This window comes from Phialemonium atrogriseum (genome assembly GCF_030411735.1).
Source record: "Phialemonium atrogriseum strain 8032-3 unplaced genomic scaffold QBC33scaffold_22, whole genome shotgun sequence".
Classification (NCBI taxonomy): domain Eukaryota; kingdom Fungi; phylum Ascomycota; class Sordariomycetes; order Cephalothecales; family Cephalothecaceae; genus Phialemonium; species Phialemonium atrogriseum.
The window spans coordinates 1-248,886 of record NW_026848159.1 but is presented as its reverse complement, the minus strand read 5'-3'; the positions used below and the strand labels follow the sequence as shown (position 1 = coordinate 248,886).

At 56.5% G+C, this 248,886-nt stretch overlaps 87 protein-coding genes and 1 non-coding gene across 88 annotated transcripts in view; 44 read left to right on the top strand and 44 right to left on the bottom strand.

The window, feature by feature from the left end:
• Positions 1 to 1,346, bottom strand: part of QBC33DRAFT_546051 (uncharacterized protein) — a 3,431-nt gene extending 2,085 nt beyond the window's left edge. The window contains exons 1-2 of the mRNA XM_060428620.1: positions 890 to 1,346; positions 1 to 828 (exon numbers count right to left, since the gene is read on the bottom strand). The exon at positions 1 to 828 is cut by the window's left edge and continues 2,085 nt beyond it. Of these exons, the coding sequence (XP_060281013.1) occupies positions 1 to 828; positions 890 to 1,083 (1,022 nt within the window). The 5' untranslated portion in view covers positions 1,084 to 1,346. The remainder of the gene's footprint in view (positions 829 to 889) is intronic.
• A 324-nt stretch (positions 1,347 to 1,670) lies between these two features.
• On the top strand, positions 1,671 to 3,109 carry QBC33DRAFT_561477 (CTLH/CRA C-terminal to lish motif domain-containing protein; the record flags this gene model as incomplete). Its single annotated transcript, XM_060430137.1, has 3 exons — positions 1,671 to 1,791; positions 1,862 to 1,995; positions 2,057 to 3,109. The coding sequence occupies 3 exons, from the start codon at positions 1,671 to 1,673 to the stop codon at positions 3,107 to 3,109; spliced, it is 1,308 nt and encodes a 435-aa protein (XP_060281012.1).
• Positions 3,110 to 4,121: 1,012 nt separating this feature from the next.
• Positions 4,122 to 5,552, bottom strand: QBC33DRAFT_184172 (uncharacterized protein). The gene is made up of 3 exons (XM_060422472.1): positions 5,331 to 5,552; positions 4,792 to 5,266; positions 4,122 to 4,722 (listed from the first exon to the last, which is right to left on the bottom strand). Exons 1-3 carry the CDS (start codon positions 5,450 to 5,452, stop codon positions 4,234 to 4,236), a joined length of 1,086 nt encoding a protein of 361 aa, XP_060281011.1. The 5' UTR covers positions 5,453 to 5,552; the 3' UTR covers positions 4,122 to 4,233.
• A 1,977-nt stretch (positions 5,553 to 7,529) lies between these two features.
• Positions 7,530 to 10,135, top strand: QBC33DRAFT_496709 (uncharacterized protein). The gene is made up of 3 exons (XM_060425577.1): positions 7,530 to 7,875; positions 7,939 to 7,987; positions 8,045 to 10,135. The coding sequence occupies exons 1-3, from the start codon at positions 7,814 to 7,816 to the stop codon at positions 9,740 to 9,742; spliced, it is 1,809 nt and encodes a 602-aa protein (XP_060281010.1). The 5' UTR covers positions 7,530 to 7,813; the 3' UTR covers positions 9,743 to 10,135.
• A 26-nt stretch (positions 10,136 to 10,161) lies between these two features.
• On the bottom strand, positions 10,162 to 14,460 carry QBC33DRAFT_184050 (AAA domain-containing protein). Its single transcript, XM_060422470.1, has 3 exons — positions 14,220 to 14,460; positions 14,079 to 14,162; positions 10,162 to 14,027 (listed from the first exon to the last, which is right to left on the bottom strand). The coding sequence occupies exons 1-3, from the start codon at positions 14,340 to 14,342 to the stop codon at positions 10,308 to 10,310; spliced, it is 3,927 nt and encodes a 1,308-aa protein (XP_060281009.1). The 5' UTR covers positions 14,343 to 14,460; the 3' UTR covers positions 10,162 to 10,307.
• Positions 14,461 to 15,067: 607 nt separating this feature from the next.
• On the top strand, positions 15,068 to 16,949 carry QBC33DRAFT_184108 (cutinase gene palindrome-binding protein). Its single transcript, XM_060422471.1, has 3 exons — positions 15,068 to 15,322; positions 15,381 to 16,617; positions 16,688 to 16,949. Exons 1-3 carry the CDS (start codon positions 15,215 to 15,217, stop codon positions 16,813 to 16,815), a joined length of 1,473 nt encoding a protein of 490 aa, XP_060281008.1. The 5' UTR covers positions 15,068 to 15,214; the 3' UTR covers positions 16,816 to 16,949.
• Positions 16,950 to 17,490: 541 nt separating this feature from the next.
• Positions 17,491 to 20,040, top strand: QBC33DRAFT_594362 (ClpP/crotonase-like domain-containing protein; the record flags this gene model as incomplete). Its single annotated transcript, XM_060431782.1, has 5 exons — positions 17,491 to 17,536; positions 17,850 to 18,014; positions 18,127 to 18,462; positions 18,629 to 18,675; positions 18,998 to 20,040. 5 exons carry the CDS (start codon positions 17,491 to 17,493, stop codon positions 19,946 to 19,948), a joined length of 1,545 nt encoding a protein of 514 aa, XP_060281007.1. The 3' UTR covers positions 19,949 to 20,040.
• Positions 20,041 to 22,239, bottom strand: QBC33DRAFT_183903 (Pescadillo N-terminus-domain-containing protein). Its single transcript, XM_060422468.1, has one exon. It carries the CDS (start codon positions 22,173 to 22,175, stop codon positions 20,133 to 20,135), a length of 2,043 nt encoding a protein of 680 aa, XP_060281006.1. The 5' UTR covers positions 22,176 to 22,239; the 3' UTR covers positions 20,041 to 20,132.
• A 131-nt stretch (positions 22,240 to 22,370) lies between these two features.
• Positions 22,371 to 24,311, top strand: QBC33DRAFT_546027 (phosphatidylinositol glycan anchor biosynthesis class U protein). The gene is made up of 3 exons (XM_060428618.1): positions 22,371 to 22,626; positions 22,687 to 22,954; positions 23,021 to 24,311. The coding sequence occupies exons 1-3, from the start codon at positions 22,473 to 22,475 to the stop codon at positions 23,874 to 23,876; spliced, it is 1,278 nt and encodes a 425-aa protein (XP_060281005.1). The 5' UTR covers positions 22,371 to 22,472; the 3' UTR covers positions 23,877 to 24,311.
• On the bottom strand, positions 24,138 to 26,067 carry QBC33DRAFT_496686 (putative mitochondrial import receptor subunit protein). Its single transcript, XM_060425576.1, has 2 exons — positions 25,638 to 26,067; positions 24,138 to 25,546 (listed from the first exon to the last, which is right to left on the bottom strand). The coding sequence occupies exons 1-2, from the start codon at positions 25,783 to 25,785 to the stop codon at positions 24,285 to 24,287; spliced, it is 1,410 nt and encodes a 469-aa protein (XP_060281004.1). The 5' UTR covers positions 25,786 to 26,067; the 3' UTR covers positions 24,138 to 24,284.
• Positions 26,068 to 29,757: 3,690 nt separating this feature from the next.
• QBC33DRAFT_546017 (uncharacterized protein) lies at positions 29,758 to 30,639 on the top strand. Its single transcript, XM_060428617.1, has one exon. It carries the CDS (start codon positions 29,856 to 29,858, stop codon positions 30,156 to 30,158), a length of 303 nt encoding a protein of 100 aa, XP_060281003.1. The 5' UTR covers positions 29,758 to 29,855; the 3' UTR covers positions 30,159 to 30,639.
• A 1,710-nt stretch (positions 30,640 to 32,349) lies between these two features.
• QBC33DRAFT_183599 (uncharacterized protein) lies at positions 32,350 to 33,964 on the bottom strand. The gene is made up of 2 exons (XM_060422466.1): positions 33,518 to 33,964; positions 32,350 to 33,379 (listed from the first exon to the last, which is right to left on the bottom strand). The coding sequence occupies exons 1-2, from the start codon at positions 33,756 to 33,758 to the stop codon at positions 32,577 to 32,579; spliced, it is 1,044 nt and encodes a 347-aa protein (XP_060281002.1). The 5' UTR covers positions 33,759 to 33,964; the 3' UTR covers positions 32,350 to 32,576.
• On the top strand, positions 33,672 to 37,237 carry QBC33DRAFT_546006 (tRNA synthetases class I-domain-containing protein). The gene is made up of 4 exons (XM_060428616.1): positions 33,672 to 34,094; positions 34,177 to 34,379; positions 34,442 to 36,593; positions 36,660 to 37,237. The coding sequence occupies exons 1-4, from the start codon at positions 34,045 to 34,047 to the stop codon at positions 37,129 to 37,131; spliced, it is 2,877 nt and encodes a 958-aa protein (XP_060281001.1). The 5' UTR covers positions 33,672 to 34,044; the 3' UTR covers positions 37,132 to 37,237.
• Positions 37,238 to 37,241: 4 nt separating this feature from the next.
• Positions 37,242 to 39,806, bottom strand: QBC33DRAFT_183703 (D-lactate ferricytochrome c oxidoreductase). Its single transcript, XM_060422467.1, has 5 exons — positions 39,320 to 39,806; positions 37,950 to 39,233; positions 37,772 to 37,866; positions 37,610 to 37,690; positions 37,242 to 37,541 (listed from the first exon to the last, which is right to left on the bottom strand). Exons 1-5 carry the CDS (start codon positions 39,585 to 39,587, stop codon positions 37,449 to 37,451), a joined length of 1,821 nt encoding a protein of 606 aa, XP_060281000.1. The 5' UTR covers positions 39,588 to 39,806; the 3' UTR covers positions 37,242 to 37,448.
• A 220-nt stretch (positions 39,807 to 40,026) lies between these two features.
• QBC33DRAFT_580059 (glutamyl-tRNA amidotransferase subunit A) lies at positions 40,027 to 44,394 on the bottom strand (the record flags this gene model as incomplete). Its single annotated transcript, XM_060431180.1, has 8 exons — positions 40,027 to 40,508; positions 40,557 to 41,749; positions 41,912 to 42,000; positions 42,272 to 43,206; positions 43,271 to 43,391; positions 43,543 to 44,034; positions 44,093 to 44,195; positions 44,264 to 44,394. The coding sequence occupies 8 exons, from the start codon at positions 44,392 to 44,394 to the stop codon at positions 40,027 to 40,029; spliced, it is 3,546 nt and encodes a 1,181-aa protein (XP_060280999.1).
• Positions 44,395 to 45,773: 1,379 nt separating this feature from the next.
• On the bottom strand, positions 45,774 to 47,459 carry QBC33DRAFT_476972 (uncharacterized protein; the record flags this gene model as incomplete). Its single annotated transcript, XM_060425267.1, has 2 exons — positions 46,271 to 47,459; positions 45,774 to 46,069 (listed from the first exon to the last, which is right to left on the bottom strand). Coding segments are annotated over exons 1-2 (1,470 nt in total), but the record flags the coding sequence as incomplete, so codon positions are not given.
• Positions 47,460 to 56,122: 8,663 nt separating this feature from the next.
• On the top strand, positions 56,123 to 58,393 carry QBC33DRAFT_594334 (nucleotide-diphospho-sugar transferase; the record flags this gene model as incomplete). The annotated part of the gene is made up of 4 exons (XM_060431781.1): positions 56,123 to 56,208; positions 56,313 to 57,188; positions 57,339 to 57,633; positions 57,698 to 58,393. The coding sequence occupies 4 exons, from the start codon at positions 56,123 to 56,125 to the stop codon at positions 57,908 to 57,910; spliced, it is 1,470 nt and encodes a 489-aa protein (XP_060280997.1). The 3' UTR covers positions 57,911 to 58,393.
• Positions 58,394 to 60,766: 2,373 nt separating this feature from the next.
• On the top strand, positions 60,767 to 62,163 carry QBC33DRAFT_545968 (uncharacterized protein). Its single transcript, XM_060428615.1, has one exon. It carries the CDS (start codon positions 61,078 to 61,080, stop codon positions 61,795 to 61,797), a length of 720 nt encoding a protein of 239 aa, XP_060280996.1. The 5' UTR covers positions 60,767 to 61,077; the 3' UTR covers positions 61,798 to 62,163.
• Positions 62,164 to 65,416: 3,253 nt separating this feature from the next.
• On the bottom strand, positions 65,417 to 66,675 carry QBC33DRAFT_580056 (uncharacterized protein; the record flags this gene model as incomplete). Its single annotated transcript, XM_060431179.1, has 3 exons — positions 65,417 to 65,616; positions 65,697 to 66,346; positions 66,380 to 66,675. The coding sequence occupies 3 exons, from the start codon at positions 66,673 to 66,675 to the stop codon at positions 65,417 to 65,419; spliced, it is 1,146 nt and encodes a 381-aa protein (XP_060280995.1).
• A 597-nt stretch (positions 66,676 to 67,272) lies between these two features.
• On the top strand, positions 67,273 to 69,034 carry QBC33DRAFT_183200 (GPI-anchored wall transfer protein 1). Its single transcript, XM_060422465.1, has 2 exons — positions 67,273 to 67,485; positions 67,548 to 69,034. The coding sequence occupies exons 1-2, from the start codon at positions 67,381 to 67,383 to the stop codon at positions 68,916 to 68,918; spliced, it is 1,476 nt and encodes a 491-aa protein (XP_060280994.1). The 5' UTR covers positions 67,273 to 67,380; the 3' UTR covers positions 68,919 to 69,034.
• A 3,260-nt stretch (positions 69,035 to 72,294) lies between these two features.
• On the top strand, positions 72,295 to 76,022 carry QBC33DRAFT_561459 (uncharacterized protein; the record flags this gene model as incomplete). The annotated part of the gene is made up of 3 exons (XM_060430136.1): positions 72,295 to 73,263; positions 73,348 to 73,941; positions 74,034 to 76,022. 3 exons carry the CDS (start codon positions 72,295 to 72,297, stop codon positions 76,020 to 76,022), a joined length of 3,552 nt encoding a protein of 1,183 aa, XP_060280993.1.
• Positions 76,023 to 78,064: 2,042 nt separating this feature from the next.
• On the top strand, positions 78,065 to 81,537 carry QBC33DRAFT_545951 (putative ca2+ h+-exchanging protein). Its single transcript, XM_060428614.1, has 6 exons — positions 78,065 to 78,820; positions 79,144 to 79,159; positions 79,211 to 79,318; positions 79,376 to 79,447; positions 79,506 to 79,583; positions 79,642 to 81,537. Exons 1-6 carry the CDS (start codon positions 78,222 to 78,224, stop codon positions 81,058 to 81,060), a joined length of 2,292 nt encoding a protein of 763 aa, XP_060280992.1. The 5' UTR covers positions 78,065 to 78,221; the 3' UTR covers positions 81,061 to 81,537.
• A 148-nt stretch (positions 81,538 to 81,685) lies between these two features.
• Positions 81,686 to 83,825, top strand: QBC33DRAFT_545947 (uncharacterized protein). The gene has a single exon (XM_060428613.1). The coding sequence runs from the start codon at positions 82,036 to 82,038 to the stop codon at positions 83,530 to 83,532; it is 1,497 nt and encodes a 498-aa protein (XP_060280991.1). The 5' UTR covers positions 81,686 to 82,035; the 3' UTR covers positions 83,533 to 83,825.
• Positions 83,826 to 83,903: 78 nt separating this feature from the next.
• QBC33DRAFT_456611 (RNA polymerase I-specific transcription initiation factor-domain-containing protein) lies at positions 83,904 to 85,994 on the top strand (the record flags this gene model as incomplete). Its single annotated transcript, XM_060424818.1, has 2 exons — positions 83,904 to 84,173; positions 84,279 to 85,994. 2 exons carry the CDS (start codon positions 83,904 to 83,906, stop codon positions 85,992 to 85,994), a joined length of 1,986 nt encoding a protein of 661 aa, XP_060280990.1.
• Positions 85,995 to 86,176: 182 nt separating this feature from the next.
• QBC33DRAFT_594303 (P-loop containing nucleoside triphosphate hydrolase protein) lies at positions 86,177 to 88,909 on the bottom strand. Its single transcript, XM_060431780.1, has one exon. The coding sequence runs from the start codon at positions 88,625 to 88,627 to the stop codon at positions 86,438 to 86,440; it is 2,190 nt and encodes a 729-aa protein (XP_060280989.1). The 5' UTR covers positions 88,628 to 88,909; the 3' UTR covers positions 86,177 to 86,437.
• A 20-nt stretch (positions 88,910 to 88,929) lies between these two features.
• QBC33DRAFT_545938 (kinesin motor domain-containing protein) lies at positions 88,930 to 93,147 on the bottom strand. Its single transcript, XM_060428612.1, has 4 exons — positions 92,417 to 93,147; positions 90,653 to 92,356; positions 90,143 to 90,595; positions 88,930 to 90,088 (listed from the first exon to the last, which is right to left on the bottom strand). Exons 1-4 carry the CDS (start codon positions 92,879 to 92,881, stop codon positions 89,192 to 89,194), a joined length of 3,519 nt encoding a protein of 1,172 aa, XP_060280988.1. The 5' UTR covers positions 92,882 to 93,147; the 3' UTR covers positions 88,930 to 89,191.
• Positions 93,148 to 93,477: 330 nt separating this feature from the next.
• QBC33DRAFT_517367 (uncharacterized protein) lies at positions 93,478 to 95,149 on the top strand (the record flags this gene model as incomplete). Its single annotated transcript, XM_060426184.1, has 2 exons — positions 93,478 to 93,529; positions 93,615 to 95,149. The coding sequence occupies 2 exons, from the start codon at positions 93,478 to 93,480 to the stop codon at positions 95,147 to 95,149; spliced, it is 1,587 nt and encodes a 528-aa protein (XP_060280987.1).
• Positions 95,150 to 95,877: 728 nt separating this feature from the next.
• On the top strand, positions 95,878 to 100,184 carry QBC33DRAFT_496636 (uncharacterized protein). The gene has a single exon (XM_060425575.1). It carries the CDS (start codon positions 96,131 to 96,133, stop codon positions 99,827 to 99,829), a length of 3,699 nt encoding a protein of 1,232 aa, XP_060280986.1. The 5' UTR covers positions 95,878 to 96,130; the 3' UTR covers positions 99,830 to 100,184.
• QBC33DRAFT_545927 (phosphoinositide phosphatase SAC1) lies at positions 100,143 to 102,994 on the bottom strand. Its single transcript, XM_060428611.1, has 3 exons — positions 102,589 to 102,994; positions 100,795 to 102,527; positions 100,143 to 100,722 (listed from the first exon to the last, which is right to left on the bottom strand). The coding sequence occupies exons 1-3, from the start codon at positions 102,794 to 102,796 to the stop codon at positions 100,552 to 100,554; spliced, it is 2,112 nt and encodes a 703-aa protein (XP_060280985.1). The 5' UTR covers positions 102,797 to 102,994; the 3' UTR covers positions 100,143 to 100,551.
• Positions 102,995 to 103,517: 523 nt separating this feature from the next.
• Positions 103,518 to 104,357, top strand: QBC33DRAFT_456532 (putative rab5-like protein ypt5 protein; the record flags this gene model as incomplete). The annotated part of the gene is made up of 4 exons (XM_060424813.1): positions 103,518 to 103,590; positions 103,658 to 103,704; positions 103,757 to 103,948; positions 104,010 to 104,357. 4 exons carry the CDS (start codon positions 103,518 to 103,520, stop codon positions 104,355 to 104,357), a joined length of 660 nt encoding a protein of 219 aa, XP_060280984.1.
• Positions 104,358 to 105,140: 783 nt separating this feature from the next.
• QBC33DRAFT_476931 (formation of crista junctions protein 1) lies at positions 105,141 to 107,644 on the top strand. Its single transcript, XM_060425266.1, has 3 exons — positions 105,141 to 105,313; positions 105,414 to 107,300; positions 107,362 to 107,644. Exons 1-3 carry the CDS (start codon positions 105,200 to 105,202, stop codon positions 107,404 to 107,406), a joined length of 2,046 nt encoding a protein of 681 aa, XP_060280983.1. The 5' UTR covers positions 105,141 to 105,199; the 3' UTR covers positions 107,407 to 107,644.
• A 284-nt stretch (positions 107,645 to 107,928) lies between these two features.
• QBC33DRAFT_561448 (FolC bifunctional protein) lies at positions 107,929 to 109,491 on the top strand (the record flags this gene model as incomplete). The annotated part of the gene is made up of 1 exon (XM_060430135.1): positions 107,929 to 109,491. One exon carries the CDS (start codon positions 107,929 to 107,931, stop codon positions 109,489 to 109,491), a length of 1,563 nt encoding a protein of 520 aa, XP_060280982.1.
• Positions 109,404 to 111,510, bottom strand: QBC33DRAFT_545915 (Mur ligase). Its single transcript, XM_060428610.1, has 5 exons — positions 111,298 to 111,510; positions 111,103 to 111,234; positions 110,109 to 111,019; positions 109,897 to 110,057; positions 109,404 to 109,836 (listed from the first exon to the last, which is right to left on the bottom strand). The coding sequence occupies exons 1-5, from the start codon at positions 111,397 to 111,399 to the stop codon at positions 109,580 to 109,582; spliced, it is 1,563 nt and encodes a 520-aa protein (XP_060280981.1). The 5' UTR covers positions 111,400 to 111,510; the 3' UTR covers positions 109,404 to 109,579.
• Positions 111,511 to 111,654: 144 nt separating this feature from the next.
• Positions 111,655 to 111,770, top strand: QBC33DRAFT_t59. The gene has a single exon. It is a non-coding gene; the product is annotated as a tRNA-Leu (tRNA).
• A 1,011-nt stretch (positions 111,771 to 112,781) lies between these two features.
• On the top strand, positions 112,782 to 114,315 carry QBC33DRAFT_561446 (chaperonin 10-like protein; the record flags this gene model as incomplete). The annotated part of the gene is made up of 2 exons (XM_060430134.1): positions 112,782 to 112,796; positions 112,867 to 114,315. The coding sequence occupies 2 exons, from the start codon at positions 112,782 to 112,784 to the stop codon at positions 114,313 to 114,315; spliced, it is 1,464 nt and encodes a 487-aa protein (XP_060280980.1).
• Positions 114,316 to 114,692: 377 nt separating this feature from the next.
• QBC33DRAFT_580039 (glycoside hydrolase superfamily) lies at positions 114,693 to 120,276 on the bottom strand (the record flags this gene model as incomplete). The annotated part of the gene is made up of 6 exons (XM_060431178.1): positions 114,693 to 116,777; positions 116,858 to 117,328; positions 119,018 to 119,770; positions 119,837 to 119,966; positions 120,069 to 120,133; positions 120,214 to 120,276. The coding sequence occupies 6 exons, from the start codon at positions 120,274 to 120,276 to the stop codon at positions 114,693 to 114,695; spliced, it is 3,567 nt and encodes a 1,188-aa protein (XP_060280979.1).
• Positions 120,277 to 120,604: 328 nt separating this feature from the next.
• On the top strand, positions 120,605 to 121,972 carry QBC33DRAFT_545896 (3-hydroxyacyl-CoA dehydrogenase). Its single transcript, XM_060428609.1, has 3 exons — positions 120,605 to 120,784; positions 120,849 to 121,104; positions 121,188 to 121,972. Exons 1-3 carry the CDS (start codon positions 120,747 to 120,749, stop codon positions 121,680 to 121,682), a joined length of 789 nt encoding a protein of 262 aa, XP_060280978.1. The 5' UTR covers positions 120,605 to 120,746; the 3' UTR covers positions 121,683 to 121,972.
• Positions 121,973 to 121,994: 22 nt separating this feature from the next.
• QBC33DRAFT_594261 (uncharacterized protein) lies at positions 121,995 to 123,149 on the bottom strand (the record flags this gene model as incomplete). Its single annotated transcript, XM_060431779.1, has 1 exon — positions 121,995 to 123,149. One exon carries the CDS (start codon positions 123,147 to 123,149, stop codon positions 121,995 to 121,997), a length of 1,155 nt encoding a protein of 384 aa, XP_060280977.1.
• A 1,783-nt stretch (positions 123,150 to 124,932) lies between these two features.
• On the bottom strand, positions 124,933 to 126,732 carry QBC33DRAFT_545895 (D-isomer specific 2-hydroxyacid dehydrogenase). Its single transcript, XM_060428608.1, has 2 exons — positions 126,078 to 126,732; positions 124,933 to 126,010 (listed from the first exon to the last, which is right to left on the bottom strand). Exons 1-2 carry the CDS (start codon positions 126,268 to 126,270, stop codon positions 125,127 to 125,129), a joined length of 1,077 nt encoding a protein of 358 aa, XP_060280976.1. The 5' UTR covers positions 126,271 to 126,732; the 3' UTR covers positions 124,933 to 125,126.
• Positions 126,733 to 127,089: 357 nt separating this feature from the next.
• Positions 127,090 to 128,788, top strand: QBC33DRAFT_456320 (myosin-cross-reactive antigen family protein; the record flags this gene model as incomplete). The annotated part of the gene is made up of 2 exons (XM_060424805.1): positions 127,090 to 127,813; positions 127,869 to 128,788. The coding sequence occupies 2 exons, from the start codon at positions 127,090 to 127,092 to the stop codon at positions 128,786 to 128,788; spliced, it is 1,644 nt and encodes a 547-aa protein (XP_060280975.1).
• A 1,217-nt stretch (positions 128,789 to 130,005) lies between these two features.
• On the top strand, positions 130,006 to 132,429 carry QBC33DRAFT_545888 (uncharacterized protein). Its single transcript, XM_060428607.1, has 4 exons — positions 130,006 to 130,230; positions 130,326 to 130,630; positions 130,694 to 131,949; positions 132,016 to 132,429. The coding sequence occupies exons 1-4, from the start codon at positions 130,160 to 130,162 to the stop codon at positions 132,166 to 132,168; spliced, it is 1,785 nt and encodes a 594-aa protein (XP_060280974.1). The 5' UTR covers positions 130,006 to 130,159; the 3' UTR covers positions 132,169 to 132,429.
• A 520-nt stretch (positions 132,430 to 132,949) lies between these two features.
• On the top strand, positions 132,950 to 134,110 carry QBC33DRAFT_182694 (NAD(+) salvage pathway protein). Its single transcript, XM_060422462.1, has 2 exons — positions 132,950 to 133,197; positions 133,300 to 134,110. The coding sequence occupies exons 1-2, from the start codon at positions 133,132 to 133,134 to the stop codon at positions 133,918 to 133,920; spliced, it is 687 nt and encodes a 228-aa protein (XP_060280973.1). The 5' UTR covers positions 132,950 to 133,131; the 3' UTR covers positions 133,921 to 134,110.
• A 32-nt stretch (positions 134,111 to 134,142) lies between these two features.
• QBC33DRAFT_182760 (acyl-CoA N-acyltransferase) lies at positions 134,143 to 135,135 on the top strand. The gene has a single exon (XM_060422463.1). It carries the CDS (start codon positions 134,553 to 134,555, stop codon positions 135,117 to 135,119), a length of 567 nt encoding a protein of 188 aa, XP_060280972.1. The 5' UTR covers positions 134,143 to 134,552; the 3' UTR covers positions 135,120 to 135,135.
• A 1,444-nt stretch (positions 135,136 to 136,579) lies between these two features.
• Positions 136,580 to 137,455, bottom strand: QBC33DRAFT_182561 (uncharacterized protein). Its single transcript, XM_060422461.1, has one exon. It carries the CDS (start codon positions 137,331 to 137,333, stop codon positions 136,716 to 136,718), a length of 618 nt encoding a protein of 205 aa, XP_060280971.1. The 5' UTR covers positions 137,334 to 137,455; the 3' UTR covers positions 136,580 to 136,715.
• Positions 137,456 to 138,086: 631 nt separating this feature from the next.
• QBC33DRAFT_456441 (3-hydroxy-3-methylglutaryl-coenzyme A reductase) lies at positions 138,087 to 141,694 on the top strand (the record flags this gene model as incomplete). Its single annotated transcript, XM_060424808.1, has 2 exons — positions 138,087 to 141,244; positions 141,304 to 141,694. The coding sequence occupies 2 exons, from the start codon at positions 138,087 to 138,089 to the stop codon at positions 141,692 to 141,694; spliced, it is 3,549 nt and encodes a 1,182-aa protein (XP_060280970.1).
• A 476-nt stretch (positions 141,695 to 142,170) lies between these two features.
• On the bottom strand, positions 142,171 to 145,404 carry QBC33DRAFT_545877 (uncharacterized protein). Its single transcript, XM_060428606.1, has 5 exons — positions 145,056 to 145,404; positions 143,945 to 144,998; positions 143,205 to 143,892; positions 142,654 to 143,139; positions 142,171 to 142,595 (listed from the first exon to the last, which is right to left on the bottom strand). Exons 1-5 carry the CDS (start codon positions 145,271 to 145,273, stop codon positions 142,420 to 142,422), a joined length of 2,622 nt encoding a protein of 873 aa, XP_060280969.1. The 5' UTR covers positions 145,274 to 145,404; the 3' UTR covers positions 142,171 to 142,419.
• A 634-nt stretch (positions 145,405 to 146,038) lies between these two features.
• On the top strand, positions 146,039 to 148,604 carry QBC33DRAFT_572123 (major facilitator superfamily domain-containing protein). Its single transcript, XM_060430648.1, has 2 exons — positions 146,039 to 147,054; positions 147,116 to 148,604. Exons 1-2 carry the CDS (start codon positions 146,262 to 146,264, stop codon positions 148,396 to 148,398), a joined length of 2,076 nt encoding a protein of 691 aa, XP_060280968.1. The 5' UTR covers positions 146,039 to 146,261; the 3' UTR covers positions 148,399 to 148,604.
• Positions 148,605 to 149,098: 494 nt separating this feature from the next.
• QBC33DRAFT_572122 (uncharacterized protein) lies at positions 149,099 to 149,887 on the top strand (the record flags this gene model as incomplete). The annotated part of the gene is made up of 1 exon (XM_060430647.1): positions 149,099 to 149,887. One exon carries the CDS (start codon positions 149,099 to 149,101, stop codon positions 149,885 to 149,887), a length of 789 nt encoding a protein of 262 aa, XP_060280967.1.
• A 1,065-nt stretch (positions 149,888 to 150,952) lies between these two features.
• On the top strand, positions 150,953 to 153,522 carry QBC33DRAFT_572121 (glycoside hydrolase superfamily; the record flags this gene model as incomplete). The annotated part of the gene is made up of 4 exons (XM_060430646.1): positions 150,953 to 151,149; positions 151,212 to 151,515; positions 151,596 to 151,970; positions 152,032 to 153,522. The coding sequence occupies 4 exons, from the start codon at positions 150,953 to 150,955 to the stop codon at positions 153,520 to 153,522; spliced, it is 2,367 nt and encodes a 788-aa protein (XP_060280966.1).
• Positions 153,523 to 154,303: 781 nt separating this feature from the next.
• Positions 154,304 to 156,717, top strand: QBC33DRAFT_580030 (fungal-specific transcription factor domain-containing protein; the record flags this gene model as incomplete). Its single annotated transcript, XM_060431177.1, has 2 exons — positions 154,304 to 154,324; positions 154,828 to 156,717. The coding sequence occupies 2 exons, from the start codon at positions 154,304 to 154,306 to the stop codon at positions 156,715 to 156,717; spliced, it is 1,911 nt and encodes a 636-aa protein (XP_060280965.1).
• A 136-nt stretch (positions 156,718 to 156,853) lies between these two features.
• On the bottom strand, positions 156,854 to 157,633 carry QBC33DRAFT_182447 (uncharacterized protein). The gene has a single exon (XM_060422458.1). It carries the CDS (start codon positions 157,519 to 157,521, stop codon positions 156,991 to 156,993), a length of 531 nt encoding a protein of 176 aa, XP_060280964.1. The 5' UTR covers positions 157,522 to 157,633; the 3' UTR covers positions 156,854 to 156,990.
• On the bottom strand, positions 157,634 to 158,969 carry QBC33DRAFT_182491 (uncharacterized protein). Its single transcript, XM_060422459.1, has 2 exons — positions 158,489 to 158,969; positions 157,634 to 158,424 (listed from the first exon to the last, which is right to left on the bottom strand). Exons 1-2 carry the CDS (start codon positions 158,651 to 158,653, stop codon positions 157,747 to 157,749), a joined length of 843 nt encoding a protein of 280 aa, XP_060280963.1. The 5' UTR covers positions 158,654 to 158,969; the 3' UTR covers positions 157,634 to 157,746.
• A 1,739-nt stretch (positions 158,970 to 160,708) lies between these two features.
• QBC33DRAFT_182442 (putative golgi to endosome transport protein) lies at positions 160,709 to 162,650 on the bottom strand. The gene is made up of 4 exons (XM_060422457.1): positions 162,417 to 162,650; positions 162,327 to 162,358; positions 162,183 to 162,262; positions 160,709 to 162,119 (listed from the first exon to the last, which is right to left on the bottom strand). Exons 1-4 carry the CDS (start codon positions 162,496 to 162,498, stop codon positions 160,733 to 160,735), a joined length of 1,581 nt encoding a protein of 526 aa, XP_060280962.1. The 5' UTR covers positions 162,499 to 162,650; the 3' UTR covers positions 160,709 to 160,732.
• Positions 162,651 to 163,054: 404 nt separating this feature from the next.
• Positions 163,055 to 163,653, bottom strand: QBC33DRAFT_545865 (uncharacterized protein). The gene has a single exon (XM_060428605.1). The coding sequence runs from the start codon at positions 163,315 to 163,317 to the stop codon at positions 163,063 to 163,065; it is 255 nt and encodes an 84-aa protein (XP_060280961.1). The 5' UTR covers positions 163,318 to 163,653; the 3' UTR covers positions 163,055 to 163,062.
• Positions 163,654 to 163,884: 231 nt separating this feature from the next.
• QBC33DRAFT_580027 (cyclophilin-like domain-containing protein) lies at positions 163,885 to 165,116 on the top strand (the record flags this gene model as incomplete). The annotated part of the gene is made up of 5 exons (XM_060431176.1): positions 163,885 to 164,078; positions 164,146 to 164,213; positions 164,470 to 164,639; positions 164,727 to 164,833; positions 164,930 to 165,116. The coding sequence occupies 5 exons, from the start codon at positions 163,885 to 163,887 to the stop codon at positions 165,114 to 165,116; spliced, it is 726 nt and encodes a 241-aa protein (XP_060280960.1).
• Positions 165,117 to 165,278: 162 nt separating this feature from the next.
• On the bottom strand, positions 165,279 to 167,318 carry QBC33DRAFT_572115 (DNA-directed RNA polymerase III-like protein). Its single transcript, XM_060430645.1, has 2 exons — positions 166,810 to 167,318; positions 165,279 to 166,703 (listed from the first exon to the last, which is right to left on the bottom strand). The coding sequence occupies exons 1-2, from the start codon at positions 167,082 to 167,084 to the stop codon at positions 165,713 to 165,715; spliced, it is 1,266 nt and encodes a 421-aa protein (XP_060280959.1). The 5' UTR covers positions 167,085 to 167,318; the 3' UTR covers positions 165,279 to 165,712.
• Positions 167,319 to 168,425: 1,107 nt separating this feature from the next.
• On the bottom strand, positions 168,426 to 170,336 carry QBC33DRAFT_545850 (S-adenosyl-L-methionine-dependent methyltransferase). The gene is made up of 10 exons (XM_060428604.1): positions 170,253 to 170,336; positions 170,102 to 170,146; positions 169,939 to 170,032; positions 169,834 to 169,856; positions 169,748 to 169,766; positions 169,557 to 169,679; positions 169,443 to 169,503; positions 169,252 to 169,389; positions 168,748 to 169,167; positions 168,426 to 168,681 (listed from the first exon to the last, which is right to left on the bottom strand). The coding sequence occupies exons 1-10, from the start codon at positions 170,280 to 170,282 to the stop codon at positions 168,624 to 168,626; spliced, it is 1,011 nt and encodes a 336-aa protein (XP_060280958.1). The 5' UTR covers positions 170,283 to 170,336; the 3' UTR covers positions 168,426 to 168,623.
• Positions 170,337 to 171,660: 1,324 nt separating this feature from the next.
• QBC33DRAFT_580023 (uncharacterized protein) lies at positions 171,661 to 172,654 on the bottom strand (the record flags this gene model as incomplete). The annotated part of the gene is made up of 5 exons (XM_060431175.1): positions 171,661 to 171,801; positions 171,867 to 171,891; positions 171,925 to 172,007; positions 172,056 to 172,473; positions 172,617 to 172,654. The coding sequence occupies 5 exons, from the start codon at positions 172,652 to 172,654 to the stop codon at positions 171,661 to 171,663; spliced, it is 705 nt and encodes a 234-aa protein (XP_060280957.1).
• Positions 172,655 to 172,876: 222 nt separating this feature from the next.
• QBC33DRAFT_612799 (SET domain-containing protein) lies at positions 172,877 to 175,900 on the top strand. Its single transcript, XM_060432511.1, has 3 exons — positions 172,877 to 173,529; positions 173,583 to 173,989; positions 174,060 to 175,900. The coding sequence occupies exons 1-3, from the start codon at positions 173,344 to 173,346 to the stop codon at positions 175,573 to 175,575; spliced, it is 2,109 nt and encodes a 702-aa protein (XP_060280956.1). The 5' UTR covers positions 172,877 to 173,343; the 3' UTR covers positions 175,576 to 175,900.
• Positions 175,901 to 177,319: 1,419 nt separating this feature from the next.
• QBC33DRAFT_561423 (uncharacterized protein) lies at positions 177,320 to 177,771 on the top strand (the record flags this gene model as incomplete). Its single annotated transcript, XM_060430133.1, has 2 exons — positions 177,320 to 177,582; positions 177,645 to 177,771. The coding sequence occupies 2 exons, from the start codon at positions 177,320 to 177,322 to the stop codon at positions 177,769 to 177,771; spliced, it is 390 nt and encodes a 129-aa protein (XP_060280955.1).
• A 413-nt stretch (positions 177,772 to 178,184) lies between these two features.
• QBC33DRAFT_594208 (uncharacterized protein) lies at positions 178,185 to 187,874 on the bottom strand (the record flags this gene model as incomplete). The annotated part of the gene is made up of 12 exons (XM_060431778.1): positions 178,185 to 178,763; positions 178,796 to 179,472; positions 179,523 to 180,465; positions 180,543 to 181,175; positions 181,220 to 184,245; positions 184,276 to 184,469; positions 184,518 to 185,368; positions 185,399 to 186,877; positions 186,926 to 187,102; positions 187,149 to 187,204; positions 187,260 to 187,546; positions 187,711 to 187,874. The coding sequence occupies 12 exons, from the start codon at positions 187,872 to 187,874 to the stop codon at positions 178,185 to 178,187; spliced, it is 9,066 nt and encodes a 3,021-aa protein (XP_060280954.1).
• An 870-nt stretch (positions 187,875 to 188,744) lies between these two features.
• On the bottom strand, positions 188,745 to 189,399 carry QBC33DRAFT_561421 (uncharacterized protein; the record flags this gene model as incomplete). Its single annotated transcript, XM_060430132.1, has 4 exons — positions 188,745 to 188,886; positions 188,953 to 189,031; positions 189,088 to 189,266; positions 189,347 to 189,399. 4 exons carry the CDS (start codon positions 189,397 to 189,399, stop codon positions 188,745 to 188,747), a joined length of 453 nt encoding a protein of 150 aa, XP_060280953.1.
• A 581-nt stretch (positions 189,400 to 189,980) lies between these two features.
• QBC33DRAFT_594199 (Zinc/iron permease) lies at positions 189,981 to 192,046 on the bottom strand. The gene is made up of 3 exons (XM_060431777.1): positions 191,913 to 192,046; positions 191,660 to 191,821; positions 189,981 to 191,580 (listed from the first exon to the last, which is right to left on the bottom strand). Exons 1-3 carry the CDS (start codon positions 191,941 to 191,943, stop codon positions 190,412 to 190,414), a joined length of 1,362 nt encoding a protein of 453 aa, XP_060280952.1. The 5' UTR covers positions 191,944 to 192,046; the 3' UTR covers positions 189,981 to 190,411.
• Positions 192,047 to 192,248: 202 nt separating this feature from the next.
• On the bottom strand, positions 192,249 to 194,048 carry QBC33DRAFT_476865 (uncharacterized protein; the record flags this gene model as incomplete). The annotated part of the gene is made up of 3 exons (XM_060425265.1): positions 193,081 to 194,048; positions 192,466 to 192,979; positions 192,249 to 192,375 (listed from the first exon to the last, which is right to left on the bottom strand). Coding segments are annotated over exons 1-3 (1,257 nt in total), but the record flags the coding sequence as incomplete, so codon positions are not given.
• Positions 194,049 to 194,348: 300 nt separating this feature from the next.
• QBC33DRAFT_594187 (uncharacterized protein) lies at positions 194,349 to 195,305 on the bottom strand (the record flags this gene model as incomplete). The annotated part of the gene is made up of 3 exons (XM_060431776.1): positions 194,349 to 194,708; positions 194,780 to 194,821; positions 194,886 to 195,305. Coding segments are annotated over 3 exons (822 nt in total), but the record flags the coding sequence as incomplete, so codon positions are not given.
• A 2,682-nt stretch (positions 195,306 to 197,987) lies between these two features.
• QBC33DRAFT_426844 (uncharacterized protein) lies at positions 197,988 to 198,356 on the bottom strand (the record flags this gene model as incomplete). Its single annotated transcript, XM_060424147.1, has 1 exon — positions 197,988 to 198,356. A coding segment is annotated over one exon (369 nt), but the record flags the coding sequence as incomplete, so codon positions are not given.
• Positions 198,357 to 198,965: 609 nt separating this feature from the next.
• On the bottom strand, positions 198,966 to 202,740 carry QBC33DRAFT_182066 (putative glycoside hydrolase). The gene is made up of 4 exons (XM_060422455.1): positions 202,083 to 202,740; positions 201,415 to 202,027; positions 201,190 to 201,313; positions 198,966 to 200,905 (listed from the first exon to the last, which is right to left on the bottom strand). Exons 1-4 carry the CDS (start codon positions 202,324 to 202,326, stop codon positions 199,058 to 199,060), a joined length of 2,829 nt encoding a protein of 942 aa, XP_060280948.1. The 5' UTR covers positions 202,327 to 202,740; the 3' UTR covers positions 198,966 to 199,057.
• Positions 202,741 to 203,504: 764 nt separating this feature from the next.
• Positions 203,505 to 203,950, top strand: QBC33DRAFT_456720 (uncharacterized protein; the record flags this gene model as incomplete). Its single annotated transcript, XM_060424821.1, has 2 exons — positions 203,505 to 203,610; positions 203,667 to 203,950. Coding segments are annotated over 2 exons (390 nt in total), but the record flags the coding sequence as incomplete, so codon positions are not given.
• A 436-nt stretch (positions 203,951 to 204,386) lies between these two features.
• Positions 204,387 to 204,919, top strand: QBC33DRAFT_580017 (Rhodanese-like domain-containing protein; the record flags this gene model as incomplete). The annotated part of the gene is made up of 3 exons (XM_060431174.1): positions 204,387 to 204,409; positions 204,474 to 204,691; positions 204,747 to 204,919. The coding sequence occupies 3 exons, from the start codon at positions 204,387 to 204,389 to the stop codon at positions 204,917 to 204,919; spliced, it is 414 nt and encodes a 137-aa protein (XP_060280946.1).
• Positions 204,920 to 205,096: 177 nt separating this feature from the next.
• QBC33DRAFT_456505 (uncharacterized protein) lies at positions 205,097 to 205,555 on the bottom strand (the record flags this gene model as incomplete). The annotated part of the gene is made up of 3 exons (XM_060424812.1): positions 205,097 to 205,171; positions 205,226 to 205,300; positions 205,352 to 205,555. The coding sequence occupies 3 exons, from the start codon at positions 205,553 to 205,555 to the stop codon at positions 205,097 to 205,099; spliced, it is 354 nt and encodes a 117-aa protein (XP_060280945.1).
• A 180-nt stretch (positions 205,556 to 205,735) lies between these two features.
• Positions 205,736 to 207,550, top strand: QBC33DRAFT_545811 (nineteen complex-related protein 2-domain-containing protein). Its single transcript, XM_060428603.1, has 2 exons — positions 205,736 to 205,873; positions 205,946 to 207,550. Exons 1-2 carry the CDS (start codon positions 205,765 to 205,767, stop codon positions 207,346 to 207,348), a joined length of 1,512 nt encoding a protein of 503 aa, XP_060280944.1. The 5' UTR covers positions 205,736 to 205,764; the 3' UTR covers positions 207,349 to 207,550.
• On the bottom strand, positions 207,431 to 209,047 carry QBC33DRAFT_545807 (uncharacterized protein). Its single transcript, XM_060428602.1, has 3 exons — positions 208,803 to 209,047; positions 208,342 to 208,740; positions 207,431 to 208,270 (listed from the first exon to the last, which is right to left on the bottom strand). Exons 1-3 carry the CDS (start codon positions 208,965 to 208,967, stop codon positions 207,632 to 207,634), a joined length of 1,203 nt encoding a protein of 400 aa, XP_060280943.1. The 5' UTR covers positions 208,968 to 209,047; the 3' UTR covers positions 207,431 to 207,631.
• A 343-nt stretch (positions 209,048 to 209,390) lies between these two features.
• QBC33DRAFT_181995 (uncharacterized protein) lies at positions 209,391 to 211,524 on the top strand. Its single transcript, XM_060422454.1, has 4 exons — positions 209,391 to 209,718; positions 209,789 to 210,057; positions 210,112 to 210,253; positions 210,315 to 211,524. Exons 1-4 carry the CDS (start codon positions 209,594 to 209,596, stop codon positions 211,051 to 211,053), a joined length of 1,275 nt encoding a protein of 424 aa, XP_060280942.1. The 5' UTR covers positions 209,391 to 209,593; the 3' UTR covers positions 211,054 to 211,524.
• A 216-nt stretch (positions 211,525 to 211,740) lies between these two features.
• Positions 211,741 to 213,775, bottom strand: QBC33DRAFT_612790 (PTR2-domain-containing protein; the record flags this gene model as incomplete). The annotated part of the gene is made up of 4 exons (XM_060432510.1): positions 211,741 to 211,898; positions 211,990 to 213,256; positions 213,326 to 213,587; positions 213,742 to 213,775. 4 exons carry the CDS (start codon positions 213,773 to 213,775, stop codon positions 211,746 to 211,748), a joined length of 1,716 nt encoding a protein of 571 aa, XP_060280941.1. The 3' UTR covers positions 211,741 to 211,745.
• A 2,064-nt stretch (positions 213,776 to 215,839) lies between these two features.
• QBC33DRAFT_594161 (kinase-like domain-containing protein) lies at positions 215,840 to 217,169 on the top strand (the record flags this gene model as incomplete). The annotated part of the gene is made up of 3 exons (XM_060431775.1): positions 215,840 to 216,050; positions 216,123 to 216,816; positions 216,892 to 217,169. The coding sequence occupies 3 exons, from the start codon at positions 215,840 to 215,842 to the stop codon at positions 217,160 to 217,162; spliced, it is 1,176 nt and encodes a 391-aa protein (XP_060280940.1). The 3' UTR covers positions 217,163 to 217,169.
• A 1,712-nt stretch (positions 217,170 to 218,881) lies between these two features.
• On the top strand, positions 218,882 to 219,678 carry QBC33DRAFT_517326 (uncharacterized protein; the record flags this gene model as incomplete). Its single annotated transcript, XM_060426183.1, has 3 exons — positions 218,882 to 219,262; positions 219,481 to 219,498; positions 219,601 to 219,678. 3 exons carry the CDS (start codon positions 218,882 to 218,884, stop codon positions 219,676 to 219,678), a joined length of 477 nt encoding a protein of 158 aa, XP_060280939.1.
• Positions 219,679 to 222,763: 3,085 nt separating this feature from the next.
• Positions 222,764 to 224,947, bottom strand: QBC33DRAFT_476839 (glycoside hydrolase). The gene is made up of 2 exons (XM_060425264.1): positions 223,302 to 224,947; positions 222,764 to 223,224 (listed from the first exon to the last, which is right to left on the bottom strand). The coding sequence occupies exons 1-2, from the start codon at positions 224,892 to 224,894 to the stop codon at positions 223,105 to 223,107; spliced, it is 1,713 nt and encodes a 570-aa protein (XP_060280938.1). The 5' UTR covers positions 224,895 to 224,947; the 3' UTR covers positions 222,764 to 223,104.
• Positions 224,948 to 225,747: 800 nt separating this feature from the next.
• Positions 225,748 to 227,184, bottom strand: QBC33DRAFT_594154 (uncharacterized protein; the record flags this gene model as incomplete). The annotated part of the gene is made up of 1 exon (XM_060431774.1): positions 225,748 to 227,184. The coding sequence occupies one exon, from the start codon at positions 227,182 to 227,184 to the stop codon at positions 225,748 to 225,750; it is 1,437 nt and encodes a 478-aa protein (XP_060280937.1).
• Positions 227,185 to 228,110: 926 nt separating this feature from the next.
• QBC33DRAFT_545801 (uncharacterized protein) lies at positions 228,111 to 229,185 on the bottom strand. Its single transcript, XM_060428601.1, has one exon. The coding sequence runs from the start codon at positions 228,928 to 228,930 to the stop codon at positions 228,391 to 228,393; it is 540 nt and encodes a 179-aa protein (XP_060280936.1). The 5' UTR covers positions 228,931 to 229,185; the 3' UTR covers positions 228,111 to 228,390.
• Positions 229,186 to 229,320: 135 nt separating this feature from the next.
• On the top strand, positions 229,321 to 230,433 carry QBC33DRAFT_181894 (kinase-like domain-containing protein). Its single transcript, XM_060422452.1, has one exon. The coding sequence runs from the start codon at positions 229,411 to 229,413 to the stop codon at positions 230,326 to 230,328; it is 918 nt and encodes a 305-aa protein (XP_060280935.1). The 5' UTR covers positions 229,321 to 229,410; the 3' UTR covers positions 230,329 to 230,433.
• A 696-nt stretch (positions 230,434 to 231,129) lies between these two features.
• QBC33DRAFT_181955 (glycosyl hydrolase family 61-domain-containing protein) lies at positions 231,130 to 232,947 on the top strand. Its single transcript, XM_060422453.1, has 7 exons — positions 231,130 to 231,663; positions 231,724 to 231,856; positions 231,928 to 232,001; positions 232,088 to 232,129; positions 232,187 to 232,290; positions 232,371 to 232,484; positions 232,565 to 232,947. The coding sequence occupies exons 1-7, from the start codon at positions 231,510 to 231,512 to the stop codon at positions 232,622 to 232,624; spliced, it is 681 nt and encodes a 226-aa protein (XP_060280934.1). The 5' UTR covers positions 231,130 to 231,509; the 3' UTR covers positions 232,625 to 232,947.
• On the bottom strand, positions 232,936 to 235,830 carry QBC33DRAFT_545796 (glutamine-dependent NAD(+) synthetase). The gene is made up of 7 exons (XM_060428600.1): positions 235,469 to 235,830; positions 235,102 to 235,415; positions 233,991 to 234,998; positions 233,894 to 233,920; positions 233,573 to 233,785; positions 233,037 to 233,515; positions 232,936 to 232,988 (listed from the first exon to the last, which is right to left on the bottom strand). Exons 1-6 carry the CDS (start codon positions 235,725 to 235,727, stop codon positions 233,210 to 233,212), a joined length of 2,127 nt encoding a protein of 708 aa, XP_060280933.1. The 5' UTR covers positions 235,728 to 235,830; the 3' UTR covers positions 232,936 to 232,988; positions 233,037 to 233,209.
• A 284-nt stretch (positions 235,831 to 236,114) lies between these two features.
• QBC33DRAFT_456591 (uncharacterized protein) lies at positions 236,115 to 237,351 on the top strand (the record flags this gene model as incomplete). The annotated part of the gene is made up of 4 exons (XM_060424816.1): positions 236,115 to 236,181; positions 236,240 to 236,338; positions 236,415 to 236,812; positions 236,857 to 237,351. 4 exons carry the CDS (start codon positions 236,115 to 236,117, stop codon positions 237,349 to 237,351), a joined length of 1,059 nt encoding a protein of 352 aa, XP_060280932.1.
• Positions 237,352 to 237,898: 547 nt separating this feature from the next.
• Positions 237,899 to 238,910, top strand: QBC33DRAFT_621716 (uncharacterized protein; the record flags this gene model as incomplete). The annotated part of the gene is made up of 2 exons (XM_060432819.1): positions 237,899 to 237,935; positions 238,162 to 238,910. The coding sequence occupies 2 exons, from the start codon at positions 237,899 to 237,901 to the stop codon at positions 238,908 to 238,910; spliced, it is 786 nt and encodes a 261-aa protein (XP_060280931.1).
• Positions 238,911 to 239,200: 290 nt separating this feature from the next.
• Positions 239,201 to 241,089, bottom strand: QBC33DRAFT_517316 (UV radiation resistance protein and autophagy-related subunit 14-domain-containing protein; the record flags this gene model as incomplete). Its single annotated transcript, XM_060426182.1, has 2 exons — positions 239,201 to 240,628; positions 240,712 to 241,089. The coding sequence occupies 2 exons, from the start codon at positions 241,087 to 241,089 to the stop codon at positions 239,201 to 239,203; spliced, it is 1,806 nt and encodes a 601-aa protein (XP_060280930.1).
• A 275-nt stretch (positions 241,090 to 241,364) lies between these two features.
• QBC33DRAFT_476818 (uncharacterized protein) lies at positions 241,365 to 243,258 on the bottom strand. The gene is made up of 2 exons (XM_060425263.1): positions 242,431 to 243,258; positions 241,365 to 242,357 (listed from the first exon to the last, which is right to left on the bottom strand). Exons 1-2 carry the CDS (start codon positions 242,826 to 242,828, stop codon positions 241,616 to 241,618), a joined length of 1,140 nt encoding a protein of 379 aa, XP_060280929.1. The 5' UTR covers positions 242,829 to 243,258; the 3' UTR covers positions 241,365 to 241,615.
• Positions 243,259 to 244,417: 1,159 nt separating this feature from the next.
• On the bottom strand, positions 244,418 to 245,591 carry QBC33DRAFT_181798 (uncharacterized protein). Its single transcript, XM_060422451.1, has one exon. The coding sequence runs from the start codon at positions 245,466 to 245,468 to the stop codon at positions 244,770 to 244,772; it is 699 nt and encodes a 232-aa protein (XP_060280928.1). The 5' UTR covers positions 245,469 to 245,591; the 3' UTR covers positions 244,418 to 244,769.
• A 2,717-nt stretch (positions 245,592 to 248,308) lies between these two features.
• Positions 248,309 to 248,710, bottom strand: QBC33DRAFT_456699 (uncharacterized protein; the record flags this gene model as incomplete). Its single annotated transcript, XM_060424819.1, has 1 exon — positions 248,309 to 248,710. The coding sequence occupies one exon, from the start codon at positions 248,708 to 248,710 to the stop codon at positions 248,309 to 248,311; it is 402 nt and encodes a 133-aa protein (XP_060280927.1).
• Positions 248,711 to 248,886: the final 176 nt, after the last annotated feature.

Genomic DNA, 248,886 nt, shown 5'->3' with positions numbered 1-248,886 from the left:
TCGAGCCGTCTTGTCTTCTCGAGTTTGTAGGATTTCTGAAATGTTCCTATGCCCCTTTTCATGCAGTCCAGGTCGAAAGGGTCTTTCGAAACAGCGGCTCCGTAGTAGCTGAGACGGTTCCTCGCCCCCATCAGTGTCCCCAAGAGGGCAGCCACGGTTGTAGGACCTAATATGCCATCTGTGGGTTCGATGTTGTAATACTCGGAGCCAATTTCAGTCCACCAGTCGTTAATCGCGGTCTCGGTGAGATCACAAAGCAGTCCATCAATGTATTCTTGTTCAAACTTTCCAAAGATGAAGAGAGCAGCTTGGCAGAGCTTGATGAGCTCCAAGACGGATTGGAGGATGGGAATGCGATCACAGGTCTTGTAAAGTTGGAGGAACTTGGCTTGTGTTGCTGGAGTCGGGTCAGATAGCGTCATTCCTGAGCGGCCGGAGCACCCTAGCCGCTTCAGGTTTTCGTTGACGATGAACATTTGGCGATGTTTCCGTATGTCCCCATCGGGAACTGGTATCACTGTTAGGGCCGAAGGGAAGCTGCTCAGGTTGGTCACCATGAGCTCTCCAGCTTCCGTCTCTTTGGGTCGGGCATGGTACTGCTCAATGGCCTTGAAGTACACCCGCAGGCGTGGCGACCAGTCTTTCTCGTTCGGAGGGACGCCCAGGACGCCGACGACGACAGAGTGCTTGGGATCCCCCGTATATGTAACGATGACTAACGTCGGAGACTGGCGGGAGCACGCCCACTGCTCAACCAAGTACAGTTCGTAGCCTTGTAGGACTCGCCTTCGCTCGACGATAGTTACTAAGGGATCTTCTTCTAGGAATCTGCAACATGAGGCGTCGTTAGCTATTAACAGGTCGGGATCTTGGCCACTCGGAGACATGCCTGAAGGCTACAGGATCCGGTAGCACTATACGCCTTTGTTGCAAGGTACGAGAACTCGTAGGGAAACCTTCAGCCTGGCCGGCGGGCGAGGTATGCAGAGCTGAGGGGGAACTGCGGTGAGGTACAAGCCTCAGGTCTTCTTGTCGATATAGCCTCACATCCGTGGATGGCACGGGAAACGGAAGCCGAGACATTGTGATCGATCTCCCAGAGCTATAAGAAGCGTTTATTCATGGCCCGGATTGCGGGGAACAGAGGCAGGAGAGACCAGAGCCAGAGGGGCATCTTAGCAAATAACAGCGTCTCGTTGGGTTCCGGAGATTAGATAAAATTCATGATTCAGTGGCATAGAGTCTAATCACCTTGGTCGAAGTGATGCATGCGTGTTGGTGTGTGTTGGTGACAGCTGGCTGGGAGAGTGAAACTGCACCTCAATTTCGTAGTTGCTCCAGCTTGGCATGTGATGCCATCATCTGGGAAAGCACTATGTGACACCCATGACCGACTAGGGGTGGGCGGGGCCATTAGCGCCATTCAGCGCCCAACTAGTTATTCCGTTATTCCCCTCACCCCAAGTCTTTCTTAACTTGGCTGGGAGCTAAATGCAAGCATCATAGCACCATATAACAAGACCTCTCTCTCTCGACGAAATAGGCTGCGAACCGTGAAGCGAACGGTGCGAGTCACAGACAATGCGACTCCGCCCACGGCTGCAACTAGACCGATCGACAAACCCACCGAGCGAGTCTCTATCGGGATCTGGGAACACAAGACTGCGTGGATGGATGCACTTCAGAAGGAGCTGAGCAACCTGAACAAGGTGGCTCGGCTCTCGTCCGCCGTGGAAGATGTCGACAACATCATCGGGCTGCTCAGCACCGCGCGAGATCAAGTTGCTAGGGGTGAGTCTTCGGGTTTCCCTGCCTTCCCCCCTTCCACCGTCGTTCCTGCGCTCACAGAGTGGCACCGCAGCATTGGATCCCCACACAGCGAGCTTGACGATGGCGAAGCTTCAGAATCCGATCAAGGAGGGCTTCGAAGCGGTGAACCAGGACCTAAGGGACGTGTCCAAGTCACACAGAAACTTGGGGAAAGCTTTAGACAAGGTAACAACCCGATGTGTGTCTCCTGACCGCCATCCAACAAAAGCTGACCCTTACTCGCCAGTCGTTACCTCTTAAACCGATTCCAACCAGTCCATTCAGTAGCGATGCCATGGCCGGACATCAAGCCCTCATCAACCGCGCGATCGCCATGCACCTCCTCCGCGAGGGCCAGTTTTCCGTCGCCTCGACTTTCATCTCCGAGGCCCAAGACAACCCGGCTGGCCAAACATCTACTACCCCGACCTCGTCGTTACACCCCACGGATACTACTCACTTTGTGGACGTGGACGAACATATGGGCGATCTGGACGAGGTGACGCCGCAGCCCCCCCAAGGCCTCTCCTCCCTCCAGTCCCAAGAATTACAGACCAAGTTTTCCGAGATGTATCGGATATTGCAGGATCTCAAGACGAGGAATCTTGTGCCCGCAATCGGCTGGGCTCGGTCCAACAGTGTTGAGCTAGAAGACCGGGGGAGCAATCTGGAGTTCGAGCTGAGCAAGCTACAGTACATTTGGCTATTCAAAGGACCTGCCGTAAACAGCCTGCCCGACGACGAGTGGAATGGGCGGTCGGGCGCCCTGCGTTATGCACGGGAGCACTTTGGGCGGTTTCAAGACCGGCACCTCAAGGAGATCCAGAAGCTAGTCAACGCCATGGTCTTCGCCCCGAATCTCGGCGGTTCGCCGTATAACAACATCTTCGCGACGGACTCTGCCTTCACCGACGTTGCCTGCTCCTTCACCCGCGAGTTCTGCAGCCTCCTGGGCCTCTCAGCCGAGTCGCCATTGTATATCGCCGCCACGGCCGGCGCGCTGGCCCTGCCTCAGCTGATGAAGTACACCTCTGCGGCCCGCGCTAAGGGCACCGAGTGGACGACGGCCAACGAGCTGGCCTTCGAGACGCCGCTGCCCAGGCGCATGCTCTACCATAGCATCTTCGTGTGCCCCGTGTCCAAAGAGCAAACCACCGAGGATAACCCGCCCATGATGATACCGTGCGGCCACGTCCTCGCCCGGGACACGCTGGAGAAGCTCTGCAAGGGCAGCCGCTTCAAGTGCCCATACTGCCCCAACGAGGGCCACCTCAAGGACGCCCAGCAGATCATCTTGTAGGGCACCAGATGGCCGTGGCGAACCCACCCACCCCTGCCCCTTCAGATTCCCAAGGGGATGCACCTATACGGAACTATACCGTGGCCGGGCAAGTTCTTGGGGGGGAAGGGATGAGGGGGCATCAGGGTATTGCCGACGTCGGCAGCGCGAGACCCTGGGGAGGGCGAAGGGGGTGACGGCATGTGGGATTTTTACATACAAAGCCCGTTGTCCATTGTAGATACGTTTTCAAAACCTCGGCCTCTTCAGGCGCCACCCCCACGACTTTCGCTTTCCCTTTTCACCAGGTTTTGGGCTTGGCGGCGTACGAGGGATGTTCAAGGGGTTCGGAGTCAGTTAGGCTTGCATCCTCTCTTGTTATTTTATTTAAACTGGGAATTGGGAACATAGGATAGGGTAGGGTCCAGGGATAACGGCGCGTCTGTTCATACAAACCTTGCTAGGTTAGACAAGGGGTCGACGTGAAGCGCCATGCATTTTTCTGGTATTCTAGCGGTAGCACCGGTAGCGACAACAATAGAGCGCCGTGCATTGTGCCTCATGGTACCTCAGTTCCTGGGTATCACTTCTCAATTCTCTATATGATATCAATGACCCATCATGGCTCGGAGCTGCTAGGTGATATCTATGGAAAAAAAAAGTCCCCACCCCAGATTCTGGCAGACGCGGTTCATGGGCGAAGCCGCTCCGCAGATGTCCTCCCCAGATCGATCGCTTCGACCTGTCGAGGATCTCGTCCTCTCTGTTCCTTCCAAACTTCGATGACTCGGGTTTTGATAGCAGTCGAAAAGCCAAAGACCCAAACACCACCCCTATACGCCAGTTGAGACGAAAAGTTCTCGAGAAAAGGGGGGAAAACGCCCCAAGGCAGTGAAGCACGGACAAAACAAGGAAAAGCATGCGGGCCACGGCCCTTGGGGAATCTTTCGCCTAAAACTGTTTCGTTCCTTGCACACTCGCCGGTGTGCATGCAAGTTGGTCTCACACTTTTTTTAAAAAAGGAGAGTTACCAGGGGGAGATGGTTCGTCACGTTCGTCATATCTTTGTACAGTTATTTTCCATCCCGGAACGGATAAATTGGGTGGTTTGCTCGGCTATCCCTCGGACTTGTCGTTGCAGAGCCCTAGTCGATTGTCATTCTGCTCGGCAGCTGGGGCTTCTGGTCCTGCAGCTGATATGCGTTGGTGGCCTCCTTCTCCTCCTCGGCCTTCGCGTTGACGAGGTGGGTCCTGAGGCCGGCGCCGAAGTTGTGCATGCAGATGAAGGCGTTGCCAATGGTGAGGATGATGAGGACGATGGTCAAGACGGCAAATGCCGTCAAACTTCGCTTCACCGCCTGGTAGTGTGCGGCGTGGGAAGGCTGGTAGATACGGACGAGCTTGAAGAAGAAGTAGGCGAGCGCGCAGAAGTAGAGCAGGATGACGCCTGCCATGCCGAACTTGATCTCTCGTCGAACGAAGAGGGCGGCCAACAGGAGGATCACGATCGTGACGGGGATCGCGACGATGGTCAGGGCGAATTCGCTGTCGGTCTGCCCGGTGACAATGACAAGGAACTGCACGGTAAAGCCCAGAAAGAAGAAGAAATCGAACTTCAGAAGGGCAATGTAGATCTAGAGCCGGGTTAGCCACTGCCTGCGAGCCAGCGGACACCGGAAACGGTGGTTTGATCCTAGGCCTACCTGATAGTGAAGGAAGCGCTTCTTCATGCGATAGTCGGCGCCAATCTGCTTCAGGATATCCCAAGCGAACTCCTTGTACAGTTTCCATGCCAGGAAGCCCATGGCGACGGTGGCGACGGCAAGGACACCAGGAATGGCAAGGAGGAAAGGTCGGCATTGTTCCCAGACCCCAGCCTCGGTGGCAGGCATAGGCTTGATGGCACCTTTGGCGGCTAAGAACTCAATGGCCGATCCGATCTGATCGATCTGAAGTGACGTGTACACCAGAAACGCCAGGTTGGAGAGGCAAATTCCTATGACCTGGATAGTATTCTTCATACGTAAGGCATCCCACACCAGGATCAGCTGGTAGATGAAGCCGAATATGAATAGGGTCAGGAAGGTAGGAATGGTCTTGTATTGCGAGTTCAGCTGATCGTCATTTTTGAAATTGAATTCTCCGCGGACGTTGGTCTGGAACTTGGCGAAGACGTATCTAGCGAGTTGACAGTCAGTACGGTGGACAGCATTGCCAGGTGATGCCCTGTTTGGCGACTTACGACTCAAATGTCAAGCAGATGACGGCCTGTATGAAAGCGGTGATGAAGAAGAGCCGAGGCCATCTGGAGGAGAGGAACTCCAACTTGCTCCGGCGGGAGGCGGGTACGTTCGACGGAGCCATGCCTTCTCGATAGTGGTATCCCCCGTTGAGCTCGCTCGCGTGGTCGTACGTCTGCTGGTAAGGTGCGCGAGCAATTGCAGGGTCTGTCGCCAATAGCGACCCGCGTGAGTCCTGTCGAAAAGCCAGGTCGGGCGGTGTTGTCGACTCCGTGCAGGAGCCGTGATCAGATTCCAATCACAGGCGGGATGTGGTCAATTCGTGATGGTTGTTTGCCAGTACGTTGGTTGGTTGGGACGGAGTTATAGATGTTGGGATAAATATCTACGGCCAGCGGAGCACGGTCGTCTCCTCCAGCATAGAAACTTTTGCAGAACGTGTGCCGGGGTGGTTAATATGATGTGCTGGAATCTCAAACGGTCTCCCTTGCTGTCAAGAGGGGAATCAGGAGGTGTTGAGGATTGCGAGGCGACTCGTTGGCTGCAAGGGGTGATCTTTTTGCTTGGGGTTGCTGGAGCAGTGGGTTGGACTGAAACGAGCGGAGGGGCTGAGATGTTCGAGGGCAACCACGGAACGTCAGGTGGAAGATGGCTTTCACGGTTGATAAGGGTGTTGCGCCAAGGAAACCGATGCCCGGATTGTGGAAACGGAATTGAATTAAAAAGGCAAAGAGGGCTCCCACCAGAGTATACTCCCCGAAAGTGCAGTGTTGCTGCCCCCTGTCCCTACGGGGTGACACAACACAGCCCTCCCCTCTTGCTAGTGACAGCCAAGGCTGACAGCCTAGAGCCTAGCGGGTTCGTTAGTGTGGGACCGGGGACCACCTGTACCTTACTATACCTCCCCAGCTGATTCTGTCTTGACCTCGATTTTGTGCTGACCACCTGAATATACCTGCTTTTGCTTGCCCACACAATGAATGGCGTCGAAGGTGTTTCTCGAGGACCTAGTTTAGATATGGAACAGAAGCTTTCTGGCAAGTTCTTTGGTAAAGGAATGCGGCACAATGTCTTATTGTGAAGGGTGCGATCCCTGTGTTCGCACCACTGCTAGGGCCGGATTCTACCAGTAGCGTACCTACCACCCCTGTTGATCGGGCTCTGTATTTAAACTACGCCCCGAGGTGGTTCAAGGAACCTATGCATAAGCTTGAGATCCAGCAACCCGGAATTCTCTCTGCACAACTCACAAGATGAAGCTTCTGTAGGATCGGACTGGGAAGTGCTCAATGAAGTCCTTCTTTTCATACCCAAGATTCAGACCCTTTCAGCATAATCGACCAGGTAGGTTAGGTTAGGTAGGTAAGTAGGTACCGTAGATACCTAGCCAGTGTTGATTTTCTAGGTTGGTTGCCCAAGCAATAGCTCTACTCTAGTCTCCAGATAGTGCGTCCAGTCCAACATAACCCTGATAGCTACGAGAATATTGAACATTACAAAATAAAGTAGTAATATCTACCATGTCTTGCGGCTTCTAGTTGCTTAAACGGCGGCGGGTTCTGGAACAGGCCGCCTGTATCAAAGCCCTGGCCAAAAGGCGGAGTACCCAGGGACTAGGTTTGGCATGCTGGCAATTGGAGTGCCAGGGAGTCACTTAACTAGTGTAATCGCCCCCAATGCAAGTGACTTGCTTTCTTCAGAAGCAAGGCCAAGTGTTCGTGACACTCAAGCAAGGCAGAACAGCCTTCACCCTTAACACGCAGACTCCGATATTCTCGGGAGCTCGAGGGCCCAGGGACCTCACTCATCCCGGCCTAAACATCCGGAAATACTGTCCGGCGGGCCGGCCTTGAATACCTCGATGATTACCCTGTCTTGAGATGGCGGTTCCAAACTTGTCACCCGACTCTGAAAATTCATATGGAATCAGAAGGCGTGAATACCAAATGTAGGTAGTCGTTGAGGTTCCTATACATCCGTACCATGGACACTTATCACAAGGAAGTCTGCACGATCCTAGACCAGTCACCTCATCGTGCATGGCTGCGCCTCCCAGTGCGGAATACTACCACTCCACATGAGGCTGAGCGGCTCTACCGTGCCAGGTCTGCAAGTCTGCCCTACGAGCAGGGGTACGGATACATTAAGTCATTAGGTATAACACACGCTCCAAACCCAAAATACCTAGTCATTCCTGGAATGGCAAGCCTAGCCACGGGGAACGATGGTTTGCAACTCAAATCAATCTTGGCTTCACCATGGCCAGGAATTTATTCGTAGCTTCTAACGGTGAGGGGCACTGAAACATGAAAGCGGGAGCTCCTTGGTGATTGGCCAGTAAAAGCGAGTACCTGCCTAAGGTATTGCACACAGTGGGGAAGTCTCCGTGTTTAGTCCGAAGTCACTGTTTTCACCTCAACTTTGAGCGATCGCGTCAAGCTCAAGAGCAGTCCTCGCTACTGCAACACCGCATCCAACCTCCACCATGGATATTGACACCGATGACGATATTCTGGGGAAGGTCGCCAAAGATGGCACCATAGACTAGTATGCCAACAAACCCAATTTTGCCTTCCACTGGTCTGCGACCGTGGCTAATCTTATTTACAGCTCGGGCTGGCCGACCCTCTTGCCAGACCTTGTGTCGCGCATCGAGAAGGTTGCTTACCCCGGCACCATGAAACAGTTGCCTTACTGACGTCGCCCGGCTGTACAGATTGCACATAATGAATTCCCAATTCCCCGCATTCCTCCTCCGAAGCCACCGGCCCGCGCCCCTTCGCCACGATTCCTTGCCCCGCTACCCTCCTCCGACCCGATCGAGCCTCCACATTCGCCAGACTCAGCGTCATCGTCGCAGGAGACGAACAAGGAGAATGCAAACCCATCCGCCGCAACGGTGCCGGCAACGGCAAACCCGGCCGGTCGATCTATTTCCATGTCCGCCCCGATGCTACCACCTCTCCAACCGCCCATCGAACCCGGGACTCTCCCTCCGCCCATCAATGCCCTGCTGGACAACATCACCTCTATCCTAACCGTCAACTTCCCCCAATACCCACCCCACACGGTCCAGCGCCTCTCCGAGATAGTCTTGCACCCTAAGCAGCACTACCGCAGCCTCACCGCCTATCTGCATGCGCTCGACCGCCTAGTCCATGTCACGAGCGGCGCCAACACCTACCCGTTGCCGCCAGCCATCCCAGACATAAGCGACATGACGCGGCTTGCAAACGGGGCCGGCGCGAGCGGCCAGGCCGGCCTGATGACCACGTCCGCGGCCAATAATGTCGGCAGCGACGAAGCACTAGGCGGCGCGCTCCTGACGCCGATCCCGTGGCTGACCAGACGGGCAAACGGGGACGAAGACGGCACGGGGAGCGAGTCCGGGGGTAGCAGCTCTCCGCTGTCCGCGCAGGGCCATGGCCAGGGACAGGACCAGGGACAGTCGCCGCAACACCGTTCCAGCCACAGCCAACAGTCCGGCCCTGGCGGGCGGCCACTGGAGGGGCAGGTCCGCACCGAGCACACCGAGACCATCGACGGGCCCAACGGCGTCGGCAGCATCGAGACAGTCTCCGTCTCAGTCAACGGCATCCCGTCCACCGGCGCCGGCGGCGGGGGCGCCGTCCTCGTGTCGCGCGGCGTCACGCAGGGCGAGCTGCTGCGCCAGGAGCAGCGCGCGGGCGTTGTTCCCGTCAGCCAGCTCTCGCGGCACGGCCACGGCGCCGGACCACCCCACGCGGGAGGCGGCGGCGGCGGCGGCGGCGGCGGCATGGGGGCATCCGATGCGCCCGGCAGCACCCCCACGGCGGCGGCGGCGGCGGCGGCGGACGAGGACGCGGCCATGCCCGACGAGCACGAGATGATACCGCACGCGCGGGGCCCCGAGGAGATCGGCGCGGCGGACACGGGCCCGCAGCAGGAGACGACCAGCAGCTACGTGACGGGCGGGGCCGGCGGCGTCGGCGGCGTCGATATGCACGGCATCGACGTCGAGCGCGCCGTCGGGCGGCGCTCAGACCACCCTACGGCGAGTGGGGGCGGCGAGCAACAGCAGCAGCAGCAGCGAGGTGGTGGCAGCACCAGCAGCGGCGGCAGCAGCCCAGAAGGAGAGGCCGTGGTGCCGCGGTCGCCGAAGCGCGAGGCCGAGGAGGATATCGAGGGCGGTGCGAGCAAGAGGATCCGCGAGGACGACGATGGGGCCGCCGCCGCCACCGTGGTAGCTGGTGATGGGAATGGCGACGTCGCGCCGCCGAAGAGGGATGCTGAAGGGGACGTTGTCATCGCCGATAGTGCCGAGGCCGCACCTGAGGCCGAGGCTGCTGGAGGTGGTGGGGAGGAGCCCGGGAGCGAGGCCGAGACGGCTGCTGCTGCTGATGATGATGGTGCGAAGGATGGAGTTACGGGGTGAAAAGAAGAAGAAAAGAAAAGAAAACGTGGAGGCGTCTGACTCGAGGCGTATACTCCTTTCGATACAGGGGGGAATGGTTGGGCCCCTCGCCCGACTCCAAGCAGAGGCCGGGGCGGGAATGATACGATACCATTTGCGAAACGACTGTGTACGATTCAAATCCATAGGCGTTGGGCGGTGATGGACCACCACTACTACATTGTTTAGTTGATCAATTACGATGCCGACGAGGTGCTGTAAAATGCCCCTTTTCGCAAGAGACCTACTACACATTTGCTCCTCCTGCCGGCCTAGCTAAAAACCAGGCGCGTTCATACTTTTGATATGGTACTGTACCAACCAAGAGGAGATGTGTGCACCGTCCTCAGTCAAAGCCCGTCAAAAATATCAAGCAAAAGCGCCATGCTATTTTTTACCTTGGGTAGGTACCACAAGCAAATGCCAGCTGATCATGTCCATATTGTACAGATAAAAACAGACTTCTCTAGTCGCTCCCCCAAAACGCCACGCCATGGGATAATAGTGAACAACTTACACGCCCCCTTTCCCTTCCCCCCCGCGGGACCTACTCCATGACCTTTGTGATGCTCTCCCTCACGATGACGCTGTTCTGCTTCTCGTCCCTCTTGACGCGGTAGAAGGTGTCGCAGAACTCGGAGCACTGCATGTGCTTGAGGAACTCCTCGTCGTGGGTGATGACGATGAGCTGGAAGTTGCTCTGGGCCTGGCGCTGCTTGATGATGGCGTGCAGGCTCTCGGCCAGGGAGCGGATGTTGTCGCTGTCGAGGTTGGTCGTCGGCTCGTCGAGCGCGATGAGCCCGCAGTTGATGCCGAACGACTCGGCCAGCGCGAGCCGGATGATGATGGACGCGAGCACCTTCTGCCCCGCGCTGCACCGCCCGCGCATGTCCATCTCCGTGTCCTGCTTGACCATGCACACGCGGTAGTTGTAGTTGCGCTTGCCCGTCGCCGTCTCCGCGTCCGACCGGATCAGGATCGTGTCGATGTCCGTCCCTTGGTACGTGCTCTGCCACAGCTCGCCGGCGATGCGGTTGACCTCCTCCATCTTGAGCGAGTGGTACTGCATGATGGCCTTGTCGAGTGCGCTCCCGTAGCGCCCGAGATCTTCGATGGCCGCCTTGGTGGTCTCCACCTTGATGTGCATCTCGCGGTACTTGCGCGCCGCGTCCTTGTAGTCCAGCTCCCACTCCTCAAGCAGCCGCGTCAGCTCCTCGTCCTTGGTCTTCATGGAACCCATCAGCGAGCCGCGCTCCGCCAGCAGCTTGTTGTGCTGGGACTCGAGAGAGCGAGCCTCGCGCGCCAGGCGGTCGTAGTCATCCTCGGCGTTGCGTGATTTCAGGGCCGCGATGTCGCCTTCTAGATCCCTGAGGAGGCGCAGGTTCTTGCGGTAGTTGATGTTGTCAGCGATGTTTCGCTTCTTCTGGTCGCTGCTGTCAATCTCCTTGCCCAACTTGTTGATCTGCACCGTCAGATCCCGCATGTCCTTCTCCAGGTTCGCCACCGTTTGCTCGAGATTGGCAATGGCGCGCTGGTTTGAAGCAAGATTGGCCGGACCACCGCTGTCAATGTAGTCTTGGATGTCGCCCTCGATCATCTTCAGCTCGCTGACTGTGCTTGCCACGCCGTCACGCTCCTCGGCAACCTTCTGCTCCTTCGCCCGCCCTCGGAGGAGAGTGTCCTCGCGGATAGATCTCGCCTTGGCTATCTCCGGCTCGAGTGCCTCCAGATCCGCGTCGGCCTGCTGGATGATGTCCCGCTGCTGGCCGTGGTCATCCTTGAGGTTCTGAATCTGGTCCTGGAGGCCCCTCTTCCTGCTCAGTTGGTTCACGACCTGGTTGATTTTATTATTCAGCTCGCTCTTCTCCAGCTCCAGAGAGTTCATGACGTCTCTCATCCGCTGCCTATCTGCACTGAGCTTCGTGATCTTGGCTTTCACGGTCCTGGTCTGCTCGGCACACGTTGCTTGGAGCTCGTTGATTTCCTCGGCGCTTCGCATGTCGACGCTTGACGATTGCTGGGACGCAAGACGTTCAATTTGCTTCTCCGAGTCCCCAATATCCTTGAAGGCTTGGGAGATGTTCGCGACGGTCCTGTTCATCGACTCGATATCTTGTCGCTTCTCATCTGCCTCCTTGTAGATTGCGTCCTGGTCCTCTAGCCGCCGAATGACGACATCCCTCTGAGACTCTAGGCCCTTGATCTCCTCCTGGAGTGGTGGCAACTCAACCTCGAGTCTCTGGTACGTATCGTATTTGGGGCGAACAGCCCGGAGGGTGGCCAGACACTTGTCATAGTCGGCCTTTTCTTCCAGCAACTTCTTCTTCTCGCTGTCATCAAGGTGGCTGGCAATCTTCTCCAGGAGCTTCGATTTGGCTGCCGGCTGATCCTTGAAATCTCGATCGCAAAGCCGACACTTGTTAAACCGTGTGGCCGTCTTCTCCGCACTGGAATAGTACTTCTTCAGCTCGTCGTACAGGTTGATGTCCCTTTCGCAAGTTTGCACATCGGTCTCGAGGGACTCTAGTTCCTCCAGATATTCCTCTACCGATGCGGTGTCATTCTTCACCTCGCTTAAGGCTGTGGCAACAGCCTTCTGGCTCCGGTCACTCTCGGCCGACACTTTCTTCAGCCTGTCGCGCGCAGTGGAAAGCTTGAACTCCAGCTGCTTGAGCTCCTGCTGTGTGGCATCCTTCTGTTTCCGGGTGTCGGAGACGACATCGACCTGCCGCTTAAGAACGGCCTGGAAATCAGAGTCAATGGTTTCCGGTTGCCAAGGACCACCGATGATGCCGGACAGTTTGTCATTCCAGGTGTTGGCGAGGGTGTCTAGCTTGCGCTTCTTCTCGGTATGTTCCTTCTTTCGAAGGTCCAGCTGCGCACGTTCCGAGGCGAGCCTCGTACACTCGACCAGCTCTCGATTCAACTTCTCGCCTTCGGCCTCGAGCTGCCAGAGACGGTCGTTCTCTTGCTGTATCTCCCTGTCGAACCCGATAGCTTGTTCGTCATTGCGAGTCTTCTCCAGTCGCCCTTCAAGGTCCTTCATGTTCGATTGGAGGAGAGCCTCGGAACCCTCATCGATATCTAGCGAGGTGATTTCGCCGTTGAGGATAGCCGTCCGCTTATCGATTGCACCCATGCGCTGCTTGGCAAATACACGGTCTTGCACCCTAGATGCCTTCTTGCTCTCCAGACCTGTGATTACGGAGGTGGTCTTGTCAACTTCTTGAGCATTCTGGCGCTGCAGACGCTCAAGCTCCCGCTTCTTGTCGTTCAAGATCTTCTGGATACGGTCACTGAAAGCATTGACCTGGCGGTCATCGAGATCGCCATCGTAGCCCCGGATCTCGTGCCGTTCGGCGGCTTCCTGGATCATCTTCACGCGATTTACCACCTGCCGTTCGTACTTCTCCTTGTCCGACTGGTGCTTGCCCAGTTCCGCTACCTTCTTGGTGTGGTCACCTCGAGCGAGCTTGAGCTCGGATTGAAGATCCTGGTATTGGTCTGCCTTTTGGTCTCGCTCCTCCTCTATCCGTGAGATTCGTTCCTGGTACTGCGACAGAGCCTCGGCAAGCTGTTGATCAGACTCTTGCAGCTCTTCTATGCTCCCCCGCAGCTCCTCAACGGTATCCTGTCGGTACTGGTATTGCTCGGTCTTGTTCCGGAGTTCGTTGACAATGCCAAGGAAACTGGTGGCCTGCTCATGCTTTTCTTTGATCCTTTCCTGGGTCTTACCCATTTCGGCGGTGATGCCATCGCACTTGACACGCATGTCCTCGATCTCAGTCTGCAGGTTGATGGACCGCTTCTCGGCCCTGTCGCCCTTCTCCTTGTCGATCCTATGCTGCTCCTCGAAGATCTTCAGCTTGGCCAGCTCTTCCCCCTGTTTCTTGCGCAAGACCTTGAGGTTCTCGATAGCTTTGGTATACCTCATTGCCTCGAAGATCTCGTCGAATCGCTTCTTCAGTGCAGAAGGCTCACTCATAGGCCACAGTGACTCGTCCTGGTGACAGAAGATGACGGCATCTAAGATGGCGGGGGAGACGCCAAGTTTCTCGGGGACGATGGTGTCAAGGTCGTACACCTTGGAGGACGTGACATTCCGCTCCCCGTTACTCCGACAGAGCAGGGATCCTTCAAGGGTCTTCTGGGACCGTGTCGTTTTCTTCACGGTAAGCTGGATATTGCGGGTTACGACATATGATTCGCCAACCGTCGATCGGAACGAGAGTTTGACCTGGGCGAGGACTTCCTTCTCCCCGCAAAGCTTGCAGGGAATTAGCACAGCATTTTAGACGGCGCAGATAGCTAAGCATACTTTGGGGTCGTGGATGAAGGCGCCGCCCTTGCTGTTGGGAGGGAGCTCGCCGGTGGTCGCATATTTGAGACATTCGATGATAGTCTGGAAATATTACAAGTCAGCGGGGGAAGGTATGAGAAGTGGAATTTCTCCCCATACCGTCTTTCCTGAACCATTGTATCCGACGATGAGGGTGAGCGGCGTGTTGAATCCTATAGCCTCCCGGTTGACGGGCCCGAAGGAGCGGACGCCCAGGATGGACAGCTTCTCGATCTTAGACATGTTTGGCTGCAGCACTACCAGTTCGACGCCCTCGTCGAGAGCTTCACCGTCCAAATCTTCCCCTGGAGGTGGCAGACCCTACAGATGGCTGATGATGGAGTTAAAAGACGATTCGCGCTATCATGAGCTCGACGCGACTTGGGTTGGTTAGGTAATTGGTAGATCTGTACGGTGGGTCATAGGGTGCTTTACCGCAGTAATTAGCTGTTGCCTGCCTGCCTCAACCAGGTATGTACACCAGGTCCCGGTCGTTAGCGGTTAAGGTTCCCTGTGCTATAGCTACAGTAGGTACCTAGTATGTAGGTACTGCCATGGATTTCGCGGAAGACCCAATGCCTAAAGCGCATACGATATGTACAGTACAGTACCTAACCTCTCGGCATCCGGCAACCTTCTGATAGTTGCCTTCCAACTGCCCAGTTTCTTGTTTCTTGTCTTGCGAGCTCCTTGAAGATCCATAACATGCAAGGCAGTGTGGCCAAGCTTCATAGAGCCTAAGCCAACCAAGTTTTAGCTTCGAAAAGACTGCCCGTTCTTCCCCAGCAAATCCCATGCCCGACTTTTTGATAATTCCCATCTTATCCAGAGATCGACAGCGCTGCCCACTGCATGCCAGCAGGCCACGCCATCCCCCTCCATCTTCCGTTTCTTGAATCTTCCTGGCCTACCCTCCTCTCATCGCCAACCGCGGAACGCCCGCCTTGTCTTTTTTCTATTTTGACTTTTTTTTGCTCGTTTGTAATGTGTACCCGCGGTTCAAGAGCAGCCGCGCTTATAAGACCCCCACCTTGTCTATCGCCCATGCGTCGCCAGCGTCGTGGCGAGATAGCTTGCCCCCGCGCCGCGGTTATCTGAAACGCCAGAAACTCATCATGTCCCATAGGGCACCTCCACCGCCCCCAGGGAACATCTTCGGCTTTGGGACTGTGGGGCCGGCAGCGGGCAGCTTCAATGTCGGGACAGATCTCGCCACCTCTCAGGTCCGATGCGCGCGCGAACTCTCGCTGCTAATTCCCTGTCGCTGACCCAATCGTACAGCTCGGCGCAGATGCCAATGATATGCTATCTCTGCTCGACAACTCCGCCTACAGTGGCTTTGATGGCACGGCTATGAACCTCGACAACGTTGGTGACCCCCAAATGTCACAACGTTTCTCGACTGTTACTGCGGCCCAAGACCGTCCGTCGGCTTCGGGACCGGCTGGGAAACAAGGATCCAACATGGAGGACAGACCAAGCAATGCGCCCGGTGCCGATGCGGGCCCGCTGCCTGCCAAGAACCTCAGTGCACAGCCGTCGAGTGTCTCTGGAGGCGGCCGCACCTTGACCGAGTTCATGAAGAGGAGGAACTGGGCCGCGAAGGTCGTCGAGGAGTTGAAAGACATCCTACAAATAGTGGACGCGAATGGCAGGATAAAATATGTCTCCCCGAGCATCCGCGCTCTGGCCGGCTACGCACCCGAGGACGTGCTCGACTGTTTTCTTCAGGACTTCATCCACCCAGACGACATCGGCGTCGTTATGGCCGAGCTGCACGAGTCCATGGCCACGGGGAATCAACTCCGGCTTTTCTACAGGCTGAAGAAAAAGGATGGGAACTGGGCAATTTTCGAGGCTCTCGGCCATGCCCACGTTGCTGCCGCCAAATTCGCGCCGAACCCCAGTAATCAGTCGCCCTTCTGCCAGGCCATCTTCATGGTGGCGCGCCCATACCCAACGAAGAACGCCGGCCTTCTCGACTCGTTTCTTGAACACAAGATCGAGAATGAGCGGCTGAAGCGGAGGATCGCGGAGCTCCGCGAAGAAGAGGCAGAGGACGCTGAAGAGTCGCAAAGGACATGGCGACAGAGCAGAGATGGTGTTTCCGACACGACAGCGTCTCAGAGTACGGTGCATGCGAATCAAGGGTCGGCTCTTCTTCGCGCCACGGCCACCACCACCGCAGACAGTTCCATGCCACCGCCGGACAAGCCGTCCTCACTGAATCCCGCCCTAACGAAGGAAAACCTCGAAGGCGTTGCTGGCAGCCGGTCAAATTCAATAAGGGAGAAGATGGCACGATATGAAGCAGCAACACATGCCGATACTATCGAGATGCTCACCGGTCTGAGGTACAGCGAGGGCGAGAGAAGCCGTGGTATCACCACCGGAAACACGAGCCCGGCGTTGATCAAGGGAGACGTGGGCATTGCCATCCCCGTTGATAGGGATCCGCGAACAGGGGAGAAGAAGAAGAAGCTCAAGGTTGCCGAGGAATACGTCTGCACGGACTGCGGTAAGCACAAGACTGGGAACCCCAGGCCCCGAGCCCTAGCCCCTGGGCACGAATCACTGATAGTCGGCAGGAACTCTCGATTCGCCAGAATGGCGAAAGGGCCCCAGCGGCCCGAAGACTCTATGCAATGCGTGTGGCCTTCGCTGGGCAAAAAAAGAGAAGAAGAGGAACAGCAGCAATACCGACCATCCGAGCTGATATTTGCCTGGGCATTGAGACAGATGATTCTCGATTCTCATAGGCTTTGCTGAGCCGCACGGTGTTATCCAAGGAGCTTAACATGGGATGCCAGGTTGTCATTTCGGCAGCCCGGGGACATGCTAGGAAAAGGGGCAGGAGCCGAGAAACATGCGAGTTATTCGGATTGTCTCGCGGAAGATACCTTTTGTCTAGGGAATCATAGGGTTTCGGCCACCATAGAGATGCGACTGATCTATGGAATGGATTCGATTCAAGATTACATGGCTAGCTGGCCATATCTGGCCATTTGGAGGTATCACTGGTCCTCAGCCTTCTGAAGAGCAAGCAACGGGATTCCCCGCCAGTCCAGCCCAGCTTGTCGCTTTGCACTTCGCAGCAACATGGCCCACTTCTTAGCCTCTTGCGCTGCAGATTCAACTGGTGTCCAGGAGGTGGGCCCCAGAGCTCCAATTGGTCGCTCATTCACGGCATCTGGATCGCACATGTCGGTTTCAGCTGCCCCGCACCTCCCCCATCTCCTTAGTGAGGGCGTTTAAAGCTTGACTTACACGCAACCTTGCAATTCGACGGCAGCATATCCTTCTACCTCCTAGACATCTTGCCATTGTGAAAGAAACTTCTGCACGTGGCGCTTCGATACTCGAGGAAAGAAACCTTTCGAGACTCAACACCATGTTCAGCAGAGACGATAACCGTGATGACGGGCGGGAGCAGCGTGGTACGTCATCTCAACTCGCAGTTTTGCCTGCCCCACGTTCCTTTGCGGGTTGCATGCTTCGTGGGCTGACTGGAAGACCTGCTCTCCAATAGGTGATGGTAGTATGGGAAACCAAGAACGCACTCGCCAGTCTGGGTAGATGGCTAATCCGACTCCAACTGAGCAGGCGGTCGATTCAATCTTGGTGGGAACGGTATGTCCTACACTTCTCGCATGTCCAACCTCCAACCCCCCATCTTGGGCACCAATCCGACGACCCAAAGCTGACTTGCATGGCTCGACTACACAGTAACCCACGGCGGTGGCTACCCAGCGGGCGCTGGTGTGCCGCATGACGACGATGATGACTTCCGAGGGGCTGCCGATATTGCCTCCAACCATGCCGGGGATTCTGGCGAGAGCAGCTTCTTCTCCAGCATCTTGCAGTCGCTGGCTCAAAACAAGCAGCAGGTGGTTGAGGGAGATATTGATGAGGACGGTAAGTTGTCTACTTAACCTCGGGAGGAGAGAGGGCGGGCCCTCCTTTTCGCCCTGGGGGATATCTTAAGACAAGCAGAGCAGTCCCAGCTGATGACCACCTTCCCCCAAAGATGCCGTTCGTAGCCACAACAAGTTATTCGGCGACGATGATGACCAGGGGGAGACGAACAGCAGGTCCATGGGGAGCGCGGCAGCCATGCAGGCCCTGAAGATGTTCAGTAGCGGCCAGACCGGGGGCTCCCACAGTCAGAGCCAGTTCATCGGCGTGGCCATGGCAGAGGCGAGCAAGCTCTTCGACAAGCAGGCGTCGCAGGGCAAGGTGTCCAACGACTCGAGCAAGGAGTCGGCCATCGCGCAGGCCGGAGAAATGGCGCTGAAGATGTACTTCAAGAGCCAGGCCGGCGGTGGTGGGAGCAGTGCCTCTGGCGGCGCGAGCGGGTTGCTGGGTCTGGCGAGCAAGTTCATGTGAAACCTGGACGACGTTTGCATCTGACTGGGCTGACAAGGCTACCTTGATCCACTCCTCACTTAAGGACTGGCTGTTTTGTGTGGGTTTAGCACGCTTCAGAAATTCAGATTCATGCCGGATATGTTGTTCCCCCCACATCAAAGGGAAACACAGAAGTTCTTCCTTCCCAGACCAAATACTTACCTCAACAGTCACTAGCAAACAGCTTCGCGGTTGCATACATCTGACTAGAAAACACCTCTTCCGACAATCTGACCGACTTTGTTTATCTATTGGCCTTGAAGAGGATTCGAGCTTCACCCGTAGTTGACCTCGGTAAGCGTCCCAAGACCGAGACTAGCGCAACTCGCCCCTCATCCCATGTAAGTCAAATGGTATAAGTCAGATGAAGAGAACAGCCTCCAGCGGCCTACCTTCTCGTATAATTGTAATAAAACAGGCATCGCAGCTGCATTCAGTCACTTGGTCCTATCCCGACCCATCGAAACAGTCAACCAGGGAAACAAGCCAAGATGCCGTCCCTACCCGAGAGCTACAACACCTTCTCCCTCCCAGACATAAAGTTCTCCCACCACCCAGCCTCCTCGCCAACCGTAACCCCCGTCATCCTCGTCATCCTCAACCGGCCCGAAGCCAAAAATGCCTTCACAAGCGCCATGGAGGACTCCCTCGTCACAGCCTTCACCCTCCTCTCGGCCGACCCGCGCGTCCGCGCCGTCGTCCTGACCGGCTCCGACCCCCTCAACAAGACCTTCTGCGTGGGCATGGACCTCACCGCCTCCACCTCCACCTCCACGCCGTCCGCGGACGCCCTCCCCGACCTCCCCGGCACGGCGGGCGACACGCGCGACTCGTACCGCGACGGCGGCGGGCGCGTCTCGCTCGCCGTGTTCAGCTGCGCCAAGCCGGTGGTGGCGGCGCTCAACGGCAGCGCCGTCGGCGTCGGCGTCACCATGACGCTGGCGGCGGACGTGCGCGTCGCCAGCGCGCGGTCGCGCGTGGGCTTCGTGTTCGCCCGCAGGGGCATCGCCGCCGAGGCCTGCAGCAGCTTCTTCCTGCCGCGCCTGGTCGGGGGGTCGAGGGCCATGCGCCTGCTGGCCACGGGGGACGTGGTGCCCGTCGGCCACGAGGCGGTCCGGGGCTTGTTCGCCGAGGTGGTCGAGCCCGGGGAGGTGGTGGGTGTGGCGGTGGGGATTGCGGAGGGGATGGCGAGGGAGTGTAGTGCCGTGAGCGTGCGGGTTATGCGGGACATGGTGTTTCGCGGGCCCGGGTCGCCGGAGGGGGCGCATGCGCTGGAGAGTAAGGTGCTGTATGACATGTTCCGCGGGAGGGACTTTGCCGAGGGGGTGAGGAGTTTCAGGGAGAAGAGGGCGCCGAGGTTCGAGGGGACCGTCGAGGACGATGCGCCGAGTGTGTGGCCGTGGTACGGCTGGAGGGAGATCAAGGAGAGGTCCAAGATCTAGAAGGGGAGGTTGCAGGGCGGGACATTTGGGGAGGAGACATAGATCATCACGGGACATCAAAAGACAATTTATGACTTGAGGAACCTCTTTTTTGAAAACCAGCTTGATTTGGTATCGCACTCCGTCACCTCTGTTGAAAAAAAGAAAGAAAAACAAGAACAAAAACAAACCTGCCCGCGTTGATCTACTGTGTCTTGCCCTTTGCCAACTCCTTTTCTATCTTCCTCCGTTTCTCGCGAAGTTTCAGGTCCTCGGCACTCTTCTTGCTGTTGCTGTAGATCATCTGCTCGAAGAGCTTCCTCTTCTTCTTGCTCAGCATGCCCTTGGCCCGGTCCAGCTCCTCGGCCTCGTCCTTGGCCTTCTTCTGCAGAGCCTTCCGGGCCTCCGCCTTCGCCTTCGTCTTGGCGTCCTCCTGCTTGGACTTGACCGTGTTCCCCGTCAGCTCCGCCTCTAGCTCCAGCTGCCGTTGCAGAGCCGCCGAGACCTCTTCCTCTTCGTCCTCCTCCACTTCCTCCCCTTCGGAGAAGCCGTCGAACGAACCGTTGTCGTCTTCCCCTTCGCTCTCGTCCTCCTCGGAACCGGCGATATCCATTCCTTCGGCAGCAGCCTTGACGGCGAGGCTGTCGTCGCCATCCTCGAGCTCCTCGTCTTCTTCGGCATCGGACACGTCGGCTTCGAGAGCCTCCGCCTCCGTTTGCTGCTCTTCAAGGGGCACTGTCGGGTCGTACTGTCCTCGGAGGTTCTGAACAAACGGACTGAGATGGGGAGGGAGCTGGGCTCCGGGCGCATATTGGTCGGGCCGCTTCAGCTCCTCATCGTTGACGCTGTCCCAAACCCACTGGGGTTGGACGTATATCCTCCCAGGGACTCGTTGATTCGGTCCAAGCTTCTGCGAAGTCTGGTTATCCTCGCCATCGCCACCTTCGCCCATGGCAGCTTGCACCACTGGTCGGTCCACGATCTGATGAGTGATGGTAGGGTCGAGCTCGTTATTGGTAAAGGCACCCTCGCCCAGAACAGCATCCCAGCCTATCCTCTTGCAGCCAAACGCTCTCAGTATGAACTCGACGGGTTGGCGCGGGGTCTCCCGGGAAAGGAAGAAGGTGCACTTCGAGAAGAGAGACCCGGGGTCATTGCTGCTGTACGATGGCTGAGGGAGCACGTCGCCGCCGGGAGCAGCAGGCTCAAACTTGTCGAGAGCATCGGTTGTCTTCTCTTCGTCCTCAGCTCCGTCTTCCGCTGCTCCGTCGTTGGCGACGACATCCACTTCACCATTCGACTCGCCATCCTTTAACTGCCGAACGAGCTTGTCGACTTCTGCTTGCACCTTGGGATCGGGCCCATGCTCCGCAGTGCCGTTTGTCAAGAGCTTCGTCTGGTCCTCTTCTGAAACCAGGTTTACCCCTTCCAAGGTGAAGGCTCCGAGTTCACCGGCTTGTTCATCCTTGGTCTGGTCAAACTTAGGGGGGTACTTCAAGCCGATCGAGGTGTATAATCTGAAGTTGATAAACCCGAGCAGCGTCATGTAGAACTCGATAAACGTGCCCATGATCCGGAAGTCGATATCCCCCAGAACGCGTTGGTTGAACCTGTAGGGCACGACCCACAGGATGTCCTCTCCCTGAATGTTGGCTTGGTAGTAGATGCCCTTGATCGACAAGAACGACTTCTGCAGACTGTGGGACACGATGAGATAGTGCTGGAACTCGAGGCACAGCCGCTCGCACCGGGCAATCATCTTGGCTGGGACGGTTGAGGTGGATGGGAGGTTGGCGAAGAGGAAGAGCATGGACAAGCAGTCGTCCAGGTCTCTCAGGGCGTCAATGAAAGTGGGATACCGCTCTCTGATGACGTGGTCGAGGGTATATCTAGGCTTGCCCGTCTTCTCGGGCCGCACAGCATTGCGCTCGAACCGCTTGGCATCCGAGATATCGCCTCGTCCCAGCGCCTTTGAGATCTTCTTCTCGAGAACCTTCTGCTCGCGGAACTTCTGCAAGAGCGGCTCATGCAGCAGAAATTGTATGTCCTTGGTGTAGTAGAAGGTTGTTGAAGCGTTGGCAGCCTTGATGATCTTCCGCTTGTCCTTCGGTTCTCTTGGGTAGATGCCCTTCCAGATGCAGAGCTTCCGGAAGTCGGGAAGGCTGATCTGAAGCTTCCTGACCGCCTGAGTCCGTGTGATGAAGTTCTTGGCCTGGCCGGCCTGGCCTTTCTTCTTGATTTGCGGCATCTTGGTCAATTGGTCTTGTGGTAGCTGCAAGACCGATCCAGGATGTTTCTGTAGGTAAACTGCCAGGTGGGGTCGTTATCAAGAACTTTTTTTTTCTCTTCTCACCTTTCAAATTTATTGCCATTCTCCACCGCTCTTTCCAGCGATAAGATTGAGCTTAGTGCCATCTGCACGACTTGTCCAGCCTGGCCTCTGGTTGGATACCAGCCGATTTGAACCGTGACCTGGACGCCCGGATTTCTGACCACGGACTTGTTCTCACGTCTTGGCTTCCTTCTTGAACATGGCAATTGAGCGATGAATGGCGGAAAGTTAACAGTGGGGGGGACGGCGGGCCTCTACATCGGCGCTGCCGTCTTGCGCCTTGCTCTCTTCACCCTATTTCCCGGCCTGCCGGACCTTCTTACTGGACGCGTCGAGATCTCTACTCCTGTGACAAGCTTCAAGAGATGTAAGCCTCCCCCCCGAACCCCTCCTGATGAAGACGCCCCCGCTGACTTTGGCGCTGCAGTACAAGAGGGCCTGTTCCTATATAACCATAATGTCTCTCCTTACGACGGCGGGGTCTACCATCAGTCGCCGCTCTTTCTCCCGCTATTCTCGCTCCTGCCGAGCTCTTTAACCTTGCCGATATTCACGTACCTTCTCTATGTCGGCGTCGACCTGTTGAGCGCTCATGCGCTCATGCAGATTGCCGATTCTGGCGAAGCTGGGTCCTCTGCCCTCTTCAAGTCTCCAAGACGGGAGAAGCGGTGGAGCGGCCTTGTCGTTGCCGCAGTGTAAGCTTCTGATCTTAAACCTCCGTCTGGGCGCTGGTGGAGCCGCAGATGTGCTGACGATGCTAGATATCTTTTCAATCCTTTCACCATCGCAACCTGCATCGGGAGGTCTACAAGCGTATTTACGACCTGCGCAATCCTACACGCCATCGCCAAGGCCGTCTCGGGCGCCCCATTCAGTTCCATGGTCGCATTGTCCTTCGCCGCCTATCTGTCGATGTACCCGCTCCTCCTGTTGCCGCCGTTGATCCTCCTCTGCTACGACAGGCAATTGCCTGGGGCAGCTATAAAGTCTGCCGTGCAGTTCGCCTGGAAGAATGTCCTCGTCGTAACCGGGGTTCTGTTCGCATTGTTCCAGATGTCCTACCTCGTCACCGGTTCCTGGGAGTTCGTCCCGTCGACATACGGCGTCCAGCTGACCCTATCAGACCTGACGCCGAATGTTGGGCTGTGGTGGTATTTTTTTATCGAGATGTTCGACTCGTTTCGATCCTTCTTCCTTGCCGTGTTCTGGCTGCACCTGTCGTCCTACGTCGGAGGCCTCTGTGTTCGGATTCGGACGCAGCCCCTCGTTGTCCTCACTCTCCTCCTCGGCATCTTCGCCATATTCAAGCCGTATCCCAGCATCAGCGACACATCACTCTTCCTGGCTCTGGTGCCGCTGTACCGCCATGTGTTTCCGCTCATGCGCTACACCTTTGTCGTTGCGGCCGTGGTCATCTATGCGACCTTCCTCGGGCCGGCATTCTACTATCTCTGGATCTACGCCGGCAGCGGAAATGCCAACTTCTTTTACGCCATCACCTTGGTGTGGGGCTTGGGACAGAGCTTGTTGGTCTGCGACCTGACCTTCGCTGTCCTGAGAGACGAATGGGAAGTCGAGAGGCCGGAGATGGTGGGCAAGGACATACGACAGATATAGGAGGCTGGGAAGCTGCTCGCCCAGCACAGCGTGCGGCGGAGTTTTAAGCAAGGGAAGCATAGATAACGGAAGTGGGACAAACATCTCCTGGAGCTAGGCGGCGATCGGATCGGGATTATATCCAACGGTGCCACCATGAACCGTGGCTTCTCTAGAACTGGAGGCTGAGAAGATAGCATACGGAATAGCCGGAATAACACCTGTAGGTGGCACGGCAGAGGCAGCTATTAAATAAAAGCTGTTAAGGAAGGCAAGCTGTCTTTAGAGTATCGTTCAATCTATTAAGATGGAGTCTGTTCCCGGGGATTCTAAGTGTGTATTAATGGAATCCGTGAATCTGTCCGGGTATTCCTTTTCCCAAGCCTTTGTCCTAACACCGAGGTTGTTATTACAGGATCGTCTCCGATGCTAATCTCCACCGCCGGTGCTTACACCAACGTCGACTTCAATTTCTCCGGGCAAGGCCCTTCCTTCCGCCCCCGGTGGCCCAGCGGGAAAGCTTCCACCGGAGGCGACCTCGAGACCGTCACCGCCAAAGCCGCCAACCGGGCCCTGGCCGTCGACAACGCCGCCATCCGACATGAATCCAAACATGGCGCCCGCAGCTCCGAAGCCCCGCAGCCCGGCTTGCGGGCGCTCCCACCTTTGGATTGGCGAGCCGAGGGCCGGGATATCCTTCCGGAAGATGAAGCCCGCGGCGAGGGCCGCAGCCGCCAGCACCCCTCCCGCAGCGACGAACAGGTCGGCGGCACTGCCCTCCCCCATATTCTGCCCGCGCCCATCCCACCACCGCTGCCACTCCTCGCCGACGACGGGAATACCCTGTACCGCGCCGCGGGCAAAGCGCAGCCCGACGTTGACGACCGAGTCGTGCGCCGGGGCCTGGGACCAGGGCAAGGCCGCCACTGCTGTTGCCGCCGGCCCGAAGCACGTGGACCGCACATCCTCGACAAACGAGCACAGGGGTCCATACCGCCGCCTCATCGTGTCTCTCAGCCACGGTCGCGGGAGGTCCGGTACGAGCATCAGGGCAAGATACCCAAAGGCCAAGCAATCCAGCGACGTCGGGCCCGAGTCCTCAGTGAGGAGCCACCGCTTGCCCGCCCTCAACCCCTCCAGCACATCCAACACCTCCGCCGCCACCCCCTCCAGCCGACTCTCACCCCCACCCGCCTTCCCACCACCCACCCCTTCCTTCCCCGCCCCCGTCGTCCTCGGCACCCTAACCCACCCAGCCCTCTCCCTAGCCCCCTCCTCCTCCCTCTCCCTCGCCTCCCGCTCCTCCCTCTCCCTCTCCGAATCCAGCCCCGCCACCCCGGCCCGCTCCGCGGCGGCGACCCACGCGGCGCGCACCCGCCCGGCCTCGGTCCACGACAGCGGGAAGGGCAGGGCGGCGGCGAGGGCGGGCCGCGCGCCCGCGGCCCAGTTGGGCGGCGAGACGTACAGCGACAGCGCGAGAAGCGGGGCCGCGTGGAGGCGGAGGTGGGCCGCGTGCGCGGCCGAGTCGGCGCGGGCGAGGCGCGGGAGCGGGTTGGGCCGGGCGGCGTCGTCGTCTGGGTCGTGGAAAGTGGGGGGTGGTGTGGTGGTGCGGAGGTGGGTCGTGATGGCTGTGAAGCCGGCGGTCCAGGTTGGGGGGTTGGTGGTTGGGTTGTGGAGGGATGGGAGGGTGTCTGGGGGGCGGGGCGGAAAGGTTAGCTGTTGGGGAAGGGTTGGGAGGTAGGTAGGTAGGTAGGTTGGGGGAGCTCAAGGGAGGGAACCTACGGGTCGGTACTGCCGAGAGACTGCTCTGTACGAGCCTCCACTCGGATTTACCGAGTGACTGCGTGAAGTATGCAATTGTGGCAAGGCATTCAGGGTCAAGAGATGCCAGCCCGAAGGCCGGACCCCAGACGTGAAGCTCCAGCACCATCGGTGCGGCGCGGCGCTGTCAAGGCCGGAACACCTTGAACAGACCCAGGGGGCGGCAGGCAAGGAATTAATCGAACCGCTGGTTCCCCCAATACATAAAGGGGTTGAGGGTATCTTCTCCGAGTTCAGATTCTCTAACCTTGCATCAACTAGTTGGCAATTCTGTCAAACCACGCCACAAGAATGAAGTAGTTGCGATCATATCTGGTGCTGATGCTTACGTAAGACATAGAGGGTTCTCAGAGCTTGGCTATGTACTGTACAAGTACATATCTCACGTGCTGATAAGCGGGAATCGTTTTCCTTGGCAGGGCGATGATACGTAGTACATCTCAACAAGACATGATCAGCCTCTCAAGTGACTACCCTGGAAACGAACCTCCAACGATGCCACTAGCTGGGCTTGTGCCTCGGAATGTGGATCACTGGATTCAGATATGGACTACCTTGGGTCAAAGCAACTTTCTGGCTGCCCATTCAGCATGGCCCTTGGTCGGAGAATAATGGGATCGACGCAGAACAGGCAATTTACCCCTGGCTTGGTTTGGGGAAGGAGAGAAACTCGATGGGGCGATCCCTCACTGAAACTTCGACAAATGCCCGACTAGCTATTGCGTGAGTATCGGTTCGGATTCGGACGATCGGCTGGAGATAACCCCCACGAGATGCCACACACATGGACTCTAGACACAAAGGCATATTGCGAGGTGTTGCAGTATGAGTCTGATATCACATTATGATTGACCGACTATCTGTCTCAATAAAGGAGGTGATTTGTAGAGAGGTAGCTGTGAGCTACTATCTTCTTCTCGTCCCTGCCGACTGCTCAACCCCCCACCTAAATTCAAAACAAAGTAGCCCCAAAATCATGATCCTGCTTCCATATGGGTATCAGAGAGGGTGATAGCCCATGTCTGTGACGGCGCCGTCCCCGTGATGTTCTAGTTGTCGACTGAAAAAAAAAACCCCCCGTTAAACCCGCAAATATCCCGTTGAAATGCTCGTAACCATTCGCGTCTCTTGTATCATCGCTCAAAAAGCAGGTAAATGTCCGTCGATTAAAATGCTCGTATGTTGGAGGGGGTGGTAGTACAGGTCGAAGGCGGTCCAGATGCGCCGTGTTGATCGAATTGAAGATGTAGTAGGCAAGAAAAAGGGGGGGCGTTCCTTCAGAGGCAGTTTCCGCTCCGACGGACCGAAGGCGCAGGCGTAGATAGGAACAGAACGCGGGCAATCAACTGGCGGAGCTCTGCAAAAGTCGCCTTGGGTCGTACTGGAGGGCTGTCGTGGAACTGGGTGGGAGTGACTATCGAACCCTGAGCCAACCAGCTACGAAAGGCGGTGATCAGGATACGAGGGGTCGATAGGTCGCTTCTCGATGCGGCGAGGATTGCATGGTCGAAGTGCTTGCGATTGCGCGCACATGCGCCTGGGTGCGACTCAGACTGGCGACAAACACACTGGTACGACCGCGAACTAGCCGGAGTTCGCGGTGTCGGGGCGCACGAGTGGATGTGGGCAGGCATGCTTATGCCGCCGTCTGCCGTGCAGTGGCAGTAAGTCCGGAGACGTATCTGGAAACCAAGGACGGGGCGGTAGGTGGACGAGTGGTCAAGGTGTGTTTTCACTCCTCAAACTCCGTCTAGCCTCGACTAGGCAGAGGAGGAAGTGGCCGACTTGGTGGAGGTCCGGGGCAGGGAGGGAGCTGTGAAGGTCGTTGAGAAGGCATTGTGTGTAGATATGCAAATCGACAGTTGTCGGGGTTGTTGGATAGTTATGAGAGGGTCGAGGCGCTCTGATGGGTCTGAAGTGTGCAGGCTTGTGCGAGAGTAGACAGACACAGGCTGGAGGAAAGATAGGGATATATGTAGGCGATATATATGGGCGGTACTTGTGCTTGTTTGTTTGGTGGCCTGATGGGATTTCTTTTGGTCCAGATATGGTTCGAGGTGTGAAGCGAGGAGACGGGGGGGAGGGAAGGGAGACGGCAGCCTTATATGTAGGAAGCCGGCACTGAAGGTATTTACGAGGCGCCAACGGGAGAGTCACTTACAGGGGCTGCAACCGGTTTTGCTGTGAAGTCTTGATACAATTCCTCGGCACGTCTGGTTTGTACCTCAAATAAGTGGGCATGTACCCTTGCAAGGCAATGCCAGCGAGGCAGTTACTAAAATAAAGGAAACCCCGTGAAGAGAAGCGGTGACGCACTCTTGGCCTGGGCGGTAAATTGAAACAAGCATAAGTGCGATAAACCCTGTCATAACTAACCGGAAGTAGAACTCGCTCCCCCTGTCCGCCAATTTGACAAACAAGCTGAATTCCGAAGTCGTTTGCAACGTGGTCGGCTACTCGGAAAAGAATGTGCTTTGGGAGAGCGATCGCCGGTTCTCAGCTCACCCCAGCAGCAGCAGGTTGCTCGCTGCTCGAAACAGCAGTCTGCCCAGCCGTTTTGTGTGAAGGAGGCTCTGGGCGACTTCTCTTACACGGCGATTCGCCCTCCTGTCTTGCCGCCGGGGTGACCCCAGACTCAGGGTGCAGTGTAATGTGTGATTGTGGATTAGCTGTGTCGGCAACCTGCATAGAAGCCTCGTGGAAGTTGAAAGCTTCCATGGTGCTCCACAGCAAATCTCCAGTAAAAATTCTCACATTTTAGGGGCTTCTAATTTGCCCATTCAACAAATCAAGGCGCCAACAAAAATTCGAGTTGAGTCAGAAAAGAGATTCCGAGAATGGAGACCTGATTCTTCGGCAAGGAAGCCTTCCTGGAGCGCCTCTGGAGATGGTGCTTCTTCGTCCGGTCACTCCGCACAATAGGTACCCACCTTACCGAGAGTAGGCCATTGTTCCCGCGAGGTTTGGTCAGCTGCCCTCCCCCACTGTAACCCTTCGCCAGACACGTGTTGCTGAGCATCACGAATCTAGATTGGTACATATAAATATTACCCCTAGCTCCCAGGTATACAACGTAAGCAGGCATTATTAGGAGCACATATGTTGTATCCTTGCAATGACTGTACTGCGTAGTGTACCTCCGTACATGTGTGCGTATGACAGTATGGTCTCTAAACACATACACTCCGCACTTGGGATGATTTGTTTTTTGATCCTCGGTCTCCACGATCTCCTTTGTCGCCCGGGCTGAGTGAGAAGACAGGGGCTAGGTAGGTACATACAGGCACTGCCTATTTTGTGATCGGTGTAATCTCATCTCAGCTGGGCCAGCCTCGGCCGGGAAAAATCTCCCCAACACTTGTTCAGAAAAAAAGAAACGAAAAAAATACTGCCCAGGGGCTTGGCACACTTGGCAGATTGCATTAGGAACTCATGATCACAATGATTTCTGGGGAATTACGGTGAAGCCTGTGTCGATCCACCAGGAATTTGATGTACAAGTTTAATGAGCCAATGACTCATCCTCAGGCTGCTCGATGAGTTGGCATTCGTTGTGCTACCTTGGCCAACACTAGTCGCCTGAGGCTGAAGGAGGGAGCGAAGTGGTGAGCCTGCGCCGTAATGATGATGCATATCAGCCTCGGTGACAAGGTCAGCTATCAAAGTATCACAATACCTTTGATTGTCAAGGAGAGAAATATCCATGTACACATTTGCCGAGCTCAAGTCACTGCTGTTGCTGGCGCCTTACTGCAGTGTATTTCTGTCTGTGCTAAGGCTCCTGCAATATCACCCCTGACATAATGACGGAGCCCTCCCAAAAAGGAGCCAAAAAGAGCACTCTTATAGCAGGCGTCGGCGGCTATCAAATCTGTTTTTGGCATTTTTTGTATTTTCCCAAGCCGGCGACGCAGAGTCTCTTTGAGAGCGCACATTCACAGCGCTTACTTCGAAGGAAGGGCTGCGCAAGCCGTGGGTTTCAAGGTCGGTGTAATCACGTTCGTACCTTTGACTTTCATCACGTCCGGTATTTGGCCGTTTGCTTTCACCTTTTCGGCTCTCCTGCCGCTGACCCGGCCAGCGACCGCCCAGGCCCCCAGCTTAGATTGCACCATCCGTTAAAATGTCAACACACCTGAAACGGAAACATTCGTTATCTGCAGGGGTTCAACACAAAGTATGCATACCTCGCTTTTCTCTTTATCCCACGCGCGTATTACTCTTTGTATATTCTTCTGTTTTTGTATCTTCACCTTGGCTTGCACCTCACTTGCTCATCTCCGAGGTCCCAGTTGCAAGCAAGTGGCAGCTCAAAGAGCATCCTTGCGTGCCGATCGGGCCGGGAATCAATCCACTAACTCCAATCTGCTCGGTCATCTGATCTCTAAACTTGGGGGGCAGCATCCTAGCCCCCGAATATCCAACGCCCGATACCTCTCCCCGCAGAGGCATACGTGTCTCGCGTGTAATGCGCACGAGTAGTTGCTTGGCCTGCCATCCACGTGGAGATAGGGAGTTAAGAGGATGACTTATAGCCTACATTTGACCCCTCCCCCGGACAAGAATCGCCGATGACCGTATCACCTGCTGATGGGTTTCGACTATCTGTGCGGTGGATTTTCCCGGAGCACGCCATCATACTTGCCTTTGATAACGTCGGGTTCCATGGTATTGATTGACATACCTGCAGTCTGCAGCCTGCACCACATCATGCAAGCTTCACAGTCTTAAGGATCTGTCGGGACAATCAGTCCGTCCCTCTCAGCCAATCCGCGAACCATCGCTGCCGCAAGAGTTATTTAGAGGCATTCGCTAAGAGCATGCCGCAACCCATGCATGTCAGGACCGGCAGGGCAGGATCCAAGTGCGACGGATGTATTGCGACAAGAGGTTAGGACTTAAGCAAACCGAAAAAAAATCTTCTCAAGATAGCCGGATTGACTTGTCAAAGAAATGAACACCCACCCCCTTTCCAACTCTGCTCACCGCCAATTCCCAGTTCGGGAAATCCGGGCAGGTGGAAGGTTTTAGCCACTCCCGTCGCATCCCATCTGAATTATCGGGTCTTGGCCAATAAGCGGACCCGATTTTGCACAGACCAATAGGTCGGCTGATGCAGCCTTACGCCGTAGCGATCCACAGACCCCCCCTTGTTTCCACGTGGCCATCGAGTGGCTGGCACCAGCCCCCCTGAACACACGGACCTCCGCCCGTACCGGCAGTGGCGGGGCGCGGGCAAATGGTTTTAGATCAAACGTGACAGAGTTCGCCTCCGCCTCGGCATCAAGCATGTTTTACATTCTTTGGAAACGAGCTACTGCAGGGACAAAAAGGAGGTGGCGAAAGATCAAAAAGCTTCGGTCTTCGAAGTTATGTGAACGCCGCGTTCCCGAGTCAGCTAGACGGCAGCAACTAAGAACTAATATTACAGGTGGAAACCCACATGAACCGGGCCTATTTTCGAACGCCCTTGCGCCCTGATGGCCCGCAGCGGTCGCATACCGCGTTGGCGTCCCTCTATAATCCGAAGGTCAAAATAAATCGCAAAGCGCGGCAGATCCTCGTTTAATTTCGCCATTGCTTGCTTCTTTTTGTGTGCGTGTGTGTAAGTCTCGGATTATTAATCCACCATTCAGCCAAGCGGAGCGCAAGGGAGCTAACAACCCAGTCCTGCTGAATCCCAAGCCACTAACAGGGGAAACGGTGGGACAAAAAAAGAGGAACTCTACCCACCGTAGCATTGGGTGGCATGGGTGGGTGTCGAGGGTGTGTGGGGGAAGACATTTGGTTTCCAACACCGGAGATGGTGGTGGGCGATTAGTGTGTTGATCCGTCGCACGTACGAAGATCTATTATTGTGATGGGCCGGATTTGAGATGGTGTTTGTTTTGTTCTCATCGCGATCCTTGTGCTGTATTACCCGCTGCAAGAGGGGAGTCCAACATATCGGACATCTGCTGGCCTGATCGCCGCAGGTCATCGCAAGTGGACGCCCCCCCACGCTGAGTCTGCGGGGTGAATTGATTGCCAATACGGATGGAGCGGCTGTCAAAGTCTCAATGTCTCGGTACAATATGTGGGGAGCCAAGTTCTATCTTGGTCAAGCAAGAACACCAACGGCCGTCTCGGGCTCGGCACTGGGTGCTATCATGCACCCACCACCTCGAGACGACTTGTGTGCACTCGTCATTATGATGCCATAGTCTCTGCGATATACGATATTTCAAGAGCGATTGGCTAGGCGCCTGTCGCACCTCTCGGCGATTTACAGGGCGGTGGACGGTTCCAGGGTGTGATCACTGTTGGCCTGATGTAAGTTGGAATTGTTGGAATGAGGGCCCGGACGATCGGATTCCCGCACTGCAGGTAGAGCCTGGCTGCGATCAACTGATCGGCGACGCACACACCGCGACACTGACGAGGGTGGCTGCGACTATCAGGCACCATGTTTCACTTGACGGTGGGCACACAGACCTCCAGGACATTGGCAAAAGTGATTCGGTTAACAGTGCTTGTTTGGTTTCAAGATCGGCGGTGGTGATATCCACCATTTCTCAAGCCCCTCGAGTCCTCGACTCACTCTCTCACTAGCCCGCGGCTTGCTCGGGAACGGGAGCAACCCGGGAGCTCAATAATTAGTTCGGGGGATATGTATGTCCCAACGTTTCATTGCGCGGCCCGCTTAACGTTGCCTCATCTCGTGACGCGTGAGCCCGTATCAAACCAGTCACGCATGGCGTGTTGAAGCAGCCTCAGCCTCATATGCTCGTACTTCGTAGTGCCGCACGAAGGGAGGTTCACTGGTCGCTCTCAGCTCAGGGCCACCGCTCGTATTGCGTTGGTCGTACGATGATGGCTTGCAAATATCCACTATTCCGAGAAGCACGGATACCTCGTTAGCTAACCGCGGCTTTTGGCACTCAGACCGCCAATATCACGCCTCTCTAGTTCGTCGCCCTCGGCGGCAGTAGGCATCTGCGTCGACGTGATCCAATTCTCCATCATGGCCTGACCGGCTGGCGGGCCTGTCTGGGATTTATTGGCCAGGGACGAAACAGACGTCCCGCCCCTGCCTCCGCTGCCACTACCGCCGCCGCCAGTACCCCGGCGCTTCACCACCAGACACAGCACGCGGCCGTAGATGGCAAACCCCTCGTATGAGATATCCATGGCTAGTTTCTTCTTATCGTCGCGCGCCGCACTGTCGCGACCAACCTCGCCCTCTTTGCGCCGCTTTGATGGCGGCTGGTCGTCCGTCCAGGACTCGCTGTCACTGCCAGCACTGCCCGCGCCATCGTCGTCTGACCCATCTGCCGATAGGTCAGATTCGATTACTTCGAGACCACCATTGTCTGAACCTTCACCGCCCCCGTCGTCCGCTGGCTGCCCTCGCCGCCGTCTTTTTGATGGCCGATTGGCGCTGCCTAGGTCTGTTTCTATTTCCGGTTCGCTTATCGCAGGGATGTCGTCCAGGATGATGGCATCGTTGTCATCGCTCTCCTCGCGGCGCAGCGCCGGCGTCTCGTCGCTGGCTACTGGGAAACCGCCGTCGACATCGATTGGCGCCTCGCTGGATGCGCCGGTAAGCTTGGTCGAGTTGGAAGTCAGTTTTGTCTGTGTCTTGTCCCTGAAATGCTTGTGCTTATACAGCAACGAGTGTCGGGTATTCGTCTCTGTCAGGAATATGGACACCTCGAAGTCATCTGGTATTTATCCCTCAAATCAGTTCGGCCCAGCAAGAGACTGCGACATTCGAACAGGCATTCGTAGGGCGACATAGAGTAGCCATTCGTAAGACCTGGCCGTAGAAAGCTAGCCCGGCGTGGAGAGAGATTACGCACCCGCCGTGACCACGTCTTTGATGTTTCTCTTTTTGGCCCCCTTCTTCCTGCTACGTTCGCGCTCCTTCTCCTCCCGTAGCTTTGGCAGGACGAGCGGGCGGACTGTGTCGATGACCCTGGGCAGCACAGGATCCCTTGGGTTCAGAAGCCAAGACTGCGCCAGCGCCGGGTTGTCGAGGTAGATGCGGCACTCGAGAACCGAGTACTTGGTTATCCTCAGGTAGCGGCGGATTGGCGCCATGGCAATGCGGCAACCGGAAGGTCAAATACGGAGCATAACAGAGAGTTCACTATTGCATACCAAAGATTCAGTACTTTGGAATGTCGAATGGTTAAACCTTGAACAGATCCAGGAGGTTAGAAAAGGTCGATGACAGCTCCGTCACAACTGCAGGGATGTGGGGTCGTCGACTGTCAGCCTTGCAGAAGCGGCTTTCAGCCTGGCGACGATCCATTTTTATCCCGTCACATAAACCAGGCGAAGTCCAACATCCAAGCTCCCAGTCCACTATGCTGCGTTGGAGATCATGTCGAAAAGTTGGGCATCGACATTGAGATTGCCCAAATCTACACTCCCGTAAGCTAAATGCCTTTGCCCACGCCGTATATACTGCCAATTAGGCCGGCGACAACAGGGCGCTAATGGTTGGGTGATCCAGGCCGCGACCACTTCCTCAACAGCGGGAGCAGCACATTCGAAGATGCTCTGACGACTTCTACAAGTGGCAGGCCGAGAATAGGCCTGCCGTCAGCTCGTTCACACTCCACGATGGACCTCCATACGCGAACGGGACGCTGCATACCGGGCATGCGCTGAACAAGATCCTCAAGGACATTATCCTCAGGGTGAAGGTCCAGCAAGGTGGGCAAACATGACCATGGGCATTCGGGGCACAATGCTGAGTTTCAATCTTCAAAATCTAGGTCGGCGAGTAACATACATTCCGGGATGGGACTGTCATGGCCTCCCAATCGAGCTCAAAGCTCTGGGAGCTTCCGGGGGCAAGCACCTGACCCCCGTGCAAATCCGGGAGACTGCTCGCGCGCTTGCGTCCAAGACGGTGCTGGAGCAGATGAAGGACTTCCGGTCATACGGCGTCATGGGCGAATGGGACCGCAGGTGGACCACCATGGACATGTCCTACGAGATCAAGCAGCTCCAGCTGTTCCAGCAGATGGTGCGTCGAGGCCTGGTCTACCGGAGATATAAGCCGGTCTACTGGTCCCCCTCCTCGGGGACCGCCCTGGCGGAGGCAGAACTCGAGTACAACGAGAACCACATCTCCACGAGTGCGTACATCAGGTTTCGCATCACGGGAGACTGGCGTAGTGACCTAGCACTGGGGGACTTCGCTGGCAACTTGTACGCCGTCATCTGGACAACAACTCCATGGACGCTTCCCGCAAACAGGGCTATTGCGGTCCACGACGAGCTTGACTATTCCATTGTGCGTGTCGGAAAGGAAGCCATGATCATCGCGAACACCTGCCTCGAGTCCGTCCGTCAGGCCTGCTTTGACGCGAGGGACTGGGATATCCTCCGTGTCGTCAAAGGCGACCAGATCAGATCACTTCGGTATATCAACCCCCTCCAAGGCAAGGAGGCCTCGCCACAGCCGATTCTTCACGGGTCTTTCGTCTCGGCAGAGTCGGGTAGTGGCCTCGTCCACTGCGCGCCAGGGCACGGGTTCGATGATTACGAACTCTGTACGCCTCTAGGGATCCCCGTTTCTGCGCCCGTAGACAGTGATGGCTTGTTTACAGAGGAGGCCTATCCCGATGATCCCGAGCGCCTGAAGGGCGCTTCCGTCTTGAAAGGCGGTAGCAATGCCGTCTTGGGTCTGCTGGGTGATGACGTCCTCGCGGTGAATAAGTACAAACACAAGTATCCGTACGACTGGAGGACAAAGCAGCCTATAATCATGAGGGCAACGGCGCAGTGGTTTGCTGATGTGGCTACGATCAAGGATTCCGCTCTCAAAGCGCTTGGCGATGTGCGTTTCGTCCCCGAAAGCGGGAGGAAGAGGCTGGAGGCATTCATCAAGGGCCGGAGTGAATGGTGCATCTCGAGGCAGCGGGCCTGGGGAGTGCCCATACCGGCGCTCTATGACGCAAACGGGGACGCAGTGATGAACGACGAGACCATTGGGCACATCATTTCTGTTATCCAAGCGAGGGGGACAGACGCGTGGTGGTCTGATGATGCAGCCGACCCGGCTTGGATACCCCCGTCTCTTGGCAAAGAAGGGGGCTATACGCGAGGCACGGATACCATGGACGTCTGGTTCGACAGTGGCAGCAGCTGGACCCAGACTGGGAGTCAGGCTGACCTTTACCTCGAAGGGTCAGATCAGCATCGAGGCTGGTTTCAGTCTAGTCTCCTGACGAGGGTTGCGGTATTGGCTGCTGGCAATCCTCGCCCAAATGCAACTCAAGTCGGTCTTGCTCCGTTCAGAACGCTCATCACCCACGGCTTCACCCTGGACCAACACGGCAAGAAGATGTCAAAGTCCCTCGGCAATATCATCTCCGGGGATCAAGTCATGGATGGATCCTTACTGGCCCCCCTGAAAATGAAAAAGAAGGGCGGGAACACTCCTCCTCTCGTCAGAGATGCCCTCGGTCCAGACGCCCTGCGGCTCTGGGCGGCCAGCAGCGACTATGCGGGCGACGTAATTATTGGTGAATCTGTGCTGAAAGCGACTCACCAGTCTCTCCTCAAGTATCGGACCATCATCAAGATGTTGCTCGGATCGATGCACCATTCAGCACGAACTGCTCCCCTGACTGCACTCGACCACATTGCCATCATCCAGCTGAGGGACGTGATGGAGGAAGTGGGTAGGCTGTACGAGAACTTTGAGTTCCACAAGGCATTCAGCGCGCTGAACCGCTGGGTCACGAATGACCTATCGGCTTTCTACCTGGAGGCGCTGAAGGACCGCCTATACTGTGCCGACGGCGGGGGAGTGCTAGAGCCCATCTTCTTTGGTTTCTTGAGGATGCTGGGCCCGATCACTCCGCTCCTGGTTGAGGAGGCGTGGGACCATGCGCCATCGTGGTTGAAGGACGACCCGTAAGTTGATCAGGCTCCTCACCCACCCCCTCCATTCAAGATTAGGGACTAACCATGTGTGAACAGATCCATCTCCCACCCACTCCAGCAGCTCTACTCCTCCCCCACCATCGACAGCACCCGCCTGACGCAGCACAGCGAGTCCCAGCTCCGCGAAGCCGTGCCCGTGCTCATGTCCGCGCACGCCGCCATCAAGGCGGCGTCGGAGCGCGCCCGCGCGGAGAAGGTCCTCGGCTCGTCGCTGCAGTGCTCCGTCATCCTCGAGGTCCCAGACGGCAGCGCCGCCCTCTTCAGCCTCGCGGCGCTGGCCGACGAGCTGGAGGCCATGTTCGTGGTCTCGTCCGTGGAGCTGAACGGCGCCGTGCCCGAGAGCGACTGGGGGTTTTCCGAGGCGTTCGAGGCCCGCGGGTCGCAGTGTCTGGCGTGGGTGCTGCCTCCTAGGCACGCAAAGTGTCCCCGGTGTTGGCGCTATGTTGCGCCGAAGGAGGATGAACTCTGCGGGAGGTGTGAAGAGGTTGTTGCAACACCAGCGGTGTGAAGACGGTGTTGCCAAACTGTAGGATTTGGATAGAAGGGCTGCAATGTAACAATGCAACCTGTTGTAGAAATAGTAGATAGAGCCTAGAGTACGAATAGATGCCCCCTTTTCCCTTCATATACCTCCAGCCGCCCTAGTTCTTAAGTGTTACAATTCTCTCCACCTCCCGGCAGTGACGCCGCGCATCCCATCCCACGGCAAGCTAGCCCAATTGGCAAAGACAAGACGGGCCGGTAGTTGCACTCCGTGTGCAGCGAGCGGACTCGGGGGTATCAAAACAAGGGCCAAGGCTCCCCAGCCAGACGCTACGGCTACCGCTACCACTCGGCCACCTCTCCAGCCTTGGGCTTCTGTACCCGGACGACCTTGTCGCAGTTCAGCAGACACAGAGGATCGAAGGCCTGCTTGAGCTGTCCCCGGAACAACGTTAGCAAGGAGAACAGGGAAGGGGAACGAAGAAACTGCGCATCGCGCTCACCTTTCTCATAGCATCTACCGTGCTTTCCCCGAGCTCGTGCGGCAGGTAGTCCCTCTTGACGAGGCCGACGCCGTGCTCGCCCTAGTTTGGGAAGGATCAGTATTTAACTCGCCGGACGCCTAAAAACGAAAGGGGTTCTAGGGGGGATGGAAGCCCGCTTACCGTGACTGTGCCCTCCAGCTCGATCGCCCGCTTTACCATCCGGTGGACGCACTCCTCGGCCAGCTTCCTCTCCGCGTTGTTGTAGAGGAGTATTACTAAGGCTCTTGTCAGTTCCAAAAACATTTCACGTGGACAAACCGCTTTGCAAGCTACGGAAACCGGGGGGGGATGCCCTCACTATGGAAATTCCCGTCACCCACATGCCCGACGATCGAGTTCGCGAGCCCCGACCTCCCAAGGTCAAGCTTAGTCTCCTCAATGATATCAGGCAGCCTCGAAATAGGCACGGCGACATCCCCGGTCCAGACGCGGTCCCCGGGCCGGCCGGCGGCCATGGTGCTCCAGAGGGCCTCCTTTCGGGCGCTCCAGAGCTCGTCCTGCTCCTCGGTGCCCTTTGCGAACTCGAACCCGCCGCCGCCGGCCGCGCGCGCCAGCCTCTCCACGTCGGCGACCTGCTCGCGGACGCCGCGCTCAGTGCCGCTGAACTTGAAGAACAGCGTGGGAGCCTCGCGCCACGCGCGGGCCGTGGCGCCCGCGGCGTTGATGAAGCTCATCTGGTCGGCGTCGAGGATCTCGACGGCCGCGACGGGGACCCCGGACGCGACGACGCGGGCCACGCAGTCGGCGGCACCGCGGATGGTCGGGAAGGCGCAGACGGCGACCGAGGTGGCGCGGGGGCGCACGGCGACCTTGAGGGTCGCCTCGGTGACGAGGCCGAGGGTGCCCTCGCTGCCGACGAAGAGGCGCGTCAGGTCGTATCCTGCGGAGCTCTTGCGCGGGCGCTGCCGCGTCTTGATGACGGTGCCGTCGGCCAGGACGACCGTCAGGCTGAGCACCCAGTCGCGCATGGTGCCGTAGCGGTACGCGTTGGTGCCGCTGCAGCCCGTGCCGATCATGCCGCCGATCATGGCGCCCGGGCCCGGGTCCGGCGGGAAGAAGAGGTTGTCGCGGGCCAGGTGGTCGTTGAGCGCCTCCCACCCGACGGCGGGCTGGACCACGACGTCGAGGTCCTCGGCGTGCAGCGTCAGGATCTTGTTCATGCGCCCAAAGTCGACGCAGATGCCGCCCCGCGTCGGCGCGAAGTGGCCCTCGAGGCTCGTGCCGCCGCTGAAGCCCACCACGGGGATGCGCCGCGTGTGGCACACCTTCATGATGGCCGACACCTCCTCCGTCGAGGCCGGGTAGACGATGCAGAACGGCCGGGCCGCCGGGTCCGAGGGGTCGGCCGCCTGGTGCGACGACCACGTCGACGTCGAGTGGTGGTCGAGGTCCGTGTCCTTGGTGCTGACGTTGTCCTGGCCCACAATCTCCACAAAATCGGCCCACGCGGCCTCGAGCTCCGCCTTGCCCGTCTTGTGCTTCGGCGGCCGCGTCGCGTTGAGTGGGAGAGTCGAGGCCGGGTCCGGGTCTCGGGGATACTTCATGCCCATGTACCAGCAGCTAGCGGCGGTGAAGATCAGCACTGGAGGAAGCGGGGAAAAGAGTCAGCAACGGAGATATATGCAGGGGGTAGGGGGGGCAAGGGTCAGGAGAGGAGATCTTCCGTACTGAACGTGAAGGCAAAGTTCCTCGACGAGGCTGATTCGGCCCTTTCTAGGGCGGACTTCTCGCGCTCGGCCTTCTCCCGGTCCATGCGGGCGGTGATGCTCTCCATCATCTGGCCCTTGAAACTCGGCCCGCTCCTCTTATCCGTCGACAGGTGCCTGGCAGCTCTGCCCGCAGCGAAGACGCATCTCGCCTGGTGCGCAGCCGCGGGAGCTGGTGCCCGCAAGCTGCGGAGCAGGTGTCTCGAGGTCCTATTTGTGAGCGTCGACATCTTGCATTGGGTATGTGTGAGGGGGCCAATTGAACAGGACCAAGATGATTGATGGCAGAAAGCGAGGTTATGACATCCTGCGCAGCCGTGTCTGCTAGATGCGAAGTGCTGCTGCTTGAACGGAGCTTATTGCGTGATGCGTGCAGGTTGGGGTCCAAGAATTTTTGACTGGGATGAGTTGCTGAGTGTGTCCCCGCATTGGCCATCGGCCGTCGGGAGCTCCGTCATAACTCCCGTCTCGGAACGTATCCCGAAGATCTCTAAAATGAAAGGCATGGAGGCCATCCACGATGAAATTGGCAGGTGAACTTGATGGCATTAGTTTCTACAAATGCTGTTCTAGCCACAACGTGGATATGACTATTACGTGGTATTATGACTGCAGACCACGCACGAATTGCGAGCAGCAATGCACTGAATAAGACACCAGGGGAAGCCCCTAGCTAGTATTCCACCCGCGCACAAGGTGCACGCTGAAGGACGGCGCACCCCCCTGCATGCTCTGCACGTGGTCGAGGTAGGCCTCCAGCTCGGCGTCCCCCCGGATCTGCAGCGGCACCTCGCCGCCCTTGCCGTCCTTGACCAGGCCCTCCACCGCGAGGCACACCGCCCCGGGAAACTTGGCCACCGCCGCGCTCCGCAGCTCCTCGACCGACCGGGACCCCAACATCGATATCCACATCGGCGGCACCGCCACGACAGTCGACGTCGGGTGCAGCCGGAAGTAGATGGCGAACCTGGTGGTGGGCCCCGTCGGCGGCCCGGCCGGGTGGTACACCTGCGACGCCTGCGCTGGCGGGTACTGCGGCACGAACTGCTGGCCTACGGCATAGCCCGCCTGTCCATCCGGGGCCATGAGCATTGACGATCCCAGGTTGGGATCGATGGAGGACAGATCCGGTTGGCCGGGCATGACTCCCGCTGGGAGGAGGCGAGCTTGGCTGTGCGAAGAAACTTCCTGGACTCGACCCCTCCTGCGGGCGCCGGGGCTCTGGTCGCTCGACGGGGTGCCCACCGACTGCCCAGTCCCCGTGTCCGTCGCCGGTGGTAGCTTCTTCTCCCTGCCCTTGGTTATGTCATCCTTGTACCTTTTCCTGACGTCGCGCGCAAGCATGTCGATAGCCCTAGTTCTGTCCGCGCGGCTCGGCTCCTCATCCTGGGACGCGAGGATCCTCTGGAGCAGCGCCGACTCGTCGAGCCACTTCTGCTTCAGCTCGTTCCAGCGCTCCTCGCCCGACTCCAGCTTGCCGGCGAACTTGTCGGCGGCCAGGATCCGGTAGAAGGCGAACCGCGTCTCCCGCGCCTCCTCGGGGTTCATGCCGAGCATGTTCTTGGCCGCCGCGAGCGTCATCTGCTTCCCGGCCGTGCGCATCCGCTTCGTCACGTCGCAGCAGATGACGTCTATCGCGAGCCGCTTGGACTCCAGGCCCTCCTTGTCCCACAGCAGCGACCGCAGGTGCGCCATCTCCCGCACCAGCTGCTCCTTGGCTGCCTCCCACTTCTCGGGTCCCGCAAGCGTCTTCTTGATCACCCCGGCGTCCTCGCATATCTTTTGGAACCTCTCCCGGAAGTACCTGTAGCGCTCGGCGTCGAGTTCCAAGATGGCCTTGCTCTCCTCGAGCGTCGTTTCCGACGGGAAGCGCGGCGGGCCCGGCGGATCGGCAGGCAGTCCGGCCCAGTCGCGGGTCCTCCGCCGCCTCTTCTTGGCCGCCCACTTCTCCGCCGACTCGATCGCCAGTTCCCGTCTCCGCTGCTCCCTCCTCTCCAGCTGGACCGGGTCGAGCTCGTCCTCCGCGGCCCCGACGATGCCCGCGCCAGCCCCGTCGCCCGCGCCATCATCTTCGTCGGAGGCGTCGGAGTCGGCATCCTCTTCGTCGGATTCGGTCCGGTCGACAGTCGATTGCCTGCGGCCCGGCATGATCTTCCTCTTGCGCGCCTCGGTAGGCTCGCGCAGGAGCCAGCGGTTCTTTGTGCGGACGCGCGACAGCTCGCGCATGGAGACCTCGAAGCCCTCATCCTGGAGCATGCGCAGCATCTCCTTCTGCACCACGTTCTGCTCCCATAGCTCCCGGATCCGGTCCACCAGCGCCGCGTTCTTGTACGCCGGGTTCTGCTTGGAGGGGAACTCCCATTTTCGGAAGTGGCTCAGCAGGGCGCGTTTGCTGGTGTGGGGAGTGCCATGTCAGCTCTCGAGGTTGTCAAAAGGAGACGGGGAATCGTCAGGAGGAAGAGGGCTCAATGGTCGGCCGGAGTCGAAAAGTGGTATCCATTGTTACGGCTGATCGGAGACGGAGTGGTGAACCGACCACAGCACGCGAACTCACCTGGGCGTGAAGTTGTGATGCAACCTCAAATACTCGGCGATTTCATCCAGCGACTTCTTCTCTTCAACGTACAGGCGGTGGCAAATTTGCTCATGCCCACTCCAATCGTAGCCCATTGTTCAGTTGAGGGCGCCGCGAAGAACGCTGAAGTTAAAAGTTGCGTAGATGGTCAGATCCGCCAACTGCAACCTAGCGAATGTAATGGCACTATGCGTACAGTGCCAATTACTCAAATGTACAAAACACACTGTACCCCGGATACGCAAATACTAGAACAGAACTACCTTTTCGTATCGTAACAGTACAATTACATAGCAATATCTCGCCCTGCTTTCAGTCCCCAGCCGCGGCTCCCTGCACCTTCTCCTTAGCGAGCCCGACGACGTCGGCCCACTCGGCCGGCCGCAGCCTGCCGCCGGGGTAGGCCTGGCCCAGGTACGCCTCCGCCTCCCGCGCAAAGCCCAGCAGCTGCTCCTCGGCGCCCCACTCGCCGACGGCCATGATGCCGACGGGCAGGCTCCCCTCGCCCTGGGCGGCGGCGACGTAGCCGGCCGGGCACGTCACGGCGGGGAGGCCCGTGGTGTTGGCGAACCAGCAGTACGTCATGTTGAGCACCGACGTGTTGCCGTCGCTGACGCCGTACGCCTGGTCGCCCGGGTGGACGGGCCAGCCGGCCAGCGGCGCCGTCGGCGTCACCATCATGAGGCCCGGGTGCCGCTCGAAGAGGGCCGCCATGTGCCGCATCACCACCTGCCGCAGCTGCGCGTACTTGAGGTAGTCGGTCGCGTGGCTGTGCGACCCGATCGCCAGCACCATCCGGTTGGGCGAGTTGAGAAGCGACATGCCGTTCTTCGTCGAAGACGCCCCGCCCGTGGACCACGTCTTGGCGTCGTCGGCGCCCTCGGTCAGGCACGTCGCCACGTGGGCGAGCTGCCCCTCTTCTAGGTAAGGGAGCTGGATGTCGACCGTTTCGTAGCCGCGCTGTGAGCAGAGGTAGTCGATGGCTTTCTGGACCGTCTCGAGCACGTCGGGGCTCGATCGGTTGAGCCATTCCCTGTGGACTCCTATGTACTTCTTTGCCGATGGGTCGGGCAACAAGGATGGCGCGAAAAGCGACTGGACGGGGTCTTCTGGGTTTGGTTGGGCCATGAGCCTGTATGCGACGGTAAGGTCGTCCACCGTCGCCGACATGGGCCCGACGACACACATGGTAGAATTTCTCGTGCCCGTCCTGTTAAACGTGACTTTGAGTCCGTAGACGCCGTTGAACGATGTTGGGATACGGATGCTGCCACCTATTCAAGAATCAGTCAGCCTCTCCGGCTTAGGCTCTTTGGGGGTTTCTCTTCTGGAGCGTACCAGCGTCTGTGCCGATGGCAAGAGGAACTATGCCACCCCCGAGAGCCGATCCCGCTCCAGAGGATGATCCACCGGGATAATATGATTTGTTGTACCAGTTTGTCGCCGTCCCAGTCGATGGCTGCACACATCTGTCAGCTCATATCATATCATGGCGGGGAGGATGGCAAGCCAGCTCACGTTACAGCCAGTGGTATCTTATGGCAAGGTCAGCGCGAGAATATCCAAAGGAATCATGACCGGGAGCAAGTCATCTTCTTACCCATTCCAACCTCATGCATGTTCATCTTGCCCATCATGATGGCCCCCGCTTCCTCAAGCTTCTGGACGGGCCATTCCGTCCGATCTGCAGGGCTGTTGAAAACGGGGTGAGACTTATCTACTTTCCTGCCCGCCGTGGTGACGAAGCCCTTGACGTCAATGTCGTCCTTGACGCCAAAGGGAACACCGTCCAGCAGCCCCAGCGGCTTCCCGGTCGCCCATCGTGCCGTGGAGGCTCTAGCCGCGCTCAAGACCTCGTCCACGTTGGTCTGCAGCCAGGCATTCGCGTACTTGGACGGGGTTTCCAGATCCCGTCGAATCAGGGGCAGCAGAGCCTCGGCCACCTGGAGGGGAGTGAGCTCGCCCGCCTTGTACAGCGCATGGTAGTCCGCAGCGGAGTAGAAGCGGCCAGCTACATCTTCGGGCTGCCTCTGGAATAGTTCTGGCGAAACCTCAAGCTCAGATGATTGTGACGTCCCATCTGCAAGTGGTATCACGGCCGGCTGGGCAAATGTCAGTCCAAGAAATAGGGGACATACGCCGGCACTCGATTGCGCTCACATCAAACCTTCGGAGTTCCTTGTCCAGCCCGGGAATTGCCTTCGGCTTGCCAAATCCCGCGTTCTCCCACAGAAGCTTCTGGAGGTAGGTTGACTTGCAGACCCTGGGAACGGGGTAGCCAGGTGCCTTCTGTCAGTAAACGAGTGGCCATATTGTCCTGAGTTTACATACAGCGCAGATACGATGACGAGCGGCCAACCCCTAAGGACAGGGTTCTGGCCATCGTCGGGCTTGTAAACGAAGGTTTCGGTCGGTGCCTCCTTGGGCCCGGGATAATTCGCAAACCGGCGAGGAGGGGCCATTACGGGCCGATTGTGTGGATGGCCTTGACTCAAGATTGGGTCTACGGATAAGTTTGGGGTTTTTTACGTGTCTAGAATGGAGCCGTTGGGCGTGCGAGCTTTGGGATCTGTACTTATATCTCAAAGTAATGCAAATGAATGGGTTAGATAGGCCCTTTAGCGATAGATTATTCTTAAATGAGAGATGTGCTTTACGTTGGCGCAAATTCCGAAGCTTCCGTCATGAAATGAGAGGTAATCCGTACTCATATGCAGAAAGGGATGAGAGCAATTGTGAGTTGCCTGGGAGATTGCCGATGGTGGCCGTGCCATGTGGCGTTCAGTGGCACAGCCTGTAACCACGGAGACTGCAATCTAGATGCCAACCCTTGCCCAACCGATGGAGGGCAGGAATTGTCTTTCCTCGATCGTTTTAATTCACTCTGAGAAATATTCCAGCTAAACCCACTTGCTTGACAGATAGCTAAAGGACACCATGGCAGGGGAGTACGCAACCTACATTTTCATAAACATCAGGATGAATCTCCAATCCCTCATTCAAAGGGGGGGAAGTCACAAATAAAGTCATTGGCTTCATTGAATTTGCATTTGCACTTCCCCTGTAGCTGAATAGCATCTCCCCTGTCCTGTCCTGCCCTTTCCAGGGGACGACTGACCAGGAACACCCCTGTCCCTGTTGAAAGCAGACCCTCGCAAACCAGAGACTCCAGATCTGTCCAGATCTTGGATATGCCCACTGATGAAGTGGGGAAAAGGAAAGGAAAGAAAAAGAAAAAAGAAAAATCCATTTCTCCATGGTTGCCCTCCCAGTGAGTGGCCCTTGTTACCTAGCTGTCCCTGTACCCTTCCAAAGTCAAAGGAAAGAGAAGCTGGAAAATGAGGAAAAGGAAAAGAAAAAGGAAAGGCATGGAAGCCAAGAATGCTCATGCCCAGAAAAAACACTCGCAGTAGTCATGATAGTGCCCTGAACCACAAGCCGTAAGAACGCCTTGTAAAGCCAACCAACCCCTGGCCCAATCCAGGGGCTTTGTGGCCTGCTGCCGTATCATTCCGTCGTGAAGGGGTGTGTCGTGTCGTATCGTATCGTGTATCGTGTATCTTGTATCTTGTATGGTGTCGGGTGTCTTGTGTGTCTATGCAGCTTGTGGGTCCCAGGCCTTGCAAAGACCACTGGATGGGTATGTTTCTTGTGCGAGAGGAAGATGGCGGTAAGAGGATGAGATGCACTGTCCCAAATATAGGGGTGTGAAAGGGGGCTCTTGGTGCGCATGCTTGCGCCTGTAAAGCAACGTCGAAAGGTGATATGTTCCCTCGATGCTGTTCCCCCCACTGGCCCTCCTCTCTCCTCCATCCTCCAGTATCGCTCCTCATCTCCCGCCCATCCGGAGCAGCTTCGTTCGCAGCCAGAAAATGAAGCCGTGCCAATAGCCCTGGGTCTTCCTCTTCGCCGTGCGCACCCTCCTAGGCTGCGCCTGGTTGAATTGGACATCCTCAACGCCCGGCCCGAACTCGGGGGGATTCTGAACGTGCACACTGTCATAGTTGCAGCTCATAAACCCTAACTGTTTCTCCGGATCCGCATCATTAGCATAATTCTGCAGCCCAACCCCACAACCGCTATTCTTCCTGCTTGCTTTGCCGCCGCCTCCACCAGCAGAGCCGGCAGTGGTGGTGCCTGCATGGCCTAGGCCAAACCCAGTGACAGACGAGAGGTCGTGCCTTGACAATCCCGCTGCACTGAGGGTACCACCAGCACCGGCAGAGCCACCACCACCACCACCAGTAGGTTCTAAGACTGAGTGCAGGCTGGCAGCCAAGCTCTTGCCTGTGCTCTTGCGCGAGGCCGGGGGGCGAGGCATGTCCATCTCGCCATCACTACCCCCAACACCAACTCTACCAGCACCAGCACCAGCAGTGCCGGCCTGGCCACCCACTCCACTTACCCCGCCAATCCTCTTCAGCTGCAGGGCAGCCTCTCGCTCAATCCGACTGGCCTCCTTGGCATCCCGTCGCTCACGCTTCCTGACCTGCTCACGGTCGTACTTCTCCTCTTTGGAACGCTCTCGCTCCTCGAATTTTCGCCGCGCCTCCCGGATGTGCTCGGCCCGGCTGACTGTGTCAACCTCAGACCGGCTGCGTAGGCGTGGGAAGCCAGCAGCCTCGAGGGAGCTTCGTAGAGGTGACATCGGCGTGATTGATGAAGATGAAGTTGGAGATGCGATTTGCGAAGCCGAGGTGGTGGTGGAGATAGTGATATCGTTATTGTTGCTCTTGGTATTGTTTCCGGTTGCCGCTCCGCTCAGGCTGCTGGTGGGGGAATCAAGTCTGCTCAGGGTGTGGTTGAGGTGCAGGTCGGAGTAGCTTGAGGTAGCAAGGCTCCCATGTGCGAGACGAGATGTGCCCGTGGTCGATCTGCTGGTATTCACTCGAAGCTGAGCTGTGGCCGAGGTGATGTCGGTCAGAGAAGAGGTGCGCTGGCTCGCAAGAGAGGGGCGCCTCAGACTCGACTGAGAGAAGTGGTTGTGGTGGTGAAGGTGATGGGAGACTGAAGGCCCGGTGAGAGGGGAGAAGGAAACCGAATCAGGCCCGTCGTCGTCCTCCGTAATGGTCGGCGAGTAATCGCGCGGGATATCAAACGAGGCTAGGGAATTGGCATACGACATAGACAGCGGCGGAGTCGAGGTTCGAGGAGTCTGTTGGAAAGGGTGAATGAAAGATCCGCCTCTCGGGCCACTGCCGGTGGTTGCCACCGAGATGTGAGATGTTCCGCTGGCAGAGCGCACATGCTGGAGTTTTCGAACACCACCGCTGCTTCCCCCATCCCCTCCGGCGCCAAACGTAACACTGACTTCCCTAGCAGAGCGGCCAGCGCTAGCAACCTCCCAGATATCGGGCCATGCGTGAGTCTGTTGGTCCTCCCACCCGCGGTCCAGGTCTAGAGAGTTCTTCTCCGAGTGCGAAAGCTTCTTGAGGATAGGCTTTACCATTTTACTCCTCGCCTTCGTGAGCTTATTGGGAGCTCCCCCCGACGAATTATGAACCGACGCCATGTCTGCCAATCGAGCCCCCCCAAGCGACAAAAACGGTGGTCGTCGTCGCTGTCGTCGTCGCCGTCGCCGTCGTCGTCGCCCTCGTCTTCGTCTTCGTCGGGACGAGCGGGAGCGGGGGGAGGGGCAGCAGCGGCGCTATCGCCGTTTCACAGGCGGTGAGTGGGCAGCTCGCGCCAGCATCAAGTCATCTGGAGTCGAATCACTTGCGGAAACGATGAGGATTCTGGACGAGGCCCCTTATACGGAATTCCTGGGCCGTTTAGGAATGGATGGAAGTCAGGCTGGCCCAGCAACGAAGTCGTGGAATGCTGTACGGATAAGCCGCGGGGGCGGAGATGGCGGCGGCGGTGGTGAGACCGGGTGTTTTCGTTGGCCCCCCCTGTTCGCCAAGCAAAATAGCACATACAACTCAGAGATTCAGCCTCATTCCTGCCGGCGAGTGTATAGGATGCAACTTGGACGGCAAGCTGGAACACAGCAAAGAAGACAAAATGGCAACAAAATGGCAATCCTCACTGGTCCTCTGCTAGCAATTGGGACGATGGAAGCTTGAGTTGTACAGGATGTCGTTCCAATTTCCATCCCCATCGACGGGATCGACGGGCAAACATGGGTCCTGGGTCAGGCGGGGCAACAGCATCCCCACATTGATTGAGGGGAAATCCTCTCAATCATCAGTCCACCATGATCGCCAGTTTCCAATGCCATGGTTGCATAGATTGCGGGCGAGCTAGGTAAATGGCCCATGATCGCGACCATCATCAATCCAACACGAAGACACGAAGCATTTGCTCATTGGGCCCTGAGGCCATCGATTGCAAACATCAACAAGTATTCCTTTTCCGTGCTTCCCGTTTATCTTTGCTTGTCATTATCATGATCTTATTTTTGGACCCCAACTTTGTCGCCAGCCCCCTAGCTTGGCACGTCTTATGCATGGTGGGGGAGGTTGGTGATGCAGTGATGCAGCACAGATCTGATCGCGGATCCCTTCAAGGTCACGCCTTGTGTTCCAGGTTGCTTGTTGAAGGCGCCGAGAGGGCTGCATCTCCAAGCCGCTGCATCTCTGCACCCAACACAGTCTTGCAGAATGGAATCCGGAAGGTGAGACAAGGTGATAGCTAGGCATTCGGAGCCGAAAGCCCAGACAACAATCCAACAATTTGCAACAACAGTCCAACAACACCGGTCCACTCTTCGGCAAATTAATTCGACACCTAGGCGATTGTTCAGTTGTTTATTTGTGTCTCAGGTTTGTTGATGGCCGTTTAACGGGCCAGCGCTGGCTATCGTGCCTGTGTACCTTCGGATGTTGCCGTCGCTATCCCAAACCCCCAATCTTGCGCTGAGGCAGCCGGGGGATCGAGAAGTGCCATCCTGCTAATTGCGCATGCTTTTTTTCATTACTTTGCGTACCTGGGCGCTATCGGTTATTAACTTGTGCCCGATATTGTGGCTTCGCTTCTTTGCCTCGTGTGTTCTAGCCCGGTTCTTCCGGATATTTACGCAAGATGAGACATTGCGGTGTCCGGGGTCGATGAACCCCCCACAAGACCGCAACCGAAACTCTCAAGCTTCCCCCCCAACGGAAAGAGGACGGTAATAATACATAGTAACTCGGAAAGCCGGTTTGAAACTGCTCGGCCGGGAATCATTTAATCATGCTGTTGATCTACCTACCTATTTCAGCTGTTTCCTCACAAGCATACCAAGCATCGACTACTGTTCATCAAGGGACGAAGCACGCACGGAACCTGTTCGGAAGCTAGACCCGATATTGATTCCACTGATATCGGCCCAGATTATATGGTGTTCGAGATATCTGGTAGGGCAAGGCCGGGGGATTGCCTGCCGCGGGTTTCTCATTCTTCATTTCCAAATTGGGAGCGAAGGCTAAAAGATACTGTCGACTATCCAAGTCCATAGTTGGACATTAGCGAAAAGACTTTTATTATCTGCTCTTTCGACAGTTCGAAACGGTCGAAATCTCGCGCGGGGTTCAGGCACATTTATTATCACAACTTCCACAGCACGTGGGGACAAGAAATGTGAAGATGAAGGACGCAGGTTTGCAAATACTGCGCCCCAACCCTTCAGTGCCCTGTAGCAAACCGCTAGCAGCGTCTACTTGAATTAGGGGTGGGCTGGAAGCACGAGACGGTGTCAAGTCGCCGGAGAGGAAGAATGGCTGTCATCACCTAGATTCTTCGCCCACTTTCCAGTTGGCGCTCGCAGAAGACGGCTATTTCTCCAAGGATATCCACGAGGATCGTTGCGCTTCGGACCGCTCCTCGGACCCGGCGAATCACACACACCCAACACTGTTTTGCCACTAGGGAACTTCCTCCGCCGTAGCCAACCAAGAGATGTTTTCATGGTATCGACGTGCCAGGGCGGTTCTTAGTCAAATCCAGGCCTCGTATTCACCAGGTACAGGCTTTGTATCAAGGACCTCCAACCCGAGACGGTTTCCCAAGGGTCCAGGCCACGGTTAGAGGCACGCCGAGCCTCTCAACATCTTCTATCCCCGGGTCTAGAACTTCTGGTGGAAAAGCGGCAGCTCTTGTCCGAGACGCGGCGAGGGGAGTCCCGCTGGTGGAACGCCGAAGTGGAGGTGGCGAGAGTTTCGCAGGTTACAATTTGTTCGAAGATGAAGTAGAGGAGGCAAGCGAGGAGTATCCAGGTGATCATAAAAGACGAGGCCAGCTTCGGAAGGATGCATGGGGGAACCTCGGGCCTCATGAAAGTGACAAGAGAGAGAACATCATCGAACCATCACACTGTGATTTGCCAGGCCAACCAACCACCGAGGCTCGACGTTGCCCAGTCCTTTTGCAGCTGAGGGAACTCTCCACATTCGGGGTTGGTCACAAGATCGCCCAACTCAACTTGACGAGGAGGCGGCGGCTGCCATTCGCTCCTCATCTGCGTTCTCCGCAAAGCCAAGGAAGTGATGGGCATCTTTGGGGTGCACCAACGAGACGGAACCGCCCTGGGGAGTGCCGATGTTGGCTCGTCAACACTTGCCACCGCTGTAAGCTCACACCCCCCCGAGCCGGGATCTGCTGTCGAGAGTGGCCTACTAACACCTCTTTGGCGTTGTAGCAATGTAGGCTAGGCCGTCAATTGCTTGGGTCCCGAGTGCCGTTCGGCCTCCCAGTCCGGCGTCTCGTTTCCGGCGAAGACAAATCATCTTGCATGGAAGATCGCGGGCGTGCCAGGTCGGCTTCGGCGTTGATTCGTTGAAAGCCGGCTTGCATTAGGGAATAGTCCTGGAGTTAGCACTATGACGGCTACATCTGGTTGGATCGCCAGCCTCCTGACAGATGCGCGCCGTCTCTCCTGGAAAAGAAATGTGACAAGGAAAGAAGAAGATTGCAAAGACACACAGGCCGCTTCGAAAGGGACTCTGTTTCCGTGTCCACGGGTACCGTCGAGTTTGCGGAGGGGGGACACCACCAAACCCTGTAACCTGCGACAGCCTCCATTGAAGGCAAGAAGGCCGAGGCGACGGAGAGTAGAGGAGCACGAGAGAGGGCATATTTTTCGAATGCAGGGAAGATGAGTCAAGCTGCAGACGCGTCATAAAATTTTCTGTGCCTGCCGTGACCTTGTGGCCGCCGCCATGGCCTGTTACGACGGGCAAGCAGCAGGTACTGGACGTGGGTGGACGTCTGTGGACGCATGTGGATGTACGTGGGCGTACGTGGTCGGGCCTGGGGCGCATTTTATCCAGAAATGCAGCAATCTAATCTCCCCCAAGGACGGAAAAATTGGCTCTGGATGCACATCACTGAGATCCTCTGCTGCCGGAAGCACCTTCCTGCTTCCCCGGGGCATGCCTTCCCGCTCCAGCCGCTTTCCATTGTTGGACAATGTTTTCTGGGCCCGTGGTAGGGTTCCATTACAGCAAGCAGTTGCCTCATCCCCCCATCTTCGTCGACCCGCACCTGCCTTTCTTATTCGCGAAGTCCTATACAGTACAGCCCACCCGCCCGCGTCCGCCCACGCCCACGCCCGCCCACAGACCTTCTTGAAAGCTCGGGCCATGGGGCTCTACAAATACATTTGGTTATGACGGTATTGACATTGGACATCCATGGATATGGACCTTACCTACCTAATCTACCCGTACCTACTGACGTGCCCGGCCATGTCGGGTGGCCAAACGCATGCAAGACAAGTGATGCCACTCCTCGCACCACGAACGACCCGCGGCCGGCTTGCTGCTGCACAGACTCCAGGCGCGGCATAGCCTGCAGAACCATATGCGATGCTATGTTAGAGGAATAAATAGTACGGAACCCCGTTTCGAGATTTGACGGCATAGCCTGAGCAGGGAGCAGGTAGGTACTTGTTTGATACTTCCCGACCATGCCATGGCCACCTTCCGGCTTTGATGCCTAGAACGACGTCCGGTGTGGAGTAGACGTAAAGAATAATTCCGGTAGAATTGACATGACCGTTTGCTCGAGGTTACAGTTTCCCAAAGTCCTTCTTCACCTGGCCCACGGAGCATCCTGATTTTCGAGCAACCAGGATGGGACTAGGTAGGTACCAATCACTTATCTGTGGCCTGAATAGGTACCTACCTAATATTCCGAAGGTAGCATGGGCACGTCTCGGCAACCTCCATATATCTGACCGAGAACCTACACTACAAGGACGCAGTGCTACGAGAACTACCTACTAGGTATGTACAGTACATTCATACCTCTGGTACGGTCGGAACTACGGATCTCAGGGTTCTATTATACCTATCTATTTTCTATACGTTGTCGGCCGTGTTTGCGGCTCTGGGCTCTGGCACTCACTCTCGTTTCAGCTTCAGACTGGGTGTTGAAGGCGGGGTGAATGGGGGCAAAATAGGTACCTCCGCAAGGAAGGCAGAGTCTCGACTCTCGGCCTTGTTCGTCCAATAACAGCAGCGACTCTATCGGCGGCTTCTCCCGGCCGCGAGTGGAGTCAACCATCGAAAGATAGTTGCAGATCTTCAGCCGCCGCCGTCTCTGAGTGTCAAAGAACGACGCCATTGCTCTCTGGTTCATTGATCAAAGTGCAATACTGCAGGAATATCTGTTCGAAGTCGCGGAACAATTCCTAATATCCGTATACCTCCGTACTATGCGTAGGTATCAGTGAAAGAGAGCCCATCGGTTAAGGCGACAGGGATCTTCTTTGCAGGCGCATTGGACCCTTGCTGCGCCTCGAACGGGCAGTTTTTTCTCTTTTTTTTTCCCTCCCCCGTTTTCTGCCGCAAGATGGAGAATTCGAAGGAGTGTGAGGCTCGATATTTTAAACCTTGGGACCGGTTGGAAATCGCTTGGTTGCAAGGATATTCGCCTATCCTCTCTCTCCAACCGGCCAACCGGCTGGCTGAAGATAGTGGAAATTCGTACCTCGGGAGCCGGGTTGTAACCTCAACCACTCCACCCTACTCCATATCTCACCATCAAGAAGATAGAGTTGTGTATTCCGAGACGACTGGTTTTTGTTTGCTAATTTCCGCCCCTCGCTGCTTGTGTGTGGATGCGTCCCCAAGTTGAACCCCTCAAGCTTAGACGCCCTGGGAGAGCCTCCCCCACAGTGACCATGGAGACAGGTACACTCACTCCTTCAGTCGATTGGCGTCTGCAAGACATAGGTCATCGTTACAGGTGCTCAAAATTTGCTTGATGCAAGCTGCAACGAAGCAGGTTTCCGTGCGCCACGACATCGAGCAGACGTCAATTGAAGGGCCAATGCCGCTCTTACCTGCTACGTATGGGCATCTGCTTTGAGAGGGAGAGAGAGGCAAGAAAAAGCTGTCACTTATCAACAATGCTGATGCAGCTGTTGCGGAGTAGAGATACTAACACACCCCCACCACCTACCACCTCATAGCTACATACATGCGTACATGGGCTAGGTAGGAATTTTCGTGCATCTGTGGGCAGATAGCTACACACCACTGTAACACGCCGGCGTGTGGCCGTTATCGAGCAAGGATCTCATCATCTCCACAAGGGTGATTGATGGCAAGCATGGTATGGACTCGATGGGAATATGGACCTTGTCGGCGGCTTGGTCGAAATGCGGCAGGTCCCTCACGCCATTTCTTGTTGTAGGCCTCTGGGTCAACGTATTTTTACAGAGCACAATCCTCCCTGACCCTGGTTGACCGAGTGCGCTTTGGGAAGCGTACCTGCATGATGATCAAGATGGCCAACAACGCCGTCGCGAGTTGCGCCATTTCACCCTCGTTTTGCCTCCAATCACACCCCCAGTTTGTCCCGGTCTGCGAAGAAAGGAAAGGGCGAAAAAAGGGTTCGACACTTGGACATTCCTACTCTGTCTGAACGTCGCATATCCTTCTCCAACAGCTTATCGCAGACGGATCGACCAACAAACACGGGAGGTGGAACCCCAACAAACAAAACACCTCACTCTCGGATTTGGAGACCAATTAGCACGACGAGCCGACGAACTGCGGGGGCGATTCGGCTCTTCAGTCCGCGCCGATAGAGATGCTTGGTCCAGTGCAACTCATCTGCGCTTCAGTTAATTGGTGGCTGAGATCTTCAGCGGCAAAGCTGCAAGACCCATCAGAGCCAGACTGGCCCCCATGTCTTGAATCTGTCCCGGCCCGTGGCCAATCGCTAGCGACGAACTGTTTGTTGAGTGTCGACCAGCAAGCTTCGCGGCTCGGATGGCTTTTATTCAGCCCGTTCCACCACCAGCTACCAAAGGCCTAGCAATCCATGGGGCTTTGACCATGGTTCGAACTCTGTTATTTCTGTCATTTCTCCTGTAAGCTGGCGGGGAACTTGCTGCTTTCCTTCCCGCAGCCGCCGACATGAGCCGGTTGCTGAGGTCGCTTACCTTGTTTAAATGCTACCTCTGGTGGGGAGTTGTCCCGTGCTCTGCTTGCCTAGACCTTGGATACATCGGCCATCGATTGTAAGTAGGTAGTAGGTAGGTATGTATTGCACAGGGTATTAGGAGGTAATCTGTACGAGCATGTTAGACCTGCATCTCTCATCTATGTACGTGTCGTGGCTAATGATGGCCCACACGAGAGATCCCACCCGGCGACCTTCCAGGAAATGGACTCAAGTACCGCCCCAGTTGTATCGTCAATGGACAGAGGTAAGGGGAGCTGCCTCCGCATCTGGACACTAGTTTCTGGGTGCCCCCTCCCGTAGTTTGCCGGGCTTCGGCCGGTGTGGAGCACAGAGCTTGGACCCGGCTGCTCCAAGCCTCGTTCTCCGAAACGGATTGGATAACAGAATGTACGGGTATTTGAAGGAACAAGATAGATACATAACTACCCGGCGACTTTGCTTGACAAGACAGGGTTCAGAATATTGACAGTTACAGTATCCCCCATGACTCGCCCTCGGCGGGCCTTGGAGCAGCGTTTCAGGTATTCCATCAGCAAAAGGTGGCTGCTAAAGGATGGCCCGAACTTCCAGGCTTGGGTTAAGTGGATCGAAGTGTACGGAGGTACCTACCTAAACATGTATGTACTTCGGACATGGGTATACCTTCAATGTTCTTGGCGGAAAATCCCCCCATGCGACATTGTCTAATCCCACCCCACTACCTCTCCATGTCTTCTTCCCTGCATTCTGCATTGCGTTTACGCAGGACATCCAGTCACAACCCTTTTCCCTCACGCCCTCTCTCACTTTCTCACCCTCCTCTCGCGCCAATAGCTCTCGTTTATCACACGACGCAGAAGGCAGGCTGGGCTTGTCTAGCCGCCCCCCGTCCCTTCGTGCATTACTTCATTAGTCCATTACTCCATACATGCCTATTTGTACATGTTCTGCAGCCAACGACTTCTCAGACACCTTCCCAATACCTATCTATCCGTACCTACCTCTCCTGGCTCGCCTTGCTAACCGCAAGCGTCTCAATGCATTGCCCATCTAACATGTATCTCTCGTCGTAGTCCTCTGGGCAGTGGAGTGGGGACATGTGCCTCGATGGAGTCCATGCCGCCATGGATGCTACCATCCATCCACTCCATGTGCTTATTATATATCCTTGTGGCCTCGTCCCCAGTCCTCACCCCATCCCAAATATCGTCACAACCCTTTTCTCTTTTTGTCATTGCTGCTCCCCTCAAGACCAATTGGTCTTGACCATGCCTTTCTTTTCTTGATCCGACTCCATCTCGTCTGTATATTACGTCTCGGGGTCCCCGTCAGCCCTCGTTCCCTCTCCCCCCATCGCTCACCACGCTTCCAACCCTCCAACACCCCCACCCCTCTCCCCGGGTCTGCATTTCTGGCTGTCGTGCTCCTCAGGCTCTCCTTGTTGCTTTAGAGTTGGGGTCCTTTTTGTTTGGTTTTGTCGACTGAAGGGTTGGCTCAGAGTTGGCTACTTCAATACACAAAGACTTGCATAGGCTTCCGAGTTCTTGAGCGACTTCACCGAGAGACTTCGAGGTTCTTGGTCCCACTCGAGGCTTGACCTCACACGCTGAAAGAAAACCCTTTGGCCCGCCTGCCGTTACTTGGAGGTCCGAAATCTCGCCGGCCCACGGTCCCCATCACGCGTGGCCTCTCCTGTCAAGCCTGAGTCTGGTCATCACCACAGTCCGTGGCGCTTTCCCGACGATTGCAAGCCCATTGAGCAGCCATATTGGAATATCTTCGGCCCCATCCCACTGCTCATCTCACTCACCCACTATGGCCGACCTGCTTGGGTTTCCATTCCCTAAAATAGGTTTCTATCTGTCCACCACATTCTGGGCATATCTGTTCTCCATACTATGGTATGTGTCTCCGTGCCCGTGTCCGTGTCCGTGACCGTGTCCCCGGACCCTTCACTACTTCGTCTTCTCGTCTTCGCCCAACCAAAAGCTGATGGTAAACACAGGCTTCATAGATACATCCGTCTAATAGTCCACTGCATCAGCCACTGGATATACAAGTCAAAGCCTATCCCTGAGAAGCCGACGTATACTTCGGCCGACGTCACGGTCATAATCCCAACCATCCATAATCAGTTCCAAGAACTGCGTCCCTCCTTGCAGAGCATTCTAGCTTGCAGACCCGCCAAACTGATCCTCGTCACCACCTGGAACAAGTTCGAGGCTCTCAAACTGCTTGCTGACAGTCTGCGATCTCATGACAGTCAGCACCCAGAAATCGAGGTTCTTCACGTGGACAAGGCAAACAAGCGGCTTCAAGTCTGCGAGGCCCTTAAAGGGGACCATGTCAAGACTCCGATTATCGTCATGGCCGACGATGATGTCGAATGGCCGTCCACCTTGATGCCCTGGCTCCTCGCCCCTCTAGAGGATCCGGAAGTGGGCGGTGTGGGCACATGCCAGAGTGTGAAACGGGTCTGGGATGCGGACCTGTCAACTCGTATCTACAACTGGCTTGGAGCAGCATACATCCAGCGCCGGAATTTTGAGATCACGGCCACGCATAACATGGATGGCGGCACCTCGTGCATGTCTGGCCGCACCGGGGCCTACAGAGCAGGGATCTTGAAGAGCCACGACTTCTTGGAAGCCTTCCAGACGGAGCGTTGGGGCAAATATAACCTGAATGCCGACGACGACAACTTCGTGACTCGCTGGTTGGTCAGCCATCAATGGAAGACGTGGATCCAGTACGAACGCGAGTGCGAGATTGAGACGACACTGGAGAACAGCAGCAAATTCCTTTATCAGTGTTCGCGATGGGCTCGGAGCAACTGGAGAAGCAACTGGACGAGTCTCGTTCACGAGGGACACGTGTGGACGTGAGTTTTGTCTTTCCTGCCCCCCTCCATCAGACACCCGGTGACACCCCAACTTGCCCCTCACCCGTAAATATTCTCCCAATCCCTGGCCTCGTGACTCAGCACCCTTGTGGCCACACCAAAAATGCTAACGGATTTGGGAAATATAAGTCAACAGCCCTGGTGTTTATACGCGTTACATTTCGCCACCTTCACGTCCTTGGCATTTGTCGTGGACCCGCTCCTCTTGGTCTCGCTCTGGAAGGCAACCTCGGACTGGGATCCGAAATCCCGAAGCAATGCCTTCTGGGCGCAGGTCATCTTCATGTTTGCCTTCACCAAGGTGGTGAAGCTTGTGGGACTCTTCAAGCGGAATCCCAGCGACATCATGTTCCTGCCCGTTTCCATCGTATTCGGCTATCTCCACGGCTTCATCAAGCTGTATGCGCTCTTCACGCTCAAGATGGTACGCTTGTTGTTCTGTCCGGATTAGGGAGCGATGAGATAAGTGCTAACTAGCTTTCCCGCAGACCTCTTGGGGTAGCCGAGCCGATGGTGACGAGCATAACCACTTCCGTCTCCAGGAACGGCCGAAGCGAAGTCAGAGCATGACAACGCCCCCGGGACCGCGTCTTGACCTTGTACTGGGTGCTACGCATCGGAGAATGACCCTGCCGTCGCAACCAGCAAGCGAGATCCGGCCAGGAGGGATTGCGGTGTCTGAAAAGGCAGCATCCGCGTAAACCGCTTGGGTTTGGGGGGCAAAGCAAGAGGTCGTGTGGGTTACGCAAGTTCGACCGCCCCGAAACGTGTTGGGCGTGCAGCATCGCAACTGAGTAAAACGAAGATTACGAAGACTTACGACAGGACAGGATGGTTTTCATGAGTTCACTGGGGCTGATGCGCTTGGCACTGGGTCTGAGGTAAAACAGTACTCACCCATGTGGCCTTGGCTAATTCAATGTCTCCCAAGAGTCCGTGTCTTCCGTTGGAAGGCCGGCTCATCTGCTTTGTGGCCAAAATGGGGTGGCGTTGGGGGAAACCAAAAGTTAGGGATTTCACCGGCCGGCGGCCTCTCGCTGGTTTGGATCATCGGCATTGCTTGGGATGAACTGGAAAATGCCTAATGTGGAGTGTGATTCTAGGGAGCGGAGCAGGCACGCGGAAGCAGCGCCTTGCATGAACCCCTATCTTTATGTTGGAAGTGTAATGGGACAAGTCACCTCGATCTGATGCGGATGGAAACCAAAATTGGCGAGCAACGGAAAAAGTCATAGATTGGACTCGGATTTTTAGAGGGATAGACTCGTGGGTTCAGTCAACAATGGGAAGGTATTTTCATCATAAATTAGTAATGTCCACTTGCAACCCCAGCGCCACAGCCGTTTTCCTTGGTTCGGGGCCGGTATCAGCGTCACACGACAGGCGGATGCAAGCCAGCAATCTATTCGGCGACTTGATGAGAGGCACACCCCGATGCCCCCTTTTCCGTCCTAAGAATGCCGGTAGGAGAGGCCGGAGGTTCCCGTATGCTGTTGGGCGCCACAAAATGCCACCTCAAGGTTGTCAATGACACCTTGACCTAGGCAATGCAGCATCTACAACAGGAGCTAGTATGGAGCATTATGAATAATGGAGCAGAGCATTATGAATAAATCAGGTCCCCTCGAGGTTTGTTGCTGTGCGGGCAACCTGTATATATTACAAGCCTCGACAAGACAGTAAAGAATGAGCGAGGTTCGTGTCAAGAAGACAATATCAGCGGAAAGTTGGAATGGCATCCACTCTCCACCTAAGACTTGCAGGAGGACGGGGTGGTGTTCGCCTGGAATACGGCGACCGAGGAGTGCCAGCTCGCAGCTCGCTAATCTCTAACCGGTAGCAGTCCCGTTGGACAAGAAGAAGGGGAATGGGCCGGGGAGGGTGGAAGAGGATCGCCTGCAGACGCAATCGAAAATATAGGGCCGCCAAGCCCTTTCAGGCCTGCCGACGTGGTTGGCCTCAATTTAGGAGCCACCACACCCCCGGGATGAGTAGATAGATGACTTGCATGTGCGAGGGAGGTTATATCGTAGGGCGGATAATGATGGGGGGAAGGGGGGAAGGGGGGGGGACCTTCCACTAGCCGGATTCACCCCAACGCACATGCGGGGGCCTAGGCTCGCATGCTGCGGTGTCTTGGAAACAGGATTTGTTTACTTGCTTCCTCTGTCATCCCTTGTTCTCGTGTTCAACACGGCGTCTGTCTTGTAAGTACATACTCTATGGAGGCAGCTATGGGAGTGGCAATTCCTGCTCACACTCTGTATCCTGCTTCCTAAGCTAATGCAGTCAGTGATGGGACGAGTAGGGCAGGATGGAGCACAGTAAGCCTCCTTCTGACTGATTACCTTGATTGTGGTGGTCGTGACCAAGAAACAGACGTCGTATCGATCACTTACCATCACGTAAACACCAAGTGACCAACGAAGAAGCTTGGTATGGGAGGGGAAAGGATAAGACCGGCCTTGGACCAGGTCACAAGATTCGTCTAACACGCCCTTGCCCTTGCCTCCACCAAACCTCCTCTTAGATCAGCGACCAATTAAGCGGGAATAAATACGATCAGATGGAGCCCGGTGCTGTCTCGGTGGGAAACAGAGATATGATGTGTCTTGAATGCAACTGAGAACGGTTTTATTAAAACTCGGTGCTAGATCTCCTACCCCATGGCGGTTTCCAACTACATAATCCTTGACGACATCCAAGAGGGGTTGAGTTGGGTGTGCCATGCTTCAACTTGTGCCAGATCTCCACCAATGGCATGGGTATCTCAAGCAATCTTGGTTCACACGCTTACATAGTCCAGACATGCAGGAGGAGACGTACACAGGAGAGAGAGAGTGGGTGTCTACTAATTACCTACCGCTGGTATCCACCATCCCATTGGCATTCGCTTCCAATTACTCTGGTAACTACGGATAGGTTGTCGTCTGCCACCGGAATAATTGCTGAGAGGGGAGGTGGGAGATGTAAAGGTTGTCGTTAGACGCGATGGATCCAGCAAATGGTAACCTCCGATCTGAGATTCTTGGTTTCGCCCTAGCTAAATTAGTCCGCGTGCAGGGGCCACGCTATCCAATGGCGAGAATTCGTCAACAGCATTTAGGATACAATGTTCTTTGGATGCTCCATCCTAATTGTCCAAGGCGGAAGGTAAGCTAGGTAAACAATTTCCTCCTAATTCCCGTCGCCGGAAGTTCGGTTGACGGACCATCAAATGGACCTCGGAAATTGGCCTTATGGTGAGGACTACACGTGTCCGGAAGCCCGGCGTTCATGTACGGATACTACTAATACTATCGCCAGGTCGTATCCACCCAGAAAGTGACTTGACGCTACTCTGCAACTAAAGCATGTCGGCGCTAGTATCGCGATCAAGACCAGGGCTAGCGACTCCTGGTCCCGTGTCTCCGTCCACCCCCCGGCTTGCGCGTACGAATAGAAAGATTAGTGCTGGTCAGCTATTCGTTTAGGCTCATTCAAAATTCAAGAAAAGGCATGCAAACCCACCCTCTTTCGCCGAGCCCCACCCAGTAGTTCAAGACACTACGAGACGCCTTGCATGCCTTGGGACGCAGGTCCGAGAGGAAGTGGTTAAGCGCCTTGAATGGGCCCATAACTAACTGCTTACTACCTTATGTCGAGGGGGGCGCCGTGATCCATTCATGCTCTGCCAAACCGCAACAACTCGCCACGATCGAATCAATCCACGTTGGTGTGCTCCTGCTGAGGGATTTCCCATTTATGCACTCCACGGTGGTGGCTAAGCTTTAGGTCCAGGCAAGGTGTTGGCATACATAGTAACTGCAAATGCGTGCCGACGAACGGAGGAGGTTGGTTGTTCAAAACTCAGCAGGTTCGTCGGGCAATGTTGGTGACGTCTACCCGGCGCCCCCCGGCGCCCCCCGGTAACCCATGTCCACCAAGCCGAGGCTGCTGCTGCTGCTGCGTGGTTTTCATCTCGCCTCGGGGGCCCGATGTCACAAGGAGGGGCTGGCTGGTTTGCCCTACCTACTACCCACCTATTGATGGAAATGCTTCGGGTAGCCACATGAGCTCGAGGTCAGCAGTCTCGCGCCATCGGCCAGTAAGCGTTCCGGGTTTCGCGTTGATGAGCTTGATGATGAGGGGCTGCGGCCGCTGGGGAGATCGTTCCCCTCAGTGGTGGGTAAGGCAAGGTGGACTACTATACATAGGTCAGCTAGACGGAGTGGGAGATAAACCGAGGCGGGGTAAGGAGGGGTGGTGTGTCTCCAGCACGGGAGCCTGGATCACCTTCAACGACACTCCCCTACGTAGTGTATACAATGTACTCCGTACCTTGAGCGTTGCTTGGGTAGCATGTACAGTACAATACAGAATAATATCAGTCGATCGTAATGTAGCAACTTGCAACCTTCACCCGATCTGGATCTCCCCGCAGCCGAAGCTACCAGGGGAGAGACAAGGGAGCTTGACCCCACCCCAAGACCGTTGGCGATGCGGCCCCTCGGCAATAGTGTCGTTTTTTAGCAACGGAAATCGATACATTGCCAGCACGCCAGCTTTCTCGCAGCAGTCACTCCACGGGAGTTGGGGGTTTTCATGACACAAGAGAATAGCCAACGACCATCGACTGGCTTTAGGCTACGACCCTGCCGGGTTGCCAGACGCAGACGAGAGACGAGTTGAGAATGGTGACATGAAGATATGCAGGGACAGTGGGGAGGAGATGAACGTGCGAGGAAAAAGCAAAGAAAAAGAGACGAAACGGAAATAAGAAAAGAAAACATGCAGGGTGTTGACGTGATGCATGACATAGAGAGAGAAACATTAGCAATCTAGCTGCAGCATAAGTGGCTAGTCTGCTGATGATGGCTTAATTGGACAGACGCGAACCTGGAAGGCTCGTCGAGACGGCCTGGCTGCGTCGACGGCAGAAGATCCGCTCCTCATAGTAGACGACGAACAGATTCCCAGATGCCGTCATGCCCGATTACACCCATTGACAATCTGCAACCCGGCGCCCCCAATTTAATCTTTGAGGGTTCGTAATCATGCACCCGGCCGCAACGGGCTCTCACAGTAATCAAGGTAAAGCTTATCGCGCCAGCGGCCTCTTGACTGCGTCACCACCATCACCAGCTCGCGCGAGAGCCTTCTCCTTGCGCTCCCGCTTTGTCCCTCTGTCTTTCCGTCTGCGTTGTACCGAGCTCACGCACACGCCCCCACCGGGCGGCACACAAACTGGTGCATCTATTCCATCTTCCATATATTCGGCAAGCAGGAACGTCGCCGACGTGGATATCAGAACGGGGATCAAATGTGGATGTTTGCACAATCTCGATCCCCACCATCCCTAATCAGCTTATCTACGCATAGGCACCTTCCCGAACCCACTTGATATGAACCTCCTGCGAGTCCTGCCTACCCCTCCCACCGGGGGCCGAAAGGGTACAAGCCAACGCACTCCGACCGCACCCCCCCTCCCCCTCCCCCACTCTCCCGGGGGCAGGCAGGCGCGAGAGCGCCGGTGTCGGCAAAGCCAATAGTTGGCATCCCCAACTCCCCCCCGAATCGGTGCTCCGCGACAGTGCGCAGAGATGCCGCATTCTCGCTTGGGTGGGGAGAAGTGGTCCGGCGTCCGCGCCGAGGTCCCCGGTCTCGGGACTAGGTGGGGGGTCGGGTCGGACTAAAAGAGAAAAAAGAAAAAAGAACCTGGGTGTCAACCTAGTCATGGATTCCTTACGTGCGTGCTGTACGTGCTGTAGCTGTACTGCCATAGTAGGGTAATCGTGTATTTTAGTCTGCGTAGGTTAGGCACGCTGTCCTGGCGTCTGGGCGTACATTATGCAGAATTGCTTGCAGCTTGGACCCCTACCTAGTGTGGTTGGTGGTAGGGCGCCACTGGTTCTCGCCATTGGTCCTGGATCGCAATGCGTCTTCCTCCCCTCTGTGTGTGCGCGAGTGTGCTGTGTGTTCTGCTTGGGGTGGGGAGTCGATCGTGGTGGGTTGGGGTTGGTGAGACATACATTATGCAGCGATATTGCCCCAAACCAAACATGAGAGATGGGATTGGCGCTATCACCGCTGTGCTGAAGGGCGGGGAAAGGAGCCCGCTACGTGAGTGACAAAGCTGTGGGAAGAGCAGGTACCTTGGAGATACCTCTAGGTGTCTCACGCTGTTGAGTTGACAGATCGGAAACGACATATGATGAAATAGGAGACCGACGCTGTATGTCGCTGCTTCAACATACAATATACGTAACAACGTCACGCTCACCCGCCGCCTCGACAGTATTCAACAAACACAAACAGGCCCATGCACAAGATCGGCTCGTCCACTGCCCCCACAGGGCCAAGTCAGATCAGTCTTGGCCCAAACCTACGTAGTTCGGACGATACCTGACCAGATAAGTTGGACAAACGTATGAGCAAAGCGCTGCTTCGAAGGTGGGGATGACGTCCATCCATCCGTCATATCTCATTTCCACCCTGCCATCCTCCTCTCCCCGAACACGGAAGTTGGTCTTCCTCGCAGCGAAACCACCCCCCCCCCACGCGCTCGTTTGGACCGCTGCAGGGTCTAGGTCATGCAGCACACACATTCTCATCACGTTCATCTCTCCCGAGTGCGCGCCCTTGCCGCGAGACGCTGCGGCACGACCTGACGCTCCACCGCCTGAGCCGCGCATTCCTATTTGGGGGAGAAAAAAAAATCGCGGTATGTTCGGCTTGGGGCGTCTGGGACGTGATAGGTAAAGACGGGCCGAGGAAAGAAGAACCCTCCCCCCCGCCGCCTCCCGCCCCCAAGGAAAGGCGGCCGAAGCCATCTCCCTCTCCCATTGCAGATTGGGGAAACACGGGGCGGCGAGCGTCTTGGCGATCTACGCTGCACGAAAGGGGGAGGGGAGGGATGCGCCTGCGCGGGAGCATCAAGGGCGGTCGTATCCGTCCCGTTTGCAAACCCCCCTTCCGCCCCCCCCCTCTCTTCACCCCCAACGCCGCGCTGAACTCAATGACCGAGCGTGACGTCGCTGTCTCTTCCCTTTCCTCCTTTCTTGACTACCTACCTAATCCTTCCCGCCTGGGCAGCAGCACCCCCGATCCTCAACCCACTCCCCCTTCGGCCCCCTAGGACAACGGCCCGCTCTCCATCACGGCCGTATTGGGCCGGCTGCTTGACATACGCGCCGTCCATTTTTCGTCACGAGGCTGTTCCCCCGGCCCGCTGCCTAAGAACACGCCCTACCTACCTCGCTGGTCTCCGGGTCCGGGTCCACGAGACACGCCATCCCGATACCCGCCTCCGGCCCTAACCCGGACAGGACACAACCCGCGAAAGCTACCGGCCGCTGGCCACCTGCAGGCTGGGCGGAGGCGGCCCGGTAGGTCATGGCCTGTGGAGCCGGCCTCGGGGGAGGGAGGGGCGTATGGGCACCCAGTTTCGCATTCATTTCCCCTTTTTGTGTCGGAAATGTTGGTTAGGGAGATAGGGTCACTCATGGCTTTTTATTTATTTTAGACTACCGTTGAAGCCGGCTATGGAAAGTCAGGAGCTGGGCTAGGCTAGGCCACTGCCGAGGAGGGGGGAAGAGGGGGGACCGCATCCGGCGGCTTCTATCTCTTGGGGGACGAAGGAGTAGCCCTTCTGTATGTGTCGGATGTGGAATACGATGTATCGGATGTATTGTACACTGGCTCAGGAAAAAGGGGAGGGCGGAGGGCGCGGATCACCTTCTGAAAGGGGACTGTGTCTTTCTCTGTCTGGTAAAGAGGTAGGTAAGACCCGTATCCGCTGCCCTCTTTGTCTATAGGGCCGAAGGAAGGCTGGCCTTGTGTGAGTCATGTTTCTTCAATGGCGATGGCGATACCTGATGCTTGGTAGACCAAGTGTAAGCGAGCGCGAGGTTTGGTGACGTGGTTAGATTCAGGTGGAAGTGTAGAGAAGAATGAGGACGGACTACGGACATCTTAACAAAGGGTGGAGATGAAGGACGGGGTCTTGGTATGCCGTCCCCTTTCTAGTAGGTGGTCTGGTGACTGAGCTCGTAGACAGGCAGGGCAAGCACGAAATGCGGGATTCCAAAATCACAAAGGATGGTACATGTTGAAGAGACTACAAAAATAAATACAAATAATATCAATGAATGATGCCATTTCCCCAAGTCCTTTATCTGAATGTAACCTCGCCACCTAAGGCCATGGGGCGGGCTCGTCACAACAAATCAGACTTTGCCTGCCAGGTACAGAATATTCCGTTTGATGGCCTCAGTTAGCTCACCCAGGCCGGTGTAGAAGTAGGCGATAGTCTGGGGCCAAGCCTCCGGGTGAGGCATGGGAAGGTCGATGATATCTCCCTCCCGAACATGACCAGATAGCATCAAAGCAGCCAGAACCGGAACATGGACGCGCGCGTATTGGAGATCTGTACGAGTTGTTAGCCCCAACAAAGATGCTTCCTCGGGATATATTTCGGTGGACAGCCGCGGGTTTGGGGACACTCACGAATCGGAAGGGCCTTTGCGTCAAGAACGAGGCTCTTATTGGCCTCTGGGACGACCAGGGATCCCGCGCCGCTGCTCGCGACACCACCACTCGACCGGCGCCGTCCGGGATGGGCCTGAGCAAACGGTGACAGATCAGCCGACGGCCGACGGCTGGTCGCCGACGACGTGGGCGACGGCTCCGGTATCGTGGCTCGGAGCTCGTCGAGGTCAAAGGTGCGCTGGAGGATAAATGGTTTCCGTTCGGGTGCCCGCGGTCGAATCCGCGCCCGGATGGTACGGCGGCTGGACTTGGTCGCGGCGGAGTCTTTCTCTTGTTTGATCTCCTCGTCCCCGGAGGAGGCCTCGCTTGGCCGTCGCAAGGCGACCGCCGCGACGAAACAATCGGCCGAGGTTGCGTTGGAAACGTAGATGTGACCCCAGGCCTGCAGATGCTCTCGCATCAGATGGCTGTTGCGCCGTCTGTTGCATGTCGGGGTTGTGGGGAGAGACCTTCTCCGGTCGACAGGTGTGCTGACACCTCGAACGTGCAACGGTGGAACCCTGGAGAGAAGACGGGATCTGGTCTCGTCCGCGATGGTCTGTCTTCTCGGCACCTGAAACAGGCCGTGAGGAGAGTGGGGAGTCGCCGGAGAGGGCGGATGCGTCGCACTGATCACCGACACAGTGGGCGGTCCAGGTGACCAAGCCTGTTCGGCGATGGGCGGGAGGCACCGAGGTAGACCGTCTGGAAGACCAAGAGTCTGCCGAGCCCTCTGATCAAAGCTCTCCACCATCGTCCTCTCATGTCTTCTGATAGTTGGGTCATAGCCAGAGTTCGAGGGATAGACCGGGCTGGGTAGAGTCCGGGGGGATCTTCGCGAGGCCGAAAAAAGCGGACTATGGGCAACCCGGAAGGCAGATTTTGGGTGGCCTTTGAGGTTGTAGTAGTCGGTCCATATCGGTTGTAAGTTTGGACGCTCGCGACGTTGGGCTTCCATTGCGCAGACTTGCGCAGTTGCGTCTTCCAGTTGATGCGAGGAAGGGCCAGCTTGGCCAAACTCTGTGAAGGAAAACCGTCTTGACTTTGGGAGGGTCAAGGGGGAATGGAAATGAGGAAAATGGTGATGAACCCACGGTTTTGTAGAAGATCTCTCTAGCTTGATATGAAAGACGTCACTGGCTTGAAAGGCACGGCATCATCAGTAGGCCTGCAACGCCAGTCTCACGATAAAGCATTCCATGATACGCCTGGGCTGCAGCTAACAAAGGAGAGTCTGCAGGAGACAGTTTTGGGGCCCCAATGCAAGGAACCGACAGACTGGATTTTAGTGACAAAGAAAGGGACAACCACATGTTTGGGAATCTGCAAACCCGGATAGATATAGCAATTCAGGCCGGTGCGAAGTTCTGCCTCCGGTTGACTTGTAGTCCCCAGACGACACAGATCAGTTGTCAAGTTGATGGAGCACATGTCTGATCACATGATATCCACTCCTCCCTCGAGGAGAACGGGCGATGATTGGCCTACTGCCCGCCGGAGGATCATGATTGGCTACTCTTTTCGGGCGAGGCTGCGAGGCCGTCATTTCTCCTTTTCACGGCAAGCTGTCCTCATCACCCATCAGCTCGACTTATTCGAGCGCAATGCCTCTTGATTTCCGAGAACAGACTTCTCCAGCGCTTCGCCCCTCGAGTTTTGCAGCATGGCCGATACCGCCACGAGCTACAAGCAGCTGAAAGAGGACTTCGTATCCAACCACTCTGGAGGATCCATTGCCGAAATTTGCTATGTCACAGCTGTAGCGCCGGTATGGTGTCTGGTCCGCCCCTGAAGTGGGTTGGGATGGATCGCTGACTGCTGGATCGGTAGGTTGCTATATTGTTTTGGTCTGTCCTACAGGCGCGACAATCATATTTCACCTCGTATGCGTTTCTCGCATTCTCCGTCGATTTCCTCCTCAATGTCAGCGCCATCCTGCTGTCCTTCACCCTGTATTCGGGGTCGCCTCTTCTCTTGAGTGGACTTCTTCTCGCTCCGGCTATGCTTATCTACCCCATACCGCCGAAACATTCCGCGCCGAAAAAGAAACCCAGAGTGCCGCCAAATGCCCGGTCTATGTCAGCTGGCGGGCCCCTCGAGCTTCTGTCCACCAAGCCATTTTTGACGACCTACCGAGGATGTATGCTGGTCGCGACCTGTCTAGCTATCCTGGCAGTTGATTTCAGACTTTTCCCGCGCCGGTTTGCCAAGGTCGAAACGTGGGGTACGTCGCTGATGGATATCGGCGTCGGATCGTTTGTCTTCTCGGCAGGAATCGTAGCGGCGCGCCCGGTCCTGAGAGAACAAGCCGGAGGCGAGAAGACAGCTATGGCAGGAAGACTCATACGGTCTCTCCGCCACTCGCTACCATTGCTGGCCCTAGGCATTGTGCGACTGCTGACGGTCAAAGGCTTGGATTACGCTGAGCATGTGACGGAGTACGGGGTGCATTGGAATTTCTTCTTCACGCTAGGGTTCCTGCCGCCCTTCGTGGCCATCTTCCAGTCGGCCCTGAAGATCATCCCTTCCTATGCTGGTCTGGCGATCCTTCTCGGAGTCCTGTACGAGGTCGCGCTGGAGACGACTTCCCTGAAGGCGTTTATCCTGACCGCGCCACGGACGGACCTCTTCTCGATGAATCGGGAGGGCATATTCAGCTTCTTCGGCTACCTCGCGATTTTCCTGGCTGGGCAGGATACGGGCATGTTCGTGCTGCCGAGAGGCATAAATTCGCGGGGCGCACAGCGGACCACTCTTCCCGTTACCATGGCCGTGTGGACTCTGGTCTGGACGGCGCTCTACTTCTTTAGCACCGACTATACTTATGGCGCGGGCCTGACGGTCTCTCGGAGACTGGGCAATCTGCCGTATATTCTGTGGGTGGTGGCATTTAACTCGGCGCAGATACTGGCCTTCTGCCTCATCGACACCGTCTTCTTCCCGGCCTTCTACAGGGCGCAAGATGCAAAGGCGGAGAAGGAGGCGCACGACTCAGCCACGAGCCGGATCCTGCGGGCGTTTAACCGCAACGGCCTGGCCGTCTTCCTTGCGGCAAACGTGCTGACCGGCCTGGTCAACATGACGGTCCCGACTTTGGACGTGGGACCAGGTGTCACGATGGGGATCCTGGCTGGGTATGCGGCGGCCGTGACAGGTGTCGCTCTGGTGCTCGACGTGTACAACATTTCTCTCAAATTATAAGTGTAAGATATCTTAGGTAGGCAGCAAGTCGTGACGCAGCGGAGAAATATTGCATGTGGCATCAACCACGCAGGGACTTACCATTATTGCACGGTACCTGCAGCATACCTAGGGAGGTATACCATAGAAGTATTATAACTCGGTCATTCTCCGCCACCGAAAATCAAAACGGACGGGAACGTTGCATGGCATCATGTAGGTACCCGCGATTGAAAGAGGTATTGGCCCGGGAATGTTTATTAATGGAAGTGTGTGTGAACGCCCCCATTCCATCCCTTTTGAGCAAATCAAAGCTGGCAGGTTCGACTCCTCCCTTGGAACAAGGGCGGGGTTGAGGAGCTGGCCCCATGTGATCCAACGAAGGGGGAGTTCGGACATCTCCGAGTTGGACTGTGCAACTTCCCTGATTTCCCTAACTTCCCTACCAGTTCTGGCGCTTCAGTGGGTTGACCTTTGCGAGGGAACCTTGGGGATGTTACATTTGGTGGACATCGAGGGATGCCAGGATGGTGTCGAACTGGTGCCGATTCGTGATTTCCAACTACGCAATAACTACTAGGAGGCATCTGACTCTGAGCTAGTCGCAACTGGCTGTTTCGGCAAATATCTTAGGTTCCCCACAGTCCTAAAAGTGGCAACAGAAGTACTGTATTCATCGCTGTAGTCGAGTGGTCGGGGCCGATCTTGCTGGCTTCTCAACGATGGAGGAAGATACAGATGACGCGACTGCGAATCCTCGGGCCGGCTCTCTCTCTCTCTCTCTGTCTGGTTTGACCCAAGAAAATGCAGCGGGGAATTTTCTCGGCGGCGCGCTGTTGAGTTGAATAGCCGGAGGGGTAGGAGAGCGAGGAGGCCAACCCCTGCTCCGATATGCGGCTCATCTCCGACATCAATGCCTTTCGCGATGCGTGAAGGAGGTGGGCGGGTCAATGAGAAGAGGGGACTTTTGGCTCACCCACGGCGAGAGGAGATGGAATTGTGCCAGATGACTGGATGCAGATTGGGAGGACAGAGATACGAATAGGTACTCGTACTGATAGACTCAATCCAGTGAGTGCCTTCCCCGGCAATGTCTGATACACACTAAATTCGAGGGCTGACCGATAGGAATGGACATTCCCATGGGTGGCATCTATTCGAGGCTGAGGCGTTGGTTCACATCTTGTTGTACAACACGATAGAAAGTCGCTCCTCGCAGATCGATGGCTTACGGCTGACGGGTGACGGCTGACGGGCTGGCGCGCAAACATCAATGCGAGACGACCTCCCAACCGTCGCACGCCCGTAAACAAAGTCCCTGGCTCGCATTGAACGTAACACGGTCCACACCGTCCTGCAAGAAGCGCCGCCTGGTGGCGCTCCGCAGCGAATGAGGTTGAGAGCCAGCAATCCCGAGTTGAGGCTCATGATAAGCTACCGTCTCTGAGCACCGGTTACGCATCAACGTCTGATCATGTTGTTCCATGGGACACCTCAATTAAGAGGGGGTCAGTTTAGAGCTAGGACCAAGGGCGGCGAGAAACCATCAACATGTGTAGGTTGATGCAATCGGGGACACACTCGACTAAATCTGGTCGATGAACAGCTGCAGACCCCTGAACCTTGTCCGCATCTCTCGCCGGCCCACACTTGAACTTCACAGTCTTAAATGTCTTGGGTTGGGGGAAGGGCCGCCATAGAACTGCAGACGGTTGAGAAAACCTACCTAATTAACAGCCCAGAGGTGAGACCAGCAAGACGGAAGATAGGTACCTAGGTTGCGGAGTAACAGGAGTCGCTGCTCTGGTGGCTGGCACTGAAAATAATAAACCACAAACCAACCATACGCAGCAATCCTCCTTGCCGAGCATAAATGAATTCCACACAATCTTCTCGAACGAAGTGGGACGCGGGGGAAGACCCTCGATATTTACCTACTCATTACGCAGCACTGACACATGTCTTCCATTCTATTTGGAATTTGGACGAGGGGGCCAGGAGTGACTCTGCCAAGTCAGGTCAATTGGAAGACGAAATAGCCTCGTACGGATACACGCAGTACACGCGATCCCTCGCCAAGGCGCTGAACCTCGTGAAGTCTGTCTGACCTTTCCACACTCGGCCGGGCGTTGCGCCTCTTGTTGATCCCCCATCTGGGCGAGCCGTCCATGTGTTACGCAACCGTGCGCCTCCGACCGTCCATCATTGTACGCTACTCCCAACGAGGCGTTGCTAGGGCCAGAGGCAATGGATGTCGACGTCAAAGAGTCGGTAGGTATAAAAAGCCAACACCGCTCACGGCGGTAGCCAACGCAGTAGTTACACGGTAGTTGGCCAAGGTTTGCACCTAACAAGGGGTAAATAAGAAGGTGGCTTTAGTCCTCTCCGTCTCCGTCGTAGCGTTGTTGCTCTTCCTGGCTTGGTGGCTTGGTGACTTGGAGACCCCTGTTCCATGTTTGAAAGAGGTAATTAAACGAGCTGGTAGCTACACTAGTTAATTTATCCCCGTATGCAAACTGCTGATGCGAGGAACAACAAAAGATGGTAAAATAGCCTTGGAAGGTACTTTGTACTGAATGAGAGGGAAAAATTGAAAGTGTACATCAATATTGGTGTCTCTGTTCGTGCCAGTCGAGGTACCTTGTCACCTTAATTTCCAGTTCTCGACGACCCGAACCCACCTGCCCGGCTCCTCCACCGCGCCCATCCGTCGCCAAATTCCCACTGTTCATCCACTCATTTCGCCAAATCCGTAACAAGCAACCACGTCTCGGTGCCAGGCCATCCACCAAGTCCAACAGACCTGCAACGTCGTCATTCTCCTTTTCTCTCCCTCTCCTCCCCCCCCCGAACAATCCATCTGGTCTCAGCCCTCTTTTTTTGTTTTATTTTAGTATCGCTCCCCGTTTACTGTCGGTGCTGGCCACGCAATCTCCGACTTCCCTTTCTCCCGTCCGCCCCTTGTTGCCTCGATCGCCTCGGTGGCCGCGCCCCCAAGTAAACACTCGAGGCCAGCAGCAAATCACGTCCCCCAAGCGCCACCCACAAGGGTGTTGGCTGGGTCGGCGCGTTGTCTTTTTGCTAGCAACGAGACGCCGCCCCCGATTGTGGGAAGAACGCAGATTGATTGCATAACAAATCGAATCGCACAATGGTAGCTGGAGTGGCCCGATTGCTCACTTTTCCAGCTTCCTCCCTTTGAGGCCGTTGATTCGTCGAGACGTGAATCGTCGAGCCAATCCGCATTGTGCCGTGGCCGTTTTGAAACCTGCAACCTTTTTCTACCTTGGTAGTCTTCGAAGTCGATTTGGTTATCCTCCCAGATCAAATCCCGTCGAGCCACCGCACGTCCGCGTTGCATTCGACCGCGCCATCACCTCCGCATCGGCGTCGTAAAATGTCTTCTGCTGCTCTGCAGAACACACCGACCTCGCTGACCGCCCTAAACAACCCTCCTCTTGTTCCATCCTCCCCGTCGAATCGACACTACTCGTCGCCCCATTCGCCGCCGACTCGCGAAGCTTACCATGCCCAGCAACAGCACGCAGGTGCCTCGCTTTCATCATCTCAACGACCTTCTCGCAACCACGGTAGCAACGGTGCCGACGTTCGTGGCTCTGTCCAGTCGTCGGATTACAACAACTCGCCCATGAGTTCGCGCGCCGCCATTGCCTCGCCCGTCGCCGTGGCCGGAGCACCAGCCGAGTATCATACAACCTCAGATCGGCGGAGAAACATGCCTACGGCCGTGCCTCCCAGGACTTCTTCTACTCAACACGGCTCGGGTGCCGCGTCAAGCTCTCGACGAGCAACACATGCGAACGAGCGTGGGACTAATTCGCCGCGTCGAGCTCAGCCTGAGACGAATGGAAGCTTGGAGGACGATGCTGCTACCGCCCAAAGCTCACGCAGCCGCCGGGCGGCCCACCACCACCAGATCGCTCAGGAACCCCCTCAGAGGTCAAGCAGCACCCGAGCCGGGGATTCCACTACCTCGATACCAATCCGATCGCAACAAGCAGCGTCCGTCGGTACCTCGTCGAAGGGGCCGTCCAGGGAAGCTAGCGAGATTCTGAATAGCATTTTGATATCGCAGCCCGAGGTAGACATCGACAGAGAGAAGGAGCGCCTCGCATTGGCTCAGCCGCACCATGCACAAGGTGGAGAAGACCAAGTAGCTTCGCCGCCCGTTCCCTCGCCCATGGACAACGGCGAGGAAACACGCCGGGGTGGTCGGAGCCGACATGATTACTCCTCCAAGCGAGAGAAGCATACCAAGTTCGGCGAGTACATCCTCGGAAACACGATCGGCGAGGGCGAGTTTGGCAAGGTCAAGCTCGGCTGGAAGCCAGAAGGTGGTGTCCAGGTACGTTTCATCCCCCCAGAGAGCTGCATATATCTTTCTATCTCGTCGTGCCCCCCCCGTAGCTGACTGACGTCGTCAACTCAGGTCGCCATCAAGCTCATCAAGAAAGATCAACTGGGTAGCAACCCTTCTCGAATGGCTAAGATCATGCGCGAAGTTGCTATCCTGAAACAGCTCACTCACCCAAACATTGTCCGATTGCACAAGATGGAGGAGTCTGAGAGGCATTACGGCATCATTCTCGAGTACGCGTCCGGAGGAGAGCTTTTCGACTACATCCTCAATCACCGTTACCTTAAGGACAACGCGGCAAGGAGACTTTTCGCACAGCTCGTGTCGGGCGTGGGCTATTTGCACAAGAAGGGTATTGTCCACCGAGATCTGAAATTGGAGAACCTACTTCTCGACCGCAATCGGAACATAATCATTACCGACTTTGGCTTCGCCAACACCTTCGACCCTGGCGAGGAGCTGACGGAGGATGAGGAGGTCAGCCTGGCCGACCGCGAATTCGTCAAGCGCATGGGGCTGGATAAGGTGAAGGCCAACGGGACCAGGAAGGGCGATCTCATGCAGACAAGCTGTGGCAGCCCCTGCTATGCCGCCCCCGAACTTGTGGTTAGCGACTCGTTGTACACGGGCCGCAAGGTTGATGTTTGGAGCTGCGGTGTCATCTTGGTAGGGTCCCCCCAACCCAATAACTGCGTTCACAGACACACTCTTTCCCCTTCCCTAGGCTCCTTTTGCCGAATGCTAAACCGATCACGCAGTATGCTATGCTTGCGGGCTACTTGCCCTTCGACGACGATCCCGCCAATCCCGAAGGCGACAACATTAATCTCCTCTATAAATACATCGTCAACACGCCCCTCACCTTCCCCGAATATGTCACGCCTCACGCCAGGGATCTTCTTCGGAGGATTCTGGTTCCCAACCCTCGGAAACGTGCGGACCTGTTCGAGGTGGCACGTCACAGTTGGCTGAGCGACTATGCTCACGTCGTCGAGCTGATCACCTCCAGCACCACCACTCCTAGCGAGATCCAGAACACGACCGTTCCTGCTGAAGATGAGGGCGAAAACACGATGCTCGCGCGAAGCGCATCCGTCCGGGAATCATCCAAGAAAGCTGCCGCCTCGCCAGCTATCGGTGGTCTTACCAGCAAGCAAGGCACCATCGATCCCGATGCCGAGGCCGCCGCCCATACCCGCCAGCAGAAAGACGCTAAGCGCCGCACTGTTCAGGTCGAATACGTCGCGCCAACCACGCAAACCCAGCGAGGGGAGCCATCGGGGAGCCACGCACGTGGCGGAAAGACGCGAGCTAGGTCTGGAAGCCAGGGACCAGTCGAGGTTTCGGAGCCCGGCCCAGCTTCGCCTCGGGACAAGCCGCTGCCTCGCGACCCGCCCTTGTCTAAGGAGGCATATTCGAAGGCCGCCATTGGGTCCAGGAGGCCGCCAAGCGCTCACCATAACGCTGTCAATCGCGAAGGCGGCCGCATGCCGTCTGAGAATGCCTACATGGCTTCGGTGGCTGGTACCACTGGAGGGCGCCCACCAACAGGAGGGTCGATGAAATCGACGGGCTCCAAGGTGCTCGGAGCTGGCGGGCGCGCCTCGTACGGCCAACCATTACCCCCTGAAATTGCCGGTACTAACGTGCACGGAAGGATACAACAACCGTCCAAGGGGTCAGTTGGTAGCTACAACATCTCGAGCCCTATCCCGCAGGACCAGCAAGACCTGGACTATGGCAGACCAAGCATCAGCGTCCCTTCTAAATTCGCTAGGGTTTCTGGATTCGCCGGCGAAGGAGGCGAGCCCAAGGGCCATAAGAGGTCGAACACCCTCGGCGAGATTAGCGGTAAGATCTTTGGGCGAAGCGGCTCGATATTTGGTGGCAAGAACCGAAAGCGTTCGTCGCAGCAGCCAACAGCTGGGGAGAAAGGCAAGAAATACCCTCCTGTCAGCATGAACAACTCCTTCGTCGGGCCCGATGAGTCGCGACAGTCGATGGACTCGAAGCAGTCGCGCCGCTCGTTCTCCATAGGGTTGGGCAAGAAGCGGTCTGGAAGCATCTCCGGATCTCAGACCTCTCAGGAGAGGAGGCATTCTCGACGCTTCTCCTTGATCCCTCCAGGCTTCTCTCTCAAGGCCATTGGCATTGGAAAAGACCACGGTCCTGGCCATGTCGACGACTTCCATCAGGATCTTCCCATCCATGACCCCGCGCGCGTTGACCAGTATGGTCGGTACGTGGACCAGGAGGTTAGTCCGGACAACCAAGTGGAGGCCAACACATTGGACGGCATGTATGCCCAGCTGCAGGACCCCGTACCGGCGGAGTACCAGCCGGCTCCGCAGCATCGGTTTGCTCCTCAGCAACATGGGAATTACCAGCAACATGGGAGTCCCCAGCAACACGAGAGGCTACCACCTGCATCTCACGGCTACATGCCTGAAGCTGTTCTGAACACGGGATCGGAATCGTCAATCGACAATGTTAGGCGGGCCCCTACCTCTGCGCCTCGGCCGCAACAGTACCCCCAGCAGGAGGAGGGTCACGATGGGCGGAGGGTTGCCAACACCAGCCGTCTAAACAAGGGGGTGTTGCAGAAGAACAGACGATTTGTCGATGCCTGGGACACGGACGAGTCCTCCTCACGGCCACACGATCACTCGGGCAGTAGTGGGCCAGCAAGGAAGGTCATGGACTTCTTCAGAAGGAGAGGAAAGGCCAGAGGGGGTGAAGACCGGTGAAGCCACTAAATCTCTACCAGTGGTCGGCATGCACCCTGGCACCGGACGATACCTTGCAAATGCCGCCGTCCAAGTTGCATGAGTGTGAACCACTCAACTCTCACAAATCGCTAAAACACTATCCTACGTTTCCACATAATCTCATCTTTCTCCATTCCACCAGTTGAACGGTTCAGCATATGGCCTTGTAATAAGACGAAAAACGAAGAAAAATCACTGCCTTTCCCCTCCCTTTGTTTTAGCAACCCTCCGGAATGGTGTTTTAATATTGGCACGGAAACAGGAGCTTCATCGCGAAATCCATTATCAGGGCTCGGCAATGGAAAATGGAACCCGGGACTGGATGTCCAAGATGTTTCGCTATCCTGTACCCCCCTTTTTTGCTTATCAACGCATTCACAGGCACTGGGTGTTGGGGGTAGGGGGTTGGCGCGAGGTTTTCTTCTTCTTTTCCTTTCCCCAATAACATCGGCGCGCGGCATCTTGGGACTAGTATGGTGGAAGAAGGCACCTCCTCCGCTGCGGCATGTCGCTCTCCTCTCCTCTCCTATTCTTCCCTTGGATGGACGGACCCGACCCTTTTGTGTGGACCGGAAAAAAGTCGAGGCAGGAAGACCAGAATGGGGTTGGATGTGGTCAGTTGGGAGACAAGCTCTGAACAAAGCCGGAGGACCGCCGAAAAGGGCCGAGTCCTAGAAGATTTGGATGGTCGCAATCGAAGGAAGAGAGAGAGAGAGCTTGGAAGGAAAGGGGGGGGCTGGATAGAGAAAGATTCTTGTACTGAGACTGTTTAGTGAGGAAGAAGATGCCACACGTTGCTTGAAGAGAATAAGCTGCTTGCAAATCGGTTGTTATTGGCAGCCACTGTCCATCGTGACTCGATACTCTTTTGTTCCCTTTTGCTCCGGCAGGCAAAGATTGGATACGAAGGAGGCCGTCGGATACTGAATGATGCCATTGGACCTTCTAATATTGGTTGAACTTGGCGAACTTGGCTTGCATCACCCTTCGCATTACAAGGTACGAACCTACCTACTGCGGTAGTTGCGGGACTAGAACCCGCCCCGCCGAGAGCTAGTGTTTTGGTAAATACGGATACACCTTGCTATGCAGTAGGTAAAATGGTAAGGCTAAGCTAACTATTCATGAGGCGAAAGTGGCTGAGTCTGGAGTCTCTAGCTGGCCGCGTCATTATGGAGTCGGTTCGATTTGGAAAGGGGATGAGGCAATGTATGGGTAGGTATGTATCTGTATCTTGTACCCCCTGATGTCAATGTCAACGACCTAGGATGGCGAAAACATGGATGCACGTCTTGGAAGACGAGCTTTTGCAGTCTGTCCAGCCTTACAGGGTTGAGACGGGACTTGAGAGACTGTGAAGAGTGGGGCTGGGACATACAACGAATTCCGTTCCATACGGCACGTTTGCTACTGCTAGGACCGAGACATCCTCGACTCATGGATTCCATCTAGAGGTATCTGTCTACTGAGTATCCGTATCCTCTTGTCCCGTCTTTCCCAAGGGACACTCCCTGCCATTTCCTCTTCCCTTCTGGGTTGCTGCTTCTTTAGTGTAATTGAACCAAAAACCAGGCTCTCGGCGCTGGGCGATATTGCCAATCAGATTGCGCAATCAACCCACAGGTGTCATGGGTCAGAGCTAAGGCAGGGGCCCTTCCATATCAGGACCGGGCATATACCGTCTCACGTGGTACAGCTACCATTCGAAAGGCCCAGCGTGAGGATTATCATCCAAGTGCCAGTGATTGGGGTTGGCGAGACATGAACATGATGATTGAACTCTACCTACCTATAGGTACGTATACCTGTACAATGGATACTACACGTACATACAGGTACGTATGGGAGGCGAGCAATCATCAACGGATTAAACGTGTGTTAGGTAGGTACAGTACTTGCAAGTGGCCGATGGTGACGTTGTGACCCGAGCCGAGACTCCTGTGGCCCCGCCACCGCTCCAGAGCTGGGGCATGTGCCCACGAAAGCTAGGTAGGTACCTTATTAGGTTCCTTGCAAGCTATCACTGACTGGGGGTCTCGCCGGCTTAAATTCAACGCAAGGCGGCCCCCATTTTCCCCAATCCCTCTCTTCCTTTCCTTCTTCCATTCACCCTCCCACCCCCAAAAGGCCTGCGACCATCGTGTCCAACCATCCGCCTCGCTACCAAACACCCTTTCGATGAAGGAAACCTCACGTAACCTAACGTATACTGATCGCATACGCTCCTGGGCCAGAACCAAAGCGCATGGCGGCACTCATCGCTCGACGAGACGATCCGTAACCGACACTCACTCCTCTGCATCTTCCCCACTCCCCTTTCACAATGCCGGCCATTCCGTGCCGGGCTCTTCGGGCGGCAACGCCACACCCGGAAACCCTAGCGATCCGAGCGGCGGCACGGCGGCCGATCATGGAGGCCACAGTAGTAGTCTGCCCGGAACGGCATCACCGCAGGCTACAGGGCCGGGGGCTGTCGTAGACCCGCCGCCGGGCGAGAAACAAGACAAAAAACACATCGTTATGAGATTTCTGATGGCCACCAAGACCATCATGCTGTACAGCAAGTTGAATCTTGCCTTGGTCTTCGTGCCCGTCGGCATCATAGTCAAGGAGCTCGACATGGCTCCGGGGCTTGTCTTTGCTATGAATGCCATTGCTATCATCCCGCTCGCCGGCCTTCTAAGCTATGCAACCGAAACTGTTGCTCGTAGGCTCGGAGACACCATCGGTGCCCTGCTGAACGTCACGTTTGGTAACGCCGTAGAGTTGATCATCTTGTGAGCGCCCCCCCCTTGAAATCCCACCGCTGCTGTTACTTTACCCCTCCCGTTCGCGGCTCAGGAGCCTCAGCCCCCAACCCTCAAGACCTGTGAGCTAACCATTCCGTCTTATAGCATGTATGTCTACCTCAGTAAAGTGATCAAGACAAGAAAGAGCGAGAAGCCCGACACCAAACAGGCATTATCAGATCAATCGCGTCCCATATCATTTGACTTGCTCTCTCGTTTTCTAGTTATTTAACTCTCCCCGTGTCTCCCGTGTCTCGCCTGCATTTGTCTGGATCTCATGCTCACTAACTCGTCTTATCCTAATCTTACAGCATCGCTCTTGTCAAGGTAGGCACCACCTTGGGTCCCCCATCTCATGGCCAACGCTAACTAGAGTAGAATGAGATTCGCATCGTCCAAGCCTCGCTGCTCGGGTCGATCCTCGCCAACTTGCTGCTCATTCTGGGCATGTCGTTCTTACTTGGTGGCCTGCGCTTCCGAGAACAGGTTAGCTATAGAGTCGGTAGTAGTCGATCCCTGACCAGCTGCTGATGTGCCACACAGATTTACAACAGCACCGTCACTCAAATGAGCGCATGCTTGTTGAGCTTGAGCGTCATCAGTCTAGTTTTACCTGTCCGTGGTAGCCTGCCCCTAACTTTCGACCTGTCTGTAAGCTAACATAGACATGCAGACCGCTTTCCATGCATCGTTCTCCGACACGAAGCTGGCTGATCAGCAGTCTCTGAAGATCAGCCGAGGAACCAGCGTGGTAAGCTGTTTTGCCTTCGCTGTTCTTATGAGAGTCCCGTTAACTGATCGTCGAACAGATCCTGCTCCTGGTGTATATCATATACCTACTCTTCCAGCTGAAGTCGCACGCGTATATGTATGAGTCTACGCCACAGTATATCATCGATGAAGAGGCCACCCCAGGGCCAGTAGCTGGATGGCTCGACTCGTCTAGTTCTGATGACAGTTCCTCGTCGAGTTCGGACTCGGATGGCTCTGGCCACTCGAGAGACACCGTCTCGAAACGCGTGAAGAGAGTCATCCGCGGTGGCGGTCGTAAACGCAAGCCCAGTGTTATCTCTGTGGACAACAGCGAAGCCGCCGTGACCCGGACGTCCTCCATGAGTCATACCAACGACGAGCTACCTTCGGAAGAATCGTCTTCTCGCCCCATTCCGTTCTCAAGATCGGCAACCTTGGACGGCAACGACGAGGCAGTCGAGGACGAGAAGCCACATCGGCACGGTGGGCGGCGACATCGACGTTCCTTGAGAAGACATCGCAAGAACAAGAAGAAGGCCCTTCACTCGGGATCTCAAGATGTTGGTCCAGGTGGGGAGACGATTGCCGAAGGCCCGGAGGTGCTAGAAAAGGACTCTCCGACCACTGGAGAGCCACGCCGCGTCGACTTTGCTCTCTCTGACGCCACATCCCAGGGGTACGGCACCACCGCCGAAATCCTGGCGAACAGGCTCCCTTTTACCGGCCTTCGAAACATGTCTCTGCGACCTGTTGCCAAGAGCCTGGCCCCAACTGTCTTTGTGCAATCCCCGGAACTTGCTGGCCCAGCCATCTCCCCTGGCCCGGTGCCGCGTGTCAGATACGGGATTCGAAGGACAAATTCTCTCCCGGACCGCCTCAACCAGTTATACCGCCCTCCTGGCGCCATGATGCCCTCGCAAATCCCTCTCACTTCTTTGACCAGCGGGGCGGCCGCACAGAATGCCAGAATCGAGGAGCATGACCACCTGTCGCGTACAAGCGCTATCATACTCCTTGTTGTCTCCACTGGGTTGGTTGCGGTGTGCGCCGACTTTATGGTTGAATCGATTAGTGGTCTTGTGGCAAGCAGCTCGATTTCCGAGATCTTCATCGGTCTCATCGTCCTCCCGATCGTTGGCAATGCGGCGGAACACGTCACAGCCATCACGGTGGCGATGAAGAACAAGATGGATCTCGCAATCGGCGTGGCGGTCGGCAGTTCTATTCAAATTGCCCTCTTCATCACGCCGCTTGTCGTGATCCTGGGGTGGATCATGGAGCGCGAGATGACGCTATACTTCACCCTCTTCGAGACGGTCTGCCTCTTCGTGTCGACCTTTATCGTCAACTTCCTGGTCCTAGACGGCCGGAGCAACTACCTCGAGGGCGCCCTCCTGTGCGCTACCTACGTTATCATCAGCCTCGTGGCTTTTTACTACCCCGACGTCAGAGATGCTAGCGTTTGGGGCTCGTAGGACAACACCAACCAATAGGTACCTATCCATTTTCAGACATCAAGAGGGAGGCCGAAAGAATACCCAAATGATGTAAAGCTATAGGGGGTTTGCGTCACCTACTTGGCAGATGGGCGAAATGGAATTTCCGAAGACCCTTCATTTGAGGTCGGTCGGCTTTACTTTCTTTCACTCCTTTTGGCCTGCTCGTTGTGGGATTACCATGGGACAGGCTCAATTATTCGGATACTGGCGAGGGGGCCAAAACCAGATTGTAGTCGTATGAAGGTAGAGGGCAGTTCCCGTGTCTCATTGGAAGGCAAAGCGATTTGCATCTCTAGTTAAAACAGTACGGAAGATAGCTCTCTCTCTCGCTGCTTTTCTCTTCTAGCTAGGAGGCAGCGCAATTTCTCTCGTTAAGCGCTTTCTGCAACGACTTGTTACTCCTCCCATATTTCCATCGGGATCGTATGTATGAGACGAGCTTAAAGATGTGGACTGCTGAACCAAAGTACTTCGTAGAACCCGGCCACGCCTTATTACACTAGATTCACAGGTGGTGTGGGCACCTGTTTGCCGAGTGAGGCCGCCTGGCGTTGCGGGGATCAGGTACATCAGGTACAGTACCTGTAGGCCCCCCCTGTCCCATCAGAGCTACTGCGTAGTGACAATCAAACCTTAGCCGGGCTAGAATATACAGAGAGCTCCATCCAACCGTCTACAATACGATTTGATTAGAGTTGCTTGGCGGATTTGCACAGCCCTCTGCTTCTCTTCCTTCACCTTCCTCTACTCCGAGGCCGAGGGATCAGCAATTAATACGGAGCTGACGTGTCGATAAAGAATTAACCTGCTGTTTGCTTCTCCAACCTTGACAAACCAATCACAACAGCAAACAAACCCTCCCTTGCCCGATATCCCGTTAATAACAGACAACCTCCTCCTCCATCTTACGACATACCTTGATCGACCACACCTTTCCAGATACGGGTCGCGATGTGTTTCGGCAGTAAAAAGGATAACATCCAGGACGAGGACGATTTGCCGGCCCGGCCAGCACAGTACGCGCCCCCTCAGCCGACGTACGCTCCTTCCAAGAAGGAGAGCATGCCGGCATCACCGCCGCCTCTGCCGTCGCAGAAGCCGGACCCGCCGTACCACCAGCAGCAGCAGCAGCAGCAGCAGCCAGTCGCCGAGCTTGCTGCCGACGATATCGCCCCCCCGCCGGGCCCGCCGCCCTCCCACCAGCAGCGGTCTGACAATGCTGACTACGCACCGCCGTCGGGCCCGCCTCCCCGGCAGCAGGGCGTTGTAGACGAATATGCTCCTCCCTCGGGCCCGCCTCCCCGGCAACAGGGAATTGCCGATGAATACGGCCCTCCGTCAGGCCCGCCCCCGTCTCAGAGGCGAGACGATGCTGCCGGCTACGCACCGCCTCCAGGCCCACCTCCCTCCAAGCAACACGGCGACATTGACGAGTTCGCACCACCCCCGGGCCCACCCCCTTCGAAGCAACAGCTCAACGACTACGACTTCGCGCCGCCGCCGGGCCCGCCGCCGGCGCCCCAGGCAGACTACACGGCGCCGCCGCCGGGCCCACCCCCCTCGCACGCGGAGAAACCCAAGCACGAGTGGGAGGAGCTGGTGCCCGACACGTCGCTCTTCCCGCCGCCGCCGGACATCTTCTCCGGGTGGGACCGGTCGCCGGCGGCGAACGCGACCGAGGCCGAGGCCGAGGCCGGGGAGGCGTGGTGTGCGCGCCACCCGATGATGGCGCCCCTGGCGCTCGACGGCGCCGCCGAGGAGGCGAGGCGCGCGCACGCCTTCCAGTTCGTCGAGCCGCCGAGCGGCCTGTTCCACGGCAGGCTGGAGAGGGTGGGTGGCGGCCTGGGCGTCTGGAGGGGCCGCACCGAGCCGAACGCGCCGGATAGCTGCCTCATCGCCTACCCGCCGCTGTATGCGGTCACCAGGGACAGCCCGCTTGCGCTGCGGCCGACTAGCAGCAGCGCCGGGGGGGTGGGCGGTAGGAAGAGGACCATCTACTACGAGGTGCGGATCCTGGCGGATGGGCGGCGCGGCGACACGAGCCTCGCCATGGGGTACACGGCGCTGCCGTACCCGGCGTTCCGGCTTCCCGGTTGGCACAGGGGTAGTCTGGCGGTGCACGGCGACGACGGGCATAGGTATGTCAATGACCGGTGGGGGGGCAAGAGCTTCACGGAGCCGCTGGTCAGGGGCCGCACGTACGGGTTGGGAATGACCTTCACGGCGGACGGGGAGGGGAGGCTGAGCGTGGATGTTTTCTTCACCGAGGGGGGCCGGGAGAAGGGGAGGTGGAACCTGCATGAGGAGACGGATGCGGAGCAGGATCTGCCTGTTACCGGGCTGGAGGGGTTCCATGATCTTAGCTGCGCGGTGGGCACGTTTGACGCCATTAGCTTTGAGGTCGTCTTCGATCCTGCGATGTGGCTTTATAAAGGGGTCGGGGCTTGAGAGCCCTGCCACTTAGGGGGCCTCCCTTTTGGCTTGCCTTTTGCTATGGACTTTAGTTGTTAATGTTTAGATATGCGGCAGCGAATATGAGCCCTGCTTTGCTGTATCGGCCTCCCAGCTACTCATGTTTTATTATTTCCGGCGGATGCTTCGTCTGCACATACCTGGGTATCTACCTATCTAGACACCTAAGGGAATGTATCAATTACGTAGTCTGACGGCTTGCCGTGTGGGTCAGATTTAGACTACCGGCGGCCGCTAATCCCCACCAACCAATGAACTGCTTCCGGGACGGCCCTGACCCTCTACAATATAAAACCCATTTGATATTCCAACAAACCCGTCGTCGCATCGTCCCCAAACATGTGATAATGTCCCGCTACGGCACCGGCGACGGCGACGTCGACGATGACGACGAGTATTGGGACAGCGACACGGACGAGATCCACTCGCTCGCCTCGGAGGAGCTGCACGAGGGCCGGCCGAACCGTTGGACCGGCGCGGCGTCGACGTGGAGGACCCTCACCGAGGATGACAGGCAGACCTACGCCGCCCTCGAGGCCCTCAGGAGCAGGGACCTCGCCGCACACCTCTACAACGCCTTTGCGCTGAGGCGGCCTGGTCTACTGGCTGCTGGGAGAGTGCCGGGTCCTGGGGTAGGTTGAAGAAGACAACTTCCAGTTTTGTTTCATTTTTATTTCTACTCTTTTTGCTTTTGCCTCGTCCCGGTACCATGGCTGACAGAGCTGCAGGACACAAACAAGCAAACGGGTGGCCAAGTCAGTGCCGAGGGATGGGCGCCCCAGAAGTCGTGGACCGCCTGGCCTATGCGGGAGGACGTCGTGCCGGCAGAGGACTTCATGAATCGCCGGGCCGACGACGGCGACGGAGACGACGCCTTCGTTTTCCGCAGCCGGCAGCAGGAGATGCCGAGCACCGGACTCGAAGAGGAGCTGTCCGCCACGATGCTGAGGATCGCCAAGGAGAGGTTCCGGCGGAGGGAACTGCGAGCCTCACCCATGGCGGCGGAGGAGGAGGAGGAGCCGTCATCGCCCCAGGCCATCAAGCCCTCGATTGAAAGTGGAGACGAGTTACCGGTGCGCATCAAGGTGTCTTCGAGTCAGGACGAATCCGACGGCGGGGGTGCGCCGCTAGACTCCTCACGTGGCAGGAAACGCCAGCGTCGGGATTCACCCACATTTCTACCAGTGATCTCGGCCGACGACGACCTCTCGTACGAGCTGCTCCGCCCAGCGGCAAGGAACATCATCGGAAACCTGGACGCGGCACTGACCATCCTCCACAACGTCCGGGTAGCCGGCCTGAACCGCCTGTCCGATCCCTCGGACAGCGACGGGGAGAAGTCGGCCTCTGGCGACGCTGCTGCTGCTGCTGCGCCTCGCCGGGGGAAGCGAAGACGGCCCGGGCGCGAACGGTCGCGCCCCACGCGGCGGCGGAGACCGGTGCCGCTGCGCGAGAGGCGAGCCGGGCGGCCGCGCCGCGCTCACGCGCCCAGGGACGGGGAGACGGAGCAGGAGATGCGCGTCAGGGTGGCCAGGGAGCAGAAGAAGCGGATCCCCGTCTTCTCGGACGACGACGACGACGAGGGCGAGTCGACGGGGCCGGAGGCGAAGCCCCACAGGCCGAGGAGCGGACAACGACGACGACGTAGTAGTAGGGGGAAATCGGTGCCGCGGTCCGGGAGGTCTGCCGACGGGCGCGGCGAGGACTGGCATAGGGAGAAGAAATTGGCTAATTGGGGGCTGAGGGATTGGAGGGATGTCGTGGGAGCGGCTGCGCTGGCTGGGTTCTCCCCTACGGTGGTCGCGCGTGCGACTCAGCGATGCGCGAACCTCTTTCACCAGCAGATGGAGATCCGCACCCTGGTGGAGGAGCAAGCCGGCCCGGCGAGCGGCGACAGGGAGGAAACCGCACGGTACATCCCTGGAAACCCCGTCGTTTCATCATCGGACGAGGAGACGGATGCCATGGAAGAGATGGACCGGGTCCGGGCGGCGAGCCGCCACTCGAGCGTCAAGCCGGGAGCAGCGTCGTCCTCGGAGGAGGAATTCGGGCAGCGCCGGGCCCGCCGCGGCTCGGTCGTGTCGACCGTGGCCCTGTCGTTCTGCCACCGCCGCGGGTGCCCCAGGGCGGTCGACGGCTTCGGGCGCCGGGATAACCTCGTCCGGCACCTCTGGCTCGTCCACGGCGAGCGCGACCCCGCGGCGGCGGCGGCCAGGGACGAGGATAGGGCGGACGAGATGGTCGGCGCCGTCCACGTCGACGGGTTCCTCAAGCCTATCAAGGCTAGGACGGGTTGGAGGGGCGCGGATGCCGTCAGGAGGACTAGGTTGGGGAAGTCGCGTAGGAGGGCGGGGGAGTCTGGGGAGTCTGATGATGGATATCGGGCTGAGTTCAGCGACGATATTGTAAAGGCTGAGCCTGAGGAGCCTTGGATCTAGTGTGGGGATTAATAGGTTAACTAACACCTTGTTATTGATGTGCGTTGGTCCAATACCGCCGTCTCCGTCACCGTCAAAGCCATGCGCAGCTAGCTCCTAGCTTAAGTCTCGTCAGAGGAGGAGAGGAGCTCATGGATATCTAGGCTACAAAGGCACACCAGTGATCTTAAAACGAAGGGGCGAGTTTTCATCGTCTGATCTTCCTAGGGGAATGAATCCTCGAGAATGAATGGGATGGGATACCTAGTTCATCATTGGCACTGCACAGACAAGTTGCAACAAGGAAAATCGAAAAAAAGAGTGCGAGTAAGAGGCAAAAACACAGGGTTCAACAGTATGTATGCCCTGCACGAGTGTAGCTACATCAATCAGCTTCAGTTGTGGGTATTATCTTTTGGTATCTAGGTAAAGACAACATCCTCCACGAATGAATAGCCTCAACCTCAATCATCAAGCCCACCCCATTCACTGTCGCTCCCTGCCTGCTCCTGGCCACCACTCTTCTGCTGGAGCTCCAGCTTCTTCCTCCGCTTGCTACCCTCGATCGCCCCCCGCTTGTTATTCTCCCTCCGCTTCTCCCACGCGCTCTTGGTCGAGATCTCGGCCTTGCCGCCCCCCGTCCTCCGGACCTCCACGCCCCTGACCTTGAGGCGCCTCTTGTCCCCCTTGGCGACCTTGGGCAGCGCATCGAGCAGCCACTTCTGCACGCCCCCGCCCGACCCGGCCGCGCCGCCGGCCTGCCTCTCGCTCGCGGCGATGACGTTGGCCACGCTCCTGACAAAGGGCACGTCATCGGCGGTGTAGAACGTGACGGCGACGCCCCCCTCGCGGCCGGCGCGGCCCGTCCGCCCCGCGCGGTGCACGTACGCCGCAGCCGAGGCGGGCACGTCGTAGCTGACGACGCCGTTGACGCCGGCGAGGTCGACGCCCCGCGCTAGCACATCGGTGGTGATGAGCACCCACGCGTCGCCGGCGCGGAAGCGGGCCATGACGGCGGCGCGGGCGCGCTCGGACAGGCCCGAGTGCAGGACGGCGATGCGGGCGGCGCCGCCGGCCTCGGGCGGGATGTCGTAGCGGAGCTCGTCGTGGAGGGCCTGGGCGCGCTCGATGGTCTGCGTGAAGACGAGGAAGGGCGGCCGGAGCGGCGGGCCCGAGTCCGCGCCCGAGACCGGGTGGAGGAGCTGCCGGAGCGCGAGGAGCTTGCCTGGCTCGGTGGCGGTGTAGATGAGCTTGTGGGTCACGTTGGGGACCGCGGTGTCCTTCAGCCCGACGACAAGGCGCACCAGTGGCCGCGCGGGGAGACTCAGCTGCGCTGCCCTCTTGTTGACCTGCTTTGTTATCAGAGTCTCGATGTTCGAGGCCATGGTCGCGGACCAGAAGGTCAGTTGGAGGTCCGGGTTCGTGCAGGCTTTCCAGATCGCCAGCGTCTGTTTCTGGAAAAGCGGGTCTAGAAGGACGTCGGCCTCGTCGAGTATGAGGGATGTGACGCTTGGAAGAGCCTTGTTCGCCCCTGATTTCCCGCCAGAGAGGAGGTTGAGAAGGGATTTCGGGGTCGTCACGAGTATGTCTGGAATCACCATCCGCTTCGGCGCCGTACGAGCACCATCCTTGCCCTCCTGGTGGTGGTCGGATTCGTCCTCCGAGCCCGCCTGAGACGCTTCACCATCGGATTCACCCTTGTCGCTCGCCTCACCCTCCTGCTCGTCTTTCAGTTGCTCTGCAGTGATATGCAGACCCTTTCTCATGGGATAGATCCGGACACCAGTACCGGCGGCGAGTTTCCTCCCCTCGTTGACGATCTGGCTCGCCAGCTCTCTGGTTGGCGCAACGACAATAGCACTGAGCTGACGGTCCTCGACGTCAGAGCCCTGCAGCCCCTTTCTCCGGATGGCGCCCGTGATGGCAGGAATCAGGAAAGTCACAGTCTTCCCGCTCCCAGTGGGAGCCACGGCCATGAAATCAACCCCCGCGCTGGCATCAATCCCGTCCGCCTCGGTAGACTTCCCCAGCGCTGTCTCGGAACGCAGTAGTAGAGGCAAGCTCCCCATTTGAACCTCGGTCGGAACCCTGAAGCCCTGCTTCGTGAGATTCTCAACCACCTGCGGAGAGATGCCATACACCTGTTGCAGTTCCGAAAACGAACTCAACGGCTGCGGATACAGTTGTAGTTGTTTCTTGTCATCCTTGCCCTCGGCCTTGACGGGCTTGTCCTTCTTCCTCTTCTTGCCGACCTTCGCCGGCTTCTCCGCGCGGCCCGAGAGCACGGTGAGTTTCAACCGGTGAGACCGCAGCAGCTGCCGACAGTCGTCTTCGTCCAGTAGTTTGATCTTCCGCTTCGAGGGCTCGGGTGTCGTCTGCTCCTTCTGCCCAGCCGCGAGGTTCTCCCCACCGCCGGCCTGGGGCTCCTTCTTTGGAGCGAAATAGTCCAATTCGCTGTCGTCCACTGCATCGGCAGCTTCCGGCGCGTCCTTGTTCCTCTTCCTCTTCGTCCCTCTCCTCGGGCCGACGTCGTCGTGGAAGAATTGCGGATTCGTGCGGTTGCCAGCGGAGGGGAGGTTCGTCGATGCAGGCTTTTCGCCCGCCTTGACCGGGGCCTGCTTGATGCCGCGGGTGAGGATCTTGAGGATGTCCATGGCTGATACCTTCTCGATCAAGACTGCGGTTTCGAAAACGGACTCGTCCGCTCCGGTGTTTGGGTCTTCGTTTTGCGGCGGAGCGCAGAAAATTTACTGAGAGCGATTGGAGAATTTTGAGATTCCGGGAAGCGGCCCCACTTCACCGAGCTGTGGAGCCCACTCGTCGTCCGAGCTTGGAATAGAAGTCTGCCAGCACCGACAGTCGATGACTGAAGAAGACTTAACATACTAGGTAGATACTCCAAGAACAAGAATAGAGGCAGCTGCTTCGGTACCGGTGTAGCGCATCAATAGACGTCATCAAAGGATATAAAACTTTCATTAACAACCCCACGAACCACTACTACTCTCACGGGTATCGGGATATTCCATAAAATGTACAAATAAACAGCAAGACGTCACCCCAACGCCGCTTGGTAGCCGGCATCCCTGCCCTAATACCCCTGAAACTCCGACAAACCCCATCCCGGTCCGGTCCCGTCGAAACCCAAAGGGGGAAAAAAGACAATATACGTTCCTCCGAGACACTGATGAGAAAGCCAACAATCTCTCCAACAACGCTCAGTTAAGGCGCGGGCTCTTCCTCCTAGTGTTTGTGCTCTGCGAGAACGCGCCTCCGGGCGGCACGTTCTCGCTGCCCTCGTAGGCGATGGCGGACATGATAGCAGCCGTCTGCTTCTTGGCGTACCGCGTCGACGGAGGCTTGAGCGACGACGACGTGCTCCGCTTGCTGAAGATGGGCAGGGTGGCGTTCTCCTTGATGGCCGGCAGCGACATGGTGCTCGCCGACGGGTCGAACATGATGGCCCCCGTCGTCAGGTTGGGGTTCACCTCGCGCAGGCTCATGCTGAGGGGGTTGCGCGGCTGGGGAGGCGCCATCGGCGGCGACATATGCGAGGATGCCGTTGTGGGCGGTGCCAGCAGGTCGAGGTCGTTGAAGACGGCGGGGGTGCCTTTGCTTGGGCTCGGCGTGTCGCCAAGTCCCGCAACCAAGATGCCGGGTGTTTCTGTGCGCGGCAGCTCGGTCGGATAGTGGTACACCTTTTTCTCGGGGGTGTCGCCGGTGGGTTCGTACTCGCGCAGCATGGTGCTGTTGATATCGTCTCTGAGGTTGCTGAGTGGGCGGCAGATGTTCTCTTCCAGCGGCGCAAGCGCGCCCGTGAGTTTCCTGGAGTCGGTCTCCATCTCGTCCCCAAGATCTCGAACCCGGTCGAATGTGTTCGTGAAGTGGGTTGAGATGTTGGAGAAGGATTTCTCGACCGTTTCGGACAGGCTCTGCAAGGACTCAGCGTGCTGCTTGTGGTGCTCGCTGTTCTCGGATCTGGCGCGGGTCACAAAGTCGTCCAAGTCCTTCATCTGAACATCTAGATCGTTCTTCTGCTGGTCAACCACGCGGATAGTCTCCGTGTGGACTGATTTCGCTGTGCCCTGGATAGAAGTGCTGTGCTCATTTGCAGTCTGTGGCGTGGTCGTTAGCAGGATCATTAGGCTGTCAAATATGGGGGCACATACACTCCAGTCATCCTTCAGCTTCTTCTTAAGGGCAGCCTTGGATTTGGAGATGCTGTCCAAAATCTGGCTACCCTCGGAATTCCAAGCATCCATCCCCTCTGAGTATTGAGACACGCTTCCCTGGAAGGTTTGGTTCGACTCGCTGACCGTCTTCTGGAGGAGGGCACCCTTTCCAGCCAGACGAGACTCCTGGAGTTCCGCTTGAGAGTTGATCAGAGTCGAGATTTGAGCCAAAAGCTGCTGGCGTTCTTCGGCTGCCTGCACCCGCTCTTGGCTCAGGACGTCCTGGATCCGATTGGAGACGGACTCGTTGGACTGCACGATGGCATCGCCCGCGCATTCAAGTTGATGCCTGAGTCTATCAGATTCTTTCTTCTGGGCGTTGATGTGCCGGAACAGGTCCTCGAAAATGGTCTTGCAGTCTTTTCCAAGGGAGCTGTACGACAAATGCAACTGGGGTAATAGTCAGCAAACATGCGTATGCTTGAAGGGGCTAGGACTGGTTAATACCTGACTGTGGAAGGTAGTCAGTTCACTGAGGACATCAGCAGCTATCCTCTCAGCGGCGGCGGCAATTGACTCGAGGCTCTCTCCGACGCGCTGTTTGATGTTATCCCGAACAACTTTGATCTCCTCCAGCACATTGTCCATCTCCTCCTTCGACTTCTCTTTCTGCTCCATCAGGTCCTTCTTCGACTCGCCGAACTGACCAAGATTCTCATCCATGAAGGCCTGTGTCGACGACAGCTTTTGCAGCTCTTCTTGGACAAATTGCTGCATCCTGTCGGACACGCTGGAAATGTGCTCCTCCTGCCCTTTGCGGAACTCCTGGATCCGCCCCTCAACGAGCTCCGTGACATTCGACACTTGGCTCTGCGACATGCCCCACGTGCTACGGTTCAGATTCTGCAAGTCCGACTTCCGCTTGTTCTTGGAATGGAGGGCACCGACATCCCCAACCGTCTTCTTCAGAGTGTTGATGAGCTCCCCGCCGACGGCGGCAAGCTTCTTCTCCGTCTGCTGGTGTGCCTTTCGAACGTGCGTCTCTTCGGCGAGAGTCTTCCGCGTAGCTGCCAGGACGAGCTCTGCCTGGTCGAGAACCTCCTTTGTGTTGTCGAGCTGTGTCTTGGTCCCCTCGTGCTCCTTCTTGAGTCCCATGAAACTCGAGGTTAGAGAGAAGAGCTCCTGCACCTTGTTCCGAAGGTTGGCCTCCATGGTTTCCATCTTGGCCGCCTGTTCCTCTGTCAGGATTCGCCGAGACTCGTTTTGAACAGTCATCTCCTCGTATGCCTCGTTGGATAGGTAGACACCATTGCGCTGGCGAGTCGCAATGAGCTCGCTCTTGAGCTTCTCAAGCTCGGTGCTGAATTCGCGCAAGAGGGTCTTTTTGTGAATCATTGCATTGACCTGTGGCTTGTTGCGGATGTTCTTGGCGCGGAAGGCATAATCCAGCGTAGAGATGGTCTCCTCGAGGTTGCTCTTGGCCGGCGAGATGGTTGCGATGATGCATGTCTTGGTGCGTCCCCCCAACGAGTCTTGAAGCAACCGGGTAAGCTTCGATTCCCTGTAGGGAATGTGGGAGCTGCGGTCAACGAGGGCGTTGATGACACGGCCAAGGGTGAGGAGGCTCTTGTTGATCAGGCCTGCCTCGGCAGCTCGCTTGTTCTCGGCCCCGGATCGTTGGATGTTTTCGCTTCCGGCAAGATCAACCAAGTTCAGCTTGCCGGTGCAGAAGTAGTCCTCGCCGTTCTCCCCGGTCCTCTTGGAGTTGACAGTGATGGTGAAGACTGTGTGACTCCGACTACTCAGGTCGTTGCATTTAGTAGCAGCAACTTGGCGCCTCACGCTGCCCTCTTGAAGCCACTTGAGGCCCTCGGTCGCGGCGGTAATGTGTCGCTCCTCCATGCCTTGGACGACAGTTGTGGCATGGCCCTTCCGAGAGTTGTCGTCGTAGATCTTGAGCTTGGCGTTCTCATCTGGAGACAAGAGGTCGCGCAGCTCCTCGTTGTATAGCTCGATGAATGAGCAGCGGACACAGTTCTCCGTATCGTCAATCTCTAGCTTGTTAAAGAGAGCGTGTAGTACTCGGGGAATGATACCAGCCGAATCAGACAGAAGGCCCAAGGTATCGCTCATGTCACCAGACATGGTGTATGTCTTACCGGTACCCGTCTGCCCGTAGGCAAAGATGGTACAGTTGAATCCGGCCAGCATCTACAACAGTCAGCTCCCATGCAACAGACATCAAGATGGTGTCATTTGTTTGTTACATACCTCGTCGAGGATGGGCTTGACGACATCATCGAAGACCATGCTCTGGTCCGCCGCCGGGGAGAAGACACGGTCGAAGTTATATCTCTTGTTGCTCAGAGCATTGGGGCCCATGGAGAGCTGGACAACCTTGCCCTTTACTCCCTCGGAAGACACGACGACGGCGCTATTTTCCCGCACCTCGCGCTCGTTCCGTCCTCGGCAGCGAACAACGACATTGATGTTGGTCGACTCTCCATCGTCCCCTTCGAAATCACGCTCCTTGCGCTTTGTTCCTGTTGTGGTGACGGATGACACCGACTCGGCCGGAGATGTCGCCCCAGTTCGGTCAATTCGTGATGCCGTAGTTGTCTGGCGGCTTAATGCCTGCCTCGCTGTTGAGGCGCGTTTATTGATTCGGCTGCCTGGACGTGGGATAGCGCCGGATCTGAGACTCGGCGCCATGGATGAGGTGGTTCTGCGCTCCATAGGAGCAGATTTCGCGTTGTATTTGAATGGCTTCTAGTGGGTGATACCTAGTTGTTGGCGGGATAATTAGGTCGTAAATGGAACCGCGTCGAGCCCAAGACCTGGGGGTTAAGGAAATTAATACGACACTTTGTCTCCAAAGCAGAAATTAGAAGCCTTGAAGGCGACTCTTTGCAGGCCCTGGTTGACGATCCAGGGTAGGGAGTCGTTGAATGGGAGGGGTGGAATAGGGAAGTGTGAGCGGCTGCAGGCAGGAACAAGGTGTGTTCCGCTTGAACACTCCCTGTGCTTGTCAACAAGGCTGTTTTGGGGCCGTCCCATCACCGGGGTAACCAGCTTTGGTGGGGCTCTGGTCCACTGGAGTTGGTACGTGCGTATCCGTACTAGTGCCAGGATGACGTCCCACCTGCCCCGCGACCCCCCGCCTCAGTCATGGTGCTCTGTCACGAGGCTGGGTTCGAGTTACAACTTTATATTCCCCCAAGTCTGACTTCCCACGAACAACAAACAGTTAAAGTCATTAGAAACCTAGGTAGCTAGATGCCGTGGTGGCTTCAGATGCCCTTGTCACTATCATCAGCTAGCGACTATTCATCATGGTCCTCTTCTCTGCTCAGCTCCATCCCCAACGAGCCCTTGGGTTCTTAGGTGACTTTCCCAAGATCCTCCCTCATACTTGCCCGTATCCCGTCTATTTATGAGAGCTGAGAGCTGACATTCTGCCTCATTCCAGTGCTTGGTGCTTCGTTACATGACATCCTTACCCGACTCAAGGCCGAGCCGCAACGATTCCCAAAGTTGGAGCTATTTTACTCGCCAACCAACCCTCTATCAAAAACCGTTGCTGTAAACCTGCCGGCAAACGGTCTCCGTCTCAAGTTTGATGGACCAGAGCAGCGACTGCGGCTTATAGAAGTTCTCGACTTCTCCCTGAACCATATTACTCTGAAGCCCAGCAACGAGAAAGAGAGGGACCTCGTCCGGCCACCAAACCCGAACACGGACCCAGCTCAGCCTGCGGAATCACCAAAGGGCCCTACATTCCGTCACATTTACCACCGTTTTCTGGGGCCAACATACCCTGGAGAGTTCATTCCTGCCCAGCCGGGTCCAGAGCCTGGGCCGGGGATCTATGTCCTCTCATATCCCGGTGTTGCCTTCACATTCCCCATGTCTGCATCTGAATATTCTTCAGGAAAGGACAATGTAGCCTTGATGTCGTCATCGGGCAGCCAGGTTGCTACATCTATGGCCGTGTTTTCTGGGAATTCTTGGGCCGAGGCGCGGAATAAGCTGTTCACAGAGGTTCTCCCCAGTGTCAAAACTTTTGCTCCCCTTGCCAAGGGCAAAGATGTATGCCCAGATGAGGTGTCTCTAGTCCGGATACATGGGGGTGGAAAACTACAGTTATTCCACCGATGGACAGATAACTCGACCTGGATTACGTTGGGAGAAACCACACCTCAGCACCTCGTCGCAGAACTTGGCCCGCCAGATGCCATATACCGGAAGAACGACCAGAAGATGTACATACATAAGATTCGGGCTGCCAGCGACAGCATGGCCAGGCCTAATAGGAACGACCTGAAGCAGCAGGACGACCTAACTGATACTGACCAATCGTCGGCTCACACAGCCTCGGATGATTATGACTCAAACGAGGACGCTGTCGAGGATGACGTGGCGAATATCTCTGGGGAGTGTTTTTATAACTACTTCTATCTGGGATTCGACATCCTTGTATCAACGCCGGTTACGCCCTCACGACCCCCGCCTTCCAAGGGAGCAGACGTCAGCGTTCCAGGCCGGGGAATCAGGCAAGTATCTCCCGACCAGCTCGTGGCCACGAAGATGATTCTGCATGGCAACGTGCCCGGGTCGTACCCGTTCAATAGACACCGTCGGTGTCGTTGGGAGATTCACTACCTGGAGGATCCCGGATCGGTGGATGAGCCGGTGACGAACTCGGAGACTCCATTTACGGAAATTGAAGAAAGGTTGCGAGACGAGTGGAAGTCAATCTACGCCTCCGAAGAGGAAGCTAGGCAGCAGCAGCGGGGGATGGTCCTAAATAGGGGCTGGGGGGACAGTCCGGGGTCGAGCTGTGAGCTCCTTGGGGGGTGGGAAGAGAGTGGAGGGCGCAAGGCTGGCGTTGGTGGCAAGAAGTTTGACGGCAGCGAGGATTCGACAACTACTCTGTACGGTTTCCCTGGGCTCGTGTTTGAGGTGTTGAGGAATGGCTTTGTGAGCGCAGTGACGGTGTATTAATACCCCTGGCGGAGTTGGCATTGGTTTCGGGTTTGCTGGGTGGTTTGGTTTGCATTATTATTTTCTCACACGGGACTGAGAAAGCGAGTTGACTTGGACTTTGCACTGCTGATGTGTTATGGTATGTCTATGGTATGCATCCCGTTAGCGGTTTTGGAGACCTATCGTTAAGACTTATTGTCAAACCGGGAGTCAGATCGGGGGCACATGTCTGAAGTCGAGAAGCCCATCTCACGTTGCATGGAAGTACTAACCGATGTTATCATCATACGCTCATGCACGTAGGTAAGTTTCTTCTTCATTAATAGACAAGACGTTGAGGACGTTGAGCCGAATTGAGGCCCTCGTGTTATGCAGGAAGGAAAGCTGCAGTTCTGGCCAAAACTAAAATATGCCGTCATTCGATTGAAGATTGCTGCGTAAGGGTGCTGTTACTGCAAGGCGACGTCAAGATTTGGTGATACTCTGGAGATACGTTAAGCAATTCAGATAAGGATACGGAGCTGAGTCAAAATAAAACACTGTTACAAGTACTTGTGGGGCTACCACTTCCAAAACTGTGCTCCAAGCTGGGGCTCTGATTGCCTACACGTAAGTTACCTCAACTTCGCCACAATACATACCCTGCCGTTTTACTTACCCAGCCTCTTACTACCTAGCAACAGGGGTTTTTGTCGCCAATCGAGTTGCCGCACCGATGTCACCTGGCTGTGACAGACGTGGAATCCGTAACAACCAACGCAATCCTCAATGAATCCTGGCTTTCAAATCGGCCCTTGACGAATGGGCGTTGGTACAGCTGCTTGCAGCACATTCACCTTCCCTGTCCTTCACATGATAGAATTTCCACCTCCCGCAACATTTCCCCCCAAAACTTTGGGCAAAGCTCGGAGCTTACAAGATGCGCAATCCTGCACCTTCTTGACTACGACCCCCCTTACTCGAGATCAGAGGTCACACTAAGGCTGGGGCACAACAGCCATGTCCGACCGCGATGCCAGCTCTCCAACCGACGTCCATGCTCGTCGAGCTGGCAAGCAGGCAGCGGGCTACCTAGAGCCAGAAACGCAAGCCAGACTCGGCAACGGGCCTGGAGATTCAATCGTGGATGGTGGTTCATCAAGCAGACCTGCCGCAGAGTCATCGTCGATGCAGCCCTCTCCCGATGACGTTGGCATATTCCAGCCTAGAGCTCTCCGGTCCAGCAAGGCGAACGATGACGATGGCAGCCCGTCTAAAGGACGGCGGCATCGGTCCCACAAGCAGAGGTCGAGCGGAGCCTTCTTGCTCTCCGACTCTTTACACGACAATTCCACCCAAGACCTTCGACGCCCACATCCCGACAGACGAAGTCGAAATGTTTCCGATAGCTACGGGAAAGGTTTGGCCTCCCAGGCTGCAGAACGGCCGCACTCGAGCGGCGAGTACCCTAATAGCGACTCTCCCCGATCGAGCGTAGCCCCTCTCGACCTGGACTCGACACAGATCGTGAATATGGCCTTGAACCTGAGCGAGACAAGACGGTTGGCTTCGAGGAGAACCGTTTCACAACACATATCCCCGAGGCTTGCACAACTACCGGATAGCATTGCAGGAGGTGGTCTTAGACAGCATCTCCAGCAGCAGAGGCGAATGTCAGGGAGGGTTTCCCCGAAGCCTCGGGCGCTGTCAAGAGGCGGGACGGGCAGCCAGAAGCTTAATAGTCCATTACAATCATCGTTCGATCCAGTCCACGATGGGAGTTACCGATACCACTTCTCAAAGTCGACTCTGTCGCGGGCACAGAAGGCCAAAGATTACCTCGAGCTTCTTGCTCAGTACAGGCGGCTGCTAGACTTCGTGCCGCCTCTGACGCTAGATCAGGCTGGAAGATCATCCACAGCTAGCCGTCCCACCACACCGAACGGGCTCGTTAAGCTGTCCAATTCAGCTTCTCCTAACGTCGGTGGGACCCTTGGGAGACCGTACAACCCCCTGCAGTATGTACGGAACCGCAAAGTCAGGGCGCGAGAACGGCAGGCCATTGATAGCGAAGCCCAAGGGTTCAACGATGTCCTTCGAGTGACGGAATGGGTAGACGAGGTGGCTAAACCGGGCACCTCCAGATCAAATAGTCTGCCGTGGGACGGTCTACCATCCTTTCCTCTTGCTAATGAAGAGGCGACGGATGCCAACCCGCCATCCAACGCTACGAGAGCGATATCGAACCCGTCGAAACCGAAGCGACCAAGGGTCGACTGGGTAATCGATCCCGCAGATATGGTTGCTGATCTGTACTGGCTCGAGCAGGGTGACCACAAGATGCTGGTCGAAGACCGCCATTGGAGACGTGTCTTTCCTCAAGACCCTGAACTCTACAGGCCATGGTCACGCCAAACCAATGATAGCAGTCCCCCTGTAAACCCTCAAGCTGGTCCAGTGGCAGAACTGTCAACTACCACCACCAAGATCGATTCAACCGTCTCCAAACCGGTCAAAGGGGAACGGGAACACGAACATGTTTTCAGCAGTGCCCGTGAACGTGCCCACCAAAAACTGCAAGTTCTCAAAGGGTTACATCATCATCATCGCCGGCATGGCAGTTCGATACATAGGTCCGACTCCCTGCGTGACCGTCGTGGTTCTCTATCAGACGCGTCAGTCACGGACGATGGCATCCGGCGGAGACACAGAAGCGGAACACTAGGGAGGAGCGACCTAGATGTCCTGGAAAAGCAGATGAGGGATATGATCGCCCAAGAGCAAAGAGACGAGGAGCTTAACACCCGGCACGACCCTCCCGCGGTACAGCAACCGTCGTCTCCCAACGGGGCGAGGACGCCTGAAGCGGAGAGGCTCGTGGCTTCGACTGCACCAAGCCGTACACCAAGCCACAAGAGGGAGACTTCCATCACTGAACCGACTGAGGCGGAGAGGAAGTACAGGAAGTTGAAACCACGCCCGGCATCCCCGCAACGTCCCGGCCGGGATAGTTTGGAAGTCCCACAGTCCGGAAGGCGCCATTCGGTTGACTACGACACCTCGGTGCCAAATTCCCCAGATCTGAGACCGACTCGAAACAGTCCCTTTGTCCCTGCTATAGGCATGGATCTCTCGCCTTCATCAAGCAGGCCCAGTTCTCCAAGCCGGAAGCCAATATCTAATCTAAAGAGGATCTTTCGCGATCGCAGCCGCGAGCGAGGTGCAGATTTCCACCTGGGCGATAAAGGAAGCAGTTCGGAACCGGCCATCGCAACCCGCGAAGCGACTCAAGAGCCGCCATCTGCGGAGAGGACAAGGAAGGTATCCCCGCAGCGGAGAGGCTCCGGGAGCCCCGTTAGCAAGATTGCGTCCCGAGAAACCGACAGCAGCCACAAATCACATCGGAGTATTGGTAGCATCAAACTACGTGGTGATGACTCGAGCTCTGGACTCCGAGGGCTGCTCAGAGCTCCTCGGATCGATAGTGTTCTACGCAGCGGTGTTTCCAGGGTCGGTGACCTGCTATGGAAGAAGGAAATCGAGACTAGCGAGCTGCCGTCCTCCGATACATCGTCCTCTGAGTCCGAACTGGAACCGAGGAGAGGTAGATCGAGGGAACACGCGTCGTCATCACAGACACCGCCCCACAAACCAAACGAAGTCTCTGGCCAGCATAGTGGGAAGACGTATCTTGATGTCATGCCATCGTTTGTGCCAGCTTCGGAGTCACATGGGAAGCCCGGCTTGGGCGAGCCAGGATCACCGGCGCCGTCGCGGCCACCAAGCCGCCGATCTACCCGTTTCGACCGTCTCAAACCCCCAAAGATAGACGTACAAACCCCGCCGGGCCACGGCGTCCGCGCTCCCAACGAAGTCGAAGCGTCAGCCGCCGAGTCGCGCAGGAGCAGTTTCGCCGAGGGGGTCCGCGCCGCCGACGCCCGCCTGAACGCCGCGCTCTCCCTCACGAAGCAACAGCGCCAGTTCTCCGCGTCCGCGCCGGGCGCCCGGCGGTGGCCCATCTGTGACCGCCGCGAGTCCGAGCCCTCCGCCGCCTCGCTTTCCAAATCAGAGATCGCCCGCCTGCGTACCCTCGTCCTCAGCTCCGGCATCATGGCCATGGAGATCGACCGCCGCGCCAATGCCCGCCGGCTGCTGGGGTCCGATGCAGGCTCGCAGCAGCAGCAGGAACAGCAGCAGCCGCAACCCGTCACGTGGGCAACAGTCGCCAACCTCGCGCCGGACCCCCGGTCGCGCGCCGAGCTGCTCCGCCGGCCGACGGCGCAGACCGAGGTATACCCGCTGGCGGCGCGGGTGCTGGCCTCGTCGGTCGGGTCGGCGGGGACGGCGTGGCGGCGCGACGCGGACGCGTTCGCGGGGTCGGCGGCGCCGGCGCTGGCGTCGCGGGCCGAGGAGCTGCGGGCGCGGGCGCGCGACCTGTCGGAGATGACGCGCGCCGCGGCGGACGAGGCGGACGAGGTCGGCAGGGACCTGGTCGCCGGCCAGAGGCTGGGCGTCAAGCGCGTCGTGGACGTCATCGAGAAGCTGCTGCGCCGGAGGAGGAGGAGGTTCAGGTGGCTGCGCAGGGCCGGGTGGCTTGCGCTCGAGTGGGCGCTTGTCGGGTTCATGTGGTATGTTTGGTTCGTCGTTGTGATCGCGAGGGTGGTCTTCGGGATCGGGAAGGGGGTCCTCGGCGGCGTAAGGTGGTTGCTGTGGCTGTAGTAGGCTGAACCGTGGGCCCTGGCTCCGATGAGAGCGCTGGAGTTTGATGAACTTCTTTTGTCTTTTGTTTGTCTGTCTGTCTTGCGAACACGCAGCATTGGGAAGCAGGTTTGTGTGCTCTGGATACCATTTTCGGATGCGGATGCTGCTGCTTGCTTGCTTGTATGCGCGCCTTGATACCCGCCGCGATTTTGGTTCTTTTCATCATCTTCTTTCCCGGGCTTTTATTTTCTGACCAACTGTTTTCCGACTATGCTATACACTCACCTACACGTTATGATAGTCTTAATTAGAGAGAGTGCGAGAGATGCAAGCTATATAATAATCACGACATACATTATCTACTAGTTTCCGTTCGCCCTGTTGTGTCCTATAGCAATCTAACCTTGGGCTTTAATTATACATTCATCTTGACTGGAATACCCGCAGACCACGAACGGAATACCTTCTCACATCGCATGCCTTTACCAAACGAACTACGCTGGGAAGGGATATCGGTACATGTCACGACGCCGCACAGCAGAAAAAGGAAAACTTGGGAGACTGGGAAACTCGGCCTCCCTCGAGGGCCAAGGACGAACAACGTGGTTTAACAGATGCTATTTCCAGCCCGTCTTGATCGGAAACTTGTACGCCGTCTATTTGTACATTACCCGATCTACTATACTACAGAAGGCTTGGAAACACAAAAGGAATACATGGCTCCGACGGAGCTGTATGTTCTACTCGATTCTCTTCTTGCCCTCCTCCGCATTAAGGTACCTCGAGGTACTCAACCCCCTCTCGTGCTTCGCGACCAGCGGGCCCAGGAGCTTGTCCTTCCTGACCTTGGCGATGGTCTCACGATAGCCCTCCGTGGCCCACGGGCGAGGGTTCAGCTTGGGCCAGTTGACCTGGTCCAATCATTAGCTGCTACTCGCTGGAAGGAAGGAAGGGGGGATAAGGTAGGGTGAAGGGGAGCTTACATATAGCATGCCGTTAGTGACGATAAAGTAAAAGCACCAAGCCGTAACGACGGCCCAGAAGAAGACGAATAGCCGCATGGGCCAGACGGCAGAGTCGGGCATGCGTTTGGAGAAGACGCCGAGGAAGGCGAGGAAGAAGCTGAAAGCACCGACATAAGGGATGCTCTGGATGAAGATGGGTCTCCGGTCGGCAAAGATGAAATTGGCACCGATGTTGGCGGTTGCGGGGAGATAGGTCCCGAGGAAGAGGTCGAAGCCGTCCTGTCGAGGACCGTCGAGAAAATTGTTCCTGCAGTATCTGGTGATGGCAACATTGGCGTCCTGCAGGGCGCCGGCCTTGGTCCGCTTGCCCAGGCGGGTGAGGTCCGTCTTCATGGCACCGGTGCCGGAGTAGCTCTTGGACACCACGTCGGCATTGTCTGCCCAAATGTTCCGGAACAGGAACTCGAAGGCAGGGTCTTCATCGGCAAAGCGAGAGCCACGGGCCATGATGCCCAAGTCGACGAACATGCGGTCCAGAGTCCAGCGAGCAAGCATGCTCTGCACGACGTTGGTCCGATCTAGGCAGTCCATGCAGTTTGTCCTTACTACGCTCGTCTGGAGGTTGCGGACCTCGAGGCGGCCGTCGATGTGGCTGGTAGGCATATCAACAGCACGGAAATACTGCTGTGCCACGAGGGCCTCCTGCAGTTGGTCAACGAGAAGCTGTGCTCGGTGCATTTGGAGACCCTTTGTCTCGCTGTGGAAGTCGAAGTATACGTAGTGCAGCCGGTCATAGGATTGCTGCTTGCTGCTGGGCTCAATGGTATGGAACTTCTCCTCGGTGACCTGATCGGCTTGTGTGCGCTCCTCGGGAGAGGTGACAAGCATCTGCACCATCTTCTCGTAGGCTTGCTTGACACGCTGTTCACGGCCTTTCTGGTTGACAAGGTTGACCAGGTAGTTGGCCCCGTATATGCGGATCTGCTCGTCGAAGTGGGCCTTTGCCGCAGGTAATGCAGCCTCGATGCCGCGGATTTGGAGTTTCGGCACATATTTCAGGGTATTGATCTCCGTCCAGAAGACCGGCACGCTTCCACGGGTCTGGACATAGGACAGGATCTGCATCTCCTTGCCATCAGAGCCCAGCTTCCCACTCTGCATATCGCCGCTCCCGGCGAATCCCCCAAGGCCCCTTCCGCTGTCATTGAGAATGACGATTTGTTCCGTCTCGTTGTAGTTCGATACATGGCCCTCCTCGTCGATACCACGGGACAGGTATCTTGTCCCAGCACGATGCCGAGATCGTCGCGTAATGAGGACAACGGTGAGCGGCGTGCCCTTGAAATGTGTCGGGCGAATCTCCAGCATGCCAAATATCACCGGGAGGATGAAGGGATCGATCCCAGGCTGCGGAGCCGGGTGGCCTCTTCCACCTCTTGTCCGGAAGTCAATAAAGTCGGACTGGACAAACCTGTTCCAGAAGAAGCGATCGTCGGCCCTCATCCATAGGGGGCTGGGACTGTCATGCTGCGCCTGTCTTTGGAAACTATTCGTGAGGTCGACCGAGTACGAGAAATACATGGGTCCCGACTTGATGAACGTCTTAAGCAGGCTGAGGAACTTGTCCTCGTCCGGGTCGTGGATCTGGCGCTCGCGCAACGGGAGGAATTCGGTGGATATGACCTTGTAAACCATGTGCCCCTTGAGTCGACCAACTGGTTGGGCCTTCGTTATTACGATTATGTATTTGTCTATGAACGTCAGCTATTTCGCCAGGCTATCTATGGGGTGGCAGCCTGGGGAGAACCTTACCAAGTCTCAGCCTGATCATGCCCAGGATACCAGCGATGCTGGACACGCGGGAAACCCGCTTCCCAGAGACTAGGGAGCCATCGAGGAGACGAATGTCGCCAGTCGGCCGATCAATGCTGAGAACAGGCGCGTTGGGGGAGGACGGAGACGTGAAGATATACGAGTCGGGGGCGACCTGGACGTTGGCGTCCCGGTAAGGGAGAGTCATCTTGACAGGTGCGCCGGTGGGTTAAAGCGTCAATTTCTGCCGAATCTCGAATTCCATCACCAGTTGATGTCAGGGCGGGGCGCAGTGCAGTTGTGGTGAGCAGAGTGCAAAGTCGAGTCCTTGGGTTGTAGCAAGCTTGGGACTCGATAAGAAGCCGCACCTTGATTTCAACACGTAGCTGACACTGCGAAGGCGTGCCAACTGCCAATGGCGGCGGGCTTGTGAATCTGCAAGGCGCTTGGGCCAGGCCCGTTTCTTCAGAAAATGGAAGGACCGGACCGACCGAGGTACCGGTACCCAACCCACAGCCAGCAATTACGTAGGACGCAAGCGAAAGTAGCCTCACCTGACCAAAGCACGGACCAGGAAAGTGCAGGCCTCTTTGATCTGATGAGGCGCCTACCTACAAGGTAGGCTTCGACGAGTGGAACATTATCACCATCAACTTCCGGCCGGCTTCCCATCACAACCCTAAACTCCAGCTCACCTCCTAGTTCTGCAGTCAAGACTGGCATACGATTTTCACCCGGCTTGAGGAATCCTTCATCCGCATCTACTTATCAGTGTTATTGTCCTGACCTCGACCTTGGACTATCCTTTCTCTTTCAAAGTCCGTCCGAAATACCTATCGCGGACGACGTCAGCCTCGGATTCTAGGCCCACAACATCTACATACGACCCCTTCGCCAGTCCTTCCGTCAACGTTTATACCTCCCTCATCATGGCAGCTCGAGGCCCCCCTGGTGCTCGCGGAATGGGCAACCGCTTCGCCCAGTTCAAGCTGGTGCTCCTAGGTAAAGCCCTCTCCCCCTATATTGCTCTCTTAATGTGGACAGGGGAATACTGACCGTCCATCCGCAGGTGAATCTGCTGTCGGAAAGAGCTCCATAGTGCTGCGGTTTGTCAAGGTGGGTATTCCCGACAGGGTATCCAATATCACAGAGACTGACTGAACTCCAGGATCAATTCGACTCGTACAGAGAATCTACGATCGGCGCTGCTTTCTTAACACAAACCATTTCGCTCGATGAGAACACCACAGTCAAGTTCGAGATCTGGGACACAGCCGGCCAGGAAAGATACAAGTCTTTGGCACCCATGTATTACCGAAACGCGAACTGCGCCGTGGTCGTCTACGATATTACCCAAGCTGTACGTTCAAGCCTTTGCTGCGGCGCTTTGAGATCCGCGTGCTGACATGATGTTTCCATAGTCGTCCCTCGACAAGGCAAAGGCGTGGGTGAAGGAACTGCAACGACAAGCGAACGAGAACATAATCATTGCCCTGGCTGGTAACAAGCTTGATCTGGTTACCGAACAGCCAGACAAACGGGCGATCTCGGCTGCGGATGCCGAAGCGTACGCCAGAGAAGCCGGCTTGCTCTTCTTCGAGACCTCAGCAAAGACGGCCGAGAATGTCCGGGAACTATTTACGGCAATCGCGAAGAAGTTGCCGCTTGACCAGGTCGGCCCCCGACATGCCCGGCCAGGCCAACGACCCGGCGTCAGCCTAGCGCCGGAGAACTCGAATACTCAAAGCAGCGGCCCTTGCAGTTGCTAGGTTCGTGTCACTCCAGGGGGAGAGTGGGAGAGTTAAGAGTTTCAGGAAAGGAGTGGGAAGTGCAAACGTCGCATGCTGTCGTGGTCGGGATGGTGTTACCAGACTTATTAGAGATGGATCGCAACATTCGGGAGTGGACTTTTGGTATGATAATCGACTTTCGGTCATTGACATAGACTTTTGGTCTCTGAGAGAACCCATTACCTTGGAGGTTCAGGAATGTCGCCTAATTTCGGTGCGGAGTCTTTTGGGAGGATTGGTCTTGGTCACATATTTTAATCCCTCTTTCTTTTGTCTGGTGTCTACTTATCCATACTTGGTGCCTGACTTCGGGGTGTGGTCGAAAGGGACAGCTGCATCTGATCTTCTCGAGGTGGAAGGCCGGAAGGGAAGCAAGGGGATAATCTTGTCGCGGTTCCCTGAATAGGTTGCTAGGGACAGTGCGGGAGGCCTACATCTATCTATCCATCCATCTATCGCATTTCGCGTTGCTGTACAGTACCTAAGCAAATAGAGCAACTGCTTCACAACGGACGCCTAGTGGTTAATGTCAAAGGTAATCAATAGCATACCAAAAGAAATAGGAGGTTTTAATCATCTCGTGAGATCTATTTATCTACTCATTACTCCAAGTGACGCATTTTGGTGTCGGCTCTGCTGAGTGCTTGCTTCCTTGCTTGCTGGGGTGGATCGGCGCAATAGCGCCAGTGTGTGCCGTGCCGAGCAGCGGCGCCTCTAGACTGCTTTTGCCGAACTTTTTCCTCGAGCATTTTCCGTTTGGATCTCCCGACACAACCTCCGCCAGAAATCAAATCGTGCCGTGCTGGCCATTGCATTCCCTCATGTTGCGGACTTCACTTCGATCCGTGAGGGCACTCGGCAGCAGGCCTGTTGCAACTGCTGCTGCCCGCCAATGGCGCCCCTCGATCGCGAGACCGGCCGGAGTAGTCACCAAGGTATGGAGGTCTCATGCCATGTTTATCGGGACCTTCAGAGGCCGCCTGGGACGGCGCTCCATGCAGATATGAACTGTTACTAACGAGCGCTACGCTGCAGAGATGGCTCGCCGATGAGAAGAAACCAAATACAGAAGCATCCAAACCGGCGGCGATCCCAGCTTCCGAGACGACAACGGCTCCGTCAACCCAACCTCCTCCCCTTCCAGAGGATTCCGTCGCCTCCTCGACGATACCACCAGAGAATGTCCCTCTAGAACCGCCTGCTCCCGAGTCCTCGACCGCTACCTCACCGGCTGCGGCAGCACCACCCCCAGCGACACCGCTTGGTCCCAAGAAGAAGGGATTCTTCCGTCGTCTGCGCAACTATGTCCTGACCCTCTCGATCCTGGGCGCCCTCGCCTTTGGCGGTGGTGTGTGGTACTCGCGCATCAACGACAACTTCCACGACTTCTTCACCGAGTACATTCCCTTCGGCGAACAGGCGGTGTTGTACCTTGAAGAGATGGAGTTCCGCAAGCGCTTTCCCCAGGTTGCCCAGCGGGTCACCGGACGGCAGCGGGACGGAGGAGATAATGTCAAGGTTCCGGCACAGAGCGGTGCTTCGTGGCGAGTAGCCGACAGAGGTGACGTCGTTGATAAGCAGTCCAGCGGCTCCCGCAAGGCAGCGGCAGCCAAGGAGGCCGCAGCTTCGCCCAGTCCTATGGAGAAGCCGAAGCACGACGCTCAGAAGGTTGCCGAACCGCCGAAGCCCACCGCCGATCCGGAGAAGGTCCCGTCTCCCGCCGCTGCCCCAGCTCCTGTGATTGACTCATCTTCGTCCAACCCCAACTCGACTCCCACAACCTCTGCCCCGGACAAGGCGCCATTCAAGGCCCCTGAGGTTGACGAACCGTCGCGCTTCCCCCCGGCATCTCCCATTGACCCTCTTGCGGTCAATGGCGCCACGGAACCGGTCGTCCAGGACCTGGTGCGCATGCTGAATGACATCATCACAGTCGTGAACGCCGACGGTGCCAACGAGCGGTACGGCGCCACCATCGGCAAGGCCAAGAACGAGCTCAATAAGGTTGCCAATAAGATCAAGGCGATCAAGGCTGCCGTGGAGCAAGACGCCGCGAACCAGGTCAAGGCGCGTGTCGTGGACTTTGACAAGGCGGCCAACGAGCTCGTCACCCGAGTCGAGGCTGCCATGGCGTCGCAGGAGACGCAGTGGCGCCGCGACTTCGAATCAGAGATGAAGAGGCTCAAGGACAGCTACGACGAGAAGCTCAAGCTCGTCGTGGAACGCGAGCAGCAGCTCAACGAGGAGCGCGTGAACAACAAGCTCCTGGAACAGAGTATCGAGCTGCAGCGCCAGTTCGCGAAAGAGGTCAAGAAGATGGTGGAGGACGAACGGGACGGCAGGCTGGGCAAGCTGAACGATCTGTCTTCGGCCGTGTCCGAGCTGGAGAAGCTGACGACTGGCTGGAACGAGGTGGTGGACACGAACCTGCGAACCCAGCAGCTGCACGTGGCCGTCGAGGCGGTCCGCGCCAGCCTGGAGGACTCGCACCACCCGCGGCCCTTCATCAAGGAGCTCGTGGCGCTGAAGGAGATCGCCGCCGACGACGCAGTGGTCGACGCGGCGATCGCGTCCATCAACCCGTCGGCCTATCAGCGCGGCATCTCGACGCCCGCGGAGCTGATCGACCGGTTCCGGCGCGTCGCCACCGAGGTCCGCAAGGCGTCGCTGCTGCCCGAGGACGCTGGCGTCGCCAGCCACGCCTCGAGCTGGGCGCTCAGCAAGCTCATGTTCAAGAAGCAGGGCTTGGCCGCCGGCGACGACGTCGAGAGCATCCTCACGCGGACCCAGACCTACCTCGAGGAGGGCGACCTCGACAATGCCGCGAGGGAGATGAACGGCCTGGGTGGCTGGGCCAAGACCCTCAGCAGGGACTGGCTCGGTGAGGTCAGGAAGGTCCTGGAGGTGCAGCAGGCCTTGGAGGTACGTCTATCCTTTTGTTTACTTGGTGGTTATAGCCAGCCAACCGCTAACTGATTTACAGGTCATCCAAACCGAAGCTAGATTACAGAGTCTGAAGCTAGATTAAAGAATTGACGGTTTCTTTTGTCTCTGTATATTTGCCCGTAGGACTTGGGGGTGGATAAAAGTGAGCCGGTCGGCTATGTGTACCAAGAAAGCCAGAGTAATAGACAAACAGTAGAACTTGGACTGCAAATCCTAGCCTCCTGTGCGAGTTATGTGTGAGATGACGTTCATTTGGCATGTGTGTGTTGCAAGTCAAGGGAGGTTGCAACAGTAATCATCCACCTTGAAAGAAAACCCGCAAATTTCTAACCTCAGCTCAGACTGATTCCTGAACCTGAACTTTTGATACCTCTAAGGCCACAGCAATTGAAGCCCCCTAATGACAGTCTTGCAAAATCTTAATGCGCTTTTAAGATGACCTCAACGGAAAACCCCATTTGATACCTGTATGGACATGCCACGCAGAGTTGGTTACTCAATCTTGTCTCACTTGCGAACACCTCTCCGTCAGCCCCCTCCATCAAGACAACACACCCTCAGAACCTACAAACACACACAGCTTCCAGCCCTAGGCTATTCCACAATGGCTTCCTCCCCCACCACCCGCACCTACGAGGAAGCCCTCCGCCTCCTCTCCCAGCTCCAATCCAACAAGGCCGTCACCAACCTCTTCACGCCACCCACTTCCACCACTACCACCACCAAGCCCGCAGTCGACCTCAACGCCCTCGCCATCCCAGAGATGCACGCCTGGCTCCGCCGCGCAGGCTACACCCCAGCCGACCTATCCGCGCTGCGGTGCGTGCATGTGTCCGGCACCAAGGGCAAAGGGTCCGTCTCGGCGCTGACGGCGTCGATCCTGACGCGGTGGTGGCAGCACCAGCAGCAGCAGCAGCAGCAGCACGTCGTCGTCGGGCCGGTGGGGACGTACTCGTCGCCGCACGTGGCGAGCGTGAGGGAGCGCATCGCCGTCGACGGACGGCCCGTGGACCGGGAGACGTTCGCGCGGTACTTCTTCGAGGTGTGGGATCGGCTGTCGGAGGCGGCGGTGCGGGAGGACGGGGTGGCGGCGGGGGAGGCGGCGGGCCCGTCGACGAAGCCGTTTTATTTCCGGTTCTTGACGATTCTTGCTTTGCATGTGTTTGTGCGGGAGGGGTGTCGGTCAGCGGTGGTGGAGTGCGGGATTGGCGCCGAGTATGACGCTACTAATGTGTTGCCTGAGGGGGCGGTCACGGCGGCGGTGGTGACGCAGCTTGGGGTCGATCATGTTGCTATGCTGGGGGGGACGGTGGAGGAGATTGCGTGGCATAAGGCGGGGGTGTTCAAGAGGGGGGTGAGGGCTTTCACGAGGGGGGCTGGGCCGGGGAGGGAGGGCGTCATGGAGGTCCTAAGGGGGAGGGCGGCGGAGAAGGGGGCGGTGCTGGTGGAGGTTGATGACGCTGAGGTCGAGGCTTGGGGAGGCGTCGCGGACGCGGCGCTGCAGGGGCCGTTCCAGAAGTATAACATGGCGCTGGCTGTCGCCGCCGCGAGGGAGCACATCCTGAGGCTGGGCGGCCGGTTCGACGGGGAGTTCGCAAAGGACGATTACCCGCTGCGGTCGATGCCGCCGGAATTCGAGGCCGGCCTCAGGGAGGCGACCCTTAGAGGCCGCTGCGAGGTGTATGTGGACGGAGACGGTGTCGAGTGGTTCCTGGACGGGGCTCACACCGAGGACAGCCTTGCCGGTATTGGGCAGTGGTTTGCTTCCCGGGCGGCCGGGCCTGATGTCCGGAGAGTCTTGCTCTTCAACCAGCAAGACAGGGATCCAGCAGCCCTGTTGCCAGCGTTGCTGGCATCCTCCAAAGCCGGCATCGGTTCGGCGAGAGCGTTCGAGTACGCCGTTTTCACGAGGAACGAGGAGAAAATGCCAGCGGCCGGGGAGCCGTCTCGAGACCTTGCGGTCCAGACCAAAGCGTGCGAGGTGATGAGGAACTTCGACCCTGAGACCCGATGCGTCACGCAGGCGGCGGTGGAGCCTTCGATGGAACTGGTTAGGGGTTTTGCTAGGGAGGCAAAGGAGGAAGGGAAGCATTGCAAAGTGCTGGTTACAGGGAGTTTTCATCTTCTCGGTGCTGTGATCAAATCTATCGAGCATGTTGAGTGCTAGAATCTATCCCTGACCTCCCACTGTGGAGTGCTGAATCTACCTCTATATGTGTTTCTCGGGTCTCGCCCCACCGCCTGTGTCAGCCAGTCTAGAGAGCATCGCTCCCCTCCAAGATGGACAGTGCTCCTCCGACTAGATGGAGACTGCCAGTTATCAGCGCCTGTACCGTGTCCCCCTCGCCTTCCATCGTCTTGGCCAGTTCCCGCACTCGAGTGATGGCTTCCTCGATGCTTGAGCTGACGGTTACATCCGCCGAAGGGTCGAGAGACGACCACTTCTGGGCGAAATCCCGTTGCTGGCTCAGTTTCGCTATTACCTTCGGGTCATGCTGATGATTCACAAAGTCTGCGGGTTTCGAGCTCGTCAGCGACGGCCACACCTAGGGGGTGGGCTACGAAACAATACCTCTCTTGTAGCCGGCCTCTGCGTACGTCACGTTCGAGCAGAAGATGACATGTTCAAACGAAGAGCCGTCGGCGGATTTTGTGCCATTGTAAACCCCTTCAAGGAAGTCCACTGCTTCGGTCCTCCCCTGCTGGTTGAAGATAAGGACTTTTGGCCCGGACCTGACAAGGTTAGTTTGATGCTGCGGCGGATAGAACCGGGGCCGGGCATACCGCTTTGCCGTCTCCCCTGCAAACCAGCGGGAAGCCATCTTGAGACTGTCCACTGTATGCGCGCCGTCAACGTGCCAGACGACCCGGCCGTCCACCTTGACCTCACACCGACCCCTCCAGACCACCTGCTCAAGACCATCTACGAACTCCTGGGGTAGGGATGTTGGCGAAGGTGAGAATGTCGGATGAAGCCTTTGCAACGCTGTTTCTGCCAAGGCGATTCCGAGCGAGGCGTTCTTCTTCTGGAAGTTCGCATCGGGCCGAATCGCAACCTCCTTTAGGCGCGGGTCAATGTCCAGCACCCTCAGGTTTACTCCCTTTTCCACAGCTCGCTCCTCCAGCACGCGGGCCGCGCCGGGGACCTGCTCGACGGTGAAGGCCGGGCTGCCCGGCTTCATGATGCCGGCCTTGTGCCACGCGATCTTCTCTACCGTGTCGCCCAGCACGAAGACGTGGTCGATGCCCAGCGTGCTGATCCCCGCGGCGACGGGGCGCTCCACGATGTTGGTGGCGTCGAACTCGCCGCCTATGCCGGTCTCGTAGATGGCCGTGTCAACGCCCTCCTGGAGGAAGACGTGGTAGCTCATCAGGGTGAGATACCGGGCATAGATGGGCTTGGTGCCGGCGAAGGCGGCGGTCTCGTACTCGGCAGCATCCTTTGGGGAAGACTCGAGCAGGTCCCAGACCTCGAAGAAGTACTTCGCAAAGAGCTCCTCAGAGATGGGCCGCGAGTTGATGCGGATCCGCTCCCTGACGGCCACGAGGTGCGGCGAGGTGAAGAGCCCAACCTTGCTGGGCACCCCGTGCCTCTTGCGGTAGTGCGAGAGGATGGAGTCGGCGAACGCGCACGTACTCCCCTTGCCCTTAGTCCCGGCGACGTGGATGACGTTGAGCCGGTCGAGATCTCGGGACTGCAAAATGGTTAGTTTGCCCCCCCCCCCCCCCCGCCAGCACAGCCGCCACGCAGTGTCGCCCCCTGGGTCCGGGTCCATACCGAATAGCCAATCTGGCCGAGGTAGGCCCTCATCTCCTTGATAGACTGAGCATCTGGCCTGACGCCGGCCTTTCGGCGAGCCTCAATGACCGCGAACGGCGTTTGAAGCGTGTTGAGGGCATCGATGGCGTCCTGGAGAACAAGAGTCAGCAATTGACTCGACAGCCACAGAAACAATCAACTTGGGGCGCAAACATTGTAGTTCCTCGACAAAGTCATTATAGTCCGCCGTGCTGGGTTGGCCCAGGCCTTGACACTGGGGATGTACACTAAGGCTCGCAGCAGTGCATGATGCATCAGATTGTTGCCCTGCCGAATACCTGCACATCTATCTATAGAGATGCAAGCAAATCCCCAGACATTGAGTGCTACTCTCTTCCGTGCCAGCCAGTGACCATTTGATATGCACCAATCAGATGGGACTAGCGAGTGGGTTTGGAATTTTTGAGTCCAGGTACGGAATACACACTCCAAGCAGTATCTCCGTAGCTCCTCCGCAGCCACCCTTGTCTGTTCTATGAACTATAATAGCGCAGGAACTGATAACGACAAGGCTAGATGGCCGAGCGGTCTAAGGCGCTACGTTCAGGATAATACCTGTACCACCCCACACAGGGTAGGATTTCGTAGTCTCGAAAGAGGCGTGCGTTCGAATCGCACTCTAGTCATCGTTATTTTTTTCATTCCTGTTCATTTTTCATCACCTTTTATTTTGTTCACCTCAATTTTGACTGGTCAATCACATGACCTTTTTTTTTTTTTTTTTTTTTTTTTTACCGAGCACAGACAACTTCCCTCAGACCATGTGATGACGATCTTGGTTGCTTGTCAGCGTTCGGTTCCCCAATGGCAATTCATTTCATCCTGCAGTTCTATGCCCGCCTTGCTTCTTCTGTTCTCCCCGCTGACCAGGAGCTGCATAAAAGAACGAAAAAGGCCCGCACCAGCTTCCCCTTGTGGATTTCCCTCTCACCGACTTTCAGAGCAGAGGTTTCTTGTTGTAATCGCTGTACCCGGACCCCGTATCCCACGGTATACGCAGTTATCTGCAATTTCATAGAGCCCCATCAGCCCCATCTGCTAGCAAACACGAGTGGCCTGGACCCTAGGCTGTTTGCCCGAGTGTCAATGGGCAGTTGATTGGAGCGGGTAAATGGTCTGGATAAAACCGAGATCTGTCAAGCCGACGGCTTTGCACTAAAAACGCAGGCAAGCCACTTGTTGGGACTCGAAAGCATGGCGTAATTGGCTTCCAACCAAGCTGGGGTTGTGGTGCTGCGTAGTGGGGGGCAAATCCGGCAGTAACCCACCCCTGAAGGGGAGAAGAACCATGCTGGGGACCAGGCATGACGCTAGAAAAAATCAGGTAGTCAGGTAGTCATGGCGGCGGCAGCGAGGCCAGAGCTCCCCGCACTGCTCCCTCCCTAAGCTCCTCCCCCTCGATATGGATGATTTCCCACTTGGCGCCGCTTCTGGCGCGTCTCCGAGAAACGGTGAGAAAGAAGGCCTGTATTAAATATTATCTCCTCCTGGTGTCTTCCTGGACTCTCCTTTTCCCCCATCCTGATTGTGGTTGTCACCAGTGTCGACAAACTCTCTGCCCTCTCTCCTCTCTACTCTTGATTCGATTACCCCTCCAGCTCTCATATATTTCCTCTTATCTCCCACCCACAGGTACAATGGAGGGAAAATCGGTAGGGAACCAACCAACCAACCAACCATAGCTCTCCTCGTCCTGTGTAACGCTGACCCACCCTCTCCCAGAACCTCTCCTTCATCCTCAACAAGCCCCACGACGTCAGCTACGCGGAGCGGCCGCTGCCCAAGCTGCAGTCCGAGCATGACGTCCTCGTCGCGGTCAACTACACGGGTATCTGCGGGTCCGATGTGCACTACTGGGAGCACGGCGCGATCGGGCACTTTGTGGTCAAGGACCCGATGGTGCTGGGCCACGAGTCGGCCGGCACCGTGATCGAGGTCGGATCAGCCGTGACGACGCTCCGCCCAGGCGACACCGTCGCCCTGGAGCCGGGGTACCCGTGCCGCCGCTGCGCAAACTGCCTGGGCGGCTTCTACAACCTGTGCCCCAAGATGGCCTTCGCCGCCACGCCGCCCTACGACGGCACCCTGACGGGCTTCTGGGTCGCCCCCGACGACTTCTGCTACAAGCTGCCCGACAACGTGACCCTGCAGGAGGGCGCCCTGATCGAGCCCCTCGCCGTCGCCGTGCACATCGTCAAGCAGGCCCGCATCACGCCCGGCCAGTCAGTCGTGGTCATGGGCGCGGGCCCCGTGGGCCTCCTGTGCGCGGCCGTGGCGCGCTCGTTCGGCGCCACCAAGGTGGTCTCGGTGGACATCGTGCCGGCCAAGCTCGCGTTCGCGCGCTCGTTCGCCGCCACGCACACGTACCTGTCGCAGCGCGTGGCGCCCGAGGAGAACGCGCGCAACCTGCTCGCCGTGGCTGGGCTCCCCGACGGCGCCGACGCCGTCATCGACGCGTCGGGCGCCGAGCCCAGCATCCAGGCGTCGCTCCACGCCGTGCGCGTCGGCGGCACGTACGTCCAGGGCGGCATGGGCAGGCCCGACATCACCTTCCCCATCATGGCGCTGTGCCTCAAGGAGGTCACCGCCCGCGGATCGTTCCGCTACGGCAGCGGGGACTACCGCCTGGCTGTCGAGCTGGTCGCCAGCGGGAAGGTGGACGTCAAGAAGCTGATCAGCAGCGTCGTCGGCTTCGGGCAGGCTGAGGAGGCGTTCAAGAAGGTCAAGGAGGGGCAGGTCATCAAGGTGCTGATCGCGGGGCCGAACGAGAAGGTCGAGGGCGAGGCGCTCGACGCGGCTGTGGATGGGGCCAAGGTGGAGGAGCAGGCGGAGCAGGCCGCTAGTGCTGGTACCGCTGATGCTGGCGCTGCCGCTGGTGTTGCCAGTGCTGCTGCCGGCGCTGCCGGTGCTGCCGGTGCTGGTGCTGGTGCCGCCGGTGCCGCTGCCGGTGCCGCTGATGCCGGTGCTGCTGATGCTGCTGCTGAGCCTGCTGCTGCCGAGCCTGTTACCACTGATGTTCCCGTCGTTGGTGCCGGTGTCCCTGACGCCGGTGCTGCTGATGCGGTTGTCGCTGATGCTGGCGCCACTAATACTGGTGCCACTAATACTGGTGCCGCCGGCGTTACTGCCATTGGTGGTGCTACTGCCGTTAGTACCGGTGCTTGCTGCTGAGGAAAAAAGTCGTGAAAGTGGTTTGGTTAAGATGTTGTTTGGCGCAAAGGCTGGGAGCAATTTGCTTGTAGTGTATTAGGAGTTCAGGGTCCGCCGTCTGTCTGAATAATTAATTATCCACGCAAACCTTTGCCCCCCAAGTCTGTGCTGGTTCGCAGCCTCCCATCTTCGAGATACCACGTAGGAGTTGACAGGGGAAGCTACTTTCTCGGACGAAAGTCATGATTGAGAAAATTCATTTTTCCCGCCATATGTCGGCGAGATAGTCTATTCGAGATCCATTCCTACGAACCGGCAGTACCATCATGTTTCAATGCCTCTAAGAGAAAGAACAAAGACATGAACAATTTCCCCCCTTCCGAGCGCAGAGCAACCCTCTAGGTCTGCATCCCCAGATACCTCGTGTCGATCTTCGAGTCCTTAGTCGCCCCCTTGACACCGATACGGACCACCTCGCCCGGGACGATGTCGACGAGGTTGTCGTCGAACTTGATCGCGTCGTCCTCGGCCTCCAGCGAGACGCCCTTGACGGGGACCTCGGCGCTGATCTCGACGACCGACGCGTCCTCCGTCAGCGTCGCCTTCAGCTGCGCCGGCTGCTGCAGGTGCAGGTACTTGAGCGGCTCGGGCCAGTTGACGTAGCGGGCGATCTGCGTCGACTTGTCTCCGTCGCGCTGGACGATGTATGCGGCCACGACGGTACGGCCCTCCTCGCCGGCCCCCGCGTTCCGGACCGGGACTTCCAGGTCGGCGATCTCGGTGGAGCGGTTGCACGGGAGGGCGATGCCCTCGGCGACGGTGCTCGAGAAGGTCTCCTCGCCCGTCTCGACGTCCCAGGCGCGCACGACGCAGTCGACGGTCAGGTCCTCGAGGGTCAGGTTGCTGCCCCAGATCTCGACGCGGGTGGAGACGTCGACGTGGGCGCGCGTGTATTTGTCGCGCGGGGTGCGGTGCTCGCCGCGGGTGATGCCGACGCTGACGGGGGCCATCTCGCGCTTGACGGTGAAGTAGGCCATCTTGGGGCGCAGGTAGTAGTCGGCGATGGACCACGACGTGACGGGCCAGCAGTCGTTGATCTGCCAGACCAGGGCGCCGCCGCAGTACTCGCGCCGGGGGCCCTTCCACTGGCGCTTCCACAGGCGGTAGGCACTGGCCAGGCACTCGGCCTGCATCAGCTGCGTGCAGTAGACGAACTGCTCGAGCGGGTCCGGGGCGTAGCGCATGTTCTCGACCAGGTAGAGGGCGATGCGGCGCTCGTGGCCGTCGGCCTTGTTGTGGAAGTCGACCGTCGACGACTGCGGGTAGCGGTCCGGGTCGTCGCGGCCGAGCGGCAGGTACGCGTCGATGGTCTTGACGCTGGGGAACGCCTCCATGCCGAACTCGGACACGAACCGGCCCACCAGCTTGTCGAAGTTCTGGTACTTCTCCTGCGTGCCGTGCCACACGTTCCACTGGTGGATGTCGCCCACCGTCGGGTCGTGAGTGTCCCGGCCCGCGCCCCACGGCGAGCCGAAGTGATAGACCGTGTCCGGGATCAGCTCTTTGCAGGCGTCAGCCAGCACCTTCTCGTAGATGTAGCGCGCGGGGAAGTCTGTCTTGAGCCACGACTCGGCGTCCTGGTTCTCGTAGTCGTACGTCAGGTTCTCGCTCTCCTGGTACTGGTAGTCCTCGTTGTTGCCGGCCCAGATGACAATGGACGGGTGATGGCGCAGCATCTTGACGTTTTCCTCGGCCTCACGCTTGATCGACTGCAGCAGCTCGGGCCAGGCCGGGTAGTTGCCGCAGCCGAACATGAAGTCCTGCCACACGAGGATTCCCTGCTCGTCGCACGCGTCGTAGAAGGCCTGCTCCTCGTAGATGCCTCCGCCCCAGACGCGGATCATGAACTGGTTGCCGTCCGCTACGAGCTTGACCCAGTCGTGGTATCGCTCGGGGCTGATCCGCGGGATGAAGTTGTCGGCGGGGATCCAGTCGCTGCCGCCACAGAAGAGGGGGATGTTGTTGACCTCGAAGAAGAACGACGTGCCCGGCTGTTCCTCGAGCGGTCGCTGCACCAGCTCGGCCCTCCTCAGGCCGATCCTCTTGGAGAGCCTGTCGACGTCGACGTCGGCCCCATCGCTGCCGCCGCTCAGCAGCAGGGTCGCCTTGACCGTGTACAGCGGCTGCTTCCCGTATCGGACCGGATACCACAGGGATGGGTTGCTGAGATGGAACGAGGCCGAGGTGCCATCGGGGGAGAAGTCCACCACCTCGGACGCCACCGCGGTGCCTTCCAGCGAGACGTCGAACCGGACCTTGTCTGCCTTCCCTTCAACACGGGCGTGGGCAACGACATCGGCGGATTTCAGAGACTTGTCGACCGAAATGTCACAGTACAAGTCCGCTAGCCGGGACTCGTAGATTTCCAGGTTGATGGGTCTCCAGGGGCCACAGGTCAAGAGTGTCGGACCCCAATCCCAGCCCTGACGATAGCGTGGTTAGAGGACAGCCAGGGGAATGGGGAATGGGCAATGGGGAAAGGGTATGAGGAATTGTTACTCGCCCAATGGTACTGCGCCTTCCTGACAGCCAGCCTGGAGTTGTCGCCGTTCCAGCAGCCCCATTTATGGTCCGGGTACTTCTCAACCAGCTTCCAGCCCCTCAGAAAGGCGCTGTCGAAGGTGATGACCAGCTCATTGTCCTCCTTGATGACCGACGTGACATCGACCCTCTCGGGCGTGAACATGTTGTCCGTCTCCAGGATGGTCTCCCCGTTGAGGACGACGGTGGCGAACGTGTCGAGCCCGTCAAAGGCCAGCACTGCCTTGGCGCCCTCGGGCACCGCATCGGAAGAGAAGGTGGTCTTGTACACCCATTGCGCCTCGCCGATCCACTGGACGTCGAGCTCGTTCTTGCCGATGAACGGATCCGGAATCAAGCCATGGTGCAGGAGGTCGAGATGGACATTGGTGGGGAATTGGCCAACGGGGAGATACTTGCTGTCTTCCTTGTCGGCCTGCCTGAACTCCCAGTTCTTATCAAGGGGGATCACGGTGCGGGGAGCCATGGTGGGGGAGCCCCGAGCACGAGGGGATTGTAGTAGGAAGGGGGGTAGAATGGGAGAATGGGAGAATGAGGGGCTGTGTGATCCGATGAGGGGTCCAGAATCCAGAATGCAGAAGACAATCCGTCCCTGACAGTCGGGTCGCCTGCTATTTAATCGTTGGAGGCTACATGGACCCTCGACCAACGTTCCAGTCCATGCCGTTCATTATCAACTAGTTGGGCGGGAGAACAGCCCCCGAGGTGACGAATAGCGACTACGAGATGCAAGAGCCTTCCTTGGGGACTCCACAGCGGGTATTTGATGTGATCGAGGCAACGTGCAGGAGGAGTTCTGGAACTCAACCACATGCAGTACACCTGCACTGTACATACGTACGCATAGAAGCAGTAGTCTGGAGGTCCCACCCGTTATCATAGGTTCCATGGTATCATGGAATTCTTGTCACTTGCACTAGGTACTCGCCAGAGGCCTGGCGAGTAGGTACATGACCTGCTGCTCACTTACATCGCATCATGCCCAACTCGACCTCAGACAATCTCCCAAACACCCACCACCCCCTCCTTCAACCCCGCTACTGAAGGATGAATGGGATTTCATGGCTGATCCAACAAACCACCCTGTCGCCAATATTCATGACCAGTGCATACAGCCCCCACCTAAAACGTCCACATCTGCCTGTCGACAAAACCTACCTAGTCCCACACTAGCAGGCCATCTCTGGGCCTAGTGGATCCCAGCTGGCGGAGGGTCCCTGTCCGCGGTCCCTTTAGGCTAAGTCGTATCCACAGTCTCTTTAGGCTAAGATGGTTGGATCCCACCTTGCGGCTCACATCACGGTGGTGGCCGACTACAAATGACTTATAGAATCACAGCCTCCTCCATCCCCGACTGATATCCGCCTTTCCCAGACCGACAATTCCCATCCCTCGTCACCGAAAACCTGTTCCGTGTATGGGGGGGCGCCCAAATCTGATTTGTGGGCTCGCCCGCCAAGCTGGCATGCGGGTTCCCCGGGGCGGAAGGTATATCGACGGCGCTATTATGTGACATGTCCTCCGTGGGGAAGAGGTGATTCGCCTATTTGGCCGAGATCCTCATCCTACGCATTAGGGACCAGTCTTATGCAGCGTATGGCGCTTCGTTTGTAGGGTTACCTATCTTCACGGCTTCCCGAGTATTCGTGCATTGGCAAGCTTTTGGGGGCTAGTATTATCTCCCATTATTATTAGGTGCTTATGTAGGTAGGTATGTGAGACCTCCCACGACGCTTGGATCTAAGCAAGATGTGCGTGTCCCGGCTTTCCGTAACGCCATTCTGGAGACGAGCAGTAGGGCCCTCGTCTGATGAACAAGATGCCACAATATCCCTCTGCGTACCCGTGGCATGCAATGTCGTAGAAACCTGACCCGGAAAACATGAAGCAACAAAAGAAACATCAATCCAAGGCTAGAACATGCTGCTCCCTTGCCAACTCTGTGGTATGAAAGCGAACCATGGGGGAGTGCTGGAGGAAAGGAAAGGTAAGAGAAACGAAAGAGGGATCATGGTGTCTCTATCTGCCTCCCCCAAGCCACGCAGAAAAGGGTTGGAGAGAGAGGACAGACAAACACCCAAGATCAACACTCGCAACCCCCGCGTCTCCTCCTCCCACTAACAGTAAACACCTCCTCCCACTCCCTCAACCCCATCGCCAAACCCCCCTGCCCACCCCTCCTCCTCCCCCTCCTCCTCCTCGCCCCGCCCGCCTCATCAACCGTCACCCCGCTCTTGACACTGGCCCCGTCGCCGCCGCCGCCGTCCCCCGCGGCAGCCCAGGGGCCCCCCGCGTCGCCGTACTGGATCCCGCTCATGGGGTCGTCCGGGTCGATCTCACCGAGCTCGATGCGCGTGAGGATCATGCGCGCCAGGCGCCCAAACACCTCGTCCACGCCCTCCCCGCTGAGCGCGCTGACCTCCATCGTCACGGGAACCGCCGCCGACGCCCCGCCCGCCCACCGGCTCGCCTCCGCCGCAGACACCTCGCGCCCGTCCGGCGCCACCGTCGCCCGCAGCTGCGTGCCCAGGCCCGGGGTCGTCGTCGCCGTCGTCGACGACGAGTATGAGGAACCGCCGCCGCCGCCGCTGCTACCGTAGGGGGTCGAGGTCGAGGCGGACGAGGAGATGCTGCTCGGGGTCGGGGGCGGGAGGGACGTGTCGATGAGGGGGTCGGTGGCAAGGTCGAGCTTGTTGCCGACGAGGAGGGTGGTGAGGTTCGGGGATGCGAGGGCGCGGGCATCGTTGAGGAACGGCTGGAGGCCCGCGAAGGAGGCGTGCGAGGTGATGTCGTACACGAGGATGGCCCCCGCGGCGCCGCGGTAGTAGGACCGCGAGACGGACCGGAAGCGTTCTGTCCCTGCTGTGTCCCAGAGCTGAGGGGAGGGGCGGAAGTTAGTCGGGTGAGTGCGGGAGGGAGACGAGGGGGCCAGGAGTGGTACCTGTAGCTTTATCCGTTTCCGCCGTGCGCCGGTGCCGACTTTGATGATCTTGCTGGCGAACTCGACGCCGATGGTCTGTGATGAGAGAACCCGCCATTCATTCTTGACGAACCGATGTAGAAGACAGGACCTGGTCGCAACGTCTCGGTTAGCAAAACACAGGCATCGTCGACGCTCCCCCCTACATAGCATCATCCTCGCGAAACCGGGGCTGACAGCAAAGCACACTCACTTCCCGCTCCCGCTGGGTCCCAGCAGGATGATCTTGGCGAGGTAGTCGTACATGCTCCCGAGCTCCTACTTCCGCACTTAGCACGTCGGAATCGGCGCAGGGGGGCCGGCGGCGGCAAACCCCGCAAAAGCCGGCGCCTACATACCTGCTCTCCGGCGGTGCCGGCGCTCTCCTCGCTCGCGGCAGAGGCGCCGCGCGGTCTCGTCATCCTGGGCTATCGTCTGGCGGCGCTCGGATCCGGGTGTGCCGGGAATGGCATATGCGGGCGACGCGGCGTATATGCTGTCGAGGGCGGTTGATTTCCGGTGGATGAAGAGGGGGTAGATATCTAGGGTAGGGATCGCAGACCAATGTCATCAGTGTATACCGCCTGTCTGTTTTTCGGTGGTCAGGGATTCTCTCCAGAGCAAGGCACGGGCCCTGCCCCTGCTTGCATATTTCGACAGGGATCCTGGACCGAGCAACGTCACGGGCTAGTTTAGTGCAGTAGCGGGGGTTTGGATTCGGGAACCGAGGCATACCTCGGCGGCGTCAACCACTGATTCCCATGTTACATGAAGCTTGCTTGACTTGGTTCAAGAATATTCAAGAATGCCTTTCCATTGGCACCCGACCTAATTCCCTAAGATTGCTATTCCTCTCGTCCCCCCTCCTCAACTTTCCCTTCCCCTCGGCAACATGAAGATCGAAGGTCGGACATTCGTCATCTCGGGTGGGTAAGTCAATCGCCCCAACCGCCGATATGCACATATGCACGTTATACTAACCCCTGCACCCCAGCGCCTCCGGCCTAGGACGGGCCTGCGTCGAGGACATATGCCGTCACGGCGGCAGCGCCGCCATCCTGGACATGAACGAGGAGCAAGGGGCGGCCCTCGCCAAGGATCTCGGGCCGGCCGCCCGCTTCTGGGCATGCGACGTCTCCGACACGGAGAGCATCGCCGCCGCCGTGAAGGGAGTCGCAGAGTGGGCCACCGCGACCGGCAAGCCGCTTGGGGGCGTCATCTCCGCCGCCGGCGTGGGGAATCCGAACCTGGTCAGCAGCCTCAGAGTCTCGACCCTTGGGGCCTTTCCCTGCCCGGGTTGGAAACGAATGAAAAAACTAACCACACAACCCAGATGCTCGATAAAAGGGGCAACCCCCTCCCCCTAGAATCCCTCGACTTCGTGCTGGGCATCAACCTCCGCGGCACGGTCGACCTGGTCCGGCAGGTCCTCCCGCACCTCTCCGCCGCTCCCCCAATGGGCCCGGACGGCGAGCGCGGCGTCGTGGTCATGGTGTCCAGCGCGGCGGCGTTCGACGGGCAGATGGGCCAGGTGGCGTACGCGGCGAGCAAGGGCGCCGTGGCGGCCATGACGCTGCCCATGGCGCGCGACCTGTCGCGAGTAGGCGTCCGCGTCGTCACCGTCGCGCCCTCCATCTTCGAGACGGGTATGTCCGCCATGCTGTCGGACAAGGTCCGTAGGGGGTTGGAAAAGGCTATGGAATTCCCCGCTAGGGCGGGCAGGCCGGACGAGTTCGCGTCGCTTGCGAGGCACGCCATTGAGAACTCCATGCTCAACGGCGTGGTCATCCGGCTGGATGGCGCGACGAGGATGCCTAGCAGACTTTGAGGTTGGTGGAGGTGGCATAATGTGTAAAGGGGATAGGAATCCCAGACGAGGCTGATCCGCCATTCTTGGATAATGGTACCCTACTCTGCAGTGCTATCTGCCATTGTCGAATCATGTACTCTACACTTCAGCCAATCTACCCTACCAGATACATGAGAATTACAACAACCAAACGCCCTTATGACACTAATGTCGGATGTGGCCTGGTTGATGGCCACTACAGGTTTCTTTTGTCAAGCATTCAAAACATCTTGATAACCTCCGATATCGACATGTGTCCATGCATGCCGGGCATCTCCAAAGCTCTGTGGCTTAATACTGGAGGCCACTCCCCTGTCGAAGATCCTTCGTCTTCCCTTGGGACTTGGGAGGGACCGAGGGTCCGCTGGCAGTGGTGCGGCTAGGCTCGACACCACGTTCAACTCGACGCGCAACTCCACGATCGGTGCCACGGCTAGCGACGTCGCTGCTCGCAAAGGAGTCCCGGCGATGATGGTCCTGATAGGTCCGGCTCTCAGCGGGGCTGCGGCTGCGGGTCCGCCGGCTGTGGCGGCGGGGACTGTGGTGATCCTGGTAAGGCCTGTAATAGCTAGAGCGGCGCTGCTCGCCGTGATCACGCCATCTTCTATCACTCTCCCGGTCTCGGCCGCGGACGGGAGACCGGGAACGGTAGCTGCGAAGCCGCAAAGCGTCCCTGTTGGGACTGCGACCAGTCTGGTCGTGGGCCTGCGATCCATCCCGAAGCTGGGAATTCTTGGCAACAGATTCGGCCAGGCGCGATCCGAGAGCCAGGCCCTCGAGAAAGGTGGTTGCGATCCTCGGGTCTTCATTGAAGTTGTCGGGGAAAGTGGTACCTATGAGGCTCTGCACCTCTTCAAGGACCCTGGAGGTTTTCTCCCCAGAGGTTTTCTCCCTGCCATTGCCTTTAGCCGCGTGGCCTGTAGTGCCCGAGTCTTTGACTATCTTGGGCACTTTTAGACGCTGTTCCACCCCTTCCTCTTGCTTGATCTTCTGCAGGTTTGCATGCTCGCCAGCAGTGGCTCTGGCAACGTGTCCAGTGCGGCTGCCATTTCCCGAGTTGGCTGCCTTGGCCGCCTTGGCCTGCTTTGCCTTTCTCTTTCCTTGTCTCAGGCTTGCATTGCTCTTTTGAACGGACTTCAGCAGCCCTGCCAGGTCCTGTCCCCTGGCCCGAGATTGGGTGGCGGGCTGCATGGGGGGCTGGGTGGCGGTCTGGACGTTCTGGGTGGCAGGCTTGGGAGCCTTTGTCACCGGCCAGGTTTTGACAATATCCAAAGCCTTGGATGCCATCTCACGCTTGGCTTCCTCAAAAGTCGCAAAAAAGGCCGGGCCAGGGCCGATCTCCCTCCCATTGAGGTTCACCGAGCACTGGAACATTCCGCCTCGCATCTCACCTGCAGTCCACTGTGGGTTGAACCCGCGTTTCTGGCACTCGGTAGAGAGCAACATAGCCGGGGAGGGGACTGCAGGGAGGTGCAGAAGGGTGCCACCTTGACGAAGAAGGGGGGCGTCCGGATGCGAGGAGCCTGGTGAGCTTTTGATGTCATCGTACGATAGCGTGCCGTGAGGCGGTGTGCGACCACTTCCAGAAGGATAGGCTGGTTGTGGTCTGGGGAGTAGACCAGGACGACTGGGTCCGGGGGGCACGGGGGGGATATGTTGGCCACGAATATGAGGCTCGGTATTTAGGGGCGGAGCCTCCCCAACCTTGAATGGTTTGGGAGGAAGACCGAGGACGGCAGTCCTAAATCGGTCTTGGGGAGTGCCTCTCAGGGGGCTTGGAGGGGGTGGGATAGGGTCATGGGCACGAACCGTGGGATTGGCGCTTGGGGGAACCTCGCCGCGATAGCGAAGGAAAGGGGCGCGCGTGCCATCCTCATAGTAATGACGATAGAAGGGTGGCAAGGGCAACCCATGATAAGCATCTGTCCAAAATATTAGCCACGAAATAACCACCGAGAAGGATACTAACTCACCATTTTTATGGTGGCTGTGGTCATGAGCAGCAGCTGACTGAGCAGCAACTGGCTGAGCAGCAGCTGACTGGAAGGCAGGGACCATAGGTTTGCCATGGCCAGGATCTACCTGAGTGGCACGATTGGGCACTGCAAACTGGACACCCAGGCTGCCTGACCCTTCCCCCGATGTATCTCTGGGGCTGGACAATAGCCCTTGGCCTTGGTTGGCCATGTTGTCGTCCTCGTAAACTCTGATCGGCTTGCAAGTATCGGCCCTTGAGCTGCCTGAAACAGCGTAACAATTCTGCTCGCCTAGAGAGGTGGAAGAAAATGTCAGTTGATGATTATTTACTCTTGGGAGAAAAGGCGCTCTGACAGTACCAACCAAAACAGGGAGACGGAAGGCAGGACCGTCAGGACCGTGGAACTCGAGTACGCGAAGGAAGACGGCGCAAGTGATGGTTGGTGAAAGAGATCAAGGTGGTAATCTGAGAATAAAACCTGTCGAGGCGAGTGTAGACCAGGGACCTACCTAGGTATCGTGTTAGGTTGTGCCACAACAGAAACGCGTTCAAGACGCGTGAGGTTTAGTTGTTGCCAGGAAAATAGAAGGATGGAAAGTACAGGGCACCGACGTAAACCCGCAGATTGGAAACTAAGGTGAATGTCTTGCACAGTGGCAGGTGGAAGGTAATTGTGTGGTGAATCCCCGTATGCCTTGACGGGAGGAAAGTTAAGTCGCAGAGATAGGATGTGGTGACTGGCAGTGGCGAGAGACAAGTGAATATTATCTACCTGCGGCACCGCGTTGGCCTTGACGGAGATGGTTGCGTGCCTACCTAAGATACACTTTAGGTAGGTAACATGGATGATGGAACGTATAGACTGGGAGTAGACTGGGAGGTGACTACGGGAGCCGTACAGTCAGATGTGAGTGCTCCCAAATCACCTGGGCACATATACACCAAACGAGGCAAAAAGAGCCCTGGCATCAGTATCCTAGAAAAGGAAGGCATGAGGAACCCGTTTGGGTGCCCAAAGCAGATGCGGCTAGAGAACTCCGGAATACGACAAAATGAGGAACCCACCACCCAGGCCCCTTCCGAGGAGACATGAGAAAGAAGACGAAGAGTGCAAAAAGAAAAGCCGACCATCCCAACCACAATATCCATGAGGTTGTATTTAAGGAGGCACTTTATTCGTCTCTGCTAATTCCCAGTTATCCACCCACCCCTTGTAGCAAGCAAGCTTGTCTCATTTTACCTCCGTTCGTTAGTCAGAGTAAACCGCTGCTACGTGGACAAATAATAGGGTAATTAGAATGTTCCCCTAGAGACGTGTCCGCCTGATATATTTATCCTAATACCTAAGAACACATTACATCTTCCTAGATAACTAGCTAAAGGATATCCTCAGAAAAGATCTGGTTTCTGATTGCGAATTGACGACATATCTCACTTTGACAAGCTTAGTAAAGGCTCAATGTCAGCGCCTCCCCCTTTTGCCAGCGCTTGATATTCTCCACCTGCTGCTGATACCAAACATCTAGCGCCCCCTTCTCTACATAACCCATATGGGGAGTGAGGAGAACCTGGCTCCTCCCATCACGGCCCCAGCTTGTCGTCCTCCACTTGCTGTCGAGGGGTAGGGGCTCGAGGTCGAATGTATCGAGTGCCGCCGCGCGTATCCGACCCTTGTTGAGAGTGTCGAGGAGATCCTGCTCCACCACAAGCGGACCCCTCGAGGTGTTGACAAATATGGCCGTGGGCTTCATGAGGGCCAAGTCCGCCGAGGAGATGATACCCTTCGACCGGTCCGACAGCACAAGGTGGAGGCTGAGCACGTCCGCCGTCTTAAAGAGCTCCTCCTTGCTCACCACCTTGAAGGTCTTCTCCCCATCCGAGTCCTCCACGGGCAACCCAGCCAGCCTGGCCTGCTCATCCGCCGCCTCCTGCGTCAGGTTTCTACTCCACGCCACGACCCGCATCCCAAACGACTGGTTCATGATCTTCGCGACCTTGACGCCCAGCCGGCCGAGCCCGGCCGTGCCGAAGACCTTCCCCGCCAGTCCGAGCGCGTACGACGTCTGCCAGCCCCCGGACTTGACGGACAGGTCGTCATGGGCGATGTTGCGCGCCGCAGCAAGGATCAAGGCGACACAGTGCTCCGTCGTGCTGTCGACGCCGGCCGTCCTGGCCGCGGTGTCGAGGGCGCCGGCGACGGGGATGCCGCGCGCCTTCAGGGCGCCTAGGTCTAGCGCCGCGTTGCGGTTGCCCGTGGTCAGCAGCAGCTTGAGGTTCGGGAGCCTGGCGATGAGGTCGGCTGGGAAGGGCGTCCGCTCCCTCATGGTGCCTGGGCGGAGTTAGCAGGGGGTCGGAGGCGGAATCAGGGGTAGCCAATGGGCGTGCAGATCACATACAGATCACATTGAAGGGCTCGAGCCTCTTGACTAGCTGGTCTTTGACATCCTGTGGGGTGCCAGGGTGGTTGTACGGGAGCAGTGTGTCCTTGAAAGTTGTGACCTCGTATGACGACGAGTCCAGCGCCTTGAAGGTAGTCTCTGAGAGCCCCTGGTAGTCATCAAGAACGGCGATTTTCAGGGGGGTTGCCATTGTGAATGAAAAAGGATTTGCACGGCAGTAGACAATCCGTATTCGTAGATCGATGCCTAATTCCTACCCTTTGGAACACCTTGGCGAGGTTAAGGAGGTCGTACCTTGGGAGAGGAGATCATGGCTCCGAGATCCGGAGCCGTTATAGTGGGGCCTTGATGCCATCATCTGCCGGCTCCACATTTTCCTACTCGCCATTTTTGGTCACAATTCACCTATTTCTCTCTTTCTTTTAGGTAAGTACTGAGCACGGAAGCGGGAGACGGCATCTCAACCAGCCATGTCTTGCATTGCCGTGCCGCTAACTGCGGATGCCCCTGGGGACGAGCCGTCGTTGAGACGTTGGCCCACCTATAATGACTACCCTATAAGTGATGGTAGCATACCGTCGCGTCCCGTCGAGGTAGTTTTCACGACATTTCTCTCCTAGTATATAGGAATCGTACGATACAGAGGTCATCGGGTACTTTCACACACTCTTTGGTCGCGTTGCGCTTTGCTACTTCTAGGTCCATCTTAGTGAATTATGATACGTAACTTTGACTACTCGCTTGCATTTGGTGTGCTACCCTGAAAATCATGAAGTAATACGTTTTCATGACGTCTGTTATTATCAATATTCCTCATCAATATTCCTTTAAAGCCATACTTTGGCTACACCATCCTGGCCTTGGTCCAAAACATGACATTTGCCATAGAACTGGAGTCTTGAGACTGTGCTAGTCTCGTTTTGAGATCATCCCACCGCCACATCAGCTATATTAGCGCTGCATGGCGCCACCCAGTACACGAGATGCTAAGCTCTCGTTCACCACAAACATGAATGGAACAATTCACACGGTCAGAAGACCAGAAGGGACGAATGTCTATCTGGTCGGGGGCGGGATCGCCTCCTTGGCCGCAGCTGTGCACCTCCATCACGACGCACACGTCCCGGCGCACCAGATCCACCTCATCGAGGCATCGCCTGTCCCGGGAGGCTCAATGGGAGGAGCCGGGGACTGGAGGAAGGGCTATGCGGTTCGCGCAGCACGGAAACTGAACTTCACATACAACTGCCTGTACGACACTCTCTCCAGGGTCTCGTCCATCAGGGACCCCTCCAAGACGGTGCTGGATGAGATCGTTTCTTTCAACAAGGGACACGATGAGCTAGGCGAGTGCCGGGCTCGCCTGGTGGCCACGACACCCACTGGACCTGAGATCGTCGATGTGAAGAGTATCGGGCTGAGCACTACGGACCGCCTCGATATCTTGGGCCTGGTGCTTGAGGCCGAAGAAAATGTGGCCAGCGATGAGATCCAGGCACATTTCAAGCCGGAATTCTTCGAGTCCAAATTCTGGGACATGTGGTCGAGCATGTATGGCTTCCAGCCGTGGCATAGTGCGGTTGAGTTCAGGAGGTATCTTCATCGCTTCCTGCATGAGTTCCCCCATATCAGTACTCTGGCAGGCATCGAGCATACTCCGATGAACGACTACGAGTGTGTGATTGTTCCTCTCGAGGCGCATCTCAAGGAGCTCGGCGTTGATTTCCAGTACGGTATGTGGGTTTCTTTTACTGGAGGCTCCCAGTCCTTCATGCTGATATTTTGTAGAAACCGCGGTTACTTCAGTTGCGTTTCGTCCAGGGAACGATATCTGCGTGTCTGCGCTCCACAGCACGCACAAGGGGAACGAGACCACCGTGGATATACTACCTTCGGACATCGTTCTAATTACCCTTGGGTCATCGACAGCGAATTCCCGAGTCGGGGATAACAAGAGACCACCACCACCGTTGCCCGCACAAGACGCTCTTATGGAGAATCCTGACCCCGTGTGGAAGTTCTGGACCTCACTCGCGGACCCTGCAGCGAACCCCCACGCAGAGGCTTTTGGTCATCCCAAGACCTTCTACAGCCGCATCTCCAAGTCGTCATGGCTATCCTTCACTGTCACCCTCATCGACGCCGATTTCCTCGACAATCTTAGGGAGTGGTCGAGGAGCAGCGATGGCAGCTGCCCGCTCATCACCTTCCGGGACAGCCCCTGGATGATGTCGATAACCATCCCCCACCAACCCTACTTCCTCAACCAGCCGGACAACGTCCATGTCCTCTGGGGATACGGCCTGTACCCCGACCAGGAGGGCACGTTCGTGAAGAAGCCCATGATGGAATGCACGGGCGAGGAGATCCTCACTGAGCTGCTGCATCACCTGGACCTCCCGATACACCCCACGCTGGAGCAGTCGACGACCATACCCTGCCTGATGCCGTACATCGGCAGCCCGTACCTCACCCGGGAAGCGGGCGATCGGCCGCAGGTCGTCCCCCGCGGGAGCCGCAACCTGGGCTTGCTGGGCCAGTACGTCGAGATGGAGAGGGACGTGACCTTCACGATGGAGTACTCGGTCCGGGCGGCCCAGACGGCGGTATATCATCTGATGGGCGTCGACAAGGAGCCGCCGCCAGTGCATCGCGGTGACCAGTCAGTCCAGACCCTTGGGGAGGCACTCATGGCGATAATGAGCTGAGGAGGTCGGGGGTTCTGTTTCTTCTTTTCCATTTTGCACTGGGCAGCGAGGGAGTTAGCCGGGCGCAAGATATTTTATATCTTGCCCGGGAGGTCACCCCAAAAGTTTTTGTCGGCTTCTGTTGATAGCTTGTGGTTGTTGAGATCAGATGGGAGGTGATTAGTTTAAATAGACCAAACGTCCACACTGATTTACTTTGCCCAATCTAATCCTTGCGAACCTGCTCTTGGACTTCATGATCTTATCGGCTCCAGAGCACATGGGGCCTAGATTCTACAATCCGGGTCCTTGTGGGCAAAATGGTCGCTGTTACCTGGTACCAAGGCATGAGCTGTATTTTTTCTTTCGCTTTACAAAGAGTTATGGGTCAATCAGTACCTTTATATCGCACCATCGACCTTTGGTCTCTATCCACCGTACTCGGCGTCCTATCTACTTCCGAGAGTGGTCACCACGTTTCTTTTCCGACAGCAATGCTTTCGCCAGATCCACCCGGACGGAATATGTCAGCTTCTTGAAAGTCGACGGTGCTCGAGTCCATGGTTCACGACCCACGCGAACAAATTGGTCAAAAAGTGCAAGCCCCTATGGATAAGCGGAAGTATACAGATCCATATACGTGTTCAGATATTATGTGCGATCACAAGTGTCTTGATGTCAACGGATAGTTATACAGGTTATTTACGAACTCGGTGTCCTGTTCGAACAGATACCGAAGGACAGCACACATCTCTTTCCGGCCTCTGTCCCCGCCACCTGAAGCTGCGGGATCAGGTCCTCTACTTCCACCAGATTTAGCTTCTGGAAGCTATACCTTCTGCTTTCTGGTTGGGGGTGGGGGGAGGTGGTATGGTTGATATGGATGGGAGCTCTATGGGGTTGTATCTTTTGCTACCTGCATGTTCAACGACTGGTCGGGCTTCAATTATACTAGGAGGAATAATAAACCGATACAATCTGTCCCAGCAATGCAAAGACAATGTTAGCAGGAAATAAAGCTAGCCATGATTCATGAACTAGGAGTAGGTAGGTCATATATGCCTAGTAAATGGCATGTTTGGGCATAGCAGAGATGAAAGATTTGAGAGGACGGGCCCTTCAAGATAGGTACTGTACTGAAGCTAACGCCACAAAGTCAAGCCACTAACAAGGTGCGGGGAGCTTTACGAACCCTCAGCCAATCAAAACACATCTTTCCATCGAAAGGCATGGAAAGTGATTCTTCGGAGCTCTGACTTCAGCTATTTGCTTCTATGGGAAATTCTTCCCTCACCTGAGAACTTCTCCCACAACCTTTGTTACTGGATCCAAGACCCAAGACCCGAGCCATAGACCTGAATTTAGCACCTACGGATATTTCGAACCTTCAATATGGCGACTGCAGACGAACTAAAAGCCCTTGGCAACAAGGCTATCGCAGCGAAGAATTTCGACGAGGCTATGTAAGTCATGATCTGATCTGGAGCTGGTGCCGAGCAGGGATGCATGATGAATATTAGGCCTCATTGGAGCATGTGAGCTAACGAATTCTATTTAGTGACAAGTTCACCCAAGCCATCGCCCTCCAGCCCGAGAACCACATCCTTTACAGCAACCGATCAGCTGCCTACGCCTCCAAGAAGGAGTGGGACAATGCCTTCACGGATGCCGAGAAGACCACAGAGCTAAAGCCAGATTGGCCCAAGGGATGGGGACGTAAGGGGACTGCACTGTACGGCAAGGGTGACTTGCTCGGAGCAAATGATGCCTACGAGGAGGGACTGAAGCTTGACCCAAACAATGCGGGCATGAAGAATGATCTTGCCTCGGTACAGAGAGCGATGGAGCAAGAAGTCGGTGGAGGTATGGGAGTCCCCTAATATAGCCTATCGCACTGTCACAATTTCGCTGACAAGAGACATACAGGTAGCCCATTCGGTGGCCCATTCGGTGACGCTACCGGGGGCATGGGGAAGATGTTCAGCGATCCCCAGCTGATCCAGAAGCTCGCGGCAAACCCAAAGACCAGCGCTTACCTTGCCGATCCTTCCTTCATGGCGAAACTCCAGTCGATCCAGCAGAACCCGAACAACACACAGGAGCTCTTTAGCGATCCCCGCTTGATTCAGGTCCTAGGGGTCATGATGGGCGTGGATATGGATATGGCCATGCCCGAAGGTGGAGCTGCCCCCCCGGCGTCTGGATCTAGGGCGGCAGAGCCAGAAGATGAAGAGATGCCTGACGTTCCCCCGCCAAAGAAATACGGACAACCAAAGAAGGCGGCAGAGCCGGAGCCGGCGGCCGAAGAGATCGACGAGGAGCAGCTTGAGAAGAAGAAGGCAAAGGAAGCCGCGGACAAGGAGAAGGCTCTCGGAACCGAGAACTACAAGAAGCGCAACTTCGACCAGGCAATCAAGCACTACCAGGCCGCGTGGGACCTCCACAAGGATATCACATACCTTAATAACCTAGGGGCCGCGTACTTCGAGAAGGGCGACTTCCAAGCATGTATCGACACGTGCTCCAAGGCCGTCGAGGAGGGTCGGGCACTGTATGCCGACTTCAAGGTCATTGCCAAGTCTTACGCCCGCATCGGCACTGCCTACGAGAAACAGGGCAAGCTTGCCGAGGCCATCGACCATTACAACATGTCACTTCGCGAGCACCGAACGCCCGAAGTCGTTACTAAGGTCCGGGCAGCAGAGCGAAACAAGATCGAGGGTGCCCGAAAGGCCTATATCGACCCGGAGAAGGCAGAGCAGGCTCGCGAGGAGGGCAATAAGAAGTTCAAGGAGTCTGACTGGCCCGGTGCGGTGGAGGCCTACAGCGAGATGATCAAGCGGGCCCCAGAGGATCCCCGCGGGTACAGCAACCGCGCCGCGGCGTTCATCAAGCTCCTCGAGTTCCCCAGCGCGCATGACGACTGCGACAGCGCGATCAAGAAGGACCCCAAGTTCGTGCGTGCCTACATCCGCAAGGCGCAAGCCTACTTCGGCATGCGCGAGTACAGCAAGTGTCTTGATGCGTGCACCGAGGCGGCGAACGTCGACAACGAGCACCACGGGGGCTCCAATGCGCGGGAAATCGAGCAGCAGCAGCAGAAGGCCATGACGGCCATGTATTCCGCACGCGAGAACGAGACCGAAGAGCAGACTCGCGAGCGCCTAATGCGCGATCCAGAGGTGAGTAAACAAAAACAAGGCTCCTGGGAGACGAGACGGACATCGATTACTGACCCCCTATCGCAGATCATGAGCACCATGCAGGACCCCGTCATGCAGGCCATCCTTCAGCAGGCGCAATCCGATCCGGCGGCGCTGGCGGAGCACATGAAGAACCCTACTATCCGGTCCAAGATTCAGAAGCTCATCGCTGCGGGCGTCATCCGAGTCGGCCGGTGAGGGAGAGGGGAGATTGCTAAGATAGGAAAATGGTAGCCATCAGCGGTTTCCCGGAAGCAAGCAAACTCGGCAAGTCGAATCGATGGAGACCTTTGCCATGCAGCGCTACTGCGATCCCTGTATTGCTAGGATGACATGGAGGAGACAGTGGTTGGAGGAATGCACTCTTTCCGATCGTAATGGACCACACGAGAGATGATGCGGGATGCGGGCGGGTTCTGTGTATTTTACGTGCCATAGGTTGAAAATGATTCCCTCATATCTTTCTCGTCTCCTCGGGACCCGTGCTATTATATCCCACGCTATCACAGGGAACTTCCCGGGCGCGGAGGCGCCCCTATAGGTCGGGCCGGTCCCTTGGGGAGCTGGACCGTCGCGACCGAGCCGGCGGTCGTCTGACGTGCGGGGCACTCAGTACAGGCAACCCCCAACAAGGTCCTGACCATAAGTGCTTCCGTTCCGACTCTCGTTGGCGTCGATGCAAATTACCCTGCCCCGAACCGGAGCGGGCGAGCCAGAGGGCCTGAAGACGTCGGAGCCGAGGATTGGGATCTCGGGGGGGAGGGGGTTGGGCCGAGCTGGTCGGGGTTGGGGGCATGGTGGGCGGCTGGTGGTTTTGCGATGCGTTTTAAAGGGGTAATAAAGGGATGATGCTTGCTCGCTAGGTTCATGTGCTGCGCTGAAAAAGAGTCAAGTTCCACAGGTGCCATGTTTGTAGGAGTAGATAAGTAGGTAGGCAGTGTAGCGCGAGCAGTATAAATGGGGTCATCCCCGCCTCAATTAGTTCGGTGCGTGCCCCACCATCCATCTCAATCTGCATCCATTCAAGCTACAAACAGTTTCTGTACATTACCTCAATCTACCATATTTGCTGTAGCTTGATCATACCCCGACCAAGAGTGAGCAGGCCGCATAAATTTGGCTCGATCTACTTGGCGCAAGCCCCTAGCACAGGGAGAGAGAATGGCCGACCCGGCCTTCAAACCAGCTCTGATAGTGGTCGATCTGCAGGAGGATTTCTGCCCTCCTGTAAGTCAAACCAACCACATCAAGGCCCAAGACCAATAGCATCCATGGTTTAAGCCCCGGCCTCCACGATCCACGAGACCTGACTAACCAGCCGCATCGCAGAACGGCTCACTCGCCGTCAGCGAGGGCCGGGCCATCATCCCCGTGGTGAACTCGCTGCTCCGCCTCCCCGGCTTCGTCGCCCGGATCGCCACCAAGGACTGGCACCCGTCGGACCACATCTCCTTCGCGGCCAACCACCCGGGCAAGCGACCCTTCGCGGACACGTGCACGGTCGCCAACCCGCTCAACCCGGCCGAGACGTACCAGACGCGCCTGTGGCCGGTGCACTGCGTGCAGGGCACGCCCGGCGCCGAGCTGGTCCCCGAGCTGGACGCCGGGCTGCTCGACCGCGTCGTGGAGAAGGGCACGCACGCCGCCGTCGAGATGTATAGCGCCTTCCACGACCCGCTGAGGCGGCCGCGCGTCAGCGACAGCGGGCTGGCTGCCGCGCTGAGGGAGGCCGGTGTCACGGACGTGTATGTTGTTGGGTTGACTGCCGACTACTGCGTGCGGAGCACGGCTGTGGATGCCCTGGCGGAGGGGTTTGGCTCCTTCGTGGTCGAGGAGGGGACCCGTGCCGTGGATGCGGCGCGGTGGCCGGAATGTAGGCTTGAGATGGAGAAGGCAGGCGTCAGGGTTGTCAGCGTGGATGGGCCTGAGGTGGGGAGGCTCAGGGGCTGATCAATTATCTAGGGCTAGCCACCCGTCATCTAATGTAGTTGGTATCCTACATTTTTGGGGGAAATATGAAAGCCATGGTCTGATGGATTGTGGCCGCGATCGGCTCTCCTGGGATAACAAGATTGAAGCATGGCATGGGACCCTGTCATCACTGCAGCGCCAATGCGTACTAAAATGGACTACCGGCATGCTCCTGAACCACGGCCAGGGAATTGCCTCTCCTACCTACTGTGTAGGTAGGTAGTTCAAGCCGCCCCTCTCCGTAGCCCGGCCCCTCAGGTGTGTGTGCACCTTCCCGAAGAAGCCTACGCTCCTTCCTTTCCCGTACCTTTGCCCGATATCTTGGACCGTTGTCAGACGCAGGCCTACCGAATGCACGCGCCACACCGGTTAAAAAACACACCACCGCCGACTTCAACCGCACGCCCTTCCTATTACATGGACATTCAATGAGTCCAGACTCACGCCCTGCACATTTATCTAACAGCGTACTCATCCTAGGTAGCGACACGTAGCTTATGTATCCCTTTAGAGGTTCCAACAATCTAGACCACATAACCAAAAGCCACCTCTCTTCAGCATCCAAATAATTAAAACACAGCAATACCGCGCAGCCTTCTTACCATCCCAACATGGCCGCCGACAGCGTCAACTTCCGCCTCGCAACGAAAGAAGACGCAGTCCAACTCGAGCGCCTCATCAACACGGCCTTCCGCGCCGACACAACCGCCCAGGTGTTCCTGTCCGCCGACCACACCAGCGTCGACGTCACCGACGCCGCCAGCATAGCGGCCAAGATCGCGCAGCCCGACTGCACGGTCCTGGCCGGCACCGACGCGGACGGCGCGCTCGTGGCCCACTGCAGCGTGCGCAGGCTCGACGCGGACCGCGCCTGGTTCGGCCTGCTCGCCGTCGACGTCGGCCGCCGCAACCGCGGCCTGGGCGGCCGGGCGCTCGCGTACGCCGAGGACTACGCTCGCAGGGAGTGGGGCGCCGCGAGGATGGAGTTCGACGTCGTGTGCACGCGCGCGGAGCTGATCGCGTGGTACGCGCGGCGGGGGTACCGGGCCACTGGGGAGACGACGCCGTTTCCGTACGACCGCCATGGTGATTGGAGGGGGGTTTTGAGGGATGATCTGCATTTTATTACCTTGGGAAAGGATCTAAGTGAAGTCCCTGCAGCAACCGGAGCTGAATAGTGCTGGTGTAGGATAATTCAGGGTTTGAGTCGTTAGTAGACCAGGATTAATAAGGGGTAATAGAATAGAGAGGTTCGTAAATCACATCTTAGAAACTCGTTCGAAAACGTGAAAGCTCTAAGCGAATATCCTAAGTTTTTAAAAACAAAGGGAATATCTCCAGGGGCATGCGCTATTTGCTCCGCGGGCAGGCGGTTAGTGCATCGCAGGTGGCAGTTGCTGTCCATCGCTATTGGTATTGCTATCTATCGCTCTTGCTGTCACTCCTGTCACTCTTGCTATTTCTGTCTATTGCTATTGCCATTGCTAGGAATGGCAATAGTGACAGCGATGCAGCTGTTGCCAACTTACCACCTGCCTGCAGAGCAAATGGCGCATGCCCGCAGAGAAATTCCCAAAACAAAATCCTCGTGCGAAGAAACTCGAAGTTCGTTACCACATTTGAATATCCATTTGGGGGAAATCCTCGTACAGAAACTTCGCAGTCCCCAGGGCGGTCAACTCAGGATCTGCAACAAGGGCGAGGAGATGATGTCTGACCGGAGGCACTAGCCAAGGCGATACCGACCATGTCGGCATCCGCTGGGATACTTTTATAGCGACTGTGAGCACGAGGTCCTCGAGGTCGCCTGGGGTTATCGGCTTACCCTAACATATAACTTGTATGCTGTCCAAGGTGGTAGCTGTCTAATAGGCATATCTCTGATGCTGAATCTGCATCATCTGCCCCTGTTTTACGTAGTCAAGGGAATGCTATACCAGGAACCTTTTGGCGGTCAAGGTGAGAAACACCACCACTCACCTAGCAATGATGATGTTCTCTATTAACTTGTGCACACGTAGGCGGTAATTACACTTGGGTTCTAGTGCTCGCATGTCCACGCTTATAACCAAGCTATGTAAGCTGTCTAGATTAACCACACAAATGGTAAGAGAGGAAACGAATAGTAATATGAAGCTGCTCTTGTGGCACACGTTTAAGCAGAAGCTGTCTCAGAAGTCAGCTGACTGCAGCGTTCAACACAAACGTCAATGTAAAGTGCTCGGCTTGAAGGGAGAGGTAAGGGCGGCAAGTTAGACTGAAAGGCCGTTCCACAGCTAATCTCTTAACCAATCCTCTGACGGGCAAGCCCATCGAGACATGGTATCAGCCAGGGACTTGGACGAGTGCCGGGCGATGCTGGTCTCGTACTTTCTTGCTGACACAGGAGGTTTTCTCCATGTTCGGCTACAATGACACGACCACAGTCACGGCAGATGATCGTCAGTACTCCCCTGGACTGAACTTGCGGTATTCCATGACGTTTATGACATAGAATAGTCATATACTATACCTATCTCCATGTTGGAGTCGAAGGTATTCGAGCCCTCCGAAGCTTCAACGCCGAAACCCGAATATGGAGCAAACCGCACGCTAGGGTTACTAATTCTATCGAGATAAGATCGGACGGCTTGCTGACTTCAGAACCAGGTAAGTTTCGCCATCCTCAAACACCTACTGATTGACGGTGGTGGCGTCATGATAGTCGAACACGACCCGGCCGCCAAGACCGCTCCAAGATCACCTGCCACGGGAAGTCCTCGCTCGGCCGGATGCTATGCCGCACCCATGTGTGGCGGTGCATCGCTGACGTCGAGTCCTGCCGGGAGCTCTACGAGCCGCTTAACGTCGTGGACGACGAGTACGAGGCCTGGAGGCAGATTGTGGTGTCGAAGCCGGAGCCAGGATTGAAGCTTGTGCAGCTGAATACTGCTCTGAGGACGGACGGCGGCGGGTCGGGGCCGAGGGCTTACGAGGCAAGTAACGACGGCATCATCCAGTCGTTTGTCGAAGGTTTTATGATCTACTTGATACCGGATTTTGAGCCGAAAAATCCAGGCAAGAATGTATAGTACCTTGGTACCGGGAGAGAGGGCCATAGAGGGCCTATGACGTCCTGCAAGGCACGGGCACAAACTGGTCCCTTGTCCCGCCATTTTTACCCTGATAAGATAATCCCTACACAGTGCGAGGCTAAACGCGGTGGGGGGGCAGTTTTCCTTGTTTGAGCCGATAATCGCAATCATCATCTCCAAGGAGGAAGCTGTTCCATTGCCGTCGCTACCGAATGGGGCGCCCTCTATCTGGGCTGGCGAGATCCCAGAGTCAGTTGACTCGATGATGGGAACAAAAGACGATGGAGAACAATATGAAGGAAAGGGCAGGACAATCATTAGACTTGGACGCAACTGACCGCCTCTTAAATTCTGCTAACCAAAGATACCCATTGCCAAGGACCCGCGCTAGTTGGGATGGCAGCAGGCGGCCGGCCAAATTACCTCCTGGCCTAGGCCCTGTGCAGAGATTGGCCAGTAGGAATTTGAATTCTGCAGCCCGTCCCAACATCCGTTTTTTTGTCCTTTTTCTTCTTCAGTGACCGCCTCCTTGCTTTACCTCGTGGGTTGCAAGCACTTGCCTGATGGTGACCGGGAGAAGGAACCACACATCACTCTCTTGGAATCTTGGCTGTTTGCTTCACCCAGCATTGTCAATTCTTTTCTGTTCGCACCGTTCTTGGGCAAGTGAAGAAGCACAGCCCCTACTTTGCCTCTCTTTCAGCACCCAAATTCACTAGCTGCGCAGCCAACAGTCCCGGATACCAACGTCGCCGAGTGAATATCTACATTGTTGTGTGTGCGACGCAGGATATAAAGAAAAGGATTCTTGCTTGCCTCTGCAACCATATTCTTGGTAAGAGACCCCTAATCTTTTACCACTGCTTCCATTCCTACCTAGAGTTCTTCCCCAAATGCATCATGGCAAGTGCCCGCTCGCGGCGGCGGCGCCATGTCCACTTTGACTTGCCCTTCTCTCCTGACTTGGACTCGTCAAGCTTATGTGACTCTACAGACAGCAATCGCAAAGCCCAGCTTTCTGCCAAATGCCTCACCGATAGCCAGGCCTCCAACCCGAAAGACGTATTCAACATGATCGCTTCCACCTTCCTTCCTTCCCGATTTCGGGGGGAGCAGCCCCCTGCCAAGCCAGCCGCCCCGTCCTGGATCAACAAAAAAATCACGCCTGCACTGCAGTTTCTCTCGACCCTAACCTCGTCTAATCCGATCCACACCATTGTCATCGTTGCCCTGCTGGCAAGCTCGACCTACATCGGGCTGCTTGAGGAGAGCCTGTTCGACGTTACAAGGTCCGTTAGGAAGGCAGAGTGGTCGTGCCTGGTAGAGGGAAGTCGGACGCTGCGGGCTGGCTCGGACACGGCCTGGAAGTGGCAGTCGGTCGACGATACTTCGCCCGTCTCGGCAGACGTCAACCATCTTGCCCTCCTCACTCTCGTTTTCCCCGAGTCCTCGACGGATGCGCCCAAGACTGCTCCCCTAGCAACAACGGTTCCTATCCCCGGGAACCTGTCCATCACTTCGCTGCCCTCGACCTCGAACTCGTTCTCTACATATTCTCAAGACAGTGCCCTGGCATTCTCCATCCCCTACAACCAGGCGTCCGAGTTTCTCTCCGCGGCCCAGGAGATCCCAAATGACATCCCGGGACAGGAGATCCGGGAGACGGAGAATGGCCGGGAGAAGAAGATGTGGATCATGAAGGCCGCCCGCGTGCAGACTAGGAGCAGCATTGCGCGGTGGGCCCATAACAGCTGGATCGAGTTCATCGATCTTCTCAAGAATGCAGAGACGCTGGACATCATCATCATGGTCCTCGGCTACATCTCGATGCACCTCACCTTCGTTTCGCTCTTCCTCTCGATGCGGCGCATGGGGTCCAATTTCTGGCTGGCCGCGAGTGTAATCTTCTCCTCGGTTTTCGCATTCCTGTTCGGCCTGATCGTCACTACTAAGCTTGGGGTCCCCATTTCCGTCGTCCTGCTGTCCGAAGGTCTCCCCTTCCTGGTCGTTACTATCGGCTTTGAGAAGAACATTGTCCTGACTCGCGCGGTCCTCTCCCATGCTGTTGAGCATCGTCGAGCCCTTACCAAGGACTCCGAAAAGGGCACCAAATTGAGCGAAGGGTCGCCGAGCGTGATCCAGACCGCCATCCAGGTCGCGATCAAGGAGAAGGGTTTTGAGATTGTCAAGGACTACGCGATCGAGATTGCCATCCTGATCGCAGGCGCTGCTTCGGGAGTCCAGGGTGGCCTGCAACAGTTTTGCTTTTTGGCTGCCTGGATCCTCGTCTTCGACTGCATCCTGTTGTTCTCGTTCTACACTGCGATCCTCTGTATCAAGCTGGAGATCAACCGGATCAAGCGGCACGTCGCAACGCGCAGGGCTTTGGAGGATGACGGTGTCAGTCGCAGGGTCGCCGAGAATGTGGCCCGGAGCAACGACTGGCCGAGGCCTGACGGCAAGGGGCAGCCGGGGACGACCATTTTCGGCCGGCAGATCAAGAGCACCAGCATTCCAAAGTTTAAGGGCCTGATGGTTTCTGGCTTTATCATGGTCAACGTCTTGAACCTTTGCACCATCCCGTTCCGCAGCTCGAACTCATTGTCTAGCATCTCGACCTGGGCCCGGGGTCTTGGAGGCCTCGTCACCCCGCCGCCATTGGACCCCTTCAAGGTCGCATCCAACGGCTTGGATCTCCTCTTGGCTTCGGCCAAATCCGAAGGCGTGGAGACCCTGGTGACCATTTTAACGCCCATCAAGTATGAGCTGGAATTCCCCTCGATCCACTACGACCTGTCCCAGTCCGCCTCGGGCCAGGGTGTGAACGAGGCATTGGACCAGCTGCGAGGATACGGGGTCGGAGGCAGGATGGTTGGCAGCATTCTCAAGAGCTTGGAAGATCCGATTCTATCCAAATGGATCGTCGTCGCCCTGGCCCTGAGTGTCGCGCTCAACGGGTATCTGTTCAATGCCGCGAGATGGGGCATCAAGGACCCAAATCTGCCGGATCACCCCATCGACCCCAAGGAGCTGGCAGAGGCCCAGAAGTTCAATGACACCGAGTCGGCAACCCTGCCCCTTGGCGAGTACATCCGACCGCCGCGAGAACAGCCAAGGGCCTTACCAGCGGCCGACAACGTTGACCTGCCCTTGGAGCGAGCACATGCGACGACCGGAGAGGGCCAGGCCGTGCAGAGGACGCAGGAGGAGGTAGAGAAGATGTTCGCGGAGAAGCGGGCACCCGAGCTCAACGATGAAGAGATAGTCTGGCTATCAATGCGAGGGAAGCTACCCGGATATGCATTGGAGAAGACTCTGAAGGACTTCACCCGCGCTGTTAAGATCCGCCGGACCATCATCTCGCGCACCAAGGCTACGGCGGATCTGACCCACCTGTTGGATGGATCTAAGCTGCCGTACCAAAACTACAACTGGGAACAGGTGTTTGGGGCATGCTGCGAGAACGTCATCGGTTTCATGCCTCTCCCTGTCGGTGTCGCCGGCCCACTCGTGATCGATGGGCAGAGCTATTTCATCCCCATGGCTACCACCGAGGGCGTGCTCGTCGCCAGCGCAAGCCGAGGTTGCAAGGCTATCAACGCCGGGGGAGGCGCGATTACTGTCCTGACGGCCGATGGCATGACCCGTGGTCCCTGCATCACCTTTGAGACATTGGAGCGGGCGGGTGCCGCGAAGCTCTGGCTCGACTCGGAGGCTGGCCAAGCTACGATGAAGAAGGCTTTCAACTCGACTAGTCGATTCGCCCGCCTGGAGTCAATGAAGACAGCACTTGCCGGCACGAACCTCTACATTCGATTCAAGACCACGACGGGCGATGCCATGGGCATGAACATGATCTCCAAGGGCGTCGAACACGCCCTGAGCGTCATGGTCAACGAGGGCTTTGAAGACATGAACATTGTGTCGGTGAGCGGCAATTACTGCACAGACAAGAAGGCCGCGGCCATCAACTGGATCGATGGTAGAGGCAAGAGCGTCGTCGCCGAGGCTATCATCCCCGCCGACATCGTCAAGAGCGTCCTGAAGACCGACGTCAATTCTATGGTCGAGCTCAACGTGAACAAGAACTTGATCGGTTCGGCCATGGCCGGATCCATTGGCGGATTCAATGCTCACGCTGCGAATATCGTGGCGGCCATCTTCCTTGCCACCGGCCAGGACCCAGCACAGGTGGTCGAGAGCGCCAACTGTATCACCATCATGAAGAAGTAAGTTGATTTCTGGGCGGAAGAAAAAACAAGAGCAGTTGTGCTAACAAACCTCGCAGCCTCCGCGGATCCCTTCAAATCTCCGTCTCCATGCCCTCTCTGGAAGTCGGCACGCTTGGCGGCGGCACGATCCTCGAGCCCCAGAGCGCCATGCTCGACATGCTCGGGGTGCGCGGCCCCCACCCGACCAGCCCCGGCGACAACGCCCGCCGGCTGGCTCGGATAGTGGCCGCGGCGACGCTGGCCGGAGAGCTCTCGCTCTGCAGCGCCCTGGCTGCGGGCCACCTCGTCACGGCGCACATGCAGCACAACCGGTCGGCGCCGGCCACCAGGGCGAGCACCCCGGCGCCTCAGGTCGCCAACGGTGCCGTGACCCCGGTCGGGTTGGCCATGACCAGCACCCTCGAGAAGGGGCTGAGTGCTGCTGCAGTCGAGAGGTCGCGGCGGTGATTTTGATGATGATCCATAGCGGCTGTCCTTGGGCGGACAGAGCAAGCCGTCTTTGGTTGTGTTAATAGGAGTAGCTCGGTAAATAATCTAGTGGTGACGGGGGTTTGACCGATACCAATTGCTAGTAGAGTGTGGCGACAGCGCCGGTGTTTTGTTTGTTTAGATGGAGCGACGTTGATAGAGCGCCGAGTTGGGTCTACGATGACTACCTAGCTTCGAATAGAGAAGGCATTTAAACCATTCTTCTGGCCTCTGGGGAATACGACCCATAGGTAAGGCAGTCTAATTTTTATCAGTCGCATGGTGTTTGGCGCATTCTGATAGAAACCTCCATGCAACAACCTCCACGATCACGAACTACTTCATCAATTTGCTCCCCTCTTAGGGAATCCCGGCTTCGGAGACATACGCATAGTTGGCTAGATCGAACCAATGCAACTGGATCTGCGATCTTCTGGAAACATGGCAAATTGCATGATTATTGTTCTTGGTGGAACCGACGAAAACGACGCTTGCCTTGCTGCTAATGCTTTTATAATAGTTCCCTACATGCCTTGCATTATAAAAATCATTCAGGCTATGCTTATAAAAGCCGACGTTGCTATGCACTGGCTAAGGCTCGCTGTTGCTACTTTCCATGCTACTAGCAACTATTATCGCCTTTCTTACAAGCCACCTAGCTTGTAAGTTTGCAAAGTGCATTTTCTCTCTCCAAGCCACTCCAGTCAATCCTCGTCATCTATCTCTACAACAACTCTAGCTCGCTTTCGTGGCAAATCCGGAACCGTCTCGGGGTTGAGGACTCCAATGACGGCCTCGACCTTTCCCACATTCACAGCCTCAAACCAGTGGCTCTTGTCGATCTTGAAAATGTCAAGACTCTCTAGCTGCTTCCCCAAGGCTGAGACTCGCGGTTAGCAGTGGACTTCTAGGAAACATGCAGGCTGGGTGGACCTTACTGAAAGTGGTCTTCTTCTCTGGCCGTGTGCTATCATTATCCCGACCTCTATTTTCCACTGCCGGCGATCTTGGACCCTGAGACGGCGCTCGAGTCGGCGAGGGAGATTGAGAACGCGTGGGGGATCGGCTTGTGGCACGACCCTGGCTATTCTCCGAACTACTTGCAGGGGACTCCTGCGACTGAGGCGTCTTTGCCGTGTTTCGAGGAATCTCTCTAATCTGCCGAGGTGCACGCTGTGATTCTGGTAATGGAGCGACTTTTCGAGGCATCACGCAGCTATTCTCCGTCACAACAGCGAAGGACTCGGGATCCGCGGGTATAGAAAAGATGGCAAAATATTCCACTCCCTGGTCCGGGTCTTGCATCATGTGCCAAGCGTTACACAGAGGGAATGTATAGGACCGACAGGTGAAGTTGACGGTGATCGCTTGTGGGATTTCCGTCTCCTGGCCTGGCTGGATGCAGGTGATCTTTTCCCGGTCGACTGTGATTGGGGAGGATTAGCGCATGTGAGTCTAGCCGGAAGGGAGACATGAGATAATTACATACTGTCTTTGGAGAGCAGCAAGTCTCGGAGATGAGAGCACCCATTGATGCGATGCAGCTGAATGGACACTCTCGTATTGTTTGCCCGGCCAAGGTCCTCTGGCCACTTAATGGTGAGCGCTGAGGATACTGAGCTAGACTCAAATTGCATCTTCTGCTTGATATTCATATAATTGAGGAGTCTCTGCTCCCCAAGACTCAACTCTCTCTTCAAATACCAGTCGCTCGTCCGTTCACCGTCTGCCTGGAAGTCTCCCTCTGGCACTTGCTGGAGGACTTCAGCGAACAGTCGCTTGACCGTATGGAACATGATATAAGAGTCATCGAGGTCAGCTGGCAGGCCCAGCTCTTCCATGGCTGCGCTGCTTGTGAGCCACCTGCTGTGGATCTTCAGAAGAGACTGTTCCTCCAAATAGAATGAGTCGAGGTCCAGTTCGCCTGCTCTCACAAACTCCACAGACATGTGATTGGTCTGCGGACAGGCTCGTACACAGGCTAGAAGCGAGCGTTGAATGTCTCTAGCAAATTGAGAGTGCGGAACGTGAGCTACATCGGCTGCTAGGAAGAGGCGTTCCTCTTCTTCTCCAGCCGATCGAATGAGATTGTAACTCTCTAAGATAGACCAGTAGGTGTTGGTCAGCTGCACTCCTTCGCAGCCAAGGCCCTGGATAATTCTCGAGAGTCGCGGGTTCTTGTGCCGATTAGCAAACGGCGACGCGGTGCTTCGCACGAGATAACGTTACCTGAGCTTTCTCCTCGGCCGAGTAATACCACTTGCCCGCGAACTCTTCGCCGAAGAGGTATTCTTTGAGACGACAGGCAGTCTCAACCTTGATGTGGTGTTGCACCATTGAGACGTCTGCATACTCGTCCTTGCTGGAATTCAGCATGCTACTCAGTTGTTCGATCAGAGGCGGCTTCAGTCTGAGTGCCTCGTGCCAGATGGCTTGAATCGCCTGGGACTCCTTCCTGGCATTAAGAAGAGACTGTCTCTCACGGTTCGTCTCTCCTTGCGAGAAGTTGTAGCCATATTTCAGAACCTTTCCGGTCACGCTGGCAGATCTGTCGGGGTGTGACTCTTGCAGAAGCAGGCCTTTGAGGTAGACGTTTCCACGAAGTCCATCATCGGTGATGAGATCTCCCCGCTTGCTCAGAATACGGCCGCCGCCCTCGGTATTCTGCAAGAATAAGGCTGCTTTGAGCCAGTCCTCGAACTCCTCCAGTTTGACCTGATCGCGCTTGAGGGAACGTCCAAAGCCGTCCTTTCCCTTCCCTCTCTCGCCTATGAAGAATTGCACATCATGCTCTGGCGACACCACGACTGGAAGCAATGTCTTGCTGACCTGCTTTGCGGCCATGTCGCAGACCTTGCGGATTCTTTCGGGCGACATTCGTCGAAGATGGGCGACTAGGTGGCCCCGGTTGGTGAAATTGAAGGTCCACATGAATCCGCCCGAGCGACATCGTACAAGATGGTTTTGTCTGCCACGCATGAGGACCAAGAGGGCGAGCTTCAGACCTTCGCCATGTTCGCCCGCTTGGCTCGTATCATCATCCTTCGTGGTACCGCCAAGGACAAGATGATAGGGCTGGAGTATAGCCTTGCGGTTCGCAATCTCGACGGTTCCCAGCCCGTCCCGTCCCTTGAATCTAATGTATCCAAGCCATTCTTTCGGTTCCGAGTTTGGGTGGAGGACTTTGAAGACAATCTCGGTGTTCCGCCCAGCTGACTTGTCAGAGCGAATGACGTAGAATTTGTTCTCGTCGAGATTGAAAGATTTGATGATGGCGTCTCTCCTAAAGAAATAGTCAGCGTCAGTCAGTCTCCGATGACGGGGGGTTGGTTGGACCGACCAGTTTTGGACGATCTCCCGAAAGGCTTCCCAGGGCTTCCACTTAGTGTAGCTTGCACGGATTGGAAAGGGGATCGTGTGGCTCTTGTGAATGGAGGCGAGTGTCACGTCAGCCTCGTGGCCAAACCCGGCATCGTCATCGGGGTAGTCAGAGGGCAGATCCTCATCGCTACTAAAGAAGCCATCGCCATCGCGTCCGAGGTCGAGGGCGGCTTCCATACCGATCTTTGGTGGATGGTTGGTGCTGATGGCGAAGCCGAGTTGGTTCAAAGGCTACCACCGTTGGCAAGGCGATGCCAGGTGAAGTTTTCTGAAAAGCCGCCGCGACTCAGCTACAAGGACTTGTTTGCTGGCTGCAGCGCCACTACAGGGGTAAACAGAGGAAGCCGTGACAGCCAACCAGGAGCCAAGGTTCACTTCGCTTCCAAGCCATCGGGAGCCTCAACGATGGTTTGATTCTCAATACCTAGAATGAAGGTTGCCGCTCGACTATATCTGCCAGGACGATATAAATTGCACTCCATGTGCCACAGCATAAGGAGTTTACCACCTCCAACAACGGAGTGGACGCGAAAAGAGCTCCCATTAACTTCATTCTGTTGCTTTTTGATGAGACGTTTAAAATCATGCCTACTCTCCCCCTTAACTCTCCCCAGGAACACCTCTTACTGCGTTTAGATTAACTAGCATTCAACTACTATGTACCTACCCGTGCAAGTGGTATTAAAAAGTGGTGCACTTACTAACTGGCATATGTCACCCCTTAACACCTCAATAAGGTCAAACCACTGGAAAATTGTTAGTGGATGCCTTAGCACTGTTAGTAATCGGTGTAGCCTGTGCACCACTTTTTGCAGCTAGCGTGGATTTGTGTCGTTTTATTAGTCATCATCACATCGGCACCTTCATGGGTTGTATCCGTAAATCCGAGCCAAACCCGAGAGATGAAGAACTTGTGCTATTATTTGCCTCTTGCGATTGGTGGGTCTACTCTCCACCCTTGTAACTTTGACCTTCTTTTCTGTCTCGGTAGATGATATTTGGATACCTTTTTTTTTTTTTGTTAGGGGGAGGGGAGCCTTTTTGTTTCCTTCGTCATCTTTCCGCCTTCTGTTGCTGATTCTGGGCAACTTTTTCTTGGCCAAACTTGGAACCGGGGAAACACGAGTCTCGGATCAACCAGTCTCGACGACACAGGCAGGCAGGCATGACGTCGCCGCCGGGACAGACGACGACGGTGCTACGCGCCGGCGACGTCGCCGAGCACGACAGCAGCTCCGCGTCCGCCACAGCGTCCTCCGCGGCGACGGCGGCGGAGCGCGGAGAGACGACCACGACCTCGGAGACGGACCTGGAGACGGAGGTGGATGCCGAGAACGGCGGGGCAGTCACAGCCGGTGCCGCGCCCGGGTCGGCGCGCCTCGGCTTGGAGCCGGGCCTGACCGAGAAGGAGGTGGAGGCGGAGGCGTTGTTCGGTGCGGGCGGCGGCCAGCTGCCCGGCGAAGGAGTCCCGATGCCGGGGCCGGGCCAGCTGTCGTCGGCTGGCAAGGAGGCGCCGGGAGAGCAGCAGCCGGCGTCGTCCTCCCCGCCGGCCCAGCAGCAACAGGGCACGCGCACGCAGCTGCAGACAACGCTGATCATCGTGTCGCTCGCGGCGGCGCTGTTCCTTTCGGCGCTGGACGTGACGATCGTGACGGTGGCGATCCCCACCATCACGCAGCAGTTCGGCAGCACGGCGGGTTACACGTGGATCGGCAGCGCGTACATGCTCGCGACGGCGGCGTCGGCGCCGCTGTGGGGCAAGTTCTCGGATATTTGGGGCCGGAAGCCCGTGCTGCTGGTCGCTGTTGGGGTGTTCTGGGTGGGATCGCTGCTCAGTGCTGTTAGTGTTGGGATGACGATGCTGATTGCGGGGAGGGCGGTGCAGGGGGTGGGCGGAGGGGGGATTGTTATTTTGGTGTATGTTTGTATCAGTGATCTGTTTAGCATGCGGGACAGAGGTGAGTGGCTTGTCAAGGGTGGGTGGGCAGTAACAGGAGTCCCGGCTAACATCAATTGCAGGTGTCTACTTCGGGATCATGGGCATGGTCTGGGCCGTGGCTGGAGGCATCGGCCCGATCCTGGGAGGCGTGTTCACCGACAAGGTCTCCTGGAGGTGGTGCTTCTACGTCAACCTGCCCATCTCGGGGGTGGGCATGTTGATCCTCGCCTTCGTGCTCAAGCTGCACAACCCGCGGACGCCCATGCGCGAGGGCCTCGCGGCGGTGGATTGGCTGGGCATGAGCACCATCGTCTGGGGCACGCTGATGGTCCTCCTCGGGCTCGAGTTCGGCGGCGTGACCTTCCCGTGGAACTCGGCGACCGTCGTCTGTCTGATCGTGTTCGGCCTCGTGGTGACGGGCATCTTCGTCGTCATCGAGTGGAAGGTGGCGGAGTACCCCGTCATCCCGCTCCGGCTCTTCAAGGTCCCGTCCAACATCGCGTCGCTCGCCGTCTCTGCCTGCCACGGCTTCGTCTTCATCTCGGGCGGCTACTACCTGCCGCTGTACTTCCAGGCGGTGCTCGGGCTCTCGCCGCTCATGTCGGGCGTCTACGTGCTCCCCTACACGCTGTCGCTGTCCATCGTGTCGGCGGCGACGGGGGTCATCATCCGGCGGACAGGCAACTACCTGACGTCCATCATCTTCGGCATGGCCATGATGACGCTCGGCTTCGGCCTCTTCATCGACCTCGGCCCGCGCACCAACTGGGCCAAGCTGATCCCCTTCCAGCTGATCGCCGGCATCGGCGTGGGGCCCAACTTCCAGTCGCCGCTCATCAGCCTGCAGACCATGGTCGAGCCGCGCGACATGGCCTCGGCCACGGCGACTTTCAGCTTCATCCGCCAGCTGTCGACGTCCATCTCGGTCGTCGTCGGCGGCGTCGTCTTCCAGAACCGCATGCAGGCCCAGCAGGCCGAGCTGCTGGCCCTCCTGGGCCCAGACATCGCGCGCCTGCTGACGGGCGCCAACGCCGCCGCCAGCGTCGGCCTCGTCGCCAAGCTGCCGGGCCGCGAGGGCGAGATCGCCCGCGGCGCGTACTGGAACAGCATGAGGACCATGCTCATCATGTACGCCGCCGTCGCGGGCCTGGGGCTCTTCATCAGCTTCTTCGTCGGGTCGAGGAAGCTGAGCAAGGAGCACGAGGAGCACAAGACAGGGCTGAGGAGTATGAAGCCCGCGGATGGGACCGCCGGTAGGGCGGCGGCCGCCGGGGTGGACAGGGATGGCGGTCCAGACGAGGAGAAGGCACTTGGGGATGGTGAGGGGGGCGCGAGAAGCACCGGGAAGGACGGCGGAGGTTGAAACCTGCCTGGCGTGCGCGGAGCGGAGGTTTAGCATGGGCATGCGTCGTGTTTGGATTGCAGGCCTCTTTTTCCTTTCCTCTGTGTTTGAACCAGCGTCTCCTCATTCTCTGATACCTAATGTACGAGTTGTGTATAGCATTGTTGGATAGATAATATGTAGCACACTTTGCATTGCAAGAGACCATAAATTCCTAACTTCCTAACCATTGAAAAAGGCTTCGATAGACGCTTTCATCCATCCAAAGTAGTGATAGCCGCCCGTCCGCTTGTTTCCTTCATGTTCGCTCGCTCATAATTAGTTCTCTTCGATGATCTCTGATCCACAAGCCATTGGAGGAATAGGTTGTTTCCACAACCCCCTATAAGTAGAGTTTGAGTGCGTATATTGATGGCTTCAGTAGTACTTGCTAATGGGGCTGACGGAGAGTCTAGGGCTAAGAGGTCTCCCAGGCCTCTGAGTTTGACGGGACTTGTCCTACTCAGACTCGTATTATTTTACAACCAAGGCGGGGTCGATGTCAACCGGGTGGTGCGGTCGGAGGCAATGCCTGTCATTAGACGCTCTTCCATCGAGGTATGACGCGCATCTACCAAGCCTGCTTCCCGTTGTGTCCAAATCGACCCAAACTCAACGAATTGGCTAGGAGCTGTTAATTCCCCGTCGCCCAGCGTTTGCAACGTCTCGAATTTTCAGCAACATGCACCCGGCCGAAGCGGTCCTAAATAAGCCATGGCCCGTGAGTCGAGAGGAGCCTCAGCCGCCGGAAAACGAAGACAGCCTGACAGAGGAAGAGCAAGCCCGTTCTAAATGGGAAAGGGCCTCCACCCGCGAAGAAAATGCCCGACGGAGACGTGAGCCTCTCAACCAGAAGAAATCCGCCTGCCCGCTTCTCACCCTGAGTCTAAGCGCCCCGGAGGCCCAAGTCACCCAGAACGGTCGCATATCCTTTACGGCATGCCTGCGCTACGAGGGTGTCCCGGTTGGGGACAAGATACCCATTGTCGCCAAGATTCTCGGAAGCTCCGAAGGCCCGCTTGGAGACAGAGCCGTAGAGTACGGGCAGTACCAAATCTTCGCACAGCCAGACTGTAGTCCCGAGAGCCTGGTCCCATATTCGACTACTTACGTCACGGTTCGGCGAGCGAGGGGCCCAGACGGGAGGTTTCTTCCCCTGCCAGATTGGACAGAGGAGATTACGGAGGAGAACGGCTGGTCGGAAATGCAGGTCGGAGGCAGCATTAGCCGTGATTTCGTCCTCGATTTAGAAGGCAACAGGGGATGGCAGGATAACTTGAGGCGCGGCACCGCGTACTGGCTTGCATATGCGCCGCCTGGGAAGATGCCGCTCCAGCGGTCAGAGTTGCCTTTGTGGAGGTTTGGGAGCATCCAGAGTTGGAGGGGTAAGGGGTTTGATCTTGGAAACATGAGGTGGATCGGTATTCCAATTGGCAAGTCAAATGAGATTGAGTTCAGCTTTTTAGAGTAACTACGTAGAGTCAAACCCCCTCGCTAGGTTTCGATGGTGGTCTAGAGACATTCAAGAGAGCCGCCAGGGACCGGTGGATGTACTGTGCATGGACGGTATGCGTAAGCGTATCTTTAAGATGACTCTCAGGGCTAGGTGCTTGAGAGAGATCCAGAGGTTATGGGCCGCACCCTCAGCTCTGTGAACATAGGACCACCGGCTGTTCATAGACGTAAAAGTACAATAGACTTTGATGATGTTTAATCCATAACCTGATACACTCGATGTGACCGGCCAGAGATGAATGGCTTCTCCATGGGCGAGGGGAGGCTTGAATGATTATGCAATGCCGAACTCTTGAATTGGCTCTTTCTGACCTGCTCAAGGAGTGTTGAGTTATTGAATTAAAATGTGTTTGGGAACTGAGTGAAGATTTCTAAACTTGTGTCATTTTTCTTACAATTTTGATTAATCTACATCCCAGCCCACAGCTTTTTCAAGATTTCTTCATCCTCCTGCTTCGTCTCCGTTTCCAAAACGTATAATTACACTGTTCTTAAGCCTATTCCATAAATGGGTAATTAATTATGTCCGAGACAGGCCGCATGCCGATTTGAGTAAGAATACGGACTTTGACTTGCGTCTCCCAGGTAGTGTCTTAGTTTTGATGAATCTTCAGGCATATGGCAATGCAGGGCGACCCTAGGGAGATGTATGCACACTGCCGCGCGCATCCACTGCCGTGGCGGGGTGGCAGCGAATTCGGTCTGGCGCAAAAGGCAGCGGGGAACGCACCTGTAGGAAGGTGTAAGTAGCACGCAAGGTAACAAACGGGAAAGTGAGTTGCATGGGTGTGAAAACTCGAGGCGGGCGAGCGGGGAGATATAGGATCTGTACTTTGATATACCGAGCATGATATCGGCCATTTCATCATGCTATGTATTTTTGCCAGAATATCTCCCGGGAATAATGGGCCAGGCAGCGGGTGATATAATATGGCACGGTACGTTGCGGAGGAGGAGGTTTAAAAGTGAAGCGTCCCGCAGTGACGAATCGACCTGTGTCGACGCATTTGTGGCATCTAAGATGAAGTTGCCAGTGTCGACCGTCTTCGCGGCCACCTCACTCGGCCACCTGGCTGTCAATGCCTTTGAGTACCCAGACTGCGTCAATGGCCCCCTCGCGAACAACACTGTGTGCAACCCGAAAGCGCCGGCCGGCGATCGGGCTGCTGCTCTCGTGGCGGCAATGAACATCAGCGAGAAGCTTGTCAACTTGGTCGAGTATGCTCATTCCCAATCGTTTTTCATTTTCTGGGCCCCTGAAGCTGACAGGCGGTGCATAGTCAGAGTCAAGGTGCCGCAAGACTTGGTTTGCCTCCGTATGCGTGGTGGAGCGAAGCCCTCCATGGGGTCGCTCGCTCCCCCGGGGTTTCCTTTGCAAACACTGGAGATGAGTATAGAAACGCCACTTCGTTCCCAAACCCGATTGTCTTATCGGCAGCATTCGACGACGACCTGATTTACCAGGTCGCGACTGTAATCAGCACCGAAGCGCGCGCATTCAGCAATGCTGGCAGGGCAGGGCTGGATTTCTGGACCCCGAACATCAACCCGTACAAGGATCCTCGATGGGGACGGGGATCTGAGGTTCGTTCTACCGTCTTGTTTTCCAAGTATACCTGGCTTCCAGTCACAGGGATGGAGATTGACTGCCATGTCAAACATAGACACCGGGTGAGGATCCATTCCGGATCCAGGGATATGTGAAGTCGCTGCTCGCAGGACTCGAGGGTAATGCGACAACCAGGAAGGTGATCGCAACCTGCAAACATTATGCAGCATACGACCTAGAGCGATGGAAGGGCGTCGTGAGATACGGCTTTGACGCAATCGTCAGCTCCCAAGACCTGTCTGAGTACTATCTCCCGCCATTCCAGCAATGCGCGAGGGACTCAAAAGTCGGCTCCATCATGTGCTCCTACAATTCTCTAAACGGCACTCCGGCATGCGCAGATACGTATCTGATGAAGGACATCCTGCGGGATCACTGGGGTTGGACCGAAGGCGATAACTTCATCACCAGTGACTGCAATGCCATCCAGGCAAGCCCCTCCAGTCTTGAGACTCGTTGAAAATATTCACGTCCGCTGACACGACCAACAGGACTTCCTACCAGCAAACCACAACTTTAGCCAGACTGCCGCTGAGGGAGCAGCAGCGGCGTACAACTCCGGCACAGACACCGTCTGCGAGGTCCCGGGTTATCCCCCTTTCACAGATGTCGCCGGGGCATACAACCAGTCGCTTCTGACAGAGGAAACGATTGACGTAGCGCTCAAGCGTTTGTACCGGGGCCTCGTAAAAGCTGGATATTTTGATCCCGCCGCCGAGGACCCGTACCGGTCCATTTCGTGGTCCGACGTCAACACCGAGGCAGCCCAGGCACTGGCCCTCCAATCTGCAGTGGACGGCATCGTATTGCTCAAGAACGACGGGACCTTGCCCATCAAGTTTGGCAACAGGAGCGTAGCCTTGATCGGACATTGGGCCGACGCAACCTGGCAAATGCTGGGCGGATACAGCGGAATTCCGCCATACTTTCACAATCCAGTCTTTGCGGCACAGCAGCTCAACCTGACCTATTTCCAAGCCAACGGACCCGTCGCACAGACGGACAGCGTAGACGACACCTGGACCACCGCCGCCCTGGACGCGGCCGACAAAGCGGACGTGCTGCTTTACTTTGGCGGGAACGACCAGACAATCGCAGCCGAGGACCGAGATCGCGAGTCCATCGCGTGGCCTGAGGCGCAGCTGACGCTTCTCGGCAAGCTCGCCCTGCTCGGAAAGCCCCTCGTGGTGGTCCAGCTCGGCGACCAGAACGACGACACGCCACTGCTCGAGAACAAGAACGTGTCGGCCATCCTCTGGGCCGGCTTCCCGGGGCAGTCTGGCGGCACCGCCGTTCTTGATATCATCACGGGCAAGAGCGCCCCGGCGGGCCGACTACCCGTGACCCAGTACCCTGCCTCGTACGCCGACGCCGTGCCCATGACCGATATGACCCTCCGCCCCGGCCCGCCGGGCGGCAGTCCGGGGCGCACGTACAGGTGGTTCGACGCCCCCGTGCTACCGTTCGGCCACGGGCTGCACTACACCGACTTCGACGCCTCGTTCAAGCCTGGCGGCAACGTTCCCGGTTCCGGCTCCGGCTCCGCCCCAGCCAACGGCAGCACCATCGCCATCGCAGATCTCCTCGCGTCCTGCGACGCGCCGCACCGCGACCTCTGCACCCTCAGCGGCGACGGGCCCGTCGTCGAGGTGCACAACCGCGGCAGCCGGACGACGTCCGACTTCGTGGCGCTGGCGTTCCTGGCGGGCGGCGACTACGGGCCCGAGCCGCGGCCGCTCAAGACGCTGGCGGCGTACGGGCGCGCGCGCGGGGTCCGGCCGGGCGAGAAGGTAGAGCTGGTCCTGCCGCCGCTGGGGCTGGGGGCGCTGGCGCGGGCGGACGGCGCGGGAAACGCGGTGCTGTACCCGGGGATGTATAGGCTCGTGCTGGATGTGCCGGCGCGGAGCGAGCTGTGGTTTGAGCTGACGGGGGAGGAGGTTGTGTTGGATGAGTTTCCGCAGCCGAAGGGGGGCCGGGGCTGAGCTGTGTGTGCTCGACCTGATTTTCCGTGACCCGGAGAAGTCCGGGTGGGTGTAGTGGTGATAAGCTGGAGGTTTGATGATGAGCCTCGTCAGAGTCGTTGCAAATACAACGCATATAGTTTTTTTGCATTTTGTGTATTCGATGATCTCAGTGGGGAGGCCTTTTTTATCACTTACTAGAGCAGCCTGATATATATATATATCGCTGGAGGTTGAGCCCGCCCTTTTTGCCCATGTCAGCGTGGTTTATAACGTTGTCTGGTTTCGAGAGGGAAAACACCATGGAGGAAAGGGGAAGATAATGCATAAAGGATGATCTACGTATTGTGGAAGGATCTAGGGAGTTGAGCAGGAGCGAATATTGGCGTTCTTAGAAGGAAGTAAGGGAATTGTTATACACGTAGGTCACACAATAGTCTTCTGAGCTGTGTTTAAGGGGCTGGCCCTGGATGGGTTCATTCCTTTGTAGAAATAGCATTGTCTGCCAGGGACTGTGGCTACATTGGAGGGTGTCACGCAGCTCAATGTAACACGATGCAATCAATGGCATGTCTGAATTAGAGTGTTCTTGCCAGTACTGCCTAGAAATACCTTGTTGCAGGGCAGGCTAGACAGCTCAACCAAATCCAACAAGCGGTTACCAGAGGCAAAGATAACAAACAGGCACTCTCACCGATTCCCAAAAGTGAAATAGAAATCGTCAACGGCGTTGTATTGACCTCCTGCATAGGGCAGCGAGTCCCCTTGGCCCGACCTCAGGTCGTCGACGGGGCCTTTGTCTATGACCGCTGTCAGCGCCGAGGTTAGCCCAGTGGACGACCCCAGACTGGGTTAAGACGAGGAATTGAGCAACAGCTACACACAACGAGGACGTTGGCATTTTTGGGAGCCCGGCAGATTGTCACATAATATGATATCGAGGAAGGTCTGGGAGGGGCATTCACCAGCCAAATCATAGCAGAACTTGGTAGGATCTGCGGCGAGACGGCCGACGCAAGGAGCGTGGGAAGGGCCTGCTTTGGACCGCAAGCCGGGTCAGGTATAGGAAAAGTTTAACCTGACATCCATGTTAGCGAGAAATGATCAGTCTGACGGGAAACATGGAACCTAGAGCTGCGAAGAGGCTTTCTTTCTTTCCTAAATGGGTAACGGCAATCTTCTATAGAGGTTTAGGTGCCCGTTGCTGACAAATCCAACCAAATCTACTACTACTAGTAATTCTGGTGCCTGGTGACTTCGGAAAACGGGACAGCCAAGAACTACCAAGAGTCCACAAATGATTTGAGTCCTGCCTTCCATTTCCAGCTCACATGCCCCATGGCTGCCAAAGCTAGAAGTGCCGGGGGCTGCTGGACATGCCGCCTTCGAAGGAAGAAATGCGACGAGGGCCACCCGATCTGCGGCATTTGCGCCGGCCTCGAAATCGAATGCCTGTACAGCGACACTAAGCCAGATTGGATGGACGGCGCTGAGAAACAGAAGGAAAAGGCCGGCCATGTTAAGGCCCAAGTCAAGGCCCAGGCCAAGCACCATGCCCGTGTCCGCGGGGAGAAACATACTCTCCAAACCCAAGAGAGCCAGGGGGACCACGCCGCCAGCGACGACGCAGTCGCCACTCCACCATCCACCGGTGGCCCGGCGTCATCGTCGGGCGCATCTACTTCCAACGGGACGCCGTATGGCTCTGGAACTGACTCGTGGATGCCAGACACGGCGATGACCGGCCTAACTCCCGACTCGCTCTTCGGTCTGACTCTCGGAGCCAATTCTTTCGCGGCGATGGGCACATCAACCTCATCAACCGCAAGCATGCCGAACGAGTCTGAGTTCAGTCTCATCATGCTCTACCTGGATTACCTTTTCCCCTTTCTGAATCCCTTCTATACCCCGCGTCTTCTTGACGGCGGGAGGGGTTGGCTTCTGGTGGTGCTCATGCGCAACAAAGCCCTCTTCCACACCGCGCTGAGTCTGGCGACTTATGTATTCTCGGTCGCTCTCTACCACGACGAGGGGTCGCCCCAGCAATGCAAGAACCACAGCAGCGAAGAGCTTCCAAAACAGCAAGAGCTGTCGATGAGGGAGCTCCAGGCAGACATACAAGAGCTCAACAGGCGGGGCGTTAAGGGGTACATGAAGGAAAGCACCCAGGTCATGAGCAGCATTGTTCAGCTACTGTTATTTGAAGTGGCCGTTGGCAACACCGGAAACTGGCAGATCCATCTAGACGCCTCTTCGGCCTTGTTCGAACAGATAATGGAACACCATGGCAGCACCGAGGACGGCTTCCCTTGCTGGCATCTACTCCTCATTCATCTGGGAAACGGGGCTACAACGCGCACCTTGTTGACTCAGAATATTCCCTGGAACGCAGACCAGGCCTCACTACGCTATTTCACCGCTAGCATCCTCTTCTTCGATGTCCTCTCCGCCACGGCGCTGGAACAACCTCCCCGCTTGCAGAAATACCACCAACACCTCCTCACCACTCCGGAGCACAGTTGTGTGGAGGACGACACCCACCTACCGTCACACCCCCACCTAGACATGGCCGAGTTCTTCGGCCTTGAAAACTGGATTATCCTCTCCATCAGCTCCATCGCCGTCCTAGACGCCTGGAAGAAGGACATGATGCGATCCAACTCCCTGTCCATGGCACAGCTCGTCACCCGCGCCTCCTCCATAGAGCTTGGCCTGCGCTCCCGCATCCCGACCCTTGATCAGTCGCCCAGCCGCCCGCCCCCCGACGCCCTCGACCCGCTCTTGGAGTCCTGCCGCCGGCGCCTGGCCGCCACCGCGGCCGCCAGCACCAGGGCTGCGACGGCGCGCGTCTGGGCCTACGCCGCCCTGACCTACCTCGCCGTCGTCGTCAACGGCTGGCAGCCGCGCGGGGCCGAGATCCGCGAGTCGGTCGCCCTCACCTTGTCCACGCTGAGGGACCTGCCCTCGCCGGCGAGCCTGCGGACCGTGGTCTGGCCGCTCTGCGTCACAGGATGCGTCGCGGGCGAGGAGGAGCGCGACTCCATACGTGAAATGGTCGCCGCCATGGGCCCCGTGAAGGCGTTTGGGACCATGACGGAGGCGATGGCGATCATGGAAGCGCTGTGGGCGGATGGGGGCGGGATGGGGGACGGGGCGGGTGGCTGGGATGTCGCGGCTTGCCTGAGAAGTCTGGGGCATCCTGCGCTGCTTATATGATATGGGCGTGGGAGGTCGATGGCTGAGTCCAGACCTGCTATTCGGTTGCCTAGGGCGAGAAGGCAAGATGGACATCAGACCGCCCGCATCGAATTTTAGACAAGGTGAGTGGCAGTTTCTTTTATTCTTTCTCAATCTAAGCCTAGTATAATTCAAACCCCCTTAACGCCCGGGTGTCAATGCAAGGAAGAAAGAGACTTCAAGTAGAAAGTCTCGTCAACATATCCTCTCTACGACAGATTCAACCGCCGAATTACATTAGAAATGCTATTATCAGGAAGTCTCCTTCCTAGACGAAGGAAATGGCTTCGACTTCCCCCTCACCGTATCCGACCGGCTCAGCAGCCCCGGCAAGTCCCACCAGCCCTCGATCGCCCGCTGCAGTAGCGTCTTGCGCTTTGACGACTGCGCCTGCTCTACGTCAGGAGCATCGCCGTCGAAGCCGTCGTACACGGAGGGGCTGGGCAGCGGTGGCGGTAGACGCCTCGAGGGTTTGAGAGAGGCGCGTAGCTCGCGCACCCGCGACCACTTCACCTCCGTCACTGCTGTCGGGGATGAATCCTCGGGCGAGAAGGGCATCGGCGGCAGGGGGGGAAGATCCCGGCCGTCGACGCCGACCTCACGGAACCGTCCCTGCGGTCCTTGACTTTGAAATCCTGCTTTCTCCTGTTGTGCTGACCCAGCTATGGGCACCGCGGCGGGCGGACTGGACAGTGGAGGTGTTGGAGATAGGGCAATGGGGATCACGCCCGCGCCGCTGACAACACCGGGGCTCACGGGGCTGTGGACCGAGTCCGTCACCATCGTGTCCCTGTTTCTGTTGCTGGAGAGAGACAGTCCTGTGAGTCTTCTCCCCAGCCCAGATGGCGGCGGTGATGGCCACTGTGTTGCCCTGTGCGAAGCATCGCCCTGTTGTCTTTGTGACAGCGATGCCACGTCAGGCACAGGCGACGGCGAGCTTGATCCCCACTCCGGCCCCTTCCCCACTATCCCGCTGTCTAGGCCGCCTCCCCGCGGTGCCCCGCACCCCTAATGGAGATTGCGATGGTGCGCGGGCGGCGGGCTCAGGGGACCACCAAAACTGCCGGTCGGGCTGCCGGGAGCGCCGGGGCTGTCATATCCGCCCACGGAGCGCTGATGCGGCGGCCCGTCGAAGCTCTCACCGCCAAAGCCGCCGGTCGGGCTACCTGGGGCGCTGTTCTGCGGGCCTAGGCTCGGGCTCCGCGAGAAGGGCTTGGGTGGCGCCATCTCAATCTGCGACTCGTTCATCTGGTATCCGCCGGGGGCAGCGCCACCGACCATGAAACCCCGACCGCCGTTGCCGATGCCCATGCGGGGGCCGGCGGCGCGACGCTTTCCGAGATATAGGAACCCGGCGGCGATGGAGCTCGTGGCGAAGAGGACGCACAGGGCGAGCACGAGACCCCAGACGGCCATGAGCTCGTAGCAGACGGTGCGGCCGGCGCCCGAGAAGACGACGTAGCTGACGGGCTGGCCGGCGGAGGCGGCCAGGGGGAGGACGACGCTGCCCTGTTCGTTGGGCAGGTCGGAGCAGGTCGTGACGGATAGGGGCTGGCCCAGGAGGATGGCGACGACGAGGAAGGGGACCAGGAAGAGCATGTCCACGGCGAAGGTGGCGAGGTAGGGGATGTGGGTGTCGTCGTAGGCTGTCATGGAGATGATCGTCCAGAGGAGGGCGGCGCAGGTCTGGGGAGGTTTGTTAGCTTTTGCGGGAGCGTCGGAGACTTGGTGTCGGGAGGTGGGGACTCACCACGGCGATGGTGGCGACGAGTTCCGAGGGAGGACTGTGCTTGGACTTGGCGATCAAGCTGAGGAAGTTGCCCACCAGCCCGATGATGGGCACCAGCGTGACCACCTTCGCAAGCCTCGCGCCGATGTATGCGTAGCCATAGTATCCGTGGTCTTTGTACGTCATTTTCGAACCTGGCGTCTAGCTTTTCAGAGCGAACGTGGTGTTTTGCGAAGTTACGAGGGCCCAGCCCTGATAGATCGATTGGGATTGTTGGGAAGTGCTGAGGAAAGGAGAAGATCGGAGGAGAAATAAGACTAGATCCGAGGAATATAAAGGAAAGCGTAAGGTTTGAGGCCAAGAAATCGAGTAGTGGACTGGAAACGAGAAAAACAAGGAGACAAAAAGGAGCAAGGAGAAACCGATTAATGACCGCGAAGGACCCAAACCGACAGACCGAAAAGGAATATGACTGAATGATATCTGATGTGACCGCAACAATGAAGCAGACATGACCGCAGATGGGCCGACCTTATGTACTTACTACTCACCGTCAGACCTACCGGGGCTCGTTTCCTAGGTTGGTGACCTCAGCCCCCGTTGGAGAAGGTCTTGTTTCGCATTTTCGAGTCGTCAAGAGTCCAGGCCCTGTTTCCAATTAAGGAAACGCCTCTGCTGTCCAACGGAAGGGAGCAAGAGGATGGATGGTGTTTGCCAGACCCATTGTCGGACCTGTCTCGGAGCGGTTCCACAGGGGATCGTCTTTGTTGACCTGCAGGGCGCCTAGCGACTGACGGAGGCGCGGTTGTCGGGAAGAGATGCTTGCGGCTCAACCAGCGATCTTGACTCTAGACCATCCAGGGCACAGAACCATACCTATTAACGGCGAATGGATGGGACGCATTCGATGGCAGGCAGGCATGGGTCGATCCATGGCGTGGGTGTCCGCAACGCCCCCGGCGTGTCGGAGACCAATCATGGCCCGAAGCCGGTCCCTCGCCTATCTACCTGGTAGCCAGCCCCCACTCGAGAGTCGACCAGTTGGCGCTTTCATGCAAACAAGCGACCTGGCATCATGCCAATCCCAATGGTCTGAAGAGGGGAGAGGCGTAGGGCTGCGGTGTTTCAAACGTCGGGCCCCCCAACCGGCCAAGCGCGTCGTCGCGGCGAGGAGAGTCGACCGGGTTGTCATTGGACGAGGTGCATTGGAGCATCGGAAATTAAATCGGGTACGTACCTAAGAATAGGCGCGAGGGGTTGCCAGATCATCGTACGGATACACAACAGGATGATCTTCCTTGCTCGAAGCTGAGCAGGCTTCGAGATTGAACTTGCGATTGTCTTTCGAGAAATGGAGTGGTTGGCAGAGAGACGACAACGACCGCGAGACTAAAGCCAAAAAAAGAAAGAGTACAGAGCTCTAGGCTGGTCGACGGGTCGATCAGATGAAACAGACAATGGACGACCGAGGGCCGGCTGACTGGGCCGCAGGGAGACGGCGAGGATTTGTTGCGGGATCAAGCCGGCCCAGTCGTCTGGTGCTAACGCGATTTCTTTCAGCGTCTGGGTGCTTTTTTCAGGCTTGAAATCTGACCTGTTTAGGCCAGGCTGCAGGTTGGATACATCCAGTGACCTACCTGCTTGACCACCTATCTATTGTCATTGCGACTGTCCTTGACCGAGGCTGTGCTCTACGTCCGGTTCCACTAGTTGAAAGAGTTGTGTGATGGGATAGAATGGATTGTGCGACTTTCGTAGCCCGAGCGTAGCCCGAGAGGAGTTGTGCGTGCGAAGAATAGCAAGGATCAGCTTGGAAACTATTCTGCTATTCTGTTTCTGGGCGAGAGCGAGTGTCGCGAGGAAGTAACGAATGGCGACGACGGCGAAAATGCTGTCGCAAACCAAAGAGCAGTTTTATACATATTCACGTGTTTTCGTGCCATCCTGTCTGGGTGCGTTTCTTTTCTCGCTGCTACTCCTTGTCCCCATCTACCGCAAGTCGGGGTTGATGGAGCCATATGCTGCCCGCCCCTGCGTGCCACCTGCATTCCCGCGCCGTATCATCCTGTACATGCAGACAAACAGATCTCTCAACATCCATCGCTCCCCCGGTGCTGTGCCTCATAGACCAACAGGCATTTTTCGCTGCCGTGATACGCCAGTCTTGTTACAAACCACGGCCTGCCCTCCCCCCCCGCCCCCCACCGACCACATGTGAAGCAGGCCACACGCCACCCCCGAAGCCCGATTGGGCGCGCTGCGCTCTTATCCTAGGAGATCATCAAGCCCGTTGCTCGAGCCACCCATTGGCTTGCCGCCAGCAGCCGGCTTCGGAGTCGACGAGGACGACGCCGGCGCCCCCCAGATGCCGGCGCTGCTCTTCTCCCTCGCTAGCTGGCCCATAGCGGGTCCGGACCCCTGTGTGCCCGTCTTCTTAGCTCCCACGCCGGCCTGCATCCACAGGGCGCCAAAGGCGTCGCCCTTGGGGGCGGGTCTGGCGGCGGCCGGGGCAGCAGCAGGCTTGGCTCCGCCGAGGGACGACGGGATCGATTGCTGCGATCCCAGGACTGGCACGGACTGGAAGTAGTTCGGTGCCGATGCTTGGTATCCGGCCGGCTTGAGTGGCTGTGAGGAGGATGTCGGGCTTGCCATGAGAGGAGCGTTGAAGGCGGAGTAGTTGGGGCCGGCCGAGCTCGCGGGAGGGGAGATGGACGACAGCCCGACCATGTTGCCCAGGTCTGCCTGCTTCGGGGCCGACACTGGCTGAGGGGCGGCAAATTGGGCGCCAGATGCCGTGGACGTGAAGGGGGGAGGGGCGAGCGGACTTGCCATGGAGTACTGAGGAGCCGCGGTCTGGGTCGACGGGGTTGCGGATTGGAAGTCGTCAAACTCGTCGTCGTCTGCGGGCGTGCTCAGAGATGCGAGGCCTGAGCCATTCGACGGGGCCGCTGCGGGCACCGCAGGGATGGAAGGCGCTGCCGGCTCGTCAAAGGAGAAGAGGTCTACTTCGGGCTCCTTCTTCTTTGGAGGCTCCGTCGTCTTCTTCACTCCTGCCCTCTCGACCGTCCGCTTGGCTCGAGGCGGGCCTGGGGAAGCTCCGGGGCGCTCGCCCTCGTCAAATTCGTCGTACTCTTCGAACCTGTCCGCGCCCCCCCGCGCTTGGCCGTCTCGGAAATCGCTGGATTGTCCACCGAAACCGCCCCCGTCTCCATAGACGCCGCCCGAGTAGCCCCCATACCCAGAGTTATCGCCATATCCACCACCCGACTCGCTCCCGAATCCGCCGAAGCGGCTGCTCCCGGAGAAGCCCCCGCCTATGCCGCCCTCGACGCCGGTGTACTTCGCCTTGTTTGATCGGGCCTTCTTGCGCTCCGCGCGGATGCGGTCGACGTCGCTCAGCAGATCGGAGAGTTCCTTGGCGCGATTCCTGACGTTGACACCCTGATCCTTCCCGTTCTGGTCGATAAAATGGAACTGGCGCAGCATCTTCAATAGGGTGAGGTGGGATCGGGCATCGTCGATGACTCGCTCTGAACCGTGCTTAATCAGGAACTCGAGCAGCTGAAGCGCCTTGTAAATCTGCCTCCACTCCTCGGCCGCCTTCTCGGTGAACCGTCGGTAGATCATGGGCATGATCTCGTTTAGGGTTTGGCTGTGGTGGTTGGGCAGTTAGCGTTACCATCCCCTCGCAAGGCGAGACATGCAAGAGGCATACTAGCTAAATGTGCCATTGGCAATTTCTTGCATCAATGTTGACGACGCCCCCCAAGGTTCGTTGTTTGTTGCTTCCCGTACCTGTGGATTCGGTGTCAGCCCTGGGCCCGGTCTTCCCGTCGGGTTTTGGGGTAGTCTATCCAACCTTCGCCTCCATCTCGGTGTAGTTCATGACAGCTGCGACGATCGGTTGTCAGCGCGAGGAGCGTGGTAGAAAGCGCGGAAGGAGACGTACCATTTTGGACCTTCCGTACGCCTGCCTTGAGGTCGTAGAGCGTCAGGTTGGAGACGGCGTCTTTCAAGTTGTTCAAGTCCATCTTGAAAAAGTTGCGTTCTGCTGAGGAAACCGAGCGTTTCGGCCAAGGTAGGAAATGATTAGCTGATTCGCAGGGTTTATGTCTTCTAGAGTTCCACGAGTTTTCAAGGCAAAGGGGCCTGATGAAGCTGCTGCCGTCTGGACAGGTCGGGTTTCCTAAATGCCAAGAGGTTTCGGCTCGATCTCTCAAAGTTGTCAGGGTGGCACAGGTCACCTCCTGATTCGGCAGGTCATCTCTTGAATCACGTGACGATACTGTCTGACTTTGCCGTCATTGAGGTTCTGAGGAGGTCAAGTTTTGGGTCAATGATTGTCACTGGCTTAGAGATACGGATACAAATAGTCCAATTGATAAAGTGTAGTGCGTATTGTATATCTGTGTCTTGTTGTCAATGTAGGAGGCGATTACACGGGCAGTTACGAATAGGGGGTAGTTATTGGTGCCTCAGGCCAGAACGCCCAAGCTAAAACTTTTGACAAGCTCAATCTCCGTGTCAAGGAGATCTGCCAACGTTCAACATTCCTACTGCCTCTGACTTCATTTCGACTTGTATTTTCAATTGTACTATATCCGAACTCTCCAGAGCTTCAGTTCTAAAGGTACGTGGTCTATCCATTCTGACTCTATCTCCACCATCTGGGCCCTTTGGCAGTTTCCAGCTGTGCCTTGGATACTCCCTTTTGCGAAGCATTGCATATTACAGCAAGGATGTAAAGGTTGCATGCAGCTCCTGGGTTGTTTCCCACCGACCTTGGACAACTTGTCTTGCAGGGCAGTCAAGCTTGATGGCAGTTGCAACAACCATATGATTATCCCCATCCCTCAACCCGAAGCTCCGAAGGGCCGAGGGTGTGACAGGTGGAGGTGGAGCTTATGGTTGCGGTAAAATCTTGCTGGACTTGCAAACTTGCAGTAGACATGCCCTGCGTCGAATGTCGTCAGACTTGGCCTGCCCAATTGGCGTACAGCATCCTGCATTGTGCTTCGCGCACCTGGATGGCAGACCAGCCGTCGACAGCTGCAGAGCAAATCTGTGAGATTCACACTTCACAACACAAGACAAGCATCATGGTTTAACCACCAAGAGCGCTGCCATTGGTTGGTGAAAAACAAGAGCCAAACCTGTCTTTGAGCAGAGCCAGCTGCCAGTTGATGGAAGGGGGACGCTTCTTCCTTGGGCTATTCAGCTGCCCTTTGCTTAAGCCCATTAGCTAAGCCCTGAGCCTGTTTGTAGCTCTTGGCAGCTTGGATTCACTATTCCCCTCATCCTCACGTGATTGAGCTTTTGCCCACAGAACTGCGCCTCCACGCCCCCACTCCCGGAATCAATCCAGCACGCTGAGTGGCTGAAATTGCTAACATTATTTACCCCTCCAGAGCGTAAAAATGAGACCCAGCATCCTCCGACCCCTCCTACCCCGCCAAAACTGCTTGGTTTCATCAGCAGTGCCTCGATCCACCTTCTCTCAGCTTCTTCCAACAACAACACCTTGCTCGAGATCTTCAGCACCTTTGCAATCTTCCTTCGGACTATCTGCACGATTCATCTCATCATCACCAATCCTCAACATGTCTAAAGTGTAAGCATTGATCTTCTCCTTCACCCCGACTTTCTCGCCAGTCTTTGCTAAATTTCTCACCTTGCAGCTTCTTCGACGTAACTTGGGAGGGCCCTGTCCTGGATGCCAGCGGTCGCCCGACCAGGGACATCAAGGGTAAGCAGCTTCTTGGACCTCTATCATCACGCCATCATCCTCAATCCATCAAAAGAAGACATGTCCTTGTCCACTTCACCCGTCACTCCAACGTGTCTGAAAAGATTCCCCTCATCCCATCACCTCGCCGAGCTCTTTGGGAATCGAGCTTCCAGCAATGACCCCACTCGATTGTTTTGATTCACCGTCCGAAAACTCTGCAAACGCAACCCCGCATCAACAATTCCATCAATGTAGTAGCTAATATCTATTTTAGAGCAGAGCGGACGGATTAACTTCACCCTCTACGACGACGTCGTCCCCAAGACCACCGAGAACTTCCGCGCCCTCTGCACTGGAGAGAAGGGCTTCGGCTACAAGGGCTCTGCCTTCCACCGCATCATCCCTGACTTCATGCTCCAGGGTGGTGACTTCACTCGCGGCAACGTAAGACCTTGTCCATTAAGCTCCTGCCTTTCTATGGGAAGGCATAGGTTGTACTCGTGCAGTAGTAGGTATTGACATTATCTGCAGGGCACCGGTGGCAAGTCCATCTATGGCGAGAAGTTCGCCGATGAGAACTTCACGAAGCGCCACGTCCGCCCCGGCCTTCTGTCCATGGCCAATGCTGGTCCCAACACGTAAGTTGATGATGCCTCATCCATGTTCTCTTGCCCGTTTTGCCCGCCACCTGGGCTCGAATCTTTGCACCTGACTAACATGGATGATTCATGAAGCAATGGCTCTCAATTCTTCATCACCACCGTCAAGACCTCTTGGCTCGATGGCCGCCACGTCGTCTTCGGCGAAGTTGCTGACGACGAGTCGATGAGAGTCGTCCAGGCTCTCGAGACTACCGGCTCGAAGTCTGGCACCATCAGCTACGCCAAGAAGCCTACCATTGTTGACTGCGGTCAGCTCTAAGTGGTAGTTTCAAGACTTGAAGCTGTCTGCTGTCCATGCCTTCCGATTGGACTACGGCTTTCACGATATGGGATGGTTGGGTGACTGATCATGGTGGCATACCTTCAAGTATACTAGTCATTAGATAGTCGACCGAAAAGCACTGCACTCATTGCCTCCTATCATGCTAAATTCTGGATGTGGAATGAATGCGTAGCTCTTTTTGCCCCGGCCCAGCCCAGCCTAAATGACACCTCCGGGAATCACCATCACGCCAAGGACCGTCCAAAAGGATGATGAATCGTCTTCGTTCGCAGTAGCCTTGCTTGGCCGCTTCTACACCAAAGGGGGGGGGGGTATGTATAAAGTATAATACACCAGATGCAATGCCATTTCAGGAGTCAGCCGCCAGCAATGACTACTCGTTCACCCGTATTAACGCCTCGTCAACATGTTCAACTTTTCCTTCCCAACCTCGAGCGCCGATGCCATGAAATATCAGCAAAAACTAGTATCAGTCCTCCGCACAGGGGCTTAGATCCGTACCAGGAGCCTCTCCGCCATCATTTCCTCCCCGGGACCATTTCCTCCCAGGTTGACCCACCAAGCAAGCATCTTCAATCCAGGCCCAACCACCGCTGGAAGTAGACGCAGTTAGTCGGGTTGACCGGCCCCCCCTCCTCGCACAGGTCGAAGACGGGGCACCTTCCGCACGGCGCCTCGACGAGGGCGTTGGAGAGTGGCTCTATGCCGAGGGCCGGGCGGGGCGGGACGTCGGCAGCGCCGTCGTCGCCGGGCCTGGGGCCCTGACCAGGGCGGGCGACGGGGTCCTGCCTCGCGATGCGGGTGGCGCGGTAGCCCTGGCGGCGGCCGACCAGGATGGGCTCGAGCAGGCCGTCGAAGACGAGGACGTCGACGAGCTGCTGCACGTCGCTCTCCGACAGGGTCGTGTTGTTGGTGATCTGCATGTCGCTGATGAACTGCGCGATCTCGCGGATCGTCGGGTACCGCATGTAGCCCGCCGGGTAGGGCTGGAAGGCGTCCTTCCGGGGGTGGTGCTGGGCCTGGCGGGTGGGGGCGGGGGCGGGTGTGCCCGCCGCTGGCGTCGTCGGGGCCGAGGCCGAAGTCCCCGCCGCGTGCGTGCCGTTGGCGCTGGGCCCGCCGCCGCCGGCCTCGTCCGAGATCTCGGTCGCGGCGCGCTTCTTGCCCTTGGGGCCGGCGCCGGGCTCGCCCTTGACGACGCCCTTCCGGGGCGCCCTGGAGCCCTCCCGGAAGTGGGCGCTCTTGAGTTTGACGAAGTTGAAGACGACGACCTCGAGCTCGGTGATGAAGGCCTCGTCCAGGTTGTTGTCCGTGTACCAGGCGCCGCCGGTGGCGCGCTCGGACGGCCGCAGGTCGGCGCGGATGTACATCTTCTTGTTGGGGTGCTCGACGCTCTTCATGTCCGTGATGTACCCCTTGCTCTCGAGGTGCTTGATGCACTGCTTGAGGACGGACTCGTGCATCTTGAGTTTGGCCTTGAGCGTCCGGCTCCAGATGCCGTCAGAGGAGGCCTCGTCGATCAGCGTGTAGACCATGACGGCTTCGTTATTCGGGAGGGCTCGGTATCTAGAGAGAGGACGGAGGCGATTAGCATTACAACACGATCGAAGTAGGAAGACGAGAGGGGGGGGCTGTGCGGGAGGTATGGAGGGATAGGATGGAGTTAACGTACTTCCTGGCATCTTCCTTGCTACGCCATCTCCATGCGAGCCCTGAACGCCCATCGTTGGTGCTCACGAGGAGATAGTCGTCGCAGAGACGTTGGACCACTCGGAGCAGAAGGATGATGTCGTCGTTTGGGATGATGTTGAGGTCGATGAGGTCCTTCTGGTTGTAGAGACGCTCGTTGCTGCCATGTTGCTGCATCTCATCGTACAGAGTCTCCTTCAATACGGCGAGTTTAGCGGCATCGTCGCCGTCCACGGCCGGAGAGGCGAGGCCTGCCATCTTCAGTTCGGCTGGCGTCGAGCCGACTGTAGACTCAACCCAAAACGAGGGGCCAGGTTTCGCGGCAATCCCAGGTCAGTTTTGAGGTATGTAGTTCGATCCAGAAATTTGGCGCTCTCGGGTTGTGAGCGACACTGGGGTTCAAATTAGAGGAAACCCGTCGAACAAGCCGCACTTGAAGAAGGCGGGTTGGGAGTCACAAAACTTTTCAGCCTCGACCTTGCTCCGCATTTCTGGAGCAGGGATTGACTGGGTTAAAAACGCCACCCACAGAGGCAAACCAATTAAATTAGGCTTTCGCGCTGTCTCTGATGGCAAGGCTGAAAACTGCTCTCCAGTTCTTCGACCTGAGCGATTACCTCTGAGGTTCCCTTTTCACTGTTCTTGGTTAGGTAGCTACCCAAATCAACAACTCCACGTTGCCACGTAAAATGTTGGCCTACGTCGACAAGACTAAATTGTCGTGATCCCCGGAAATCAGAGCTTTGATATTGCATACAAAGCTGTGTGTGCCGCACGGACGACTTGTATCTGCTTCTTTCACAGGACAGCTTCGAGGCTAAACTGAAGCTATCGTCAAGTGCCTCTTTCTACACAAACAAAGCCTGGTTGTGGTGTTTTTCAATCTCCTAAGCTACCAATTGCCTATTCTTTTCCCTAAATCTTTTATTTTATAATTATCCTAGTTGTTTCTTTGAGTAAATCTGATGAGCAATATTTCTAACTTCAACAACGTTGCAAGAGCGTAAACATTGTCTGCAACCTTTGAAAGTCATCTAAGCAACGGCATCGGTACAAGTGCGCATGATCCCAGCTTTTCCACAGCTATGAGCTCGGATTCGAAATCCAGCACCTGGAAGTACCTACCGTTCGAGCTAGGGAAACGTGACAATCTCAAAACCACAGCCAGGAGGCTTCCACCTAGTATATCTCGGCGACGTATACGATGATCGCTACCGAGTCGTCCATAAGCTCAGGTTTGGCGGTTTCTCAACCGTCTGGCTTGCTCGAGACGCCCTCACGAACTGGTGAGTTGCCTTGAAGATCATCGCCGATCACGAACCACACCAGCATCGCTGGGTTCCGTCTGTTCTCCGTTGCCAAAGGGCAGTTCTGGGTCGACGGACCAAATGGCCGTTACCTCGGTCACGTCTTGCTGGCTCTGACCTGTTTCATCGAGTTTCGTTCTCTCTATCGCCGGGCTGAAGCTGAACACGGAGGATCTAACCCTCCTTCATCTGGGCCCATTGCGCATGATAGTGTTGAGCACTGCGGGTTTTTAAAGTGCATGCTTAACGCCCTCACAACCTTATTCCATGGCAAAGGTATTTCAGAATTCCGAATCTATCTACAATGCCGTTTATTGACAAATTCTCTGTTCATGCTTTTGTGCTGCCGGTGTCGTAATATGAACATACCCCAAAAAAATTCAGCGCTTCAATATCAAGCTAGATGAAGGAGCCCGTATGTTTTGCAAGGGTACCCCAACGGGCACACGACTGCTCTTCGAATCAACTACCCCGGTTCAAGAGGAACTTGCTACGCCACCCCCTCAGCAGCCTTTGGCGTGTCCGGCTTCTTGCCGTAGCAACAGTACCTGAGAATCAGAAATCAAGTCAGCAAATCGACGACCCAGAAACCGGTGGGTTCCTGCCACACTTACACGGGCCAGTAGGCATGAATCTTCGGATCCCGCAACTCCTTCCTGCTCTGCTCGCACAGCACCATGATCTCCTCCCTGGACATGCCCAAGCCTCGCGAGAACAGCGCCAGCCACATGCCCTCCCAGCCGCCGTCGGTGTTGGCCAGCGACCAGCGGCCGATGGTCTTCATCTTTGGGTTCCGGGGCCAGTGGTTGGTGGGCCACTTGTAGGGGAGGAGCTGGACGTCGGCGAAGCCGGCCTTCTCGAACATGACCTTGTAGTGCTGCGACAGGTTGATGGGGCGGCCCAGCTTGGCGGACGCCTCGATCACCATCTCGGTGACCTTGAGGAGGACGCTGTCGGGCTTCAGGGTGTCGTCGTCGCATCGGATCGGGAAGGAGCCGTCGTGCATCTCGAGGTAGCCGCCGGGCTCGAGGTTGCTTGTGGTGGGTCAGATGGGGATACAGACTTGGTGGAATCGGCGGGGGAATCAGGGGGGAGAAGGGGGAAGAGGGCTTGCATACTCGTAGCACTTCTGGATGATTGACTGCAGGTCGGCGAAGCAGCCGAGCATTGCTCTGCCGTAGATGAAGTCGAACTTATTTGACCAGGTCCAATCCTTTTCCAGGTCGTCTACCTCGAAGGTGCAGTTGGAGGGAACACTAGGCCCTCCCCGTTAGCTTTGTCAAAACAGGCTCCAGGGCAGTTTCCGTACAAGTCTGGCTGGATAGGGCTCAAATCAACCCCAATGACCTCGGCATCGGGGTGGTCGTCGGCTGGCACACGGGTCAGTTGCGGGCAGGTCAAATTCTCGGGGCGGACAACTCACCATATTCCATCGCCCAGACGCCCGTGCCGGTCCCGAGGTCCAAGACGCGCTTGGCGCCGTTCTTCTTGGGGCAGACACACAGGTCGCCATCCCATGTCAGGCGATGGGCATGATGCTGGAGATCTGATTGTTTGGAGGAGTAATCAGGTGGCGAGTCCCCTCAAAGCTGGAAGACACTTGTGCTAACTTACCGAGTCTGTCTTGCTCGGGCTTGAAGGCTGTCAGCGCACTGCATACCGACGCCGGGAGTCACATAGGGGCAAGCGAGCCATCTTACATCGTCATTCGGCAGCCAGTATTCTGTGCCGCAAACCACCTGTCAGCCGACGGTGTTCAGAGTCAAACAAGAGAAGGCCGAGGGTGTCGAGGTGTTGAAACCCACTTCCGGCACTCAGGGAGTGGTATGTGCGTCCGTTTTCCTGACGGAATTCCCGGATGCTATCGGTCAGAGATGTCGCAGACGTCCCTGCCACTGACTGCGAATTTTCCGCGTGTCAGCACCAGCGAAGGGCAGGAATAGCACTCATGGCGGTGGCTCTACCTACATCAAGGGTGGAATGCGCATCGTCGTTAATCTCAAGGTCCGCCTCCTGCAGTCATGATTAGCTCCAGTGACCGAGATGCATTATTAGCGTAGCACTAGGCCCTTTCTAGCCGGGCACGACTCCGTCAACGGATTGCGGTTTTCACACATACAATAGGACGGTTCTGTCCGTTCTCAGCCATGATATTTTTCCTTTTTGCACGCTGCTGTAAGTTGGAAGCAGCAGCAGAAGCGATAATTGCCCAAAAGAAAACTTTCTTTTCTTTGTGGTGGGCGACATGCGCTGGAGATATACCCCTCACGGCCCCTGCACGTTGCCGCCCCGCACCCGCAGCACCCTAGTCTCCTGACGGGACAAGTCGCGGGCTGGACCAACTATCGGGTTACGAATTGGGCATAGAGCCGCATAGTCCGAGTAGCGGCGAGCGGTTTCCGGGCGAACTTGACGCCACATGTATTTGACCGCTGTTGGCATTACATAGTATAATGACCTGTCATATTCTGGGGGAGAGCTACCATGCAGGCGGGCTTGACAGCACATCGCAATGGCATCACTAGGCAGATATGGGTTGACCGGCTAGGGGGGTTTTATGAGACTACCTGACCATCCCTGGATACTCCCCACGTGGCTTGCATGTCAATATCGATTCCACGCTCGACTTGCAGGTGCTGTACATGGATTTAAGCAGGAACACTGCTGAATGAAGTACACCAGGCGGGGAGAGGAACGTGAGGTTCGGCTTTAAGGTTTAGTGCTGAGGCAAAATGAGAATGAGAATTGGTCATCGGATATAACTAAGAGACGAAGGTTGTAGCAGGTTATGCATGCATGGAAAGGAAAAACCAGACTGCTGGCACCTACTACATAAGGCACTTAGGCAGGTACTGGTTAATGGTTGTCGGCTAGGAAACGGTATTCGCTTTGCTCCTCATCAATAGAATCGACAAGCGTTTCCAAATGTTTGAACGTTGCTGTCTGTTTTGGGAGTGATCGACATTAGACTAGTGGTCTGGACAAGTCTTCTTGTTGTAGAAAGGCCCCTTTTGATAATTAGCGGAGTGATCGAACACAAGCAGTAGATACTACATACATGGAATGGCCAATGCTTGAGTTTAAGTGAAGTTGGGGATTAAATGGCGCTGAAGGCGTTCGGCCAAGGGAGCATGTTATGACAAGACTCGCCTCCTTTCCTGTAGAGCTGAAACAACGGTCATTTAATTTCTCTCGAGACACAACGCCTGCTGCCCGATTTAGATTCTAGCTCGAACACTCCCAGCTCAGCTCGCTCTCAAAGCAATCCCACTCTCGCAAAGCACAGTGCTATGCGTATCTCAATATTATTTTGTGTACACTTGTGGTTGTAGGAAGGAGGAGTTCAAGCAGTGTCATGGTGAAGAGAGGGGAAGGATGAGATTCACTGGTCAATTTATCTGTCTCTTTGTGTTATTTACAGTTGCTGGAGATTAAAGTAGAACCGCCGTGTCATTTTTAATGCTCAATTTCTGGCTTATCAACATTATTGCCCCGTGCCGTTCAATAACAATGCGATCTTTTGTAAACTACTTTCTGAGATGCGTCGTAGGCTGAGTGTTGTCTTCGCAGCCAGCGCAATGGACGCCCCAATCAACTGACTGACCTGATGCGCCGAGGTTGGGTGCTGAAATGATACATGAATTGCCAAGGCTCTCTCGTTGTGCGGTCTGGTTGGTGTAATTATCCTCTCATTGAATGCCTGAATAGAATTCTCCGATGCCCTATCAAGCACAACTTGCCGATCAAAGAGCATAATTCTATTCCCCGTCCACTTGCCGCCCACAGTGTACCGTCCAGGTAGGCTGACAATATAGGGCGGATGCTTAAGTTCCCTTCTTGAGCAACCAACATGACTAGGTAACCATATACCTAGCTAACACAGGGAGGGATTCGAGATCCGATATGAACAAAGATAGCATACATGTTTGCAGGTGACGAGGTAGAGATAGCCACCAAAGCGATCGCGGGTTTTACACTTGCTAGAAGAGAGTGTCTGGTAAAGGGTCTTGCAGTCAAAGTAGTCTGCGCGGATGTTAATGATAGAACGAAGCACGTTTGGCCAATGTTTGAACACCATTCCGTATTGATGCAGGGAATCGACGAGGCTCATTGCACGATGGTTTACGCGCCGAAAGGTAGTGAGTGTCGGCAGATCAGGTACAATGAGTATGTGGGGGATAATTTCGAGCGGGAGCACATCGAGTTTGCCCACAGAATGCTGCAGTTGAGTATTATTAGTATAGTGTCGTTTATTGTTGAGAGGACATCGGGTTTCAAGATTGGCATCGTCCAAGGGGTAGCCGACAATTCTTGGCTTGCGATACGTAATATTCTCAGAGCTGGTCTGGCTTGGAATTCACTGTATCCATTACGACGGACAATTTGGGAGCAAGCAAGAGGTTCTCCCAGAATGGGGAGCCTGCCCGATTGCCGACGTAGTAACAGGGGGTGGCCCGTGTACAGTGATCACATGGCAGAGCACAAATCCAGCGGGCCGTCAAATGCTTCCCCAATTGACATACCTACTTAGGTACCTACTGCTCTACTGTGTACAGGCAGGCATCATAATTTGAACCCCCTAGCGGAAAGGGCCGTGTAGCAATATCTCAGCCAGAGTCTCTTAGCCATACCCTCTTAGCCAGTAAGTTGGAGTCTCAGCAGGTGTGTCGGATTAACAGACAAGTCCATGCAAGCCTCCAACTGGAAGCCCGAAATGGTACGGAGGGATGATGGGCCGGGGCGGATGAGGGGATGCGGGGATGCGGGGGCGTGGGCCCCACGCAAAATTAGTATGGGGGAAGTTGGAGATCACTCTGATCATTTGCTTCTGGACATCAAAATCCAGACATGTCGTTTATTGATCACCTGATATTGAGTTACCCGCGTGGCAGCATCCCAAAGCAGCCGCAGCCCAGGAAGGATTACATAGTATATGGACCGGCAATGCAAATTGCTGATGGGCAACTCCCGGGAAACGCATTGCCCAGCACCCCCGCTTAATATGCAGCCGCTGTCTTCAAATCTAGGCTTGCCCGGCCCGGCGGCTCCTCAGCCTCCGAGAATGCCACCTTTCCAAAACCCGGGGCCTTAGTTCGCAACAATGGGGAACAATATTTCCTTCATCATGGTTGGGATTCCTCCTCCTTTAAACCTCCAGCGTGCCAATGTCATAACCCGGCGCGCGGGGAATTGGATTGCGTGCATCGACCATGGCCGAGACGTTGACTGGAAAACTCCCTCCGAGGAGGCTCACGAGAGAGGAGCTCGCGAAGACACACAGGTCCCACCTCAAGAAGCAGGACCTCTCCCCGCTAAATGCTCCCCGTCCCGTCAAGCAGCCGGTGCTTTCAAGAAAGTATGCCGCCTCGACGCGGTCGATCAGAGACCTTGAAATAGTAACCAACCCAGAAGTCCCCCCTCGGCCAACCCTGTTGCTGACAGCACCCAGATACCTCTCACCAAGCTGAGCGTGGAGACCCACCACCGTGGGCAAGGCATCATCGTAAAGGTGATCAGCCCGCCTTTCCTCGGAGCCGGCGCGATCAGTCTCGTCCAAGATGAGTTCGGTAACGCGGACAAGCTGGCCACATACAACCACAGCGACTCGTCCATCCTCTCAGGCGTTCCCGAGGGCTGTGTCGTCGCCGTCAAGGAGCCGTACTACAGGCAAAACGGGAAGGACGACGACTACATGATCTGTGTCGACCACCCGTCCGATGTGATCCTTCTCAGGTTCAACGACCCCATCATCCCGGAACCGTTGCGCATGGGCCCTCTTCTGAAGTCCGCGGATGAGTGGAGGATGATGGGGGACAAGGCCTTTATCGAGCGTGATTTTCCCACCGCAGTATTTTGGTGAGCATGTCTGGGGGCAAGATCCCCGTATTTTCTGACAATTTTCGGCCCGCTAACCCAAAACCTCTAGCTACACTGAGGCCCTAGACGCCAGCGAGGACCAATCCTTCAAGGCCGGCGTGTTCGCAAAGCGCGCCGGCACGAACCTCGTCCTCGGCCGCTACGACGCGGCCAAGGCCGACGCGCTGGAGTCGCGGACCGAAGGCCGCTCGGACTGGAAGGCCCAGTACACGGCCGGCCGCGCCGCCTACGGGCTGTGCGAATACAGCACCGCGCGGGCGCACTTCGAGGCCGCGCTGGAGCTCGACCCCTCGGCCGCGGGCCCCAAGCGGGAGCTGACGCGGTGCCTCGCGCGGGTGCACGAGGAGGCCACGGGCGACTACGACTTCGCCGCCATGGCCGCGTCGCTGTCGCCGACGAACGTGCACGTCGACTGCGCGTCCTTCCTGTCCAACACGCGCGTCGCCGAATCGACGCTGCACGGCAACGGCCTCTTCGCCACCCGCGACCTGCGCGCCGGCGACCTCGTCTTCACCGAGAAGGCCACCTTCATGCCGAACCAGTACGAGCCCGCGCGCGCGTCGGCGGCCCTCTACGCCACGATGGTGCACCAGCTGTACGACAACCCCAGCCTCGCGGCCTCGGTGCTGCCCCTGTACGACGGCGGGCAGGAGCGGTCGGGCGCCGAGGGCGCCGTCGTCGACGGCGTGCCCGTCGTCGACGTGTTCGTGCTCGAGGGCATCCGGACCAAGAACTGCTTCTCCTCGCCGCTTTTGACCCTCGACGACACCAAACCCAGCACCCCGGCGGGCCGCATGGCAAAGGGCCTGTGGGTCCACGCCAGCTACATGAACCACAGCTGCGTGCCCAACACGAACCGCGCCTTCATCGGCGACGTGCTCGTCAGCCGCGCCACGCGCCCCATCGCCGCAGGCGAGGAGCTCTTCCAGTCCTACGTGCCCGTCAAGGCGCTCCCCGAGACGCGGCAGGCGCAGTACCGCGAGGCGTGGGGGTTCGAGTGCCGGTGCCCGCTGTGCGAGGGCGACCGCGCCAGCCCGGCGGCGACGTGGGCGAGGCGCAAGGACGTCCTGACGGGGATCGAGAAGGTGCGCCACAAGAAGCGGCCCGCCCCCGGCGGCCCGGGCGGCAACGGCTTCATCCCGGACACGGCCATCCGCACCGTCGAGCGCCTGCTGAGGCAGCTCGAGGATCTGCACGAGCCGGCCGTGTACGCGCGCCTGCCGCGCCTGACCCTCATCTTCGCGTGCGACTACCTCGTCGAGGCCCACGCGGGAAGGAGGAACCACGCAAAGGTGGTGCGGTTCGGCAGGAAGCTGCTGCGGAACTTTGGCTTCCCCGTCCCGGACGAAGAGGATGGCGCGGAGTGGGACCCCCGCGGCTTGTACACCGACGAGAAGATGACGCCCCTCATGACGATACACGTCGTCAGAGCGCTGAGGACTCTGGATGAGGCATACCGGGCTCTGGGGCAGGCCGAGCTCGCGAGCCGCTGCGACGAGGCGGCTAGGTTTGGGTACATGTTGATCACGGGCTACGAAAGCGACGTGGCCAAGTTGGATGAGTAGGGGGAGGTGATTCATGTTCAGGGTGTACTGGTTCCAAGTTTGGCTGGCGAATTTTCAGTTTGCTCATATAAGTGCGTGCATACGATGTTCACTGCGTGGTTGTTAATTGCCGGTTCCAAATGTTGTAGTTCCCGCCCGGTGATTGCCTCAGAAATATTGGCACCCGGTACTCATATCCTGACTGATTTAGTCCTGCCGTATCTGGGAGGAGATGGGACTTGGACTTGAGTATATAATTGTGCCTTACTCGCCGTTCTAATACCTAGATAGTACTCGTAACATGGACCTCATATAAATAGTAACAACAGAATGGGCGCCGCTTGACAACAGCAAATGCGAAGAACAAATCCTAGAATCAGAAAAAGAACCCTTGCCGATGCCTGTTATAGGGTGCGGCATATCTTTTCGTGGGTTCCGCATCAGATATCCACACACGCATCCGGATTCATCTGAGCCCATTGTCCGCCTCCCTGTCGCTCCATTCCTAACTCACCAAAATCACGCTCTCCAAGCTTGTTTTGCTGATATTCATACTGTACATACCTACATGAGAATTATTATCATCTAATTATCGACGACATTGCGAGGAAGTTGCAGAGAACTACCAGGGCTGTACATAGATTAAACAATTAAACACAGACCCTGGATCTGATTTTTTTTTTTTGATGTCCCGGGCACCTACATTTGGTTGATTGACTGACTGTTTGAAATATCTGATGTAAGTGAGGCTATTCCCGAGCCGGCTGAGCCCACGGTTTAATGTTTGGTAAGAATACGGATATTCTGCACAGGCATAGGTAGTACCTAGTAAGTAAAGGGGCGGTGCGGATTAACTTTAGTCAGGTCTGTCACCAGCTGTGGACCTGGCTTACATCTGTACTCAGGCTAACATTGGATAGAGTTTGCACCCCTGATCGCTGTCGTGGCTCTTTAGTCGCTATAACATCACATACCATGGCTCGCTACCCAGTACCACCCGACATCATGGAGGCTATTGACAAAGCCGACAGCCTTACGCGTTCCCCTGCTCACATAGCTCGCCGAACTGCGAATCGGAAAATGATTGCCCATTTGTCAGAAAGAATCAACACCATCTACGACTCCAATGTCCCATTCTTTACCAAAGACGCAATCAAGGATATCGCACAGCAACTCAACCATCTGACAACTGACTTAAAGTTAGGTGACAAGACCACCTTGACTTTCACTATGCAAGGTCTGGATGGCGTCTGCGTTGATATACCTGTGGAACTTGGGACTGTCGAATCCTACAGAGATGAGCCGGATCTGGACATCGTGTCGTAAGTCCTTCTTAAATCGGTAGGAGATGGATGTCCTGATCCTCGTAGCGGCAGAGTTGCTGTTCGATTTCGACCGGTGGACCATTTAACCTCGGAATCTCGACGATTTGCGGACGAATTTAAACTTGAATACGCCTTTCTCCGTATAGTAGTCGAATGACATCTCGTCCAATTGCACAACGTCACAAAGGAATACGTCCCACAGTATCCTATTTTCCCCTTAGAGGCGGTCCGGAAAACTTTCCAGCAGAAAAGGATCGAGTTAGAGGCCAGCAATCCCGGCCAAGAACTTCTATCGAGACTCGGATCGGCAAATATTCCCAGCGTCAAAAGATCATCGCTTTGGCATGTTTCAATATGTCGGATTGCGAAATGGCAGATCGCAGTGCCGGCCTGCATGCCCTATTCCCATTCTGCGAACCTTTTTCGCCCGGCGCCAAGACATGGCCGAGGACGATATTCTCTGCTTCGCACAAGACCCCCTGTATGAGGACGCGGACAAGACGGTGCTCGCCGAGACGGGAATCTCGGTTCTCGAGAACCCTCTGGCCTTTCTCGAGGTGGACGATACGAGCCTCGTGTTCTCCCTGTCGCCGGAAACACCGGTACGGCAAATCGTGGCTGATATTGCCCTGCCGGCCATCATGATCTGGAACCGCGTCGAAAAGGTCAGGCGAAAGCCAGACTGGGTCGGCCATACGGAGTGGTAGGGTGGGCTCGTTCCAGCCTCTGTGGTGCCGATGTGCTAACGCGATTTGTCTGATCTAGCGAGGATAATATATCGCCAAGGGTGACAGAGATGATCAACAGACATTACGCCGAGCTGGACTTTCCCGAGGACACCCGGCATTTCAGCAGGCATTTGGCTATCTACGTTAGAAGGTCGGATTCTTAAGCAAAGAGACTGCAGGGGTTAAGACAGGCGGCAGGCAGCAGAGAACCGGGTCAAAATGCTTAAGGAAATGACGGGCCTGGCCAGGTAGGTATTGAAGTTGGGGGGCAGGCTGGGATTGTTGGAGGAGGTACGGTTGTCGTAGAAGGACTGAAACAACTTGAACAGTATCTGTACAGGAAAATACGCCAACCAAACATCTTTGACATCCCTCCCCCCAAGACATTATACACTCAGTCTGATACAATACTCATCACAGCACCACAACTCCCTGCAATGAGAGTCCAGCTACAGAACCATCCTACAAGTCAACTCTCACATATCTAGTATCCTGATGTCTCATATTAGCGTAGAACGGCAAATGCGTCAAACGCAGCGAAAATATTAATACGCGCTTACCGGACGTATTCTCCATGTTACTCCAGATCCTCAAAATAAGACCGACGAAGCAGCCTCCCATCCAAAATGGCGCCCAGATGCGTCTTATCGATCCCCCTACAGTCCCTCCGTATTCTCGTCATGAGCATCTTGAGGAACTTCACCGGGCTGCCGGCGAACCTGCTTACAGGTCCGTTCCCAGTCCCAGTCCCAGTCCCATGGACGATAAACCCGTCCGCGGCTACGACGCTCCCCTCCGCCGCGGTCCCGTCCTCCTCCCACGCAAGGCCGAGAAACTTGCACACCTCGACGTACGCGGCGAACGAGTCCAGGTACAGCTGTCCCGCGAACAGGTTCAGCTGCACAACGAGCCGGCGGGGCGGGATCAGTGGCCGCGTCCGCTGCGGGACGGTGAACAGGTCCAGGCCGTCGAGCGGGCGGAACGACAGGTTCGGCCTTGGCGCGTAGAGGTGCAGCGCCGTCGTCTGGGACCTGGCCACGATTGGCAGCAGTTCCTGAGCCTCATACGGGCTGATGACCATCATGTCCTTGAGGCTGGTGGTGAGGATCCACTGCACCGGGCGCTGATACGCGTCCGAGACGTAAGACGAGACGGTCTTGATGACGGTTCGGGCAAGTCGGCCGTGACGAGGAGGCCGCCGCCAAACTGCGACACGTCAAAGTGCTCGGCGGCGCTGGTGTCACTCATAGCTCTGAAGGCGGGCATGTATGCGGTGGAAGGGTAGATGAGGATACCTTCGGAGGCGAAGAGGACCACGTCGGGGTGGAGATCGTGTTCCGCCGGGGAGGCGGCGGGCGGCCGTTCGGCATGGCGTTCCTGTTCAACCTCCGGATCAACTTCGCGCTCCTGCTCCTGCTCCTCGTCGAGGTTGGTGGCGGCGACATTTGGATCCCTGAACTCGCGACAGCGCTGCGTGATGAGGGCCAGATTCTCGGTCTGCTCCTGTTGCGTTTCGATAGTCGCACCAGCGCCGGAACGTGGTCCATACTTGTCATCCAGGGTCTGAGCATCGTCTTCGAGGAACTTCTTGGCCTGATCGATCAATAAGTTTTCCGGTTTTTCATACTGAACCTCGGCCCAGAGCGACTTCTGGTGCTCAAATCTCCGGCTCTGCGTCGCCCACAGCGGCATGCTCCGCCGTATGTCGTTAAAGGTCTCGGAAACGACCCAGCAGAGGATGTCGTACACGTCGATGTTCGAATCGCCAGCATCGGCCTTCAGTGCCAGAATCTTGGTGTTCATCTCCTGCGGGACACAGAAGACGACCGACTGCCCCTTGCCAAGCTTTCTCATTCTCATACATGCTGCAGAATTGTCAGCGACCTGTCAATACACCAAACTCTCACAAACTTACCCTGAACCAGCCTGTCCTTTGTCAAATTTGCGCCCAGAGTGACGGCAGCCCGGTAACTGTCCGGAAGCTTCAGATCCGTTCCTCTCGTGTGAGCCTCGTCCAGGAACACAAGACACAGGTCGAGCTGTCCGGCAAATGATGACGTCCGCAAGCATTCAACGCGGCCATTGCGATCAATGACAGATAGCTCGTCGGCTTCATTGAAGAAAACCACGGCCTGCGTCGTGTCGTGGTCATGCGTCATCTTCAGCCACTCCTCCGCAACCTCGATGTTGCTCATCTCGAGGATCTGAGCTCCGACATCGAGGATTACTCGTGTGCGCGGCTCCATCCGTGTGACCATGGTCAAAAGGGCCTCTGCTTCCGACCCGGAAGCCCCTTCCGGCATGAGAGCAACCGAGTTCTCTGGCTGGAGCAGATATTCCAGGACCAGGGCGTTGGTGTGGCTCTGCTCGGGCAGGTCAAGGTGCTTCACGCTAAGCGGAAGGAGCATGCGGGAGTCGTTCGTGCCACTGAAGCCGGCCGTTGGGTTGGTCTTGATCCGGCCGATGTCCCAGCCCGAGGCGGATAGCTTGTGTGGGAATTCTCGCATCTCCTTGGAGAATATGATGTTCGACAGGAAGTAGTCTATTGCCGCCTTGGAGTAGCGGAGAGGAGGAAATACCTGGTTGACGCACTGCCAGCGATCCCTGAGATTTATGCAAGCCAGTTGATGGAAGGCCGATGCCAGATGTGGCGCATCCTTGACCCATGTGAGATATTCGTCGTCGGCCTGGTCCGAGTTTGTAAGGTGGTTGAACAACGTGTATAGCTCCTCGTTATCCAACCCGCGGTAGTAATAGGTCAGGCAGGTTAAGACGATGGCGACGTCAGGATGGCTGAACTCTGACCGGGGGCATGGACTGTCTTTGGCGCGAAAAGGCACCGCGAGCTTCGTGACAGGCTGCCTATGCGGATCGAGCCCATAGTTGACTCCCATCGCTTCTGACCCAATGAAAAGGTCAAGATGCCTCCAGCAACGAGACCCCGGAGAAGGAGGAGGGAGCTGCTCGTCGCGTCGGTCCAAAAGCCATCCGGCCCAACCCTTTCGGCCTGGTCGATCTCAGCCTGGGTGAGGTTTGGCTCGGTGATATACCTGAGAACGGCTTGCCTGACCGGCTGCGGCTGCCTCGCAATAGGGAAGCCTTTGAGTCCCTTCTCGCAAATGTGCTCCGAAATACGGCCAATTAGGAGCTCCTTGGCATCGGGTCGGAGGAGCCGAGTTCTGGGGAAGCCTGCTTTCTGGCGTTGATCAACCACGATAGAAAGCGGGAGCTCCACTCGTACGCTCGGCGCATACTCCCTCAACAAATCCAAAACCTGCTGGATAAGGATCCACCGGTCTGGACCGAACTCGACAGGTCGCTGCATACCCATGGTGTAGATTAGCTCGAACTTGACACTGAAGTTCTCATCACTCTCGTCCACGATATCCCGCGACGACGCGTTCAAAAACTCGCGTGTGCGCAGCAGGGCGCAACCAACGCTCATCTCACCCGATATAATCGAGCCGAGTCCCATCAGCTCAAACGACAAGATATGCTCAGGCTGGATGAGCATGATCCCACCGTCGACCATGCACTCTCGACAGATGTCATCGATCGCATCTGCGTCCTCGTCTTGAAGGGCTAGGGTGCGCGAAAGGGAAGCTGGTAGACGCGCCTGTCCAGCAGACCCCCCAGCTTGGAGACCAGCATCTGAAACATCTGCCTCGACTGCGGCTTGGCCACGATGACGCGGACCAAGCGGGATCCGTCGGCGAGGGCTGCGGCCACGGCGGGGACGATGACGGACGACTTGCCCTCGCCCATGTTGAGCTGCATGACGGCATTCTGGCCGGAATCCGGGGTCCGCATTTGGCTGGCTATTTGCTCCTGGGCCTCCCGGATCATGATCCCGCTTTCGACTTCGAGGAGCAGAGACTCTGGATATTCGAATGGGTCCCAGTTCGTATGACCCGGGTTGCGTAGTTCCTTCGGGAGGTCTGCGTCGTTGTCGAATGCGGTCGCGAGCCGCTCTGCCCGCTGGAGCTCTGTAAGGGCAAGAGTGTACTGGACGATGCACTCCTTCCAGTCGTGTGCGATCTTCTGCCACCGGTGACGAGAAAGTTGTTGGAGGAATAGAACTGGGGACAGTCTGGGGTATTGATGGATTTTAGTTGCCGCCGCTGAGTGCCCATGTCTCCCGTCATTCGATGCATCTCCGGGTCCACCGGCGGTTGTGGATGCCGCCGCCAGGATGGCTGAGTAAGTATCGCGGACATGCTCCTTGCAGTGGCGCAGATAGTCCAGCAGGACATTCTTGATGTTAACCTCTCTCGACACCATATGATCCTCCTCCCCCTTGTCGCTCAAAGAGAGGAGGCTTGCTCGCAGGTCCTCGACGTAGGCCATCTCATACCCTGGGCCGGCTTGGGCCTCGAGGCGGGTGACCAGCGCAGCTAGGCGGGAGGTCGAATTCGTTGACGCAGGAGCAGACGTGACAGCCAGGGACAAGGCCCATTCGCCACGGGGCGGCATGGCAGGGGCTGGACAGGCGAGGACGTCGTCGATGCGGATGAATCCACTGCGACGTTCGAGGGCCCAGTTGGGCATTGGAAATGGGGATGGCGGATCCTCCAACAACCTTATTGACATGGTCGACAGCACCTGTCCAATCTTGTAGAGATAGTTGCGGAAGAAGGAATTGGTCAGCCAAATCTTGAACCGCGGATCTGCTATGGCTATGGCCTTGCGCAAATCGATATACACAGACAGTTCGGGGGTGACAAAAGAACCACCCGGAATCTGAGGAGACCAACAGGGCCACTGTGCCTTTAACCCATCCAGGAACCTGCCAAGGGAGCGAGTCCGGTTTGAGAAATAGAGGCGATCGCGGCGCTGGTTGAACACTGCAGCGGGTTCCCCGAAATTACGGGACAATCTCGCCTCGGGGCAAGAAGACAGAGGCTCCAACGTAAGCTGGAGCATATTGTGCAGTCCCTCCTTGTCGAAGTCGGCGCCAAAATCGAGGCGGGAGGATCCGAGGTCGGGGATGTCTATCTCTGCCATCCGGGGAACCGTGAAGAATGAGGCTATTGTCTGGACGATGGGCATGGTCGCCTGCTTGGAAAAAGCCATGGTCGAGAGCCAGATCATAAGACCAAACCTGTCCGACGGCCGAGTTGATCGGCTGAGATGCCGGTGGATGTCAATCCAATATTTTGACACCAACTCATTGGGGTCCAGGAGCAGGCCGGCATCATACTTCAGGTCGAAAGGGACGGGCTTGGCCGGACCAAAAACCTGGGAACCCTGGGACACCTCGGAGAGTACGTGCCACAGATGCTGGCCAGCCCTGGCAGGGACCGGATAGGTAAGGTCCGTATGCCCGTCGTATATCATTCTAGACGCGGCAAACGCCCTGAGTCCCCGCTTCGAGTATTGTCCTCCATCCCTGGCCAAATAAACCTCGTCGTCGGCAGTTGAGTGGTCCTCGGCACCAAACCCCGAGACACGGAAGGTAGAGGACCTGATGTTGTCGCGCTCCAACAGGTACTGGTCGGTGCGAGGATCTAGATTTGGGAAGTAGATGGAGGAATCCGGGTGAAATATCTGTGCTCGGCGAGCTTGACTGACTATGCACTCGACGCTCTGCAGGAATGCTCCATGCTGGGATAAGGCATCGAGCTTGCCTGACCACTTGACTGTCTGCATGAGACGCTCGTGGATCGGGTAGCAGACCCTTCTCGGAGTCAGTCCCGCTATATTAGCGAGGACTTTCGAGTTATTGGCGCTCAGTTGATCGAATAACCTGACAGCAGCAGAGCCCAGAATAGAAAGTGCCTGCTCTGTTCCCGTCCTCCCAATGAGCGGATCAGGCAAGCAGAAGGCAGTTAGGGCGTGGAGGTAAGACAGAAACAGCTTGCCCTGTAAGGTCCCGTTGTCAATCAACCTTCCAAGTTGATCATCAACCCGGTATGCGTGGGCCATGGTGGCAGAGCGTTTGGCAGGGCGTTTGGCAGAGCCTTTGTCGATGGTGACATGGACATGATCATCAACTTTGGTACATGATACCGATCCTTCTGGCACAAGGACCAAACGACTGTCATTGTGCTCGTTCCTGAGGATGAGTTTGCTGCAAAGCCCGACAAGTGTTCCAAGCGACTGGTCTTTGTCGACTGACATTCCACGGAACTGCCTGGATTGGATCGAGGACGTTCCCGGCCGTAGGTGGAAGCCCAACTGGATCCTAGGGAGTTCGATCTCGACCGAGGACGAAGAGTGGTGCAACACAATATGAATCTCAAGGGGGTCTTCGAGGCAAGCGAATACGGAAGATAGTGCTTTAGCAGCGTTGCTCATGATGCTGACCAAGGAAACACGGCCCTTGGCCAGCTGCCACTCGGGACCGGCTCTGGTCAATCTCCAGTTGTCTGGAGAGGAGGTCCAAGGATCCCCCTTGGGACGGAACTCAAGACTGTCATCAGCTGAGTCGTACCAGTGAACGAAATTTCGCAAGACATGGTTTGGAATGAACTCGTATGTCCGACCTCCCAGAAGAGCCTGAACCAAGAGATCGTCTTCCGATGAGGGGCCAAGGTAGAGACTATGCCTGAAATACTCCTCCTTGCAAGAGAATTGCATGCCCGGGACAGCAATAGGCGTGACCTCGAGCACAGCATCGCCGAACAATGTGCGATATGCTGGGTGGTTTTCGTAGTTCGAGGGAACACAGTCCAATGGCAGGCCATTCACGAGCATTTCGCTGGTTAGGAGATTGAAATGGACCGGGAGTGGCTTGCTGCTGCCTTGGGTGTCCGTTGTGCTGACGAGCCAATACCCATGCTCTTCCGAAAGCTGTTTCCAGGGCCCTCCGGCATGATAGGCAAACCAGGACTGTCCGATGGCATTGTCAAGAGCCAGACTTCTCCCCTCAAGGATCTCTCGAGCAATAATCTAGTAACTTAGATGTGACAGTGACTCCTGGCGCCGGTGACGAAGTGCGATCGCATGATCAGACGCATTCGAAATGCTGCGTCTCGCCTCACGGATGAGGATGCGGCATCGCAGGAGAATCGATGCATCGGAAGGGGAGGCCAGAATGGCATCTAGATGTACCTGATCGACGTTGAAAGAATCCACGCAGAGCAGGGCAGTCTCGACTACTTTGGCCTCCATGTCGGCCTTCGTCTCGCCTTCGGTGGCCATGTCCGCTTTTCCCCTAATGAGATTTACCCAGTCGAAGGCGATGGTTCGCATGCTGGAAAGACAATCCAAGCATATGGATTTGACCTTGTTGTCAGAGGAGGCCAGTGATAGCAGCCGCAATGCCAACGAGATGAATGTCCCGAGGGCTTGGGATGAGTCCCAGTTCTCCTTGATCCTCTGCACACCCTCGCCGATGCTGTGCAGTAGAGTCAGTGCAAAGGTCTCGTCGCTGGCTATGACATGACCCTCTCTAAGAACATTGCCGTCTCGGCAAGGACCGGCTTGATGGATGGCCTGGAGGATGACTGGCCCTGTCTCTGGGCTCGTAAGGTCCACAGTCGACGTGGAGAGCTGCAACAATATATTCTGCCACTGAATTCGGTGACCAAGGGGGATGCTGCTCAATGCCTTGTACTTTTCCAGTGACATGTGATCAGGACACTCGGACTGACTCGCTATGACGGTGTTGGGTGGCAGGCCACCGGGCATCGCGGCTGGCCGGAAGAGGAAGTGCTGGAGCGATGATGACCTCCTTGGTAGCTTGGAGGTACAGGCCCTTGGGATCTTATTGGTGAGACAGAGATTCCTGCTGAAGTTTCTCGTGCTGTCGTCATAATACTGGAATTTCAAACCAGTTTCAAGACATACATCGGCTTCAGTAGCGGTCGCGACGGACGTGGTCCGGCGGTGGGTGCCGACGTGGGGCTTGATCTCGGACAGTAGGCCAATACGCTGTGCCGGGCCGAATGGCGTGAAGAAGGGCCCAAACCCAGGACACTTCCCGAGGTGATAGAGTACTTTTGGAGACGCTGGAGACTTGTACTCGAACCTGAGGACATCGAGCAGCAAGTATATGGCCGTGTCACGCCACCGGCCAAAGACAGGAGGCACCCTGAGCTCGAATACAATGGCCTTTGCCTCGATGCAATCACTCGGAAGCGGCCATTCATGAACATCAATATTCAGGGATTCGGCTTGGTCCTTATGGTCGCACCTCTCGCAGACACGCTTCCGCCGTTGCCTGCTAGTGCGTGGAAGGGTGCAGCCGCACTTGGACTGGTCATAAAGCTGCATCCACGTGTCATACAGCTGCTTCTTGGTGTGCAGCTCGTTGCGTTTCATTTCTCTCTGCTGATGGGCCCGGGATATGATCTCCTCGAGCAAGGATTCGTGCTCCCAGGACTGGCTGACGAACCTCACGGGAAACGACGCTGGGTGTCCGAACTCTAGAAACACGCCTAGGCCTGGAAACTTGACATGATGTGAGCGATTGTCAAGGTACTCCTCGACACGGCGCAGTCTCTCCATCTGGCTCTTGAAGGGCAACACGAAGGACTGAAGGAAATGCAGCGGAACTTCTGGGTCGTAGTTGCGTAGCAACGGGTGGATATGGACGGCCGACTCGTCGCAGGCAATCCAAAGCTCCAGGATGGTGAGGAGCATCGCGGACGTAGCCTCGGGGTTGTCCAAATAGGAGGGGCATGCGGCGCTGTGGTACCGCTTAATCGCCTCGCCGAGCTTGTCGCATGTGTGATGATCGCCCTTGTGAGCTTGCAGCCATTGGGTAAGGTTAGAAGCAACCCAGGCCTCAAATGCCGCGAGGTTGAATGCACCATATTCCCCATCCGCCAAATTCGAACCCACGAGTGGGAATTCGCCGGGTGGCCATTTGACGAGAGCCGATGTTGGCTGGAAGTTGACGGGGGTGGTTACCATCTCCCGCTTGGCCATCGACACGATGCACTCGTCCAGTTGGGGAAGTGCGGCAGTGACATTCTGACCAAAGTCCATGTGCTCAAGATGGCGTAACTCGTCAAAGTCAGGTGTGTTCTTCTTCATGGTGCTTGACCATGCTCTGTCAATGGCCTCGTGCGTGTCTGACATGACCCTTTGGACGAATTCGAGGCCGGGGATGTCATTCGATGAATCAAGCTTCAGCAGCCGTCGAGCAAGTTTGGCGTTCATCACGTATAGAAGACGACTAGGAACGGTATTCTGAGGCTGCGCCGCTAAATTCAGGATGCGGGCCATGACGAAGGCCATGAACGGCTTATAGAGGTTCGCTTGGGATTCTGCCGTGACTCCCGCTCGCGTGAAGATGAGCTGCAGGGCGACACGGATGAGCAACTACAAGGGTGATCTGCGCTATGGTAGCAGAGCGTTCGACCACATGACCTCCTCTCGAGTATTCTTCCAGATCTGAAGAACCTTGGCCGGTTTTCCGACGGCGCCTAGGAAACCCATGAAGAGTTCGGTGATCAGCATTGGATGGGTTGTGTCCCGTTCCTCGCGGTGATCGTGGCCGGCCTTCCTCGCCTTAGGTTGTGTGTCCACGGCAAGCTGATGGCTCATCTTGGCAAGTGTATGCGCTATCGTATCTCGGAATTCTCCCCGAAACCTTGCTGATCAAGACGCCCGCATTCTGTGCACGTATATGAAGGGGAATAGTTCCACCTTGCCGGGGTTAATGAGTGGGAACGAGCTTGCAATATTTGGGATATGTGCTTACCATTGTCATGGAGACCATTCAGGGCATCTCGGAGGCCCTCTTCGCTGACGGAACTGCGGAATCCAAACGACAAATGGACATGCCCTAGATTGGTGATCATGGCAAGGGCCGAGTCAACATTTCCCCGCAGGTCATCCCCAACTTGCTCCTTGAAAGCAAGGAGACTGTCCCTGACCGTTTGCAGGAGGGTTGAATCGAGCTTGCGATCGCAGTCATCGCTGCTGGGGAGGCATGGGGGGAGAAAGACGTGGTTGATGGCGTAACCGATTGCCTCGCGAGGCAACGGGCTCGCCGCGGTCGATATTACTGAGTTCGGCTAGAAAGAGGTGGGGATCATAATATTGGACTGGACTCAACGAGGCAAGCAATCCGGATTTTGGTTCCGAATTCTGTTCTTGTTACGCGAAGAAAACAAACTTGGAGACGGTTGGTCTGAGATTCAAAGCAGAACGCGTTTCTGCGAGGTGGAAAGTTCCAGGTTGTTGTCAGGGTGAAATGGACACCACTAGCCTTAATGCCTTGAATATGGCCGTCAGGCTGCATGTCTTTGTCATCTAAGGCATCCAGAAGGCGAGGAAGAAGTTGGGTGAATATCAGGGTGATTGATCTCGCCATAGCTGACATAACTGGCAGTGGACGACAATATCAGCCGGCCAGTTTGGCTCGCTGTGAGGTAGGTTGTCCTCTTTCTAGGCTCCAGAACGGATTGAAGGGCCCAAGCCCTTCTCTTCCTCCTCCTCCTTGTGCTTTCCATATCAGGTAAGGATCTAAGGTATCTGGCCTGCATAGGCAAGTACCCACCAGGGAGGTTCCTTCCTAAGTGGTAGGCAAGAGCTCATAAGTACCTAGGTACCTTTAGAATAGGTACCTCAGAACCTGGCCTCAGCTGCGGTTAGATACAGACAAGAGGTACCTTCGGTCAGGAGGCACCAGTCTGAGGTCAACCGATTGTAGTTAGGGAGCTCCCGTCCATTGCAGGTCCCAGAAGGAACATCAGGTTGCTACCTAGGTACCTAGGTAGGCAGGTTGTTTGTTTGCTTGTTTGTGCATCTAGTTGGAGGGATAATGGGAGATTACATTGATGGAAAGGTATGCAGGTAGTCTTTAAGTGTGCTCTTTCTAGAGGACTTTGACTCCTACCCCTGGCTCCTCAGCTGGGCATCCTCCAGCTTCCTTGGCCTCAACTACAGGGACTCTTCAATGGGTCGTGTGGCTAACCCCATGACTCAGGGCATTGGCGATGAAAGTCTGATATCAATAGGGGCTTCCTATTGTAGGTATTTGCATTAATTGTAGCTGCCTTGTCCTCCTGAGAGAAACCCTGCCTCAAATTACATTCCCAACCCTTACGCAGTTCCATATTACATACATTAAGTGCCTTAGGTGCCTTGGTTACTAGGTTCCTATAGGCGGTATACAATCTCACCCAGCCAGCCACTCAACCAACCCGGGCAAATACGCTCACCCCTGAAATCTCTCCTATCTTCAGCCACTTGACTTGGGCGTCTCAGAAGCACACTCGGCCGTCCGATAGAGGGTCTGCGTCGGGACGGTGCACCTCCTCGTGTCGCACGACGACGCGCACGTAGCAACAGTCGCCGTTGGAGTCGTGGGGCAGCAGTCCGTGCTGGACCGTGTCAGTCTTCCCCGCAGTGTAGTTAGGTATGAAAATAGCCCTCTGCCATCTACTCACCTGCACGGGACGTCAACGGTCGTGACGCTGATTATCATGGGACACATGACATCGGCGGCTGGGGCGCATTGGCATGCAGCTACAGTTCGTCGTCAGCAGGCTCTCGGGCACATTGGGGATTGGACGAGGACGTACGGTCTTCTGCCAGCCTTGTGAATGTGTAGCAATCGGGTGTCTTAAGCGCTTCAGTGGAGTGCTCATCATCCCAGAAACGAGTAGTGCAATGAGATGGGAGCAGTGGACTGGACGATGTTGGCGTCGGTGTCGGAGTCTGGACCGTGACTCTTGGCCAGACCTCAGTTGGTATGGCGGTGCTAAGAAAGATGGGTTAGTTGTTGGGACTTTAGATCCGGCGGGATCGTAGCTGGCGGGCATGGTGTTTTTGGACACTCACCTAAACGACAAGAACTGCAAGAAGATGACCAGAAAAGACCAAGAGAAGGACATGGTTACCCTTGTTTTGCTGAGGGAAGAGATATAGGTTTTTGTTCTAGTAGACAGGTGTTCTACGCTGTTCACGAGAGGGTATTGATGAGTGTCTGAGGGGAAGCCAACGTGGTTGCCGCCGACGGCATCGAGATGTAATATATAACGCATCCAAATACCCTTCGACCTTTGCAGTAAGGTGACCAACAGGTGACGTTGCGATCGAGCGAGCAAACGGATAGACGGCGATCACATATTTCCTGGTTGGCAATTAACCTTGCAGGTTGTATATTGCTCTCTCTTATCGGCATCGGACGTTGGTGGTTCTTCCGCAGTCCAGAAATTTCCAGGCGAGAGAACACAAACCACACCTCGCCACCTGAATGGGTCGTCCAGAAGCCAAGGTGGTAAGTTAAAGTCCGGTTAATATCAGATGGCCAGCCGCCAACAGAATGTCGAAAGCCCTCTGACCCAATGCCGAGGCCGAGAATATAGAAGCGGGGATATGAGATGCCTCAGGAGGTAAAATACATACCTTAGGTACCACGGGAAGATGATGCGTTCTGGGTGTTCTGGGTGCTACCCGTTCGCAGAATCCCGGATTAATCGCTGCACAGGACGAATAGGCAATTTATACCGAAGCAGTGCCCCAAAGTCTATGGAAGAGAAAATAAAGAAACAGGGAGAAGGATAAAGATGGCACAGGTATGGTATGACCTGTTCAACATCGAATCCTCCCTAGCTGCTCCCACGGTCGGCAGCGAGGTAAGGATGGAGAAGCGGGAGAAGCCCAGTAACAGGCGCTGGCCAGTGGCGATTAAGAAACAAGAGCATTGATTGATGCCTCCTGGACTGTCGACTTGACAGAATCCAATCTAAGATACATCAGTTCCCTATGCAAAACGCCAGATCATCTATGCACCACCAACTCGGCTATCCAAACAAGCCACCGCAAATAGTGGTCGAGAACAGTACCCAAAACATTGGATAAGGACACCTAGATGGCCGAACAGGTATATAGCCAATAGATCCATCACGCCAAGGCCCCGACAGCAGCCATAAGCACCGCCCCCGCGACGACAGCAAAGAAGGCGTGGATCCTCTTCCTCCCCCTCAGGGCGCGATAGCTCTTCTCGGTGAGGAAGTCCTCAGCGAGCAGCTGCACGAGCCCCGCGTAGAGCAACAGCCCGCTCGAGATGGCGTTCATGAACCCGACCATCAGCAACCCCGTCTGGCTGAGCGGGTCATACAGGTTGTGCACCACGAGCCCGATCGCCTGCCCAATGGGCGTCGTCGTCCCGTACGCCGCCACCATCAGCCACGGCTGCGGCGACGACCTCGGGAACTGGATCGCCGCGATCCGGCTGCCGAGCGCGAGGCCCTCGAACGACTGGTGCAGCGCGATCGCCACCAGGAACACGGCGAACGTCGGCCCCGTCGCCACCGACAGCGCCATTCCGATGAAGACGCTGTGGAAGAGGATGCCCGCCTCCAGGAGGAGGCACTGGAGAAGGAGCCGCTTCTGCTCCTCCTTGTTGGGCGGGTGCGGCGTCGGCGAGGCGGCGTTGCGTTTCGGCAGCGGTTGCGGCGGCGCCGCGTGGCTCTCGTCGCTGTGCCTAGGGTCCAGCTCATCCAGGTTCAATTCGAGATCCAGCGATTCCCTGTCGTCGCCGTCATGATCCGAACCGGTGCTCCCCCCGGCCTTGAATGCCGCCTTGGCCCCATTCCGGTGTTGCGTGGGCGTTGACCCCGGCAACGGAGATGCGCCGGCGACCAGGCCCTGTGTTTCCATGTCCTCGAGGGCAATGTCCGCTGGCCGATGGCCCGACTGCCGTCTTGCAGAAAAGCTTTCGCCGCGCGGCCGGAGCGCGGTAGCCTGGCCGTCTTCGGAGCCGTCGTCATCCTCGTCAGTCCACACCTGGTGGGAGTGCGAATGGCCAGCGCCGCGCGTCGTCAGGTACGATTCCAATGCCACGACCATCAATGCAAAAGCCATTGCGATGAACCCGGCCATCGGCCGGTATCCCTCGTTGAAGATATAGGGGAGGCATGGGTCGGTCAGCGAGGTGAAGGCCGTCGGGAGAAGGTGGACGAATGCGGTCGCGAGGAGAACGCCTGTGCCGAAGTGTTGCGACAGGAAGACGATCCTACTTTGCTTCTGGCCTTTCGACAGTCGCCGGGAGAAGAGGGGAAATGCGCATGCTGCTCGGGCAAAAGATGGTTAGCCATTACGGGTCATCTTCATGGGAAGGGGGGAAAAGAGGGCGATATCGATGCATACACAAGGTGCTCACTAAGAGGATCAGGAACAGGGCAAAGACGTGGAGAGACGTGTCGTACGAGCCCTTCTTCCCCGAGCCACACTCCGGTTTTGTTGCAGCATCGTCGCGCTTCGAAAGCTCGGCCAGGAGCGCCTCGGTCGATATGGCCGACCAGGAGAAGTCTGGAGATGCCACGTCCGTTAGCAATGGGTTTGGTTGCCCCGATGGCGCGCCTTCGTCAAGTATGCTGCTGGCCCGCGAACCAAGACTAACCGCTCTGCCGGATATTGCTGAAGGCTTCCATCCGCAATCCTAGGGGTTATCGGGAGTTGGACGAATCAAGCCCAAGCATGACGTCGCACAATGACGTTCAAAAATCTGGCATCGTTGCACTGGTTCCATCTTGCGACGTTGAGATTAGGATCCTTGTGATGGTGCCAAGGGCTTACCTAATAATGCCGCCGGAAATTCATTGGGTTACGTCACACCCCTAACCCTGGTGGAAGTGAAAGCTGATAATTTCAAGCCTACCTAATTTATATTGGCATCTATACGCTGTCTTCCAGGTGCAATTTGTCTTCTCCCTTTCAGTCCTCACGAGGCGGCCGGCTTCGGTACGGCCGTCGCCCACGGGTATGCCGTGGTCATGGGAGCTCCATAGCTGCCGAGGTCGTTGTAATCCTTCGTTGTTGCTGTCCCGAAGAAGATCTTCTGGACGAAGGGGAGAACAGAGTTGCTGCAGAGGTGAGACAATATTACGCGCGTCAGTAAACGCTTCCAGGTGAAAGAAAAAAAAAAAAAGAGGACAACGAAAATGGACACCCACAATCCACTCATATCGCAATGCCCACCACTCCGCACGCTCATGCCGATCTTGTCCCCCGCCCCGAGGAACTCGTAGACGAGCTTGGCGGCCGGGTAGACGATCACGGCGGTGGCCTTGCTGTTGGTGAACTGGTCGCCGATGCCCTGGTCGATGATGAGGGCGCGGGGCGCCAGCGCGGCGGCGAGGGTGTGGGCGTCGTACGGCAGGTTCTCGGCGTGGTTGACAAAAGTGCCCAGCGCGCTGTCGCTCCACCAGCCGGCGCCGGACTTGCTGTTCTCGAGCGTCTCGTCCTGCCCGCTCATGGCGTGGTAGCGGTACGGGCCGAGCCCCTGCACACCGGACGACATGGGCATCGTCACCGTGATGCGCTCGTCGAACAGGCCCGCAGCCATCGCGCCCTTGCCGAGCCGGCTGCAGCCGGTCACGCCCACGCGCGTCGAATCGATCTCGGGCACCGTCATGTTCAGGCCATCGAGGGTGCGGTGGAAACCCCATGCCCAGGCGGTCAAGACTCCTGTTTCGTTTGCCTCGTCAGCCCTGTAATTATTTACTTACATTGACCTGCCCTCTCCCCAAGGTTATGCACAGGAAGGGATTGTATTGATTTTTACTAACCTATATCCCTGCCCTTATAGACGTCCCAGAAAGCACCAGTCTTGGCATTGCTGTCCGCCGCCACGCTCGTGTAGTCGAACTGGGCGATAGCAATCCCGGCGCTGAGGTATGGCTGATTCTGCATGCCGCCGATGTTGATGACGACGGGCGCCGGCTTGTCCGCCGACGCGGCGGCCGGCAGCGAGATGGTGGCCTTGAACTTGCCCGTCTTGCCGCCGGCGGTGACGGCGATGTTGACCGTGGTGCCGCTGCGCGTCGCCTCCACCGTCTCCTGGCCGTGGTCCGGGTAGTAGCCGAACTGGTATTCCTGCAGCAGCTTCATGATCTCGGGTTGCCGGCACTGGTACCACTCCTCGGGCGTCTGGACGCGGTTCTTGCCCTTGCCCGTCATGACGGCGTTCGCGAAGGCGCTGGCGCTGCCCGAGCCGGCGTTGTCTATCGTGGTGTACGCGAGTGGCAGGAAGGGGTCTGGCATCGTGGACTGCACGGGGAGCTGTTGGTATGTCGGGAATGGAGAGGGGACGGGCGCGCAGGTGGCATTGCTGCTGCGGTAAGGGGCGGAAATTGCTCCCTTGGCGAGCAAGGCACCGCAGAGGACTGAGGCCGTGGACCGCATCGTGAACCGTTCCGGTTATCGTCGTCGAGGTTATGGCGTGTTGTAATCCCAAGGCGGAGAACAGTCCTTCCCCAGCATGGGCGAGGGGACCTTCATCTCTATATCTAGGCAATTAAGTAGAGCACATCCAGTCGTCCGTGGTGCACCCCTGCAATTGTGGGGAAGGTCGATGATTTACTGTCTTAGCCGTCTTGGATGCAATATCTCCGCATCCTCTATGGTGTCGAATATCAGGCTATTTGACTGCCGAAGCTGTGTCCAGAAAAGCTCCGAGCGGGGCCATACGCACCTCTCACGGATGGGCTAGATACTACCGTAGTATTCGATTTGAGCCGCCTCTACTGCGTCGCATGAGGTGCTGGGCAACATATCTCTAAGAAGAGCAGAAGTTGTTGCCACCGTCGTGCAGTGATGGCCCGAAATTGTGGTCCTTGCAAGGGCTCTGAACTGTTGCGTGGTAATTACATTTTCTAGTTTATCGCATAGCAGTGCTTCTGCCACTCCAGTTCATTTGCAAACGAACTTCCAGCCCACTTGTCATTTGAAAAGCTAATAGACATGTCGAGATAATTACATCTAATGCGCCAGCGTGGAGACCTAGTTTTCAGGCTCGACCGGGATATTGATGACTCGGCCAGCGTTATACATTGATTTATGCATCTTGCGCAGCGCCGCGGCCTGTGTCCAGTATCTCTCCCCGTTTGGGGCCCTCGATCTCAAACCTCTCCTCCCCACCTTTGCCCTTACCCTTCCACTTGCGCTTCCCCTTGCCCTTTCCTTTGCCCTCGTCGTCTACCAGCTGCCCGGTGGTGTTGATGTCACCAACGATAACCAGCCCACACCACTGGCGGGTGAGCATGACGTTCAGGCGCTGGCTGTCTGAAGTAAAGCCAGGACCAGGCTTCGGAGAGGCCGTACCCATGACGACTACCACTACGTCGTTTTCCTGGCCCTGGAACAAGTCGACTGTCGTTGGCGCCTGCATGTTCGCGAGTGCAGCATACTGGGGCTGCTTGCGCATTCGCGCGATGAGCTCGACGTTGGCGGTGTAGGGGCGATGACGATAATCTGGGCCGGGTTTACTTTCTTAGACTTGACAAGGTCGACAATGAAGCCTAGCGCAATCTGACCTGGTCAGAGAACCGCTTTGATCCAGTGAGGTCATCGGTAAAGTCTCGCGAGCCATTACAGTGCACAAAGACTGGCTGGATGTGCCTGTGGGAGCTGGGATTATCTCTGGGTACCTCTCCCGGACGAAGTCCTCTAGGTCCCTGCCTGCTTGGAACCCCGCAAGTTCAACGGCACAGCTGTCGGGATACTCGTACGGGACGTCCGGGTAGATGATCTTTGCCACTGTGTCGGACATGCCTTTTGCCATGCGGAGCTGGGTCTTGAGGCGGCAGACTGGTATGCCAATACCTGGAAGTATAGCAGTGCCGAAATTTTGCCATCCTTGGCAAAGCAGGGAATCTTTCTCGTTGGGCGTCATGACGGTTGGTGGTAGCTGCCTTGGGTCACCAAACAGGAAGCACGGTGGAGCTCCGGTCGTCGACGTCCAAGAAGTCAACCCTGGGGAGGGGCCGCAACTTGTCTGGGGGAGCAACAGGGGACATGGCTTCCACAGCCTCCGCAATAGCCTTTCCGGTGTGCGCCTTGCTATTGCTCAGCTGCTGTTCCGGTCTAACCAGACTGATTAGTGCTTGGTGACAAAGATCATCGCCAAAACCGACTCGGGAGTATTGTACTCTACCGGGCAGCCCAACTGGAGCCGGAGGGCTGCCAGTCGGTTGGCGGGAAGGGAGAAGATGGGACGGATCCGGGGCCTCTGGCTGCTCCCGGCTGAGAGCTCCGAGGTTGTGCCTCTTCAGAAGCAATAGCAATAGACAGAAACAGCAAAAGCGATAGACAGTAACGGCTAGAGCGATAGACAGCAACGGCAAGAGCGACAGATAGTAACGGCTAGAGCGATAGACAGCAATAGCAACAGCAATAGACAGCGATAGCAAGAGCAATAGACAGAAACAGCAAGGAGCGATAGATAGTAACGGCTAGAGCGATAGACAGCAACGGCAAAAGCGATAGATAGTAACGACAAGAGCGATAGGAGGGGCGGCAAGAGCACCGCAATCAGATGATTAGCTCGAAAGCCAAGCGCCTAGAGGATCTCAAGTCCTTCCATACATTCCTGAAAGGCATCAAGTTCGATATGCCAGCCAACGGGTGCCGTCTTATCGTCGAGTTTCCTAGGTCAGCGTGCTATACAGTTGGAACATCGTCGGCCAACTATCCTCACGTCAAATGGGTCATCGCCCAAGTCGTCCGCGCCCTTAAGGATGAGACACTGACAAGTACCAAGAAAGACGGACCCGACACGATCCTGGTGATGCCATACTATCGTGCGCAGCTCTAGGCGTACCAGCAGGCGTTTGACCAGCAGGTCACTGGCGGACAGGTCACAGCGGAAGAGGCGCAGCGAGTCAAGTTTGCCACACTCGACTCGTCTCAAGGTGATGAAGCGGATCTCTGCATTATCGACTATAGGTATTTAGCAAGTGGTTCTCCAAACGACAGTATACCAGTTATTGAGTGGCGACAGACTTCCAGACGGAGGCCTTGACGTGAGGCAAACCAACATAATCCCGACAAACCAAACTACTCAGATAATCATCGAGGGTGACATACGGCAGCACGTTGTGGTCTTAGATAACGAAATCAGAGAGCTCTTCGACTCTCCTCCCTTACATATCCACGTTCTATAACACGTAGCTTCGCCAGAGAGCTAGGTAGGTAAGTTGGCCCCCTTTCCACAATTCTCATTCCTCACCTCTCTTCTCTCCCCGCAAGCAATCCCGGTCACCCCGTCTGCTCCGGCGTTCATGCATGTTGACACACATTCACATTTGCATGGCGAGGTTACCAACTATTTGGTTTTGCACGTTCTGCAGTTGCATTGATGAGTAATGACTCGACTTATCAACAACAGTTCTGCAGCAGCAAAACCAATGCCCCTTCCCAAGGAATACTAGCTCTCCTTCCCAGCTCTCCTTCCCAGCTCTCCTTCCCAGCTCTCCTTCCCAGCTCTCCTTCCCAGCTCTCCTTCTCAGCTTGCCACTCCCTCCCAACTTCCTTCCTCCCAACTCCTCATTCCCTGCCTTCCCTTCCGTCCAACGGCTCCTTCCAAAATGCCCCCAAACGCCGCTAGTGATGTGATGCCGATCGTCGCTTTCAGCAAGGGATCTTCGCTGATGATGGTCCAAGTCCAGAGAAGGCCAAGATGGCCATGGTACGTCCTTTTTTTTGGTGTTGCTTTTGTGCTTCCAGAGTGAGGCATGCCCAAAGGTTCTACAGCAGGAGCTGGTGGCAGAGGCCTCGAGTTGCAGTCGCTGATGGTATCGTCTCCCGTCCCCGCCTTGGTTTTTTAGGATGATCTTCGATCGCGAGGTTGGCATGCCCAAAGTTCTGCAGCAAACGCTGGGGGCAGCGGCCAAAGCAAGTTCTTTTTTTGTCAGGGGTTGTATGAGAGATGTTGCCAACGGGGCACGGAGTCCTCTCCTGGCATGCAAATGTCTTCTGGCATGTGCGCAGGACGAGGAACAGCACACGGAAGAGTTGTGTAGTGGGTCTTCAACGGACGCCGAACCTCCCCCCGGAGATTCGCGCGTGGTGAATAGCGTGCGGTGTGGCTGTGTATAACTGGTACCTCCGTGCGGAGGGGTGTTGCTCGCTGGTCTGGCTAGGACCAGTTGCGGGTTGCACTTTGTGGTAGAATAGATGCGGCGGGCTCGAAGGCTGGCCTTTAATGGTCGAGTTTGACACGGACTCGGATCCCGGAGCACACATTGGCTACTACGGGCGTGGAAGAGGTTTGTTTTTGTGTTTTGGTTGCCTGGCTTGTTGCTTATTTCCGGTTCTCGTCTTATGCTTGTTTTTGTATGGAGAAAGAGATTGAGGTTTGTAGGAGAGTAGAGGATTATAGAGTGGTTTAGGTTTGAGGAAGAGTAGCAGCGAGATACCAGTTTTTCGCCTTTGCTCGAGGACTTCGTGGAGGTGTGTGTCAAGGGGGGTTTAGTTGTTTAAGACATTCCTTTTTGTTTTCTGGAAAAAAAAAGGAAGGAAAAAAAAAAGCGGGAAAGATTTCCCGGATCATCCCGGTTAGTTACGCCGGGGTTAAATTCTGTTGCCTTCCTCTACGGTGTGATGTTCCGCGTTGGTAGGACTTTAGAGCTTCTAGTTTCTTGCCCTTCGCTTTGCGACCTCCGGCCTGTTTCTCCAAGAGAAGCCTGGTCACCCTCGCGAACTCGAGTTGCTCGTCAAGCTCGAGTTCCGCCATGGTAAGCCGAGTGGCCTCGATGTCTTGCTTCTCGGAGATGCCAAACATGGGAGTATCCATCAACATGTCATGGCACTTCACCCACTGGGGCGGCTCCGACCTCGCCTTCTGGTGTAGCAGCGCTACGCGCTCCTCCCGGTCTTTCTTCGTGTCTGCCTCCCACTGCTTCTTAGTCCGGATGTGGGGATAGTACGGCTCATCCGTGATGATGCAGCTTGCTTCCCTCTTCGCGAATCTGGCGGCCTTTGTTGGTGCAAACGGATTCCTGGGACCAGACTTGAGACAGGCTTTGAGAGGTTTTTGCCCTTTCCGATGAGGAGGGGTGCGTGGCCAGATGATGGCGTCGGGGTGGATCACTCCCGACTCTTTTAGGCAGTTATGAAACCTGATCAGCGGGTTTTTGAAGGTGGTAGCCATGATGAATATGTATGCAGCGGTTCAGGTGAAATTTTCTGTCGTGTGAGGACTAGAATCGTGTATGTGAAGAGTTATGGTGGTTTGGGAAGCAAGTCAAGTGTTTCTACGGATGACCAAAAGTGAGTTGTATGGAGGAAGAGAAATCTGGAAAAGTTGCAAAAGAGGGCGAGGACTCACTACTAGATATAGACGAACAAGCTTTGGCTAATGGAGCTTGATCCTACCTACCTATCATCTTCTTCCATCATAAACTTCATGGATAGAGTTCGCAGGTTGCTGCGACGAAAACTTTAACGGGCTCGTTTATGCTACCAGTATCGCCTCTGAGAGTGTATTTGCACCGCGCGGCCCTTGTATTCAAATTCAAATTCGCACTCGCATTATTTTGAGTCATCGCGGATGGTACACTTCGTTTGTATGTACTGTACATACGATGGTAGTCGGGTCCAGGGACGGATAGATGCAACGAGGCTGGAGGAAGGTGCTTATTTGACGTTCGACTCACGACCTATGGGAGGACCATAGATCAAATAGATCAGGTGGAGGTGGGCAGATTGGCCCCTTGCCACTTGCTTTATATGACCATGTACCACCATCCCCACTTAAGACCGTCCTCAAGCACGCTCCAGCTGGACCTCAAACTCGCCCGTCAGCGGCTTGTCAATCGCAAAGCTGACAGCGCCGTTGCCTTCGTCCCTCTCGACCGCCGCACCAGTCCCCCTGACCCTGACCGCGCCGACATGCCGCTTCTTCCCGCAGCTAGGGATGCCCCCGAAGCCGAGGATAGTGACCCTGGAGATCTTTAGCCCGGTGCCGTACCCAAAATGACCACGCGCGCTCAGCATTCCCTTGGCGTACGAGAATGTGACGAGCGTATAGCCCTCCTGCTTGAGACTAACGCCGTCGTCGAGGTACAGCTGCCCCTCGGCGGTCCCGTCGGCGCCGACCGCGACCAGCAGCTCAAAATCGTGCTGCCTGACTTCTGTCGTCGTCATGCCCGCCTTCTCCCGCAGCGGGATGACGGTGCCGCCGCGCACGTACAGCGGGATGTCGGACAGCCCTTGGTCCGTGACCGTGATGGCGCTGCCGTTGCCGATGATCTGCTTGCCCGTGTACCAGTCATAGAAGGTGTCGTCGGGCAGGTAGACGTCGACTGAGGTGGCGTCCTCCTCGGTCACGGGCGCCACTAGGAGGGCGTTGCCGTAGAAGAACTGGTGCTCCAGGGCGAAAGTCTGTTCGTCGGCTGGGTACAAGTAGAACATGGGGTTGAGTATCGGGGTCCCGTCGACGGTTTGCTGGTGAAGGGCCGTGTAAATGTAGTCGAGTAATCGGTACCTAATCTCAATGATCTTGCGGGCCGCCTCGGCCACCGAATCCCAGCGGTAGAGCTCCTGCGGGATATTGGGAGGGAAGTTGTTATGATTGCGATAGAAGGTGTTGAAGGCGCCCAGCGTGGTCCACCGCGCACACAGCTGCTCGGTGGTGTTGTCCGCATAGCCGCACACATCGGACCCAACCATCGGGACTTGGTAGATGCTCGCAAAGGCCAGCATGGTGCGGATGCTGAACCTGTACTGCACCCATTCAGATTTATTATCTCCAAGCCAATGTGAGACCTTGGTGCCGGCGCCAGCGAAGGTTGACCGCGTGACGATCATCGGCCGCAGGCCCGGTCGGCGCGCGATCATGGCCTCTCGGGACTGGGCGGACATCATGGTCCCGTAAAGGTTATGTGTTGAGTACATGGCAAGGCCGTTCTGGTGGATTAAGTCAGTGTTGACAGTGTGGTTCGAGATGCCACCGTGGTCTGAGTTCCAGGAATCTTTATAGGCTGCTTTGTTGTGGATGGCATATTTGGGGTAAAGAAGGTCGCGGTTCGGGAGGCCAAGTTGCTGACCAGGGGCCTGGCGCCCCGCAACGATCAGGTGATCAAAGGAGAGCTCACGCTTGGCCGGAACGGCAGCCTCCCTGGGACTCACGCTGCGCTTGCAATCCGTTCCAGGGGGCTGGAACTCACAGGGCCACCCGGGAAGGGGACGAGGAGGCGATCGGACCGCCGGGGGCTCGGGCGGAAATCCAATAGCTGCCGTATCCGGGTCGTCACAGGGGAAATCGCAGGGGAAGTTGGATGGTTCGTTCATGTCAATCCACAAAGCGTCGATGTCGACGCCGGTTTCAGAATCAAAGAAGACGGCGAACTCGTTCTCCCAGTACCTGGAGATGTTTGCCGAGAACCAGTCGGGGAAGGCGGACACTCCTGCCCATACCACCCCTCTCCAGATGGAACCGTTGCCCCTCAGGAGGAAAATGTTATCATCGACGCCTCGTGAAAAAGGGGGATACGGCTGATAGGCGACTGCTGGGTCGACCATGACGATGTATTTCTGATCGTTTTCGTGCAAATGGCGGATAAGTCCCTGCATCATGTGGAGGGGGAATCGGTCGGGGTCCAGGGAGAAAACCTGTAGATCCCGTCAGTCGGATTCCTCCTCGTCGCTCAATGAAGGGGGAAAAAGACAAAAAAGGGAGAGGCAAAAAGAACGTTGAAATGTGGCGTGATGGTTGATGAAATTCGGAAGGGAATCTCTTAGGGGGCCTGCCAATTTCTCAGGGGCACTGTGGTATGCCCTGTTACCCACAGAACTCAGCCTCCTGGAGTAAGCAGCGCAGCCCCCTATCTCACCCCTCGGGATGCGAGAAGACCAAAACCAGCAACGAAGCTGCAAGGAGAAAATATCTGGCTTACTCGTCGTAAATCCATATAGTCAATGTCCGTATACATGACTTCTAGCGGGATGTTGGCCTGGCTGTAATTATGGACGACCTCGGCCACCTCATAGGCATCCTGGTAGCCATATCTGCAATTCTGACTGCGTCAAGGTTAGTATATCTTCACACCCGTGGCGCAGTGAAAAGGTCGGACAGAAGAAAGGGGACAGTGTCAGAGGGCAAAAGACAGAAGTCAACTCACAAACCAAAGCCCCAATACGGCATCATCGCGGGAAGACCGACGATTTCAGCATACTGCCTTGACACCTCGATCGGCGACGGCCCAGCAACGAAATAGAAGTCCAGGACTCCGCCGAGGGCATTGTACTCAAGGTACTGCCCGCTCTCGGCGGTCTCATTGATGAAGATATCCATGCCGTTCGAGTTGAGGAAGAAGACGCCATGGGTGCCGGTGGTGCGGTGCTCAAAGTAGACCGGGTGGTTGCCGTAGAGGTTGGCCCCCTCGGGAACGCCGTACGCGTCCTGGGACCACAGAGTCCGGATATAGTCGGTCGTGTTTAGGCGGAATGGGTCCGTGTGCTCCCCGAGACCATACAGGTTTGGGTTCTTGGGGAGCTTCGTGCGGAGGCGGAGGTATTGGGACTCAAAGACGAGACTCGCAGCCGAGGTGTCAAATAGGACCTCGCCACCCTTTGCACGGGAGACGGTGAAGGAGAATGGGTTCTCCTCATAGTCAACCTTCAAGTCCGAATCACTCGGGTTGACTCCCTTTGCATGGGGTCGTGGGAAGACGGACTCGGGTATTTGGTCTACGTCATTGGCAGCATCCTGAATCTTGACATGCAGGCGACTTTCTGTGTGGTATGGAATTAGAAAATATGCCGGGTAAATTCTCGCGGGTGATCCTACCAGTGTCAAAGCTGACTTCTAGCTTGAGATCCCGTAAGTCGTCTCCATAAGCATTACAAGCGGGGCCGGCAAGAGTGAGATCTGCCGTCAGTCCCGTGGAGCTGGTCTTGACATTGGAAGCTTTGTACCCAGGGCATTTCGAAAGAGGTCCGTCGCTGGGGTAGTCTCGGGTGGCCAAGTCAGAAGCAGCAACCAGTCCGGCGTATAGCCAGGCTGTTCTGAAGATAGACCACATAGTTACCATGACGCGCAGGGGCGATGGATGGGGTGACGATAGGAGCAAGAAACGGGTCGGGACCAGAGGTGGCACGTTGGAGTTATTAATCCTTCTTACACTCCCAGGACCAGCCCCAGCCCGTCCAGGAGAACGGCGGAGTTGCGGGGAAGACAAGGGTTGAGAGAGGCCCGATCGATCGGGCACTTACATGCTTACTCTCCATACTCCACTCCGATGCTGCTCGAGGGGGTAGAGACGGGGTAATTAAGCGGAGTAGGGCCGTTTAAGAAGCACCATTTCGTGATAGCTCGACCGTTGTCCGGATGGGCCGAGGTTTGAAGACCGTCAAGATGCAAGCCAATGTCAGGGAAGGCGCGGTCTGGAAACTTGGTATGAGTGCCAGCCCATGTCGTCACAATCTTCAAGGATACCCCGCCATACCGGAATTGGAATTGGCCAATTACAGGCCTGTTGCCGGCCCGAATGCGCTATGCTAGAGCGCCCGTTAGGCTAGCTTTCTAGGCCTTTCCCCGCAGTCTACAGGGCGTTGCCCCGCTGTACCTTGATCATGAGCTGCAGCGCTTGGCCATCTTGGGAGAAATCAGGGTGTGGGCCTCACATGGATTGCTGTCGTCAAATCAAGCCGCCCAATGAACGACGATCGAGCTCCGACCAACTCCGCCATCGTGGTGTGAGGAAGCCTGGTCTTTGGACTCGGCGAAATAAGCATATCGGGGTAATTCGTGGGTCTGCACTCTGCATGCACGTTTAGCAGCTTCGGGGCATCCTAGCCAGGTTTCCCCCTTCCTCCACAGCTCAATTCCGGCGCTGCAGTCAACAAACATCGTCCACCAGATGGGGCCTCGAAGCACTCCTTTTAGCGCAATAGGCCGTCCCCGTTTGATGCTTAGTCACTGGCACGAGGACAACAAGGGGCCGGCGCGTCTGGATCTGCCTTCCCATCGTCGCGATAGAATTGGAGCAAGCTATCTGATGCCAGCCACGCGTAAACATGCCACAAGACACGATAGTCCGCCTCCAGCAAGCACCGGACCATCTTGTCCGCGCCGTCCTCATCGGACTCTGCAGGGACGCAATCGTCGAGGACGGCCCGCGACCTTCTGGACAAGCTCGAACGGCATGCTCGACAGCAGCCATTCGCATCATTCGACGCCCTCGCTAACGCCAATACCGCCGAGATATTGGGCTTGAAGAGAAAGGCGCCCGCGTTGGACCTTCATATCTGCGCTAATTGCGAAGAACCGTACACAACCACCGATAATTCGGATACCGCGTGCCAGTTTCACGCAGGTAGGCCCCTTCCTTGTCGTTGCCGGCCAGACCGAATGGTAACGGTTAGTACCCAGGTGAGATGTATCTAGACAGCGACTCATCAGTGTGGTACGACCATGACGAAAAGACCTGGGGAGACCCGGACACGGACTTCAACCGCGAAGAGTATCCAGAGGGCTTCCTGTGGGACTGTTGTGAGAAGCGCGGAGATACCAAAGGCTGCACATCAGCCCGGCATGAGATCGTCAGCGGTAAGCGAAGAAAGTACGCAAGAAGTCCCGATGCCAGCTCAAGCGACCACGAATCCGAGGAAGGAGAAGGCGAGAGTGAGGACGATGAAGGGGAGGACGAGGAGTGAGGGCGTAGTAAAGCTGTGTACAATATCTTGTGAGATACCTGTTGTCATCATCAGCTTCTCTTGTCCACCTATACACACATCGATTTCCTAACGGCATCTTGATCTGACCAAACATCTCGATCCCGACCAAATACACTAAATGAGGCCAAACCCAGCCGCGAGGTACCCCAGAAGAACCGAATTGGTGCTGCATCAGCACCAGGAACACTGGTAACTGGAGATGAGGTTGAGTGTAGTGGGTCTCTCCAAGCTCATGCAGGAATTACATGCGGGGGAATATGGAATATGCCGAGCATCAGGTGCGGGGACGATGGGATTTCTGACAGCCCCCTCAACTGTCAACGCCTGTAGCGTCGAGCCTCGGTGGTACGACAGGAAGCGCCATTGGATGAGAATTGGGATTGATTAAGTACGTCGAGACTTAAGACCAGCTGAAATGTCTTTTCCTGTACATGCAAAGTGTACGAAAATGGCAACACAGAACAGCGACACTCCATGGTGGGAAGCGTTCCCGGAACCAAAGTCCCGGCCTGGAGGCGAGCGAGGTCGCAGATCTTCTAGAAAAGCAGACCTCGGACCAACCCCGAGACTTCCTGTTGGTAGATGTTCGCAGGACGGACTGGACTGGCGGCACCATCGCATCCTCGATCAACCTCCCTGCCCACAGCTTATACCCGACACGGAAGATCATTTATGACTTGTGCAAGCAAGCAGGTATCAAGAGAATTATATTCTATTGTGGTCAGTGTGCAATATATAGCCGTGGAGCGACTCCCTCTTGTTGACACTAGCCAAGGATCCTCAAACGGACGGGGCCCGAGATCTGCAGCTTGGATGGAGGACTATCGCAGCGAAGTCGGCGGAGAGCTGCAGGTTCTGATCATGAAGGGTGGGATTAGAGGATTTGTCAAGTCGTATGGGGGCCGTCTCATGGACGGGTATGACGAGAAGGCCTGGGAAGGCAGCTGACATTTGGCATATCGATGTTTCCGGATTCTGTTTTCAGCCCATTTTTGCTAGACCTCTAAAACATTGTGATGAACGCCGTACCGACCAATCTTCCATGTCCTGTTTGAAAACTGCACGCAACAATGACTCCGCCTCGAAACCACCTCGCCCAAGCTCGCGGTAGAACAACGTGGGGGTTTACCGATGCGGCCGATCGTCACCGCCGATTCTCTCGAGTGCTTCTAGCATGACGACGGAGTTTCCTCGAATGACCTGTGAAGGCAAGTTAGGTAACTGCGGCCCAGCATGAGCGTGGAATAAACTTACGACCATCCCAAGCCTGACCTTCTCGCCGCCCTCTTTCTCCTCCACAGCTTCGTCGAGGACAATGTTCAGGAAGACCTGGAGTTCCCATCAATATTCTGTGAGTAGAAGGTAGGTCACCACACTTACATCGTAGCCGCGGAGGACACCAATGACTTTGCGGCTGCCATTTAGCTGGACAAACAGTCTCTTGTCGAGGTACTGAAACGGGACGGTTAGCACGGGAGCTGGAACTGATAGGCCGGATTGCACTGGATGCAATTCCCAAGAAAGGAAGAGGTGTTTGGGAAGAAAGCTGCGTACCTTCTTGAGCTCTGGTTGTGGGGGCGCCATCTTGTTGAGTATGAAGTTCTTGCGGGAGGCTCCGACAAGATTGCGACGCGGCTCGCGACCTCTAAAATTTCCGAGGCAGGTAAGGCGGCAGGGAGGGGCATCACGTGGTGATAAGATAAGCACATGGAAAACTAGCACTTGAATGTAGGTCGGCAGGTATCCACTTCATTGCACTCAAACCATAGGTATCAACGCACTTCTTGTTCACCATGAGTGCATTCGGTGCGAAGCGGAAACCGCGCATAATACAGACCCTTGATGATGATGAGGTGGACAAGGGGCTTTCGCTCGGCATAGAAGAAGAGCAGAAGCAAGAACGTGAGTCCTGCCAAACACCCACTTCCAGTCGCCTTGCTGATCTGAGCAAGTTGGCTAATCCGCCGCTGTCAGAGCCCCAAGGCCCCATAAAGTTTGGGCGCCGGCCGATCAAGTCCTCCTCGCTACGGAAGAGCATCAACTTCAACGATGACGACGCGGACGCGGACGGCGAAGGCGGCGCACCGGCCTCCGATGCGGCGGCGGCCGGTAGAGAAGACACTGGAGTCCCGATTGTAATACGACCATCGATCGCGCGATCCGGCTCGATGAGGCAAAAGAAGAAGTCGTCCTCATCAAGGCTCTCCTTCGGGCCGGGGGAGAGCACCGACGACGATGTCGGGGCGGCGCCCACGCCGAAGAAGACGACGCTGGGGAAGAAGGCCCTCGAGAACAACGCCATCAAGAAGTCGTCGTCGCTGCAGAACCTCCCGACCCGATTCCTGGGGGGCGAAGAAGACCGCCCCCGGTACAGCAAGGAGTACCTCGACGAGCTGCAGAGCTCCACGCCCAACACCCCGGACAACCTCGCCTCCCTGCGCATCGCCGACGACGAAGAAGACGTCGAGATGTCCCTCGACCCCTCCGAACTCGACGGCGCGACGGTCGTCCAGTCCAGCAGCACCGACGCCGTCGCGGTGGCCCCCTCCCGGCAGCCCGCCGCCACGGTCCTGACGGAGGGCCAGATCCGCGAGAAGAAGGAGCGGCGGGCGCGGCTGGCGCGCGAGGCCGACTTCATATCGCTCGACGACGGCGACGACGACGGAGACAACGAAGACGGGTCGGACGCGGAGACGGGAGCCACCACCGTGTCGGTGCAGTTCAGCAAGAAGAAGGCCGAGTCGCGGCTCATGGCCGAGGACGAGGACCTGGGCGAGGGGTACGACGAGTTCGTCGAGGACGGCGGGCTGTCGGTGGGGCGGCAGGCGGAGCGCGAGGCGCGGCGGCGGCAGAGGCGCGAGATGGCGGAGCTGATCCACGCGGCCGAGGAGGGGTCCGACGCCGAGAGCGACGGCAGCGAGGCCGAGCGGCGGGCGGCGTACGAAGCGGCGCAGCGGAGGGCGGGGATGGATGGGCTGCGGAGGGCGGACGATGACGATGACGGCGGGGATGGCGTCAACGTCATACCTAGGATGAGGCCGCTGCCGGACCTGGAGGACTGTCTTCTGCGCATGAGGGGCCTTGTGCAGGGCCTCGAGGACGAGGTGACGCGGAAGAGGGCCCGGATCGCGGAGATGAGGAAGGAGAAGGAGGAGATACTCCGGCGCGAGAGGGAGGTGCAGGAGGTCCTCGACCGCGCCGGCGCCAAGTACCAGTCCCTGGCTGGGGCGCCTGCGTCGGATGTGGCGAGGATGGCTACCCAGTCCCCCCTCCGGCCGATACCGCCCGGGTTGGCGGGCGACTTGCCTGTCGAGAGAGGCCTGGAGAGCTTTGGGACGACTCCGACGAGGCGGCTCGATGACGAGGAGATGGGTTGAGGGGACCATCCGGGATGGCTTTGTACGGGATGTAGATCGTGCACGATAGTGTAGGAATATATATGCCATGATGAGTGGTATGAATGCGACATTGCAGTGTCACTGGGATGCCAAGCCTTCAGAGAGAAGGGACAAGTTTGTCTACCTAAATCTGGTGATGTGCTGCCGATGGGACGCCATATAGAAATACAACATTACTGATGCTACATACATGAACCCGAAACACTGGTATGTCCGCAATGCAAAAGAAAAAGAGAAAGAAAGCCGGGGAAAACATCCCCCATTACTTCGCCCGACTCACACCAGCGCCGATGACGCCCGGCAGCGTCTCCTCGCCGACGTTGAAGAGCAGGCTAATGGCAAAGGAGAGGACGCCCACGATGGTGACGGTGAAGCCCGCGATGAGCCAGAAGGGCGAGCTGATGTCCTTCTTCTGGCACATGTTGCCCCCCCAAAAGATGGTCTTGTTGCCGGGCCTGCCTTCCCCGGGGGGCAGGATCTGCCTCTGGCACTGGCAGGCGAAGCAGACGAGCTTGGTCCTGGGGTCGCTGGCGTACTTGTCCACGCAGGCGCCGTGGCCCGAGCACCCCTTGGTGCGCGCGTCGCAGCTGTTCTGCGACTGGAAGCACTGCGGGATGCGGGAGCCGGGCTCGTCCTGGGCGAAGGGGAAGGGGCCGGCGCCGGCCGGAGACGAGGCAGGCCGAGTGGTTTCGCTGCTCGAGCTGCTGTCGGAGAGAACCGTCTCGGCTGAGTCGCGCCGCCGGAGGTCGCTGGGCCCCGAGGGCTTCGCGGCCCAGGAGGAGGCGCCCGTGGAGCGGCTGGACTCGGGTAGCAGGACGAGGGCGGCTTCGACCTCGCCGTTAGAGACGAACAAGGCGAGGCGGTTTAGATTGGAGACGAGGGTGTCGATAGTGCCGGGGGCCTAGCGGGGTTTGTCAGTGTCGGCGGCTTGAGGGCCGAGCCTGCGCTGCTGTGGGACGGGGCCTAAAATACCTTGCGAACGTCGAACGCCACGACCACGGACGCGCTCTGCCAGCAGGAGTCATCGTTGGGGTTCACGGCGGAGGCCAAGGTGCAGCCTTCTTGACTTGAAACTCCGGCAGCGTGGAAGTCGCGAATGAGGAGGCGGTTGGCAGCCGATGATGGGGGGTCCGAGACGAAGAAAGCAGGCTGTTGCTGCGTCTTGGCGAGGGCTTCCCTCAAAGGCCTCGCGTTTTCCGCGGTAATGCCCTCCAACACGACGACCAATTGCGCGGGTTCCACCTCATCTGTCGTGGCTCCGAATAGCGGCGCTCGACTCTTTCCGAACTTGTTGATGTGTGATATCGCCGTCTCTTCGTCGATGGTGTTTGGAATGTCGCCTAGAGCGCTGCCATATCTGTCTCTTGATGTCTAATAACCGTAAGCTTGACTGGCACCCGTTGAGCTATCTCATACACGGTTGGTGGTCTTACCCTCCGCAGCAGGATGTGGCGAGCGATCTCTTTTGGCATCCGTGGGTGTGCATCCCCGGAGCTTGGGATATCCGTTCCAAAGAGATAGACGTCGGCGGTCTCCGGTGTCGCAGCGATGGTGAGACCAGCAAGAGCTGCTGAGACGAGGCCGGTTAGAAGCTTCATCTTGGGAGAAGTTGCCAGAGCTGAAGCGTGGCCGTTGGAAGAGATGGTTGTGCCGTGATACCTAGCCGGGCAGCTTGAACGGAGCTGATGTCGGGTCGGGTCCATACCTGGACCCACCGACGTTGGTTCCGCGAAAACATTCGGCCGTTACCCGGCAAGCTGTACAATAAATTAGGTTACCATCTGTTAGACAACGGCTGCCAGGGATATCTTCCTCGGGGCATGAGTACCAGGATTGATGTTATCCTAGGTATATCAAGCTGGGTTGCTTTGTTGAAGATTTTGAGAGCCAACCGTCTCTCCATACACTTCCTCTGGTGTTTTGTTCACCGACTAGGACTTTGTATTTCGTACCCTGGGGCGGTCCGCGCTAGTTGACGAGGTACCTAGCGATAAGATAAAGAAGACCCCGTCACAACGGTCGTGGCTAAGAAATATCTCCGGACGGCTTAACTCGACCCCTGGACCATCCAACAACCACCACACTTTCAACAACCCCGACCAAGCCCCGTATTGCTACTAGTATACCATTGAAGGCGACGATTGTCGCGGGCAGCCGAAAAGACTTTCAAGGCATCGTTAGCCTCGCCGGCCGCCTTTTGGCGGGCCTCTAATCTACGTTCACCATGTGGCGCCTCTTTCGGCCAGCAAGGACAATATTCCCCTCCTCACGGGTTGCTTCACACATCCATAAGGGCCAGACAGTCGCACTCCACAGAGTTAGATTTAGCAGACCTCGTGTCAGGCTAAGGTACGTCCTCCGCGCCTTGTCGTTATCCTCTTGTCCTCTTGCGGCGCATCGCTAACTTTTGCCTTCGCAGGAACATCCTCGTCAGCGGCGCCGTCGTGTTCGGATGCTATGCGCTTTATAGCTCGGTAGTGATATCCCCGTTGATAAAATGGGTGGATGATCACGAGGATGAGTTGTCGGCCGAGGAGCGGAAGGAAATGGATGAGTTGGAGCCACTTTTCGTCGCCTTCCCGTTCACTATCAAGGCTGTCCAGCCTCTCCCGTACGCCGGCACAGACCCAGAATGGACCGAGTTTGTGAAGCTGTCAAAAGACGACAAGCTACAACGCAGGATACGGTGTAAGTTCGGAAAGCTTTCCTGCCAGGGCGCCATGTACTAATCGTGGCTTGCAGTTAGTCTTGCGCATATCGTCCGATCGGTCGCCCAAAACAGCGCCATGCTCACGGCGAAGTGCGGAAAAGACATGAAAGTCAAGAAATTCTGGATAGACATGGACTTCCCGTACAGACCACCTACGGAATATGAGCGCTCTGGGTATGTCTTGGTTGTTAGTGGGCGTCATTTGTGCCGCTGATTGGAGGCTAATGGTCGGTAGTCTTCTGGTTACAGACGATACAATCGAATGGGCCACCCGATCAGTTGACTCCTCGACAGTCTTCCGAACGAACCGAATTCTCTGGCCCTCGCCCCTGTTTCTATCAACGTGGGCTTTCGCCGGTACCCTTCTAAAGCAGAACGTGCTCGACGTAGCAAGGATGTTTGGGTATGAGCCGAAAACACCCACGATCTTTCCCCCTGCGCAGAATCCTCCTGGAACTCCTGTAAATCCAGCGAACCCGCCTCCGCTGCCGCCTTCGCACCACCCGGAAATACAAAAGGCGATTCAACGGATTAGGCAGCAGGCTACACCGCGGCCCGAGGAAGTAAAAGACCCCCGTGCAATGGCAACGCAGAGCCGACAGATACCGGACGCGAACCCCTCGGCGGTGCCATCGGCCGGACCAGCCGATGCCGAAGGCAAAGGTGGCGAGTCAGGCAAGCGGACTGCGCCGGAGGAGCTGTTCCCTGGCCACGACACGATACGGTCGCTGACGTCCAAGCCGTGGCGGGAATTCAGGCAGAAACTGTCGCAGACATATAAGCCACGCCGGGAGCAGCCCCCCCGCGGCGCCGTCCTGGTGTCGGGCCTGGTGGAGTTGGACACGAGCAAGGCATCGATCGTCATCGACGTGTTTGCGTGGTACAACCCCAAGACGAGGCGGTTTGACGGGAAGTCCATGTGGATGGGTCTGAGGAAGGTGCAGATGAAGACGCAGTCGCCGCTACGGAGGTGATAGCACGCAAAACACCCCCCTTCTCCCTGGCCCGGGGCGTTGTCGTGCTAGATCGTCTCGGCGCCCGCTGGGCCTCATCTCTTCTCACAGACACGTCAAGAGGAATGCATGGATCGGCGTTATTAAAAGGTATTACAGGTGTGGCATCATTGTTTGGTGGGCGTAAGCAGGGTTCAGGTTTGACACTGATACCATAGAGAGACAGCGTTAGCAAACAGGCTTAGCATCGTCGCCCGCATTTGTACTGGCTTGTTCGATCAAGTACATATCATGAAATCTATCATAAAATCTATCATGATCACGCTTCCCGGGTATGCCTGTCTGTTCTGCTGATTTGCGGTATACCTAGCTCAGAGGCGGAAGTCAGCTCGGGCATATCCGTCCCCGAGCTGACTGGCGAACTGAATGGGGATTGGACACCAATGCAAGACACCGATGCGAATCCGAGTGTGACTCATAAGGCGACATACGGTCTGTACTTGGATTCCTAGATTCAAATACCTGAGCACCCCAATTCAACGAAACACATCGCAGTCCCTCCACTTGGCATACGCAGTCTTGAGCTACATTTGGCCTCGGAAAACACAACTATCGCGAGACTTACACCGGGATATCAACCTACAACCTATGACTGAAAGCGCCACGGCTCAACTGGCCGGAACAATTCGTCCCCAAGCTTAGAACCCCCCTTCTCAGACCTTCTTCTCTCCCTCTCCTGGAATGATCGGCTCGTTGTCCGAGTCCTCCTCGTACGTCATGAACTTATCCTCGTTGATGCCGCGATGGCGCCAGTAGAAGATGGCCGTCTGGACGAACAAGGCAATGGAAGGGCCGGCCCAGACCCACTGTGGAGGGACAAAATGAGTCAGCAAAAGAGGGAGATAACTAGACGTGGCAAAGGAGAAGGGGGTTGGGGGGGGTTGTCACGACACTCACCACCAAATGGGGGTCCTTGACGGCGGGGATGAGGATCTCGCTCAGGGCGCTGGACAGCGCGGTGGTGAAGAGGAAGAGGGCGATGACGAGCGACTTGAGGTTGGGGGGCGCGCGGGCGTAGGCCATCTCGTAGGCGGTGACGTTGCAGAACAGCTCCGACAGGGCGCCGAGGACGACGTTGGGCACCTGCCACCAGATGGAGATGGGCGAGACGCCGTCGCAGGTCGAGGCGGCGTAGCCGCACGGCGACGTCTCGTAGACGCGGTACTGCACCACGGCGCCGACGACGCCCGACGCGGCGGCCAGCAGGAAGCCAAAGGCCATGCGGTTGATGCGGCCGAAGCGCACGCGCCGCCGGTTCAGGAACGGGTACACGACGTGGCTGAGGATGGGCCCCGAGATGATGATGGTCAGCGGGTTGAAGTTGCCGAGGAGGTCGTTGGGCGCCCCGTTGCTGGTCATGGCGGCGCCCTGGTTGGAGCCCACGGCCCCGATGCCGCCGTCGCTGAGGTTGTAGACGGGGAAGTAGAGGAAGATCTGGCACGCCTGGTAGGTGCGCTTGACGTCGAGCACCAGCTTGTCGGACCAGGTGACCTCGATCCCTTGCCCGCGCAGGACGGAGGGCCGCGCCTTCTCCCAGAAGTCCTTGGCCAGGATGTTCCCGTTGTTCTTCCTCAGGGCCATGGCGGTGATCTTGAAGAAGTCGGTCAACTCGGAGCCCATGGGCGGCTTCTTGACGGTCCTCTTGTACATCCACCACAGGAGGATCGGGAGCAGGAAATACACAATGCCCGGAAGCAGGAATGCCATCCAGAAGCCGACGTACTTCTCGGCATACGTCGTGGCGAGCATGAAGAAGGCGCCGATGTTGATGCACGAGTAGAAGATCAGCAGGATCCGGTTGATGGTCGTCTCGGGGTCGACGATGACCCTCTCTCCGGACTTGAGCGTCTTGACGTACTCGCGCTGCCGCGTGTACTGGTCGATGACGATGGGCGTGACGTTGGGCTTGAAGATGCCCGCGCCGATGGCCAGCAGGAAGAAGCTGATCATGAAGGGCGCGACGCCGTTCCCGGCCTTGAGCACCGCCGGCGCCGCCCCGCCGATCAGGATGACGTGCGCAACGCCGCCGATCAGGACGCCCCAGACGATTGTCTTGTACCGGCCGAGCTTGGTGTCGGCCAGCCAGGCGCCGAAGATGGGGATCACATAGGCCAGGAACGTGAACAGGATGCCGAGGGCCGAGGCGAATTGAAGGCCTTTATTCCTGTCGTTGGGGGATTTCCCGTCAGTTTCGGGAGTTTCGCTCTTTCCAAAAGGCTGGAGGGGGACCTACAGAGCGCCAGCATGCCCGTTGGGGTTGCTCTTGGGAACGGCACCGCTCCCATTGCCTCCCTCGGGAAGCGGGAACTGCATGAAGTTGTTGAAGACGGTTTTGACGCCATAATATGATGCGCGCTCCGCGATCTCCACGACGCATAGCACGTACGAGACGTAAGGGATCGTGTCGGAGACTTTCCTCAGCGTCGAACGCTCCTCTTCTGTCGGGAGAACGTAGTCAGAGTCGGCCACGGCACCGACCGCAGAGTTGGTGGACGCTGTTTCGAGGTCAACTTTGGCGGCGACGGTGGCCTGTTTCTCCGAGTCTACGGGCACGACTTCGGTGACCGGCTCGGCGGCCTGCTTCGCTTGTTGGCCGATAGGGTTGTTGTCCGCTGGGTATAAGTCAGAAGGACCTCCTCGGTGCCACACTTAGAGGGGAGGGTATAGTGGGAGACTTGCCCATGATGGGGATCCTATCTTTCGACAGCTATCAGATATGGCGATCTTAGTTGTCTCGCAGCTGACGCGATGCAGATCAATGCAACGATGAGCCCAAGCATCGGAAAGGCCACGAGGTAGGATGTGCCTTTTCAATTATTGAACGTCCCGCCACAATGGAACGACATCAGCTACAAAGACAGGGTCGCCCAAATAGGGAATGTCCCGAAAGGGGGGATATATTGCACCATTCCGCGTCTCTACATCCCAAAAAGACGACAGAAACGACAGGTCAGGATTGGCATGCTTCTTCTCCATGGCTTCACGATCGACCACCCTTTCCAGAAGTTGGTGGCACCCTATCACAAGTTTACCTCTCCACAGCGCTTCTGTGGGGGGCAGCCGTTAAACGTGCCGGAGTGGGAGGACAGTGTGCAACCGGTTTGTCAGCGCAGAGAATATTGAATCTTTTCTTTTTGGAGGGTCAAGGGCCTCAAGGCAAAAGCAGGTCGCAATTTGTTGGGTCGGTCATCTCTTTAACTGTCGTGATTCCACGTACAGATGACCCCATACGGACCCTGATCGCCTTCCCCAATAAGGCACCGTGCACCTCGCTTGTTGGTTTGGGTTCGCAGCGACAGCGTATTGGAGACGCCCGACATGCAAGACGCATGAATATCTGTTGTTGATTAGGCGAGTGTGCCTGGGAGCGTCTAATTCCATCCTGGGTCATCGCCATCGATATCCATGTGGGTAATTGAAAACAGGGGTCGGAGAGCACCCATATCTGAGTGTTACTTGCTAGGCATGTTCCTTCTTCCGCTCGGCAGGCCCCGGATGTCCATCCCATGGTGGCATGCATGAGGATCAAGCCTGTTCAACCTCCCCAGAAATAAGGAAATCGGATATTCTCGCGCCCAGATTGGTCAAGGTGCAGACATACAGTCCTCGCGTCAAGGGATTGGCTTGCTGTCTTATTTGCCACAAAGTGTTTGGGGCAATTTTGAAACAGGAAGGTGCAACGATAAGAAGCAAGCCAAGAACGGTGTGACCCCCGCCAGCGGCATTGCGAAATATGGACGGCTATGGGCGTGCTCGACGGATGTTCCTTCAGTAGTCTGCCACCACACTTTCGTCTCGCATCCTGATTTAGCTACCTACTACCTAGGTAGCCAACCTGATCTCTCTACCCGCCATGCCGGCAACGACGCTGCGATTACCATTCTACGAAATATGCCAACTTTATGCAACTCTCCCCCCGCGGGACCAGTTTCACACCTACCTACCTAATTCAAAGGAGTTTACAGTACTGTTTCCGTATCCCACTCCTTTTGCCGCCATCTTGGTCCTACAGTGCCATGTAGTCTCGGCTGGCATGAAAAGTCATATAAATGGACCTTTTCCTATCTCCTCTCCTACTGTCTCCTATTCACCTTCCGCTCCCTCCCATCTCCTCCCTTTTCGTATATCCTCTCCCTCTTCCCTCTCTCTTATTCTCTTTTCCTTATTTCCACCACAGATATTCGCAATACTGTGTCCAAAACCCCCACGCCATAAATCCTCAGCCAAAGAAAGGCAGTCCCAGGGCTATAGATCCAGGCAACCTCATTGAAGCTGCCCCCTGGTTGGTCTGGTTCTAGGTGAATGCATATGCTTTCTAGGACTTAAGCCTCTCAGGAATCCATTGTCGTCCTGACTTAGGAGCTGTAGAAAGGTTATCCTCTCCCAACACTTGTGCATTGCCCCTGGATGGAGTAATATCACATCAGGTCCGAGCCAGGATATGGACAATGTCGGTATCTTAGCACCAGCTCCGGTAAAGGATTAGTCAGAGGAGTTGGCAATGTCGTAAACAATGTTACTGCTCTATGATAAGGAGATATCCTGAGACAAAATCTGGGGTCTTCTTGAATGTAAAAGGACAATGTCTAGCATGTAGGTAATTAATGCAGAATTTGGAGCTGCAGCGGGCCGACGCTCCTCCGCATCACAATTACATCTCTATTCTAAATTCTCGTCGACGCCAACATCAGCCCATGGCACCTATCAAATTCATACGAGATTCCATATAGGGCTACAACTATTCCTGATGGACCGTGGTGAGAGCACAGAGAGGGGCCCGCCTCCTCTAAAGCCCCCTCCTAGAGTTCTTAAGGTCAACCGCGCAAGCCCTGCAGCGAAATTTAACTCCAAGTTGATGAGAACTCTCGAGAGCTCTCTGAGGGAGAACCCAGAAACAGATCTCTTGAGCATTTTCCCGTCATCCTATGTTAAGGATCTAGTTCAATTGTCTACTACCAGTACGATATAGGATCATTTCCCTACCAATCAACAACCGCTTGTAGTTCTTTAGCTGACACAAACGGGTTTAGACCCCCGCGTAGCGAAGCATGTAAAGCGGCCAGCCCCCACTCCCAGAGACACACGCTCTCTATTGAAACCCACAGACGAACCTATTGTCATATCGCCGTTGTCGGATGAAGTCCAAGCCCTCCTAAACCAGATATTGGCTGAAGAAGTGAGCGGCGATGAAGATCAGGAAGAGAACGACGAGGAAGCCGATGCGCAAGACGAAGATGTCAAGGAGAGGAGCGAGAACGGAGGATTTACAGAAGCAATCCTAGAGCCTCTAGATCGTAGCGAAGTCATTTTTCAATATGCCTTTGGGTTTTCTAACATGGTTCTCCGAATTAGCGACAATATCGTCGCCAAAGTAATTCGAGAGGTCGACAACATAACTGAGCATTCATCTCTTGAATACTTGAGAGACAATGCGCCTGATATACCAGTTCCGCGACCCCTTGGTATGATCCAGATGGGACACTATCTGTTGCTATTTAGCAGCTATGTGCCTGGCGAAGACCTCGACAAGGTTTGGCCCAGGCTTGACGAATCACAGAAGCAAAGCATTAGTATGCAGATCGACGATATTTCCACAAAGCTTCGAGCCATCCCATACCCACTGGGCAAAGCTCTCGGTGGCGTCAATAGCGAGTGTTGCAAGGATGCGAGGCGGAGTATTCGTCGCAATGCACAGCCTGTTCTAAGCCTGAAGGACTTTGAAGAGTTTGTATTCTCAAACCCAACCTCTGGATCTCGGTTCTACATCTGATTCCTTAAGAACTTCATCCCCACTGATAGCCATGGAGTGAAATGTGTTTTCACGCACGGCGACCTCCGAACGGCGAATATCAGGGTTATGAAAGCAGACGACGGATGGAGGATCACGTGCATCATTGACTGGGACTTCAGCGGGTTCTACCCCGGGTATTGGGAGTCATTCAAGATTACAAACACAATGATGGCGTTTGAAGATTCCGACTGGTATCAACATCTCCCAAGGTCATTGTCGCCGCTAAACTTTGCGAACCGATGGCTGCTCGACCGGATCTGGGATCGGCTTGTTGCGTAGGCATGGCGGCCTAGAGCCTGTAAAAAGACAGATATACTTCAAGGTCAGATCTCCAATCCTAGGAACTGACATTAATGTTATGATCGGCGAGGCGCCGTCCACACACCTTAAGCCGCGGTTGCTCAAGGTTACATATTTTTTGTTTCTATTGTCAAGTAGGAAGGGAAACTCCGGATCTCCGCATCTGCTCAGGGCAAAGTCGACCATGTACATACACGAGTGGCCTATAAGCCACGCAGTCTCTTCCTTGAACTCTCGGTCTCCTCTGTAGGTGGATATCTTTGCATTGTCACCCTCAGGGCCACCGACTCCACACTCACCACCTTCCCATCAGGCCCGATGTTGAAGACGAACTGCTCCAGCGGCTGCGTCCACCCTCCTGCTGCCATGGTCCTTGGTTGTTTCCAGTCCCGTGGGATACAGTACCATCCGCCATCTTGATAAAGTAAACCTGGGCATTCGCCTCCATGTCACTGGGCCACGCTGAACCGAGTCAGGCCAACTTGGCATTGAGCCTTGGTACAATATATGCTTGTTTGCTGTATACTATGTATAGGGGACGATCTCCGCCAGCCTGGTTGCACAGGATCGATTTATTTGACGCAGGAAGTGAGGTAATATGAACTCAAGCTGGGGGTTCCGCTCGAGATGCAAGTACGCAGAAGCAGATAACCTCGGAATCGGGGAGGTTCAAACTCTTGATGGGTCTTGGCCCTCGAATCTCAGCTGATCATGTCCTCCAGGAAACTGTAACCACGGAATAACACTGGAGGACATGTAAATTAGACATAGAAAAGTGGTTGGGATCAAAATGGTAGCGGCGCGTCTAGGTTGGGATCTTGTCTGGTGAGTTAAGAGCATGTCTTTGATTGTCTCCTCTGCTCTTCTGCAAGCCTTTCTTACATGGTCAACCCAAATATGCTGCCACGACAAAAACACTAGGGCTGGAATATATTTATAACATTGCAGGGTCATATTGGAAAGGGGAGCTTTGTCGATCTAGGTTAAGGATACCGTTTGGCTGATTCCATGAAGTGATGATGTTTCTTTTCTTCTTTGCAAGGTTATAGTTGGGCGTCATGTAGTTGTTGGAGGTATTGTACATACATTCATGACATTACGAAGAGAGACATGAAGAATGGAGTGTTCAATTTTGAAGAGATTGAAATAGAGTGACCTCAGGGTATCGATGCCTTAAACCACTGTTCCATTACCCGCCTGTGCTAAGACCCGGTTAGGAGGTTTTACGCATGTTCACATACTGACGCAACAAGGGAATTGAGAGGTAATCTCAGGTGGCCAGGCTCTGATTCGGTAACACGGGCTGTCCTTTACACAACATGTTGTGCCTAACTCTGCCGTAAGTCAGTGTCTTCCATGCCCCTGAATAAACGGCCGTAATTCAGTGGCCATGAAGCCGACCCGGCCCTGAATCGGCGGAGAGCTTATACATTCATGTTGAAGCCACCCCTTGTAGAACTACTATATATACATATAGCTCCCTTCAGGAGTCCGATCAAAATGTGCCGCTTATGCTTCAGAAAGCTGATGACTATAAACCAGCTAGATCGAGGTAATCTAACTATTAATTAGTAGGCACTGGAAGAGTAGATACTTGACAAAATATCTACCCTCGTCAGCAGCCCAACCATCCAACACATCGAGTATCGGTCACCTAGTCCAGACGTGGCACCACCACCACACTCAACCCCCCACAAAATGTCATCCTCAACCTCTCGACCATCAGAGAGATCCGCGCCCGCCAACCCAGCCGCCGGCCCGCCCCCCGGTCCCAACAATAACCCGGGTTCGGACAGATCCGGTTCCGGTTCCGCCGGCGGCGGCGGCGGCGGCGGCGGCATTCCGGCTCCCAGTAGTTCGACTTCGGGTAATAGCGGCCCGGCTCCCCCCCAGGCCCTTGCTTTCCTCGTCAGCGACTCGACGACGTCCAGCGGGTCGCCCTCCAGCGTCGCGGCTTCTAATAACCGTGCACTTGTTGGTGGTCCTCGCGAGGGTGAGGGCGAAGGTGAGGGCGGCGGTGGGGGCCGGAGCGGGGGCGGTAGGGATGGCGAGAGCGAGGGGGAAGGCGGCGAAGGAGAGGTAGGGGTGGGGAGTGGTGGCGAGGGACAGGTGGGGACTGGGCATAGGCGGCGTGGACACCGACATAGGAGACATAGGAGGCATAGGAGGGAAAGAGAGGAGGGGGAGGTGTTGGGTTGTCACCCGGTATGCCATCATGCATATGTGGGGGAACCTCCTCGGAGGACTAGACAGAGGTACACGACCGTTACTGATGAGCCTGACTGCTGCAATCTCAGCTAGAGTTGAAGAATTGGGTACGGTCTGGTCACGGAAAGATAGGGGCATTGGCTTCAAGAAAGCAGCCTGTAATTATCGACCAATACTTATAGACTAATTAACATTTCAATATTATTCAGGAAGAAAAAGGTCCATGGCAATTGGCCGACCATAGCGAGAATGTACACATGAATCCCGTAAAGACAGGAAAGGAGTGAACATTGTTGCTGACCTGATTGTGGAAGGAGGCGTTAAACCAAGAATACGAGACCTTTCTTTCATTAACTCACAAGCTAGGTAGCCTCTTGTAGGGCGGGAAAGTGGAAGGCATGAAAAGGGCAAGTATACAGCCCCTGCGGTATTCCTTTTTAATTGTACATACGTGTGATGAGACATGGTAGAAGTGAGGTCGTTTAGATTTCTTTCTTATCTGTCCTGACCACTTCCCTTATAGAATAACACAACAGAAGTCGTCAGGCTCATATGTGGGCTTGCGCCTCGAGTGATGGCGACTTCCAGGCCTGGGCTTAATGTGCCTTGGACGACTCTCTCCTGGGGAATACTGGCGTATATGCGTGGTCTTGAGCCTCCCGCGACTATCCCTTGTGTACTGGATATCATATCTGATTTTAGACCCTGTGTGACCTCCCTTTGAAAGAGGCCGGCCTTCGCTTGTAGACCTACCCCTTGGGTGACCCTCATCTCCTGGAGAATTCTGGTTTCCATATGCCGGTTGAGGCATTGGAGGACTGTCCACTGGGTACTGATGGTCAACCCCTGGGCGGAGCTGACGATCATTTCTCGGTAACTGTTCATCATTCCTCGGTGTTGAGAAATACTGCTCGCCTCGGGCACTTGGGGTACGTTGTCTAGTTTCTGGAGAGTGCTCCCTGTCTCTTGGTCCCCGAGAACGCTCTCTCCTTTCCGGGGACGGTGAACGTTGTCTGTGACGCTGAGGTGACCCTTTCCTCTCGAAAGGGTGCCCTCTTGCCCACTCAGGCCGAGACTAAAAGCCAGTTAATAAAAGCCAGTTAGTAAGTTATCCCGTACCTTCAGGCTGTCGATGCGGCAGAGCGGGGCTGGGAAAATGGAGTAGGCGACCTGCCCAGTCAATCATACATGGTCGTAAATGTACTCGGCGGCTGGAGGGGGAGTTGGAACCCTGGGGGGAATAATAAAGGTTCGCTCGCCTTGTCGCGAGCTATTGCCTGTCTCCATGTTAAGTCAGACGATATTATCGACTTTATTGACTGTATCGATGGGGGGTGATCGCGGAGGGCTAGATGGGGGGTTTTCCTCCTGTGATGGACTTTCCAAGAATCCAGAGAGATATCCGAGTATCTAGGATCTGGATTCCGGTTTGAAATTAGAAGTAGATAACCACAGACTACATGAACTAAATCTGGTCGAGAACTGAGGAGGTGATTAGGTCTATAGAATAAGCGTTGCTTTGTGTTTCCCCAAGAAGGCCCTATGAGGTCACCTAGTTTCACACTGTCGGTTTCCATCTGGGGAACGCTGTGTCACAAAGTCCGAATTAGTTCTGTCCGCCTCAGAAATGAATGACACGCGGTTGAGGGGCTTCGTAGGCATTTACAGGTTTGTGTGACTCTTGTTCTCGGCGCCCATCCGCCTTGTGTTCAGTGATTGTCTATTATTAATTACCAAGTCATGTATGGCAGCTTAATCGCTGGATCAACAATCTAATCACACTTCTCACAAACTGTGCGTGATGGAGGGTCAAATGGGAATATTAGGACACATTGTACCAAATTGTTGATTTCAAAACCCCAGATTATGATATGCTAGGGACTAATTATCTTTCCAATCTGCTCTGCCATTAAGAAACCCTCATTTCAGCAACAGTCAGCCCCCTCCACTAGCTTTATTATCCACCCTCGAGTATTGTCCGATCGTCATCGCAACCCCCATCCTACATCAAGACGCAGCTGGGAAGGGGAACCATCACGACATCCTCCTTGGCAACCCGGCGTCCCGATCGGTGGCGCTCGGATCGTGGGGATTCGGTCTGGTTGGCCGGCGCATTCGAACTCGAGCCCGATCGAGAAGCAACGGCGGCGTTGCCACTGCAGCCTGGAACCTTGCATTTATTCTTGGGCTTTTTCTCTGGCATCGTAAGGGCGATGGCCCTGGGGTGGTGAGACTTATGAGACCTCTTCCGATGAGATGAGGAAGACTTTCCCGAGTGAGGAGCAGTGGCGTTGCTCTCGTTGTAGCCGGGTTCTTTGGATTTGTCGTGTGTATCATCAACGCTCTGAGACTTCTTCGCCTCAGGTGACGAGGGTTCTCCGGCTTGAGAACTCATGTTGTGTCGTTGACAGGGGGTTCTACGCCACCTGGTTATGTTCGATGGAGTGTTTGGGGCTATGATTTGATTGAAGATGGATGGCGCCAGAAGCTTGATGTTAAGGCCGGATATCGGTTGACTACTGTGAAGTACTAGATCGGAGGAATGGGCATGCTAGATTGGGGACACCTTGGGTGGCTTTTATAGTGCCTGCCGGAATGACTGTGAATTACATCTGAATATTCCAGTGAGTTTAAGGTGATTCCTAATTAGTGAACAAAGTCACCTCTGGATAATTATAACAGTGACAATAATTTCACAGCACAAGAGAAGTATGATAGGGGGACAAAGATTAGTCCACATATCCGGAGACTTTATAGGATTTGTAGGCTACTCACCTCCCTATGTGTCGTTGTTGCAATATACGTTCCCTTTGGAAGGTAATTAACAGACTTTATTGCTACCAACGTGGCATCCTAGAGATCGTTAGAGCAAGCAAGACATGTGAGATAACCAACACCCGACCATTAGCTCCCATTTTGTTATAGCTACCCCAAATCAGTGTTCATATTGGGCTTATTAGAATATCACAATCAGGGAGCAGCATAGCATTTGACTTGTCCATCCTCCGGGTCACGCGTTCTCGCCTCAACCAATAGGGAGATCATCATAACTTAGGTAAAGTGTTGGTTATTCAGAGCGGGATAATACGTTCTGGTGTATTGTGGCTACGAAACCTGCGACTTTCATCGAGCATCTCTCAGGCGGGCCCTCTCCAGTATTACACCGGAAGTGAATTTAGAGGGGTGCAAGCATCTCTGTCCACATGATGAGGTTTCGGTTGCTAGTAGCGAGTCATCGACAACGGACGAGGACTACGAGAATGACGATCCTTGGAGGTTGTGGTTTAAGGTGATGGGAGATGGGTGTCGCCTCACTTCACTCCCTCAACTCTCGTTGCCATAGAGTTGAATAATTAGTTGAACTAATGGGATTGATAGCCCAGTTGGTGTTGGGCAGACTGCCATTGTTCTCTAGATAGATGATAAACGCGAGTATTTGTCTGTACAGGGTATCAACACCACCGCCCGGGATGCGAACCAACGCCATACGCCATGCACCATGCGCCATGCAATGCCATGATTCCCTCCGTGGCCTTGCAACAATCACAGGCTACCCGTTGGCCTAAAAAAGGAAGAAGAAAAGGAAGAAAAAGGAACGATGGCACGATTCGGCTCCCAGTTATGGTCCTCGAGGACCAAGTGTCAAACCCTGACCCAGGGCTTCATCAACTTGGGCAAAGTGTTAAAAGTGCTGTCATCGCTGAAACTGGCTGTCATTTCGGGCGCCTGAAGGGATGGGCCTCAGTATTGAGGACAAACTCGTCGAGGCTGATCAGCCAAGGGGGTGAGAACATCAAGTAGAAGTACTTCAATGTCTCAGACAACCAGAAACTCTAACCACCTAAGTCAGCCGCTGATCCTCACAACCGCGCATCGCAACCGCGCAAGAATGGAAATGGGAAAAGCTCACCTGCATTGAATCCGTCTTCATCGTCCGGCCCGTGGCCGTGACATTGGCGATCTCCGAGTTGGCGTACTCCGTCTCCGTCGCATTGACGACGGACTCGAACATGCGCCAGGCGATGTCCTGCAGGTCATCATCACCAGTCATGCGGTACAGCAGGAACACGCTCTCGATGGCCTCGGGCCGCAGCAGATACCTCGGGTCCTCGGCGCCGGTGAACCCCTTGGGGAGCGACGCGTCGCCCTCCCTCTGCCACCTCGCCTCGTCCCAGGGGCACGGCCCGTCCAGCGAGTCGCAGGGCACCATGGCGAACTGCTCCGGCATCACGCCCGTCGGGAACGCGCCGTACGCCCACGCGCAGCCCCGCGCCAGGCGGCCGCCGATGCCGACGTGGTCGTCGATCCCGAACAGCTTCCCGCCCAGGCCGAACAGGCCCCCCGCGAAGCACCCGAGGTGCTGGCCCCGCGGCAGGCCGCCCACCTTCCCGGCGAAGACGGACGCGTCGCCGGCGAACAGCACGTCCTCGCCGCCGGGCAGCATCGGACGGAAGAGCAGGTGCTCCACCGCGGCGTCCATGGCCCGCCGGTACAGCGTCTCGTACGTGCCGCCGCCGTCCAGGCCGCCCAGCAGCGCGTGCATCTTGGGCAGGTACTCGTACAGCGAGTCGCAGTCGGCGCCGAGGGAGAAGGTGGTGTCGCCGGCGGCGTCGGGCGACGCGGCGCCAGCGCGGAAGTCGACGGCGCGCGGCCACAGGCCCGGCACGAGGGTGCGGTTCTGCGTCGCGGCCAGGAACTGCGTCACGCGGTCGACGGCGTCGAAGAACTTGGCGTCGCCCGTCAGCTGGGCCAGGCGCGTGAACTCGAGCGACAGCGACGTGGGGCCCGCGGCCGGGTCCGCGTCGCCGGCCACCTGGGCGCCGCTCTTGGCGTCGGCGAAGCTGAAGTCCACCGCCGGCAGGCGGTTGGGCGTGTCGAAGGCCATGTACAGCATCTCGCCCAGCTCCGTCGCCTTCTGCAGCAGGGCCGGCTCGCCGCTGAGGTCGTAGGCGCTGAGGAGGCCGCCCAGGTGGCGGATCGTCGTCTCGAACAGGCTGATGCTCGTGTACGTCGTGTTCGCCCAGTCCAGGCGCGCGACGGCGGCGGCGGCGGCGTAGAACTCGCCGTGCAGGCCCATGATCCACAGCGTGTCGAGCGCGTCCACCATGGTCACGCCCCAGCCGCCGTAGGTGGTCGTCGAGCCGCCGCTGACTGGAAGTAGCTCGTCGTCGCCCCACGCGTATTTCTTGTAGCTCCTCCAGCACCGGAGGAAGACGTCGCGGACGGCGCGCTGGCGGGCGCGGGCTGTAGGGTCTCGCCGGCCGCGAGGAAAGTCGTACTGCACGCGGGGCAGCCGCAGCGGTGCACCGGTAGGGAGGGGCTTGATCGAGGAGACCGGGTGGGCTTGTGGTACACCGGTCCAGTTGAAGCTGCTGGCTTGGAATCGGACTTCGGACCGCTCATCAGGCATCAGAAGGAACAGGAGGCTGAGCAGCATTAGGGTGACAATGACGAGGAAAGGTCCTGGCCGGCGAAGGATCGCCATTGTCCTCGATGGCGTCATAGCCAGCGGTCACCTTTGATTGAGGTGCAGCATCGCGTCCATGTCGGTTGTGGTCGAATGGCGGGAGGAGTGGGAAGGGTTCGCTGATCGACAGGGTCCTCATCTGGGGGTGGGGCACTGAATGCGCTAACGATAGGGAACGTGACACTGATTGGCGGATGCGTTCTACAATCCGGGTCTCGGCTCTGTCCCTGATCCATGTCCTAAGATCTTCCCGTCCCGCTGAGGTCCTGGTACAGTACATACCTAACCCCCACCAAACCGGGCTGCCTTCAGGTGAGACCGAGAGGAGGTGGCAATAGTTGGTTCTGGTATAGCTATACCATGCCAATGCCTTGCGTATTATCAACGCTTCCCGGTCTGACACCCCAAATAAAGTAAAGCAAAAACATGGTGGCGTGAATCGGACGCCTGCATCTAGGTGGTGCCCAGAGGTGGCTGTCATAGGTGTCTCTACTCTCTATCAACATCACATCCGATTACACGCCCGTCCGTGATTGATACGCCATGCCATTTATCTTCCCCCTTGTCCTGTGCAACCGACAAGGGGTATAGTATGGAACCTAAGGTACCTCTAGGTACCCAAGTTCCCCAGACCAAAAGGGTCAGTGAGTGGGCGAGTTGAAGGTAAAATCATGCTCAGTATGGAAAATGTGAAATGATAATGATCTGGAAGTGACCGAAATACTGGCAAGCAAATCCCATACGTCCAATAGAAAAGCTAAAATGCAACACAAAACAAAGAGCCCTGCATAATTTCCATGGGCCAGTCTTGTTACCACCTTTCAATCTGCTCCTGATAACGAGATGTTTCCAAACCCTCAAGCACCCCTCTTCTCTATCCAAGATCCAATTACCCCATGACGCCCTGCAGGGGATTGGTATATGTATGCCCTAGGATATACGCCTCCGCGGTGCTGCGTCGACCGCCCTCCCCCTCAAACATGGCCGTTGTCTCATCGTTTGACAGCTTGGTCTCGACCTCGGCGCCAGACGGATCCCTCACCTCTATCCGGTCACCGCCCAGCATCGCGACCGAACCGCGAAAGATGTCGAGGCCCTCGGCCCAGGTGCCGCTGAGCAGGTGGATGGCGTCGATGTGAAACCCCTCCAGCGGCGCGCCGAGATTGGCGATGAATAGCGCCAGCTCGCCGAGGTGCAGCGACATGTTTGACAGGGACACTCGCCGGAGGTTCTTCCACTGCCGGCGGGTGAGGATCGGGCCCATGCTGAACAGGAGTGGGAGGGTGTCGAATTCGCAGTCGAAGCTGAGAGATATGCTTTCGAGGCTGTCGGTGTCGAGAATTGCGTTCAGGAGGCTGCATATGTGGTGGACATAGCTGCGATTTGGCAGCTCGTCCCACATAAAGTCGAGGTTGACGGCCCTCAGCCCCTGCAACGCGCTCGTGATCTTGGAGGTCTCCAGCTCAGGTAGGTCCTCTCCCAGCGCCAGATACGTGCTGATCTTGAGCTCCGAAAGCGAGACACCGGCCTTGTGGACGGCCAGGGGCAACGTGATGAACAGGTCCCCGACTCGCGGCCCACACAGCTGGAATCGGGCCTGCTCCCGGCTGAGCGGGTACGCCATCACCTCGCATTGCTCCTCCAGGTCCTCCATGCGAAAGAGGAAGTCCTTCTCCTGGCGCTGCGTCAGCTCCGTCTTGCCCTGGAACGCCAAGGTCCTGGCGCACGGCATCCTCGCCATGGCGGCACCGACGGCGTGGATAAAGGTGCCGTTCTCTAACATCCCCGCTTGGTTCAGATAACGACTCCCGTACTTGTCGAAGGCGACATTCAGCAGATCCTGGTACTGCTGGTCCTCCTCGGGGGATAGGTTCTCCGGCGTGTCGGGCCCCGCATTCTTCCACGAGTCGATGATGGCGTCTGCCCTGCTCACGGCGGCCTCGCCCCTCTGCCGGGAGACGCCGGGCGGGAGGTAGGAGTGCGATATCAGCCACAGCAGGGTCCTCTTCTCTCTCTCCACCCGCTCCGCGTTGGTGCTGGTGAAGTCGGCGATCTCGAAGGCGAGCGTGGCGTCGTAGTAGGTCAGCTGGATGGCCACCTCGCGCACGCCCTCCCGGATGGCCGGGTGCTGCGAGATCCTGTCGAGCCTCCGGAGCGATGCGGATTGCGGCTCGACGCGGACGAGCGGGATGAGGAAGCGCGAGCTGTTGGCTTCGAATCGGCGGCAGGTGAGGCGGGCGCTCTGTATGTCTGCCGTGTTCTTCAGATGGCTGAATGTTGCCGTCAGTAGCTCGTTGGGCATATCTAAAGCACCCGCTGGCCTCATCTTGTTGGTTGGGATGGCTTGTTGGCTTCTCTCTGGTTTCTCGTTATCTTCCGTTGGAAATGCTCCCTACGTGAGTGATGGATAGGAAGGGAGGAAGATGTCTGGGGAAGCAAAGGCAAGTCTGAACTCTGGGACTTAATTGCTAGAAGTGCTTGAGGTGCAAGCCAGCCGCCAGACAGTCCATTTAGTGTGACTCAAGCTGGCAGAGGATCGGGAAGGGACGACTGGTCCAATGGCCATGACGCTGTGGCCTTACCCCTGACACTCACAGCCCCTTGGCATAGAAAGGGGTTGTGGCATGAGCATAGCTTGCTCAAGCTGCCCGCTCTCTTGGGCTGCCATGATAAGGCGGGGTGCTTGGAATTCATGGAAACAGGGGGTTCCACGAAAGGGTGGTGTAGCAGTCGTCTGTGTATGACGAGACTGCGATTATGTGACTGTAAACAAATCTGTGTTCAACGCAAACAAGAAAGTCCATGCCACCATAGCCATGCAATGGGAATGATGATGCATTTATTGAGAAACTTCTTTAGCTGGGGAAAGCATTGTGGGAGGAGGAGGGGCACAAAGGGGGCACAAAGGGGGCACAAAGGGGGCACAAAGGGGGCACATTAGGTAACGTAACCGCCTAGTCATGACCCACAGCACAGGCGAAACGCAGAACTCCAAACCACAGGTCCCCCCTAATAACCTTGTTTCTTCAGAAGCCCTCATAATTGCCTAGCTGCAGCGTCCGAGTAACCAGAGTGATTCCTTGGTGGAATGGAAGCTGTTACGCATTATTCAGTCTAGACGTCACACCGTCTGAAGTCTTTTTTTTGGCAGTAAGTAGAAGCCAGTCACGCCGTTGTGTTTGAGCTTCTGGCACGATTGGGAATGGTGTATGCAGTGCCCAGTGATTTTATTTCCTTTAATAGGTAGGGAGGGTTGAGCAGCATCATTCTTCCCAGGAAACATCCCGTGTCAAGAGAAAAGAAAAAGGAAAGAAACGTAACAAGCCTGCATTCTCCTGACACCGCGCCGCCCCCCCACCCTCCAGGGTCGAGGTCGCTATATTTTATAGGCACTGGGGTCTCTGTTGACAGTACACTAGACTAGCTCTTTGCAGTCTCCGAAAACAGAGTCGTTCAAGTGTACATATTATAGCCATTCCGGACATTACATCCAATCTTCTGCTGTACATGCGGGATAGCAACCCCTGACACACTAGGGAGATGCTTGAACCAGTCCTTCGTTAAATAGGGCGGGGATTGCCTGATTTTCCGTCCACTCGGTGCATTTCACCAGCGGCCGACGAGGCTCCCCAGGCTGGTAGAAAGCCAACGGATTCCAATCCTTGACCGGCTCCGTCTTCATGGTTTTGGGGTTGAAAGCCTTCTGCTTCGGGGGAGCTGGGAGAGCGCTGAGGATTCTGTCCCAGGCGTGCGGATAAGTAGAAGCCCTGGTATAGCCGATGACTTCTCTCGAGTGGCGAGTTTCGGATATATGGGCGTTTTGGTACGGATCTGATTCGTAGGACATGCCGTTGACGATATCACCGGTGACGTGGTGCTTCATGCCGGTGCCTGGGCCCTGAGCATTTGTCTCGACGAAAATGACCGTGTGATACCGAGGGCTTGGCATGTCGGGGTCCTGAATGGCGAGCTTGAACTTGAGCTTAAAAACTCGGTATAGCTCAGAGCTCGACATGGTGAGGTTTAATGTTTGGGGATCGTGGGAACTTGGGAGAAACCTCGGAGAGCACATGGGAGACCTCGGCGGCAAATGTGAAGTGATACTGATGGGACTCGGGCTTGTTGGAACTACCTATGTTGGCCAATGAATTCAACATTCGCTGGTAAGATTGCACTAATATGGCACAGTCCCAGCACGCTATTGGCTGTAATCCTCCGGAATCATGTCGTTGGGGAAAGGCTGGTTGCTACTACCTTGCATTAAACACTGGCGCTTGAGATGTTTTTGGGCGGCAACTATTGCGGAGTTGAGATTGTATGAAACTACTCTCGATCTTGGGCCAAGATCAACCAGAAGAGGGCGTAATTAGCCCCAAGTTTAGGCGGGTTGAGGTCCCATTTGGGACTCGGTTTGGGTATTATTCCGACCCGAACTTTAAGGTCGTCATCCGCGCACCTAGGCAGTAAACCTACTACTGTCCGCCCTCCCTTGTCCAGCTGTCTCTGCCTCATATTCATCAGACTACGCTGATCGATCGACACACACCGCCAAATGGTGTGGACGGACACTGTGCCAGATGCGGCCCCCCCCTTCCCTTGGTTCCGTGATAAGGGTGAGCTGCCCAAGCCCCTCCCAACGATCCCCGAGATTGAAGCAGCCACCGCGGAATTCCCCAGCATTTTCGACCGGGACTCTCGACGCACTGTTCTAGTAAATGGCTGTTTTGTGGTCAAATACGGACCTGTCGTGTTTGAGAACGAAGGCCACGCGTTGTTGCTCGTAGAGCACATTTTGACCGTTCCTGCTCCTCGTCTCTACGCCATGTTCCGGGAAGACGAGAAACTTTATATTGTCATGGAATTCGTACCCGGCCAGCAACTCAGCGATATATGGCCGACCCTGTCTGAAGACGAGAAGACGCCTATCGTGGCCCAGTTGCGACAGGCCGTTGACAGCCTGCGAGCTCTCCCCTCGCCAGAAATATTTTCCGGCGTCTTCGGGGGCCCCCTGCCCCATCGTTACTTCTTCTCGCCGAAAAAGGACCCCCGCATCACCGGGCCATTTGATAAAGAAGAAGCCTTCTGCCATGCACTCGTCCTGCGGTCCCAAGAGATCTGGGATTGGTATGGGCGGCGGGGTTGGATGAACGAGTACTTTTCTCGCCATCTGCCGGCGGCGCTGAGCGGTCACCGCAGCGTGTTCACGCATTCAGATTTTCAACGCAAGAATATCCTCGTCCGTGAAAAACCTGGCAGCAATTCCGATGGCTGTTCTGGGAGATCTTTCGAGGTGGCAGCCATTCTCGACTGGGAGGCTGCAGGCTGGTACCCTAGCTATTGGGGCTATGCATTATGTTTTGCCTACTTCGATTGGTCTGACGATTGGCCCGAGAAGGTCGAACACATTCTAGACCCTTGTGTCCATGAAGCTGCCGTCATGAGAATGGTAGGCCAGGCCTTGGATGCTTAATCGGCTTTTGAGATACCAATGCAACGCACTGTTTTTCTTTTTTCAGAAGAGAGATGGTAGATCCGCGATGGTGGAACATGGACCAGGTGCAAATGCACTGCGGGAAGGCCAAATTCGAACGCGAACTAGGTAACCAATTATAGCCAAGCCTGTCAACTGTGATATTGGATTATGGATCTGGCTGGCAACCGCGAGAGGAGGTCCAGTAAGTTATTTCCCGAGGCAATCCCATATTAATTCTGACGAGATCATGCGGCCGGTCTGCTTCATAAAAACATGGTCACCCAACTTTCCGGGACCCTTTCCATCAAAGCCCGGACCTTCGACTTCCGCATCTGCACCCGTTGCACTGACCGTGGTCACGGTAGTCGTCATGGCCTAGAAGCATGCTGGGTGCTTCGGGGTTACATTGCGAGGTAGCCTTCGTCGAAACACTTCGGTGATACTACGTACGGAGTGTGTAAAAAATTGGCTAGCCTACAGCCCTACACTCCATACGGTCCACTCTGGGCAGTAGTCCCCTGGCCAGACCATCAGTCATGGACTCAGCCAAGACTTGTATTTGGAACTACCGACGTCTCCTTCACGGCAACTGGGTGACAATGGGGTGACGAATAATCACTTCGATGGCTCAAAAACTCGCTCATGCTGATCGATAATATTAATTGGACGTGCCAGTCTGGCGGACAGAATCCGCAGGGCGCTTGTGCGTTAGACAATTAATTCATTTGGAGTGCATCTAATTAATATCCCGCGACACCTTCCCAGGTTCTGTTCTCGACTTGGAATCTTGGCTTTTTCGGCAAAAACCACCTACCGGGCAGGGCACTCCCAATCGGGAACCAACCATGCTTCTTCATGCTTCTTCTGAAGCCCTCCATCTTCGGCTCCGGCATCGTGATTGGTATCTACCAACCTGGCCGGCCGGGCCGTTTAATATACTGACTAGCCATAACTGCAACGATCCCCGCAACGACACGCCGCGCCCTCATATTGTCTGGTGTTGGGGGCATCCACCCCGGACTTGTGTTGTGTTGTACATATGTACATGATCGTATCGACAACAGGGATGCGGCCACGATATATAAGCCAAGACATGTGCCGTGTCAATGCCGTGCCGTGCTCCTCATACACTCCTTCCATCTATCAGCTCTCTATTGTTGTGATATCCATCTCCAGCCATGAAGAACCTCCTCGGCCTCGCCTTAGTGGCCGCCCTCGCTGTCAGCGATGTCTCGGCACACTACATCTTCCAGCAACTCTCGCATGGTTCGACCCAGTTCCCCGTGAACCAATACGTCCGCAAGAATACGAACTACAACTCCCCCGTTACTGGTGAGATAATGGCTGACACTGGTTGTGATTACCCGCCACTCTCGTCTGACATGGGAACAGATCTGGCCTCGAACGACCTGAGATGCAACGTCGGAGCAACCGGGGCCGGTACCGAGACCGTCGCCATGAAGGCTGGGGACTCGTTCACCTTCACCTTGGACATTGCAGTATACCACCAGGGCCCGATCTCTCTGTAAGAGCACCCGACAAGAAACAGCGTCGTCTCCGCGTCCGGTGGGCAGGGCTAATGATCGTTGCCGACAGGTATATGTCCAAGGCGCCGGGCAATGTATCGAGCTACGACGGCAGCGGAGCTTGGTTCAAGATCTATGACTGGGGTTCGTTCACGACATGTTGCCACCACGACTATCGGTCCTGGGAAACACACATATAAATCCCCTCTGCTAATCCTCCCTCCCTCTAGGCCCGACATTCAGCGGCGGTCAAGCCACCTGGCCGATGCGCCGTAAGTCAACGAACCCAAGGCAGCTTCGTCCGCAGTGCTAACCGCCAGGCTGATTAGAGACCTACACCTACACGATCCCCAAATGCCTTGGCGACGGCGAGTACCTGCTGCGTATCCAGTCCCTCGCCATCCACAACCCTTGGCCGGCGGGTATTCCCCAGGTAAGAAGCTCCCCAGACGCTCACCGAGGTGAACCAATCGAGGCCAAGATAGGGCTGATCAACTCCTCCGTCCCAAATAGTTCTACGTCGGCTGTGCCCAGGTCGCGGTCAGCGGCGGCACGGCCAAGGCGCCGTCGGCCACGGTATCGATTCCCGGCGTCTTCAAGGCGACGGATCCCGGATACACCGCCAATGTAAGTACAGACCAGTGGGGGTTTTTGGGGTTTGGTTATGTGTGTTTTGTCCATGGTGCTGACTTTTGGGGGGTTTCAAGATTTACACAAACTTCAACAGCTACACTGTCCCCGGTGGACCCGTTGGCCTCACCTGCTGAGGCAGGGGCAGTTTGTCGCCTGGGTTAGACGCTTGAAGAATCGCTCTTCCAAGCGGTTCTAAAGGTCTGGATGTCCTTGGCCAGATGCTGAAGTTTATGGGCGGGGAGGGTTGAATTTGGTTGGGAGCTGGTTCTTTGCATTGTGGGAGCCGGGTTGTATATAGTTGAATGCATGCAAGGGACTTTTCTGACGACTCCGAGATATCTATCCTTGTAAACATTTCCTCAGTGAGAGTATCGGGAACGTCGTGAGTCTGCTAATACTTCTAGCAAGGACTTAACGTTCTGGAGTAGGAAGTTTAAAGGATTGTGGTCACTGGTTCACATCGCCGACCCCTTTCAACCTAACATGTAATTATCGTGTCTATTCTCAGTAAATTTCTCTAGCGCTTTAGGACATGGAACCCCGTACTATGTGGTAATTAGATACAATAGCTCTGGGCATTGCTCAGGGGTAGGCTCAGCAATTACCGATGTTGTGGTGCGTGATCATGACCTGCCGTTGATTTAAGGTGAGCCTGGCCTGCAAAGGATTACCTTCATCATCAAGTTGTCCCTACGCAACATCCACCGCAACCTCTGGTCTCACTTCTCTGCCAACCTCTTCTCCAGCTGCTCGACGTGTGACCTGATCTTCCCAAACTGCCATGGCCACTGGACCACATACAAGAACGGCCGCAGATCAAACCTATTGTCGTCTGGGTCGTAGGGGGATAAGTGCACACTCGGGGTAACGATAACGGCTTTGTGGCGATTGACCGCGTAAGACCCATAGAACTTGAAAACCTTCTCGGCAATCTGCCGCGGGCCGTAGCCAGGGCGATCCCTCCACTCGCTTAACAAGCGGAGGTAAGTCGACCACGGTCCGAGTTTATCAACCTTCCTCATGATCTGAGTCGTGTGTCAGCTGGGTGCCCGGCTTTCTCGCTAATGGGTGTTATTACATACCCCAAAGACGGACAGTTCCGCGTAGGTCAAGCCCATTTCGGTCTCGTCGTCCTGAACGCCAGCAGAGAGCGGTAGGAGCTCGGCCGTCGGCGTCGCTTCCATAAACTCGCTAAGGATCGGGAGATCCCATTTCTCTCGAGCCCACAGCTGGAAAGCCTTGGCGTCCTTCTTTGATATGCTGCCAAGTGGTGCTATATCTGCCGAGCTGGCGTCCTATTGAACGATTAGCCAACTGTCAAGATATTGCAAACCACCGGTTATTGAAGAGTCATATCCTGGATCTCATAAAATAGCAAACTATCCGTCCAATTCCGCACTCACATATTTGGTAAAATAGCCACGGAGATTCTGCTCATCAGTCAGCATTTAGCATTGGTGGTTATTGGAGGTTACGCAACGTGAGTCGGGGGTTAATTACCTCATCGACATTGCCTGATCCCAACACAAGCAACGCTGATCCTGCTCTGGGGAGATTCCTAGCTGTGGTCGATAACTGAGCAAGCGAGTAAGAAATGACCATCCGGTTGCGAGCTTGAATGTTTTGCTTGGCTAGGTTCTCGGCTGAAGAACCCCCTTCAACCTCGTATTTTGGTTTGAAGTTGAGCGCCTTTTCAACCATAGTCTCGTGGGCAGCGACGGTTTCGTCGATGGTGATGTTGGAATGATAAGCGCCGATCATTCCTGCCAGCCTCTTGGCCCTTCCCTGGGTCTCCTCCGAGGAATTGACTGTTCCCATGTAACACGTGTGAAGGAGTCGAGATACGATATCCTGGGGCGTAGTAGGTGTGAAGTTCTCATCACCCGTCACCCGTCTTAGGGCTTGAAGCGTAGTCTCCTCGCCGCGGCCGATAGACAGCAACACAAGCCGAGCCATTCCATAGACGAAGAGCGCCACGGTTGAGCTGTCAAGGCCACCTGACAGTGCCAAGAAAAACCCGGCCAAGTTTGTTCTCGTCAAGTACTGCCATAGGTAGACGGCCGTAGCTGCGTAGATCTCCTCCATAGGATCCAAGATTCGGAGCTCGATCGGTGGAGAAATCTCTGGTTGGTTGGATAGCCAGATCTCTTCGATCGGACGAGATAGGACGAGGTCGCATTCGACACGAGGAAAGTCCGGCTGCTGAGCAGCTTGGACGTTTCGACTTATGCTACTGCGGTAGGTTCGGACTTTCTCAATGTCGACCGTAGCAGTGGTAACCTCGACGGGCGCGAGGGAGAACTGGCTGCCTTGTGCCAGAACCTCGCCGTTTTGAATGACCATACTACTCCCATCATGAAGCATACGGGCCTCGCCGTCAATACCTGTGGCATTGGCGTAGACATATATACCCCCGAGCTTCCTTGTGGAGTTGGAAATAAGTTCGAGTCGCGTTCTTAATTTTCGAAGCTCCGCATGGGATGCGCTGGAGTTGAGTATGATTTCGGCCTGCGAAACTCCCAAAGTCAGTAAGCACGCTTCATGGGAAGCGACGGAGAGAGCTGCTGCCGAGTTCTCGGAGGAAAAGATGACAATGCAGGACGATACTTACACCGTTGAGTCCGCTGAAGATGGACGGATTCAGGGGGACGAACAATTCCTCGCAAGACTCGCATGAAACAGCGGTATCCGGTGTTGAAAGAATCATATCACCGATCAAGACTGTCTTTTGGCCGGTAACTCGCTGCAAGACGCTCTCGAGATAGTAGGTTTCGACCTGTCGTGGCTTTGACCAGGCGGTAAAGTGCCTGGCCTCACGATAGAGGCCGTCGTTCGCCAGTGCCATCTTGGGCCTGATGCAGTATATTTTTCGGTACGTGCAAAAAACGCGCGTATTGTACCGAACGTTACGATGCCTTATTCCAACTATCCCAATAATTAGCTTAGTGAAATTGGAATAGCCATGCAGGTGCATTTACGTCCAACGTCGATGAGCATGCCTCGGCAAACATCGTTCGAGATAATATCGGCTAGGACTTCAATAGAATGCAAGAAGGTATCCCCTTCGAGGTGGTGGTCAAGACATGCGTAGCCCGGGATTTCCAGCTCAGGCCCAGTCCTCAGAGTAGCCCCCTTCCCCTTGGCGATTCGAATAGACTCTAAAATTCGGTCGCGGTTGCCGAGGAAGTCAAGGGGTACGCTCGGGAGCGTAGCCGCCGCGACAGTTACCAGAGCCATTTGGATAGACTGGACACCGATTTCACTTTCCTGGCTGGTCCTGTCCCAAAACTTGGGTTCTCGAGTGGGAAAATCGTTTCAGGGTGAAGACCTGAGGAGATGGAAACGGAGAGAGAGACGCAGGAGGAGGGTTGGCTAGGAGAGGTGACGCACGTGCTGCTTAGTAGTCTATGGAATCACGTGAGCTCCAGTTTAAGGCTAATCATATTGGGACTAGACCACTTCTGTCGCGCTCACGTTCGAAGGACGAACAATTTAGAGCAGTGAATGGTTCACCATTCGCCGACATCAGCTTGTGCAGATCAGATTCTTTTTCTGCCAAACCTCGACTCCATTGTCACCAATTCCTCTGGAAATAATCAAACTGCACGACCACAGTTCCAGAAGATGGGCAAGAAAAAGCGCGCTCATCCCGATGTAGAGGAGCTCCTCTCTCGGCCTTGGTGCTACTACTGTCAGTTTGAGGTGGTCGGCGCTGCTGATTCGGCTTAAAGCTAACTAAGCTGATGCAGGTGAACGCGACTTCGAGGATCTCAAGCTCCTGATCTCTCACCAGAAGGCGAAGCACTTCAAGTGCGACCGATGTGGCAAGCGCCTCAATACAGCCGGAGGTAAGTTACAAAACCCACGACAATTGAAGTGAGGCATCTCGGAGCGGTCTAACCTTGCTTTCACCTTGCCGAATAGGTCTGTCCGTCCACATGAACCAAGTCCACAAGGAAAACCTAAGCAACGTTGAGAATGCCCTCGCGAACCGGCAGGGTCTCGACATCGAGATCTTCGGCATGGAGGGTATCCCTGAGGAAGTCGTCCAGCAACACAACCAGCGCATCATCCAGAACTACTATGCCGAGCAGGCGGAGCGACACGCGGCCACCGGCAACCCCCAGCCGGGCCTGTCGGGAGTCCAGGGGCCGGTGAAGAAGATCAAGGTGGAGACCCCCGACGAGATCAAGAAGCGATTGGCCGACCACCGGGCGCGGCTCGCCGCCCAGAAGGCCGGCGGCGCAAACGGTAGCGCCGGCACTACGCCCGCCGATGGTCAGAGTCCGGGCCAGAGTGTAAGTTGCGGCTCTACGTTTCATGTCCTGGATAACACACCCACTGACCAGCTTTGCCGTCTTTCCAGAACTCTCCCTTCCCTGCCCCCCAGCCGGGCTATCCATACCCTCCACCCGTCGTCCCCGGCGCCACGTCCTACACTCCCCCGCAAGCCTTCCCTCCGACCTACCCCCCGGGTGCCGCCGCCTATCCCCCCGGTGCCGCCCCTCCCGCCGGAGGCTTCAACCTCCCCGCGCGCCCGCCCAGCAACGTCCCGCCAACGACGAACCTGCCCCAGCGGCCGCCTTACGGCGGCAGCAACATGTACGGCGGCGCGTCGACGGTGGATGAGCTCGTCGCGGGTGCCGCGAGGCAGGGCGATAACATCGACCACCTCATCCGCATGGCCGAGGCCGGTATCAAGCCCTCTGGCGGTAAGAGCGCAGACGAGGCACCGGCCGCGCCGGCGGACAAGAAGTCGAGGAAGGAGAAGAATTCGCGCATGGTGTATGCGGACTCGGAGATCAGCCCGGAGGAGAAGATGACCCGTCTGCCTAGATACGCCTTCGCCCCCGCTGCGTGAGGCGGGGATAGGGGTAGTTGGGGGGGCATGCGGACTCCTTCAAGGGATATTCGTGGTTATTGGCGTTGGGTTTGCTGCTGATGGGCAGGTCCGGCGATCGCGATGTTGCGATCATGCAAAAGTACGGAGGTACGGGGCCAACGTCGAGTCGTCCATGCTTGGGACGAGGACGAGTTTTAATCAGTTATTCCATCTGGTAGGGCGCCATGCAGTCCCGCTCCGTCCATGTGTTAGTATAGTGCCCGTAGTCCAGGGCTGGGTCAGCAGGAATCAATTCTGCATCATCATGCTTTCCATATTACGACCTCGTGATGGAGACCGAGGTCCTTTGGAATACCTACCAAGGGAGGTAGGTACTGGCCGAGTTTACGTTCCCGGCACCAAGGTTAGGTACCTAGGTATTATACCTTATGTCGGCGCACATGTATCGAGTGCCGCCTGCCGTATTTGAGTCCATCGAGGACAAACTTAAACCTTCCATATGTGAGCCCTGCTTTGGGTCCCCTGTACCTACCCTCGGAGATACCAAGACTCCACTGACAACATCATGGCCACCCCCCCACCTTTTTGCCCGATTCCGATGTGTGAGCATTCATCTATCTCAATGTCGAATATGCCATCAGTATTTGCAGAACCAATGCATCGTCGTATAGCCATCGAATCACTTCTCAACCCTACCGAACCTCATGGTGACACCACCCACCACCTAGCCCACTCGCCAGGGGCTATCGCGCCGACTCTATGGGCAGATCTCACCCAAAGCATGCCCAGGAACCCCAGCGCTGCAAGCTCATGTCAACACATGGCTAGCTAGCATCAAGCCAGGGTCTAGCATCAACCCGGGGTCAACCGCCTTGGACTTCCCACACGCCGCCCCCGTCAGCCTGGTCTCCAGTTGCGACCTCCCCTCCAGCTCCATCCCCTCAACCACAACTGCCACCCTATCCATCCACACGCCGCCGCACCAACATCTCACCCTCCCATCCATCCACGTGCCACTGTACCAACATACCACCCTCCCATCCATCCATCATGTGGTACAAGGCCTTGCTAGAGAACACCCCGGCTTCCCCGACCCCTTCCACGCGCTCCCTATCACGCAAGTGTTCCTCCCCCCCTTGATCGGCGCGATTTCATATGGCGCTGTCGGCGACCAACCCAACCACAACAACACCGCCCAGCCGCTCTCCGGCTCGGCTACCACGCACAACACGACGTTGTCAATGAGCCTCGATCGGCGGCGGAGTCCCAGTCCCGCCTGGTTGAAAGGCGGGATGGACGGCGACAACAATATGGAGGTGGACGAGGAGGATGAGGACGAGGAGGAGGATGAGGACGAGGAGGAGGATGAGGACGAGGAGGAGGAGAAGGAGGAGGAGGAGGAGGAGAAGGAGGAGTGGCTACGCCAACAGCCGGTAGAGCACTTTTGGGTACCGGGGCGCGGGTGGCAGCCGGGTCCTTGGAAGCTGAGGTGCGGTCACGTGGTGGATGAGACGTGGTGGGTCGATTGGAAGGGCAGGTCCCTTGCTTTTAGGGTGTGTCTGTTGTTCGGGGTCTGATAAGGTGATAGTGAGGATCGGGTTAGAGGTGGGCTGGCGAGGGGGTTGCATTGAGTGTTGCTTTAGGGCTTGCATTGGGCGTTGCTTTAGGGGTTGGGTTTGTGTTGGGCGTTGCTTTAGGGGATTTGCGTCACCACATGGATAACAGTGATAATTGCATACGCGAAGAATCAAGACTGCACGCTTCCACAGATGTCTGTCCCAGATGGGTGAACAATCGTAATATTACCGGGTATCTCGCAAAAACGATGCCGCCCACGGGAAAAGGCAAAAATTTAACGCTTCGAGGTTTACTTGACGACATTCTCCCTCAACCCCTTTGTCCGCAACGTCAGCCTCGCCTCCCCGTCATCAAACGGTGAGCCGACGGGTGACAGGACCGCGGGGGAGGGCCCAGAGCTGCGAGCATGGTCCCCAATCGCCCTCCTCAGCTCGTCCCTCTGCTTGGAGAGGAGGTCGCTGTCCGCGCTGCCGCGCCGACTCCCCTCGACGCTGCTGCTCGCGCCGTCACCGGCGCCTCCGACGCCGCCACCTCCCCTGCCCTTCAGCCTCCCGGCCCACAGGCCGCGGACGCCGCCCCTCTTGCGCTCGGGCAGCTCGTCGGTGCCCGCGCTGCACACGTACAGCAGGTACTTGAGGTTGGGCAGGGTGTGCCGGATGTCGACGACCTTGAGCCCCTGGGCGGCGCACAGGGCCTCGATGTCCTTGTTCAGCAGGAACCAGCCGTAGTCGAACCTGAACTGGGCGCTCGACCCGCCGCGCGGCAGGTACAGCGGGAACTCGCGGTTGGGGTCGGCGAGGACGCTGATGTCGTCGCGGATGCTCGACCGCGAGGCGAAGGGCGTGACGGGGTACGGGAGCGGCACGCCGAGGTAGTATTGCAGCGCGTCGGTCAGCCGCGCGACGTGGCCCAGCGCGGCCGAGACGGCGTCCTCGGTGGCCGGGCCGCGCGTCAGCGAGCCGTCGTACGAGCCCGTGTTGGGCAGCGCGACGCCGCATATCTGGAAGGCCAGCGGCGCGCCCGCGGGGACGGGGTTGATGCGGTAAATGCGCGTCAGGTCCTCGCATATGCGCCGCCGCTGGCCGCGGATGCTCTCCGTCGTCGCCGCCAGGAGCTCCTTGGAGGATGTGAGCTTGTCGGCCGCGTTCTCCACGTCCTGCGCGGCCTTTTCCTGCATCGACCGGCCGGACTGGATCGCGGCTCGGCGTGAGGCGATCGACTCTCGGAGCTCGGCCTTCCTTCGTTGCGCTGCGTGGAGAACTCGCCGCTGCTGTACCAGGTATCGGTTGGTTAGTTGCAGCTTGTCTTCGGCCTGGGGGCCTTGGTTTGTTGGTGTTTGGGCGAGAATGTCATTGATCTGTTGGGCAATGATTTCCCGCGTTGCCAGAGCATCTTGGATCGAGTTGTCAAGGGTGGCCAGTTTCATCAGCGCATTGTGGGATGTCGTCGGCAGTGCGTGGGTTTGCTTCGGCGGAGGATATTTGCTCGAGAGTTCTAAAGAGTATGCTCCATCGCTAAGGTGGAAAACGAGCGAGTTGGGAGGGAACTGCACATTCTGCAGATTGCCCAGGAAGTTGAGGAAGCGGAGGTCGACCTTCTCCTCAATCAATAAGCTCCATGCATTGTTTTTCTTCGTCCAGACCTTGACTGTGACTTGTGGGAGCCGAGTAACCGAGGAACCGAGTTGTGAGAGCTCGAAGAAGCGAAAATTGAAGTTCTGGAGAGGGAGAGTAGCTGGTTAGTCAAACACTAGAGACGGAGGGCAGACAGTCAAGACAAGACCAAGGAGGGTAAACGAACCGTGGCTCTCTCGGCGGCCTCGCTGATGTAGATAGCTTCCTCTTCGCCTTCGCAATGCAGGGAGAAAAACGCGTCGGCAACTCTATTTTCGACGGCGTATTCGAGCCTCTTTTGCCTGGTGAAGGGGCTGGCATTGGAAAGGTTGGTGCTCCGCCTCCTCTCGCGGGGCTGCCGCAAGCTGTCGTTCGAGACGGCGTGATGCAATTGATGAGTATCTCGAAGCGCCTCCAGCTTCGCTGGCGACTTATTGATGGCGGTATCGTCTATGGTGCGCCCACGCGGCCGAACGAAGCTCAAGTTCCTGAGATAGATGCCGCGTAGATGACGAAGCTTGCGATTCTGAGGGAGCAGGAGCGGACGCGTGGATTCGGTTGACATGGTCGCATGGTGGCGCTGCAATGCGCAGCGCAGAGTGGTCCCAGAGGATCATCTACAACGGCAGGAGAGGGCCGCAGGTAGAAGCAAGTCAGCACAGAAGCTGAGCAGCCTCTATCATGCTCGGAAATAAATGTGTTGTCATCATCAATAGGCCTTGCACGTTGTGGAGCTTAGCTTCGGCGAGCTTGGGAAGCAAAGCAAGCCCCTGCTTGCCCCACTGAGACGTAGACGTACACGTGACGGAATCTCCCAACACGTTCCCGCCCCTGCAACTACCAGCATCTGGATTGATATTGATATCTTTTCTTCAAAAGTTGAGGTATCTAATGGTCATTCATCATTACTATGTCTTTATGCCGGTATACAAGAGATAATTTCTCCACCAGACCCAGATCATTCATCTTGTCAGCGGCCAGGCCTGCACCTTTAAAGCCACCTACTCAAAGCAACGCTCTATGCCCCAAAGAACGCCAATACCGGATAAGTAGAACACTCCCAAGCCTCCACAGCAAACCCCCTACCCGCCTCAGAAGTTTCTCGACCTAGACGTGTCCCCCGCTGCCTCCGGCCCGCGGTACGAGAAGCCCGGGAACTCGTCCGCCCGCGTCAGGCCCGTGCTGGAGTCCAGCTTGTCCAGGCCGTACATGCGGTCAAGCTCGCGCTCCTCGCGCTCCTTGCGGCGCTTTCTTAGGCAGAAGATGAGCGTCGACCCGACCACGAGCAGCCCGGCCGCCCCGCCCCCGATGAAGATGCCCATCGTCGCCCCCCGCGACAGGTTGCCCAGCCCCCCCGCCCGGCCGGTCTCCTTGGCCTGCGTCTGGAGCGACGGGTCGGCGCCGGTGCCGGTAGCGCCTTCGGAACTCGGCTGCTGCTGGTCGTCGTCGTCGGATCCGCTCTCGTCAGTGCCGGCCGTTCCTGGTCTGGCGCTCGCCGCGGATGTGGATGCGGCGTCTGTCGAGGCGGCCCCCGTGTCGCTTGATGTGGCCGCGTCACCGGAGCTGGTGGGCGTGGGGTCTGGCCTCGCATTGGAGGTGGTCACCGCTGCCGCTGCCGGTACAGTTGATGGTGCCGGCCTGTCACTGCTCTGGAAGTTGATCTGAATCATGGGCGCGAACAGGCTGAAGGCTGTGACGGAGGCAGCAGCGTCTGGGACGGTCTGTGTCACGACACCTGCGCTCCTCCTCCCATTGCACGTCACTATGGGGACAGCCGTTGAGGTGGCCACCATGAGACATGTTTGGCCATTAATGTTGTCACAAGCGAACCCGCTGTGGCGGTGGTCAGCCATGGAATGTTCCATGTTCCGGCAAGGCCGCCGGGTAATGAAAATGGGCAACGTACCTAGGACAGCAGCCGATGGCTGTCTCTCCATCAAGCAGCTTGAACTGCACCGGCCACCCCGAGTTCCCTCCAGCACCTCCTGTCGCCGAACATGCCGATACGTGCCCGGCAGGACAATCAAGGCCAGGAGAGTAGAATCCCCAGCCACTGAAGGGAACCGGTGGCGACGGCACCCCGCTTGATGTCGGCGGCCAGCATGTTGTCACATCTGCTGGATTACCGGCGTCGCATGTCTGGCCTAGGAACGCGACATTTCCCACTGACCCGCCCCCCAGGAGACCCAACCCCAAGAGACCGCCATTCCTCTGCCCGACGGCCACCGTACATGCCGGAGGTGGTGTAAAGACTGTGGTAAGAGGCCCAAGGTTTAGGGGCGCCTGGTTTATAAGTGCGGACATGTTGCTGATGCGTTGGGACAAGCGGAGACGACGACCTGCGACGGATTCAATTGCTGCGTATTTGCATTTGGTAAGAGTTTTGTTGATGTTGCTGATTTTGCTGACGCAATTACAATTGTAGAGAAGGAGATACAGTGGCCATTTTGAGAGGGATGGGCATTGGCACCTGCACCTGCAGCAGTACTCGCATGCCACTCCCCTGACTGATAACCACCCCTCGGGCGGCTCTTTGTCGCCGGCCAGGCAATGCCGAATACTTGATAGAGCAAAGATTAGCACCGTGACGTCTCGACTCCGGGGTCCGGGACGGGTATCGTTTCATGCTCCTGCCCGTGCGGCTTCTCTGCGCCAACCGAGAAAGCTTCTTTGGTTTCGGCAGAGCACGGATCGCCTGCGCCTAGCAAGGCCGCCCCCCCCCCCCCCCCCCCCCTGCCGATCTATTGATGGCGTTCCCAGACATTCGGTTAGGCTCGTTTTCCACCCGTTCCTTGCTCGATAGGGGTCCTTCCTCAAAGTTGAGGGTGGTCGCTCGTCACTTTTATTCATTTATTTTTCATTTATTTTGTCATGTTACTGCTATAAACTTCCTGTTTTGCCTTGCCACTTCCTGACTACCGGTACCGTACTCTTTCCCTGGTGCGGAGGCGATTTGCCGATTTGCCGTTTCAGTGTTTCAAGTCCAACCCAACTTTGACTTGGCGAAGGAACGCCCCCTTGCAGATCGGGCTTGGGTTAGCCCGGATAGGACCCTTTTGATGGTCCGGATAAACGTCTCGCATGTTACATGTGTGAAGATCTTCCAGGACGACTGGATCATTATATGCCGTACGCAAGAAGATCGGCAGGGCGGGGCGGGCGCTGCTCTTAGCACCCTTCAACCAAAGTTGCGTCCCAAGAATAGTTGAACCAGCGGCGGGTTGCGCCGTGCGTGTGTCATCCGAACCAAGTTACAATATTTGAAAGCGGATTGCATTCATCTGAACTCTGGCCGAACCAGGCGGGGCTCTAACCGCCACCACTCTTGAGCTCATGAGGGCGCTGCAGGCACTGCAGGCACTCGAACATGCTGTCATACCCCCAGCTTCACGTCCGTCCATCTACCGCCTGCCACCAAAGCTGGTCTAGTGGCCCCCCCACGCTTTTGCGCTGCGAAGTGAGGGCCTCGTCGGAGAGCGTCAGCCGCGATAGATGTGAATCATGCTGCTTGGAAAGCGGTCCTGGTTGGCGCGGGGCCTGACCCTAGACCAATGCGTCATGTCAAGCGATTTGTGCGTTATCCTCAAGAGGCTTGAAAAGTCCGGGGGAGTGTGCGGCGTACCAGCTATCCGGCTATGAATCGGTTGCATCATACTTTAGAAGTGGATATCCATCTTCGACGCCGTGCCGCGCCCTTTCGAGACATTGATGGCAGGCTGTACCTGAGAAAGGAGCCATCTACGAGATAGCGTCTGGTCATTCATCGACCTTCTAGGGATTCGCAAATGATGCCATGCCTTCTCACGTCCGACATGATTATCGGTTCAGCACGGAGAGCAGACTCGACCGCTCAGTGCTTTGCGCAGACCAAAGGCGGGACACAAAACCAAATATATGTATTGAGGAAAGTAAGTGATTGCTGCTGATACGCAGTCTCATAATGCCATCAACCCTAACGCCATCCTGATCGCACACATCGCGCAAGGCGTTTCATATCGACATATAAGAGTCGGCGCCAGTACCACCCTATCAGCATGCAGCCCAGCCACCTTCCTCTTGTGCTCACGTAACGCTCCAATGTCGTGTCTGTCGAACTGAATCACCTGCTGGCCATGGCGGTCTTGGCGATCACTATGGAACAAGAGAAGGCCATGAGGGCGTCAGTGCTTAGCGAGGAGTGCAGGGACAGTGATTGAGTCCCGTCAAGTGCCCACTCAGAAGCTGGGAAATCCGACTTTTTCGGCATCAATGCTGCGAAGGGGGGCGGAAAAGAGTGGGTTTGGGCTTATCGAGGCACTCCACGATACCGAGAGAGGTGGCTGAGCCTGATGTTGTCTCCACGTTGACTTGCAGGCTCTGAGCTATGGTGTTTCGGGGCTGTTCTTCGTGTTGTGAGGGCCTCTGCATTCCAGGCTTCATTTCTCGAGGGCCACAAACACCTGGATCGACAAAGGATAGCTTATGGTTGCCATTGTCCCCAGTGTATTGAAGGCCCCTTCGAGTGGAAGCACTAGGTGTGGGAGATCTTGTGAAAGCGGGAGCATTGTTGGCTGGAGCTTTGATTCCGTCGGCCATTGCAATGGACACTGCAAGCCATTCATGACGTTGGGGGTCTGCCAGGTACCTGGCGATCGAAGACATCTCGGACAAGGTGGAAGTCCAACACAGGTCGCCCAAAATGACCAACCCATCGCCAACTATTTCGGCTTTGGTGTGTCTAAGGTGCACCTCTAGGACATGATCGACGATGGAGAGAAACGAAGTAGGGGGTTGCGAGCGAGACTCGGCGCAGTGGAAGGTTGACCAGGCCTGCCTGTTCACGACGACTGTCATCAGATACAGATACGGCATTGAACGTTCTATCGGGGAGTGGGTCAGACAGACCTTTGGATCCCATCCTCGACGGATTCCGGGCTGATCATGGACGAACCTGGTGGTCCCCATGTCTCATGGCGGGTGCAAGTAAGAGCGACAGTCCGGCCGGTTCCGATGCCGAGCAAATCGATTTTATTACACGCGGGCATTGTTAAATTTGGACAGGAGAAGTTGGGGTCTAATTCTTGCCAGCTTGGAGATGGAGGATGCAGGATGGGAGAGATTTGTACAATTCATCGAAGCAGAGACGAGCCAGGGGGGCCAGGCAGGCTGCACACTGCACACTGCACACTGCACATTTTCTTGACTCCCCATTTACCAGACCTCCGACTTGTGTCCATCTGGGATGGTGCTGTGTCGCAGCCATTTTGGTCGCAGCAAGGGACGGCGAATCAGAGAGTGGTCGGGGCAGGAGTCGGCAAATGAGAGAGTGGTCGGGGCAGGAGACGGCGAATCAGAGAGGAGCCACGCCACTACCGTCGGCCGTAATCCCTCGTCCCAGTGGGTTGGGTCGAGGGTGTGCTGCGTGGTCGGAGCACCGCCCGAGCAGGAACCATCCTGCCGGTAAGCGACAGGGTTCCATATTAGGCAGGCCGCGCTGCAATCGAAACAGCACAAACCATCAACCAGACAGCCGGGTTGTGCGTTCCGGTGCTCCACAATCAATACCTGCATCCTCTGCAGGGCTGCAACCCAATTGCACGCCCAGCCCCAACATATCTCCTGCACGTGTGTCGATCTAGCAAGGGTTGGGGATATTAGCGCAAGTTGCGTTGTAGGGGGGAACCACCGGGCTGGGACAAGAGGATTGATAACGCCGCGGGAGGAATGATGGCAGACCCCACCAATTTACCACCGTACGATGTCATGCTTGACCGCCTTGTCCTTTACCCCTTTGGAAACCGGTCAGTTGTCTGCGGGCGGAAACATGACGCGGGCCAGTCACATTTGCGCTCTTTTTTATCCTTTTTCTTTTCTTTTTTACGTGTAATAGCTGCTGTCCCTCCCACTTGCATCAAAGCCCCCGCCAGCCCTGCTGGCTCGCAAAGGATAAAGCATGATATTCCGGCCTCGGCGCTTCCCTGCATCAACTCTGCACCTCCATGTAGGTACATTAAGTACGTGGATTCCAGAACATCCATGGTAGTAACCCCGAGAGACTCAATCATGGAACCTTGAGCTTGTGGATCACTTCTGAAATTCAACCTAGGCACGCCCCCCATGTTGGCTCCCCCCAGTCCGCGCCCCTCTCGCTGCCTCCTCTGTTCGTTGCCTTGTCTACGGTACCTACTGTACGTACCTCACCTGATACCTACCTAGGTAGGTACCTACCTACCTAAAGGTGGGGTGTTGAGTGCCCGGGTACGTAGGTAGGTAGCTAGCTGCACGTCACCTCCCCTCCGTTCCCCAATGGAAGTTGGCAAGCTCTAGATCCCCTATCAGTCGTGGCTGGGCCAAGAGGAAGCTAAAAACGAGAGGAAAAGAAAAAAGGAAGGCTTGCCAAGGGCAAATGCTTCACTTTGACTGGTTCGGTGTCTTCTGACTGCATACCTATACTTACCTACCTACCTCTCCATTCGGGAACCGTGGAGCCTGCTCCCGCCGAAAAAGGGGGCGGGCCGCCGGTATCTATCTGCACTCGCTAGTTGTTGGGATACGCGGGCTTTGAGTTTTGTCTTTGTTTTTTTTACATGCGATGTAACGGATAAGCTCGGTTAAAATTCCTACAGGGTCCAGCAAGTGGTGCTGAAGCTACTGACAGCACAAACGGTACACGCAGTTAGAGGATAGACACGCCCTGCGAATATACCTAGTTGCCAGCAAGAACTGCTACGAATAGGCTAGAGGTATGTTGCCAATACTGTGAGCAGAGAGGACTTCGTCAAGCGGGTTTGCTAAATACAATGTGAGAAGTATTTATATTACGAAGATGCAAAATAAAAGAGCAAAAAATGGCTGACGTAGGACTTGGGTATGTACAGCACTTCACGCTTGAAAGTTTGACACTTGCAACCACACAGAATAGGAGAGGTTCATCCGAGGCATCCACCCGCGATCACTACATCTCGACGTTCCAGCATAGGAGCAAAGGCTCGGCTGCATCCCCGTTTGACAACGAAGTCCTTTGGCCCCTTGCTATCCGAGGCATCCGTAAGCCAATAACGCACTGCCCAGTTCAACTACAATGATTTCGGTAGCTGCAGCACCTTGACACCCAATCAAAGTCTCTGATGAGATGGTAAATGCTGTGTGTAGGTAAGTGCATGCATGACGCTCGTCACAACGACAACTCATTGCCGTTTTGGGCGTCAGCCTGCTTGACGCTGACACTCCCCTCCGGATGCATGAGACTGGGAGCCGGGCGACTATCCTTTATTCTTTTGTTCCGTATCTTATCTCAGCAGAAAAATAATAAGGGGGGCGCGTTCAACCGCCAACTCTGAATATGCCGGGGGGTTCACCCCTGAATTCTCAGCTAGCCGAGAAGAACCCCCTTCTTCTCCCGCTTTCTTCCTGCAAAATACTCATTTCTTCCGTTGCAAGTATGCTTGGAGAACCACTCCATCGTAACAGACGGTCTCCGACTCAACAACCTGACTGCTGGAGATCAGAATCATCATCCATCACCCCCTCTTGACCGCTGCTCTGCAGAAAATCAGCTCTATATTGTCATTTTTACGACAGCACAGCCTTCGTATGTACATAATCTTTCTCTGTGCGGTACCAACTGTTGCAAACGACTCGGCGAGTTGAGTTCCCTTCCTTATTGTTGCTAAGAAACGATGCCATGAGTTAAGTGCTATTTACTCAAAAAGAAGCCATGAGTGATCTTTGATCCCAACCCCCCCCCCCCCCCCCAAAACAAAAAAAAAAAAAAAAAAAAAAATGCAAGCCCTCAAACCAACTCCTCACTCAACCCGACACAACCTCCCATTCTGCGACGCCAGCCCATCCGTCGTCGCAACCTCCCAACCCTCGCTACCCACCGTCGCCGGCGCCCAGAACACCCCCTCCGGATCCCACTTCTTCTTGATCTCGAGCAACCTGGGGTAGTTCCCCCCCCAGAAGCTCGCCTGCCAGTCCGGCTCCAGCACGTCCGCCTCATTGGTGTACGCCCCTGACCCGGGCGTCACCGCCCTGATCATGTCCATGTACCTGTCCAGGCGCGCGTGCGCCCCGCTCACCTCCTCGGCGGACCCCAAGGCAGGCGCGTAGTCGAACACGTCGGCGTGCATGACGGCCGTGCGGAACGCCGGGTTGACGCCGCTGTCGCGGCCGGGGAACCCGGCGATCGCCTCGGTGGGGCCCATGAATAGGCCGTGGAAGGTGTAGCCGGCCTCGACGGTGGCGCGGATGGCGCGCATGGTGGACGCGAATCTGGGGCTGGTACCGTTGTTGTTGTTGTTGTTGTTGTTGTTGTTGTTGTTGTTGTTGTTGTTGTTGTTGTTGTTGTTGTTGTTGTTGTTGTTGTTGTTGTTGTTGTTGT

Coding starts and splice junctions, on each gene's coding strand:
- QBC33DRAFT_594303 (XM_060431780.1), bottom strand. CDS start 88,627: ATGGACATCCTCAAGATCCTCACCCGCGGCATCAAGCAGGCCCCGGTC.
- QBC33DRAFT_184172 (XM_060422472.1), bottom strand. CDS start 5,452: ATGGCTCCGTCGAACGTACCCGCCTCCCGCCGGAGCAAGTTGGAGTTC. Junction 5,267..5,330: donor ATCTGCTTGACATTTGAGTC/GTAAGTCGCCAA, acceptor TCAACTCGCTAG/ATACGTCTTCGCCAAGTTCC. Junction 4,723..4,791: donor AGCGCTTCCTTCACTATCAG/GTAGGCCTAGGA, acceptor ACCCGGCTCTAG/ATCTACATTGCCCTTCTGAA.
- QBC33DRAFT_594199 (XM_060431777.1), bottom strand. CDS start 191,943: ATGGAAGCCTTCAGCAATATCCGGCAGAGCG. Junction 191,822..191,912: donor CAGCAATATCCGGCAGAGCG/GTTAGTCTTGGT, acceptor TGGCATCTCCAG/ACTTCTCCTGGTCGGCCATA. Junction 191,581..191,659: donor CCTCTTAGTGAGCACCTTGT/GTATGCATCGAT, acceptor TTGCCCGAGCAG/CATGCGCATTTCCCCTCTTC.
- QBC33DRAFT_181995 (XM_060422454.1), top strand. CDS start 209,594: ATGTGGCGCCTCTTTCGGCCAGCAAGGACAATATTCCCCTCCTCACGG. Junction 210,058..210,111: donor GCTACAACGCAGGATACGGT/GTAAGTTCGGAA, acceptor CGTGGCTTGCAG/TTAGTCTTGCGCATATCGTC. Junction 210,254..210,314: donor ACGGAATATGAGCGCTCTGG/GTATGTCTTGGT, acceptor AATGGTCGGTAG/TCTTCTGGTTACAGACGATA.
- QBC33DRAFT_545850 (XM_060428604.1), bottom strand. CDS start 170,282: ATGGCTGAGAACGGACAGAACCGTCCTATT. Junction 169,857..169,938: donor CCACTCCCTGAGTGCCGGAA/GTGGGTTTCAAC, acceptor TTTGCGGCACAG/AATACTGGCTGCCGAATGAC. Junction 169,168..169,251: donor ATCATCCAGAAGTGCTACGA/GTATGCAAGCCC, acceptor ACCCACCACAAG/CAACCTCGAGCCCGGCGGCT.
- QBC33DRAFT_612799 (XM_060432511.1), top strand. CDS start 173,344: ATGGCCGAGACGTTGACTGGAAAACTCCCTCCGAGGAGGCTCACGAGA. Junction 173,530..173,582: donor CGATCAGAGACCTTGAAATA/GTAACCAACCCA, acceptor GACAGCACCCAG/ATACCTCTCACCAAGCTGAG. Junction 173,990..174,059: donor TTTCCCACCGCAGTATTTTG/GTGAGCATGTCT, acceptor CAAAACCTCTAG/CTACACTGAGGCCCTAGACG.
- QBC33DRAFT_546017 (XM_060428617.1), top strand. CDS start 29,856: ATGCATACCTCGCTTTTCTCTTTATCCCACGCGCGTATTACTCTTTGT.
- QBC33DRAFT_184050 (XM_060422470.1), bottom strand. CDS start 14,342: ATGTCTAAGATCGAGAAGCTGTCCATCCTGGGCGTCCGCTCCTTCGGG. Junction 14,163..14,219: donor ACAATGGTTCAGGAAAGACG/GTATGGGGAGAA, acceptor TAATATTTCCAG/ACTATCATCGAATGTCTCAA. Junction 14,028..14,078: donor CCTTCATCCACGACCCCAAA/GTATGCTTAGCT, acceptor ATTCCCTGCAAG/CTTTGCGGGGAGAAGGAAGT.
- QBC33DRAFT_496636 (XM_060425575.1), top strand. CDS start 96,131: ATGTCCGACCGCGATGCCAGCTCTCCAACCGACGTCCATGCTCGTCGA.
- QBC33DRAFT_182694 (XM_060422462.1), top strand. CDS start 133,132: ATGGCCGACCCGGCCTTCAAACCAGCTCTGATAGTGGTCGATCTGCAG. Junction 133,198..133,299: donor AGGAGGATTTCTGCCCTCCT/GTAAGTCAAACC, acceptor GCCGCATCGCAG/AACGGCTCACTCGCCGTCAG.
- QBC33DRAFT_496709 (XM_060425577.1), top strand. CDS start 7,814: ATGGATATTGACACCGATGACGATATTCTGGGGAAGGTCGCCAAAGAT. Junction 7,876..7,938: donor AAAGATGGCACCATAGACTA/GTATGCCAACAA, acceptor TCTTATTTACAG/CTCGGGCTGGCCGACCCTCT. Junction 7,988..8,044: donor TTGTGTCGCGCATCGAGAAG/GTTGCTTACCCC, acceptor CCGGCTGTACAG/ATTGCACATAATGAATTCCC.
- QBC33DRAFT_545807 (XM_060428602.1), bottom strand. CDS start 208,967: ATGAAGCTTCTAACCGGCCTCGTCTCAGCAGCTCTTGCTGGTCTCACC. Junction 208,741..208,802: donor GCCACATCCTGCTGCGGAGG/GTAAGACCACCA, acceptor TACGGTTATTAG/ACATCAAGAGACAGATATGG. Junction 208,271..208,341: donor TGGCGTTCGACGTTCGCAAG/GTATTTTAGGCC, acceptor AAACCCCGCTAG/GCCCCCGGCACTATCGACAC.
- QBC33DRAFT_183903 (XM_060422468.1), bottom strand. CDS start 22,175: ATGCCGCAAATCAAGAAGAAAGGCCAGGCCGGCCAGGCCAAGAACTTC.
- QBC33DRAFT_476931 (XM_060425266.1), top strand. CDS start 105,200: ATGTTGCGGACTTCACTTCGATCCGTGAGGGCACTCGGCAGCAGGCCT. Junction 105,314..105,413: donor CGGCCGGAGTAGTCACCAAG/GTATGGAGGTCT, acceptor GCTACGCTGCAG/AGATGGCTCGCCGATGAGAA. Junction 107,301..107,361: donor AGGTGCAGCAGGCCTTGGAG/GTACGTCTATCC, acceptor ACTGATTTACAG/GTCATCCAAACCGAAGCTAG.
- QBC33DRAFT_184108 (XM_060422471.1), top strand. CDS start 15,215: ATGTCCCATAGGGCACCTCCACCGCCCCCAGGGAACATCTTCGGCTTT. Junction 15,323..15,380: donor CAGATCTCGCCACCTCTCAG/GTCCGATGCGCG, acceptor CCAATCGTACAG/CTCGGCGCAGATGCCAATGA. Junction 16,618..16,687: donor ATACGTCTGCACGGACTGCG/GTAAGCACAAGA, acceptor GATAGTCGGCAG/GAACTCTCGATTCGCCAGAA.
- QBC33DRAFT_182561 (XM_060422461.1), bottom strand. CDS start 137,333: ATGATTGTCCTGCCCTTTCCTTCATATTGTTCTCCATCGTCTTTTGTT.
- QBC33DRAFT_181798 (XM_060422451.1), bottom strand. CDS start 245,468: ATGGGGACCACCAGGTTCGTCCATGATCAGCCCGGAATCCGTCGAGGA.
- QBC33DRAFT_546006 (XM_060428616.1), top strand. CDS start 34,045: ATGTCGAAAAGTTGGGCATCGACATTGAGATTGCCCAAATCTACACTC. Junction 34,095..34,176: donor TTGCCCAAATCTACACTCCC/GTAAGCTAAATG, acceptor TGGGTGATCCAG/GCCGCGACCACTTCCTCAAC. Junction 36,594..36,659: donor TCGTGGTTGAAGGACGACCC/GTAAGTTGATCA, acceptor ATGTGTGAACAG/ATCCATCTCCCACCCACTCC.
- QBC33DRAFT_572115 (XM_060430645.1), bottom strand. CDS start 167,084: ATGGCAGGCCTCGCCTCTCCGGCCGTGGACGGCGACGATGCCGCTAAA. Junction 166,704..166,809: donor AGCAAGGAAGATGCCAGGAA/GTACGTTAACTC, acceptor TCCTCTCTCTAG/ATACCGAGCCCTCCCGAATA.
- QBC33DRAFT_545877 (XM_060428606.1), bottom strand. CDS start 145,273: ATGGAAGCCGCCCTCGACCTCGGACGCGATGGCGATGGCTTCTTTAGT. Junction 143,893..143,944: donor CGGCCGAGGAGAAAGCTCAG/GTAACGTTATCT, acceptor AATCGGCACAAG/AACCCGCGACTCTCGAGAAT. Junction 143,140..143,204: donor CTTGCTGCTCTCCAAAGACA/GTATGTAATTAT, acceptor CCCCAATCACAG/TCGACCGGGAAAAGATCACC.
- QBC33DRAFT_183703 (XM_060422467.1), bottom strand. CDS start 39,587: ATGTCGACGCTCACAAATAGGACCTCGAGACACCTGCTCCGCAGCTTG. Junction 39,234..39,319: donor GAACTTTGCCTTCACGTTCA/GTACGGAAGATC, acceptor CGCTTCCTCCAG/TGCTGATCTTCACCGCCGCT. Junction 37,867..37,949: donor GGGTGACGGGAATTTCCATA/GTGAGGGCATCC, acceptor CAAGAGCCTTAG/TAATACTCCTCTACAACAAC.
- QBC33DRAFT_182447 (XM_060422458.1), bottom strand. CDS start 157,521: ATGGTGACGGACTCGGTCCACAGCCCCGTGAGCCCCGGTGTTGTCAGC.
- QBC33DRAFT_181894 (XM_060422452.1), top strand. CDS start 229,411: ATGGTGTGGACGGACACTGTGCCAGATGCGGCCCCCCCCTTCCCTTGG.
- QBC33DRAFT_476818 (XM_060425263.1), bottom strand. CDS start 242,828: ATGTCCGCACTTATAAACCAGGCGCCCCTAAACCTTGGGCCTCTTACC. Junction 242,358..242,430: donor GCCATCGGCTGCTGTCCTAG/GTACGTTGCCCA, acceptor CCACCGCCACAG/CGGGTTCGCTTGTGACAACA.
- QBC33DRAFT_545801 (XM_060428601.1), bottom strand. CDS start 228,930: ATGTGCTCTCCGAGGTTTCTCCCAAGTTCCCACGATCCCCAAACATTA.
- QBC33DRAFT_182066 (XM_060422455.1), bottom strand. CDS start 202,326: ATGGTAACTATGTGGTCTATCTTCAGAACAGCCTGGCTATACGCCGGA. Junction 202,028..202,082: donor AGAAGTCAGCTTTGACACTG/GTAGGATCACCC, acceptor CATACCACACAG/AAAGTCGCCTGCATGTCAAG. Junction 200,906..201,189: donor ACTATATGGATTTACGACGA/GTAAGCCAGATA, acceptor CGGGATCTACAG/GTTTTCTCCCTGGACCCCGA.
- QBC33DRAFT_572123 (XM_060430648.1), top strand. CDS start 146,262: ATGACGTCGCCGCCGGGACAGACGACGACGGTGCTACGCGCCGGCGAC. Junction 147,055..147,115: donor GTTTAGCATGCGGGACAGAG/GTGAGTGGCTTG, acceptor CATCAATTGCAG/GTGTCTACTTCGGGATCATG.
- QBC33DRAFT_496686 (XM_060425576.1), bottom strand. CDS start 25,785: ATGGTGCTGGAGCTTCACGTCTGGGGTCCGGCCTTCGGGCTGGCATCT. Junction 25,547..25,637: donor TCTCTCGGCAGTACCGACCC/GTAGGTTCCCTC, acceptor CCCGCCCCCCAG/ACACCCTCCCATCCCTCCAC.
- QBC33DRAFT_182442 (XM_060422457.1), bottom strand. CDS start 162,498: ATGGACTTGAACAACTTGAAAGACGCCGTCTCCAACCTGACGCTCTAC. Junction 162,263..162,326: donor ACACCGAGATGGAGGCGAAG/GTTGGATAGACT, acceptor CCGAATCCACAG/GTACGGGAAGCAACAAACAA. Junction 162,120..162,182: donor GCCAATGGCACATTTAGCTA/GTATGCCTCTTG, acceptor CAACCACCACAG/CCAAACCCTAAACGAGATCA.
- QBC33DRAFT_545888 (XM_060428607.1), top strand. CDS start 130,160: ATGGCGACTGCAGACGAACTAAAAGCCCTTGGCAACAAGGCTATCGCA. Junction 130,231..130,325: donor AAGAATTTCGACGAGGCTAT/GTAAGTCATGAT, acceptor AATTCTATTTAG/TGACAAGTTCACCCAAGCCA. Junction 131,950..132,015: donor GCCTAATGCGCGATCCAGAG/GTGAGTAAACAA, acceptor CCCCTATCGCAG/ATCATGAGCACCATGCAGGA.
- QBC33DRAFT_476839 (XM_060425264.1), bottom strand. CDS start 224,894: ATGACGCCATCGAGGACAATGGCGATCCTTCGCCGGCCAGGACCTTTC. Junction 223,225..223,301: donor TGAAGACGGATTCAATGCAG/GTGAGCTTTTCC, acceptor TTAGGTGGTTAG/AGTTTCTGGTTGTCTGAGAC.
- QBC33DRAFT_545951 (XM_060428614.1), top strand. CDS start 78,222: ATGAAGGAAACCTCACGTAACCTAACGTATACTGATCGCATACGCTCC. Junction 79,319..79,375: donor GCCTGCGCTTCCGAGAACAG/GTTAGCTATAGA, acceptor TGTGCCACACAG/ATTTACAACAGCACCGTCAC. Junction 79,584..79,641: donor TCAGCCGAGGAACCAGCGTG/GTAAGCTGTTTT, acceptor ATCGTCGAACAG/ATCCTGCTCCTGGTGTATAT.
- QBC33DRAFT_183200 (XM_060422465.1), top strand. CDS start 67,381: ATGGCCGATACCGCCACGAGCTACAAGCAGCTGAAAGAGGACTTCGTA. Junction 67,486..67,547: donor ATGTCACAGCTGTAGCGCCG/GTATGGTGTCTG, acceptor CTGGATCGGTAG/GTTGCTATATTGTTTTGGTC.
- QBC33DRAFT_183599 (XM_060422466.1), bottom strand. CDS start 33,758: ATGGCGCCAATCCGCCGCTACCTGAGGATAACCAAGTACTCGGTTCTC. Junction 33,380..33,517: donor CAAAGACGTGGTCACGGCGG/GTGCGTAATCTC, acceptor GATAAATACCAG/ATGACTTCGAGGTGTCCATA.
- QBC33DRAFT_182491 (XM_060422459.1), bottom strand. CDS start 158,653: ATGACGTACAAAGACCACGGATACTATGGCTACGCATACATCGGCGCG. Junction 158,425..158,488: donor TCGTCGCCACCATCGCCGTG/GTGAGTCCCCAC, acceptor AAACCTCCCCAG/ACCTGCGCCGCCCTCCTCTG.
- QBC33DRAFT_546027 (XM_060428618.1), top strand. CDS start 22,473: ATGAATGGCGGAAAGTTAACAGTGGGGGGGACGGCGGGCCTCTACATC. Junction 22,627..22,686: donor TGTGACAAGCTTCAAGAGAT/GTAAGCCTCCCC, acceptor TTGGCGCTGCAG/TACAAGAGGGCCTGTTCCTA. Junction 22,955..23,020: donor GGCCTTGTCGTTGCCGCAGT/GTAAGCTTCTGA, acceptor TGACGATGCTAG/ATATCTTTTCAATCCTTTCA.
- QBC33DRAFT_545927 (XM_060428611.1), bottom strand. CDS start 102,796: ATGACTCTCCCTTACCGGGACGCCAACGTCCAGGTCGCCCCCGACTCG. Junction 102,528..102,588: donor CATGATCAGGCTGAGACTTG/GTAAGGTTCTCC, acceptor TGACGTTCATAG/ACAAATACATAATCGTAATA. Junction 100,723..100,794: donor TCACTAACGGCATGCTATAT/GTAAGCTCCCCT, acceptor TGATTGGACCAG/GTCAACTGGCCCAAGCTGAA.
- QBC33DRAFT_545938 (XM_060428612.1), bottom strand. CDS start 92,881: ATGGAGCGCAGAACCACCTCATCCATGGCGCCGAGTCTCAGATCCGGC. Junction 90,596..90,652: donor TGACTACCTTCCACAGTCAG/GTATTAACCAGT, acceptor CTATTACCCCAG/TTGCATTTGTCGTACAGCTC. Junction 90,089..90,142: donor AGCTGAAGGATGACTGGAGT/GTATGTGCCCCC, acceptor ACCACGCCACAG/ACTGCAAATGAGCACAGCAC.
- QBC33DRAFT_545968 (XM_060428615.1), top strand. CDS start 61,078: ATGTTGGTGACGTCTACCCGGCGCCCCCCGGCGCCCCCCGGTAACCCA.
- QBC33DRAFT_545811 (XM_060428603.1), top strand. CDS start 205,765: ATGAGTGCATTCGGTGCGAAGCGGAAACCGCGCATAATACAGACCCTT. Junction 205,874..205,945: donor AGAAGAGCAGAAGCAAGAAC/GTGAGTCCTGCC, acceptor CGCCGCTGTCAG/AGCCCCAAGGCCCCATAAAG.
- QBC33DRAFT_545915 (XM_060428610.1), bottom strand. CDS start 111,399: ATGCATCATGCACTGCTGCGAGCCTTAGTGTACATCCCCAGTGTCAAG. Junction 111,020..111,102: donor TCGGCCAGATTGGCTATTCG/GTATGGACCCGG, acceptor ACCATTTTGCAG/TCCCGAGATCTCGACCGGCT. Junction 110,058..110,108: donor GCAGGGGAGACGGCAAAGCG/GTATGCCCGGCC, acceptor TAACCTTGTCAG/GTCCGGGCCAAAAGTCCTTA.
- QBC33DRAFT_182760 (XM_060422463.1), top strand. CDS start 134,553: ATGGCCGCCGACAGCGTCAACTTCCGCCTCGCAACGAAAGAAGACGCA.
- QBC33DRAFT_545896 (XM_060428609.1), top strand. CDS start 120,747: ATGAAGATCGAAGGTCGGACATTCGTCATCTCGGGTGG. Junction 120,785..120,848: donor ACATTCGTCATCTCGGGTGG/GTAAGTCAATCG, acceptor CCTGCACCCCAG/CGCCTCCGGCCTAGGACGGG. Junction 121,105..121,187: donor GCGTGGGGAATCCGAACCTG/GTCAGCAGCCTC, acceptor CACACAACCCAG/ATGCTCGATAAAAGGGGCAA.
- QBC33DRAFT_545865 (XM_060428605.1), bottom strand. CDS start 163,317: ATGGGGATAATCATATGGTTGTTGCAACTGCCATCAAGCTTGACTGCC.
- QBC33DRAFT_545895 (XM_060428608.1), bottom strand. CDS start 126,270: ATGGCAACCCCCCTGAAAATCGCCGTTCTTGATGACTACCAGGGGCTC. Junction 126,011..126,077: donor CGAGCCCTTCAATGTGATCT/GTATGTGATCTG, acceptor AACTCCGCCCAG/GCACCATGAGGGAGCGGACG.
- QBC33DRAFT_181955 (XM_060422453.1), top strand. CDS start 231,510: ATGAAGAACCTCCTCGGCCTCGCCTTAGTGGCCGCCCTCGCTGTCAGC. Junction 231,664..231,723: donor CTACAACTCCCCCGTTACTG/GTGAGATAATGG, acceptor ACATGGGAACAG/ATCTGGCCTCGAACGACCTG. Junction 231,857..231,927: donor CACCAGGGCCCGATCTCTCT/GTAAGAGCACCC, acceptor CGTTGCCGACAG/GTATATGTCCAAGGCGCCGG.
- QBC33DRAFT_545796 (XM_060428600.1), bottom strand. CDS start 235,727: ATGGCTCTGGTAACTGTCGCGGCGGCTACGCTCCCGAGCGTACCCCTT. Junction 234,999..235,101: donor TCTTCAGCGGACTCAACGGT/GTAAGTATCGTC, acceptor GGAGTTTCGCAG/GCCGAAATCATACTCAACTC. Junction 233,921..233,990: donor GATCAGGCAATGTCGATGAG/GTAATTAACCCC, acceptor ACTGATGAGCAG/AATCTCCGTGGCTATTTTAC.
- QBC33DRAFT_545947 (XM_060428613.1), top strand. CDS start 82,036: ATGTGTTTCGGCAGTAAAAAGGATAACATCCAGGACGAGGACGATTTG.